At 42.0% G+C, this 288,358-nt stretch overlaps 3 protein-coding genes and 1 long non-coding RNA gene across 18 annotated transcripts; 2 read left to right on the forward strand and 2 right to left on the reverse strand.

The window, feature by feature from the left end:
• Positions 1–12,617: 12,617 nt before the first annotated feature.
• On the reverse strand, positions 12,618–102,787 carry LOC144693108 (uncharacterized). Of its 4 annotated transcripts, none has more exons than XR_013579469.1 (4): positions 102,585–102,787; positions 101,222–101,419; positions 87,484–87,621; positions 12,618–12,854 (listed from the first exon to the last, which is right to left on the reverse strand). It is a non-coding gene; the product is annotated as an uncharacterized LOC144693108 (long non-coding RNA). The 4 variants fall into 4 exon arrangements; XR_013579471.1 differs by lacking the exon at positions 12,618–12,854 and adding an exon at positions 39,411–39,643; XR_013579470.1 differs by lacking the exons at positions 87,484–87,621; positions 101,222–101,419; positions 102,585–102,787 and adding an exon at positions 23,334–23,433.
• cep170ba (centrosomal protein 170Ba) lies at positions 20,096–97,417 on the forward strand. 7 transcript variants are annotated; one of them, XM_078562509.1, is made up of 20 exons: positions 20,101–20,211; positions 25,177–25,320; positions 32,888–32,977; positions 33,305–33,383; positions 35,651–35,709; positions 35,793–35,943; positions 47,399–47,515; positions 55,646–56,128; positions 58,360–59,144; positions 61,781–61,978; positions 64,192–64,312; positions 64,411–66,303; positions 72,123–72,339; positions 80,366–80,498; positions 82,487–82,525; positions 82,642–82,782; positions 88,851–88,939; positions 89,896–89,989; positions 93,285–93,336; positions 93,912–97,417. In XM_078562509.1, exons 2-20 carry the CDS (start codon positions 25,216–25,218, stop codon positions 94,199–94,201), a joined length of 5,136 nt encoding a protein of 1,711 aa, XP_078418635.1. In that variant the 5' UTR covers positions 20,101–20,211; positions 25,177–25,215; the 3' UTR covers positions 94,202–97,417. The 7 variants fall into 7 exon arrangements, with proteins under 7 accessions (XP_078418642.1, XP_078418640.1, XP_078418635.1 ...); XM_078562512.1 differs by having other exon boundaries at positions 72,228–72,339; XM_078562510.1 differs by lacking the exon at positions 20,101–20,211 and adding an exon at positions 23,434–23,589.
• Positions 100,410–167,262, forward strand: pld4 (phospholipase D family member 4). Of its 2 annotated transcripts, none has more exons than XM_078562517.1 (11): positions 100,410–100,509; positions 127,589–127,669; positions 139,089–139,240; positions 141,543–141,726; positions 147,175–147,298; positions 150,025–150,152; positions 153,535–153,735; positions 159,423–159,562; positions 159,668–159,830; positions 160,239–160,335; positions 165,227–167,262. In XM_078562517.1, the coding sequence occupies exons 2-11, from the start codon at positions 127,589–127,591 to the stop codon at positions 165,436–165,438; spliced, it is 1,482 nt and encodes a 493-aa protein (XP_078418643.1). In that variant the 5' UTR covers positions 100,410–100,509; the 3' UTR covers positions 165,439–167,262. The 2 variants fall into 2 exon arrangements, with proteins under 2 accessions (XP_078418643.1, XP_078418644.1); XM_078562518.1 differs by lacking the exon at positions 100,410–100,509 and adding an exon at positions 122,898–123,152.
• Positions 167,263–192,218: 24,956 nt separating this feature from the next.
• Positions 192,219–286,431, reverse strand: LOC144693109 (uncharacterized). Of its 5 annotated transcripts, XM_078562524.1 has the most exons (10): positions 286,278–286,431; positions 234,107–234,159; positions 233,528–233,632; positions 225,764–225,871; positions 225,473–225,629; positions 222,850–223,019; positions 216,445–218,971; positions 204,497–215,805; positions 195,910–203,206; positions 192,219–194,779 (listed from the first exon to the last, which is right to left on the reverse strand). In XM_078562524.1, the coding sequence occupies exons 4-10, from the start codon at positions 225,776–225,778 to the stop codon at positions 193,632–193,634; spliced, it is 22,623 nt and encodes a 7,540-aa protein (XP_078418650.1). In that variant the 5' UTR covers positions 225,779–225,871; positions 233,528–233,632; positions 234,107–234,159; positions 286,278–286,431; the 3' UTR covers positions 192,219–193,631. The 5 variants fall into 5 exon arrangements, with proteins under 5 accessions (XP_078418650.1, XP_078418648.1, XP_078418647.1 ...); XM_078562522.1 differs by lacking the exons at positions 216,445–218,971; positions 222,850–223,019; positions 225,473–225,629; ... (2 more) ...; positions 234,107–234,159; positions 286,278–286,431 and having other exon boundaries at positions 195,910–206,508; positions 207,154–212,203; positions 212,843–214,574; positions 215,220–215,288; XM_078562521.1 differs by lacking the exons at positions 216,445–218,971; positions 222,850–223,019; positions 225,473–225,629; ... (2 more) ...; positions 234,107–234,159; positions 286,278–286,431 and having other exon boundaries at positions 195,910–201,598; positions 202,238–206,508; positions 207,154–214,574; positions 215,220–215,288.
• Between the last annotated feature and the right edge of the window lie 1,927 nt (positions 286,432–288,358).

The following is a 288,358-nucleotide window of genomic DNA, read 5'->3' on the forward strand; positions in this document are numbered from 1 at the left end:
ATATAATTTACTTAAATTATCTCTATTTCCTAACGGTACAACTCTAAAAGGGGTGCAGGAACAGAGGGACCTGGATGTACGTGTGCATCAGTCATTGAAGGTGGCGGGTTGAGAGCACAGTTAATAAAGCATACAGTATCCTAAGCTTTATTAATAGAGGCATAGAATAAGGATGTTATGTTGAACTTGCATAAGACACTACTTCGGCCTCAGCTGGAGCATTGCAATCAATTCTGGGCATCGCATTTTAGGAAAAATGTGAAGGTGTTGGAAAAAGTGCAGAAAAGATTAATGAGAATGGTTCCAGGAATTAGGAACTTCAGTTGTGAAGACAGATTGAAGAATTTGGGACTATTTCCCCTTGAGGAAAAGAAAGCTGAGAGGGGATTTGATAGAGGTAAACAAAATCATGAAGGATCTGGACAGGATAGATAGGGAGGAGCTGTTCCTACTTGTGAAAGGATCAAGAAGGTGAGGGCACAGATTTAAGGTACTTTGCAAAAGAAGCAAAAGCGATACGAGAAAAAACTTTTTCACGCAGCGAGTGGTTAAGGTCTGAATGCACTGCCTAACGGTGTGGTGAAGGCAGGTTCAATTGAGGTATTTAAAAGGAAATTAGGCTGTTGTTTGAAAAGGAAGAATGTGCAGTGTTTTGGGGAGAAGGCAGGAGAATGGCACTAAGTAAATTGCTCATTCGAGGAACTGGTGTAGACCCAATGGGCCGAATGGTCTCCCCCTGCACTGTAAAGATTCTATGATACTGTGATTTTGAGATACATTCACAAGAGTTGGCATGTATACTTAGGTCTTCCAACTCCATTTTGGAACTGACGGCTACGAAGTGCTTAATAGTGGTTACTTGCTGGTTGTACCCTCCTTCTTTAAGAGGAAGCATCTAGCCGTTGCTGCTTCTTCTCCATGAGGAAATAGTTGAGAGTAGACAGTTGCCAAAAAATTCAATTTCAATCTACATTCTAGTTAACCTGATTAATTTTTTCTTGTTATCGAGCAGTGGCAACATTTAGAATGTTTACATAAAGGATAAACATATCTTTTAACTTATTACCATGCAGTCTATTAAGTACATGTATGAATGGGTGAATGCAAACTTTTCATTTTAATATAGAATTTCTAAACTATCTAAACTATCAGGAAAGAATAAGCAGGATGGGATTCTTTTCTCTAAATGAAGAGAGATTAACAGAGGTCTGTAAAATTATGAAGGAGTTTGATAAAATGGAGAAAAAGTTTTCACTTTGGGGTGAGTCCAGAACAAGTGGTCAAAATTATAAGGTAGCCATTAAGTGATCAAATAAAGAATTTAGGAGGAGTTCCTTTATACAGAGAGTGATGAGAATGAGGAACTCACTCCCTCATGGAATTACTAAAGCAAATAGCTTTTGATGCATTTGAAGCATCAGAAAGGAATAGGGAGCAGTATGAGCAGGTAATTACAGTGGGAGGATGCTTGTGTGGAATATAAAACACTAGAATAGACAGTTTGAGCTGAATGGTCAGCTTTTACATAAAAATCCAGTGGCTATTCCGTTTCCATCGTAGAAATGATAGAAATGAATATTTAAGCAAAATATATTGCTGTATTAGCAAATAATGTAGCAGAATTAACATATTTTGATGCTTTTTTATATATTTCACTAATATTGTGATGATCACTCAACAAAGTTGATGTAAGTGCTTGAATGATATGTTAAGTATACCAGGATTGTTCATTGTTGTGTTTTATCAGTATAAGAACTGGACAGCATCCATCATTGGGCCTTTGACCACATTTTGTCAGCATGTAATGCAAGTCCTCAGAGTTTCAAGAGGATTCAATATTTAATAAGAACCTTCTGACTTTATGCAAGGGACTACAACAGATCCAGAAAATTCAGAATTTAGTTAACTCAAATAGATGTCATTGTTTTATTTATCAGTTCTGCCAGTATTTTCTCAACAACTAATTTATTGAATTAATGAATTGCTAACAAATTACCTATTCAGCAGACAGCTTAATCAGAAATTGTTAAGTCTACAAACAACATGCTTTTTCAAAAGCAAACTCCTATCGATAAACAGTATTGACTTGGTTTCACTTGCTTTTGACTGTTGGTTTATATGCCATTTATTCTGATCTCTTCATTTCAGGAAATGCTGCGTGCCTGTATAATAAAACAAAAAAATGCTGGAAATATTCAGCAGGTCTGGCAGCATCTGTGGAGAGAGAGGCAACATTAATATTTCAAGACAATATCCTTTCATCAGAACTGGAAAAAGTTAGAGATGTAACAGCTTTTGAGCAAGTATAGGGCAGGAGTAGGGATAGGTGGAGGGGGAAGAACAAAAGGGGAGGTCTGTGATAGGATAGAAGGCAGGAAAGATTAAATGGCAAAAGGGATGATGGTGCAAAGCAAAAGGAGATCATAATGGGGCAAGTAAAGAACCAAAAGGTGGGTCTAGCAGGAGGTGTAAAAGGGAAAAGCAAAATCACCAACAGCTGCTATCCAAAAGCAAAAGAAAACAAAAAAGCAAAACAAAAGTATGTGTGTTGGGGGCAGCATTGTGGTTGGTGCAAAAGTTATGAACTGAAATTGCTGCATTCAATGTTGGTTCTGGAAGGCTGTGAAGTGCCTAACCAAAAGATGAGGTGCTAATTGTAGAGCAAAGCGTCATCATCAGAAGCATACGTGATGCTGCTGTAATAATGACTGAGAAGAGATATCTGGAAGGAGGAGAAGCTCCAGCCTCATGATAAAACATGCTGTAAATAAAAGAGTAATGGTTTTGAGAAATTACAGGTTCGAGCAGCACACTTTGAGAGAATAGACAATCCCCAAAACCCCTGTCTAGACCCCATCACACAACGAAACACTAATCCTCAAGCCAGCAAGTGCAGATGGGCCTGCCAACAACCTTTATGCCGGGAAGCAGGGTCCCTGCTCCCCAAGTAAAATTCAACACCATAAGTGCTGAATGTACAGTTACCACACATTAAAAAAAAGTTTATAAAGATTTAATAAATCTATCACTAATAAGGAAATGATTAATAAACAGCTTGTTTGTTTTAGCATTTTCTCAGCGAATCAACTGCAATAACTTTCTGCCATGATTTGGAATTTCATGTTGCATAAACCCATCCCATCAACAATAGTTTCCAACCTCCCTTCATTTAGGAACCTCTTTGTATTGCTTACTTCCAATAAGGAGCTTTTTTTAAACAATGTAGCTGACTCTCTCGCTCCTTTCATGCAAAATCCATCACCATTTTGCTGCATAGGGTTGAGAAGCCCATTACTTCAATAAACGTTATAAATTAAACATTATGCTTGAAATCTCAGAGGTAATCATTATGCCCAAGCAAAAGCATTCTTATAGTGATGCTCACTATGTTACAATCCTTGGCCAGACCCCAAGCTGTTGGTGAGATCTGGTTAGGAACCAATAATGTTTTGTTTAAAGTAGACAAAGTTTGAGTTTCAAGGCACTTAGTGAATAAAGCCATAAGATTTCATGGGCTTTGAACAAACAAAAATAAACTTACTATACAAGGTCGAAAAGATAAAACAATTTACAATATTTACCTTATACTCCAGCATTTAGGGTAAATATGAGGTAGATGTGAATTAACAAGTCCACTGTGGTCAAACACACCACCCTACACAATGATGTGGCCAAAATGGATTCCACGGGTTTCTCAGCAGCACCCGAGAAGTTAGTTGTAGTGATATCCTTGAGCTATCTACATGTAACACAAATAAGATACATGAATTCTGTTTGCTTGAAGATCTCTGGTGGGGTTTATTTACAGCTAAAGCAGTAGCGCAATCTCTAGACACATCCTGTTGTCCAGGGTACTATCGAGTTATCAACAGTCACAGATTGCAACTCTTTTGAGTACAATCACAGTTCTTGGTTTCCAGGAGTGGTACTACAGTGCAGAGAGGGGCCATGGCTCCTGGTCACATGATGACATCCCGGTATCTGGCTCATCTGCATGTTGAGCTTCTTAAAGGGACATCATTCTTAAAGCAATATTACAAAATCCCCTTTTTTTCCCAAAGATACATCTTGTACCTTACAAGTGAGACACTTAGGGCAGAATTGTCCCACATTTACACTAAGTGCGATAGTGGGCAAGTAAAATGTTGTTTTACCCACCAGCCGCAATGGCGGCTTTTCACTCTGTATCATCCCAAACACACCGCGTTATTTATGCATTCCCAGGAAACACACCATTTCCATGATAGATGGGCTCTTATTTGCCCGCCACGCCATCACCTCGCCGCTTCAGCACACTGGGCACCATATTTAAAGTCCAGCCGTGTGGACACCTCTCAGTGCTTCCAGCCCATGACTGCTGTAAAGAAGAACATCACACAGAGCTGTTGGAAACACTCAGCAGAGTGGCACGTGATTTGGAGGAGTCCGCCTGCTCTCTGATGAAGTGGTGCCCAGATGTGCATGTATGGAGATCTCCATGGGGAAGATGGCGGACACCATGGAGACCCTGGTCCAGCAGAACACGGTGATGTATGCAGACCTGCACTCCATCGTGGGAGTCATGCTTGAGTTCCTGCAGTGGCAGCGAGAGAGGGAAACGGGATACCTCAACATCCCTCCAGGTGCTCCTTCACTTCGAGTAGTCAGGCCGGGGCCCCTGGACACCTGAAGGAAGGAGGAGCGGCAGCTGGACACCCCCGGGTCATCCACTCAGAAATCCCAGAGTCTGACCTCTCCCTCCAAGTTCCCTTTGCCTGTGAGCCCCTCAACATCATCCTCTGTCACTGCAGAGGGAGCAGCTGACCAACAAGTCATTCTGGAGGGAGAAGTGTGTGTGTGTGGCAGGGCCTTTCGGAGCCTTGTGCAAGCACTCTCCCACGCACACGGATCCTTCATGTATCACACTCACCTCAGTGTCCTGAGTATTTTCAATGCTGCTGGCTGGGGTTCTCTTTCAGTTGTCCATCTGAGCTGACCTGCATCTCCGCCCACCCACTGATCACACTCCCATGCAGCATCTGATCCCGCCCACCATGGCTCTCGTTTCGCTTTCGATTTGTACAGCATGATCTGAATTTGTCTTTTTGTGTGCTCTCCCGTCTTTTGCCCTCCTCCAGTCACCCATTTCCTCTCCCCATCACAGTTGACCCCAGCATCACCTTCCACCTCCCCTCCGTGACCTACCAGCCACAATCCTTTTCCTTCGGGGGTGTCCAGGTGAATGTGCATGTTCCTTTCCTTCCTGAAAATCCCACCCCATCCACATTAACCTCCCCCATTTCCTCCTTCCCACCCCCAGGGCCTGTGTCTGCCTCCAAGTCCCCACAAACCACCCTCGCCGTCCCTTCTACCACTACCATTGAACCCTCATCCTCCCGCCTCACTCTACCCTCAGTCATTCTCACCATTCCCTCATACTATCCCACCCTCACTTTGCTCCCCAGGGGACAGTCATGGACCAAACAGATCCCTCCCTTGCACATTCACCTGGACATTCTCCCCTCTGGACCCCTTCCCACCCTGGAATCCATTCCTCCCCTCCAGGCCCCATCCCCCCAAGAAGCCCTTCGACCCCATTAATCCTCGCAACACCCCCCCCCCCCCCCGCCCGGACCTCTCCCCTGCTTAGTCCCTCCCCCTTCTTGACTCCCTCAGACACCCTTACTTCTTCTGCCACCCTTAGTCCTTCCCCCCTCCCAACTCCTTCTTCCAGTCTTACCTCTTTCTCTAGCCTCACTTCTTTCTCCAGCTTTACACCTTCCCCCTCTTGACACCCTCAGGCACCCTCACTTCTTCCTCCATCAATGGTGACTTTCCACCTTCCGTGAGCTGCTTCGCAGTGGAGCCATGTCCATGAGAATCCACCAGCATGCCATGGACATTCCTTCAGGATCCCATTGCTGTCAGGATCCAGCATTTCTGCTCCTCGGATGTCCGCGATGAGAGCAAGGCCCTGGCGGTAAATCCCAACTTTTGCACATCACACTTGTCAAGTTCTACACAAGTTATACATGTTCTACACTGGCGTGTTTTCCCACTGACGTGGGTGGACAATCCAGCAGAGGGGGATAAGTCCAGTGGGTTGGCCTTATAATGATATGCTGATGTATTACAATGAGGTTCCTGACTCTGATGACGGGGAATATGGCCTGACATTAATGGGCTGAGTGGACGGTCGCAAACTGGTTTAACGACGTCATGAAACCGATTTTTGGCCTTCTCGCTCACATCACCGGACACGTCCAACCCCAGTGGGCACGGAAAATGCCGGCCATAGACACTAAGTAATAGTAAACTTGGTTATGCAGAGATAGGGATTGTAAGCTTTATGAGTACAAAAATATTGATTGTAAAATTTATGAGTTTGGGGGTCTAGGAGTCCATATATCATTTTGGTGGTTTAACAACTCTTGCAGATCTTGTTACAGTGTTACCTTCTGGAGATGTGGGTTTTGCCCTTGGCTGATCTTGATTCGCAGTTGTGTTGTCGGTGTTTTGGTTATTGTCCTGCTCTTCCACCCCATTGTCATTGTCTGGGTGTGTTCTTTTGTGTCGGCTGTGCACAATTGGCGTGTTGTGCATTTCTCTTAGCTGGCTTCTGTTCTCCCTCAACGCTGCTCTGTTGGATGTTGTGACTTCATAAGACCTGAGCTCATTACACACTTTGGATATCTCTGCGGGTACCCGTGTTCCCATTGTGGTGTGTGCGACCCTGACCTTTTGTCCTACATTTAGCTGAGGTAGCTCCGCACCTTCATGCCGGTCATGCATCATCTTCAGCTCATCTTGTTTTTCGAGAAGTGCATCCTGCACCTCGGAGAATTTGGCTAGCTGATGGCTTGGCAAGATCGTTCTCACTTGCCTTCCAAAAATGATCTCTGCTGGTGATGGTAAACGCATACCCAGAGGTATAGCTTGGAGGTATAACAAAAATCTTGTTTTGTTGTCCTACACTTCAGGATAAGTGATTTGATGGTGTGGACCATCTGCTCGGCTTGGTCTTTAGATCGGAGGTGGTGTGGTGAGGATGTCACATGGTTCACGCCCCATTTTGCACACATGTCCCTGAAAGGTCGGCCCGTATACTGTGGCCCATTGTCCAAAATGATTGCATCAGGTGCACTGAACAGACTGAATATTGCATCCAATGTGTCTGCTATGGACGCACTTGACGTGCCCCTTGCCTGCCTGATGATTTGAAATTTGGAGAAGTAATTGGTTACTAAGATAAATTCATCTCCATTTATGGCAAATAGTGGCGATTTTGGACCAAGGAACTGACAGAACCTCATGAGGACATAGAGGTTCTTTACATTGTTCTGGCTGGTGGCTCTGGCATGCCTCACACACCCTCACTAACTTCTTGATATCACAGTTAATCCCTGGCCAATAGGCTGTATCACGTGCCAGTTATCTCACCCGCTCTTTGTCCATATGTCCTTGGTATAGTTTTGACAATATGTCCTGTTGGAGAGCTTCAGGCACAAGTACTTGTTTCCCTTTGAAAATTATGCCTCTCCAGATACCAAGTTCATCCCTGTACGGCCAGAAACATCTGAGGCTGGCTGGCATCTCTTTTATCATGTCGGGCCACCCTTCTATGATAGCTTTCAACAGTGCCTTCAGTTGCAGATCATTGGTTGTTTCTGATTGAAATTGGTCGCACTTGTGCTGACCAAAATGTAGTAGATCGATTTTGAGCACATCCTCCACCTCAACATCCATGCTGTCTACTTGTAGATCCAATGTAATATCAATCTGCTCAGGGTGTCCGAGGTGACCATTTTGGTACCAGTTTTGTAGCAGACGTCAAAGTCGTACCCCTGTACTTTTACGAGGAGTTGTTGTAGTCAAGGCGGTGCACTAGTCAGTGGTTTGCGCCAGATCATCTCCACTGGCTTGTGTTGGGTTTCTACAGTGAACTGCTTACCGGACAGGTAAGTGTGGAACCTTGTGATCCCAAATACCAGAGCGAGTGTCTCACGCTATATGTTAGAGTAAATGGATTGTGCTTGAGATAGGCTTTTGGATCTGACTGTGATTGGTTTGCCATCTTGCATGATGCACGCTCCTAGTCTTTTCTGCGAGGCTTTGAATTCAGGATTGTCTTCTTCCTTGGATCATAGTACTGTAGGGTGCAGGTATCTGCTGACAATGATTGAGAGACTCGAACATAAGTTGGTGGTCCTCCTGCCATACGTATGGTACGTCTTTCTTCAGTAGCTGTCTCAATGACGATGCTTTGTCAGAAAAGTTCCAAAAGTATGGTGCCAAGAAGTTGAAAAATCCAAGGCATCTCTGTAGTTCTTCTTTGTCCTGTGTGGTAGGCATGTGTCTGACATCTTCGACTTTGCCTGGATCAGGACGGATTCCGCAACGTGAATAGGTGGAGCCAAAGAAATTTATCTGACTCACATTCACCTGGCGCTTCCTGCTGTTGAAGATGAGCCCCTCATGGCAGGCTCCTGCCATCAGTGAGTGAAGAATTTGATCATGCCCTTCATTGGTTTTGCCCATCACTGCGATATCATTGGTGATGCATATACATCCAGGCACGTTTTCTTTGATTCTGTCCATATGCTGCTGGAACAGATTTTAACTGATAAATAAGCTGAAAGGTCATCTCTGGAAGCAATATCTTCTGAAGGTGGTGACTTGCTGAGATTCCTTAGCTAAAACCAATATCCATGTTTGGCATCCAACTTGGAGAAGAATTTAACTCTCATGAACCTGGGATTCAGTTCCTTCAGTGTTGGAATCTTGTATGGGCATCTCTTTAAGGAAAGGTTTAGATGTCTCAGGTCTCGACATATCCTGATTGCATTGTCCTTCTTTAGAATGCATGTAATTGAACTACATCAATCTGTGCAGTGATACACATGGCAGATGATGCCATTGTCTTCCGTATCATCCAGCTCACACTTCAGCTTTTCTTGTATGTGAACACTGCACTTTCTGGGAGGGTCGATTGGCAGAATTGCGTCTTCTCTGAGGTGTAGTACAGCATCATCTTTGAAACCTCCTATGGCATCGAACCTGTCCAGGTACAATTGTTGTAGCTCCTGGACCGACTCAAGCGGGTGTTCTTGGTCCCTTCTGCTGCCATTGGTACCTTGGTGATCTCATGGATAGTCACAATGTTGAGATCCGTACATGCTGGTAGTCCTGCCACTGCTGGTCTTCTTATGTCTACCAAGCAAAAAAATTGTGATTTCCACGCTGAATTGCCATAGCTGCATTGCACTGTTACTGTACCAATGCAAGGGATTGGTGACCCATTATATGCAGTCAATTTCACAAGTGTCGGTTGTACCATTGATTTCCAACAGTCCAGGTACACGTTCTTCAGGTTTCGGACTGGTAGGATATTTATGCTAGCTCCTGTGTCAATCTTGGTCTTAAGTTTATGTTTGCCAACTTTCTTTGGGCATAAGACGATAGTGACAAAAGCTTCCAGTGATCTTACTTCATTCACGCAATGTGTTACATTGACAATGTGGAAAGTCTGTTTGTCCTCTGGTTGAAAGCTGTTCCACTCTGGGTCTCGTCTTGGGTCTGTCTTGCTGTGAACTTTGTGTATCAGCTTGTGTTTGCGTAGGTCTCTGCTGTTCTCCTTGCTGCTGTTGCCATGCTGCTGCACCTGCCTTTTGTATGTTTACGTCCTATTTTGCCCCCTGGCTGCGTCTCTGGAGCCAGATTTCTTGCATGGGTGGACCCAGTGTTCTTTTGCACTGCACACCTTGCACAGATCTTAGAATGTAGGGCAGCTTCGCGGTGGCTCCAGCAGTGTTCCTGCTGCTCTCTCCTTTTTACTTTTCCTTTTGTTTTATAATGTACTTTGTGCACTCCTTGTGTGCCTTCAGCACTGTCTCTGGTGTGCCTTTTCTATTTTTCATTTTGTATTTAACTCTGTACCCTCAGCTTTGTTCCACCTGCCCTTTACTTTAAGTATTGCGATCCTGAAGCAGTTGGCTGCTTGCCCGTATTTGTCCAGCCCAAAGGTACTTACAGTTTGTGAAGTAAGTGAGCCTTGTTTCTTTGGTTTTTGATGCTTGTTTTCTGTACCGTGGGAATTTCAAGAGCGCTTTTTAACCTTGTCTGCTGTTTCTCCCCTTGGTCTTCAAGCTTGTATCCTTTGTTCTGCTTTTTCACTTCAAAGAGAACAATCACTGCTGTACACCATGTAGTGATATCCTTGTGCTATCTATATGTAACACAAATGAGGTACGTGGATTCCATTTGCTTGAGGATCTCTGGTGGGGTTTATTTACAGCTAAATCAATAGAACAATCTCTAGACACATCCTGTTGTCCAGCGTACAATGCAGAGAAAGATCGTGGCTCCTGGTCACATGATGACATCCAAGCTTATCTGCATATTGAGCTTCTTAAAGGGACATCACTCTTAAAGCGATATTACAATATTACTCACGCTGTGAGTCAACCAATCTCACTGAAACTCTGTCTTTCTCAAAAGGTTTCCAATCTTCACCTTTGACGATCTTGGCTTGGAATTCCCTCTGAATGTCACTCCAAATCAGACAGCTTCAATGATGGCCAATCTTGTAGGGCTTCAATGTCACCTTCCAAGATTCCATTTCCCTGGATTCCTGAGTACACTCAAGCATCAACTTACAAGCACAATTTCAGATCTTCAGCCGCACCAAGCAAACACCATTGCTCCAAAGGGGTACCGTTGCTCCAGCGGCCCATAGCATGGAGTCACCAACCTTTGACTGCCTTTATGGATCTTCCAGGCTTCTCTCAAGCCAATTTCACTTGAAGCCTGCTCCCTGCAGCAATTTCTCTAACTTGGAGCCAGTTTCTCTGCTCCTTTCTGTTAACTTATCTGGAACCTGTTGCTGTCCCTTGTCAGTGTCCCTCAGCTGGGACATCTGCTGGCTGACTTACCAAAATACTGACTGCTCACTGACCCTTCAACTGATCTGGTCTGGTAACCTATCAAAACATGAGTTACTAGGTAACCTTGTTACTAGGCAGGAACAAATGTAACAAGCAGTGGAACATCCTGTAACTTAACTGTTACAATCACCATCATCTGCTAATTTGGCACACAGGGACACAGAAAAAAATGGATTCCATAACGGCTGTCAAAGTGGAATGAAACTTTACAGGTAAATACTTAGCATGTCTAGAAGTTGCTTACTTTGTCAGTTTAAGTTGCATACACCTTTGTTCAGTGTTAGTTCTATTTTCCGTCAAGTTTATCACACTTCCACTATAGGCAAGCATAATACCTAAAGCATTTTTAACTATTGTACCATGATTGTTGACCCACTCATTGCTTTATGTGGAAACAAATGTGGAAACAAATCATGCTAATATCATGTTAATCATGCTTATATCATGCTAATCCCCATTCTAATGCGTTATTAACTACAGATTGATTATGCTATTTTAGCCAATCAGAACCACTCTTTGGCTCTAATGTGACTGACTGCTAGGTGATGATTAAACACTGAAAAAGAAAATGGGTGATGTCTTACAGATTGATGAATGTTTGACCTAAAGTTTCCGAGGGGACAATTCTACAACTCAGGTGACACAACATTTTGTATTCACCTTTAGAATGTTGATTGGTCCAGGGAAATTCCAGTTTCTTCTGACTAACCATTTTTTAAGATTTTCAGGTTACGCACTCTGATACTGAAACAAACTAATAACTTTATTTTTATTCTGTCATGGGATGTGAGTCTCGCTGCAAGGCCAGCATTTGTTGCCCATCCCTAATTGCCCTTGAGAGGGTGTTGGCGAGCCGCCTTCTTGAACCATGCGGTGCAGCCCATGTGGTGTAGGAACAACAGTTCTGTTAAGGAGGGCATTTTGACCCAGGGACAGTGAAGGAATGATGACATAGGTCCAAGTCAGGATGATGTGTAGCTTTTGGGGAGGGGGGGGGGGTGAGCTCTTGCAGGTGGTGGCATTTCCATATACCTGCTGTCTTTGCCCTTCTAGGTGGTAGAGGTCACAGATTTGGAAGGTGCTGTCAAAGAAACCTTGAAGAGTTGCTGTAGTGCATCTTGTAGATATTGTACACTGCTGCCACTGTCCGCTGGTGGTAGAGGGAGTGAATGATTAAGGTGGTGAATGGGCTGATGATCAAGCAGGCGGCTTTGTCCTGGATGGTGTTGAGCTTGTTGGACCTGCGTTCATCTGGGCAAGTGGAGAGTATTCGATCACACTTTTGACTTTGGCCTTGTAGATGCCGGACAGACTTTGGGGAGTCAGGAAGTGAGTTACTCACTGCAGAATTCCCAGCCTCTGACCAGCTACTGCAGCCATAGTATTTCTATGGCTGGTCCAGTTAAGTTTCTGGTCAATGGTAACCTCCATGTATAGTATATTAAATTTGTAAATGGGTCACAGACTGAATTTAAAAACTACTATGTAAACACTCCCTTTGTTCACACTTTTGTGTTACATTTCAATGTTAGCTTTTTGACGTTTTTGCCACAGCTCCCACCACTTCATCCAAAATATTTTTTGCAAATATTTCATCTGTCCTTTTCTCTCATTAACTGAAAATTATAAAGTGCAAAATAAAGATTTGGACAAAATAAAACATCCAGCAGTTACATTTTATCACAATAACGGGTCTAACTTTATCCATTAAATTTTATTTAAGTGGTTTAATACATTCATTAAAGTTTTTACTTGAAGCTCTCTGTCTCTTGCCTAGGCTTGGACTTGATATTTTGATCCAGGTCTGTGAAATATTAACTAATGGCAGATCGTCCTATGTGCAACATTTCCCATGATGCATCAGTATTATTCAGAAGCCAAGCTTCCAGAAGTTTGTATTAGGATCACTTTCCCAAATTATTTGAAGAAAATCTAAAGAACAAACAGCAAAGACTTTATTCTGGACAAAGTTTATAATGTCTCTTTTAAAAGAAATGAACTACCCCTGATTCCTCACCTGTAGTAGCTCATGTTTATGTTCTATATTCATCAGAAAGGTCATTACGCTGAGAAAGATATTATTTAATTGTAATTTGAGTTAAATCTCCACAAAAAGTTGAATTTTGAAGGAAACAATTATTAATTATCGCTTGATTATCACATGTATTTTTTGACAGTTATAAAAGGTAAAACACTCTAATTACTGACAGTTGTGATACAGAGGGCCAGTGAAAAGGGAAATAGTATGCTTTTCCATTCTAATTTCAATTTTTTACATTTTAAAAAATTGGTTGAATTTTGAAAAGAAAATGAGTTCTATTTATTAGTTGTTTTTACTGTTAATAATTAGAATATTTACATTTTGTTACAGCTGTGAAGCAGAAAGAGAGATATACATGTAGGAACACAGGGATATGCATGTAGGAACCAATTTCAGAATACCAAATTCTATGCTCACAAATAACTCTTAGAAAGTCACAAACTAGTATTGCCAAGCATAGAATCGTCTTCACCCAATGTTGTCAGATCTACGTTGTGTCTTCTTTGGACAGTGACCTGGAATCATTGAGCCAAATCACAGATCCAACTCTTAGTTGCACCAAACCTCAGGTTCATCCTCAATTGTTCTATCAAACTTCAGTTTGCCTCCATTGTGGAATAACAACACTGGACTCCTTATACTGCAATAATCTGGCAGTTACTCTGCAGTTTTCTAAAACTTCAGGACCTCACCCCCAAACCCCAGGATCCCCTTAAAGTGTTACCATTGCTATCATAACACAGTGGTGCCCCCAAAGTCCATTGAACTCACTCCTCCTATCTAATACTACTAAATACTAGCTATCTAATCCCAAATAGCAATCTGGCATATAATTTTGTTTGTATTCTCTCCTTTAATAATTGTAAGGCAATAAAACTAAATATGTAGGTAAATTAGTAAAAATAAACACTAGAGAAAAAAAAGGAACGTTAAATTTAACTCTCAAAGCACCAATACAATCCCAAAATGATAATTAATAATAATAGGATTTAAGATAGTCAATTACTTTAAACCTGTGTCCTTGATGTTATCCCTGCATTGTGTAAACAGTGTTGTAAAACAGTGAAACCACAGACTTACAGTGAGCAAGATCACTGGAGATCCATTAGTAAAGTAATAAAACTCCTCAGGTGTCAGAAGTATGTCAATGACTGTAACATAAACTCAATGTAATTAAAATGGCAGCATGCCAGGTGATGGTTCATTATGTCTGGAGATGCCTGATCCAGATTCCTTTTGAGAACAGGTATTAAAAGTAAAACCAGTTTTGGAAGGAACAAAGGGGAGATTTGCAATATTTTGTGCATCAGACATATCTTGGGAGAACTCATTGTTCAAGAGCTACAAATGAGATTAACATTCAGTGATATCCATTACCAATTACAATAAAAAAGTCAAACTTCTAGTCAGAGACATCGCCTTCATATCTTCTTAGTTATAGACAAAGATTAGTAACCCCTATGGGAATATGAGATCTTTCAACCGCCCAGGCACATTGTAGTCCAGTGTTTAAACAAAACAATACAAAATAATGCTTAACATTTCCCCTCAGGATGTCCCAAAGTGCTTTACAGCCAATGAAATACTTTTGAAATAATGTTAGTGACTTTTGTAATGTCAAAAAAGAAAAATGTGGTCAAAGAAATAATGTTTTGCAATCTTCAAAGTTGAATTAAGAGCAATGTTCCCTCTAAGCTGCAAAACCCAAAGGTTCCTGCACGACCAGCACACAAATTGACCCCTTCAAGTTACCACACGTGCATGCCTGTGCAAATAATTTAAAGGACCTACACGCTTAAACAAATCGGTCGTGCACTACAAAAAACATAGGGTACATTTGTTATGATATTAATCTATGGAAATAAGGAAGGAGAGAATTCAGATAATAAGCATGTACTATAAACATGGGTGTCATCTAGAAATTGTGGTTTGATTCCAAAGTCCAAATTGTTAATGTAAATTGGTCCCAGCACTGACCTTTGTGAAATACCACTTCCCACCTTCTGCCACTCTGAACAACTACCCTTTATTCCCACTCTCTGCTTTCTGTCTTGAAGCCAACTAGCAATTCTACCACTTGTCCCCTGACTCCACATTGTCTATTATGTGGCACCTTATCGAACACGTTTTGATTATCAGCTAAATTACATCTTCTGCATTACCTTGTGTAATTTCTTTGTTGCCTCCTCAAAAAGATCAATAAAATTGGCTTAGCAAGATTTTCCCATATGAAATCCAGGCTGACTATTTTAATATTTTTCAATTCTAGATTTTCTTTTATTCTCTTCTTTAGGAATGATTCCATTATTTTTCCTACACTGATGGTAAGATGACAGGTCTATAATTCCCTGGACATGTTCTGTCCCTCTTCATTAATATAGAAAATACATTAGTTATCTGCTAGTGCTCTAGCACTCCACCTTTCTTCCAAGAAATGATTAAATATGAGTAGTAATGCCTCTGCTGTGTCCTCCCCAGATTCTTTTAAAACATGTGGATGCAATCCATCCAGACCAGGAGCTTTATCCTCTTTTTGAGTTTGTTTAGTTTATTCAATACATCCCCATTTTATTTTAAATGCATTTATCTTGTTACTCATCTCATTATTCAATGTCATGTCTACTCATTCTATCTCCCTGGTAAATACCAAGGTGAAATATTTATTTAATATTTCTGCCATCCCACTATTGTTCCTTGTGGTGTTATCCTGCCTATCTCTTCCCATCACGGTCTTCCTTTTTTATTGATGTGCCTGTAGAATATTTTATTCTTTTGTTTTATGTTCCTTGATAATTTAATTGTTCCTCTTTTAACTTCTCTCTTAATCTCTCCATATTCTCTCTTGGAATGCACTCCTCTGCTGTCTATGTACTTAATATATGCCTCTTTCCTAATCCTCAATTGTTCCCTTATGTTTGTATTCGTCCATGGAGTCCCTCGAGTGTTTAGTTCGTTCTTTCCTTTTAGCAGAATATATTTTCCCTGCACTCTGTTGAACACCATTCTAAATATTTCCCATTGTTGTCTACATTTCTGTTTGCTAATATAGTTGCCTATTTTATTTTCCCAAGTTCTATTTTCAGCCCCACACAATCAGATTTTCTCCAATATATTAATTTGAGGATTTTTATCATAAAGTTCTTTGTTATCATCATCTTAAAGTGTATTACATAATAGCCACTATTGCCTAGATGCTCCGTATTTTTACTTCTCTTACCTGCTCTGGTTCATTCCCCATTACAAGATCCAATAACGAATTGAGGTATTATTTACTGCTTCTTGTGGGAGAGAGCTCCACACTTCTGCAAACCTTTGTATGAAGAACTGTTTCCTAGCTTCTCTCCTGAATGGCCTCACTCTGATTTTAAGGTTCCGTTCCCTTCTCCTGGACTCCCTCCCATCAGAAAAAGGTTCTTTCTTCCCCGTCAATCTATTTCAAAAATCCTCAATCAAATCACCATTTAACCTTTTATATTCCATGGATTACAAGCCTCGCTTACTTAATCTCTTTTCATAATCTAAGCCATGGAGCCCTGGTAACATTCTGGTGAATCTGCACTGCAGACCTTCCAAAGCCAATATATCCTTCCTTTCTAAGGTGCAGTGCCCAGAATTGTACATAGTACTCCAGATGTGGTCATATCAAGGTTTTGTATAACTGTAACAAAACTTCCTTTGCTTTGTACTCTAACCAAGTATATATAAAGACTAACATTCCATTCGCCTTTTTGATTATTATTTGTACCTGACCACTGCACTTTAGTGACCTGTGTTTATGGACCCCTAAATCTTTTTGGACCTATGCTGTATCTGGCTTCCTGTCATTTAAAAAGTACTGGGATTGACCCTTTATTAGTCCAAAGTGGATGATCTCACACTTACCTGTATTGAAATCCATCTGCCACAGATTTTCCCATTCACTTAATCTATCAATGTTTCTTTGTAATTTTATGTTCCTGTCTACGACACTGAATGTACCACCAATCTTTGTGTGTTTGGCAAACATAGTTAAATAACTTTCTATTGCCTATGTCATTAACAAATATAGTGAACACTTGAGTCCCTAGCACAGATCCTTGTGGGATACAAGTCACTTTGAGTAGATGCCTATTGGTTCTACTTTCTGTATTCTACCACCTAACAAAGACAAAAAGTCACCTACAATTTAATGAGCTTTAACTTTAGCTGCAGTATCTTATGTCTTATCAAATGCCTCTGGGAGTCCGCATAAACCACATCTATTGACATTCCCCTGTCTACTACATTAGTTACCTTCTCACAAAACCTCAGTTAGGCTTGTTACATATGATCATCCTGTTGCAAATCCCAGTTGGCTCTCTATAATCAGAATAAGTTTCTCTATGTGCTCAGTCACTCTGCTTTGGGCACAGTTGGGCACAAATAAATTGGGCAAAATAAATTGATGAATTGGGCACAAATCGTGCTTGAAATTGCGCTGATTAGATTATAGCGCAAGTTTCTGCTCAGATGCATTTGCAGAATCACAAACATAGGCCTGAATCTTCCGGTCAGCAACAATGCTGTGCACAGCACATAATGGATACAAAATTGGCTGAAGGACAGGAAACAGTGCAATGGTTAATGGGTATTTTTCAGGCTGGAAGATGGTTTGTAGTGGAGTGCCCCAGAGGTCGGTATTGGGACTCTTGCTTTTCCCGATATATATATAAATGATCTAGATCTTGGTGAGCAGGGCACAGTTTCAAAGTTTATGGATGACGCAAAACTTGGGAGATTTGTAAACTGTGAGGAGGACAGTGTAGAACTTCAAAAGGACATTAACACATTGGTGGAGTGGGCAGACAGTGGCAGATGAAGTTCAACGTGGAGAAGTGTGAGGTGATACACTTTGGTATGAAGAACATGGAGAGACTGTATAAAATAAAGGATACTATTCTAACAAGCGTGCAAGAGCAGAGAGACCTGGGTGTATATGTACATAAGTCATTAAAGGGACAGGTCAGATAGATGGAGCTGTTTCTACAGCAAACAGTATTCTAGGCTTCATTAATAGGGGCATAGAGTACAAGAGCAGGGAGGTTATGATGAACTTATATAAAACACTGGTTAGACCTCAGCGGGCGTTCTGGGCACCACACTATAGGAAGGATATGAACGCATTCGAGAGGGTGCAAAGAGGTTTATGAGAATGGCTCCAGAGATGAGACATTTCAGTTATGAGGAAAGATTGGAGAAGTTGGGACTGTTTTCCTTGGAGAGGAAAAAGCTAAGAGGAGACTTGATAGAAGTTTTCAAAATCATGAGGGGTCCGGACAGAATAGATAGGGAGAAACTGTTCCTGCTCATAAATGGATCGAGAACCAGAAGGCACATTTTTAAGGAGTTTTGCAAAAGAAGCAAATGCAAGGTGAGAAAATGTTTTTTTCATACAGCGAGTAGTTAGGGTTTGGAATGCAGTGCCTGGCAGTGTGGTGGCGGCAGGTTCAACTGAAGCCTTCAAGAGGGCATTGGATTATTAGTTAAATAGAAACAATGTGCAGGGTTACATGGAAAAGGCAGGGGATTGGCACTAAGTTAAAATGCTCAGAGAGCTGGCGCAGACAGGATGGGGTGAATGGCCTCCTTCTGCACTGTAACAATCCTGTAATTCTGTGATTCATTGCCGCTGCCCACGAAGATTTTCTTGATCCAATGCTACTGCGCATTGCTGAAGAAGAAATGTGCAGCGTCTCCCGTTTAACTCCAGCAAGTGGAGTAGAGTTGAGGGAACAAGAGGACATGTCCCCTTTTTATGGCACTAGCTGGTGTGTTCTGGCAAGTACTTAAAAGTCCAGTGTTATAATGAATGAGTGTGAGTTAGTGAATGGATCAGTGTGTGGTTGAGTGGGTAACTGATTGAATGGATGAGTGAATGGGTGAGGTGGATAGGTGGGTGAGTACATGGGTAGGTGGTTGAGTTGGTGATGTGGGTAGGTGGGATAAATGTTTAAAATCTCTTAACATTTCTTGGGTAACTATCAAAGTAAGTGGCGTGGATCTAGCCCAAGTCTCTGACCCTAGCTCAGAATTGGAGACACTCATGCAGGGTCCCAGGCAGCAAAGGATTGCCCATCAGAAGTTTAAACTTCCCGGGCAATCCCTATGTAGGTCTGTGTATCAGGCCTTCCACGAGGTCCTGACGGGCATCTATTGCTGTCGTCCGGAGACTGGAAAATTTGGGCCATAAAATTTCCCATGAACCAGTGCAATCGGACAATGTAATGGAATGTACTGTAATTGTTTGAATGTTTTTCTCTGCATTAAAAATATTCATTGATGTATTTAGTAGTGGTAATTCGGTTCCCTTTAATACAGCTGAAAATAGGTTTAGTACAAAAATAATGAGTGCTTAATCCTCCAATTGTAATTAACCTGATTTAAACATTACTGAAAATAGCTTAAAAGCTATACTGAATCATGTTCTCGTTTCATTGGTGCACACTAACCGGTTTCTTAGTCATTTAAATATTTTAATACGTTAAGGCTTTAAAAATGTGCCTGTTGGTGCATGGGCGCTGTATAAAACGAGGTCATTTTGAAGACAAAACAAAAATAAAAATAAAAATACAAATACCTGGTTCAACAGAACTAAGTATTTTGAAAACCCTCCTCGAATGGCTGCAATCCTCAGAAACTCACCATTCCTCCCTGTTTTAGTATGGGGGGCGTGGCCAGCGTCAGGTAAAACGATTTTAAAACCAGGATCAAAGATCGGAGAAACTCAATTTATGGTTAATATACGTTATGCTTGAGTTTCCGCATTTTTTGCGCTAACGGAAACTCTAATCCTCTGCCTTTAATTATAGATTCCAATAATTTCCCCACAGCAAGTGTCAGACTAATAAGTCTATAATTTCCTGGTTTCTCTTTCACACACCTTTCTTAAACAACTGAGTTAGATGTTGGGGGAAGGATTCACCGCACGGAAAAGTTTGAAAAGTATTGTTTCAAAATACCTGGGATAAATATTCATTAAGGTAAACCTATCGCCCCCCACCCCGCTTCCAGGTGGGAGGCTTACACAAGGAAAGCCTTTGCTGAAGTTTTGAATGAGAATACTGTTCGCCTTTCACTCTCTCCCTGCGACGAAGGCCGCTCCCTTTTTAATGTACAACTGGGTGGAACTTCATTAGATCATCACAAGAAAACTGGTTCCACAAAAAAAAAAGTCATTCCCAGGCCAACAATTTTAACACAGAGGAAAACGATTAGCGAGCTTCGAGGCTGGTAAGTTTACAAGATGTAATATTTCATGACGGTGTATATCACTACACGGCCCCCCACCCCAATTTCAGGGCATCATTTGGAATTCTTGCGCTTGTGTTAAATTGACTTCGGTTTTCTTATACTTGTGTGAGGACAGACATCTGTCTGCATCGGCTTCTTAAGCAGCACTTCCTCTCACTAGGCAAGCCATTGATTGCAGAGTAGCACATGTTGAAGCCAGCGTCTATGCCAAAGGTCTAATTTTCATGGTATTCTGAAGCAGTGGCCTCAAAACGCTTACATTTTGAAAACCTTAATTTCAGGGTAGAATTTATTTTAAGGCGACCAATGTGCTGCGCGGAACAAGATGCGTCAGTTCCAACATTTTGTACGGGAAACCTCTGCCTGCCCTTAAGAGAACATTGTGCAATTATAAAAGCAAAATACTGCGGATGCTGAAAATCTGAAATGAAAACAGAAGATGTTGGAAAAACTCGACAGGTCTTGGCAGCATCTGTGGAGAGGAAAACAGCTAACGTTTCGGAAGAAGAGCCGTATTGGACCTGAAACGTTAACCGTTTTCCTATCCACAGATGCCGTCAGATCTGCGGAGTTTTTCCAGCATTTATATTGTGGAATTGGAATTGTTATTACACCGACGTGAGGACTTCAGGTGGGGGGAATAACCCGTGAAAGGCATTATTATGTCAAACTTGTGACTTGACACTTTATTAAGGATAGTTAGTTAAATAACTCCATACTCTATCATTAGAATTAGAAGTTTTCATATATACTTTATGGTATACAACGCCTCAGCTCTGATATAATGCACACCCGATGAGGTATGAATGTGATCATCTCACCTTTGTGTGTACAGTATCAGAAAGTTACCAAGCTGTAACATAAATAGAAGATACTCTGGCGATTAAAGCCAAAGTTAAACAATCTAATCAACGGAAGATTTCCAGTTTATCCAAGTTCAGTTTGGACGGTAGTTGTATTGGAGAATGAGGCACAACGAGGCTTGGGGCACTGATGCAGAAAAACAAGTAGAACTGGTAGTTTTTATTCTCAAGTTTCGAATACCTTCAACGGATGATAGAATGTATAAAATACAACATGAGTATAGTATTTTTTCAGGTCAGAGAAAATATAATCAACTTTCAGCATACTCGTGGTCTTTGTCATGATTTCTAAGTGGCTTGCTTAATAGAGTTGGCTCAAACAAGATAGATCTAATTTGTGTTTTTTTTAAACAAAACAGCCAACTACAAAAATACTCTATCCTTTCAGATGCTATTGGGTATGATGTGTATTTTAGTCAAAAATAAAAATAAAAATACCTGGAAAAACTCAGCAGGTCTGACAGCATATGCGGAGAGGAGCACGGTTAACGTTTCGAGTCCGTATGACTCTTCAACAGAACTAAGTAAAAATAGAAAAGAGGTGAAATATAAACTGGTTTAAGGTGGGGGGGGGGGGGGGGGGGCGGTGGTAGAGCTGGATAGAGGGCCAGTGATAGGTGGAGATAGCCAAAAGATGTCATAGACAAAAGGACAAAGAGGTGTTGAAGGTGGTGATATTAGCTAAGAAATGTGCTGATGGTGACATTAAGGGTAGAAAGCAGGACGAGCAAGGTACAAATAGCCCTAGTGGGGGTTGGGTGGGGTGAAGGGAAGGGATCGAAATAGGCTAAAGGTAGAGAGAAAACAATGGATGAAAATACATTTAAAAATAATGGAAATAGGTGGGAAAAGAAAAATCTATATAAATTATTGGAAAAAAGGGGGATCGGAAAGGGGGTGGGGATGGAGGAAAGAGCTCATGATCTAAAATTGTTGAACTCAATATTCAGTCTGGAAGGCCAAACGCTCCTTTCAGGTGAATCAGCGCTTCACTTGCACTTCCCTCAATTTATCTACTGCATTCGTTGCTCCCAATGCGGTTTCCTCTACATTGGAGAGACCAAAGGCAGACTGGGTGACCGCTTTGCAGAACACCTTTGGTCTGTCCGCAAGCATGACCCAGACCGCCCTGTCGCTTGCCATTTCAACACTCCACCCTGCTGTCATGCCCACATGTCTGTCCTTGGCCTGCTGCATTGTTCCAGTGAAGCTCAACGCAAACTGGAGGAACAGCACCTCATCTTCCGACTAGGCACTTTACAGCCTTCCGAACTGAATATTGAGTTCAACAATTTTAGATCATGAACTCTTTCCTCCATCCCCACCCCCTTTCCGATCCCCCTTTTTTCCAATAATTTATATAGATTTTTCTTTTCCCACCTATTTCCATTATTTTTAAATGTATTTCCATCCATTGTTTTATCTCTACCTTTTAGCCTATGTCCATCCCTTCACACCCCACCCCACCCCTACTAGGGCTATCTGTACCTTGCTCCTCCTGCTTTCTACCCTTAATGTCACCTATTAGCACATTCCTTAGATAATATCACCACCTTCAACACCTCTTTGCCCTTTTGTCTATGACATCTTTTGGCTATCTCCACCTATCACTGGCCCTCTATCCAGCTCTACCCCCCCCCCCCCCACCTTAAATCAGTTTATATTTCACCTCTTTTCTATTTTTACTTAGTTCTGTTGAAGAGTCATACCGACTCGAAACGTTAACCGTGCTCCTCTCCGCATATGCTGTCAGACCTGCTGAGTTTTTCCAGGTATTTTTATTTTTATTTTGGATTTCCAGCATCCGCAGTTTTTTGCGTTTATCTATGTGTATTTTAGTGTCGATTGAAGATTTGCACCGTTAGCAATGTCGCTTTGGCATTGGTTTTATAACTTTAATCTCTGCGTTCTGACCTTATTCGCTGAACTGGAGTAATAAATTATTGAGGACTGATGTGACATCTCACCACAGCAATGTCTGCAGCCTTTGGACAGACCTCCTTTCATTGCCAACGTAAACATTGGGGACTGCGCAGAATGGAACTATTCCCAGGAGTGTTCGCTGAATTGTATTCGGGCTTGGTGTTGGCCAGTGTAATTATGTGTACGTGAACACAGTGGTTGGAGGGCAAAGTCCAACAACAGAAACAGCATCATCCATACGCTTTACTCAGTGATCAGGCATGACCAAGGAGGTGTTGTGTGGGGAGAAGCACTCGTGTGTGTGTGGCTCTGTACCTTACACAGCAGGTAAATGTGAGCATTATTCAGGCAGTTCACACGACAGCGGTGAGGGCCGGGCTGGCCAGCTTCCTTTTAACCCCCGCCCCCCACCCCCAGCTGCCTGTGTGTAAATGCGGGGCTGGCTGCGGGAATCAGGTGCTGGGCTGTGCGGGACAGGCTGACGTCAGGAAGCTGGGGAGGGAGCCGGGGGATGTGGCACTGCTGCAGGCGGTAGCGGGGAGCGGCGTCTGTGGCTGGTCTCCGCGTGAAGGTGAGAGTCGGTTCCGCTGCTACCGCCGCCCAGAGTCCAGTCCAGCCCAACCCGACCCGACCCGACCCGGCCGGCCTCCATCCATCCATCCCTCCGTCCCCCGTGTGGCGGGCGGGCTGGCGGGCGGCGGCGGCGGGGCCGGTTCCCCGGGTCGGGGCCGCTCGCAGTCAGTCGGTGCTGCCGATTGCCGCAGCTTTCGGCCCTGGCGGGGCTTTCTCCCAGTCGCCGGTGCCGGGCAGGCCGGCCGTCTGGTTCAAAGCGGTCACCGGCTCCCGGGCCTGGGATCCAGCATCACCTGTCAGCCGGGGCCGCCTCCATTGGAGTGCGGGGGCTCGGCCCGCGTGAGGCGGCGCGTCTCTTGTCGAGTGACGGTTAATTCTTCTTGTTATTGTCTGAACGGCGAAGGCCATTTATTGCTCTGTCCGTACATCTAATTATTTTAATGTTTAGTGAAAGATCGTCGTGCAGAAAAGGACGACAGGGAACCTGAGATTGCAGGTTTTGCTGCGGTTTATCAGGAGGGTTTGGATTTTTCATTTGTATTTTTGAAACTCCCATCTTTAGGTTTTTTTAATATATATATTCATGTATTAAATGAAACATTAATTTAACAATATTCTCGCGAGAATTATATTTGCCGGAAGATTTTCATATTAATCCATAGGTTTTGCGGCGTTATCCAGTCACACATTTCCTTTTAGTATTGATTTAAACATTATAAGCAATATATACAGGGTATTCATCCAGCCAGAGATCTTATTGTATATCATATATGAGAGATTTGTCGATTTTTTTTTTGTTTACAAGCTTAATTTTCGACCCCCACTTTTATTCAAAAACACCTAAAATAGCTTGAATAAGAAATGTGGGTTTTTTTTTTACAAAAACTATAAAGCCAAATACCAGCATCACATTTTCTTTGGAGCTTTGAATAATTTAGTGGTGAGCTGCAGTTTTCCATCTGCTATGGCTGGTTTTATTTTAGTTGCATGTGGCAAATAACTGAAAAAAAGAATCTGGGTGGGAACCCAAGAGGGTGACCTATTTTAATGCTATGAATACAGTACTTGCATGTGCTGTGGATAGTCAAAGCACAAATGTTCCAATACTTGTGTTCACCACGACATCAGCTACTTGTAAAAAGTACTGAAAATTGCCCCACAAATTTCAATGGAAATATATGCTATGTGATTTCAAGTGAACCCTGGAAGATAACGTTCTGTATGTAATCATTCCCAGGTATCAAATATTATACACCTGGTTACAATTATATAAATGATGCAATTAGAAATTTAATTTTAAGAACAGTGGGAAGGGTTTCTTATAGTCAGTTTGAAAAGACTGTTTTATAATTAGCAAATGCTCATATTTTGACCAACATGTTTAGTGTTGTGAACAGTGTAAATAATAGAAAATCTTGAATGAAACATTAACTGCAATTAATTCCTGTTGCTCATTACTTCTGCATTTCACAGGGACAATAGTTTCCTCTTTCTCCCTTTGCCTCAATTGTTATTTTAAACCATAAACTCCAAGAAATAAATATGGCAAATTACTAATATCTGTTGTGTTTTGCTCTTTGTTTAGAATGTTAAATTGTGGAAATTAGTTTCTAAGACAGCAGGAATGAGTGTGACGTCTTGGTTCCTGGTGAGCAGCTGTGGCTCTCGCCACCGACTCCCTAAAGAGATGATTTTTGTTGGACGAGAGGACTGTGAACTAATGCTTCAGGTAAATCATTTGAGTCATCAGGTGCAAAAATTGCAACAATAATCTGCAGAGAGAGCACAAATAAACACACTGCAAACACAAATTTTATGCTCATTTAGAAATAATGAATATTATTTGTGAAGCTGTGGATGGAGACCTACTCCCCTGTCTTCACCAATATTGCAAAGAGGTGCATCCGTGTGCTTAGCCTGACTTAGCCCTCTTCTGTTTCCTTTTTATTATCACTTAAGACTTAGACATACTGCTGCACTTAATAAAGATTGCAGTTTATATTAAAGTTCTGTTTAATAAAATAATATTGTAGCAATGATGGTTGTTTTAAACTTTTCAATGTAAGGCGAGAATATATGTTTCTGGATGAATTTGCAAATAGATTTCACACTGCAGCCTTCAATGTAACCAGAATGCTGAGAGGGAATGACTATGCTATTTCAATATATTTAACAGAACCTGTGCTGGTTTGAAATCAAAAGAGAAGAATATTGTATCTTCAACTCTTCATGATTGTTTTTATTGGCAGAAATATCAAATAATAACAAGGGGTCAATATCTTTGTACACCAGGGTGAGGCCTGTTATTTACCAAAACTAAAAATGAGCTTGCTGTGCTGTTTTAATGGAACATGACTACCTGCCCTGACTCTCTCTCACTTTGGTGAATTACATCAAAAGTAGTATTATAATTGAGTTTGTGTATTTCCATGGTGATGAATTGTAGGATATGAGTGGGGTAAACATAGGATTACAAGGAAGGTAAAAATTTCTTTTTGAAAGTCCAGTATGAAGCATAATGTATGTTGCATGACCAAAATCTATTTATGCCTATTAAAACAATGAAGCTTCTGCTGATAGCAAGGCTGAATAAGTGCTGTTTTGTAAGAACTATGTACTATGTAAAGTAGAATGTAGATATGTATTCCTTTGACGTCTATAAGGTGTAATTGCTCTGAATTCTTGTAACACATTGGATGCATTGTTTGACCAGTATGTTCTTAGAGACAGGCAGCCGAAACAACATTTTAAGTTGTTTTGCATCTGTAACAAAGAGCAGCAAGTGAAAAGGGTAGAATGTGTCAATTATAAGAATCATTTTTGAACATTTATTTTTAGTTTTTTTAAAACTTCCATCTCTATGGCCTGCTGTACTATTGATGAGCACCTGAGATGTCCATTCTACTTTGGATTTATCATGTGCATGCTTGTTGTCTTGCCTTTTATATACAAAAAAAAATATAAGAGGTAAGTAAACCAACTGTTTCCATGGTTCAGAGAAACTTCCCACCATTAGACATTGACTTCAGGAGCCACTTTTTATATTTTTAACTAAAATTGATCTGAGGACCTGCCTTGATGATCAATTAGAAGCTAATTTTTCAAAGATACATACAAAGTTCCACACAACTGTGTGAAACCGAACATTGTATGTTACATGGTATAATGCTCATATCCATATTTAACAGCATATTCTCCAGTTCAGCATGAAGAGCATCACAAGGTGTTTACAGTTTTTTTTGTAATGATGTGGCAATTTATTATGGAGCAACAAATGGGCAATAATATAAAAGCAAAATACTGCGGATACTGGAAATCTGAAACAAAAACAAAAATTGCTGGAAAAACTCAGCAGGTCTGACAGCATCTGTGGAAAGGAAGACAGAGTTAACGTTTCGAGTCCATATGACTCTTCATCAGAACTAAAGAGGAATAAGAAATGAGGTGAAATATAAGCTGTTTAAGGGGGGTGGGACAGGTGGAGCTGGATAGAGGCAAATGATAGGTGGAGGCAAAGGAGAGATTGCCAAAGATGTCATAAACAAAAGAACAAAGGTGCATTGACGGTGGTGATATTAGCTAAAGGATGTGCTAATGCTGACATTAAGGGTAGAAAGCAGGAAGAGCAAGTGACAGATGGCCTTAGTGGGGGTGGGGTGGGGGGAAGGGATCGAAATAGGCTAAAAGGTGGAGATAAAACAATGGATGGAAATAAATTTTGAAAATAATAATAGAAATGGGTGAGAAAATTAAAAAAATATATACTAATAATTATTAGAAAAAGGGGGTGAGGATGGAGGAGTTGATCTGAAGTTGTTGAACTCAATATTCAGTTCGGAAGGCTGTAAAGTGCCTAATCGGAAGATGAGGTGCTGTTCCTCCAGTTTGCGTTGAGCTTCACTAGAACATTGCAGTAGGCCAAGGACGGACATGTGGGCATGAGCAGGGCGGTGTGTTGAAATGGCAAGCGACAGGAAGGTCTGGGTCATGCTTGTGGACTGACTGAAGGTGTTCCACAAAGTGGTCACCCAGTCTGCGTTTGGTCTCTCCAATGTAGAGGAGACCGCATTGGGAGCAGCGAACGCAGTAGACTAAATTGAAGGAAGTGCAGGTGAAGTGCTGCTTCACTTGAAAGGAGTGTTTGGGCCCTTGGACGGTGAGGAGGGGCGAAGTAATGGGGCAGGTGTTGCACCTTCTGCGGTTGCATGGGAAGGTGATGTGGTTGGAGGTTGAGGTATTGGGGACAATAATATTTGTATGCTTTTGTTGAATGCTTAACAAGTAATGGCAAAGAGTAAAAGAATGTGAAATACTTATTAGTAGTGTACGATGAGGGCTGAAATGAAATCTGTGCTAAGAATGTGAATTGCTCTGCTTAGTTATATGTCAGCCTCAGAAGAGCGCCCTCCTCAGCACCATTTTATTTCCCACACCAACCATCCTTGTGATCTCTGTGGGACTGCTGTTTTTTTTTTGCTGTTGAGACACTTCTGTTGGGAACTGGATTGAGACTGCTCAAACTTGAGTTATGTCAGACTTTTTCAGGCATTAGAGAGAGACATTAAATTTTAATACCATTAGTTTGGGCTGAATTTAATTTGAGGTCCCAGAAGTAAATGCCGTTCTGATGTGCATATGGGTTCTTAAGCCCATTGCTACATTTTAATGGTAAATTAAAAATACATCCCAAATACTAAGTGATAATGTAAACAATCAAGCATGTATTGTGCTTGAATAGAAGACATCAAAGCCCTAGATTCTGCCTCCCATTAGAATCTGCTGTAGGTTTCTTATTACTGTACCAAACATATACGAGATATGTTTGTTCCATCTTTGTTGTTAGCTTAAAAATATAAGTGCTTTAGTACGCTCACAAATTAATTTTATTGGATGGCTGGTAGTATGTTGTATTATATATTGGCTGAATGTTTTGGTCATGATGAAAGTGAATAAGAGACAGTCAAATTAGCAAAATTATAGAAATACCCTGAGACAATGATTGTATAATTGGCATCTATAAATTATTGCTCAGTAGAGTTGATTCCTAGGTACAATACTTTGGAAATGAGAAAGCTGTCTGGCAAATGTGGCCCAATTGGATCAAATTTAAGTTCAATTCAGTTTAATCAAACATTTTGTTGTAGCCTTCAACAATTATTTAGTTTTACAATTATTTTTTATGTACGTCTAAGATTTGAATCCTAGTGTGGATCTCATTTGAGTACTACCATCAAAGTAGCAGAATAAGTCATCCCTTCTATTATGATGCTTGTTCTTTTGGGAGGTCACATGGAGAACAACCCAAATTCCGAACCCTTTTACATTGAAAAATTGTGCCAAGAGTTGCAAAAATGCAGATATCTTTAGCAGTAGTTAATCTACCAGTACCAAGTAGTCTCAAATTCTCAAAAGCAGAAGTGACTTAACTTTTAATTCAGACCTGCCACCTAGATTGCAGGGTTCTTAGAAGTCCAGTGGAAGCCAACTTGTAATTAGTGAGTTTGACATCATAAGGAGTATAATTCCAGTATGATTGAGCCGAGTTTTAAACAATTTCTGGGAGTTGGTTGGATCTCTCTCTCCGGAGTACTTTAAATAAGCTGTACTTAAGTTTATAATTGAAAGCAGGGATACCTATCTACACTCTGAGAAATCACCAGTTCCTAATTCAACATTTTTTTTCATTTCTGGCATGTGGGCTGTGTTGGCTAGGCCAACATTTATTACTTATCCCTAATTGCCCTTGAGAAGGTGGTGGTGAGCTGTCATCATGAACCGCTACAGTCCCTGTGTGTAGGTACATCCAGAGTGCTGTTAAGAAGGGAGTTCCAGGATTTTGACCCAGTGATAGTGAAGGAACGGCAATATATTTCCAAATCAGCATGGTGAGTGGCTTGGAGGAGAACTTCCAGGTGGTGGTGTTCCCATGTTATCTGCTGCCCTTGTCCTTCTAGATTGTAGGGTGAGTTTAGAAGGTGCTGTCTAAGGAGCCTTGGTGAGTTCCTGCAGTGCATCTTGTAGATCGTACACACACTGCTGCCACTGTGCATCGGTGGTGTAGGAGTGAATGTTTATGGATGGGGTGCCAATCATTTGGGCTGTTTTGCCCTGGATAGTGTCAAGCTTCTTGAGTGTTGTTGGAGTTGCACTCACCGAGGCAAGTGGAGAGTATTCCATCACACTCCTGACTTGTACATTATAGATGGTGGTTAGGCTTTGGGGAATCACGAGGTGAGTTACTTACTGCAGGATTCCTAGCCTATGACCTGCTCTTGTAGCCACAGTATTTATACGGCTAGTCCGGTTCAGTCTTTAGTCAATGGTAACCCCCAGGATATTGATCATGGAGCATTCAACAATGGTTAGGCCATTGAATGTCAAGGGGCAATGGTTAGATTCTCCCTTGAGATGGTCATTGCTTGGCACTTGTTTGTTGTGAATGTTACTTGCCACTTGTCAGCCCAAGCCTGAATGTTGTCCAGGCCTTGCTGCATTTGCACATGGACTGCTTCAGTATCCGAGGAGTTGCAAATGGTGCTGAACATTTTGCAATCATCAGCAAACATCCCCACTTCTGCCCTTGTGATAGAAGGAATGTCATTGATGAAGCAGCTGAAGATGGTTGGGCCTAGGACACTGTCCTGAGGAACTCTTGCAGTGAAGTTCTGGAACTGAGATGGTTGACCCCCAACAACCACAACCATATTCCTTTGTGCTAGCTATGGCTCCAACAAATGGAGAGCTTTCCCCCTGATTCCCATTGACTCCGGTTTTGTTAGGGCTCCTTGATACCGCGCTCGGTAAAATGCTGCCACGATATCAAGGGCAGTTACTCTCACCTCATACATAACGTACATAAAGTTTAGCGGGTGCATGCAAAGCTTTGTAGGATTGAGGTTTCTCCAAGCTGCAATGTCTGAATTGTAGCTAGGCATGATAAGTATGGTGCTTCTGTTGCAAATTGCGATTGTAACTATCAATAGGTATAACACAACCTATTGTAGTTGTCATTTGGTATGACTTAAATTTCACTCCATTCCAGTGAAATAAAGCTCCACTGAGTCATTTATTTTTTTCTGTATTGAGTCATTTGCAGAAGCATTTTCCTAGAAAATTTTCTGGTTTATAATCTTGCACTGGTGTTGTTACTTCTCATCTTGCCTACAGAAAATATTGTTGAATTTTATGTTCTATTCTCTCCTCATCATTTAAGTGCTGGTTATTTTTTGATAGCCTCTCACTTGTAATTGCCATATACATGAATAATTGCACACATCACCATTTAGAGTCTCACTGTTAAATATTAGCTGATTTAGTTTTGGTCTTTGTCTCTTGAGTTGAATGTTTTAAGTTTAAATAGTAAGTGCGGGTGATCTTATTATGGGATCTCTATGGGAGCAGATGCAAGGATGATGAATGATCATCTGACACAATGCTGTGTGTTTTAGTTGTTTATGCAAGATTTCCTCACCAGGGCAGCAACTTCTCCAAGCCAGTTCTGCAAGTCTCAGAAATGCTCCTTGTTAACAAAAGTATTGAAAATATCAACAAAGAAAAGATGCAGATTGAATTTCATTTTTAACTGGCCTCTATGGTCACTGTCCACTTGAAGCAATAATTAATGATGGCTGGTAAGGCAGGTAAAATACTAACAAAATAAATTTTTTTTGGCGTTCCATCACCACTAGGTCCAGGGGATAGCTTGAGCTTGAAATTAAATCAGGAGTTAGGGATAACTGTTTATGAAAACTGTTTTGAAGAAGGGTATGAATCTGAAATGTCAGCTATGTGTTGTCTCTACAGAAACTATTTGAACTATGTTTCCATCTTATTCTGATTTTCTTTACATTCTTTCTGGGGTCTCAGAAAATAGAAGTTGTGTAAAAGATATTTCCCTCATTTTCCCACTTATCGCATGTTATTTCTTTCTCCTCCATCTCTGTCACCCTGCAACTCTCTGTTGTCCTTATCCTGCTCTCTCTCTTCACTCCACACTCTCCCTCTCTGCCCACATCCACTTTTTCTGTCTATCTTCTCCTTCGCATTTATCTTTTCCCTGTGCTTACTGTCACCCTGGAATGTGCTCTGTTGTCCCCCTCCCAATCCTCTCTCTATCTTCCTCTCCCCACCCTCCCCACCACTCTTCCTCTGTACTCTTCTCTCCTCTCAGGGGTGGATCTGAGTGAGGTATTTGAGGGAGAATAGAAGGTGCCAGAGGACTATGGCGAAAGCAAAAGGAGGGAGAGAAAGGAAAGAAAAGGAAAATAAAAACTTGCGTTTATAGAGAACCTTTATAACTAATGAGGAACTGTTGTAACGTAGGACATAACAGCAAATAATTTGCTCACTGTAAGGTCCCACAGTTAGCAAAATGATAGTGTGCAGTTTGGTGTTAGGTGAGGGATAAAGATTGGCAAGGAGACAGAGGAGAACTTTCCTGCTCCTCTTTAAAATAGTGCCATGAGATCTTTTACATCCATTTGTGAGGGCAGAAGGGGCTTGGTTTAATGTCTCATCCAAAAGTTGGCACCTCTTGATAGTGTGACACTCCCTCAGTACTGCACTGGATTATCAGCGATTAGGATAGGTTTTGCTGTCTATTAATTTTTTGAAGCTTCCTGGCATACCCTTTGATTTCCCACATTTTGCGTTGCACCCCCCTAATGTTGGATGACTATCCTATTGGAAACATCATTGCACAACAAATTATACAGGAAATAATAACTTTGTATCTTGGAGGCTGGCTGTAAGCAATTATAAATTGAGATGGAATTTGATTTGCAGAAATAAAAAGAAACAGTGTGACTGCTGGGGATAAAATATACATAGAAAATGCTAACAGGCCATTTAGCCTAAAAGGGAAATTAATGGTTGACAATACAGATTCTGATGAAAGTTTCACTTTAAAAAGTTAACCTAGCTTTTTCTCTAAGCTGCTGATTGGCTTCTGTACACTTTATTTTTATTTTGGCAAGTTGACCTTCAGCATTGTGTGAAACAGTACATCTAACAGTCAAGCATTGACGGATTAAATGTATATGCTAATCTGTGATCCCAGTTGCACTTTAACATTAAGCCGCAATATTAATATATTTATGGTACATGTTGTTAACTGGCAATTGTGTAACAAATGGGAGTTGTTTGTACATAAGATGCACACACTATCTACGTTTTTTGATTGTGGATGCTTAAAATCCAGGTAAAGTAGTTATGTTAGACTGGAACCAATTAGCACTGTATTGAAAGCAGTTGTCTCCTTCTGAACAGCTTAGAATTCATTATATGTGTTCTCCTAGTCTCGCAGCGTAGACAAGCAGCATGCAGTAATCAACTATGATACAGCTACAGATGAACACCGGGTAAAGGACCTTGGAAGTCTGAATGGGGTATGTAGGGAAACAATAAAGCTACTGTTTTACACTGTACACATTTTCATGTTAATACAGTTCACTGCGTTAGGAAAAAATATTTCATTTGACTAGATGGGTTTTTGTACTATAAGCATCTGCTGTTAGTTCAGAAACTACAATGACACTATTCTAATTTTTTCATTTGTTAAAAAGTTTTTTAGTTGGAAACTTCTTTATATCACTTCTTTATATCATTGTTTATTTTGATTAAATAGAACAGTTTGGAAGTGGCTTAACCTTTCTTTTGAATTTAAAACCTTCCAATGCACTTTAAGTTTTATACCAGCATTTCTCTTCTTGCAGACATTTGTGAATGATGTAAGGATTCCTGACCAGATGTACATAACACTAAAAGTAAATGACACTGTTCGTTTTGGATATGATATCCTTTCATTTTAATCTCATTGATCTATTTGAAGCCTTTGCTGGTGTTATAATTATTTTGTGTCCTTTTAATGTTTATAAATCAATCCATTGCCAAATGATGGAAGTGGAACTTGGAGGAACAATGTAAAATTCTACTTAATGGTGAAAAGATTGACTGTTTTGCATTACATATTATTCTTCAGTTTTTAATATGAAATATGTTGAGCTCTACAATGTTTTAGGATCCTTACTCTTGTATTCCGTTGCAGATCTGAATTTGTTTTACTTGTATTAGTCTACTGTGCTTATCATTTCCTTTTTCATAAAGTCCTTATCTTGTAAAATTACTGATATGTTTAATATGTGACTAACCAGATTTATGCAAGTGGCATATCTGACAGGGAAATCCAATAATTTGAGTATTTTGTCAATGGAATCATTTTTGATTACAATACTGTTAATGCAGTTCACTTCAGGCTGTTTCTGTTGGTTTGTCTTTGCAATGTCAGCTACATAACTAAGTCATTACAGCTATGGAACAAAGGCTATTTCTGCCATGAGATCGGGAGAACCTCCAAGGAAATTCTACCCTCATTTAAAAATGTGGGAACTAAAGGTGAAATATGCTCTCCCCATTTCAACTTTTGATTGCAAATGCATTGACTGATTTTAAAAACAGTCTTGAGTACAAACATCCATGAAAACAATCTAGTGCTTGGCTGCAGTAAAAAATGCAAATAAGGTGCATAATCAGTGGGGTAGCATGCAAATCAATAGAATTATATAGGTTTTGTGCAAGGGATTGGTCAGACTCTATGGAACATTACTTGACTGACATTTAAATATCAAAGCCCTATGTTTATGAGAGAAGCTTGAGAGATTTGTGTCTTTTTAAAGATTCGAGATTTTGATGGGAAATAACAAAGTTGATCCAGGAAAATTACTCACAATGTAGAAGGGTTCATTTATTCATTGCAAATGTTAGTGACAATTTAGGAGACTAAAGGTTTGCAAGGGCAGCAGGGTAGTACTGAAAACTGTTATTCATCTTTTTGAAATGTGTGCCCGTGAGGTACAGGTTTTCAATCTAAATGAATGATTTATGTGGCTTCAGGAAGTAATAATGGAAATGCCTTATGTGTGTCTGAGCTCTGGCACTGTTGGATAGCTTTTGGTCACAGGAAACTGACAAAAACCAAGCGAGTTGATATATTTGAATTAATACCTTTTCAACAGTAGCCTGATCTGAATCGTGCCACTGTAATATAGTGTTCTGGAGTACAATCTCAGTTTAAATTGCATGAAAGTAAAATTAATTTTGTGTAATTTTTGGATTTGTATCAACTGATTTCCACACCTGCTTTTGTTTGCATATTTATATGGTTAATGTCTTTCAGTGTCTCGTGAAAGAATGTGAAATGATTTGGGGTAATGAAATACCAGAAAATTTATTTTTTTACAACTCCTTTCAACAGAGTGTTTCTGTCTGCGAGATGTGATCATTTTGAATTAGATTTCTTAAAAATTCATTTTATGTAAGAAAAATATTTTATTGGAGCATTATGTTTTTGGATTTCTGGAAACTTTCAATGCTTCATATATACTTTAAAAAACCTCAAAAGGAAATAAAAAAACCTCAAAAGGAAATAATGATGCATGTGCAGGAGATATCCCATGGCATTGTTTTCTTCCTCTCTCTTAATCTACGCTCCTCGCCTTTATTTCTCTGTCTTTATATTATATTTTGTTTGACTCCTTCACCCTATTTCTTTCTCTGTCTTTCACTCTGTTTCTTTTATATTTTTCTTTCATTGGTCAAAGAGATAAACCTATTAAGCTTATTTGACGTTTGCGGGGTCTCAGATGACATTGACAACACTGTACGATATCGATGTGTGACACACATGTAGTGTGATGTCAATGGTGAGTGTAACTGTCAAATTAATGTTATTCACTGCCAAATGCTCCATTGCAGGGATTTCTGGCCAATTATGTCTTTCTTTTCTTTCCCTGTGGGAGGCTGGTCGGGAGGGGGTGGAGTGGGGGGGTTACAAACCTTCTAAAATATTGTACACTTGGTTGGGAGAATGGCCATATGCAAATTAGGGATATTTCTTTCAATGCAATCAATATTTAATTCATCCAGAAGGGACCCCAGATTTGGAGTGTTTGTATAATTAATTCATGGCTACTAGGAGCCAGATTTAATCAGTTTAATTGATTTTTAATTAAGCCTACTCTTGAAAAGTTCTCATTATTTTGCTTTCTTAACAAAATCTTCAAATTCCAACATGTATATATTGGAAAAAAGTACACACACAGTTCCTGAAGAGGCCCTAAAGGTAAGTGGAGCTTAGCTATCATCAATTTAAAGAAAATACCAGAGAAAGCTGCCTCACCTTTGTGTTTCTGTCTGTTTTGTCAGCATGAGAAATACACCAGCCAGTTTCAAATACATATGAAAGCAGCAGAAGATAAGAAGGTCGAACAGTCTGATATGGCTCTCATCCAGTCAAGTACAAAACTGGAGTCGCCCAGACCAAATCTTGAAAAGGCCGAAAAGAAAGGAGGCACAGGTATTTGTTATGCTTTGATAATATGTTGTGATAGTTTTTTGTGTCACCGTTCCTTTATTTATGGTTATTGGTGCAGAAAAACTATGTCTATTGTATTAAAAATGCTGAATGGCTGTAACATTCCGTCTCAAAATACGCTGAGAATGATATCAGCCTTTGTTAATGGGAAATTCCATTTTAAGTGTCAAAATTTACCTACAGTGTCTGTTATGTCTATAGATGGAATTGTGATTATGATTTATAATGTTAAAGGACCTGTCATGTAACAATAGTTACGAAACCAGCACTGGAACTGTAGTTTGATCCTCAAAGTTATCAGATGTGTCAGCATGCGGTTGCATTACCAATTCACTGGGTGGCAGTGCAGATTAAATCTTTATATAAAACTCCTTCATGACTTTGGGAATGCTGCTGCTTCAAACCTCCATACATCCTGAGAAAGAGGAAAGAGTCACTGCCAGTATGCAGTACATCCTTAACTCTCCATTCTTAAAAGTCTCCTGAGGGTTTCCCTGTTGTAGAAATCACAGACCCTCTCCTTAATGTAGTATCAAATCTTTTCTGTGCCTGAATCTCGAGTTTAGAATTCTGGGGCAGAGAAATACAGGCCTGTCTTTATCTAGAACCTGCTAATATGGGAACCTCTCCTACTTTGGATGCCCTTTTGATCTCATCACCTTTCCTTCCCAACTCAGCTGCTGAACACATTCTATCAGTCAAATACAGCCTGGCTAATTTCCCTCCACCAGTTTGGCAATATTGATGGACTGAGCTTGTCCCCATCCCCTTCCATTCTATGCACTTTTACATAAATGGAGCAACAATGAAACCAAAACTCCTCAGTCATGAAGAAAGAATCTTTGTACACATGCATTTGTTTTAAATTTACATTTGTAATTTTCATGTAGCTGCCATGTACAAATCTTCTACATTTACAGATCTTGCACATAAATGATTATACTAGTGCCAATACAATATAAATAGGACAAATATGGCACTCTGGAAGCCAACACAAATTACAGAACCACTTCGACTGGGAACAATTTTGTAACATAAACAGGGTATAAGCAAAAGCCCTGCTAACGGACTAAGCACTGCTTTATGTGTCTCTAGGCAGTATATAAAGACCATTTATACTGCAGCTATATTTAGATGGAGACAACGTTTTATTCTATCCATAGACAGACTGAGCTCTCAGCTTATCTGCACGTGCCAGCAATCCAATTTTAACAATGGGGAAGGTCAATGTCAGGAAACAATGGCCAGAATGATGGGCATGATCCACAATTGTTCTGCTGCCAGAGTAATCCCATTTTAGCTAAATCAATTCCGCAATATGAACAAAAACTGTACCATGAGGTAGCCATCAGCTTCCTTTTACTTTCTTTGCTTCCCTGAATGTTTTCTGATTTGGTGTTTTAGCAGAGATACAGGAATTGCTACTCAGTCATGGCCTTCTGTTTAGAAAGACTCCTTTCATTGATAAAGGCAAACACTTGTATATACTGGTAATTTAATTTATTTCCATTGCCTAAAGACATCCATTCACTATTACTTTGATAAATTTGGGTAAGTACTACATTTGCACCCTGATGAGTTTCTTGATTGCTTCCATATTGTAACTAAAGGGTACAAAATGTTTGTTAAAATCTATGTTAGTGTTAAATTTCATAAATAATATTTACACAGATTAAAATTAATGGAAAACCTACTTGCTCTTTTCAAAACAGATCTTGTATCTGGGTACCTGTCACGATTTGGATAATACTTTATATTAAAAGTGGTCATTGGCATTTGATCTTCTATTGAAAGGAATGTCTTGTTCCTAAATACATGTATCTGTTCACTGACAGCATTGCAAAGCATGCACTTGAAAAAGTGCATATGAGTAAATAGTTGGAAAAGCAGGTCAGGCAGTTTAATTATCCTGGGGTTTATAATGTCCTTGGTGCTGTAGTACAGTAGTGCACATTCTAAGATTAGAATATAAAGGCATCTCTGTTCTGACTACTGGTTTTAATTTTATGCGTAGGAATGTGATTTGGAGTTGCTGATCTAGGCATTCTGACAAAACTAAGAGGTTAGCTTTCCGTCCTACAAAAGATACTTCTGTTTAACACTGAGACAGTAAAATTAACAAAAGAATTTTTGACCTTGTACTAATTTTACTACTTCTAACTCTTAGAGTATTCTTCCTGTTAGGTTCCGGGTTATTTAAAAATAATTGTGATTTCAATTTATTTGACTGTCTTGTGTCTCACCAAGTACAAAAAAGTTTCATAGTTATAAAATAATTAGCACGAAACATTGGTGTAGAGTTGTCTTCAGTTTTTTTTCTCAACTCCCATAGAGCTGTTGGTCACTTCTCAACATGTTGTGCAAAAGCAAAACACTGCAGATATTGGAAATCTGAAATCAAAACAGAAAATGCTGGAAAATACTCAGGTCTGGCAGCATCTGTGTAGAGAGGAATAGAGTTACCGTTTAAGGTTTCGTCAGACTCAATGACCTCTTGGGAAAAGCTGTAGCAAATTTGGCATTCCAGAATTAAAATTTCTACGAAGAGTTTGATGCAACCCAGTCCTTAGAAAACTGTTGTCCTTGAAGGGATCCTGTCAAATAAAAAAAACACTTATTTGCCACTGAAGTTCAGAGCCAGTTTATTGATAGTCAGTCATTTTCAACACAAGGTGCCAAAGGTATTTGAAAAACTATTAGCATAGTTTAGTTGAAACTCCAACCTTCATGAAGCCTAATTGCATGATGTAATGTTTTAATCTTCTTTCTAAGTTTAAAAGAGGCATGTTTTTGCCCTAGATTAGGAAAAGCATGAAAAAGAGAAGTACTTGAAAATGGAAATAAAAACAGAACATGCTGGAAATACTCAGCAGGTCAGATAGCATCTGTGGAGAGGGAAGCAGAGCTGACATTTCAGGTTGATGATCTCTCATTAGAATTAGAATTCTTTGGATCCAATATTCTATCTAGAGAAGGTCAGTGCAAGCTAGAATTAGATATAAACAGCATCAACTTCTAAGGCACTTGTGTGTCAGCTGTGGCTCAGTTGGTAGCACTCTTGCCTCTAAGTCAGAAGGTTGTGGGTTCAAGTTCCCCTCCAGGATCTGAGCACAAAAAGTAAGTTGACATTCCAGTGCAGTACTGAGGGAATGCTGCATCATCAGACGTTAAACTGAAGCTCTGTCTGCCTTCTTAGGTGGCCATAAAAGATCCCATGACACCATTTCAAAGAAGAGCAGGGGAGTTATCCCCGGTGTCCTAGCCAATATTTATCCCTCACGCAACATCACAAAATGTACTATGGGTTTATTATCACATTTCTGTTTGTGGAAGCTTGTGTTACACAAATTGGTTGCCATGTTACTTGCATTATAACAATGACTACTCTTCAAAAAATACTGTAAAACATTTTGGGTTGTCAGCTAGTTGTGAAAGGCACTATAATAAGTGAAATTATTTTTTTATTGGCATGTCCTGTACTCATTCATGTATTATGGAGAGTATAAGTGCAACTCCAATTACATTCAGGATGGAAAGAGAATGGTTTTACCTGTAGCTTATAGATCTTCTCATGGAGTACATTATGTAGCTTGAACATCAGATTTGATTAGAAAAGATACTGCCGTCAGAATGGCTTCTGTCATTTCATGCTGGCTAACTATCTTTGTTTCTCTGGTCTTGCCTGATGCATAGAAGGAAGAAATCAGTCAAGTTTTTGTATACCAATAAACATAGCTTATGAGGGAAAAATAATGGCCCAAAGTCTGCACTTTGTGGGAAACAGTCACCCAACAGTGATTTTCCTTGAATTAGCCAATTAGTGGCCATCCAATAAAGGATGGCAAGCAGGCTCTTGAAGCTTGCCCAATAGAAGGTCCTCCAGCACTGAAGATACAGCAGGCTATCTTTTCAGGTAAGAGAGAGGGAGATCGCCTCAAATTAGAGGCATCCTCTCTCCAACCTTTTAAGATGTTAAATTAAAAAATCCCCTCAGCAGTCAGGCCACAATTGTCGAAAAGGAACCCCTCCATAGGGCAGCATGTAACCTCAGCTGAAGCCAGGCATATGGAGAGGGCCTCAAAGTCTGCCTGGAGCACTGGTCCCCTGGGCTGCCGCTGGAAGGACGCCTCCAGGCAGCTGGCCTGCTCTCCAATTCCTCTGGAGGCCAACTGGAAAATTGCATTTAGCCTCTTACAGCAGGCCTAGATTGGCTGCCCACCACTTGTGGGCAGGTAGCCCTGCTGTATTTAATCCTGCTTAAAATCACCTGGTTAGGGATAGAGCCGGCACACCAGCCGGCAGCGCAAGTTTTCACATTTGCCCACCTCTCTGCTTTCCCCCATTAGGGGCTGAAAATCCTTCCCAAAATGTATTTAGAACAATCTTAGATAAATAAGCAATAAACAGAAAATGCTGGAAATACCCTGCATCTATCAAAAATGGACTAGTTGCTATTTCAGGCGTCGTTCTTCAACCTTTAAAAAATTTGTTTCAGATGTCCATTATTACTGTTCTTCGCTTTTTAATTACTTAGTGTGGAAAGCCTCCCTTAACCCCACCCCACATGGTATTTGAAGGGCCTTTTGTGTTTGTGCTAATATGGTTTGAGTTTATTGTGCTAATATGGTTTGAGTTTATTGTGCAAGTAATTGCTCTGGACTGGTTTTGCAGATTGCATTTCAAAGAACATATGAAATATAAACTTGGATGTTATGATTTAAATTAGAATTTTGAAAAAGCTGTAAGGAATATAGAGACCAAATGTGAACCCCATAGGGAAGAAATCTGAATGTAACTGCAATCATTGAGGATTAAGATACTACTATACTATCTGAGGTCTATTGAAAAGACTCTGAAGTAAAATTATTACAAGGAACTCAACCAACTGGTTTGTTTAACTTATGAATTAAATCAGAACTACTGTTATTTGAGCTGACTTCGACAAGTGGTTGTATTTTACTGGTACAATGCTTTAAATGGCTCTAGCTATGAATAATCTTTTTGGTAATTCAGTTTGAAAGTCTCAGACAGCGGCCAGGGAGATGGCTGGATTAGGTGGCTAAAATCATCGAATCTTACAGCAGAGAAAGGGGCTGGTCAGCCTGTTGAGCCCATGCCGGCTCTTTGAAAGAGCTTTTAACAATCCAGCTATCCCCCATTTCACAAGCCTGTTGATTTTTCCTCTGAAATCAGTTGGGCTCGCAGTGTGGCTCACTTATGCATGCTAGGAGCTACATATATTCACACATAGGGCACTGTCCTTGGCAGACAGAAGGAGCATGCCTACACATTATGCATTTTCCAGCTAAACAATAGCTTGGAGGATTGCCATTCCCTGGTTCATTCCCCGTGGCAATGCCTTGACCAATCAGAGTATACCTGCCTGGTTTGAATTTGAAACAAAAGCTTGGCAGTTAACTGTTCTCTGCTGCATTCTCCATGGCAATGCTTCTACCAGAGCTCACTTGCCAACCAATCAGCACTCCCTTCTCATGCAGTATAGGTTATTTCCCTTTACTGTTGGTTTATCTTGCATAGCTGTCCTGATGAATGCAAGATGAAAAGCTTCAGCAGTGTCTTTTTTTTCAGAAATACTCAATTTCTGTCTCTTCGCCCCACACCCCTACTCACCTGTGAAGGTAGATGCAAATTACTCATTCAGTGCTTCATTCAGGCTCTATGCCTCCACAAGAAGACTTCCTTTTTTTAGTCGCTAATTAGCCCCACCATTCTTTTAACTATCCTTTTTACATTTTATGTTTTGCAGGATTTTTGGGTTCCCCTTTGTTACCCACTAACAAAGGGTCATACTTGAGATATTAACACCCTTTCCTCCCAGATGCTGCTTGACTTGCTGCATATTTACAAAATTGAGAGAATCTTCAGTAAGGTGGTGGTGCACTTATTACTTCTGATAATAGTTTATTCAGTTTGTGAGATTGTTCTTGAGCTGAGACATCAATATTTGAAAATGTTTTAGGGACTACAGCCTAAATATAATGTGCTTTTCCAAGCTTTTAGTTTACATTTGCGCAGTTTGATTAAATAAACTTGTTGCAAAATGTTGCTGTCAGGTGTGACGACATGATGAATTATGAAATGATTTGTATGAAAGCAGTATTGCTATACAAGGTATCCTGTTGTTCAGTTGTCACCATACAAATAGCTAACATCCACTTAGGATTTTGAGGAAGAGCAGAAACAAAGGTCTGTTATCACATTTAAAACATGCTTCTATTTTGCAGATTAGACAGAAATCAAAAGCTCAGTTGGGTTTGAAAACATTTTATCTGCTAATGTTTCGAATTGCAACTTTTAAATTGACCGATTCAATGACTGAACTACTATAACTAAATACAAAGAGGCTGATGAAGAAAATTTAAGTGTAAAGCCATGATGGTGGACATGGTGAGTGTCATCGACCATGTTCAATTGAATGGAGGATGAGAGTTGGAGATGTTTGCAGGGAAGGGATTGATATGCAATTATGGAGAGATTTAAAAATCAATGGGGATTTGTGAGTGAGAGATAATAGGTTTAGGGATGAGCCAGTGGCAAGAGCAGCAGAAAGAATGACGTTAAAAGCATGATGCATAAAACAGAAAAGATAAATAGGAAGATGAATAGACTATTCAGCCCTTCAATCCTGTTCTACCGTTCAGTTAGATCAAAGCTGACATTTTTTTTCTTCCATGTGTCATGATCAGAAGACATGAAGGAATATATATAGCTCTGGAAGTTTCTGAGCAGTTTAAAAATGGACAAAGGCTAATGCATCAAACCCCTGGAATGTAACGCTCCTTACATTGTATAAACATTCCAGCCAAGCCAACACAAAGGATAGTGGCCGAGACGTCTACACCAGCCAGCTATGGACAAAGGCAGAGCTATTTGTGATTCTTCATCTCCAAAGTTGTGCTAATGGTTCTACCATTACCTGCTCAAAACAAAGGGTTTTAACAAGAGGCCTTGTTAGGTGAATAGCTTGACCCAAAATCACCCAGTCACATGACTGTGCCTTGCACTGTTTAAATTACTTACATTATACAGCTTTAGGATTCTATCTTCAGTCCGCTGTTTAACATCTGATTGGCAGGCGACACAGAGGCAAGCTCTGGCCAGGTTGGACACTGGCCCCCCTCTAACTTGACTCTGCTGGGAAGAGTTTGCACTATCGCCTACAGAACTGATTCATTCTCTGCGTGCCTACTTCATCTTGGGACAACACCACCAGAAAACGAATGTTACACCACCGGCGTTCAGCCAGCCGAACTCTGCAAAAGAATTCCTCATTGGATTTTGATTCTGGAATCACATGAAACCGTAATTCTTATTTTTATCGTGGTCTTCTCCCTGAATCTCTTTCTTTCCCTTACCCCTCATTTATTGTATAAATGCAAAAAGGAGCGGATGTTGTGAAACCCCTTCCTGCATTTTGTGTGTGTGCTTTTCTAAAAAAAACTATTCCTCTTATTTTTACCTTTTATCTTTAGTTTGCTGTGAGGTTATTAATAGAGGATTGGATCACTCCAAACTGGAGGGATCGGGAACATATAAAGCACTTATAAAGGGGGAAATCAAAAATCAAAAACTCCTTTTTGTTTACGGACAGGTAGTGAGTGGAGAAATCAGGACTGTTCTAAATTAAACCCTCCTCTGTCTGTAACACATGGGACGTGGGCATTGCTGGATAGGTTGCCATTTTTATTGCCCATCCCCAATTCCACCTTGAGAAGGTGGCGGTGAGCTGCCGCCTTGAACCATTGCAGCCCATGTGGTGTAGGTACACCCACAGTGCTATTAGGGAGGGAGTTCCAGGACTTTGACCCAGCGACAACAAAGGAACTGCGATTACAGTTACAGGTCAGGATGGGTGTGTGGCTTAGAGGGGACCTTGCAGTTGTGCTGTTCCCATGCATCTGCTGCCCTTGGCCTTCTAGGTGTTGGAGGTTGTGGGTTGGGAAGATGCTGTCGAGGGAGCCTGGTAAGTTGCTGCAGTGCATCTTGTAGATGATGCACACTGCTGCCACTGTGCGTCGGTGGTGGAGAGAGTGGATATTTGAGGTGATGGATGGGGTGCCAGTAAAGCAGGCTGCTTTATCCTGGATGGTGTCAAGCTTCTTGAGTGTTGATGGAGCTGCAGTCATACAGGCAGTTGGAGACTATTCCGTCACAGTCCTGACTTGTGCCTCACAGATGGTGGACAGGCTTTGGGGAGTCAGGAGGTGAGTCACTTGCCGCAGAATTCCTAGCCTCAATTTGCCTAGTTTTTCTCCATACCCATGAACACTTTTACCTGACAAAAATTTATCAGTTTCATTCTTGAAAGTTTTAATAGATCCAGTGCCTAGAGCCGTTTGGGGAAGAAAGTTCCAGATTTCCACTACGCTTGTGTGGAAAAATTAGTCCTGATTTCACTACTAACAGGCCTATCATATATACTCAAGTAATAGTCAATCTCACATAAAAGTCAACCCTGATAATTGGCCAAAAGATCGTTCATTTTTCATTTATCTTATGTATAAGTGGACCCCTGACTTCTGGTCAAAAATGCTAACTCTTTCTACTTACTACCCACTCGCTGCTTCCCTACCCTACTCTCCCCTCGTCGCTTCTCTGCCTGAACCCTCACTGTGAGTGAGGACTCAGGAGACCGCTGGTGAGGGGGAGGAAGTGAGCAAAAGGAGCTATGAGTGGGAGAGTCAGGCAGGGAAATGCCGAGTGAGGTAAAAAGTCTCTGGGGAGTGAGAGGAGCTGCTCCAAAATGGCACTAATCGAGTCACGCACGCTCCGTCGACTCTGACATGAAACAATTTCAACCCCTCAAGTATTGCTCGTGTATAAGTCGACTCCCTACTTTTTGCCAAAAATTTGGTCTCAAAAACTTGATTTTTACATGAGTATATATGGTAATTCCCATTTTAAGGCTGTCTCCTCGTACAGGATTTCCTAATGGGAGCAGTTTCTCTATATCATTGAAATCCCTTTATCATTTTAAACATCCAATTAGTTCACCCCTAAACTTTTAAAATGCATATATTTGGTTTGTATGCTCTGCAGTTCAAAGTTTCAAGTGCTTGTGTCATTCAGGTGAATCTGTACAACATTGCTCCAAGCAAATATGTCTTTCCTCAGTTGCAGTAGTGACCAAAACTGAATATAGTACTGCAAATGGGCTCTGACCAAAACTTAGTATACTGAAGCATCACTTTCTTAGTTTTTATCTCAAGGGATTGCTTTTTGTACCTTTTCATTAGCTTTTAGTGGTTCTTGTACGCTGACGTCTAAATCCCATTGCACCCGCACAGTTCATAGTGTGTCTCATAATTAAGAAAATAATCAAATTTGACCTTTTTCAGATCCAAAGTGATGGCCTCATAATTCGCCAAATTGGTCCCCGCTGTTAATTCATTCTGAAGCCAGTTGAAGTAGGAAACCAGATGCCAATCTTTTTACTTAATACTAGATTTATTTACAGAATTCAAAAGTACAAATGCCTGCCTTCTCTCTAACCAACACCACGTGTCCCAGAAGAGTCTCCTTATACACTTCTGAGTAAAAATCAAATAAACAAATTAACTAAGAAACAAATCAACAGCCCCTTAAAGGGGGAAAACATTACAAGTAAATAAGTTGATGCAGAATGAGAGCTGCTAAAACCCAGGATTGAACCAGGGACTTTTAGAACTTCAGTCTAAAACTCTTGCAACTGAGCTATTTCAACTTTCATACAGTCTCTCATTATATGCTCTTTTGTAAACCAATAAAATAAACTAATTAGCAAATACACTAATGAACAGTTTAGCCCCTTAAAGGGGCACTAACAAAGACAAAACTTTAAAGGAAACTTATTAAATTAAAATAGTGTTTCCGAGACTGATAATGCACTCCGGCCCTTGCAACGGCCCTGGCTAGGGAAGCAGTCTCTCATTGTACTCCTTTGAGTATACCAACAAAAATAACTAATTAACAAATTAACCAATTAATAGCCTCTTAAATGTGCACTTTGAGGTGTCAGCTATGGCTCAGTTCATAGCACCCTCGCCTTTGAATCAGAAGGTTGTGGGTTCATGTCCCACTCCCGGAAACCAAGAACTGTGAATGTACTCGAAAGAGTTACATGCGATCTGTTGATAACTCGAAAGAGTTAAATGTGCACTGTCAGTCTCTCATATGTGCTCAAGGTACTTAATCAATCAATGCCCTCCACATGTATATCCTTAATCTTAATAATACCATTAAAATATCTTTAACACCCTCGACCTCACATTCAAAGAATGTGGTCTGCAGCTGACCACTGTTGCTGGATTGTCATTATCTCCCATCCTGTGTGTGTGTAAATTTCTAGGCCAATCTTTGTCAGACACTGACCTGAGGTGCATTTTTGGCATTTTCTCCTATTTTAGAAAAGTGTGTAAACTTGTTTCTCTTGTGCCTGCTGTACCTGCTTTCAAAATATTAATTAGCTTTTCATTTCTCGGCAAACTTTTTCTTTCTTTTGGAGTATTACAAGTTATTCCTTGGAACTTTAACATTCACTGGATCCTGGAAGATCGGGAATGATCCTTACAACCTAGTCCCTGGTTTATACAATGAAGTGACTATTTCTTCTGCATTTGTCTCTGTAAGGCTAGTTCATAAAAAGGAGATCCATTTTCTTTGTGTTGAATAGCAGACTGATTATTATTATTAAATGAAATATAGCATGTAGCCTGCACATTTAGAAAGCTTAGAAATAGGAGTGGGCAGGTTGGGATCTTGCAAGGTGGCTGGGAATTGATGTGCAACTAGTTCTACGTGCCTGCGTTCTTGCATCACGATACTACTTTTTCCAGTGCACAGATATACAGACATGCCACACACACACACAGCAGGTCAATTAAGGAGGCATCTAATCCAAATCACAAGACTCGCCCAACTCTGGCTCTGAGATGCTGTCACTGTTGCAAATTACCTTTTATTATTTTAGCGTTCTGATTCTGACACTCCTTAAAGCTAAATTAGCCCAAAGGTGGTGACTGGGTAGGTGTGATACTAATTCTTGTCAGTTCAAAGCATTTTGTAACTTAATCAGCTTTGTTGTTTGTGGTTTCACTTATAAATCTTTATGTTTAAGGCATAAGATAATAAAAAGAAGACAGGATGACATGTTTGTCTCACTAGTTAATTTTGAGTTTAAAATTGCTTGTTCTTTCATTATACATAACTTCTGGTAATATTTCAATTTATACTGAACGGGCAGAACATAGGAACTGGAAATCTTAAGTTCCAGTGTAGAGAAACCCTTTTAACTTTTAACAAACGTGAGTTGGAAAAGTTAAAGGCCTGAAGAATGAAGATATTCGCTTTTGGTTTTGTGTAATCTCTTATAGTTTCTTGTTTTGTGATCACCAAAATATTTCTCTTATGTGCTTTTGTTCATTTTTTTCTGCCTTAGACAGTGCCACGTTTAGACCCACTCCTCTGTATGGCCAACCATCGTGGTGGGGTGATGATGACATGGATAACAAAGGAGAAAGAGATAAATCCAAAAAACCAGGAGATCCCAGCAATGGTATTTGGCAGTTTATAACATTAACACCGATTGAAACACTTAAAAGTGTCAGCCTACATTTTGTGAATTCAAGCTCCATAAATTTTCATCTGATTATTGAGAATCTGCTTAGCAAACATTTATGATATGTTATGACTGAGATCACCTATCAATCTGAGGAGGAGGAGATACAATCACTTAACTTTTTCATCGCAGGAACCATGGCCTGAATTTTTGAGCAGGTGGAGAGACTCTCTATCTTTGCGAAAATGACGGCGGAGGCCCGAATCTGGAAGTCCCGCCCCCGAACCCAGTTCCCACCATTTTTGCAGGGGTGGGAACAGGGGCAGGTTGAACTTTGGACATTCGTGGTTCATGGAGGCAGCTGCACATGTTAAAGTACAGCTACCTTCAGTCTGATCTGATTTTCACAGGAAGGGAGTGAGAAATATGATTTGCGTACATTAGACCTGTAAGAGAAGGTCTAAGCTTACCAGAGTCCTTTGGCGAAGTAGGGTACCCTTTTGGGTATGACCCTGGGACACCTTTGGTAGAGGTGAGGTGGCCTTTGGGATTGTTAAAAGTAAACATTAATGTGCATAAGAGTGGGTAAACTCAGTGGAACTGTCAAAGGGAGCTGTCTAGGCCTTTTAAATATTTGAATAAAAAAGCTGTCTGCAGTGTTGAAAAAAAAAATCTGTCTGCTGATTCAAGCCTGAGGGTTGCCATTACAGGATTAGTGCTGCATGACTGATTTCACAACTTTCATTATGGCAGTGGGGTGCCTGTCAGTTTACAGTTTGATTGACAGCTCCAAGTGCTTTTAAAATCTTTGAAGTACTCTGAATACAAATGCTTGTTCTTAAAAGCTAGATGTAGCGAATGAATTTTTATCAGAGTTTTTTTAAATAGTGAATTCTTCATTAGACACTCAAGAACTTTATTTAACCTCAGCATGGGTCTTGAGGTCTGCCCATGGTGGATACTGGTGAATTGGCATGGAGGATGTAAGGGCAAAGTGGATGGGGGCATGGTTTGAATGAGTTGCCATCAAGTTGGCATGGGGCTATAATTGGCCATGTGGAGGGACATAAGTTGGCATGGAGGGTATGACATGCCATGGGGGGGTGGGTGGGGGTCATGAGATGGCATGGATGGGGTATGGGGAGTGTGAGGGGTGAGTGCTGAAAGGCTTTTTTTTGTCTCAGTTGTGAAGATAAGAACGAAACAAAGTGCCAGAGCCTTTTGCCCAGCTCGCCTCCACACTTGACAGCCCCTGTGGCAGCCTACGAACTTTTCAGGGGCAGTGGGCATGACTCTCATAAAACCTGGTCCTCTCAGAACAAAAATCTGAACCTCCTTTTTCAGGAGTCGGGTTCGTGGAACCAGGAATTCTCCCAACTCTGCACACTCAACATGAGAGTGCAAATTAAGGCCTATGTGTAGGAATATTAAAAGGAGAGTAGCCTATTATTACAATTTTTAAACATGCTTGTTTCATTTTTTAATATTAAAAGAAATTATAAGACAGCAGTACGTTTGAACTCATGCATGTTCAACAGATCAACAAACAATCACCTCAACAAGAACTACTGGTCAGCCGCATGCTACTCCCACCCAAATTCACAGAGGCACTCTTCCTCCCTTCCCACCCTAACCTCCCAGTTCAGAGGCACCGTTTGCTCAGAGGTCTCGTGTTGCAACCCCGTCATTCGAGTTCAAAGAGGTACTGCAAAAGATCTTCACCTCCCACCCCAGCTCAGAGGCACTCTCCCTCCTTCATGATGTTTTAACTCACTGGCCCCGTGTTGTTTAAAACAGCAGTCAGATACAAACTACAAGTGGGACTACCATCAGAAAATTATCAAGGAGTAGAGGTTTAGCCATTTTTCAACCAGGTTCCATGTTGCGTTGTAAGCTCTGATCTTCCTCCCAAGTCAAGATTTGTGTGTATGTGTACACCCCTGGTCCTTGAACATTCCATAGCAATAAATAGATGCCCTCTTATGTCTTATATTATTTTATCTTTAAAAGATGCCTGTTTTTCCTCCCACCAACCCACCTCCATTGAAAATATAACTTTGAGTAATTTAAGTAAGTTAATTTGGAGACTTTATAGGAGCAGATTTTTCTTAAATACTGTAATGTCACCTGTTTGAGCTATCCTTCTCAAGATTGCCCTTGGATTATGTCCCTTTCAGTTAATAGGTAAACCTGTGTACATTAAACACAGATCTATCATCATTCCCTGTATATGCATAAATATTTGCCTAAGCATGTGCCATGTTCAAATCTGGTAAATATTTCTACTGGAGGACAATTGTAAAGTGTGTACTGAATACATAATTTAAAACACATTTCTAAATGTTTAGAAATTATTCTTTAATCTCTCCACCTGAAGAAATTATCACTTTGACATAACAGTTGTGGATAACTACTGTGCAAATGTATATGTACTTAGTAGTCAATAGAATGCTTTTGCAGTGGTGTCACTGTCACCTTGGCAAATACAGCAGTTAATTTATGCACACCAAAATTGCACAAAAAGCAAATGAATGAGCAGATAACGTCTCTTTGATAGTGGAAGACATTGTTTGGCAGAATGCCTAGGCAACATACTACTTTGCTTTCACTGGTGCCATTGAATCTTTTACATCCACCACAAGAAGAATACTTATCCAAAACACAGCAACTCTGGCAACGCTGCAATTAGTACTATAGCTAAGCATTTGCCTAGATTATGTGTTCAGTTTCCCTGAGTGAAGCTTCAATCCATAAATTCTGATCCAAGCTCATAATAATGCAAGCTATTTGGAAGTTTAGATTCCATCTGGTTTCCAAGGCAAAAGGTGATCCTCACAACATTTACCAAACATTATTGCATAAATTTAACTGCAACATTCCTTTGACAGTTCATTTATAACAACTGTTATTATGACTTTTACACAGTGCCTCTCTTGCCTTTGCTGCTTCCCCCTCCTTCGCTCCAATGCTGTGCTGCTCTTATATCCTTCTATGGTCTAGGTGGCTGAAGGATGAAGAAGTATAAATTACCTACCTGGAAGGGTCTTATTCATTCTTCCAATGATATATATTAATTAAGTTGATTTCAGTGTGTATTTTTTTTCTAATCCATTAAAAATAATTAGACTTTCTGGTATGCATAGAAATGTCATTCAGAATTATGGAATCTCCAATCGACAGGTTGTTGCATCTGCTTTCATGGAGCTTGTAAACAGGGCATAGGTGGCTTGAGTAACCAATTAGCCCATTGAAATGTTTACTTATCCTTACTAGTTAATTTCTTGCTAAACAAAATAATAACAATCATTCACGTTTCATCTTCCACATGCAAGTTTCATGCAATAAATTATATATTAAGGGAGCTTAATGTCTACAGTTTACTATTCATCAAACTTATAGAAACTTTTGCATCCACTGGCTTAGAAGCTATAAATTTACAATGGGAACGTGCTTTTGAAACAAATTTACTGAAAATTATTTTTTGAATGACAAGTCAATGAGGCTTCCAAAATAACTCTTAGGCTGGGATTTTCTGTCCCCATCGCAGGCGGGACCCGCCGCAGATGAGGCGGCGCTCCAGGCAGAAGTCCATTGACTTGAAGTGGGACAGGAAGATCCCAGCAGCAGGCGGATGTGGAAAATCCCGCCCACATAATTTCACAAATTAATCAGTGCAAAAAATGTATTGGGATGTTTATTTCCAATTGGTTATTTTTAAAATATATGCCAGAAATGTTCTGTGTGGAGCGATGTGGTTTCATGCTATTTAAGTGTTTTTATGGCTAAAAATGACTTATGGGTTTCATCTAAAGCAAAAGAGTCGGTAAGACAAAAATTAACCTTTGTTTTTGAAAAAAACCTTATTTCACAAAATTTTCCTTGAATATTTTATTGACGTAATATCAAAAGACAATTATTTTCTACTCCTCATTGTGTTTTTATAAGCAGTTTTTAATGATAAAGTGCTGGAAATACTCAGCAGGCCTGGTGACATCTGTGGAGAGAGAAGCAGAGTTAATGTTTTGAGTCGAATATGATTCTTCAGAACAGAAGAGTCATGGTCAACTCAACATTAACTGTTTCTCTTTCTCCACAGATGCTGCCAGACCTGCTGTGTATTTCCAAACACTTTGTTTTTTATCTCTCTTTTTTATTTCAGATTTCCAGCCTCTGCAGTATTTTACTTTTATTATTAAAATCTGCTTCCTTGCTGATAGTATCAAAATGTTCTAGGTCACTAATAAAATAATTTTGACACTTTTTAATTTGACATTTGATGGCCCAGTTACATTATCCACAGAAGTACGACCATTCGAGTATACTTGTAGAATTCACCTGTTATGCATGTATTTGAAATAGAATAATTCTACAACAATGGGCAAGTTCCTAAATTTTGTAAAGTATGTTTTGAAAGTACTTTGAAAATGGCAGTATTGAAAATACAGGCATGAGTTAAAATTGTTCTGCCTATTTTAGAAAATTTACATCAAATATTGAGATAACTAATCTCAGATATGTTTGCATATATCTTTTTAAAAGTAAATTCTTTGTACACTTAATGTGTATTTAGCAGTGCAAATAGTGACAAGATGAATTTACACAACGTTTGATGTAATCTTCTTAGATTTACCTATATTTTAAAATAGATAAGTGTGACGTTTTACATTTTGGATGATACAAGTTCAAATGAGGCAGAGTACCAAAAGAAGATAGGGGTACAGACACCAAAGTCACCAGATGTAGTGATGGGGGTTAATAAAGCCATTTAAAAAGAGAAACAAAGTACTAGAACCATTTTTAGAGGGGTACAATTGAAAAACACAAAAGCTATGTTAAACTTACATTGAACCTTGGGGAGAGTGGCAAATTTGACACCCCAAAAGGGTGTAGGGACATTCCTAGTAACTATAGGCCAGTCAATTTAACATCTGTTGTGCAAAAAGTTTTAGAAACAATAATCAGGGAAAAAAATCAGTGGGCACTTGGAGAGGTTTGAATTAATTGAGTCGAGCCAGCATGGATTTTTAAAAGGCAGATTGTGCTTGACTAATCTAATTGAATTTTTTGATGTAGTAATAAAGATGGTTGATGAAGGGAAACCAGTGGATGTTGTCTATATGGATTTTAAGAAAGCCATAGACAAAGCCCCACATAAAAGGTGGGTTAACAATGTTGAAGCTCATGAAATAGAAGGGTCGGTGTCAACTTGGAAAAAATAATTGGCTTAAAGATAGAAAACAGCAAGTTATTTTTCAGAATGGAGGATAGTAGACAATGGTGTTCCCCAAGGGTCACAGCTTAGATATTGGAATACAATAGAAAATTTCAAGATTTGCTGATGATTCCAAACTTGGAGGTGTGGATGACAGGATGATACCAATTGACTGCAACAGGACATAGCTAGGCTATCAGAATGGTCAGACAAGTGCAAGATGGAATTTAACACAGAGAAGTATGAGGTGATGCATTTTGGTGGATGGAATAGGGAGGGGCAGTATAGACTAAATGGCACAGTTCTAAAATGATTACAGGGGCAGAGGTCTTGGGGGGTATCATGTGCAGAGTTCTTTGAAGATAACAGGACATATTGAAAGAGTGGTCAGCAAAGCTTTTGGAATTCTGCATTTCATAAATGGAGGTATTTAGCACAGAAGCAAGGAAGTTATGCTGAACCTGTATAAAGTTCTGGTTAGGCTACAGTGAGAGTATTGTGTTTAGTTCTGGTTATCATACTTTGGTGAGGATCTGAGGGTCCTTGGGAGGATGCAGAGGAGATTTACCAGAATGGTTCTGGGGGATTTTAGCTATAAGTTTAGGTCAGAGAAGCTGGGTTTGTTGTTCTTGGAGCAAAGGAGGTTGAGGGCAGATTTGATAGACATTTATCAAACTATGACACATTTAGATAAGGTAGACAAAGAAAAGCTGTTCCCATTAGTTGATAGTACAGGGACTAGGCGACACAGATTTAAGGTGTTGGGCAGGGAGTATGTAAAGAAGAACTTTTTTACACAGCAAGTGGCAATAACCTGGAACCTGTTGCCTATGAGGATGTTGGAAGGGGAGATGGTGAATGATTTCAAAAGGAAACTAGATGGGCAGTTGAGGGAAATAAACGTACAGGGATGTAGGGATAGAACGGGGAAATGGGATTGAATGCATTGCTCTACAGAGAGCCAGCATGGACTCAAAGCACTGAATAGCCTCCATCTGCGCCGCCATGACTTCAGGACTCTATGAAATCACACTTAAGAGTACTGTGCATTGTTCTGATCTCCATTTTATGAAAAGGATATAGAGGCACTGCCGAAGGTGCAAAAAGATTCAGAAATATACCAGAACTGAGAGGATATACTTATTAAGGAAAGCTGAGCAGGCTGGGGCTGTTTTCACTGGAAGATGTTTATATTTATGGGGCAAGACCAAAACTAGGGGCTTTAAATATAAGGCAGTCACTCATATCCAGTGGAGAACTCAGGAGAAATTTCTTTACCCAGAGTGGTTAGAATGTAGAACTTGCCACTATAAAGAGTAGTTGAGGTGAATAGCATAGATGCATTTAAGGGGAAGTTAAATAAACAGATGAGGGAGAAAGGCGTAGAAGGATATGCTTATAGAGTTAGATGATGAGAAGTAGGAGCTTGCTCGTGTAGAGCATAGACACTGCCATAGACCAGTTGGGCTGAATGTGCTGTATATAATTTTGTGCTTTTAATGAAATGGAATTTTAGTAGCAGGTCAGGTATAAGTAAATAGATTGGCCGAGATTCTGCAGTTGTAATGAGAGCAAAATTGTCAGTGTTTGCTCTTATTACTCCACTGAAACTGACAACAATTCTGGGAATTCGCACATATACAGAATAAAGCAGAAATACAAAAGTTACTGTCAGTGATAGAATGTTTCTCCGGAGGGTGCACTGTTGATGCACCTCTGGACTGCAATCAATCGGAAAGCTATGAATTGACGAGAATTTCCACTCTTACATTGTTTGCCTCACTTTAAAATTCGTGAAAACGTTTTACCTTGTTGAATGAGGTGTAACTGGGTTTTCCGTGTGTACTACATTCATAATTACTGATAAACACCTTGAAAAACTAATTTTATTTTTATGGAACGTCAAATTTCTCCATTATGATAATTCCACATTTTAAAAATTGTTTTTTAATAAGTTTGTTTATATCGATATTTTAGCTTCTGTTGAAATCCGATCATCATTTAATTTTGCCCTCGGAATTTTAAATAAAGTGAAGGACAAAGTGCTTTTAACTTCCTGGTTTGCTGTCTGGGAATAATTCAATGTGATTGGTCTGGTAAAAATGCTCCCTTGTGACAGCCATATCCCATTAGGTATAAAGATCAATGCTGAAGATTTTACATGAATCATGGTACGATAAGCATAGTGAAGCTGACAATGTAAACATCCATAGACTGCCTTTTGAAATGTGCTTAGTTGCCATTAAGTGAAACGAACACATGTTAAATGTAACCTCAGCAGATCACTATACTAGTTGACGTTGCATCCCCACTCTGCTTGGAAGCATGCTTAAAAAAGGCAACTCTCTATTGCTCATAAAGTCAGCAGAAATTGTCTATGATATCTTTGGAGTGTGCATTTTGTAGAACTAGCGGCAATGCCCACATGGATTGTTTTCTCCATAACAGCATCCTACCTCTGCCCATGTGTTGCTGAAACCCAGATCCATGTTTTTGTCACCTCAAGGCTCAACTATTCTATTCAGTTCTTTTTGTTGACCTCCCATCTGCCAGCTTGTGTAAATTTCAGCCCCCTAAACCTCTCAATTCTTCTCCTCCTCCTGCTTTTTGTCCAAGTTTTTAGTGCCTTGCCTAATACCTACTTTGTTTCAACATGCATTCTTTTCTCTTGCCCCTCTGCAAAGTATTTTGGCATCATTAATGTAGATACCATTCTGTTTAAATTTGGGTTGCCTTTACTTGAGAAGCTGATGCACCAACAGCAGTAGTATTAGCAAGCTTTATCAAAGGGACTGGAGGAGTAAAATCCAGAAAATAGGCATACAATTGGGGTAGCAGAGGCTGAGAGATGATTAGAATTCATTAAAAACCTTTGTTCAGGAAATTAATTTTGATTTATTTATTCTACTCTGTAGATAATGCCAAGGATATATCAAGAAGTGACCAGGAAATTAATGGAAACATTCCAGATTATAAAGACTTCGGAGAAAAATCTGTCTATTCATTTCGAAGAGAGCCCAGCTACTTTGAAATTCCAACAAAAGAATTTCAACAGCCATCCAAATCTCCAGACTGCGAGGTTCATGAAATTCCAACAAAGGATACAGATACAATACAGTCACCTCGAGTTCAGAGTCATGCTTCTTTTACTATTGAATTTGATGACTGTACCCCAGGCAAAATGAAAATAAAGGATCATGTGACCAAATTTCCCTTGAGACAGAGAAAGGTTCAACAGGCAGAAAAAGTACCCGTACAAGGGGATGTACTGTCAGCAGAGAATAAAGTAGTTGACTGGCTAGTTCAGAATGATCCGAGCCTGATGTTGAAAAGGCAGGCTCAAAGGGACGTATACAGCACCAAGAGTGATCACCAGATGCACATAAAGACTCTTAAAGGTATTGTATTTCTTATGTTGGCCTTCATAGAGGATTAAAATTCAATATATCATGCCTTCAAATACCAGTTGGACTTCTGTTTTTATGATTCATAATTTTTTTAACAAAAATGTTACTGTACTATAACCAATGCCCACTCTAAATGCAAGTGTTCTCTTAGTTGTCTACTGTAACTTCGATAGAAAGTTGACAATCTCCAGAGAAATTACGCAAATGGTTGTTCACACTGTCCATATTTTCTGCAAAAGTTACGGTGAATGTTCAATCTCTTGTGTACTTTTAGAAGCAATTTATCAAATTATAAGAAAATACAAAGTATAACAGGTTTCCCTCATGTTACCTTGTAGTGTTGGATTTGTTTGCCAAAAGTTAGTTTGTCAGGTATGCTTAGCTGTTATTGCTAAATTACACATTTGCGAAGAAAGTGGCTCAACAAGGAAGCAGCCCGTATATTGAAGTTCCGCAGCAGAGAAGGTGCTAAATTTGTCATTCTGCAAAAAGGAGTAGAAATGAACTGTACAGATACAGTTGAGGTCAAATGTTACTAAGCCTCTGTTCTTAACATATCAAGTAATGGTGACTAGTGACCAACTGGGAATAGGGATTCAGATACTCCATGCTGTCCATACAATTGATAGTTCTTCTTGTTCCATATTTAATCTAAATGTCCAAGAATTGCAACAGAAACCTAACACCAAATATGAAAAGCACAAGTAGCATTATTATTTGCCAGCTTGACTTGAAGTTCTCAGAAACTTTTCCTACCTTTACTCCTTGTTTGGTCAAGTTTGTTTTTTTTTTGGAGTATATTTAGTTACTATAGCTGATTACACATTCCCAACAAAGTTGGCTCAGTAGGACCAGTGCTTTTGAGTGATCAAGTTCACCACAAAAGTGTGACAAATAAGGCTCTCCCATAAAGAAAGCTACTTCAAGCCACAAACTTTTATGTAAATTATGTTCTGTTCAGCCAATTAGGTCAGATGGTATCAAGTTTGAGTTGGAAAATTGCCCACCTCTATTAATTGGCATTCAGTCATTGATCACTCTTGCCTAATATGCTACAAGGACAGAAGTCTTATTTGGATTTAACTCTACGTGTGCAGCTTATTAGAGCCAGCTCTGGGTCCTAATTAATTTGGTTTCCTTTTAAATTACTACTACATGGGGCATGGATTTCTGTTCGGGCCACAATCGGGAAAATGTGCTGGACACTGCCAGTTTTGCCAAGATGAAGTTATGCCCATGTTCCGCACAAACTCATGAGCATAAGCCCAAATGTAAAAACTAGCATGAATCCACAAAATCGAGCAGCTTTATCGATTGTGATTGATTAATGACTGGAGCAGGACATTTATCAGGAACATGAAGAGGGGAAGAAATGCCAGACTATGAACCATTCTGCAGCTGACTGATTTACTTTTTGGTTGACTTCTATTGACTGCTGGTCGTTGCTGTCTTCAGCTACATAATTTATTGCAACAGAGCGGGATGCACCGATGTGACTTTATTTAACTGCTGGTTGTGTGTATTGACTAGATCATTTGATAGCTTATTTACTAACTAATTTAAACTGAAGTTAAAGTGAAAGTATAGATTAATGGTAGATGGTGCCTGTGTGCCTGAGATTCTGGGCACAGAGTCATCAACCCCGAGTAGGAATAATGGGCAGAAACTCTGACCTGGAGACATGGCCGGTTTTGTAGCCGGAAGCTGCTTGTGGCGAAGGAATTTTTAAAATGGCATCAAAGGTGATCAAAACTCCAGCATAAAGCGTTTATGGGCGCAATTTAAATTGCAAAATTCAATGATCTTTTGTGCTATTTAATTTTATCCTTACCAGATTCCGCTATTATCTGGGCAGAAACCTTGTGGAAAATCCATATCTAGCTAGGTGTATAGGGTATGGAGGGGAGAATAATTGAAGAAAAAGGCACCATTCACTAAAGTTGTAGCAATATTCTTTCAAAGATTAATTTCTTTTCAGCATACCAGTTTGCCCACCCTTTTCCTCTTTGGGATTTAATCTACACTTTTTGTAGTTTTATATTTGCGTGCCTCATTTTTGTAGCTGTTATGGTTTACTTTATTCAAGATTATTCATTTATTGAATATCATAACTTTTAAAGTGATTCAGTATGAACTGAGGACCTTTTTGTTTGAATTACAAGACATTTTAACCTATTAAAATAGCTTCTTATATTAACTGGAAACTTTTATACTGTTATTAGGTTGTAGACACGAAGATGGTACACAAAGCGATTCAGAGGATCAAGTTGCATCTAAGCAGCAGGAAAAAACAGACTCTACTTTGGATTCACACCCAGGGCAATTCCAGATTTACAGTCATGAAACCTCCAAACTACGTCAGCTCCAGCATGACCCACAACATATGCCCATGGGTCAACAAGCTTTTGTTATTGAATTCTTTGATGATAATCCTCGTAAACGTAGAGCACATTCTTTCACTCAAAATGCAAATGCGATGCATACTGATTCCTACATTGCTCTTAAAGCTAAACTAGAAAAACGTAAAGGCGCTTCAGCATATGAAAAAAGTACAGTACAGCAGACCCAATCTTTGGTGCAAGTGAACAAACCTACTACTAGTTCATCCGCTCCCCAAAGGTCTAATTCACTAAAGAGAGAAAAGACTGAAGAACGATTAAGCACCCCTGCTACTTCGAGCTCCAAAGGTTTACTTCGAAGTTTTGGGAGTGTGGGACGAAAGAGTAAGCTCAGCCAGGAGTTTGCTGCTGAACTGTTAAAAGAAACTACAAAAAGTATTACTGATGCAGAAAAATCTCCAGACACACTGCCTGTGACAATTGTACACGTGACAATGGCACCCACCGTTGCAGAGGCATCACTACCACTAGTATCGTCTCCAACAATTTCAGCAAAACCAACCTCCAAACAGGGTGATCAAGACAGTCTGAGTGATACAGGTACATACACCATTGAAACAGATACACAGGACAAAGAGGTTGAAGAAGCACGTAAAATGATAGACCAGGTAAGAAATGTAAATGCATTTAAATATATTGCTTCAAGGAAATATATGATCTAATGAAGTGTTCCATAGCAAAACAGGTTATTGTATCCTTACACCAATGTAACTTTATTCCTGGTTATTCTGCTTTGTGCTTTGGAATTGCCAGTGAAAGCATTTGCGTTGGCATTTGTAATGAACTTCATCTTCCATAGTTAGATGATGTTCCACTTTGGTGATATAACCAATGCGGAATACTGCCCTTGATCTACTTTTTGTGCTCGCCTGAGAAATCCCATCAATAGCCATTTGTGCTGTACATCATACCCACTTAGAAAATGGATTGAAACTGTCAGAAACTCATGGGGATTGTTAGCACTTACAGAAAACTTTAATTAATTTATTGCTGTTGCTTGTTCACTGGATGTGAGCAATGGTGGAAATGCCGCAATTACCGTTTATCTTCGGTTCCTGGTGGGCTGCATTGAACTGCTGCAGTCCTTGTGGTAATTGCACTCCCGTGATAGTGTTAAGTAAGGAAAGCAGAGTTTTCTCAGAGCAATAATGAATAAAAGGTCTTATTTATTCAATTCAGGGTGGTGTACCACTTGGGCAACAAGTGATGATCTTCCCCTGCTAACTCAGCGTGACTTCATCCAGCAAAGCTAAATAGCGTCTGTCTGTCTGTCTACCATTTGTTCATTGAGAAATTGAATTTGTTCTTGTTTTCAGCTGTGGAGCACACACCCAACTTCTTAATTTTGACTTCATAAGACCCCTCCCAAAAAAGCTGTACAGAAAAGAAAAATAATAAAATGAATTTGCTGTGAGATCATTTATCAGGCCGTATAAGCAGAGTGGTGACACATAACCAAACAGGAATGAGGGAAGTTGGCAAGTTTCTATCTCTGGTCATGTTTCACTGCCTAGTAGCAATAAAATGGCAGTTTTTGGAGAATGTTGTGACATTTCTGGACTCTTCATTTGCACACCTTTGTTTAAGACTCCCAATTTTAAGATTTGTCAAGTTCCCACACCACAAAAGTTAGTTGAGTTGGAAGTTGGCTGTGTTTGAGAGTTTATAGCAAAGCAGTGCAATTAAATCAACAATTAAGAAAGCATAATTACTGAACTGCGTTGTTAAAAATGGATTCCATTTTTACAGTAACAGTACACTGAATCTCAGTTCATGGCTGTATATATAACTGGCACCATGATGCTGTAGGTCAGTTGAAACAACTTGCCCAAATATGTAGTCTATCATGTTGTTATGGGCTGAGTAATGGCATTGTTTTATATCCTGAAGGGAACAAGCAGAAAAAGTTACTTTAAAAGCAACTGCAGCATCTTATCAAGGCTGTAGTTCTGCATTATGCTTGCAATGATGTAGCAAAACCTGGGGCTATGATAACCATATATGCAAAATCAATATTCTTCTGCTGATTGATTTGTTGAAGACAGAAAGTTAAACATTGTTGGCTATGTAATGCAAACTTTTCCATCTATAGAGGAATGATGGACGCATGTCTGATGTTTTATTGGTAGATGGACATTGGACAGAATTGTTGAGGATAATGATTACGAAGTAAATCAACAAAAAATTGTTGGAAATGTCATGAAAACTTTAGCCATAGAACTTGCAGTGTGTTGTGAGACATGTAACTGCTGGGCCTGAATTTTTTGGTCGTCGGACGCGTGCGATCAGCAGACCTGGGAGTGGACGGGAAATGAGCCACCGTCCACAGTCGGCCCCCAGCTGTGATTTCGTGCTGGCTGGCCAATTAACGGCCAGCCACTGAGAAACACGTGCTGAAATGCGCAGTGCTGCCGGGGTGGGGGCAGGAACAGGGTGGGCACCTACGTAACCGAAGGTGCTGGTGAGCGCTTCGAGAGAGCTCCCTGAAGGCAGACATCTGCTCCAGGGAGCTGCAGACCTCCACAGACTAAAGGACATGACAAAAATGCTGCAAAATATGGCCATGCAGCACATTCAAGCACCTGAAAGCATACCTCCATAAAAAAACGTACCCAGATAGCTCTCTTTCCTTTTTACCCCACGGAGATTTCATCCCTTCCTGGATCGAGGTTTGAGCAAAAATGTGAAAGCTGCCTGGGAGAATGGCCCATCCGCCAACCATAAATTTGGATGGGCCAGGTAAAATCACTGTTGATTGCATCGTTAATGGGCTTAATTTTCCACTTAATTGTCTGCGGGCGCACTCCCGACTGTCACACGTGCCCGCTGAACAAAATATCGCGCATGTGCGTGATGATGTCAGGATGATTGCCTGATATCATCTCATGCTATTTCACATCCGTCCGGGTCAGGCGGTGTCCGCCTGTGGGTCATAAAATTCTGGCCCTGATTCTGAAATTACTTGTTAGAATGGATGAATATTTTATCACCTCTTCAATGCAAGTAGCTGCTCTGACCAGTAGCTTGAATATGTATTTCAATTTAAACTTCAAACTGAGCATTAAAATTAAAAGATGTGGGAGTTCAGAAAGGATGCTATGCAATTTTATGAAGTTTGTCTTCCTAAAAGATAACATTCCATCTGTATTCTTAATGGTTGATCCATCGCTACCTAAGATGATATAATTTTGCTTGCTTGAAACGCTAAGTGACTTACTAATTCATTTTTATTAATTTTAACCAGGTATTCGGTGTTTTTGAATCACCAGACTTTTCTCGGATTAACACTGAAATTTATAGGCCTGTGATAAATGATGAAAGTTCTCCTGCACTAAGGAATGAACATAGTGTGTGTAACCAGAATGCTAGCACTTTTTACCAGCAAACACCTTCATTACAGGCGTATCACACAACCATTAGTGGCTCAGATACAATGGCACAGGTAATGTATAATACAATGATTAATAATTAGTTTTTGGATATCTGGTCATTACACTAATGATTACTATGTAACAATTGTACAGGGAGACAGCAAAGATTTCAGAGCCAATGCACCTATCCATCTATAACATAGTAAATATTTTTATATATATAATACACCTGTGTTTACAGGAAAGTCGGATCACGCTGCTGTTATTATAAAAGGGTGTTATGCCTGGGTAATGGGTTCTCTGGGCATTATCCCTCAATTACGACCATCAAAATACATTTATCACATTTACTGTTTTTTGGGATGCTCTGTGCAAATTGAATGTCTCTTTGCTTATGAAATAACAACAGCCTACATTTATATAGACCTTTTAATATGTGGCAACATCTCAAGGCACATCATAAAAGTACAATTAATATGAAAATGAAAGCTTGGGGAAAGAGGTGGATTTTAAGGATTTTCTAGGAGGAAGGGCAGAGGCGTTTAAAGAGGGAATTCCAGAACTGGGATTTACACAACCCCCAGTGGTGGGATGAACCTGAGGGGGCAATACACAAGACTTTAGAATCAGTGTCATCCAGTGTTCTCGGAGAACACAAAATAATGTTGGTCAATGAAGAGGAGTAATGGGTGAGCATGAATTGGTATAGGATTGGATATGGTGGCAGAGTTTGAAATGATATGTTGTATGTGGAGTGTAGATAAAGGGAGGCTGTCCAGGTAAGCATTGGAACAGTTACGACTGGAGATGAAAAAAGGCACAGATGAAGACTTGAGCAAGAGATGGGATTAGGTAAAATTTGAAAGTGATGATGTTATAGAGATGGAAGTAGGTGATCTTTGCGATGGAGAAGATATGGAACGTCTGCTTTCCTTACAAGACAGAGATTGCAAGGAGCCTGGTTCACGGCAGCAAATATGCGTCTAATGTAATTAGCCTGATATAAAACATCATCTCTTTCATCACTTTCTTTCTATCTGTTAACGTCTGCTCTCCCCCCTTTCAGCACCTGCACACCTCCACACCCTGCTCTGCGCCCACATGGCCCCTCCCTTTTACGGGCCTGCACAGCCCTCCCCATGCACCCTCTTGCCACCCCCTTACACATCTGCCCGTCAATGTCCTCTCTCCCTCTTTCTCTTCTCCCCACTTTTCCCTTTTACTATCTTGCTTTTCTTTTAATCCCCTGGTGAAGTTTAATTTCCTATACTTTTAATTTGCAACTATCTTTCAGTACACTCAACTTCAGATTTTTTTTGCATCTACAAGTTGGCACTAAACTTCATAGTCATCCATCTCGTGTTTTTCTGCCCCTAGTATAATGCCATTTGTTCTTGTCACATCCCTCCCTTTCCCTAACTAGTGCCCACTACTTGAAGATGTGATCTACCCACTGTCCTGCTACATCTTGCTACATCCAAAGCATTGATAGTACTACTTGCTACCCCTTGTTTCGGAATGCAAGCTCCCCATTCTCACTGATACCTACTCATTGAATCCCATTTGCCTCAAATATTTGTGCCTTTTCTATACTCATGCCTAATGCTGCCTCTTCATGTCAATTAACCACTACCAAAGCCCTTTGTTGTCAGTGACATGGAGAAGTGTCGCTCATGCAAATTCCTCATGAGCCTCGTGATCATCTATCAGTTCCGAAAAAGCTGTAAAGTTATGCTTAAAATTTTGGTGCAACATGATCCAAAGGCTTATTTCTGCAGTTTTATGGCATTTTTTGTCTTTATATATGTGATTTTAAAAAAACCTTCACTTACAATGTATTTCTTGTATTTTTGAATGTTTGTTTATGGCATGTGAATCATTTGTATTATAAATTAAAAGGGTTTACAAGTGCACTTTATTAAACATATTATGCATAATGTGCATAAATGATGGCCTAGCTTCAAATTTTAATTTTCATGCGTGGAGGACTGTAAGCAGAAATGTGGCATATGTTTAACCCTTGAGTCCCAATTTTTAGTCTTGATTTCTACTTGTTTTTTTTTACAGTCTAGCATATGCTAAATATCAGGAAATTTCTCAAATCTTGTCAAAAGAAAAATCACCATGAGTTTTGATGATAATTCCCAGTTAGTCCATTTCATTAAATCCTGGGCCCAATATGGATGAGAATTTGTTTTAATTTCAAATGTCTTTTTCTTGCACTTAATGTATCCAAAGAAAACTTAGTGTATGTTTTGTATTCTCATCTGGTACAAACATCTAGATGCGTCCAGTAGGTCCTATATCCCATGGATCGCAAAAATGGGTCTCTAGATGGGCAAGTCTTGCCGATGGCTATAATGGTGTTGGGCCAGTTAGTGGATTGCATGACCTTCAACAAGGGAGTGAGTATCAAGTTCAGTGGTGTCTTTGATAAAGTTATAATGTAAAGGATTGCTTTGTTCTTCTGACAGTCCACTATTTTTACTTTTTTTCTTAAAAGCTGGAGCTATCATTGATATTGGAAATTATGTTAAGAGTATAGAAACTCTAGATTCAGATGCAGCATCAACGACAAGCCAATCATCGCGAAAACGTCGGACGCTTCCACAGTTGCCAGCAAGTGAAAAGCTTGATAGTCCAAAATCAAAAGATTTCCTTCAGCAACGTTCTTTCCCCAGCACTGAATCAATAAAGAAGTTAGAATTGGAATTGCATTCTTTTCCACAGAATCATGAAAAATTGTGTATACGTGAAGACAGAGATTTGGAGCCTGACAGTTTGAGTGATAAATCTGATGATTCTTCACATGTTGTAAAAGTGAAGGGTAAAAAATGTAGAGTTTCAAAGGTCACCAGAAGATTACATCAAGAGCAGATGTGGAATGATCATGACAGATCTGAGGATCGGCAATGGGTAACAGATACAAATACACAAAATACAACCAAGGAGTTCCTGGCTCAGAGTAGCACTATATGCTCCACAGAGTATGATCTGAAATCTACTTCCTATAACACTACAAAAGAAAAAAAAGAGTTGGAAAGCCCTTCAAAACAAACTTTGGTAACTAAAGTAATGCCAGCAAACTTTGAGCGAAAACCAAAAGAACAAGAGCTTGGCTCAAAATCGGCAATTGTTACATCCTCCACAAGATGGTCATCTGCCCCAGATACGATCCAGCCTGTTATAGGAAACATTGATGCAATCTACTCCATGAGTAAAATGGGCCAAGTAACTGATAGCAGTCCCTCACAAGAAAGAAAGAAGACTCTTGCAAAAGATTCTCGTACACCTGTTATTAGACGAGAGAGTTTTACTAGAGACAGACCAAGTATTGAGAATGCAACCAATAAAGTTCCTAATATTTCAAGCCAGCCACCCTTTAAGGATCAGGCAAGAGGATCCTACAGTAGAGATTACACTGAGGATACACACCTCATTCTGAAAGATACTGAAGCTGCAATGGCAGCCTTAGCAGCCAAACTCCAGTCTCAAGATCATCAATTTGGTCAACAGGAAAGTAATTCCTATGCCCATGGAGATTCCTTCTCTGGCGAATCAGATAATGACACAACAAGTTCTGTCAGCTTGAAAAGTAAAAACGTCACAAGTTCTGCACGGAAACAGAGCAGCATGAATAGTGTACACAAAGGAAAAGCAACCCCATCAGTTCAAGACCAACCTCAGCCAGCCAATGCTCGGGAAAGGCTGACAGAGAAGCGCAGAGCCCAGCTTTCAGATACAACCAGCAAACCAGACTACAACAGGCGCTTTCAGCTGAAACGCAGTACAGGTTCTCGTGGCTCCACAGACTTTACAGATGATGAGAGGTCCTCCAGCCTTCCATATTTACCAATCACTGATGTAGGCTCTTCTGATCAGGAGCACTCTCAGACCAGTAAATCTCTGTTACGTAAAAAGTTTTCTAGTTCTATGCGTGCAAAAGAGGATTCGAGCAAGGCAGCAAAATCTTCTGTACAAACAACACTGACCCGTTCAAACAGCCTTTCGACACCTAGGCCTACCAGAGCATCTCTGCTGCGCCGAGCTCGCCTTGGAGATGCATCAGATACTGAAAGCGCTGATGTGGATAAGGCTTCATTGGCTTCAGAATTATCCACAACCAGTTCCACTTCTTCAAAGCAGCCAACGGATAAGAAATTATCACGGCTTGACCTGTTAGCTTTGCCGCGGAAACGAGCAGGGTCACTCACTGTAAACAGTGACACAGAAACTTCAGTGATAAGAAGCAGTTTTAGTGCCAGAAGTATTGATGCAACTACTACCAGTCGAAAGTCATCTAGTATTGATGCTAAAGCTACATCTAGAAAAAGTACTGGAAGTTCAGTGAAGCAGACATCACGAGTCCGTGCTAGTGTTGCAAAATCATCATCTAGTGAGTATACATCAAAAGAACATCTAGCGCATCACTACTATGGCAAACCATTTCAAAAGTGAACACAACAAAAATTTGTTGTAGAAGCTTTTTAATGAAAATTCTTCAATTTAAATATTCTAAACTTAGATTTTTGTAATGTACAAGTCTTTAAAACATGTTTTCCTTAGTGCACCATCAGTGACTTCCACTCGGGATCTGAGGCTATTTCTTCTGTGTCCCTTTTATTTTTCCCAGCCATCTTGGACCTTTTTTCCTTACTTCAGCCCTTCCTGTCATCCAGTGACTTTTCGTGCCCTCTCCTATCCTGATACTTTGTCTTTCCAATCCCTCCCCTAACCTATTATTGCTCCTTTGCCTTCCTATTCTTCTGTCAGATTCAAGTGTCCCTTTGAGTAACTCCATGGCTTCACTTTGCCTCTTTCAGCATTCTTTGAAGGACTGACCAAGCAAGGTATTGGCCACTGCTTAACTGTTCCATTATCCTCTCTCGTTGACATGTAACCCTTCCAAGGTAATCTCAACAACTCCTTCCTGTCATGCTCACTCACCTATCTCTGACCCATTGAACTTTGCCAGCAATTAACAACCATTGCCCCTTTCCACGTTTCCCTCCAGAATGTTCATCCATTCTTGAACAAGGCCATTGCTTTCCACCATCAAATTATGGATGATTATATTAACTCATGGATGATAACCTTTCACCCTGCTAAAGCCTCACTGCCTGACTGTAATTTCGACCACATACCTTGCCCAATTTGTCCCAGTGGCCCTTATCACCAAATCATAGATGGATATTTGTCGGTGTCAGTTTTGTCTAAGTGGGATGTCACAGTGGCGCAGTTGTTAGTGCTGCTGCCTCTCCGCTCCAGAGGTCTGGGTTCGATCCTGACCTCGGGTGTCTTTGTGGAGTTTGCACATTCTCCTCCTGTCTGCGTGGGTTTCCTCCAAGTGCTCCGGTTTCCTCCCACCGTCCAAAGACGTGTTGGGTAGGTGGATTGGCTACGGTAAATTGTCCCTCAGTGTGTGTGTTTGTGTGTGCCCTGTGATGGACTGGCGTCCTGTCCTGGGTGTAATCCGGCCAGCGCCCATTGCATGTTGGGATGGGCCACAACTCCCTGCGACCCTGAATTGAAAAAAACGGTTCTGGAAAATTGAGTGAGTTGTGTCTAAGTGGTAACACTCCCCCCTCTGAGTTCAAGTCTCACTCCAGAGATTTGGGCACAGAATCTAGGCTGACACTCTGTGTAGTGCTGACGGAGTAGTGCACAACTGGAGGTGCTGTCTTTTAGATGAAACGTTAAACCAAGGCTCTGTCTGCCGCCTCAGGTGGTAAAGATCCCCATGCACAATTGCAAAGAAGAGCAGAGAAATTCTCCCAATATTTATCCCAACATCACTAAAACAGTTCCACTCTTTTCACCTCTCTTTCAAAACCCTCATCATCTGCTTCACAATGACTTTTTTCCCCTGATCGCCAGATCAACTAACAGACAAATGTGAAACTTAACACCCTTTATGACAATTTTGTGGACAATTTCTCTGGTGGAGCCTTGCAATATAGCTCAGCGAGGGTACCCAGCATTTTTGTAGTTTACTGCATACTGCAAAATATTACAAAGAAGAAAAGCTGGCTTATTCCAGAAGCTAAAGTGGTTTATGAGGAATCTGGGGTGTGTGTGGTGTGGAAAGTGTCTCCATTCTCACAGCATGAAAAATGCAAAAGGGAAGGGGAAGAAGTAGCTCAGGACAGCCAGCAACCAAAGAGCAGAATACCCAATTTAACTGTGCTTTCAATGAATAAATGTTGAAATATCAAACAAAGGCACTTGGCACCCTGCTGTCTGTTCTTTCTTAACGCCCTTACAGATACCCTATCTGTCAAAGACTCCTGCCAAATTTATACACAATACAGAAATCCATAGGTCCCCTCCACAGCCTACTCTTAAAAGATTGCAAGCATACATAAAAATGAACTTGTAACTCCATGTGATCGATCCATATTTGCTTTCCCTAACAATACTCACTCTAACTACTTTTTGCTATAATGTCTACCCTTTCTCAGTTAACTTGCTTGCTTGAGCTCCTAATCCAGTATTTCTACGAGATGTTTTATGGCTCAGATGAGGTTTAGTAGTGGGTACCCATGATGGTTCCACTGGAATCTTAGAGGCCTAAGGTGATTCTTCTCTGAGAACAAGTTTTCAGGAGCCTTTCTCCTGAAGTGGCACGAGGTACTTGATTGATATCTGAAGTTCTCTCGTGCGTGTTTCAGGAGGTGCCTTAACAAAGTAAGCTCAATGCTGTTCTCTAGAAAAACAGTGACATGTCTGACCAATCCTTGGAATACACTACTGCTAGGTACAAGCTCAGACGTGCTTGATAGCATTACAAATTACATACTCCTACTCAGATCCTGGAAGTTCTGAGCAAGTGTGGTGATCAGAGCGATCCTTGAGGTGCATGAATGCTGGTTGAACTTGTGGATTGACACCTTGACTTGCAGGAAATCTCCTTGAGAGGTACCCCTTCCTGCATTGTTTGGCAGATCTTGGGCTGGTAGAGATGACACTTTCTGCCACTTACCTGCAGAAGCCAGAGCAATCCTCTCGTAGAGCTTCCTGCTTCTTACTCACAATGAGAAGGAAAATGCAGGCAACCTGCCAACTGGGGGGAGAATCCTGCCCACAGTGTCTTGTCCCTGGCTGTCATTATTCTTGGCTATTTATTGATTGCAGGGGAGGTAGGCAAAGATATGTTGACATGTCGTGTTTCAGGATCCAGCTTTAGAATGCAGTTGAAATTGTGGACCAAGCCAACCTGTCACTTCCTGAAGAGTTAAGCATTGTTTAATATTTTGGGATAAATTCTGGAGCATGAAACTGGTATAAGGCATAGAGTATTACTTATTCTATTTTGATGAATGTTACACTAAATCCTAATGCAACTTTTCTAAGAGGCCCTATGCAGTGTCTCCATACACTAAAGTGCTAGGATACATTTACATAATGGGTCACATAACAAGTTACTGTTCTGTAAGAGGAATGTTCTTAAATATCTGTTTACAGAGAAGAGAGATGACTGAAAGGCCACTAAATGCTGTAGTCAATTCCAGAGTAGAGTTTGAAGAGGGTTTTTGGAAAGGTTGTCTTAATGGAGGTCTCAACTGTAAAAGATGAGTTTAAAGGAGGAAATAACAATTATTTTGAATCTGTAATAATTTGATATTCTTCTCGAGCCTTGTAATTGATAGAGCAGCATAAAAACTTCATAAATGTGCACAGTAATTGGTTCTATCTTTACAGTAGCCTTAAAATAGTTGGAAAAAGGTCATTGTTAGCTGTTGTCTTGCTAAAGAGTTAGGTTCTTATTTCACTCACTTCTAATCTTACAATGGTACCTTATAACAGAATTTATTGTCTCTGGTATACTAACAAAAATCAGATTAACTGTGACAAAGTCTGTGTTTACTATCAATATTTATTTTGGTGGTGAGTTCATGGGATTCTCTCACTAATGCAACTCACTGTGGGATGTTTAATGAGCATGAAAGTTATGTTTCGCTTTCTCTTACATTAGTCTTTTACCTCCTCTGGCTATTTTATACTAAATTCCTACAAAATGGAGATTGGTCTTGTGTTTCAAAAACGATACCATATTGTTAAATGTGTCTTAAATGTAGTTTTACTTCTTGGCTGGCTTAAAATGCTGGTCAGATGCTTGAAAAATAACACCTTATTGGTCTGGGTGCAGGACTGGGAGGGAAAAGATTTGTATCCCTATGTGCTACTATATAAAGTACTGTTACTGGTCCACTCCGTGGCTAATGAACATCAATTGGTTCAAATGCATTTTTTTAAACATTGGGAGTAAAACTTTATGCATGTTTTTCATGCAATTTTAAAAGAAATGCAAGAAGAGACATTACGGCAGGTGCTTGTGCAGAAATCTTTTAAGACGAGACAAGCTAACAAAACAGTTCATAAAGCATATAGCATCCTGGACTTTATATATAGAGGCAGGGAGTTATACTGAACCTATATGAGACATTAGTTCGGTCTCAGTTGGAGGATTGTGTCCATTTTGGGCACCACACCTTAAGAAAGGTGTGAAGGTTTTGGAGACGATACAGAAGAGATTTAATAGAATAGTTCTAGGGATTACAGTTAGGTGGGTAGATTGGAGAAACTGGGCTATTTTCCTTGTAACAGAAAAGGCTAAGAGGAGATTTGATAGAAGTGTTTCAGAGTGGACACCGATTTTAAAGTGATTGGCAAAAGAACCAGAGACAACAATGGGGAAAATGTTTTTTACTCGACAGGTAGTGAGGATTTTGAAATGCACTGCCTGATAGCTACTATTGAATTTGTATTCAGCATCCTATCAGAGGGAATTAGATAAAAACTTGAAGGTGCAAATATTGCAAGGGTATAGAGAAAGAGCGGAGGATTGGGACAAACCGGATTGCTGTTTGAAAGAGCCAGCAGAAACTTGATGGATCAAATGACCGCCTTCTGTGTTGTGCTATTCTATAATTCTATGAATGTCATTGTGATGATTTGTCCTCAGGTTTGGCAGATACCTGGCATGTGGCAGTGAAATTCTAGCTTATTGGAACATAGCAACTGAACTAGATCATTCAAACCTTCAAGCCTGTTCTGCCATTCAGTTAGATCATGGTTGATTATCCTAACTCCATCCTCCTGCTTGGCTCCCTATCCCTTGATATCTATGATGAACAAAAATGTGTCAGTCTGAAACCTAAAGTTGTTAATTGAGCTGGCAGCTATTGCTTCTTGGGCAAGAGAATTCCACACTTGACCTTCCTTTGCGTGAAGAAGTGTTTCCTAACTTCTCTCCAGAATGGCTTCGCTCTGACTTTAAAGACATGTTCCCTTGTCATTGACTCCCCTTATCAGCAGAAAATGTTTCTCTCAACCCTATCAATTCATTTCAAATTCTTAGAAACCTCAACCAAATCCCTTCGCCTTCTATATCTAGGAAATACAAACCTCATTTATGTAATTTCTCCTCATAAGCTAACCCCTTGGAGCCCTGGGAACATTCTGGTGAATCTGTACTGCACAACTTCCAGAGCTGGCATAACCTTTCTAATGGGCAATGCCCAGAACTGTAAAAGGTACTTTAGATGTGGGCTAGCCAAAGCTTTGGATAGATGTAGCAAAAATTACTTCACTATTATATTCTAACCCTCTAGTTATAATCGGTAACATTCAGTTAGCTTTTTTGATTATTTTTGTAAGTCTTTTAGGTTTACTGATCTGTGTACATGGACTTGTAAATATCTTTGCAATCTTGAACTATAGTGGGGGTCACGGGTCACTGGGAACAGGTAGGAAAGTGGAGCTGAAGCCATGACCAGATCAACCATGATCCGAATGGTGGGCTTTATCGTTTACACCTGCACTTATTTCTTATGTTCCTGTGTTCTTTGGACCTAAACTGTTCCTAGCTTTTCAGCATGTTAGAAAAAATAGCCAGATTAATCTTTTTGCAGATGCAGCAGACTTCTGTTTCTAAGGCCAGGGGTTCAGGCTTCTTTCACAAGTCGAGGCATACCTCATGTTTCTGAATGGGAAAATTCATTTTACAGAACATTCAGAGAGAAGCATAATTACTTCATCTTTTATAGAAGGTCAGAACTCAACTCCTGACGGAGCAGTGACCTTTGCTCCAAGGTTCTGAGCAATCTCCCTTTGTAGGAATCACGTACTTTGTCTTAAACCTTGGGTTGTTCTATCTTTTGCTGTTATTCCTTTATTACCTTTCTCTTTGTTTGAAACTAATTCTTTTACAAGACTCGAGATGGAGACAACAAACTTCAGATTACACTTCTACTTCAGAGGAGGAGTATAATTCAAATCACACCTCTCCTAAACACAACCGCTTACATGCTTCAACAGCCACACACAGCAGTAGAGCCCAGTCTTCCAGTTCAGGAAGAACAAGACAAAATGTGGATGATGATGAAGATCCGTATGAAAACTGGACTACACACAGCGCAGAAATTGCAAGGTATTGTAGAATTGTACTTTGTACCATCGATAGTAAAACTGAAAAGCAAGCAGTAAAGCAGATAATTTTGATTTCATACTAGATGTGCTTTTCCTGCTCTTTTTCATCTTGGTCATTATCACGCAACATACTGAAGTCAAGACCACTGGCTAACGACCTGTTCTCAACTTGCTGCTAACATTGTTGTTGATTCAGCTGCTAAAAGATGCACAGAGTGCCTTGCTCCCTGATATCTCCCTCTTTGAGAAAATGTTGAGCTCCTTGACCTATCCCCCAGTAACAAGGCTAATACCAGGAGCTCAACCTCAGGAATTGTAAATAATAGTAGGAACACACGGAGTACCAATATAGCCATATGTACTTAAGAGTCCATAACTACTTCAAGGGCAAGGAAAGGCTAAGTTGGGTACTCATTGTTTAAAATGTTCCTTTTATAGAAGAAAATAATAAATAATTTTTTGAACAATTTGATTGCTCTCCCTTAAATGCAAGGCCTTTGTGGCAGTGTCAGTTACAAAAGATATATCCTGGAACAACTCTGTTATAAATACCAAAGGTTGTAATTTTGAATATGCCTGATAGTTACTTTGCCTGTACTGGTCAATAGAGTGGTTTCTTAGGGGTCTCATGGTTCTTGATTCTCATGCCTATTTGAAGTTATGATCGTTGCTATTTTATTGGTACCATTCAGACATGACAGTTCTCTCTATGTAAGTGATTTAAATTAAGTTTATTATATTCTATGTTAGGGGATTACTTTGAACAAAAAGTATTCCTACCCTTAAAATGTGTCTCCCATTGAGAGTCTCATTAGGAAAGCAGACCATACATATCTTTTCTAGTTTTGTCACTAATACTTTAATTTTGGAATGGAGCACTGTCTATCTCTTTCTCTTGTGGCGTATTCTCACTTTTGTAGGTCAGCTGAGCCCGGATGAAACTTGCCATGTAAAGAGTTACAGAGCTCTTGAATGAAATTCAACCACAATGGTGGGTCAGATTCTTTTCCCTGATTAAGGTCGCTTTGAAACTGATGCAGGCTTTCTCTGTAGAGGGTGAAGAACACTAGTAATCAATGTAGTTTAAAATATGTTTGTAAAAGGGGGAAAAAAATCATCTTTATCATATAGCCCTCTGGTTTGTGACATCAGTGGAGAATAAGCTTTGTTCTAATGTCTCCTGGTTTTAGCCACTTTAGACTTGCCTACTGACATCAGTTAGTGAGTAGTAATAAACGCACTTTATGTGCCTGCTTTTCAAATGATTTCAATAAGTATTGTAGATCACAGGTGATATATATCTTTTGATCTTAAATATTTATTTGACATTATTCATACTTTCAGTAAGAATTCAGTATATTCACCTATAGTTTTGATAACTAAAAGCCACCAGATATTCAAACATAACAGATGATGAAATCTGTTTCACAGCCAATTGTCACAAGTTTTCACCTCTGCCCATTGGATTTTCCGTTCTTTAGGGATCTCCTGTGACAGCCAAAGAGAGACACAATATAGTCAAATGGGATAAATTTATTAGCATTATGCTTGTATGTAGCGGTTGCACTATGACGACCCCTAATATCTCATAAGTGGGTTTTCCATGCAAGCAGCAATATTGCAAGTTAATGGAATATAAATCCCTTTTCAAGGATCTTCTGATGAGCGATATCCACTAAAGTATAATTAGTATCAGTTAATCCATTGTCGGATGCATTTTGAAGATGCTATATATGTTCTTAAAATTAAACATAAAAATTGTTCCATTAATAAGACGGCCTTTATAAAGTGTGAAAAATAATAATCAGTCATGTTGGTCTAAATTCTGTACTTGAAAAACCTGTATATAGTGATTTTCTCGTTCTTATCGTGATCATGTAATCTAATTTCTGGGCTCAGATGTCAATTATAACCTGATTTCTGAAACTAATATAGTACATGACTGACAATACAGTTTAATAAATGACTAAATGATGTTTATCGATATTATAGTTAACCACAGGAAAATTTAACCTGCCACAATGTGATGTCACTCAATCAATATTGCTGACCGTTTTATGAAATAGGGGAAACAAGAAGTTCTAGTAGTAGAACAGCTGAATTTCAAATGACTATAGTCTTGGCATTGTTTCAAAAATCTAAACCATTTTGTGCTGCATCAGGCTTAAGCCTGGCTGCATACTTTGTAACATGGTGACAAAACAGAAAAGCCTCCCTATTACTGTAGCCTCCTCTTGCTCTATAACATTCCTAGAACTCTCTGTTCCTGCCAATGTGGCTTCTTGTGCATCACTGCTTCTTTTCACCCCACCATTGGCATCCATGCCTTCAATCTCCTTGGGCTCTATGCTCTGAAATTCCCCCCCCGCCCCCTGCCCACCTTAAATCTCTCTCCCTCTACACCTAGTTCATATCCTTTAAGAGCCTCCCGGAAAACCAATCTCTTTAGTCAAGGTTTCTCATACTTGACTCAGTATCCATTTTTCCTTGTACTGAAGTACCTTCTAACTTAAAGCCACAATAGAAATGCAAGCATCGTTATCTGCTTATGTCCACTTTAAAAAAATAATGGGACAATACTAAATCTGATTTTAGACTTCCAAGCTTGGGCTACATCTAGAGAGAGCATTTTGAGTTTTGAAATATTTGGAAGACATCCTGGCTATAAGCCTGTTGTTGCTTTCATACTGGAGCTTTCTTTGTTTGGATTCCAGGGGACCAAAATTGTGAACAGTTCCCACTGTTTACATCAATAAATCTAAATACCTTATACCAGTGTCAGAGTTGTAAGACAACACAAAACTGATTTTGCTGCTGGAAGAATTAATCTGGATTTAATAATGTAAACGCTGGGAGCCAGCTCATGGAAACTGAACCCCCGGAATCTGATTTAAACAAGTGCCAGTCGCAATTTGGTTATGCTAATTTACCTTGGGAGTTAACAATTTAGAGTAATATTTTGACAAGTTTTGGCGGCTGGTCAGGACCTGAGCCCATCACTCTCTTTCCATTTTCCCTCTCTCTTATTCTTTACCCCACCGAGACCTCTCCTATTGTCATGCCTCCTTTTACTACTTCAATCTCTGGTGCTCTGCCCTCCATTTCCCTACCCCAACCCTTTAGTACTTCTTTATCTTCCTGTTCTCATGCTGCAGTCCCAGGCTTAACTCCCTCAAATAAGCCTCCAGCTTCCCCCTGTGCCCCTTCCAGCATCCTCTGACGGGTTCGTCGGGGCACTCGGCACTGTCTCATTCTGATCTACGACCCTAATTTTCCCATCCCACTCTCTCTCTTGTCAACCTTCCCACACGGCACCAATCTCCTTTCTGTCCAACTCAACCCTCTGCTGACCCCGTGGACTTTGCTAGTGGATCAGTCACACTGCCCCACTCCATATCTCCCTTCAGAATATGTATTCACTCATGAACAAGGCCCTTACCATCCATGAACTTATTGTGATGATTGCATCAACATCATGGCCTTAATGGAAATCTGGCTGAGGGGTGATGACACCTTTCCCCTTAATGAAACCTCCCCACCTGGCTATATATTCCTCCACTTTCCCCATGAAGTCTGTCAGGGTGATTACATAGCTGTTATCACCAAATGTCACGTTAACCTGAGTCGTTACTCCTCTGGCACTTCCTTCTCCTCCTTTGAGCATCCCATCTTGTTCTCTCAAGTACGGTATCTCACCAGGGTATCTTCACTGCTTTCCTCCTTCAGCCTCCACACCAAATGGCTTCTCACCCTTGGTGATTGCAACCTCAATCTCTCTCCTCTGAGCTCACTGCCCTCTTATCCGCCCTAAATCTCTCCCTCCATGTAAACTCCCCAACTCATATTCAAGGTCACTCCCTTGGCCTTGCAATCTCAAGTGGTCTTGCTAGTCCCAACATACCAATCACAGATACGGTCCTCTCTGATCTCTTCCATGAATCACTCACCACCCACACCCTCCCCTTCCATGCCTCAACCCTACTTCCTTCAGTATCCACCCCGGAAAAAGTTATCCCCAGTTCACTTACAGCAGCACTTTAAACCCCAAATGTCTAGCCTTTGGTCCTCTGTTCACACAACATTTCTGCAGCTACTGACTTGTTCAACTGTACTTTTATCTCCACCTTTGATGCCCTAGTCCCGAATAAAACTATTGCTCTCTTTCAGCCTGGACATTTTCCCTCTTCCAGCCTGGACATTTTCCCTTTTCTATAGACCTTATCCCAGTTCCTTTAATTACAATGAATGAGGACTTGAAAGGATATGGCAGACAATTGGTTTAGCCATCCATTGCCAGATGTAGCTGGATCACATAAAGCACTATCAGATCCTGTTCTCATCTGCTAAAACTGTTCAACATTCCAAGATCACCTGGAACACAAAGATGATCCCTGGCTTATTTTCTCTACTGCAACCTGTCATCTTAAATCCTTCTCCCCTGTCTCCTCCACCCTTATCTCCAACAATAAGTGAAAGTAGCTCATGGACTTCTTTGTCACTAAAATTGAGACCCTATCTGAACAGCTGTTTCTGCCGCATCCCTCCCTTCTGCGAACCCACTGGGCCAAACTCCCTCTAAAGTACTCCCGCTACAATAGCCCTGCACTTGCTCAAGTTTCTTTCTTGTCAACTCTCATGCACTCTCTGAGCTTATCTTGTCCATGAGACCCACCTCCTGCTCCCTCAGCCCCATTCCCACTAAACTGAGCTGACCACTCAACTTCCTCTTCTGATCCCCTTATTAGCTGATATTGTTAACAGTCCTCTCTCTTCAGGTACGAACATACATATGAATTAGGAGAAGGAGTAGGCCACTCGGCTCCCTGCGCCTGCTCCGCCTTTCAATAAGATCATGGCTGATCTGAATGTAACCTCAACCCCACATTCCTGCCTATCCCCGATAACCTTTCACCCCATTGTTAATCAAGAATCTTATCTAGCTCTGCCTTAAAACTACCCAAAGACCCTGCTTCCACCGCCTTCTGAGGAAGAGAGTTCCAAAGACTCCCAACCCTCAGAGAAAAAAATTCTCCTCATCTCTGTTTTAAATGAGCGATCCCTTATTTTTAAACAGTGACCCCTAGCTCTAGATTCTCCCACAAGAAGAAATATCCTCTTCACATCTTCACATCCACCCTGTCAAGACCCCTCAGGATCTTAAAGATTTCAATTAAGTCACCTCTTACTCATCTAAATTCCAGTGGATATAACTCTAACCTGTCCAGCCTTTCCTCATAAGACAACCAGCCCATTCCTGGGATTAGGTCCAGTAAACCTTCTCTGAACTGCTTCTAATGCATTTACATCTTTCCTTAAATAAGGAACTGTACTGTACACAATACTCCAGATGTGGTCTCACCAATGTCCTGTACATCTGAAGCATAACCTCCCTACTTTTATAATCAATTCCCCTCACAATAAACGATAACATTCTATTTGCTTTCCTAATTACCTGCTGTACCTACGTACTAGCCTTGTGATTCATGCACTAGGACACCCAGATCCCTCTAATTCTCAGAGCTCCTCAATCTCTCACCATTTAGATAATAAGCTTTTTTATTCTTCCTGCCAAATTGAACAATTTCACATTTTCCCACATTATACTCCCTTTGCCAGATCTTTGCCCACTCACTTAACCTATCTATGTCACTTTGTAGCCTCATCACATCCTCTTCACAATTTACTTTCCTACCTATCTTTGTGTCATTAGAAAATTTGGAAACCATTCCTTGGGTCCCTTCATCCAAGTCATTTATATAAATTGTAAAAAGTTGACGCCCAGCACTGATTCCTGTGGCACACACGCCAACCAGAAAAAGACCCATTTAGCAACTTCCTGCTTCCTATTAGCTAGCCAATCTTCTAACCATGCCAATATGTTACCCCCTACACCATGATCTTTTGTTTTCTGCAATAACCTTTGATGTGGCACTTTATCAAATGCCTTCTGGAAATCTAAGTACAGTACATCCACCCTTTATCCACAACACATGTGACTCCTTCAAAGAACTCCAATAAATTGGTTAAACATGATGTCCCTTTTACAAAACCATGTTGATTCTGCCTGATTACCTGCTATAACAGCTTTAATAATAGTTTCACTAACATTTTCTCTATGACAGATGTTACGCTAACTGGCTTATAGTTTCTTGCTTTCTGTCTCCCTTTTTTAATAAAGGAGTTATATTTGCTGTTTTCCAATCTAATGGAACCTTCCCCGAATCTTGGGATCTTTGGAAAATTTAAAACCAGTGCATCAGCTATCTCACTGGCCACTTCTTTCAAGACCTTAGGGCCTGGAGATTTGTCAGCCCACAGCCCCAACAATTTGCTCAATACCACTTCCCTGGTGATTGTAATTTTCCCTGAGTTCTCCCTCCCATTCCTGATTTACAGCTATTTCTGGGATGTTGCTTGTGTCCTCTATAGTGAAGACCGAAGCAAAATACCTGATTAATTCATCTACCGTCTCCCTACTTTCCATAATCAGTTCCCCAGACGCATTTGCTATAGGACCAATGCTCACTTTAACTCTTTTCTTATTTAAACATCTATAGAAACTTACTATCCGTTTTTATATTACTAGCTAGCTTTCTCTCGTACTCTTAATTTTTCCCTCCTTATTAATCTTTTTGTCATTCTTTGCTGTTCTTTATATTCTTTCCAATCTTCTGACCTGTCACCTGCCTTTGCGTAATTGTATGCTTTTTCTTTAAGTACTGTATTGTCTCCCTCTCCCTTAAATCTGCTGTAATCACCTCCCTCATCCAAAAAACCAACCCTTGGCCCAGCATCTTTGCAAACTACCTAAGTCCAACCTCTCTTTCCTCTCCTAAATCCTTAACCGCATTGTTACCTCCCAAATCCATTCCCATCTTTCCTAGGACTCCACATATGCTGATGACATCAAGCTCTACCTCATCACCACCTCTCTCAACTCCTGCACTGTTGCTAAATTACTAGACAACTTATCCAACATCCAGTACTGAATGAGCAGAAATTTCCTGAATTAAATATTGCAAAGTATGATGGTGTGAGCATATTGGCTGCTGCATTTCCTACAGTACATAAGTGACTACACTTCAAGAGTACTTCATTGGCTGCAAAGTGCTTTGAGACATCCAGTGGTATTAGAAATGCTGTAAAAATGCAAGTCTTTTTCTTCTTTTATTGTTCCCAGCCCATGCTCTAAACTCCATTTCCTAGCTACCAACTCCATCCTTTTCCTGACAACAGTTTGTTCACAATCTTTATATCATATTTGACCCTGAGATGAGATTCCAATCATGCATTCATGCCATTAGCAAGACCGCATATTTCCACCTCTGTAACATTGCCTGAGTTTACAGCTCATAAGTTTCTGAAACCCTCATTTACGCCTTTTTTTACCTCTAGCTTTGACTACTCAAATGCACTCCTGGCTGGTCTCTCACCTCCTACCTTCCATAAACTTGAGATCATCCAAAACTCTGCTGTCCATGTCTTGTCCTGCACTAAGTTGGTTCTCTTGTCACCCCTGTGCTTGCTGACCTATGTTGGCTCCCAGTAAAGCAATGTCATGATTTTAAAATTTTCATCCTTGTTTCCAAATTCCTCCTTAGCCTTGCCCCTCCCTATCTCTGTAATCTCCTCCAGCCCCAGAACCCTCTGAGGTATCTGAGCTCATATATTCTGGACTCTTGAACATCCCTTATTTTATTACTCTGCCATTGGTGGCCGTGTCTTCAGATGCTAGGCCCTAAGCTCTAGATTTGCCTCTCTGCACTTCACTTTTCTCCTTTAAGATACTCTTTAAAACCTGCCTTTTCGATCAAGCTTTTGGCTATCTGACTTAACATCTCCTTATGTGGTTCAGTGTCAAATTTTATATTATAATGCTCCTGTGAATTAAAGCACCTTGGAACATTTTATTATGTTAAAGGTGCAATACAAATACAAGTTCTTGTTTGTCCTTAATAGACTCATAATCAGATGCTGTCTACTTAAAATTTTTTGTTAGCATAAAGTATCATTATTATGCATTTTAGACTCAGCCAAGATTTAGCCAAAGATTTGGCAATCCTAGCGAGGGAGATTCATGATGTGGCAGGAGATGGAGATTCTTTTAGTTCATTACCATCATCGTCAACCCTTGGCTCCACAATTTCGGCCAGGGAAGAGGTAAGATCAGTTTTAAACTACTTTCAATTTGCTGTAGCAGAGATCCAGATAAATAAATTAAAAATATAAACCATAATGAAAACCATTTCAATAATTAAGATGCCTGTATTTTATGATTAAAGGATAGTCAATATTGGAGAGTGGCTAGATTTGTAACTAGGAAGAAGATAAATGATTTGGAAAACACAAATGCAGAAGTATTTTCACAAGGTTTCCAGAAACATGATACAAAGGGCTGGGTTTTCACTACTGAGGAAGTTAGTTTTAGTCAGGAAATTTCCCAGATTGGCAGAACTGCCTTGGGTGAAAAGGCCCTGAATCATGACACTTTTGCTGCAGAGAGGTGGAGGTAGGATAGAGTCAGGCCTGCTAATCCCAGAGCAGATCCTAGATGGCCATAGGGCTGGGCGTGTACTGAGGTGGGCTGGTCAGGAGGCCTGCCTCGGTTCTCTGGGACTTCGTGCTAGTTGTAATAAAAGCTTTTTGGTCCTCTAGTGCTTCCCCTGCTCCCCTCAACCACCACCTGCTCCCCATGGTCCTGCATACTGTTCATTTCAAGTCATAACCAACTTATGCCCCCCCAGCTACTCCCCACGGCTCCATTACTCCGTGCTAACTCATGCCCATTCACCTAGCATGAACTATATACATAATCAACGAGCCATAAAATAACAATGGCAAGGAGGGAATTGCTGAGTGGAAAAAAAACACCCATTCATAAATGTTCTTTGGAAAAGAATAGTTGTTCCTACGACCCTATAAAAGTGTCTGATTAAAGTATCAATAGCAGAGGCTTCAAACACTTCACACCTCTTAACCTGGCCCAACTAACTATTGAGACATTGAGAAATGAGATGACCGAAAGAACAACCTATTATGACCATATAAAGATGTCACTCAACCAAAGTCAACAGTTTGCTTCATTTGTCAAAACAGAATCAGTGCTGAATTCATGCTTTAATTGGTCTCGGTTCTCAGCCAAGCATTCTGGCTGATTAGTTATGTACATAGTGTATACTGGGTGAATGGGCATGGAAGGGACATGAATTGCCATTAAATTAGCTTGGAGAGTATGAGGAGCCATAGGGAGCGGCTGGGGAGCATGGGTAAGACTTTTTGAACTTACCTTTCAAAAGGTCCCTGACCCTAGACTATGGAGAAGCTGGCCTGACTACCTGAAAATTGCAGGGGGCTAGGAGATGCCTATCCTGTAATGGAGCCGGCCAGGTCGGGAGTGCAGGGTATGGGCTTGTTACTTGCATTCTTATTCTGCACCGGTGAAAATTGCTGGCGCCAGGAATCCTGGAATTGGGTCCTGCCCGTCATTTTTAAATGGCTCCAGAGTCGTCTCGACTGCACAAAAATCAGGCCCATATTCTCAAAACTTTATCAAGAATTAAGTGAAACCCACATTATGCAAAACCTTGTTCACTAATTTTCACCCTGCTAACGTATCAGTTATACTTCACACTGAAATACATTGTGGCACTATCTTTTTGTAATACTCAATATAGACTGTTTACATTTATTCATTGGAAAATAAACAAGTACATATATTGCAAATAGAAGCTATGGATTTTTTTTTTGCATTAAAAACAAATTGATACTGAAGTTGAGTTGAATCTGCATACCACAAAACAAATCTGAAACAGAAGCATTTTAATCTGTTCATTTATAGCGAAACATTTGCCAGTGTTTTGCCAACATTAAATAATTTTTAGTGTGGGCTGCTTTTATATAATTCCTGAATGTGAAAAACCACATGGGTGGCTTTTATTTACTAGACGTTTGTCTTGTTTGCTTTACTGGTGAACTTCTTCCTATTTGATGAGTTAAAGCTTCTTTATAGTCTGTCTCTGTGTTTTGCGTGTATGTTTCAAATTTTGAGACATTTTGGTTCCTTTTGAGTCTTTTTATTGTTAAGCTTTAATAGAAGTTCTCACCAAATAACATGTTGTTATCTCTTACTTAATTTTTCTTAAACTCAGATTCCAAAAACATCATCACGGACATCCCATAAATCACAGGTGCATCATTCAGATTTCATCTTTCATTATAGAATGTGTGATTTTATGTATGTTTACACACTTAGAATACACATTGTTAAACTAAGATTTTAAATGTAGTTTAAACATTTTTTTAGTTGGTGCAGCACATTCCTGAAGCAAGTCTGAACTTCCAGAAGGTTCCCCCAGAATCTTCAGGAATTAAGAAAGATTTGGATCAAAATATGAATGATAGCAAAGATCCAGATTCAAAAAGAAGAAGCTGGAACAGAGAAGAGGTTATCTATGTTTTCTTTATATTTGAGAAATGCCATGAGTTGCCTTTGTTTCTCAGAAGTGTGGGTGCATCATTTATATTAACTATTATAGCCATGGGCTAAATTTGTACAGCACTGTAAAGCTAACTATAATGTTTATTACAAGAGAATGTGTCATGATAAATTGTACATTACATGAAGCCTTGAATGTTTTGTAAATGTTATATGTGTACAACCCGTATCAGCAATCTATTTTATTGAAACAAATGCAATTAATCATGAAATACATTAGAAGTGTAGAATGAAGTGTAGTTGTACATGCTAGTGTGTATAGATCTGATTCAGGTACACAGATGATACAATTTTCCACAAGGTAAATCAATATCATCAAATCAAAAAATAGTATGGCACAGAGGAGGCCATTCACCCATCAAGTCTGTGCTGGTACTTTCAAAGAACAATATAGTTAGTACCGCTCATTGGCTCTTTCTCCATTTTTTTCTCTTTCAAGTATTCCCTTTTGAAAGCTACAGTTGAATCGCTTTCCAACATCCTAACCATTCATTGCATAAGGGTTTTTTCTCTTGGCATCTTTTTTTTGCTAGTCACTTCAAATCTGTTCCCTCTCGTTGTTGACTCTTCAGCCATTAGAAATAGTTTCCTTTTATTTACTGAACCTAAACTCTTAATGATTTTAAACACCTCTATCAAATCTTCTCTTGGCCTTCTCTGCTCTAAGGAAAAAAAGGCTACCTTCTCCTGAAGCAAATTACCTCAGAAGCTGGAATTCTGAAATAAAAACAGAAAATGCTGGAAATACTCAGCAGGTCAGGCAACATCAGTGGAAGGAGAAACAGTGTTAATGTTTCAGGTCAGTGAACTTGGGTCTGTTTCTCTCTCTGCCGTTGCTGCCTGAACTGCTAAGTATTGCAGCATTTTCTGTTTCTACAGTTTGCTTATGTAACTGTAACCCCTCAACCCGGCATTATGGTTGTAATTGATCTCTTCTGTATCCTCTCCAAAGCCTTCATGCCCTCTAAAGTTTGGTGCTTAAAATTGGACACCCCACTCCAGCTGGTAATTTATATAGGTTTGACATAACCTAGCCTTAATACTTATTGCCTTTATTTATAAAACCCAGAATTCCATATGCTTTATTAACCACTTTGTTAATCTGTCCTGCCACCTTCAAAGACCTATGTACAAAAACAATTTGTGCAGGTTTCTCTCTTGTTATACCCCCTTTCAAATTATACCATTTAACTTGTAGTGAATATCCTCATTCTTCCTACCAAAATGTATCACTTCACACTTCTCTGAATTGTTTTTCGTCTGTCATATGTCATCCCATTTCATCAACCTGCCTGTGTCCTCTTGAAATCTATTGCTATCTTCCTTTCTGTTTACTATACTTCCAAATTTAGTGTTATCTGCAAATTTCAAATAGTGCCTTCTACCACCAATTCCAAGAATCTAATGTACATCAAGAACTGCAGTGATCTGAGTACTGAACCCTGGGGAATACTAGAGTATACCTCCATCCAGTCCGGAAAAATGCCATTCACTGTAACATTCTATTTAAATCCCTTGACCAGTATCGTATCCATGCTGCTACTACCACTTTTGCTCCATGGGCTTCAATTTTGTTAACAATTCTATAATGTGGTACCTATGAAATGTCTTTGAAAGTCCATATACACAACATCAATTACACTGCCCTCCTTCACCCTTTCTGTTAACGTCATGAAGTTATGGTATGCAGGACATATTGAAAGATCCTTGAGCTGTATATAAAATTAATTTTTAACACTGATTCTAAAACAAACACATCTTGCAATAATAAAGCAACTTGCGCGTCTGAATTAGCTTTATTAATGCAATGCTGACCCCATACCAAAAAGGTGATCACTTAGACGTTTTTGATTTAAATTGCATGCTTTTTTTTCGTGTAAAGTTCAGCCCTCAGCAGGTGAGGGATGTTGTTAAAGAGGAATGAAACACCCTGCACTAATCCGTGTATAGTGTTCTTAGATGCAGGCTGAATATTTACTTTGCACTGGCAATCACTGTCACTGGGACAAAATCCTGGAACTCACTCCCTAACAGCAACGTGGGTGTACCTACACCACATGGACTGCAGCAGTTCAAGAAGGTAGCTCACCACCACATTAGGGATGGGAAATAAATGCTGGCTTTGCCAGTGACACCCACATCCCAAGAACAAATTCAAAACAAAATTGACTCAGCCCCAATCTCAGAACAGCACCTGCAACTGCGTAGTTTTCCAATTGTAGCACCAACCATCTGGCAGTCACCAAGAACCAAATAATGCCAAATTAGGGACAGTTTGCTGTTATGGGCCTATGGTCATGATGAACTGGATTGAGGCTATCTAGCCTCCAGTGACTAGAGACCTGTATAGGCAATAGGCAGGGTATATTTCAGTTCCAGAAATCTGGTCTGGATTTTAACCTAGGTCATAGAAATAAAAACTACTTGATGTTAGAAACAACTATTATTGTAATAATACAAAATACACACCAGATATACCATTTTGAATTGATGTTTTTTACACATCTGCTTGCTTTCTTTTCTGTCTCCATTCTCCTATTTACTTTAACAACTTTATTTCTGTCTGATATCCCTTTACCATCTATTCTAAACCTTCACAATACTACTTGGCCCAGATTTTGCAGGGCATCTCAATGCACCCCATTAGTTGGACTTAAATTGTGTGTTTAGGTTGTTTAAAAAAATATGTTTTGCACATAAAGTCACTGGAGTTGTGAGCTGACAACAGTGCATTGAGGGCAGTGGGTATCTGGGACCTTGGTGACAATGGGACCAATAGTATCTCTCTTTAATCAATAAAATTAAAAGACTGAGAAATAAGCAGAGGAAGGGTTATGAAGAAGGATAAATTAGAGTGAGAATTCAATGTCAGATTTGGTTTAGAATGATAAATGAAAAGTGGGAAACCAAGATTACGAGTGAGAAAAAAGGGATGGAGCAAGAAACAAAAAGTTAGAAGTTAAATTTTTCATTTTAAAATAAAGCTCCTTTGAAAAAAATTCACAACCTGAAAGAATCAGATTCCACATTTATTGTTTACTTTCTGGGCAAAAGAGGTTGATGGTGCTTATTAACATGGATTATATCATAAAAAATCTGTTAATTACTTGACTTAATTACTAGACTTTCTGTGGCAAACTTAATGCGTAATGTGAAAATTCAACAATTTCATAAGTCATGGGGATTTAAGCGTGACAGGGAGTTTTCACAAAGTTAGTGGTGGCGCGGCACAAATCGGCCAGCAACCCATTGCGATTCGCAATTCATGGGGTTGCTCTTCCTCGCCACAAATTATTTGCCAATTTGAGCATTAATAATGGTATATGTTGTTCAGATACCATCATTAATTTCAGTAAAATCTGGCCCATGATTTTTTGTTTCAAGTCATCTGGGGTCCCATCATCCATTTTGGAAGTTGGATCCAAATGCAACAAATGACCTTGGGTTGTAAACTGACTTCAATGGCTATTTTATCCCAACAAATTAGGGCTTAGCATTGTAAAATTTGAATCATAACATGATTATGATAATGACGAGGTCATTCCTGAATGTGATTGTTTGCATAGTAGAGAGTTGGATAATCAACACTTATTACATTCCAATAAGAAAGTGCATCAAATATTAATGGTGTTTCTAATCATTAGTTAATGTTTCAGGATTTCTATGCCAGAATGGAAAATATTAATGATTAACTTATTTAAGAAATGTTATGTGGATTGTCAATGTCTAATTCTAGATTTCTGTTCAATATTACAAATTTGCACACTTGCTTCAGTGACATATGGGAATTGAAATAAGAGAGTATGTTATGGAACTTCCACATGAATGATATGCCTTTCAGTTCTTCAAATTTGATTGACTAAATGTTAATTATGTTCAACTACATGGTGGTATTCCTAATTTTAAAATATCCTTCATGACTAAAACTATTAGTCTTTAGACTTTTTGTAGTTGCATACTTCTTGAGAGACTAAGATATAAGAACATTAGGAACAGGAGTAGACTATTCGGCCCCTTGAGCCTGCTCTGCCATTCAGTAAGATCATTGCTGACCTCCTTGTGTTTTGATTTCCACGTTCCCATCTAACCCTGATGACCTTTGATTCCCTTGCCTAACAAGAACCTATCTACCTCTGCCTTTAAAAATATTCAATGACCCTGCCTCGCCTCCACCACCTTCTGAGGCATTTTGAAGATAGAGTTTAACACCACCTATATATCATCAAACTACAGTTAAGTTCCCGTCTCTTTGGTTGAGAAGTATTAAGAACAAATAAATTGGTAAGAATTAATCCTCTGTTCTTGGAAATGGTCAAGCATTTAGTGCTAGTGCAAAGCATAAAAAGGGCTTACAAACAGAACCCAGACTCTAAAGCACATCTGTACTACAAGATTTAAAAAGAACATTAGAAGTTAACTATTTTCAAATGACATTTTTACAGATTTTGAATTAGTTCCTCAAACTTCTGAGAGAGAGATTGTAGGGGGTTACTTAATTATATTTTGACACACTACATTCAGGTGAACGCATTTAAGGTTATTGCTTTTGGTTGCACATTTACTGGGAACTGATTATTTTATAGGGTGTCTATAACTTGAAGAATCCCAGAGGTTTGGCTGAGTCAGGGGGATATCAAGGATTCTGCCTACCTGCGAGGCAGTGTTGCTGCTCATTGAGGGTTGTTGAGGAGTCAATAATTTGTCATTCCATTCTGCTCTAGTTGTATAAGCTGTCGGGAAGCAGTTGCACACTTTCTGGTATCTTTTGAGTTCAAGGTGGAGTCCATTCTTGACATACCCCCAAAAGTCATATGTTTCCCCATCTGTTGTGAGAAAAAATGCATATTACAGCTAGTGGTTATGCTAGCATGTGCATTGTAGAAAGGGCATGTACTTCAGTAATCAGGCCCTGCTGGCACAGGCCTGGGTTCTACAGAGATTGTGAGGTGTGCCGTGCTGATTGTCACTTTGTGAACTGCTTTTTAGAATGCGGAAGCGAGACCAAAATGTAGGCAGTCATTTGTATGACTGGCCACAGTCGCTCCAGCCCATTTCTCTTAGAGAAGATATGGGCTGGAAACTTCCTCCCGTCCGGCGGGTTGTGCGGGGGCAGGCGCGAACCCAATCAGCACCGCCAATCGGAGCCACGCCATCATTTTATGTGGGCAGGCCAATTAAGGCCTGCCCATTGTGACGTGCGCCTGGAAGCGCTATGCACTCCCTGTGTGGGCGGGAGGGGAGGATTCCCTGAGTGGTTCCCTGCACTCTTTCGTGCATGTGCGTGAAAGAGCGCAGAGATCTCCCTGAGGCAGATTTGTATCAGTCTTAAACTTTTAAATAAAGGATTTTTAAACTTTTAAAACATGTCCCCTCATGTGACACTATCACATGAGCTGGGACATGTCAAAGAATAAATGTATACATTTTTATTAGGTTTTAAAACAGTTCATGAAACCTCATCCTGCCCGTGGATGAGGTTTCATGAAAAATGCAAAGGCTGCCTGGGCTCTTCGCCTGCCCACCAACCTTAAGGTTGGACGGGCAGCTCATTAAATTGAGTTAATTAGTTTTTAACAGGCCTTTGACAGTTCAGCGGGCACACAGCCAAGTTGGCTGCACGCCCGCTGAACTGACAATCTAAATGATGCGTGGTGACGCCGGGACACCCACCCGACGTCACTGAGCGTCATTTTACGCCCCCGCTCGCCAATTGGAAAATGCTGCCCATGGAACCTGTAAAACATCTATAGGGTGCAGAATGCTATGTGTTTTATCTTGAGCTAGCCCTCATACATACAGTTGTCGGTGTTAACTGTACATTTATGGTTGAATCTGTCCCTGTAATATCCTTGTTAGATATCATGAAAGCTACACAGTGTTTTAAGAAGCTATTCTGAATACATAAAACCCCTAACAAACTTATAGTTCTTGGTAACTGCAATATTTTTTTCTCTCAATTATTTAACTAATATTGAATGTTTTAGTTTAAGACATACTGAGCATGTGTTACATTTTAGGTCATGCTAGATAACTTGATGTGGAACTCAGTATCCCAGCTGTCACAGTTCATACGAGAAAATATGGAGCAAACTGCAGCAAAGATAAAGTGAGTAAATTACTGCCATGTTTGGTGATTTTATCATTTATGATCAGGAATATTAAGTTTTTTTAAGTTGTTTTATATAGTTGTTGATAACTATACTCAAGTTCTCCATAACTTGATGACAAAGCATAATCTTGTAGGTAGTATTGAGTTTAGACTGGATGAAGCAGTCATTACCCTGTGCGCATGGCTCATGAGTGCAGTTTTTTAATGTACTTCTAACTTATGATAGAAAATTGAGAAGATGGAAAGTTGTTCTACAAGCCATTAACAATGGGCTGTTCTTCAATTGTTGTGATTGTTATGCCCTTATAAAGTTACATTGTGAGTTCCTGAAGCTTACGTACTGTAAGAAGAATCCATATGATACTGTGTCTGGTAGTTCAGTAATTCACATGCTTAATAAAAGAAACTGTACTATGTTCCCTCATTGGCACGCATTTAAATGTCACTTTTTCAAGTAGAGTTATTGCAATCTCTTTAGATACTTAATTTACATGTTTTGCATCTTTTCCTGTTTTCCAAACCTCAATCATTTCCATGTCCTGTCAGTGTTGGGACAGGCACTGAGTGAAGCAGAATATGGTTTTTCTCTCTATCAGTTCTTGCCTCTCTGCAGACCAGACTGAAGTGGGCAAATTTTCTCATTGCCCGCTTGTGGTTGGTTCTAATAAGGTTAAGATTAGAAAGGTGCAATTTGACTTCAATTGCAGCCCTGTACAATTTTCTTTTCCATTGTGGTTAATGGATGCCAGCCTAGTCTAAACTCCAGATTTTTTGATCCACTGCTGGACCAGTTTGTTAAATTACTTTGCACGTTCACTTGAATGACGTTTTATGATGGGACACTTTTTAGTACTGGCGTGCAATAACTTATTATGTAAATGTTGATTTGTAAAGATCTAAATATGGTATTATTATTGTCTCATGTAAAAGGTACTTCTGTTGTTTGCTTTTAGACTTCTGTTCCAAAACAAGGAGAGAAATTGGGACGAAATTGAGGCCAAAATAAATTCTGAAAATGAAGTGCCAATTCTCAAAACATCAAATAAGGTAATCTTACTAAAATGTAACTTTCTGTTTTTACCTTTGTTTGTGTCTATTTTATGCTTATAAACTATGCAGGGGAATAGCTGAAGCAAGATTTTGGTCCATGTCAGAGTTGCAAACCTTTTCATTATCTGGGTTCCAACCTCATTTTCTAATACCGCATATGTTCCCTATTACTTCCTGCCTGTGCCTTCCTGCTCTTGTGAAGATGCTGACTTCTTCTCATTACTCCATTGGTGCCAGCCACCTGTGATACATGACCCAAATGTTCATTAATCATTTGTCAGTTTAGATAACTAGTTTCAATGCTGTCATAGCTGGACTTGACCCTTTCCTCAACTGACATCTAGCATCTGTGTTCCATTCCCTTAGCCAACATCCTCACATTCACTGTGGCTGAGATTAGCTGACTTGAGCACAAAACAGTGAACAAATCTGTGGCCTTTCTGTTCTGTAGGATGCAGTTGCTTGCTGCTTTAATCAACAAACTATCAGGGGAGCTCCGAATGTATATTTATTAAAATCAGTAAAAAGATATCAGTGATTAATGGGCACTTGCTCTCTCACACTGGTTGTCTGTTTTTAAAGAAATCGGAGATAGAAATGGCCATTTTTACTTTTTATACACTAGAATTTACATTTGAATATCATATATAAAAGGAATGGCAAAAATAACTAAACATGATGGGAATGTTACAGGAAAAGGTAAATAAGCTAGGTAAATTAATTTAAACAATTATTTGTGAAAATACTAGTTTATAAGATTAAATATTTCTTTCGCTTCTTAATTATTAATGTGAGCAGATTCCACATTGCATTAGGCTATTTATTTATTTCCTTTCTTCTTTCATGGGATGTGGGCATCACTGGCAAGGCCAGCATGTGTTGCCCATCCCTGATTGGCTTTCTGGGCCATTTCAGAGGGCACTTAAGAGTCAACCACATTGCAGTGGGTCTGGAGTCACATGTAGGCCCGACCAGGTAAGGCCCTAAAGGAAGGAAGCAAACCAGATGGGTTTTTACGACAATTGATGATAGCTTTATAGTCACCATTACTGAGACTAGCTTTCAATTCCAGATTTTATTAATTGAATTCAAATTCCACCAGCTGCCATAGTGGGATTTGATCCCCTATCCCCAGGGTATTAGCCTGGGCCTCTGGATCATTAGTCCAGCGGCATTACCACTATGCCACCACCTCTTGTAATGTCATAATGGTCAGGGTATTACTTCCTTTAGAATAAATATTTTAACAATTACTGAAGGTAGAATGGTTAATAAAAATACTGAAACTGTTTTGTCAGCTCAATTTACAGATATTGTTGTTACACTGAATTATGTAAAATCTGCAGCAAAAAAAAGCTATTCAGCCCAATTAGTTTATGCAGTGTTCTGTTCCAAATATGATACTTCTCCCTCTGTTATATCCTCCCCCCCTAGTTTCCTTGATTATCAAAGGATCCAATTCATCTGGACCCATAGTTTTCACCTCACATTTAACCAGTTTGTCCAGTTTTTGATGAGCTAACTGAGAAGACTGATGGGGGTAATGCTGCTGATGTGAATACATGAACTTCCAAAGTGTATTTGATGAAGTGCCACATAAAGGCTCGTCAGCAACATTGAAGCCTGTGAAATAAAAGGGAAAACAGTCATTTGGTAGGACAGAACTTGAGTATTGTTGCAAAAAAGAGATTTTTTGTCAAAGCTTTTAGGCTTGCACTCATCAGCAAGAAAATACCAATGTCAGGGGAAACAATATATTTATGCTGTATAAGAAGAGAGTGCAGATTGATTGGTAGAGGCGTTGCCATGGAGAATGTAGCAGTAGGAACATGAGTGGTATACACCACTAACAGGATGCTGCCGTCAAGCCAAAAAGACTTCCTGCCTATCACACAAATGAGTAATATGGTGTATGAATTTCAATGCCAATGTGATGCTAGGTATTTAGGCTGTATGTCCCAAAGACTGGTGGATCATATCAAACAGCATCCCTTCCGCTGTTCACAATGGGCAAGGTGTGGACCATACCCAACCAGCCCGTGCTTGCAAAACTCAAAACACAGTGTCCAACATTAGATGTGATTCCACGATTGGATAACATTTGCTAAATAATCCTCAGTGGCTAAGAATTATGCTGACAACCAATTTGATTGTCGGGCTCGCAATGTGGCGCATTTACGTGGACTGCAAGTTACATATATTAATACACAGGGCCCTGCTCTATGCAGACAAAAAGAATGTGTGTACACATTGTGCCTGTTTCAGCTAAACAAAATAAGTGACAGCCATTTGCTAGTTCATTCCCCAGGGCAATGTCTTGACCAATCAAGAGTCAAGCTGTCTGGTTTAAATTTCAAACAATGCTTGGCTGTTCACTGTCAGTCATCATTAACTGCTGCATTCTCCATGGCAATGCCTCTATGAATCAATCAGCACTCTCTTCTTATACAGTATAAATATGTTTCCCCTGGCATTGGTATTTTCTTGCAAATTGTCCTGATGAGTGCAAGACGAAAAGCTTCACCAAAAAAGTCTCTCTTCTTCAGCAAAAGGGAGTGGCAGCATGGAACCAAAGTTAGATAATGGCAGGAAACAATAGTGAACGGTTGTTCACGGGCAGGGTGAAGGTGTACAGTGGTGCTCCCCCAGGGTTTGTGTTAGGATCACTGCTTCTTGTGATCTATATCAATGACTTGGACTTGGGTGTACACGGTACAATTTCAAAATTTGCAGATGACATAAACCTTGGAGGTATAGGAAACTGAGGAGGGTAGTGATAGACTTCAAGAGGAGACTGTAAAGAGATATAGATAGGTTAATTGAGCAACAAAGTGAAAATGGAGTATAATGTGGGGAAGTGTGAGGTTATTCACTTTGGTAGTAAGAATAAGGAATCATCTCCTGTGCAGTAACCATTGTATGATTCTATCTAATTTCTTTCTGTCCTAACTTGTAATATCCCTCTTGACTTCTACTGTTGTCATTTCTTCTTTGCTCATTAGGATTGTTAGTTAAAAGAACGAGGCACACACTTTTTTTTAGGATTTATTTTAATCGTTAAATACATTAACCATACATCTCTATGTTTCAAAAATGCATTGTAAAGGCTTCCTTGTGTCAGAAACAATACTGACCCAACTTTATAACCTATACAATTGGAATGTAGATTACAATGTGTGATTCCCCCTTAAAAAAAAATTTTTGATATCCTATCCGAATCCCAATTCAAAAGTATCATTAAAGTATCTCTAACAAAAAATGTTCTGATTGCTAACTTGGTTTTCTATTCTAGGAAATATCCTCAATTTTTAAAGACTTGAGAAGAGTTCAGAAACAATTAGATGGTTAGTAATATCAATTGATGTTCTTGATGTAATTGATGGTTTGCTATTTTAACTGATTTTCTTCCACCAACTGACATTCATGGTAAAAAAAGTTACTTAATTAGTTTGGAAGCTAAATTAAAAAGTCAAAAAAAAACCAAAATATAATTTTTTTAAAATACCTGAAAAAATTCAGCAGCATCTGCTGAGGGGAACACAGTTAACGTTTCGAGTCCGTATGACTCTTCAACATAACTAAGTAAAAATAGAAAAGAGGTGAAATATAAGCTGGTTTAAAGGGTGGCGGGAGGTGGGGGGGGTGTGTGGTAGAGCTGGATAGAGGGCCAGTGATAGGTGGAGATAGCCAAAAGATGTTCCTCTCCGCAGATGCTGCCAGACCTGCTAGAGTTTTTCCAGGTATTTTTATTTTTGTTTTGGATTTCCAGCATAAGATTTTTTGCTCTTATCTTAAAAATAGTCAACCTGATGTACAGTGTTGTGTAATGTATACCACATAGCGATTGACTTCCTTCAGACACAAATTTTCTATCTTGCAAGAGGTGTAGATATACTAAAATATGCGTTTCTTTTCACAGCAATCAATACAATCATAGATCCTGATGGATCTCTGGATGCTTTGACTGGTAATCAAATCTCGCCAATTTCTGCTTCAGCAATGAACATGAAAGAAAGGACTGCTAATACTGTGGTATCCTCAAAGGATTTGCCAAAATCGTCAGCGCAGTTATTGAAGGAGTGTGCCCATCCAAGCTCTAAACCATCCCAGTTGTCTTCAGATACGGACAGCATTGACTCTGACTCTGAATGCAATACTCAATATAACATGATTGAGCCAAAAATGGAAAATATAGTCACTATGCTTTGAAAGAACTATTTATTTTTGGCCATGATTTGACCAATGCGCATTGTCATAGTTGTTATGTGAGGGTGGTTGTGAAAAAGTTGTATAAAATAATGCTGTAAGTGACTGATATATTGCACAAAAAAGCTTAGTGAAAAAAATGGAAGTTAGCAAAGAAACTATTATTTTAGTTAAGTTCCATAACACTTTCTCAACATCAGTTCAGTACAGAGGCAAGGTAAAATATGTTTAAACTGAGAACAACATTTCAGTTTTTGGCCAAGCTGTGCCATTTGAATACTATAATAATATGATGCACTGAAGAATATACTAGTTGCACAGGTTGTAATTTTGCATGCCAGGTTTCAGCACAAACTTAACGATTGAACAATGGCTGCATATTTAGCAAGTTGTTGCATTCTCAGTTTCTTGCTTTTTTATATCAATGTTATGACAGGGACAGCCTAATATTTAACTCAGTGCTGGTTTAAATATTGGTTAAATATTCTGGGAAGGAGAAATTAGTCATTTTCCTCATCAAAACTTTACCTACTTAAATATTTATGTAATAGGTGACTAGTTGTATTCAGGTCAAGTCTGTGGTATTCTTTTGTCACATCAGTAAGTACTATGCATGCTTAAGGTTTTTGTAACCCTTTATGGTGAATTGGCTTTAGTTTTGAGAAATGAAATCCATCCACATCTCTTCAATGCTATAACAATTTTAAACCTTAAGCAATTTTTCAACGTGAGATGTAACCAGTTCAAACAAACATGACTTATTCAGCCAACCGACTCTAAAAGAGAGCAAAGTAGGCACGTTCCAACCAGAAACAGTGATGCACAAATATATATCACATTTTGAAATGTCAATGTGTGACTGACAAAACAGTCCTAGCAATTATTTTCAATTGTGAGAGATTAAAAATGTTTTCTTTTAAGCTTTTGTCCCACTAGCCTGCTTAATTTAGTCCCCTTGTATTCCATTTTCCACACGGCCCATGAACTTCCCCATAGCCATTGCTGCATACACTATGTTTGCATAACTGGTAACTTGTTGCACAATATGGCTTCTCTGCTAATTTCTCATGCCTAAGATCACAGGACTCTCTCCAACTCTTGGGAAGAGTTTGCCTGAATGACATTTGAAGTTTAGGGTAACCTCACATGAAACTTTAGTGCTGTCATATGAGAGCTAATATACTGTTCCAAAGTATCATATTTGGGAAGTAACAACTGATATCTTTCTTGGAAAAATTTATTTTTTAATTACGCTATGGAAATATTTCCTTTAATGGGCTGAAGTACACAAGTTTGTATTAACGTTTGACATTTGTGTTGGTGAACTTCAGGAAATCAGTGTGCTACCTTAAAGCTGCTGAACTGTGCAAAGCATATTAAAATGCCTTCTGTGTCATTGTCTAAAGAAAAAATGAAAAAATGCATTGGATTTTTGTGCTGAAGAAAGGTACAAACAGTTATAATTGGTTACAAATATCTCAGGATGTCCTTAATGATGCCTGGTATTGTTAATATATTGTGTAAACATCAGCAGCAAAAAAAAATGATGATTGGAATGACAATTTGTACATTGTGATACTTGTTATAATGACACACTTATTTCAAATGCTTGGTTCTTATGAAGAATTGTCATCATTATAGATCAACCCACCTGAGACAATAGTAGAGCCAAAGATCAAATGATATGCTGTTAGCTTTGTGTCTGTATTTTTTAAATCAGTCTGCCTCACAAATCAGTTGATTTAACAGTACTTCCAAAGGTTTATGGAATAGTTCTTGCAGCAATTATGTATCTTCATATACCAGTTTCTAGACATAGTAACTGAGTAAAGAGTGCGAGACTACCTATCGTATAGAACATAGAAATATGAACGTATATATGGCATCTGTGCGCTGTATAGATTATGCATGTCTGACAATTCCTATATATGTATGCTGCATATATGCTGTGTCAAGGCAACTTTGTGTAGTTACCATGGCATAGGAGCTGGTACTTGAGAGTAGGAACAATTTTGATGGCACGGAGGACAACAGTTATTAGGATCTAACATTTTACATATGGACAGCAACTATATGTATGATGTGGATTCTTCCCCACCTCTCCCCAGTGTGTAGCCTGTGTTCTGCACTTACTTTTTATGTTGTATGTATTTTGGGAATCTGTGAGGCATGAGTGTACTAAAACAAGAAGCCATTATGTTGAGGGTGTTTCATTATAACTGCTGGGTGATGTTGCCTTCTATCTTTTTCCATTTTCCACTTTATTTTAAATAGTGACAAAGTGATGGAGTTGTATTGTTCAAGCTTTGGTTCATTTTTGATTTTTATGTGCAGCAAATATTTTAATGCTTTCCTGTTAGATTTAAATAAAAACAAAAGTGTAGCCTTTTTGGCTTGAACCTGATTTGACTTTGAATACTCACAGTAAACGCATCGACTTTATAAATAGATGATTGTCAGCCGCTTTAAATGAGAAGTTAATATTGCTACTAGTACCACAAGCCTATTGAAGAAGTTTCTGAACATAGTTAATGTATGTTACTAAAGAAAAAGCATCATTTGTAAGTTCATAATTTAAATTTTTGAGGACTTTGCTCTTTTAATAGTTGACTGATTACAATTTTGCCAAGCAATCTGGATGAACTTGAGTGAGAAGCAGATACTTGAAATGATTAGTTGATTTTAAAGTCAGATTGTAGTCTGCTTACACTAGATTTTCACATGCAGGAAAATGTAATTCCTTCACTATTACTGTACTCTGTTCATAAGTGGTGTCCTGTGCTGAATTGTTGAAGCACTTGTTGCTAGCCTGCTAGCTGATGCTGTTTCTTTTCTTTTAGTGGCTCATTTATTATTTTGCTTGTAACAAACTGTATTTACATGATAAATACAAAGCATACAGCTTTTTTATTTCCAGCTGGAATGTGCCATTTTTTTGTACTATAGTATTTCTGTACACTGTCCAGCTTTCAATTTGATGTATATTTCACTTTTTGCACAGTTATATATAGCTGAATATAATGAGCTTTCTTCCATTTTTGGCTGGTTTCAAAGTTGTAATTTATTTTGTTGCCTTATAATGAATGACATGTAAATTTTGTTAGGATGAAAGTACTTCTGATTTTTAAACTGTTTTGCACATCACAGTATAATTTTGAATTACTATTTAATTTTTCCATGGAAGTTGATTATAATAAACCATTCTTCATAGCAGTGAAATGTCTGTGTCATGGTAATCAATGTTCATACTGACAATACCCCAGAAGGAAACACTTAGCAGTTATAAAATAGAGGGAGCTATCTCTCCCATATTAGTTTTATTACCACAATAACCTGCCCCTGCCTGAGAACTAGGCCCTATTTCCATTTATTTCCAATATCTTAACTTGTAACGTGCACACATCCACAAGTCCATTTGTAGTCATTAGGTAGAGAATGTAGTCTGGTTAGCTCAGTTGTTTTGAGCATGGTGCTTAATGACACCGAAGTTGTGGCTTTGGTCCCAACACCGGCTGAGGTAGTTCTTGGGTCTGTCTCTTCTACTTGCCCCATTAATGACATCATGGAAAGACCACTAGAGATAAAGATGCGTAGAGAGCCATGATTAGCAACCTTTGGACAACCAATGATGTTACTTGAAGAGAGAAAGAGATGTAGAGGAAAATTGCACCATGGGGTTTTTTGAAGTAGCCTTTTCAGAAGGTTTATGTCTGCTCCAAGCCTAAATGTTGGCATTAAAACAGAAAATGTTAGAATATCTCGGCAGGTTTGGCAGCATCTGTGGAGAGAGAAACCGAATTAATGTTTCGAGTCCATATGACCCTTCCGAGCTAAAGAGAAGTAGAAATGTGATAGATTTTATGCTGTTCGAGGGGGTGGAACAAAATAGAAGGTCAGGGATAGGTGGGAATTAAGGAGAAATCTGACAAAGATGTTATGGACACAGGACAAAGGGAGTGTTAACGGTAGTGTTAAAGACTCAAGAAAGTGCTGGTAGTCGCATAAAGGTGTTATAACCGATGTAGTTGGTAAAGCGGAGTTATTTAAAATTCCCAGAGAGAAACTTTAAACAACTGTCATAACCTATAATTTTAAGTATTATGTTTGAGATGCAACTCTAAATTCAGGAATCGGACGACCAGTTCCCGAGGCTTTACGTTAAACTAGTTGAAACATTTTATTAATTTACACAGGTTAAAATATATACACATGGCTACAAGTTACGACTATCATAACTTTTAACAAATTCCCAAACTAATCTCCATTAAGGCAACAGCAACCCATAGACTTAACCAGACACCAGGCAAAGCATTTTCACCTTACGAATTCAAAATGAGGTTCATTGCACTTTGGATCCTGTGGAGCCAGTTGGAGGCTTGCAGCTGCCTTTTGATCTCACATTGCCTCTGCTCTGCACACCTAAAAACTACACAAGTTATACATACCACCACTGATTGAATTCAAATTCTCATTGTCTCACCAGCCTCTTTAAACTTCACTTTTTAACCCTTTCATAGTACCAATTTTATTAGTAATATAAACATATGGCTTGGTATCTGCTAGATAGGTGTGAAGTTTTCACCCCACTTCTTGAATGCTGTATTCAAAAAATGCAAATGCACGCTATCTCTCTGTCAAAAAACTAGTACCCATCAAAGCACCCAGACTAGCTGACTTCAATCCAATTAAAATACACCTGCAGACTAAACCTGTATTTTAAAAGAAAAATATTTTCCAAAATATATACATTAGTAGCTTCACGACAAAGGTAAGATAGCAGAATGTTAATAGCAGGCCAAGGGTCAGTGCTCTGTGAAAGCAAAACATAAGAACAAGTGACACGTGGCCTTGTGGGGTGAAGTGGGATGGCGGGGTTGGAGAAAATAGAGATTGGCATCCTTGGATATGGGGCATATAGGACAACATTCAGCTTTTTTTTGCTTCAAGGTGAAAGTGGCATATTTGTTTCCTAAGTGATTTAGAAAATAGATCTTTGCTAGACTCTGATTTCTAATTTTATTGTATAACTTTTCATGTTCTGTTTGTAGTAATCATGGGAAAACTTGAAAATTCATCTTATGAAAAGAAATACTTATATTTCTAAAGCACCTTTTGTGACCAGAGGATGCCCCAAAATGCTTTGCAACCAATGAAGAAGTACTTTTGTAGCCATTGTTGTATAATTTAGGAAACGAGGAGGCTAATTTGCACACAGCAAGCTCCCACAAATAGGAGTGTGATAATTCACATCCGTTTTTGTGATGTTGAGGGATAAATATTGGCTGAGGACACCAGGAATAACTCCTCTTCTTCAAAATAGCGCCATGGAATCTTTTACATCTGAGAGGTGGCACCTCCGACAGTGCAGAACTCCCTCAGTACTGGGGTGAAAGCATTGGTTCTTGTGCTGAAAGAGGACTTGAACCAACAATCACCTGAATCAAAAGTGAGAGTGCTACCAACTGAACCATGGCTGACACATGTGAATTGCTTTCTTCAATAAAGGACCCTTCATTTAGTTTACCTTTTACAGTGTTGGTACTTTTGTATTGACAACCAATAACACAACAGCACAGCCATTTGAGCACCGCCATCTCAGCTCTTGTGATCCAAGTTTTAATCAAGCACAGATGATTGGCTAAATCTTTTCATTTAGAACTCTTAAGCTCTGTGATCCAACGGGGAACATAAACCTAGTTCTTATTGGTTGAGAGTCTACACTTGAAACTTCCTGCTGATAAGTTTACAGTCTGATTTAGATTAATCAGAAATATAGTACAGGAAATGGAAAATTCACACTGGTTCAGTGGAGCCTGTCCTCTTGAAGTAACTATTAACCAATGGATGTGTTTTGATGCAACAATGGGTACCAGAAAGAGTATTATTTTAACAAATATGTCTTTCTATGAAGCTGCTTCAAGTAAATTGAAGACAATTATAAACTTCCTGCTTGTATATTATTCATTACTCAGCAGATTATATAACAAAATAAATGCTTTTTAAAATGTTAATCAAAAAGTAATAAATACTTAGTCAAATCTTAATCAAAGCTATTTGGCAGTTATTGGCAAATATTTAGCCCAAAACCAAGTTAGAACCTAAGCACCAAAAGCTAACTAAGTGCAGCACTAGTACTATGGTAACATTTTACAGAAGTATTCTAAACTTAAAAAGGGAAGTAATGGAAACTTGAGTGGCAGTTTTACTAAAGGTTTCATCACGTCACAACAGCTGTTTCGTCTGAATTAAGCAGTCGTTCTCTGTCAACTCGGTACACATCAGCAAAGCCACCTAGTACTTTTTCAGTACTGGTAAGTTTATACGTTATTTTTGTGTTTTGCAATGTTGAATGAACTGTTTATATGTAGCTCAATGCATCTCTTCACTAAAACAATTTACTTATTAGATCAATTTCTTTTAAATCTTTTTTTTTGCTTTCCTGTGTTTTCACGCTGTTTCCTTTATTACTTGCCCTTTCTTCTATATATATCATGGGATTTTCCAGTCAGCCTCAAGGTTCCCCCAAGTGGCAGAGACCAGTTTAACCGCTTGCAGCGGCCCCCCCGGAGGTGGTCCAGCAATCATGGCGGGCCGAGAGGCTCCCCCTCCGGGCTGAGTGCTGCAGGTTGTCCTGTAGAGGGGCTAACCCCAACACTGATGGCCTGGCTGCAAAAAGCCACTTCTTTTACGTTAACTTAAACAAATTAGGAGAGGCCCCCCCTCCCCCCATTTTTGAAGCACCCTCTCCTTCACTTACTTTCCATTCCTACCTGCTGCTCTTTTCAACCTGGAAAGCCGCTGATTCCCTTCCCTTCCCTTCGGCTTCGGCTTCAAAAGCCCGCCCCCTGTCCTTATTTGGACCACAAGCCCACCCTTTGGCCATTAATTGGTTGCCCCGGGTAAGAACCACAATAAGTGACAGTTTCCAAGCATTTTTTTTTGCAAGCTTCTGATCCTCATTTCAACCTGAAGGTAGGGTTTCAGAAGCCTACCGGGAAAATCCCACCCTCAATGTCTACACACTCTTACCTTCGCAAGGCATCAGTGGATAGTGATTAACAGCAGGAACCCTGTCGAGTTTTCTTCCCCCTAATCGAGTGTGCTGAGGCAAATTGTAGAGCTTCGACCACCATTACTCTGAGGTTAGCCCCTTCACAATAGGCTGGAAATTGAGCCTGCAACCTTTCTGTTCTGTACAAATCAGCTATTCAATTGATAAACCTATTGAGCAACAAACAAAAAAAAAAACAATTTTTTAAAAAATTGAGCCATTAGGCAAGTAGGAATGTTGTGCAGCTACCCTTTTTAGCAAGGACAACAGCTGACTGGAAATAAACTGGCAATTGCAAGTAATTCAGACACGGAAAGAAAAGCCAAGTAGACTATTAAGTTTTAATATGTTATAACTACTGATCTGGCTGGGCCCAAAGATATTGCCCGATACCTCTACTGAAAATAACACAAGGAAAGTAATGTAAACTTAGAGGTAATGGTATTGCAACACAAAAACTTCTTTCCATGACTTTTTAAGGGACAAAACCCATGCAGTAGACTAATGAGTGGTTGAAATGAGCAAATCCACACAGATCTAACATCTTTTAAGTGTATAAAATTATAAAAATGGTACTTAGGGTTGGTTACAAAATGATCATTCCTATTTGTTCTCAATTCATAGCCAGTGGGTGTGATAATCCATAGGCTGTTATTTAGCTACTCTGGTAATGAAAGAGTGTAAGAGCTGTGTTCTGTACAGTTGAGCCCATAGCAAAACATGATCTAAAGCTAGAAAATTAATTAATCTGAAGGATTTGCTTAACCATTTATGTGTACCACATGGTTTAGAATCTGATTGCAGAACACATTACATTTCAGCATCTTTGCCATAGAAGCTGATTTTGAACTTAAGCTTTGCAAAAAAGTTCAATATTCAAATCTCTGTGCATCAACATTTAATTAGGAGATCATATTGGAATGATTTACAACTTGGGAATTTCTGATTTTCAAAGACTGGCTGTGTGTGAGCTGTAGCATTTTGTTAAAATACCTTGTGCTTTTGCAAAAGGAAGTGGGGACACTTTAATTTTCTCAATCCTTCATTGGTGTGCCTGCCTTTGTCACTGCCTCATTGACCTCCTGCATTATCCTCACTTATCACTAAAAGTGCATAAATATTTGCACCCAGCAGTTTTAAAACACAACTGTTTTTAAAAAGTTTTTCAGTTAAGTGCACAGCCATCCCCAGAATAACATTCATGATTAAATTCAGGCAAATATACTTCCTCTTTTTAAACAAAATCACAACAGGGTGGAAACAGTTGTTCTTATCATGTTAAACCTGCAATTCAATAAACAGGAAGTGAACTATATGTGGAAAGGGTAAGGTTACCTTACAGACAATGTCCTTGACACTGCCATCACCATTCCTGGGTATGTTCTGTCCCACCGGCTGGACAGATCCACAGGCATACTTAAAGAAAGAGGTGTCAACGTGCTGAAGCCACAACACAGGACTATTTGCATGCCATCAGCAAAAGCAACATGCAGCAGACAGAGCTAAGCGATCCCACAACCAACAGGTCAGATCTAAGCTCTGCAGTCCTGTCACATCCAGTCATGAATGGTGGTTGACAATCAAACAACTAACTGGAGCAGGAGACTCCACAAATATCCCCATCCTCAATAATGAGGGAGCCCAGCACATCAGTGCAAAAGACAAGGCTGAAGCATTTGCAAACATCTTCAGCCAGGAGAGCTAAGTGAATGATCCATCTCGGCCTCCTCCTAAGGCCCTAGCATCACAGATGTCAGTTTTCAACCAATTTGATTCACTCAATGTGATATCAAGAAATGGCTAAAGGCACTGGATACTGCAAAGACTTTGACAACATTCCGGCAGTAGTACTGAAGGCTTGTGCTCCAGAATCGCACCCCTAGCCAAGCTGTTCCAGTACAGCTACAATCACTAGCATCTACTCAGCAATGTGAAAAATTGCCCAGGTATGTCCTGTGCACAAAAAGCAGGCCAATGACTACCCCATCAGTCTAATCTCATAACATTCATGATTAAATTCAGGCAAATATACTTACTCTTTTTAAACAAAATCACAACAGGGTGGAAACCGTTGTTCTTATATTAAACCTACAGTCACAGTGCTATCAAATGGCACTCACACAGCAATAACCTGCTCACTAATGTTACGTTTGGCTGCTGCTGGGGTCACTCAGCTCCTGAGCTCATTACAGCCTTGGTCCAAACATGAACAAAAGTGTCGAACTCAAGAGGTGAGGTGAGAGTGACTGCCCTTAATCTCAAGTGTATCATTTGACCAAATGTAGCATTGAGGAGACTTGCAAAACTGAAGTCAATAGAAATCAGGGGGAAAACTCTCCAGTGGTTGGAGTCATACCTAGCACAAAAGAAGGTAATTGTAGTTGTTGGAGGTCAATCATCTCCGCTCCAGGACATCACTGCAGGAGTTCCTCAGCATAGTGACCTTGTACAAACCATCTTCAGCTGCTTCATCAATAACCTTCCCTCCATCATAAGGTCAGAAGTGGGGATGTTCACTGCACAATCCTCAGCACCATTCACAACTTATCAGATACTGAAGCAGCCCATGTCAACATGCAGCAAGACAATATTGGGGCTTGGAGTGATAAGTGGCAGATAACATTGCCTGGCACTTGTGTGGTGTGAATTACCATCTCCAACAAGAGACAATCTAACCATCAACCCTTGACATTCAATGGCATTACCATCGCTGAACCCCCCACTATCAACATCCTGGGGTTTACCATTGACCAGAAACTGAAATGGGCCAGCCATAGAAAACTGTGGCTAGAAGAACAGGTCAGAGGCTGGGAATTCTGCAATAACTCACCACCTGACTTTGCAAAGCCTGTCCATCATCTACAAGGCACAAGTCAGAAGTGTGATGGAATACTCTCCACTTGCCTGGATGAGTGCAGCTCCAATAACACTCGAGACGCTTAACAGTATCCACGATCAAGCAACCTGCTTGATTGGCACCCTATCCAACCCTTTCAACATTCACTCCCTCCACCATTGACACACAGTGTCAGCAGCGTGTACCATCTACAAGGTGTACTGCAGCAGCACACCAAGGCTCCTTCAACTGCATCTTCCAAACCCATGACTTCTACCTCCTAGAAGGACAAGGGCAGCAGAGACATGGGAACACCATCACCTGCAAGTTCCCCAGCAAGCTACACACCATCCTAACTTGGAAATATATTGCCATTCCTTCATGATCACTGGGTCAAAATCCTGGAATTCCCTTCCTAACACTTTGGATGTAACTACACCATATGGGCAGCCGTTCAAGAAGGTGGCTCTCCACCACCTTCTCAAGGGCAATTAGGGATGGGCAATAAATGCTGACCTAGTCAGCGACACCCACATCCTGTGAAAGAATTTTTTAAAATCTAGTGATTCACAAAACAGAATTGTAGTTATTGTTTAGTGAAAGTAGTTTTATGATCACACATCATTGTGATTTCCCAGTATATCACTTGCCAATTATAAATATAAAGTATATTTGATATCTAATTGGATAATTTAAAATTGTTGGCATGATTTACCATTCTGGAAATTCTTATCAATCATTGACACTATTCTTAAAACTTTTACATCTAAGTGTGTATTGCATTCCAAAATCAGTTTTACATATCAAGTGGATAATTACAAACTAACAGCACTACAAAGTTTCAATTTAACATATCCTTAATTTTAAGTTTTTGCTAATGTATTCAGAGAGGCCCTATTCTTAAAATAAACAAATTCATGTTGCAATGCAGTGAACAGCTGTTCATATATAAAATTAAATGTGGTACTACAGACAATGGAAATCTGAAATAAAAACAGAAATGCGGGAAATATTCAGCAGATCAGGAAGCATCTGTGGAGAGAGAAACAAAGTTAATGTTTCAGGCTTGTGACCTTTAATCAGAACTGTTAATATGTTAATATGCTCCCATATACATTGTGATTGGATATGAAATGGTGACTGAATAGCTTCTTTTATACAGTCTCTAATACATGTGGAACTGTTAGATTAAAAAGTTAACTTTATTAAGAATGTGTAGTAAGTCAAATCCAGAATGGTGGATGTCCTTACCTATAATCACTTATGGAACCACAACTTCAGAAAATTGGGCGAATACAGCTGCAGAGGCACTATACTCTGTGCAGGTAAATGGACAGTGGGCCCTGATACTGAGTTATACAGAATAATAAGATCTTGGACGTAAGCTCTTGATTATGCTTACTTAGCTGCAGTAGCTAAAATTGGCAGCAGGCTGTGGGGAAGGCAAAAATCTGCCTAACTTTCCAGTGATCGCTGGAAATTGCATGCAAGCGGACCTAAGGATTGGGCTTACCAATTGGAACTATATCACTGCTCCTTCACTGTTGCTGGTTCAAAATCCCGGAAACTCCTTCCTAACAGCACTGTGGGTGTACCTACGCCACATGGACTGCAGCGGGTCAAGAAGGCAGCTCACCACCATCTTCTCTGGGGCAATTGGGGATGGCCAATAAATGTTGGCCTAGGCAGCGATGCCCATATCCTGTGAAAGAATTTTTAAAAACTTGCTTAATGTTTGGAAGGACTGCGCACAACCATTGGAAGTTCACCTGGCCTTCCGAGACAGATGAGAAAAACCTGTATGGGGGTGGCGGACTAGGGTAATGGGGTGGTGAAAAGGAGAGAAAATAGAGTCATTGTTATGATGTACCATTACAGTGCTGTCCACAATATATGAAAACATGTTCTAGTGCTGTTTTACATATGCTCGGGAGCTTCAACAAGAAGACCTATCATTGCTGTTATGATGGGTTTGCCTCAGGAGATCATTAGCTTCTTATTCTCGAGGAGATCTCACTGGAGGCAATGGATTTTATTCAAAAAATATTTATTTACATGCTAAATATTTACAAAGGTTAAATAAGACTAACTGATCACTAGAGTTGCCCTCTGAGATGCTACTCAGACACCCTGTCTCAGTGAGTGACATCACTGTGACATAGCTTCCTTTGCGCATGCTCTGAAGAAGTCACACAGACTTACAATGTTAATTCTGTTTTTCTCTCCACAGATGCTGCCAGATCTGCTGAGTTTTTCCAGCATTTTCTGTTTTCATTTCAGATTTCCAGCATCTGCAGTATTTTGCTTTTATCTCGGTATCCTCTTACCAGAGTTAACCCTTTACACTTTTTTGATACAATGCAAACAAAGCAAATGCCACGATTGAAAAATAACAACTCTGAGTTATCATGAAGAGATTAGTGTCTATAATGTTATTGGAAATTATTTTTTAAAAATACAGTTTAGTGGTGTCTGTGTCTTTGTGTGTCTACATATGCATGTGTGTGTCTTAATTGGATTAAAGCCAGCTGCTCTAGAGGCTTTGATGTATAGAAAGAAGTAGGTTTGAAATGGTAATTAGATAAACATGAGGAGGTTTAGAAACATAGGTGTCAAGGGGGAAATTTGCATTTTTAAATAAACCATTCAAAAGAATAGGCAAAATCTTGCACCTAGTTAGAAGGATGAAGCAATGTGTTTATTTTTTCACATTACTAATAAAATTGGTGGAATGAAAAGATGTTAATGTTAGAAGAGGTAAAATTAAAAGCCTAGTGATATAATGAAAAATTTATATTCAAAGAGAAAGATGTGTATAAAGGAGAATGGAGATTGTGTGTAAGGCAGAGGCATTTTAAGATCCATCAAATGTGAGAAGCCCCCAGCCTGTAAACATCAAGTCTGTCTGCAAGGACCCAGAGCTGAAAGAAACCCATTTTAAATGTGACTGTCCAGCTGTGCTTTGCCAGGTGTCTCTTTAAATCTATGAGATTTATTATTGCCTTACTGGGGGTCTAACTGCGAGTCAGATTAATTAAGGGCTTTTTGTAGTTATTATAGGAGTAGTTTTGTAGATATATGTGTGTGTTTATAATCTTTCTTGTACTAATAAATGTTTAATTTAGTTTTATAAAAAAACCTCTTGAGACTTGGTTGTCGTATTACTACTGGATTCAAAGCCTGCATCTTGAAACATACAAATTGCAAAAATGGGTTATGACAGTTGTTTCAAGTTTCCCTGTGGATTTAAGCAACTTAGCCCTTACCATCAGTTATGTCATAATAGTGTGTATTGATACAGTACTGTTTATTGGATGATTTCTAATTGAATTATGATGGGGGCTTATTTTTTGATCATACTGTTAGGTGATGACATCTGACTTTCATGTAACAAATTAAATTGTTAGTAAAAATAGTAGCACTACTTTGCATGAACAAAAATATCAGAGAGCTTCTCAAATTCCTTTCACTGACCCTGCTGAATAACAAGCTTCAATCTCAATTCCTCTTTTGCGTGGCTTCTTATTGGTGATCTCTGACATAAACTATTCAGTAGGCTGATTAAATTCAGTGTGGTTGTATTTTGGATGTTAAAAGCTCTAATTAATTATTTTTTGGAATTCTTTCTGTTACTGTTGAGAGGTAATATTTAAATTATTCCCATTATTGAACTGAACATTCTACAAATTCACACTAATAAATTAATTAGGTGCTCAATTGAAGAGTTGCTCTTGCAAAGAGCTACCATGAACTCAATGGGCTAAATGGTCTCCTGCGCTTTAACCTTCTATGATTCTGTGATCATCACATTGCTGTTCACAGGAGCTTGCCATGCACAAACTGTCTGCCACGTTTTCTACGTTACAAAAGTACTAGATTTCAAAGGCACTTCATTGACTATGAAGCACTTCGCAGCCATGAAAAGCAAAAAAATGCAAGTCTTTCTTTAATATCTGACTAGAAAGTACTATTATATTGCCTTATTTAGGGTAAATTATTTTAGAGTTTACAGAGTGAGGAAAGTTTTGCAATTTTTTACATATCTTTTTCCTTCATAAAATATAACTCTTCATGAGACTCTGTTGCTGGTTCAGAGCCTCTTGATCATGATTGTTGGTTGGATAATCAGAATAGTTGGATAATGTCTGATTGCACCTGGTAAAGCTCCATGCTAGCAGCAAAGCTTTTTAAATGACCCCATAGAATTATTTTGAAATAAAGCGCTCTTCCAGTGAGCTGACATTATAACATTGGTCCAGTGCCAACATTTGTTAACGAACAGCACCTTTCCAATACCAACCACAACCACAGCATATCTGAACAGCTGGATTAGAAGATGAAAAGTAAAAACTTTTAAGAATCAATTTCTAAAACATGTAAAGAAAATCATTTATGGTAATAAGAGCTTGTTAATGAGTTAAATTTACTCTCTTGTGAGTCCAACTATTGCTGAACTTTGTGGTTCACAAGTGGATTTGAATGCAGGCTGTTTAGCCTATTTGATTTTATCCTTAGTGTGCTACAGTTACAGGATCTTAGCTATATCTTATTTACACCCTTTATCCTGACCTCAGCCAATCTCAGGAAATACATTTCAGCTGCTGACCTTCTGTACAAAGAAATGTTTCCTGATATCTGCCTGAAATTTTTTCTTACAATCCTGATCATGTGCCCATTAATGTTTCTTGAAGTATGGTTCTTGTTTTGTCATGTGTTTGGGATCTAGCTGGAATTCGTCAGAGTTTGTCTATTTTCCCTAAGTAAGCTACTCAAGACTGTAGTTTGTTATAACCATTACTATTTATTTACAGCTCTATCTACATCTTAGGAACTCTGCACGAGGTTGGATTTTTCCTCCCTCCAGATCTCTGTTACCTAGTCATGTGTCATTACAATGGGCCCTGACAACATTACAGTGTTAGTACTGAAGACTTGTGCTCCAGAACTGCAGCACCCCTAGCCAAGCTGTCCCAGTACAGCTACAACACAGGCATCTACCTGGCAGAGTGATAATTGTTCAGGTATGTCCTGTACACAAAAAGCAGGACAAATCCAACCTGGCCCATTACCAAAATAAAAATACGTGGAAAAACTCAGCAAGTCTGGCAACATCTGTGGAGAGGAACACAGTTAACGTTTCGAGTCCGAATGACCCTTCAACAGAACTAAGTAAAAATAGAAGAGAGGTGAAATATAAGCTCATACCGCCCAATTAGTCTGCTTTCAATCATCAGGGGTCATCAACAGTACTTTTAAGTGGCACTTGCTTAGCAATAACCTGCTCACTGATGCTCAGTTTGGGTTCTGTAAGGGTCACACTGCTCCTGACCTCATTACCATCTTGGTTCAAACATGGACAAAAGACATGAACTCCAGAGATGAGGTGAGAGTGACTGCCTTGACATCAAGGCAGCATTTGACCATGTGGCATCAAGGAGCCCTAGCAAAATTGGAGTCAATGGGAATCAGGGAAAAACTCTCCACTGGTTGGATTCATACCTAGCACAAAGGAAGATGGTTGTGATTGTTGGCGGTCAAACATCTCAGTTCCAGGATATCACTGCAGGAGTTCTTCAGGGTAGTGTCCAAGACCCAACCATCTTCAGCTGCTTCGTCAATGACCTTCCTTCTATCATAAGGTCAGAAGTGGGGATGTTCACTGATGATTGCACAATGTTCAGCACCATACGTGACTTCTCTGATACTGAAACAATCTATGTCCAAATGCAGCAAGACCTGGCCAATATTGAGCCTTCGACTGACAAGTGGCAAGTAGCATTCGCACCACATAAATGCCAGGCCATGACCATCTCCAACAAGAGAGAATCTGATCATTTCCCCTTGACATTCTGTGGCATTACCATCACTGAATCCCCCACTATCAACATCCTGGGGGATTACCATTGACTAGAAACTGAACTGGATTAGCCATATAAATACTGTTGCTACAAGAGCAGGTCAGAGGCCAGGAATCCTGCAGCGAGTAACTCACCTCCTGACTCCCCAAAGCCTGATAAACCATCAATCTACAAGGCACAAGTCAGGAGTGCGATGGAGTACTCTCCACTTGCCTGAATGAGCACAGATCCAACAACACTCAAGAAGCTTGTCACCATCCAGGGTAAAGCAGCCCACTTGATTGTACCCCCTTCCACAAACATTCAGTCCCTCCACCACCGATGCACAGTAGCAGCAGTGTCTACCATCTCCAAGATGCACTGCAGAAACTCACCGAGGCTCCTTAGGCAGCACCTTCCAAACCCACAACCACTACCATCTAGAAGGCCAAGGGCAGCAGACACATGGGAACCCCACCACCTGCAAGTTCCCCTCCAAGCCACTCACCAAATTGGCTTGGAAGTATATTGTCGTTCCTTCACTGTCGCTGGGTCAAAATCCTAGAATTCCCTCCCTAACAGCTCACTGCCATCTTCTCAAGGCCAATTAGTTATGGGAAATAAATGCTGGCCTAGCCAGCGACACCCACAATCCATGAATGAATAAAAAAAAATCATAGTTCCATCAACATCAGGTGTTTCTGATATTAGCCCTTTACTCTACATCTCCACTCAAGTCTTTATCCCAATTATATCCATCCTCCTACATCTCCACTCAAAGTCTCAGACTTCACAGGGTGAGTCTCTGAAGTGTCTTGACCAATCTCCCCGAGCTTGTTCTGATCTTTTTCTGAGGTCAAGGACTATCTGCACTCTTTCATCTTGCAATACAAGTGTCCTACTCCTCGGTGGCTGTCGAACTTTGTCTTGTTTCTTGTTCTTTATCTTGATCAGGATCTGAATAGTAAGCCAAAGTTTCTATTGACTTTCTTTCCAAGGATGTTTCAGCACTGCAGTTTTTCCTTATAGTTCCCTGGTCTGTCTCAACCCTGTAAGATCTAGGCTGTGGAGCTCTTTCGATTATTATACTTTCCTTCTGGTGCTCTAGTGCCCATACTCTCTCCCCAGGCTACAGTACTGATAAGTCTTGTGTTCTGTGCCTGAATTTGAAGTTATGACCTTCCTTGTGTCTCTGTTCCTCCTTATGCTTTCTAATTCTCTCGTGGTCACTTGAGGTGATATTGTGTTCTAGTTTCTATTGCAGAGCTGCAAGTTGTATTCTCAGTCATCTTCCTATTAACAACTCTGATGGTGAGCTATTGAACGAGATATTGAACCATTTTGTAGCAGTGAGGTTCAGTAACTAAGAAGGGATAAGTTGAGATATTCATTCTTCTTCATCCAGTGTCTGATGGTTCAAACATCTCTCAGCTTCTCCATTTGCTTGAGGATACCGAGATGAGCTCATCACATGAATGAATCCATATTCCTTCACAAAGTTGTGGAATAATTCATTAGCAAATTGTGGACCATTATCTGACACTGCAATGTCCAGGATGCCTTGTGTTGCAAAGATTCTCTTCAGTGATTGAATGACTGCTTCTGTTGATATGCTGTACAATCTGTTCACTTCAATCCATCTGAAGTAGCAATCAATGACAATAAGGAATATCTTGCCTTTAAAATCAAATAAATCCGTTCCCAGCTGCTCCCATGCCTTGATGGAAAAGTGGAGAGTGACGGTGGTTTTCTTTGCACTTGGCTGTTCACTGCACATGTAAGGCAATTTGAAATTACTTTTTCAATAGAACGAGTAATACCTGGCCACCAGGCTGATTGTCTGGCCCTAGCTTGACACTTTGCTATCCCGAAGTGACCTTGATTAATTTTTTAGAGAACATCAAGCTGAACTGTTTCCAGAAGGACAATTCTGTCATTAAAAACTAGTAGATCATCAATGATTGTGAGGTGTTTCTCTGTTCGAAGTACTGCCATAGTTATTAGTGTTATTAGGAGTATAAACGCATTGTTTACAGGTCTGGGTGAAGTCCTATTCAAAAAAATGTTACAATGAAAAGGAAGCATTGGCAGCAACAAAGTGTGCAAGAAGTTCTCAGACTATATGATGGATTGCAGTTTTAAATTGAAACTGGCCATAGGCTATTAGTCACTCTTCCGAACATGAAGGAGATTGTGAAGATGCTTAGAATTAAATGCTTCAGACTGAGACCATCTCTTTGTACCTTGAATAGAAGCATAGTCTGGCCATCCTTCCAGATAGTATTCCTTTATCTGGATACATTCATCATCTTGCCGTTGTACTTGTTTTACCTCCTGCAGCTTCTTTGCAGTAGACGATAGATGTTTGGTAATGAGTTACATTTATGCTTCCACCACCTCGATGAAATTCAAATCCTATATTTTGGTTCCTTCAACAGTGCATCTGCTGTCGCCTGCTACTTCCCGTGATCATACTCAGTTACTGAATCATACCTCATTAGACTCAGTCTGAAGCATTTAATTCTAAGCATCTTCACAATCTCCTTCATGTTCAGAAGAGTGACTAACAGCTCATGGTCAGTTTCAATTTTAAACTGCAATCCCATCACATGGTCTGAGAACTTCTTGCACACCCTTGTTGCTGCCAATGCTTCCTTCTCAATTGTGACATTTTTTTCTGTGTCTGTGAGTGATCTTGAGGCATAATAAACCGGCCTACGTTTACCATCTCTTTGTACCTTGAATAGAACTTCACCCAGACCTGTAGATGATGCATCTGCTGATACTATCACTAACGGTTCTGGATTGTAGTGTGTTAAAATTTCAGGAGAAGTTAGAAGATTTTTGATCTTCTCAAAAGCATTTTGCTGGTCCATATTCCAGCACACCTGTTGACCTTGTCTCAACAGCTGTCTCAATGGCTAATTGGTTTCTGCCAAATTTGGTTGACCATCCTGAAGAATCTTTGTAGCTCCATAATGTTCCTGGCTGCAGAAACTCTCAAATTGCCTTTGTTTGGATCGGCTGTTATTCCTGAGTCTTGAACAACCTGCCCTAAAATTTTAATCATAGGTTTTAACAAATTCGCATTTCTCGTTCAATATCAAACCTGTATCTGTAAAACTTTCGGATCTGCTCTAACTGTACGGTCATGTTCTTCCCTCGTGGGGCCATGTATGAGTATGTCATTTATGTGGCATGTTACTTCCTCCATGCCTTCTAGGGTTTGAGACATTGTTCTCTGGAATATTTCTGGAACAGACGCAATTCCAAATGGTAATTCATTAAAGTAATAATGACTGAATGGTGCTGTAAAAGTGGTCAGCAGTCTGGATTCTTTGTACAGAGGCAACTGCCAAAATCCACTGTTTGTATCTAATTTGTCAAATAGAGTACTTTTAACCAGCTTGGCAAGACTCTCATCTACTGATGCCATCAGGTGGATCTCACATTCCACTGATTTATTTAGTTGAGTCAAGTCCACACATATTCTAATTAAGCCATTTGGTTTTGGGACTGTGACCATTCTAGAACACTACTTTGTTGGTATGGACACTGCAGAGATAACTGTAGTATAAGGGTGTTCGATTTAGTAAGGGTTAATGTAGGATTGGAGAACAGTACCGCCCCCAGTATGATGTAGAGAGTCACATGATAGTAGACTGAGTTCAGTAGGAGTCTAGCAGAAGCCAGCATGGAGATAGCACCTAGTTAGAAGATGTATATAGTTATGAGTTGTTAATAATCACTTAATGGTCAACTATACAAGCCTCCAGACCTCTCATTGGAACACCAAACAACCTTTACTACATGGTGGCAGTGAAGGATGGATCCCGAGATCATGAAAAAGTAATGAAATTGCAGCCTGACCTGCGAGAAGTGCGCCTAAGTTGAAGACACAGCTGCAGATTGCCTAAAAAGAGGTTCCATTGCACACATGGAGAACCATTGCCAGACTTGATCGAATGTAAAGGCAGAGTCATAGGACCTAGCCAGATCATAAAAGGCTGTGCAAAATTTGAAAAAGAGAAAAGGTCAAAAAGCAGAAGAATAATTCACTGTGCAGATGAAAAGAAGAACCTGAGTTAACGAAGAGTCAAGGGGTCAAGGTGCTGAACCTTGTTCTGCTATTAACACATTCTGCTATCTGATTTTTATGCCACTATTAACACCTGCCTTAGTCTTTAACACTATCATTACCACTCCCTTTGTCTTGTGTTCATGACATCTTTGTCATTTAATCTCTCCTAAGTTCCAACTTATCCCTGACCTTCTTTTGTGCTCCACCCCCTTTCTTCAACAGCATAAAACACATCATATTTCTACTTCTCTTAACATGGAAGAAGAGTCATGTAGACTTGAAACATGAACTCTGTTTCTCTCTCCGCAGGTGCTTCCAGACCTGCTGAGTTTTTCTGGCACTTTCTGTTTATTTCGGATTTCCAGCATCCACAGTATTTTACTTTTATTATAGCAGAGTCAAGGGACCTAGCCAGATCACAAAAATGGTGAGAAAAATTTACCGAAAGGCTGAACACACCTTTTAAAAATCATCAGGGCACTAACCAGGCAAAGCATACTGATTGTTTAACCAGCACAGCTAAAGGAATGCTGCAGCTGAGCCTGAAGTCAGTGCCCAGCCAGGTGATGGCTGAGTGCAAATGAACGAAAAAAGTTCTTAAAACAGCAGCCAGAGATAAAAAAAATCACCTTCAAAAAAATCTCTAAGCTTATAAGTACCTTGAACAAATGGCTTGTTTGAGGATTTCCTTCAGGTTTGAAGAGTCCGGCCTGCGATCACTGTGGGAGCCCACTAAGGTCCGATAGGACAGTCACCACAGTGCCATCTTGGAAGAGAGAAAAAAAATAAAGCTGCCCTCCCCTCTTAAGGAAAACAGCCATGGATAGTCAATTAAAACTACCAGACCAATTTGAGCTCAGGCAAGGGCCAAACCAGACGCAAAATTGGGCATCATGGAGAAGACAGGAGTACATCAGGTTTAGGTAGAAAATTGGGGGAAGTCCAAGTTAATAAGCTTTTATCCTTGTTTGGTGTATTTGCCAATGAAACAATCCCAATGCAAGGCATGGATGAATCCTCAGCCAGCTTTGATAAGATAATTAAAAGCCTTTGACAAGTATTTTAATCTTTAAGTTGTGGAGGATGGAGAGCTTAAAACGGGGGATAGAACAACCTCAAGAAAGCAGCAAAAGGGCAAAGCAAAGCACACAAGGGTGGCAGACCACGCCAGCACAACAAAGTGCACAAGCCAAAGAATTTAGTGCAGAGGAAAGGGGAGGATGAGAAACAGCCAGAAAGCTTAAACATAGATATTTTTGAAAAGGCTAACACATTAGCCAGACTGTAACAGTATGTGGCAGTGCTGAGCCTTCAGGCTCTGATTGAAGGGAAAGTCGTAAAGCATTCCAAGCTGTGAGTGGATATTGAAGCCACGAGTAGCACAATCACTGAACTGAAACCAGCTAAGATTTTGCTGGAGACAGACCCGGCTAACAGAGAAATCAAAATGAAAGACAAGGACAAAGACCTGCTATCTGTGGTGAAAAAAGAAAAGACAGTAATAAGATCGGAAAATGTTTGTATCAAAGCCAAATTGGAAGGCTTGAAAGACAAAATTAAAGCCAGGTATGTATTTTTTGAAAATGTATGATAAACTAAAATCTTCAATGAACCAATCTGTTTAAGATCTGAACAAATTTCTGAGGTCTCACTAAGTTACATAGAGGCTTTGAAAGAAACAAAAAGTTTGAATATTGTGTAGAATGCAATAGGAAAAAATCTGAATTGTGTGCAGGCAGTACATATCTCCATAAAAACACAAGGAGAACTGTATCGCCCACAGTATGATATAGTCACATGATAGTAGATAGAGTACAGTCAGAGTCTAGCAGAAGCCAGCATGGAGATAGCAGCTTGTCAGAAGTTGTAGATAGTTATGAGTAGTGAATAAACACTTGGGGCAGAATTTTCTGTTTGTTGGTCAGTCGGGTCCGACTGACTTGGCGGCAGGCGGGTGGCCGATTGCCACTGGCGAAACGGGCCGTGCCGCCATTTTCCGCGGGTGGGCCAATTAATGCCCATCCAGCGGGTAAGCGACTCCCATGGAGAACGGGAAAATAGTCGCGGGGCGGGCGGCCTCAGACTGCCGGTTCCAATGGGGAGCCGACAGCCTGTGTAAAGAGTGGCCAGGCAGCCTGCTTGAGGCAATGCACCATGGCCACTCGGGGAGAGAGAGAGGGAGGTCCGATTGCACAGCAGCACGAGCAGGAGGAGGGGGGCAGGCTGCAGGAGAGGCCAGCGGGGGGCCACTGTGCCCCCCCCCACCGATTTTCCGATGCATGCCTTGCTGTCCTCCTCTAAGAGGTGTCTATCCGTCGGCACGTGCTGTATCTGGAGGATGGGAGGAGGAGGGCCCCCCATGACACTAGCCAGGCGTGGGAGGAGGTGGGTGTTGCTGTAAGTGCCCATGATGATGTGTGGCGCACTGGCACCCAGTGCAGGAAAAGATGCAATGATTTGCTGCGCTCTGGACAGGTGAGTACCATGTCTGTCTTGGCCATTTGACCCTGAAGGCAGCCTTACCCTTTGAGCCCCTCCACCATGTCTTGCTGTTGTTACTGCATAGGGCATCTGTCGCACGCTGGGTGGGCAAATGAGTACTGACCATGCTTACATCAGCCTTAGTGGTTGAGGAGAAGATGGGTTCTCCCCGCACCATATGTTGGTCTTTGTGGCATTTGAGTAGTCTGGGGGCAACCTGCAGGGGAGGCTGCACGACACATACTCAGAACTCTAACACATGTCATATTGATGGTAATGAGATGGTGCAAGGGGTGCCTCAAGGTGTTTTGGCCAAGTGCCATCTGCTGGCATTGGCGCCGCACCTAGTTGCGCCTCCTTGCCATGGGCGCTAAGACCTGTGTGCTATTCAAAGTGATGGACGCCGAATGTGTCCAAGGTGGCCGTTGGGGGAGGGGGTTGGGACCAGCCGTACTATCTTCTGGGGACTGACCATCAGTAGTGTGGACAGGAGCCGCTGGAGGCCTCAGATGTGCCACTGTGGTTGGGGTGCGGCGTGCGCGTGCAAAGTACATGAGCGACCAGCCCCAATAAATCCTCTTCTCTGTTCTGCAGGCAAAAAGTGATCACTATCAGCGGGAGTGCCAGAGGACAGGTGGTGGGCACGCCCTGCTCCAGCGCCTCACAACCTTTGAAGAACAGGCTATGGAGCTGGGCAGGAGGCAGGAGGCCAGGGCGGCTGGGGGCGGCGAGGCTGGGGTCCAGCGGCCAGGTATTTGCGGTCCACAGTCCCATCCACTCTGTCTGCCCACCATCCAAACCACTGACGGTTACTGCAATTGTTAATGCTGCAACAATGCTCATTCACAGACTGAGACACTCTGATGTGTGGGTCATACAGAAGGGACCCTCGTCCCCTTGAGGATTTGCGTCTCCACCACCTTCCAAAGTCACCTTTTCCCATTTGTGACCACTATCCCCTTGGTCTAACATGCCATTGGATTGCTGCTGCACAGCCAAATACCTTATTGCATCTTAGGGGGTTTGGGACCTCTGCCACCCTTTCAGCCAGTGTGCCCCACATTACTTTGTCTAAAAGGTCCTCAGCACCTCAGCTGTGAACCTCATAGCACTCAACTTAAATTAATGCCACCATGTTACTCATCCCTGCGCTAAGGGGAAATGTTGCCTTCTGCCCACTCGTTCTATGCCCCTTCTTGTGGAATGAAGGCCAATAATGTGACCTCTCAATCTCTTGTGATCCACAGCAAATATCGCAACTGTTTGCGATGTTTCCTCAGCCCTGCAACTATCCAGGCCACAATGCATCCAGGTCAAGTACCTCTGCACTCTCCCCACTCCTATGGTTCATAATATGATGTGTGGCATTCCTGAGGCCATCTGACCAGCCTGTCTGCATGTGTGTTTAATGGTTGGGGCTCCTCTTGACTCTTTTCCACCTCACCAATGTTCGTCTCCTTAGGGTCTTGAAGGGTGAGTGACTTATGAGGCTGGGGGGGAAAGGGATGAAAGGTTTAACTGACTGTATGCTAACTGATGCACTGTCCTTGTTGTTAATTTCAGCATCACCACCAGAGCGACCCGCACCTCGACCCCGCAGCCCCCCCTCCACACCTGAGGGCCAACAAGTGCAACTTGCGGCACATCATTTCAGCCAGCCAGGCACCAGCACAGACACATATACCTTGGTGGGGACTTTACCGTCGGCTAGTATCCCAGATCACTGTGGAGAGGGCACATCACGATCGCTGGAGGAGATGGTAGGGGCAGAGAGTGCCGATGGCGCCAGCAGCCGGAGGGCTGCAGGGGACTAGGCACATGCTGAGTCCGGCACTGATGACGTGCCTCTGGAGTTGTCACCAATGTAGCAGCTGCAGGACAGGCGGCAGGAAGTGCGTTTGCATCTGGCAGGGTTGCATGAGGGAATGGTTCAGTTGCTCTCTGCGATGGAGGAGTCCAGGCAGAGTGAACATGAAGGTTTGGCCCTCAGGGCAGAGCTTCAGGCTTCTTCCAATGAGAGATTGGCGACTCTCATAGAGAGGGGATTCAATCAGATGGAACATTTTATGATTGGGATACGCTCTGACCTACATGCCCTCACAGCGATACTGGCCATGGGTGGTCATTCCCAATGTGGGAGATGTGGGCACCAAGCATCGGTGCTCGGTACCCATGCATCTGCAGTGAGCAGGGAGGTCGAAAGGGACCTCACGTTGGTGCAGCAGCTGCCTGTCATCACTGTGAGCTCCTCTCAGGGCGCTCCAGATGAGGGCAGCAGCTCCTCCGCCGCTCTGCCAGTCAAAGTTTCTTCTGTTGAGGCTGCGACAACTGGGGAGGTGCCAGTTCTGGAACTGACCACTCCCTCCCAGGCGGGGCCATAACAGGCTCCATGGGCCAGAGGACGCCCGCCAAGGTCAACGAGGCCAATAGGACAGCAGAGTCAGCAGGCTGTCTCTCAAGCCACTCCAAGCGGTGGGGCAGCACCTAGACGTAGCACCCGCAAACATAAGCATAAGGCACGATAGGCACTCAATGGGTATGTCACTGGTGATTTTGTGTTGGCCTTAGAATAGGGACCCAAATTGTTCTTATTGCAATGGAGAATTGTTTGCTTTTCTTTTGGACATAATAAAGTCCACTTTTGTTACCTTGGCTGAGGGTGTTTCGTTTGTGGTGCATTTTTCTTTTTCACATATTTATCTTGAGTGTTTGAGTGGACATTGATGTTTCTGCACTAAGCCTTTAGTTGCAGCTGATGAGGTGGAAGATGTGGCACCTAAGTGCCACGTATGGAAGTGCCAGGCAAGGCTGTTCCTGCTGATCCATGTGTTTGGAGCTACCTGAAGGTTCTTTGGACTAAATTGTCCCGGGTGTCCCTGCCTCCTTGGTGTAATTGCGGGTCATCATTCTGCCCCTCATCATTGCCCTGTGCTTTCTCATCCTCTGAGGCACTGCTGGATTCATCATGTGCAGCCTCATCCAGGGCGTCAAGGTCTTCATCGTCAACTGCATCCCCCCTTTCCAGCGCAAGATTGTGCAGGGCGCAACATGCTACCACTATCACAGAGACGCGATCTGGAGGGTACTGGAATGGTCCCCTGAGCGGTCCAGGCAATGTAAGCGCATCTTGAGAAGACCAATGGCTCTCTCCACCACAGCCCTTGTGTTGCCCTGGCTCCTATTGTACCGCTGCTCAGCTTCTGTTCTTGGACAGCTTAGTGGCGTCATGAGCCACCTTCGTAGGGGATAGCCCTTGTCACCCAGCAACCAACCATCCAGCCGAGCCGGAGCACTGAAGAGCCCTGGCACCTGGGAGTGTCTGAGGATGTAGGCGTTGTGGGAGCTGCCTGGGTACCTTGCACAGACTTGCAGAATCAGCATCTTGTGATTACACACTATCTGCACGTTCATGGAGTGAAAGCCCTTCCTGTTGACGAAGGCACCGGGCTCACCTGCTGGCGCCTTGATGGCCACATGTGTACAGCCTATAGCGCCCTGGACGCGGGGGAAGCCAGCAATGGCCATGAAGCCTCTGGCTCGCTGTGCCTGACTTGCCTGGTCGCAGTGGAAGTGGATGAAGGTCAATACCTGTCTGAACAGAGCATCTGTAACCTGCTTGACACAAGTGTGTACAGCTGATTGGGAGACACTGCAAAGATCACCCACCGAGCCCTGGAAGGAGCCAGAGGCATAGAAGTGGAGGGCAACTGCAAGCTTCAGAGTCACTGGCATGGGGTGTCCCACCCACACAGTTAGGGGAGATCTCAGGGCCAATCATCTGACAGATATAGTTGACTGTCTCCCTTGACAGTCGGAACCTCCTTTGGCACTGCACCTCAGTCATACTGAGGTAGCTGCTTCGCCGCCTGTATACCCTGGCAGCAGGATAGTGGCGGCTTCTGCGGACCCTTGCACCTTGGACAACCTCTTGTGCCTGCGCCTGACCACCCAAAGGTGGCTCCCCTGGAGGCTAATTGTCCAGTCCTGGCCTCCTCCTTATTTTAACCCTCCCTTCCTCCTCAGGGGAGCTGCCTCCAGTGGAGAGGTCAGAACCCATATCCCCAGGCTAAATGGAGGCCTCCAGAAAGCTGCAAGCCCGAGAAAGACTACTGTCTGCAGACTGGTTTCAAAGTACACAAAAAGCTCTTGGAAATCAATGTAAGCTGCTAACAATCACACAGGCAACTTTTAAACACTTTCAGCAATTAAAACTTTGTGTAAAACATGAACAACCCCTCTGAGTCCACATATCCCAACATTGCATGAGTTTTATTAAAAAATCTCCTACCTACCTGCCCGTTGGGCCCGTGCGCCAACCCGAAGTTTGCATGGGTCCCTCAAAATCCAGGACAATTGGCAAGTTAAGGGCTTTACCGAGGCCTTCAATTAATGGCAGGCAAATGTCCGGCTGCTGAGCGCACCCTCCCAACTGAAATATTGTGATGCCACGCGCTGACGTCAGTGCACGACATTTTAAGCGCTGACGTGCGGGCTCTGCCACCCACGTGTCAGCTGGAAAATTCTGGCCTTAATGTTCGACTATTCAAGCCTCCGGACCTCTCAGTGAGACACCAAACAGCCCTTACAACAATAACTCCTTCTGTAGCATATGCTCAATTTCACCCTTGACTTTGTTCAAGAGTGGGTGGTGAGGGACCTTCTTCGGTGTGAAGTGGCAAATTGGTTTAGCATCAACCCTTAGGGTAATATAGCATTCGGTCTTCAGTTTTCCTAAGTCTGTAAATAATCTTGGCAATGCATTCCTGAATGTACTACTGTACTGCTCATCAGCAACTTCATCAGCGTTAATTGTAAGCATGCCTTCCTGCTTAATAACAATGATTTCTTGTTTTGTATGACGTACACAGGTTCAATGATTTCTCTTTTCTTGTATTTTAGTTTTGCAGGTGTTGTCTTATGACTTTCAGTGTAGTCCTACCTGGACCTTGTAACTGGATGGATGATGGCTGTGGTGTAATGTGCTTAAGCTACTTTATTTAATCAGATAATACTGAAATATGTGCCCCTGTTTCTAATTTAAACTATGTGGGTGTCCATCCACTTCAAGTTTAATGCTCCAGTATTTACTTTCTGTTTCATGTACTTCTCCTAGGAAGGTTATTTTCTTTTTCTGCAGCTCTTCCACTTCTTGTATGCAGTTTAGCATTAAAATTTGCTTTTGCAGGCTATCTGTGTTTTAGATTGGCAGACAATTTTAAAATGTTGTAACTTCCCACAATTGTGGACCTCACTTTCCACATGAACAAACACTTTATTTTGCTTCCTGAGCTCAGTTTGACATGCGATTTGTATTGCCTTAATTAAAGTTGGATCTTCTCTGAGAGTTTTATCTAGGGTTCCAACTATTATGCGATTATGAATCAATTCATCCCTGAATACTCCATAGTCATAATTTTCTGCCAGCCTGTATAGATCGTTGATGAGTGAATCCATGTGGGTCTTTGTTTTTGCTTGTTAAATTTTGCCTCTTCTATAATTAAATTTTTGCGAATGCTGAAATATGAATCAAATGCCTGGAGGACCTTACCGTAAGAACTTGAAGTCTCATCAACTATCTGTTTCACTATTACATCATTGGCAATAGCTCCAACTGCATAGAGTAAAGTACTGACCTGCTTTTTTTGTTCCTTTTATGTACAAACCAGAAGTGGTTCCAAACCTGGAAAGCCTCTTTCTCCAGTTGTCCTAGTGCTGAGCTAATTGTGAGCCTTCAGAAATTCTGGAAGGTTCTGTGAGTGGCAGTGTAGATTCCATGCTTGTACCAAATTCTGGACTTGTTGCTGCTTCAGTAGTGTTGTTTGTTGATTCTGGTCTGTGCTCACTGCTGTCCAGGCACTGGGTCTGTGTCTCAGCTTGCATCCGTGATGCTCCGACTTTTTTGGTGAATCTTCAATCCATTCCTTTCATTTTTCTTTCAAGAATCTGTTGATTTGTCAGGTCTGTAATCTGTTTTTGGAGTTTTCTGGGCTTTTTACTTGCTGTCAGCTGCCACCACGTTTCATCTTGTATCTGGGGTCTAGATGGGGATCCTTCAGGGTTTGTCTATTTTCCCTAAGTAAGCTACTCAAGCGTGTAGTTTGATGAAGTTATTATTATTTATTTACAGCTCTATGTACATCTTAGGAACTCTGCACAGGGTTGGAACTTCTCCTCCCTCCAGATCTCTGTTACTCAGTCATGTGTTAGTACATCATAGTGACATTTGCATCAGTTGCTTCTGACGTTAACAGTTTTAAGGTTTGCTTCCTCTAGTCCATTAAGGATCTTGCATAACTCTTTCTAAGAATTCTCTTTTGAATGCCCTATCTTATCTGTAGATATTGTATTTTGTTGTTGGAATCCTTTCAGTATGTAATTCAGAATCAGGCATTGCTTATTCTCTATGTAACAGTTTTGAACTTAATTTGCTAATATGCTGTCCTAAAGGAACTGACTCATTCTGAGGCGCTGTTTCACAGCCACTAGATTGCTAAATCTCGGTCCTCTGTGAGCAGTACAAGTTTTGCTGCTTGCATGTCTCTTCCACTCCCATCTATGCATTTTGTTGTAAAGGTTCATAATTCATAGGAGATCTCACATTTGCTACAAGGAATAATAGACTTTCCATTTCTACTCCGGAGTTTCGCTTTGAAAGTGTTTGTCACAAGGTAGGCAGATATTCTTATTTCTTAGATTTTTTAAAATTAAGTTTTTGTTTTAAATACAATACGTCTCCTTTGGGTTTGCTTGGAGGAGTGAAGGTCCAAGAACAGTTAAGAAGATGGGTCTGAAGCAGAGCAGGGAGTGAGTGTGAGAAGGGGACTAAGATTTGGAAGAGTGGTGAAAACCTGGGCAGTAAATGATCGGAGACATGCGAGAAGGGAGAGAAAGGCAGCGAGAGGAGGAGGAGGTTGGGTCCATAGTGGTGTTGGTGACATTTTTGTCAGGAAGCTGTTGGTACGCGGTAAGTCAGCAAGTTAAAACTTGTTTATTTTTGTACATTTGCTATGCAGATTGAAGCAGGGGACTCAGGGCAGAAAGGCTAAATAAATATCTGGTTGGTTCAGTGTTTCTAATTTAAAAACAACCAGAAAACTTGACCTACAGCCCAAAATTATTTAGATGCACATAATGTATCAAGTAGAACATAACATACTGGTACTGGACGTTCTGATGTACTGCAAACAAGAAGGTTGCCTGTCCCTATATGCTTATTTTTAGTTCTAATGCTGTATTTAAAGATGCAGCATCATTTTTGGGAGAGCATTTTCCGTTTATTTTCTAATACAATTCAATAATCAATTTCACAAAGTTACAATATATAAACATAATGAAAGTAACATTAAGCTCATATTGGCTCTTTCTCCGAAATGGTAATTGCCCTTACTTAGCCTTTAGAGTAGCTAAGGTCACTGCCTTGCCACAACAGCACAGTAAACAATATTTTCTTCGTTATTTATCAGATATCTCTTGACCAGCCATTCTTTCCTCTTGGAGTGAAATGGGCCACTGGTTGCAACTACCATGCCCTTTCTAATCATTTACTTAAAGACATGAATATTATGATGGCTTCACACGGCTGAATATCCCACCAACAATAATCGAATAATGGCTAGTTTGGTGAAGTACTAAAGGACAATGTGGAAATTTGAAGCATATCTGTGAAAGGAGCGGGACAAGGGGAGACAATTCATAAAGAATAAATGATAGGGAAGGCAAGAAGCCTTCATTTTCATCGATATTTATTTACCCCTCCAGGACACAAGAAAATCACCAAATTGTGTCAGATTTCTGCATTTATTTCATACATATTTTTTGAGATTTTCTTGTCAGAGCCCTAGTAATTCATTATTCATACCTTCATATGTAATATGAATAGGAATAACATGCCACAGGGCTAACAATTTCTCTTGGTATTTTACGTCAGCGATTGTGTGGGTTGTCTACCATGCTCGCTGATCCACTGCGAGGCTAAAAATATTCTACGCTGCCAAGCCATGTATTTCATGTTCAAGTTAAGTAAAATGAATTCACAAATAAGATAAAAGCAAACAAGCTCTGAAGAAGAATCATACGGACTTGAAACGTTAACTCTGTTTTTCTCTCCACAGATGCTATTAGACCTGCTGAGTTTTTCCAGCATTTCTGTTTTAATTCACAATTAATATGGTTACAGAAAGTAAACAATACAACTAATAATTGCAAGTAATCAATATTTGATTTCCAAATTAGTCAAACTGGCCTGAAACAAAATAATAGAAGGTAAAACCTTATCTATCAGAATCTTTTACCAAAGTTTCTAATGGGTATTAATGGTGTAATGGAACTCATCTCACTGCTGCAATAACCAGTATTGAGGCAACTGGAGATATAGGGAAAAGTCACATCTCAGTAACTCCAGACATTCAGCACAAAAGAAGTCAAAACAATTCTTACCACTGGAAAGAAAATCAATAATGCATTTCTATCATTTCCCATTAGCAATCGAGAAGCTGGGGCATAACAGCAATCTTTCAGACATTCTTCTGATACCAGGGTCTTTTGGTACCTGACTTCCATAGTACGTTGTGCCTACACTTCTCTAGTCTGCTTGTCTCCAAGAACAATCTTTGGTGTCTAATATGAATCTTGCGTTAAACACAAGGGAATGTCTGAAGCAACTTTACTTTATGCATATATGCAACAACATCTCTGCAGGAAGCTGCCTTGGTCTGATATGGAATTATGAGATGGTTACAGCACAGAAAGGGGCTACTTGATCCACTGAGCTGTGCAAGAGCAATTTTACTAGTTCTACTCCCTTGCCCTTTGCCCATTGCCCATAGATTTCCATAGAAAATATTTATGCCTTGTTTCCTTCCCCATAAAAAAATGATTATTTTAGGGATATAGTTAACTGAAGTCGATTTTTATTTCACAATATTTTGCCAGGCTGGCAACATGAAACATAATACAAAAAAAATTCCCATTCACAGTAGGATGGAGCTCAGTTCATATCACAATATCAACAAGACATTTTAAGGATGTATTAGTTAAGAATTGAATGGTACGTTGGTTTGGTGCACAATCACCTTCATCTTTGGGACATGCTTCAAATCCAGGCTAGATGGACAAGGTCTCTGCCTGTGAGCAGCCTTCAGGGAATTAATTTCACAATCTTGCATAGTTTCTATTGTGTGTGGGTCCATAGCAAAAATAAATTGTAATGATGTCTCTATTCAAGTTGGTAGGATTCTTTACTGCTTGGTGCACATAACCAGCTGCTATTTTCTTATTCGTCAAGGACGTTTTTGTAAATAAAAATCCCGTCTCTCTCTCTCTCTATCGCCCTCTCTCTTCTCTCTCTCTCTCTATAAATAATATACATATACCCTCTTCCCACAATCCATGGTTCTGCTCCTCTGTAGTTTTTGGCTGCTTTTCCACTCTAATATTCTTTCCTTTTATCTACTGAGCCCTGCTACACTGCTCCAGGGATTTTTCAGCTGTCCTGTTTAAATCTCAACCTTGCCTGGCCAGCCCACTTCTCTTTCTAGGTTTTCTGTGTAGGGTTTACCAGTTACTCTGCCAGTATTTGCACCTTCTCTAACTCCTCCACTTGGCCTAGTTACCTCTGCTACCTGCCATGCTTATTAAATTATTATTGTATTTTCTAGCTTGAAATTTAGTACCATTTGCCTCACTACATAAATCTTGATGCCTCCTATGGCCCATCCCATTGCTCCTTTGCAGACTATCTATAATATATTTCTTGAAAAATTAGGCTTTCAAAAGAGTATTTGTTCACTATCTGAAGAGCAAAAGTTTGCAGGGCTACAAGGAAAAGGTAGGAAAGCGGCACCAGGCAAATTGCTCTTGTAAAGAGCTGGCAGACACAATGGGCCAAATGGCCTCCTTCTATGCTAGAAACATTCAATAATTCTAAAAAGCTCTGTATATGCGTCCTACCAACAAAACTTTATTTCCTAAAGTTTCATTTTTGTCAGCTTTCCATTATAAATTCACATTCATGATAGAGTGTTTATTTGAACTTGTCAAATTGTAATTATTCCCTTCCATCAGAGGTGGCACTGTAGCATCTCAGGTTTACACCTCTTCGTTCCTCAGCTTGGACAGCAGAGGAAGTCTAATACTCCAAGCAACTCTGCTTCTGTGCATCCCAAATTGCCATCAGTTATGCTATTTAATTGTCATTTATAATATAAAATCAAAGTATATAAAATGAGGAAAGGACTTAATGTTTGACTTCAAAATGGGGCCTGAATTATATTTAAATCTTTGTTCCATTGTCCCGCACTCTCTAACCTAACTTCACCTGAAGACTACATTTGGTCTTGATCCTCATATGTAAAACAATGGCAAATTAACCAGGATTTAATATTTATATAAAAAGTATATGAATTATATTTAACATTACAATGTTTCCTCTGACTCACTGTGAGTAATACTACAGGTATATTATTGTCTTCTATATAATACACATTCCCCATAGTTAAAATTGCTTCTTTCAATGAAAAAATTACAGTGGGAAAACCCACATGTTAGTGATAAACCACTGCACATTAAACCAATCAAATCACTCAAAATGGTTTTTGAAAACATTTTCATGCATGTTTTCCGCAGTAACTGAAGTTTCAACTGCCCAAAAATTGAGCGTATAATAAAAATATATTTAAAAATGTGTATTTTACAATAGCTTAAATTAAGCGACTGTAATTCAACAGGAATAGACTGTTTGAACCAGGTCTTACTTGTAAGGGTGACAGTTGATTAACCTATTCATTTTAAATCATTGACTGCCATTTAACAATGTGAAAACCAAGGTCTTTATCTATCTGTGCTCCATTAGGGGATTTTTCTTTGATGTATTTTATGGCTACAAACTGCCACCTAGTGTTGGAGAAGAATATAGCCCTTCTGTTTTATGAAGGTGGAAACAATTTGCAATGTTTTTACAAAATACTGGAGACAATAATTTGAGTGATGGGTTTTTTTTTACTTATTGTAACCGAGATTTACATTGTTTGTGTCCTTGATTACCTTAGAAAACTATAATATAATAACATGCTGCACTGTTGAAATATGTGACCTTTTTGTTATACAGATGAAGTCCCTGAGAAACTTAGGGCATCAAATCTCACGCTTGCCGTATGTTAAAAGTCATAGGAAATGCAAGAACGAGTGGGTAGGTAAGAATGCAAGGCCTGTATCACATAGTGTTATCATAAGAGTCTGATAGGTTCAATGTTTTAAATAATAAATAACTTTAGCATGTGCTCACTTACAAAATAGAGTGGAACCTTTATTTCCACTCCAATTATTTAGTGTTCTAATTGCCCGATAGGTCAACAGGCCAACACCTGACAAGAGACAAGGAAACTACAAATGTTTATTTTGTTTTTATTGTATTTGGCTTCATTCTCATGCCTAGGGTACTCCTGTCTCACATGAATGACCAAACTTTGGGGACATCCCATTTTCACCAATTACCAGGGTTAATGGAAGTTCCACTTGGATTAAAAAATGTTGATATGTAGTTAAGGTTTGTAATTAAAATGACATTCTGTTGCTGTTACCTCGCTTTTTATTGTAACACAAGAAGACACTTTAGAAAACATTGGCACATTAAAGTATATTACTTTATATTAATATAATATTTTTCCCCTGTGGTCAACTTTGAATTGTGGTTAAGTTTTAAATAGTTTTTGTCATCTTCTTGAGCAAGTGTCTCCAGATATGCAGGCAGAGTCTGCACATTGTCCATTCTAACTGGCATGTGTGCCACAACTATTTCACTGCAATGTTAGATTTTGCTGGATCTTCCCTTTAATTGTCTTTGCTGCAGTTTTCACATTTCAGGATGTTTTGACCATTTTCCCACAAGGATAATTTGAGAATGAAGAGTGAGTTGCAGCCAGGGCAGTGGACAAGGGTAGCATGGACGCCAACTCCCCAGAGGGTAAGGTTGCACATGAGTTTTGCTGCAGAGAATACGGATATGAGGACTTTGGTGGGGTCGGTTACAGAAGAAGTCCGCTGGGTAAAATGAAATGCTTGGTCCTCTAGCAGTCCTGCCAGAATGCTTCCGAGCAATGTCAAGGGGAATAGAAGAGTCTGGCACCGACCTTGAACAAGAATATACACAGAGCTTGGAGACGAACCTTTCCAGCATGAAAATGGTGGCCAACTCCATTAGCAAACTTGTGGACCTAACCATGATGCAGCTGATGTCTGTTACAATGGAAGCTCAGACTGAAGTCATGCAAAATCAGCTTACTGCCATGGAGGCTTAGACTCCTGCTGTCATGGCTGTGATACTAAAGGTGTTCAAAGGGGCTTGCAGGGTTTAACAGCAATTTAGCAATATGTCCTCCAACAGCACCCTTAAAGCGTGAGTGCACAATGACACCTGTGCCACATAGAAGCCTAAAATCCTCATGAAGCTGTGTGCTCGCTCTGCCAGTGCTCTCTGGCAAGAGAAAATGAAATATACTCAAGGTTCTTTAAACGGAGAGTGTCAGAAACCTCCCTTACATAACAGTGGATAGCAAACTGTGAACATCTTGAACTCCAATCTGGAAGGAGCCTGACACATAAACGTTCAACGCTTTCGGCTTCACAGTCTCTGGCAATGCCGTCCTTGCGCTGAGGTTGCAGCTGTGACCACAGCAGGTGGCAGATTTTATCGAAGATATCCTTAATGTAGTGGAGATATCACACACTGTTTCTCACTGAGGCTCAGGAATGGGAATTGCTCCCTGAACACTCTGGGTGAAAATGGCCTCCTGAAACAAGCACTCCTCCTCTCTCTTCGAGCATCTTGCCCTTCTCTGTGTCACACATCCTCTTTCTCCCAGTCATGCTGCAGTCCAAATGCACCCATGTTTGGAAGCAAATGGAAACCTTGAACTCAGGCTAAAGTCCTTCAGCACCTGCTACCACTCCTGGTAGACTCCCGGTAACATTAAAAAAAACTCTAGAGAACACCAAACACTTCTACATTCTAGCACCTAGCATCAGTCAGCAACTAACCTTTAAATAGGGCTGGTGGAAGGCCCTTGCTGCTGCTGAACATGTATTCAACTATGCAAGATTAAGAGATGGTGTTAGCTGGAGGGCTGAGCTCTAAGATAACAAGGTTGGTGTCAAATTAACGTTATGTGCTGATCGATGTTTTCATTTGCACGCTTCCAGTGGACATTCACAATGCATTGCAAACGTTCTAACCAAATGTCATCCAGCACAACTAGAGGTAAAAGTGCATGAGCTGCATGGACACCACTTTGACCCTCTTTGGCCATTCATAGATCCCAAAAAAGAATGAGTGCTACACATCAGAATTTTGCATCCAAATATTCAGGCCCCTAATCGAAGTGTCTGATGCCACTACTGACTACAGTATCAACAGCAGGCCTGAATCAATAGTGATAGTGCTCATTACTTGTGGTTTTCCATTTTATTCATATTTTTTTCAACCTAATTGACAAAATAATAGAAAATAGGGGCCAGAAACAGATTTCTTGTGGGTCAGAGAGAGTAATCAACAGGAAGGGAGAGCAGGTTCGGTGGAGTTACCTACTGAACTGCAATTCAATAGCCTTCTGCTTTAAATTAGTTAAAGTACTTACATCAATTTCATGCATTCTGTTTTAAAGGCCACAAGATGCAGAAATATTTAAATGAATAGCAAGCACAATTCTGTAGTACTGGTATCAAGTTCGCCATCTTTAATCTGTGCATCCATTTGAAATAGGAGCTGGGGAATCTGAGGGACAGAGCTCTTAAACTGCTACAGGCATCACAATTTTTTAATGTTTATAGTATTTTATTATTGTTTTTGGTAAGTGATTTCTGATATTTTTATTTGGTGTAAAATAAAAATTGGGAAGGCATTTTAATTGCTTAATCTAAGTATTTTTAAAGCACCTTCGTTTTGAGATTAGTACACATTATAAAAAGGCAGATGACGGAAATGAGCTGGTATCTATTGTATCCGCAGGCCTCAGCTATTTGCTTATGACCCAAGGTCACGACTCAGGATAGAACTTTGCAATGGCAGCCAGGTGACTTGCAAATAACTTGCAACACATCACTTCCAATGATTGCGGAAGTCACCACTGCCCTTAACTGTTTCATTCCCGGTTAACACAGCAACTTCACTTAATGTGTTACATGGATCAAATGGCAACTGATGAGCTGGTTTGGAATATCCAACACTTTAGTTTTCTGCCTCACTGATTAGCATGATATGGTTGACATGTTGGTATATTTCCCAAAGTACGGTGGGGATGGGGGGAGGGGAGCGGTCTGTGTGCTCAGTGCTTACGGACATATTCCCAACCTATGTCTTCTGGTTCCAATAAGTTAGAAATAGCCATACTTTAGGCTCAAAATGCTCGCACTTTGTCCAATTTATTTCTTTCACCTCCCCATGTGGCTGGTGGACTGATATATTGTTACCTGGCACAAGACTACAGTGCGACAGTGAATGTGGCACCCTGTGATATATATTCACATAACAATTAGTTCCTAGCCCTTTACGAATAATATAACAATATGACAGAAGTCTACCCTAGAACTCAGAATTTAATCCAGAAAAGGCAAAGACGCTGTTAAAATGGCTTCAGCATCACCTGTCAAAATACACTTTGCAACACTTCCATAGTTTTTGAGGAATTCATGGTCATGAGATACTTCATCTTACTTGCCATTCAAGGCTTAGAGTGTATGATAACGATAATCATGACCTGGGTTGTAGCAAAACCAATCAAGATTGGGGCCTTGATAGCACTTTAGCTATAATTCCTAAATTAGCTCCATATTTCCTGAGTGCACAGAAGCTCTTATTCTGTGTAGGAAGGTTTAGAGACTTAAAGTTACACTTTTGCCGTTTTCTGTATTAGTCTGCAGTAATTTGCATATGTTACTAGAAAGAAAGCATCTTACATAACCTTAATGCATCCCAAAGTGGCTTGAAGCCATGAACGCTTTTGAAATAAAAATGGAAAATGCTGGAAATACTCAGCAGATCAGGTAGCATCTGTGGAAAGAGTTAACATTTAAGGTCAATCATCTTTCCTCAAGTTGAAACCTGCTGAGCAGGTTTCCAGCATTTTCTGTTTTAATTTCAGATTTCCAGTATCTGCAGCATTTTGCTTTTGTATGCATACATTTGGAATGTAGTCACTGTTGCAATGGAAAGGAACCATGGCAGCTAATTTGAGTGCAGCAAGTTCCCATAAACACCAATGAGACAAATGACCAGATGAACTATTTTGGTTGAGGGATAAATGTTGGTGAACTCCCTGCTCTTATTTGAATCATGCTTTGTGATCTTTTATGTCTAACTGATAGGGAAGATGGGACCTCAAATTAATATCTCACCTGAAAGACAGCATCTCCAACAATGCAGCACTCCCTAAGTACTACGCCAATTTGACAGCCTAGAAAATTATTAGAAATTCCTCAGGGTTTCTTCCTGCCATAACCTCAACAAGGTTTTCACTAAGCTTTGGCCACAGTGGACTGGAAGAAGCTCCAAGGTAATTCCTGGTCTATATGCTAAAAGTGTCTGTAACAGGTTTTGAACACACAAGCTTCTGTGTCAAAGGTGAGAATATTGACCATATTCTTTCTGTATTTGTTTTATAACCTGTTGGATTGATAATTTAAATTGTCTCAATGAAAGAATTACTTTTTAACAAGAGGATCCAAGAGTCAAGGCAATTTTTCTTACCGCTTGTAATTGTTTTCAGTGATTTCCCTGTTGAAAAATGTGCACAGAATTATTGCACTGATCAATTTACCATATGTATTGATTGGGTGATAGAGTGAAAAAAAAAGTACATTGCAGGTAAACTTGGATCCTTGCAGATGGAATTTTATTGAACTGTTGCTGAAATTTGGAAATTAGAGATGTAAAGTTTTTGGAGATGACTCCTGTGTCAATGTTGATTAGAGACAATCTATATCTGTTATGCCTTTGGTGACCCCTCTCAAAAGTCTACCATAAAAATAGTGAACATTAGTAAGACTGTAAAAAAAAAAGTCCAGTAATGCTGCTCCAGTAAGAAATTTAGAACATATGAAATAGGATCAGGAGTAGACATTTCGAGACTGCTCCACCATTCAATTCCATCATGCCTGATCTTCAGCCTTAACTCCACTTTCCTGCCCACTCCCCATATCCCTTAATTCACTGAGAGGCCAGAAATCTATCTCATCCTTAAATATATTCAACAATGGAGCATCTACAGCCCTCTGGGGTAGAGAATTCCAAAGATTCGCAACCCTTTGAGTGAAGAAACTTCTCATTATTATTATTATTATTACTCAGTCCTAAATGATCAGCCCCTTATCCTGGGTCTGCGCCATGTTCTATACTCCCCAGTCAGGGGAAACAACCTCTCAGTGTCTTCTCTGTCAAGCTGCTACAAAACCTTATAAGTTTCAATGAGATCACCCCTCATACTTCGAAACTCTAGAGAGTTTAGTCCCAATTAACTTAACCTTTCATCATAATACAACCAATCAGAAACCAATCTAATGAACATCTGAGGCCCCCAGTGCAAGTATATATTTCCTTAAACATTGAGACCATAACTGCACACAGTATTCCAGGTGTGGGCTCACCAAAGCCCTGCACAATTGTAGCAAGACTTTTTATTCCTCTACTCCAGTCCCTTGCAACAAAGGCCAACATGCCATTTGCTTTCCTAATTGCTTTCTAGACCTGCACGCTAACTTTCTCAGTTTCTTGTACGAGTACACCCAAGTCCCTCTGAACATCAACATTTACAAGTTTCACACCTTTTAAAAAAATTTTGCTTTTTTCTTACTAAATAATTAATGATCTTTAAATGGAAAACTAGTAATAGTGCCATAAAACTACCATCAATTGTCATAAAAACCCATCTCATTCACAGATTTCCTTTAGGGAAGGAAATCTGTCATCCTGATCTGGCCAGACTTCAGACTCACAGCAGTATAGTTGACTCTTAAATGCCCTGTGAAATGGCCTAGCAAGCCACTTCATTGTAGAAATTTGGATGGGCAACAAATGCTGGCCTTGACAGCAATGCCGACATCCCATGAAAGAATTTTTAAAAACTACATAAGTGAATAACACTTCTACACATTGTTCTCCATCTGTCACCTTGTGTCCCATTCATTTAGCTTGTCTATATATCTTTGTGTCCTCCACAGAGCTTACATTCCCACTTAGCTTTGATTTGTCAGTAAACTTAGATACATTAGTAATGCATCCCTGTCTCTTCATCTAAGTCATTAATATGGATTCTAAAAGCTGAGGCCCCAGCACTGATCTTTGTGGCACTCCACTAGTCACAGCCTGCCAACTTGAAAATAGCATTTTTATCTCTACTTCCTGTCCATTAATCAATCCTCTATCCTTGCTAGTATATTGCCTCCAACTCCATTAGCCCTTATATTTTGTGTTACCGTTTGTCTAGCACCTTATTGAATATCTTTTGGAAATCCAGGTATTACTACAGCTATTGGTTCCCCTTTATCTACCCCATTAGTTACATCTTCAAAAAACTAATAAGCTTGTCAAACATGATTTCTTTTTCATAAAACCATATTGACTTTGTCTGAACATAGCTAACTTTACTAAGTGCATTGTTAAGACTTCCTTAATAAAAGATTCCAGCATTTTCCCAACAACTGATGTCAGGCTATCTGGCCTGTAGTTCCCCATTTACCCTCTCCTTCTTTCTTGAATAGCGCAGTTACATTTGCTAATTTCTAATTTGCTAGAACTATTCTAGAATCGAAGGAATTTTGGAAAAACATAACCAGCGCATCCATTATCTCTGTAGCTACCTCTTTTAGAACCCTCAGATGCAGGCCATCAGGTTCCAGTGATTTGACGGAATTTAGTCCCTTAAGTTTCCCCAATACTTTTTCTCTGCTGACATTAGTTATCTTAAGTTCCTCACTCTTTTTAGCATCTAGGTTTTCTTTTTCTGGTTTATAATTTGTGTCTACTACCATGAAGACAGAAACAAACTATTTGGTCAATGTCTCTGCCATTTCCTCATTCCCCATGAAAATTCCCCCTAATTTCTCCTGTTTCTGCCTCTAAAGGACCAATGCTTCCTTTAACTACTCTTTTCCTTTTTATGTACTTGTGGAAGCTCTTATAATCTCTTTTTGTATTCCTGGTTAGTTTACACCCATTCTATGTTTTTCCCTTTTTATGAACTTTTGGCTGGTATCTAAAACACTCCCAATTCTCTGGCTTGCAACTATTCTTTGTCATATTATAAGCTTCTTCTCTTAATCTACTACTACCCTTAACTTCCCTAATAAGTCACAGATGGATCTTTCTTGCTAAGTTTTTGTTTGTTAATGGAATGTATTTTTGTTGAACATTTTGTATTGTTTCTTTAAATGTTTCCCACTGTTTATTTATCACCATATATTTAGTCAATTTACCCAATTAACCCTCACCAGCTTTCCCAATGTAATTGGCTTTCTTTATGTTTAATATTCTTGTTTGGAACTGGAATATGTCACTTTCAAATTTAACGTGGAATTCAGTTGTATTATGATCACCTTTTCCTAAGAGATTACTAATTAACCCTGCCTCGTTGCACAATATATCACTGTTCCTTCACTGTTGCTTGTTCAAAATCCTAGAGCTCCCTCCCTTAAAGCACTATGGCTGTACCTACACCACAGGGACTGCAGCAGTTCAAGAAGGCAGCTCACCACCACCTCCTCAAGGGCAATTAGGGATAGGCAATAAATGCTGGCCTAGCCAGCGATGCCCACATCCCATAAATGAATTTTAAAAAAACTAGATCTAAAATGGTTTTATCCCTGGTTGTTTCCACAATATATTGTTCCAGGAAACTGTCACTAAAGTATTCTACAAACTCATCTTCCAGGCCACCTTTGACAATTTTATTGGTCCAGCCTATATGAAGATTAACATTCTCCATAGTTGTTACATTGTCTTTGCTACAAGCTCCAACTATTTCTTGCTTAATGCTCTATCCAATCTTATAACTGCAGCGAAGTGGGGTGGGGGAGGGGGCTATAAACTATTCCCACCAGTGCCTTCTGACACCTGTTATTCCTAATCTTAATTTTTCTTACAAGATTTTACAGGATGCTGGGGTCCCCGCCCCCTTGGCAAAAAAGTTGGGGGTGAACCTGTCCCCAATCCAGTGCCCTTCCCTGCAGGCATTTAACAGCTATTAGACCATTAATTGGTTTAAGGTGAGCCTTCCACCCCATCATGGCAGGAAGTCTTACTCTGAGCCTTGCCGGCCAATCAAATGGCCGGCAGCTCTCTGATCCCTACAGAGGAGGCCCCAATCACAAGGGGCCATGGAGCCAGAGTGAAAAGTAAGTAGGAATTGCAATTGCTGAGGCAGACAGGCCAGGGGGGGTGGGGGCTTGACAGGAACCCTGGTGGGGGGGTGTTGCCATGAGGGTGAGCTTCCGATGGGAGCCTGTTAGACATGCACCCCCCTCTTGCCTGCCACCAGCAATGCAGTGAAGGTTGCTGGGAGGATGCTTGGCTTGGGCCTCTCTCGCCACTGGTTAAATTCCAGCAGTGGTGTGATCAAGCCCTTAAATGGCCATCTGATGCCTCCCCCACCAGTGGTAAAATTGCAGTGAGGGCAGGTGTGGGTGGGCAGGTAGGCAGCGGGTATGGTACCCATGACATCTTACAGGTGCCCCTCTCCACCACCCCCCACCATCCCCACCACCCCCACCACCCCCACATGCAAACCTGCAGCTAGGAGGCTGTAAAATCCAGCTCGCACTGATTCTACTTCCTGATCTCCTGAGCCCAGATCCTTTCTTACTACTGTCCTTACACCATCCCTTACTATCAGGGCTACTACTCCTCCTTTCCATTCAGTCTGTCTTTTCAAAATGTGGTGTAGCCTGGAATACTTATTTCCCAACCTTGGTCACCTTGTAACCATGTCTCTATTGGCAGTTAGCTCTATTTATCTCTACTTGTGTGACAAGTTCATCCATCTTATTGCAATTGCTTTGAGCATTCAGATAAAGAGCCTTTCATTATTTTTCACTACCATTATTTGCATAGCTGATACACTATTACAATTAAGCCCTCTGTCTCTTCCTGCTCCACTGTGCATGTCTTTGTCTAAATCCCTACAACTGCTCTGTTGCCGCAATATTTTTCTTTAGATTTCTACATTCTCCTTCACCTGAACCCTCCCTCTGCTCATTTAAGTTAAAGCCCTGGTCACGATTTTTAATATAAAACTTGCTTATATATTCCTTTCAGAACTCTAATAGATTCTTGATTTGCATCCAGGAGGACTTTTTTAGCCAGTACAGTGGAGGGGGGAAACCAAGTATGGAGAACCCTGGATGTCAAGGGACATAAAGGTTAGGATTAACAAAAAAAGAGAAGCTTACGGCAGATACCCTAGAGCAGTATAAAAAGTGTAGGGGGGAGCTTAAAAAGGAAACTAGGAAAGCTAAGAGAGTGCATGAGAAAGCATTGGTGGGTAGAATAAAGGAAACCCTAAAGAGGTTTTTTAAATACTTAAAGAGCAAGAGAATAGCTAGGGAAAGAGTAGGGCCAATTAGGGCCCATAAAGGTAATGTGTGTGTGGACGCGGAAGATGTGAGTACAGTCCTCAATGAATACTTTGCGTCAGTCTTCACAATGGGAAAGGACAATGCAGGTATAGACATCAGGGTGGAGGACTGTGAAATATTAGAGGAAATTAACATAGAGAGAGAGGAGGCACTAGTGGGTATAGCGGCCTTAAAAGTGGATAAATCCACAGGTCGGGCTGAGATGTATTCCAGGCTGTTGAGGGAGGCAAGGGAAGAGATATCAAGGGCCCAGGCAGTAATTTTCAAATCCTGTCTGGCCACAGGTGATGTGCCAGAGGACTGGGGGACTGCTAACGTTGTCCCATTATTAAAAAAGGGAGGAAGGGATAGACCAGGAAATTACAGGCCAGTCAGTTTAACCTCGGTGGTGAGGAAGTTACGGGAAAGAATTCTGAGGGACAGAATATATCTGCACTTGGAGAGACAAGAATTAATCAGGGATAGTCAGCATGGATTTGTTAGGGGAAGGTCATGTTTGACAAATTTGATTGAATTTTTTGAGGAGGTAACAGGAGTGTTGTTGAGGGTAATGCATTTGATGTAGTCTACATGGACTTTAGCAAGGCTTTTGATAAGGTCCCTCATGGCAGACTGGTCAAGAAAGTAAGAGGCCATGGGATCCAGTGCAAAGTGGCACGTTGGATCCAAAATTGGCTGAGAGGCAGGCAGCAGAAGGTGATGGTAGAGGAATGTTTCTGTGACTGAAAGTCTGTTTCCAGTGGGGTTCTGCAGGGCTCAGTGCTGGGGCCTTTGCTGTTTGTGGCGTACATAAATGATTTAGATTTAAATGTAGGGGGTATGATCAAGAAGTTCGCGGATGACATGAAAATTGGTACCTTGGTAAATAGTGAGGAGAATAGCTGTAAACTGCAGGAGGATATCAATGGACTGGTCAGGTGGGCAGAGCAGTGGCAAATGGAATTCAACTTGGAAAAATGTGAGGTAATGAGCTTTGGGAGGGCTAACAAGGCAAGGGATTACACTATGAATGGTAGGACCCTGGAAAGTACTGAAGATCAGAAGGACCACGGTGTGCACATCTACAGATCCCTGAAGGTATCAGGGCAAGTAGATAATGTGGTTAAGAAGACATATGGGAGACTTGCCTTTATTAGCCGAGGCATAGAATAGAAGAGCAGCGGTTATGCTGGAACTGTATAAATCACTGCTTAGACCACAACTGGAATACTGCGTGCAGTTCTGGTCACCACATTATAGGAAGGATGTGATTGCACTGGAGAGGGTGCAGAGGAGATTTACCAGGATGCTGCCTGGACTGGAGGGTTTGAGCTATGAGGAAATATTGGATAGGCTGGAGTAGTTTTCCTTGGAGCAGCGAAGGCTGAGAGGGGACCTGAATAGAGGTGTATAAGATTATGAGGGACATAAATGGGGTGGATAGGAAGGCACTTTTTCCATTATTAGTGGGATCAATAACCAGGGGGCATAGATTTAAGGTAAGAGGTAGAATGCTAAGAGGGGAGTTGAGAAATTTCTTCACCCAGAGCATGGTGGGAGTCTGGAACTCATTGCCTGAAAGGGTGGTTGAGTCAGAAACTCCCGTAACATCTAAGAAGTATTTAAATATTCACTTGCGTTGCCATAGCCTCCAAGAGCTGGAGAATGGGATTAGTGTAGTCAGATCTTTGTTGACCAATGTGGAAACAATGGGCTGAATGGCCTCCTTCTGTGTTGTAAACGTCTATGAGTAATGGCCATTTGGACTTGTCCTCATTTCATCCTGCGTACAATACAAATTAATAAATGATTGGCTTCAGTGACACTTGAGTGAGCAGCAATGGTGATTGACCTGTATGACCATAGACCAAGATAAGCAGTCAGAACCACAATGGGCAAAAAAAACCGCAGAAAACTATAAATTTCGGATAGTTGATTGCAGTTTCCCGTATATTTACTTGCTTCTGCTTTTAAAAAGTGTTTGTGTATTGTGATTGATTTTTTTTTAGTGGAAAGGACCACTTGTTTTCCTATTACTCACGACCATTTGCCTGGCAACCTTTGCAGTTATTCAATCAGTGCGCAAGCTAATAGAGAATTCATCAGGTGGAGAAAAAGCTTGGGAAGGCCTGCATAGTGCAACTTGTGATGACACCTGTAGGTAAGTTGTTAGGATCACACAATTCAATTGAAAGGTAACTATGAAACCAAAACTATAAAGACCTAAAGAAAATTCAGCTTTTTCAGTTAACATTGAAATCATAGAACAAAATGGACATTCAGCCCTTTGGGCCTTTTCCTGTGGTGGCTTCTCAACTGGTTCTAGCTACTCTAATACCAATATCAGTTTCTAGTCTTTCCTCATTTTCCTTTGCATTCTTTTTGCACATCTACATGCGCAATTACATAAGAATATGTAATAGGAGGAGGATTAGGCCATTTGGCCCCTCGAGTCTGCTTCGCCATTCAATAGGATCATGGCTAATCTGATTGTAACCTTAACTCCACTCTTCTGCCTGCCCCCCATAACCCTTGTCGATCAAAAATTTAAGTCAGCCTTGAATATATTCAATCTCACAGCCTCCACTACTCACTGTGGAAGAGAATTCCAAACACTAATGACCCTCTGAGAGAAGAAATTCCTCCTCATCTACATCTTAAATGGGAGACTCCTTATTCAGTTTTAAATTATGTTAAAGGGATCAATTTTCCTGGTCACTTTCTGCTCTGGTATGGGACAAGAGCAGCACGTTTAAAGTACACAGAACTGCAGCTAATTTTGGAGTATCTGGTCATTAATGTGGACCTGTCACTGAAAAACAGGGGAGGCAAATAGACCGCAGTTGTAAATCTGAACAGTTGCTGAAAAGGAAGCTGAGGCTGGAGAGCTCGGGTTTCCTCCCAGCAACTCCACCTCATTCATATGATATTGCTGAGCTCACTCAGGCCTTACTCCATACCTGCTTCCCTCTCAGAAATGCGAATGGAACCTAAAGGAAATGGAAACTTACCAGAACAAGTCTCTGCTCCAATTTTCCTGCCCTTTGTTTATGGAGAATGAATATTTGCTGGGGACAAAGGTCAAGAAAATTGGTCCCATAATCTCTGCCTCAGTAACCACTTGTGTTCGATGTTTCACTAACTGTGCAAAAAATGTTCTTATTCTTATTCTTCCAGCGATTATTGGAAATCTGTGCCAATTTTTTACTGATTTGCCAATCATTGGAAAAAATCTTCCACAGTTTATCCTCTCAAAACTGTCAAAAATTTGGAAGCACCCATTGCATCTTCCCTTAATGCTTCTGTTCCAGAGAAAAAAGTTGCAAATTTTTCAAATCTATTTTTATAATGTATGAATTCAACATCAATTCCTTACTTTTGTATTTAATGCCCCTATAAACAAAATGTAAAGTTGCATTAAACTTTATGGCCTTTTCAATCCTGCCCTCCCATAGTTAAAAATCTATATATCTGCACTTGAGAATTTTCTCCCAAAATTTGCCACTTCACATTCTCTACATCAGATTATATGAGTCACCTATTTCCTTGAGCCATTAATCTATATTTTGTCCTTCCTCAATCTATTAAACCCTTTATCACAGTTTGCCATACCCTATAATCATCATCTTTGAAACCTAATATTCCCATATAACATGCTGTATACTTATACATAAGGTTGGGAAATGCGAGCATTAAGGGGCAAATCCAGTTATAGCAATTACTAATATCAAGATCAACAGAAAAGATATTCAGAATAAACAGCATAATTAGAGTATTATTTTGTATTTAAGACGAGGTGCTTGATGGCCGGCATAGACACGATGGGCCGAAGAGCATGTTTCTGTGCTGTATAGCTCTATGACTCTATGATATGTGCTATGTGTGTCTTTGAATATACATACATTTCCATGGGTTGATGTTTCTCAATATATACCGTTGTCCACCTATAAACAGCTAAAAAGCTTTCTTCTAAAGGAATTCGCCAATGCACTATATTAGGACATGGACCTTTTTCCATCCTCATGTATTCATATGTGCAGGGGTGGCCTTTAAAACAATGACACTGTGGCCTAGCTGTCTCTGGAGTTCCTCAGACCAGACATTATGCAGGGCAAAGAAGAGCAGATGACAGTTATCTTTAATTTTCAGGCTTATCCTTCCCTCAGAATGTTGAAGTACAATTGAGGCTTTCTAACTATTCTCCATCAACAGCCCAAAAACAGCCAGAGGGCTCCACTCTTAAAGAACTGACACTGCATTGCAGACCTCAGAGGCCACTAGCGCAGTTCCCATTCTGCAAATTCAGGGGTGGGCAGGAGCTGGAGTTGCTCCCAGGCCATGTTAATGGCTACTGGCATTTCTAGTCCAATGTTGGGTCAGAGGAGATCCAGGTAAATGTGCTTTCTAGGTAATACTACTCCATGACATAGGGCGTCTAACAGAGAACCACACTGTTCTTTCAGTTTTGTTGTCGCAGAGAGTGTCCCAGATGGTTTGGTCTATGATGAAAATGCTACAAAATATGAATCGACATACAACTCTTGGTTAAACCTAATCAATATAGCAAACAGCAGTCTGGACATTGCCTCCTTTTATTGGACTCTTACTGGGCGTGATATAAATGTGACTGATCCCACCTCCAAGCCTGTAAGTAAAACTGTTCTGTTTATTTAGCACCTGGCTGTATTCTGTCCTCTCTAATGTGCTTTCACGCTGAATGAAAATGTAAACTTGTATTAGGATCAAAATAGAAAGATAGAGAGGAGATACTATATATGTTGACGTCACTCAAAGTTAACAAGCCACCTGGTCCAGATGAAATGTGCTCTTAAGTTGCTAAAGGAACCAAGGGTGGAGATAACATACTCTGGCCACAATGTTTCAATCCTCCTTGAATATTGGAGTAGTGTCAGAGAACCCGAGGACTTTAAATATTGTACTCCTGTTCAAAACTGAGGCAAGGGATAAACTCAGTAACTACAGGCCATTCAGTCTAATGTCAATTGTGGGAAAACTAGAGACCATTGTCAAGGATGATTCCCACTTGAAGAAGCTTAGGTTACTCAGGGATAGCCAGAGTGGATTTGTTAAAGACAAATTGTGTCTGACTAACTTGTTAAGTTCTTTGATGAAATACCAATCTGTCTGCCACAGATGCATCTGTCCATGACAGCATGACAGGAGTGACCACAGCACAGTCCTTGTGGAGACCAAGTCCTGTCTCCACATTGAGGATACCCTCCATCATGTTGTCTGGCACTACCACTGTGCTAAATGGGATAGAGTTTGAACAGATCTAGCAGCTCAAAACTGGGCATCCATGAGGCGCTGTGGACCACCAGCAGCAGCAGAATTTTACTCAACCACAGTCTGTAACCTCATGGCCCGGCATATTCCCCATTCTGCCATTACAACCATGCCAGGGTATCAACTCTGGTTCAATGAAGAGTGCAGGAGGGCGTACCAGGAGGAGCACCAGGCATACCTAAAAACGAGGTGTCAATCTAGTGAAGCTACATCTCAGGACTACTTTCTTGTCAAACAACATAAGCAGCATGCAATAGACAAAGCTAAGTGATCCCATAACCCACAGATTAGATCTAAGCTCTGCATCCTGCCACACCCAGTCGTGAATGGCGGTGGACAATTAAACAACTCACTGGAGGAGGAGTCTCCACAAATATCCTCATCCTCAATGATGAGGGAGCCCAACATATCAGTGCAGAAGGTAAGGCTGAAGCTTTTACAACAGTCTTCAATCAGAAGTGCTGAGTGGATGATCCATCTGAGCCTCCTCTGGAGGCCCCCAGCATCACAGGTGCCAGTCTTCAGTCAATTTGATTCACTTCACATGATATCAAGCAATGGCTGAAGACGCTGGATACTGCAAAGACTATGGGTCCTGACAATATTTTAGCAATAGTACCGAAGATTTGTGCTCCAGAACTTGCCACGCCCCTAGGAAGTTGTCGCAGTACAGCTACAACACTGGCATCTACCCAGCAATGTGGAAAATTGCCCACATTGTCTTGTCCACAAAAAGCAGGACAAATCCAACCCGGCTAATTACTGCCCCATCAGTCTACTCTTGATGATCAGTAAAGTGATGGAAGGGGTCATGAACAGTGCTATCAAACAGCATTTGCTTAGCAATAACCTGCTCACTGACGCTCAGTTTGGGTTCCACCAGGATCACTCAGCTCCTGACTTCATTACAGTCTTGGTTCAAGCATGGACAAAAGAGCTGAACTCCAGAGGTGAGGTGAGAGTGACTGCCCTTGACATCGAGGCAGCATTTAACTGAGTGTAGCATCAAGGAGCCCTAGCAAAACTGGAGTCAATGGGAATCAGGGGGAAAACTCTTCACTGGTTAAAGTCATACCTAGTACAAAGGAAGATGGCTGTAGTTGTTGGCCCCAGGACATCGCTGCAGGAGTTCCGCAGGGTAGTGTCCTCGGCTCAAACACCTTCAGCTGCTTCGTCAATGACCTTCCTTCCATCATAAGGTCAGAACTGGGGATTATAATGACACAGCTGACGGTAAAGGCTGAGTTGTTCAAATCCCAGAGGGAAACTTGAAACAATTGTCATAACCCATTTTTGCAATTTGTATGTTTCGAGATGCAGGCTTTGAATTCAGTAATAATAAGACCACCGAGTCTCAAGAGGTATTTTTAAAACTAAATTAAACATTTATTAATACAAGAAAAATTGTAAGCACAAACATATGTCTACAAAATTACTACTATAATAACTACAAAACTCCCCTAATTAATCTGACTTTCAGCTAGATCCCCGGTAAGGCAACAGTAAATCTCATAGATTTAAACAGACACCTGGCAAAGCACAACCTGGACATTCACATTCAAAATGAGTCTCTTTCAGCTCTGGGTCCTTGCATTCAGCAGTTCAAGGCTTGTCACACTTGTTGGATCTTAAAAATGCCTCTGCCTTACCCACAATCTCCTTTCTCCTTTATACACATCTTTCTCTTTGAATGTAAATGTTCCATTGTATCACTAGGCCTTTAATTTTACCTCTTTTAACTATAACATCCTTTCATTCCACCAATTTTATTAGTAAGCTGAAAAAATATAAACATGTTGCTTGGCGTCTTCTAACTAGGTGCAAGATTTCACCCATTCTTTTGAATGGTTTATTTAAAAATGCAAATTGCCCCCTTGACACCTATGTTGCTAAACTTCCCCATGTTTATCTAATTACCATTTCAAACCTACTTCTTTCTATACATCAAAGCCTCTAGACCAGCTGGCTTTAATCCAATTAAGGCACACACATATAGACACACAAAGACACAGCTCTAAACTCTATTTTAAAAAATGATTTCCAATAACATTATAGACATTCATATGTTCATGACAGGATGTTCTTGGATGATTGTACAATGTTCAGCGCTTTTCATGACTCCTCAGGTACTGAAGCAGTCAATGTCCAAATGCAGAAAGATCTGGACAATATTCAGGCTTAGGCCGGCAAGTGGCAAGTAACATTGGTGCCACACAAGTGCCAGGCAATGACCATCAGCAACAAGAGAGAATCTAGCCATTGCCCCTTGACATTCAATGGCATTACCATCACTGAATCCCCCATTATCAACATCCTGGAGGTTAGCACTGACAGAAACTGAACTGGAATAGCCATATAAATGCTGTGGCTACAAGAGCAGGTCTGGGGCTAGGAATCCTGTGGTGAGCAACTCATCTCCTGACTCCCCGAAGCCTGTCCACCATCTACAAGGCACAAAGTCAGGAGTGTGATGGAATACCCTCCAGTTACCTGGCTGAGTGAAGCTCCGACAACACTCAAGAAGCTTGGCACCATCCAGGACAAAGCAGCCACTTGATTGGCACCCCTTCCACAAACATTCACTCCCTCCACCACCGATGCACAGTGGAAGCAGTGTGTCCCATCTACAAGATGCACTGCAGGAACTCACCAAGGTTCCTTAGACAGCGCCTTCCAAACACACGACCATTACCATCTAGAAGGACAAGCGCAGCAGATACGTGGGAACACTATCACCTGGAAGTTTCCCTCCAAGCCACTCACTTGGAAATATATCACTGTTCCTTCAGTGTCACTGGGTCGAAATGCTGGAACTCCCTCCCCAGCAGCGCTGTGGGTGTGCCTACTGCAGCGGTTCAAGAAGGCAGCTCACCACCACCTTCTCAAGGGCAATTAGGGATGGGCAATAAATGCTGGCTAAGTCAGTGATACCCACATCCCATGAATGAATAAAGAAAACTGAGAAGGTTAGGGCTGAAAATAGTGCAGTGTATGTGTATATGGATTTTCAAAAGGCATTTGATAAAATACCTCACCACAGACTTATTCAGAAACTAGAAGCACATGATATTAAAGGGACAGGTATGAAATTGGCTAAGGACTGGGAGACAGAGAGTTGTGATGAATGGATGTTTTTCTAACCATAAAGAAATGTGCAGCAGGGCCCCACGGGGGTCGGTATTTGGACCATTGCTTTTCTTGTTATGTATAAATGATCTGGACTTGGGTTTAGGGAGTACAATTTTGAGTTTGAGAATGTTATAGAACTTGGCAACGTTGTAACTAGTGACCAGGAAACCAGCAGACTTCGGGAGGACATGGACAGACTGATAAGATGCGCAGACGCATGGAAGATGCCATTTAATACAGCTAAGTGTGAGGTGATGCTTCACACTTTGGGAGAAACAACATGAGGATGCAGTATAATCTAAATGGTGCTAGCTGGAGGGAAGAGCAGAGGAAGGGGTTGGGGGAGGTGCATATTCACAAATCTTTAAAGGTGGCAGGGCAAGTCGGTAAGGTGGTTAAATAAATACATGGAATTGTAAATAGGCACACTGAATAAACAAAAAAGGAAACCTTTACAATTCTCTGGTTGCTTCTCAGCTGGAGGAGTGTTTACAAATCTAGGCACCGCATTTTAGGAAGTTTGTCAAGGCCTGTGTAAAGGAGGTTTACCAGGATGATATCAGGGAGGAGGGAATTCAGTTATACGGAGAGATTGGAGTTGCAGAGATTGTTCTCCTTCGAGTAGGAAGGTTAAGGGGAATTCTAATTAAGGAATTCAAAATTTTAAGAAGAAGCAAGCAAAGATCAAACATTTAATCTAATTGACAAAATAGCTAGAGGAGAAATGAGGAGAAATTTCTCCACAGAGCGGGTTGCTATTCTGGAATACACTGCCTGAAAAGATGCTGGAAGTGGATTCCATTGGAACTTTATAAAAGCAAATGAACATGTATTTGAACAGCACTAATATGCAAGGTGATTGGGGAAAATAGTGGAGTGTGGGACTAAATTAGACATCTCTTTCAAATAGCTAGCGTAGACATGAACAAGCTGAATGACCTCCTTCTGCGCTATATGACGAACTGAAGGGTTTTTTTGGATAGATAGAATTTCTATCTACTCTGGCAATAAGCTCAGTATAAATTTGTTCCCTTCTATATAAACTCAGCATGTGTTTATATTGACAGACTAAAAATTCCACTGCATGGCAATGTGGTGCTTCCACCACTAGGTAGCATTAGCTCCATATTCTATGACACTATTATTAGTTAACAAAATTAAAACATTGCATTTTTTTTTATTCCCATGAGTGTTGGGACTAAACATTTGCAATGTTAAAATGTGAAAGACATGGAAGAATATTCTATCTCTCTTCATGTAGCACCCCTGTTATCCAAGGTTTGCTGATCATGGATGTCACTATCGGGCAAGGAGAAGAGGCAGGCTCCAAGAACTATCCCAGCCAGTACAGGGATTGAACCCACGCCATCAGTGTTATCAAGTACTATGTTTTGGTCATCTAGCTGAGCTAACCAGTCCCCAGGAGACAATATTACTAAAGAATTACCAAAGACTTGTTTTAGGGGTTGCATTAACCTGTGGTGAATTCCAGTAGCTCACTTCCACTTGCCTTCATACTTTTAATTTTGCATTTATGCTAAGCTGCTCCCTGCCACGTGTGTTTGTCCTGTATTTCCAATATATTTACTGATGGAAGGAATGGGCTGAATTATTATTTTTTTGCTTATAATATCTTCTATTTATGTTGTACTACCACAGGGTGAAATCCTGCTTCAAGAGTTGGGGAAATTGCCATTAAAGAATGTTAGTGTGCGCATTGCATCAAGTACACTTTCTTTTCCACATCAACTTTCCACTGACCTCAAAATTCTGAAAGAGAAAGGTGAGAACTATAATGCTTGGCAACCTACCTAATTTTCACTGGATTAAAAGCTTGTTACAGGCATTAGGAAATATAACAAACAGTACTGATAAGTGCTGGAGCCTGACATCAAACCAGAAATCACTAGAAACACACTGTAGGTCAGCCAGCCTCTGTAAAGGGAGAAGAGGAATTAAGGTTTCAGGTACAATCACCTTCCTCAGAACACATTCTGAGAAAAGCTCTTGCACTTAATATATTAACCTGCCTGTTTACTTTAGAGGCTGCCTGACCTGACGTGTATTTCCAGAAATTTCTGTTTATTTTAGGTTTCTAACATTTGTACTTTTTCTTTCTTTTACGTGCGGGTGATGTGTGGGAGTTAACCAATTCATTTTACAAAGCTTTGTTGTCAACAGTGCATTTTTGATATACTTTTGTTCTTTGTGTGAAAAATGAAAGCACAATTTTAGTTACTTTTTCATTTTGATTATTCTTTATGATCTGCAGAAAAAAGGACCATGATTTTTCTGCAGTGCAATACTGCTATCAGATAAACTAATAATACAACTTAAGAATTGCTGAAAAATTTCATGTTATCACAATTATATAAAGAATGCTTTCACTTAACCTGGTCTTTTCCCAGCAAGCATACTTAAAACATCATTTCTACCTATATACCTTTTCCTGTTTCTCAGTTTTTACCTTTCAGTTCTGCACTTTTTATTCTTTACTGCCTCCCTTTATTTCTTTTCCAGGCTCATATGACCTTCAGCATCTGTCTTTCTGTATATTTTTCTGGCCTAATCTATCGACATTATGCAATTGATATTAGCCAATTCATTAAAAAGTAGCATTTATTGCTTAAATACTTGCTGGTGAATGTCTTGCTTATATGTCTTGTGATTGCTTACAGTTAATCTTTTGCTGTATTGTTTGTAAGGATATGTTCAAGCTCTTTATGTCCTAGGGTACCTGTGGATGTGGGTTTGGGTGGAACCTGGAGACCAGCAGTATGACATAGATTGAGGGTTGGTGCTGCGCTGAAGTTATGTTGTCTGTTTAGTGGAGATTAGGGTGACAAGTTGATTTTAAAGAAAGAAAAAAAATAAAATAAAAAGCAAGTTAAATCCAGGGATGACATGCAAATGGACCCAAGAAAGTGGAGTGTTCCTGGGAGTGGAGTACAGGTGGAATTGTGTGCAGAACAGCAGCAGAGTCAAAGGGAGGTGTGTCCAGTCCCACCCCAGAGACTTCAGCACACAATCTAGGTTGACACTCCAGTGCAGTCCTGAAGAGCACTGCAGTGTTGGAGGTGACATTGGCCAGGATTTTTTCTATGACGAGTGGGCTGGGTGGGACCTGGCGGGGGCAGGCGTGGAGCCAATCTCCACCCGCGATTGGCTCCGTGCCACCATTTTACACGGGCGGGCCAATTAAGGCCCACCCATTGTCATGCACGGCTGGTAGCGCTCAGCGCTACCTGTGCAGGAAGGGGCAGGAGAGAGAGTTGGGGCCTGCTCTCTTCGCGCAGCATGGAGCTGCCTCAGGGAGATGAATAGGTAATAAAACAGGTTAATAAATGATGTAAAAATTTATTTAAACATGTCCCCTCACGTGACAGTGTCACATGAGTTGGGACATGTTTGTAAAGGTGAGAAAATTTATTTATTTGTTTTGTAAAAGCTTCAGGAAACTTCATCCCACCCTCGGCCTTAAGGTTGGATGGGCAGCGTTCCTAAATACTTTAATTACATTCTTAATGGCCTTAATAGGTCCTTAACATTTCGGCGGGTGTGCAGCCGACTCCAGCGTGTGCCCGCCGAACGAAATATCGCGATGACACCGGGACCCATGCCCGAAGTCATTGCGTGTCATTTTACGCATCGACGTGTTGGGCCAGCCCCCACATGCCCACCAGAAGATTCTGCCCATTATATCAAAGCTCCAATTACCCCCTTAGATGGCCATAAAGATCCCATGGCACTATTTTGAAGAAGAGAGGGAAGTTCTTCCCAGTGTTCTGGCCAATATTTATTCAACCAATACATAAGAACAAATGATCTGGTACATTATTGCTTTGTGGAACCTTACTGCATGGAAATTGACTGCCTCGATACCTACATTACATGAGTGACTGCACTTCAACAGTACTTCATTGGCTGTGAAAGGCACGATACAATTGCATGTTCATTCTTTCTTTTAAGTTCAGTCCAAGGCTCGTGGAGGCCAAAACATTTTTACATGAATGAGCATAAATGGAACTGCATGTTTGTGCAAGTGGTTTCTCTGATATTCTATTGCTGGAGACATCGGGTGTTCCCCTCATCACAGTTGTTATAGAAGGGACAGCTTTAAATGTTTTATGACCTTGAATAGGGGAGGTTTATGATTAATGCATCTGAAAGAAATCTTATGTTTTGCTGCAGTATTATGTGGCAGAACAATTATAGCCAAATTCATTTAGGGAGAAGTGTGAATTTGGGGAGAAAGATTTTCCTGATATGGTGAATTTTTAAAGAAGTGGAAAATGTTCAACTAGAAAAGGCAAAAGTAAAAATTGGTTCAATAATTAATTAAAGATAATTAACTAGCAAAGCAGAAAATTAATGCACAGACAGATTTATAAAGATTCTTCTTTCCAAAATCTTGCAGCCGTTGTATTTAGTTGGCTTTATTTGGTGATAAAATAATGTAGAATTTGCCACCGATGCTCCATATATTGAACACACTATTTTAAATTACAGGAATCCATATAAGGAAAGTGAATTTTCAAAAATTAATGAATGGTGTGCTTCACACAAAACTCTGGATTGTCGATAAGAAACATATGTATATTGGCAGTGCTAACATGGATTGGAGAGCATTAACTCAGGTAATTGTTAATTCTGTAGTAAAGCGCTCCTATTAATTATTGAGTCTCCAACATCATCCTAAATCCTCAATTGATAATGCGTCAATATTTCTGTAACAGGAAATTACTATTCCAACTTCATATCCTCAATCTCCAATCCTATTGTAAAGATAGCAGGAATCTTATCCAATTCTTATCTTTAGATAACATCAAAGACTATTCCACTTTTGTCACAACTTCTACTAATTGTTATGATCAGGTTTGGAGAGGTATAATGGCTTCCCTCACTCCTCGTTTGACAGCAACTATTCTTCTTAAAGGATATGCATGGCAGTTCAGTGAATGTGTAACTGTTTATGTGCTGTGACTGCAAAAAGACACAGGTTTTCTTGAGGTTTTTTTCGAAAAAAGAAAAATTTATCATACTTAGCCCAGTCTAAACGAAAATAATAAAAAGGCTCCAACTTTCATATACATATGCACTCAAGTTCACACACACAAAATAGATTACAAAGTGGGAGGATTAAGTGATATTTTAAAGCCCAATAAAGATTAAAGTTATACAGTTCTTGGAGACTGATGACATGGGTGGATCCAGGTTGAGCTCAGTTGTCCCCCCAGATTCAGCATCGAGGCAGTTGCTCTAACTTTTCTACCAGAGACAGCAGCTGCTGGGTTGATTCCTTTAAACAATCTCTGCCTGCTGCACGTGGATAACCAAACAACAGGCAGGGCTCAAACTTGAAAATTGGATGGGTAGAGCGAGATAGTTGCCACTTCAGCATCTTTTATGCTTCTGCCTGATCTGGAGAACACAGTCTCTTAAAACACAGAAGAAAGTTGGCTGGCTTGTCACGTGATCTTCTCTCATCAACTGACCAGTGACCCAAATATAATCATGGCTAGTGAATTCAAAATGCATGGTTTCAACTTGATTAGCTAATGGCTGGGTGAATTCCCCTCTCAGCCAGGCTCATTTGTCTGAAGTGATTATGTCTAATGCCTGTTCCCCACCCATTGAGTCTGGATGTCCTGCAAATGGCTCAGGAGATGTGGTTCATTCACATTCTTCTCAGGTGATTATTTTTGATAGGTTTGCTCCATTTAATGGCTTTGGAATTTGTCATTTACAGTGAAGTATATGTTTTGCCATCTTTGAAACTGCGGTTTCAAGTCACTAGAATGTTGCCTCAGTCTTTTTTAAAACTTAATCAGTGGTTTTCAGCCAGCAAATACAAAGTTGTTTTTGATATAAAGCACGGCTTCGCAAAATAATTGTCACTCAGGACAACATCTCAGGGTTATTCCCATGGAAATTGGTGTACTTGTATCGAGCATTACTATTTTAATTTATCAGAAATTTTGCAGATGTATTCTGATTGTAGGTATTTGCTATGAATGTAAAGAGCCTCCCTCCTCAGTACTATTCAGTTAGGCTCAAATGTTATATGGAGGATGCAATATTATGAAGAAAATAAGATTGTCATATATGAAAATAGGGCTCCTGGATGGCGGGTCAGTGTTCCAATGCATCTGGGATGCATTGCTAATTTCAAAGCAAGGGCAGGTGTCAGGGGCGGGGAGTTGGGAACCCACTCGCCTTCAATTAACTCTCTTGTTAAGCTCCTTGAGGAGCCTGTTAATGACTTGGGGAGGGCAAGAAGGTGATTTTGAAATCACAAATTGGAGAACCTGAACAGTCTGGTGCATGGAAGTTCTCAGTTGTCGGTTGCAATGCATGGAACCATTGAGTCATGTTAATGAAAAAAAATTTTGACAAAAAGGATTATTTTGTCAGAGAGGGTACAATATCTTTTCGTTGGCTGTTTGGCCACTTTTCTGCACCACAAGGCTGCTGGCCTTCTGAACACCTGCTTCCCCTATTTTGCAAGGCAGTGGCAAGCCCAATCGTGATTGCCTTTCAGGATTGTACTCGGGAGTCAGTTCCCACAGCTCGGTGCTTCTAATTGGGTGCCAGTCTCACCGCCGGCTCAATTAGGTAAACTGCATTTGAAGATAGCATCGCCTTAGTGATGCAGACATGGCACAGAGTCAGGACCCAGAAATGATCCAGGTGTCGAGTTCCCAACCCCAGACTGAAAATCAAACCCATGAGTATCCAAACTGTGCCTATGTTCTTGAAAATGACTACGCCTAACACCCTCAACCTCTCACCCGACTCAAGACTTAAAAATAAATATAGAAAGGGCTGCTGAGTTGAATGGGCTAATTGAATGATGTTGCCAAAATGCCAGCAATTTAAGCTAAATTATTCAGTTACTCAAGTGGCTCCAATTTTAAAGAGACAGAAATAAGAAATGTAATGCTCACAACACCACTAAAACCTAGAAATTTGTATTACTTACAGCAGCAATCTTTTTTAAAAATTCGTTCATGGGATGTGGGTGTCATTGGCTGGGCCAGCATTTATTGCCCATCCCTAGTTGCCCTTGAGAAAGTGGTGGTGAGTTGCCTTCTTGAATCGCTGCAGTCCGTGTGGTGTAGGTACACCCACAGTGCTGTTAGGAAGAGAGTTCCAGGATTTTGACCCAGCGACAGTGAAGGAACGGCAATATATTGCCAAGCCAGGATGGTGAATGACTTGGAGGGTAACTTCCAGGTGGTGGTGTTCCCATCTATCTGTTGCTCTTGCCCTTCTAGATTGTAGTGGTCGTGTGTTTGGAAGGTGCTGTCTAAGGAGCCTTGGTGAATTCCTGCAGTGCATCTTGTAGATCGTACACACTGTTGCTACTGTGCGTCGGTGATGGAGGGAGTGAATGTTTGTGGATGTGGTGCCAATTAAGTGAGCTGCTTTGTCCTGGACGATGTCAAGCTTCTTGAGTGTTGTGGGAACTGCACTCATCCAGACAAGTGGGGAATATTCCATTACTCCTGACTTGTGCCTTGTAGATGGTGGACAGGCTTTGGGGAGCCAGGAGGTGTGTTACTCTTTGCAGGATTCCTAGCCTCTGACCTGCTCTTCTAGTATTTAGCTGGCTAGTCCAGTTCAGTTTCTGAATGATTTATTTAGTCACCTTAATTTGTAGCAGATGGTATGAAATAGAAATTTTTGGTATACATTGGTATTGTTAGTTCCTAGATACAAACTTACATCAGCTATGGGAGCAGTAATTCAACATGATAGTTAAAAGTTTAAGAACAACCTCAAATTGTTTAAACCTAATCATGCATTAGTTGATTTGAATCAGGCAGATATAAAAGGTTTTGTTCAAATCACAAGCATCATGCTGAAAAAATCAACCACAAGGATTGATTTGAAGCAGATTCAAAAGTGGTCTGGTAATGTTAAAGCTACATTAGTAAATCTACAATTATGTGGGTGATTTGACTCTGATTACATTATCAAACATGGTCACAGATCATTTAATGTAATTTCTTACAGGTGAAAGAGTTGGGCGCTGTAGTTTACAACTGCAGTTGCCTTGCCAATGATTTCTCCAAAATCTTTGAAGCTTACTGGGACCTTGGACTGCCCAATGCCACCATTCCCTCACCATGGCCATCTTTTTATTCAACAAATTTTAATAAAGAAACACCTTTTGAAGTTAAACTGAATGGAACGGCTGCAAAAATGTACTTTTCAGTGAGTAGATACAAATGTTATGTTTTTGGGGAAATACACTTGTCAGACAACACAACCTGCAACATTCATCAAAATGTTGGCGTTGATATACGGTAAGGTGCTGCCATTCACAGGGGTTACGTTCCTGCGAAATTTCACAAAGGATGAAATCGTGAACATTCTTTATAACAGGAGTGAATTAGATAGGCTCCAGCCATCCCAAAATTTGACATGTTCGAGGGTTTTCTGACCTATAAACCAACATTGCTTTACATTTAAAGCCAGCCACATTGGCACTTGGTAGATGTGTCAGCCTGTCCTTTGCTGCTTTAAGACCAGGAGCTGTCTTTTCTTTTTTCGAAATGTAGTTCCTATTTGGCATCTTCTTCCAGAACAAGCCAGTTTTGTCTGCATTGACCACCTGCTCTGCCTGGCAGCCTCTCTCTTCAATGTATTCCTGCAGCACCTTGGGAAACTCTCCTGCAGCTGCATGGTCAGCTGACGCAGCCTCCCCCAACAATTTCACATTCTGCAGCCCAAAGTGCTTTTTAAAGTGGTCAAACTAGCTGCAAATCCTTTGGAAGGCAAAGGAGAGGCACCTTCTGCACCATCTCCATCATCAACTGTGACACCAGCATTACCCTCTTTACTACTCTTTATGTGCTGGCACAATTCAAGTGCTTTGTTTCAAATGATTGGACCATTAACTGGAGTCCTCCTCCTTTGATGCTGGTGCTCTATTCACACGTCGAGTAACTTCTTCATTTCCTCTAAGTGTGGATTTCTCCTGCTCACAAGAGTTAACTTGGCAGTACGACTATCAGAAACATTAACACTGGCCCTTAATTTCTCTTCAGACTGCCTAATGTGCCCAATTGTGGATTCAGTGAGAGAGTATTCCCCGGCCAACATGATGGCACTTGGACCATTTTTCAGTCTATCTAAAAAGATTGGGACTTTTTGTGCAAGTGTCATCACTTTCCTGGGACATTTTCTGCTTGGCTCTGACTCAGCCATTTTTAGTAAAGTGCTGCACTGAACCTGTACTGCAAAATACTGATTGGGAGTTACAGTGCTATAGCCTGTAAATCACAGCAAACCATGTGCAGTTAGAGACGGCATATGCGCACTGTGCACGTTCTACATTGGAAAGACAACATAGAAACATTGATTTTTATGGTCTCTAAATTCAGTCTTTTATTTACTTCAGGATGAACATATGTTTAGGTGAGAATGTTTCAATGTTAAATCGTGGATGAGCAAAGATTTGGGATCGTGAACTGTAATTGGGTGTGCGAACGCTTTTGTGTGGGTAAACGAATTCACAATGGAGGAGGCGTGCAAACAGCAGGTGTTGACTGTACAAGCTTTATAATGACTGCAGGATATGCTTGCATATTTCTTTTATAGACAGACCTTTTGAAGTCTGCACTGCAGCTAGGAATGGCCCCCTGCTGCTTCTTCACTGCCTTCAGTACCTTCTGTTTATCTATGCTCACCGCCTGGTGAGCAAAGCTCATATTACCAATGTAAATCCTGTGGTGGATGTACCTGTGCAAGTTTGTTACAGGATGTGTACTTTAATGATGGCTTCAGTGCTGTTACGCAGGCCTGCACCACTTCCTCTGGTGGGGCGGTTAGGCACTTTTGGAAGAAGAAGAATGGCATTTTACTGTGATGGCTGAGACACACCCTCTGAAGGAAAGCTAACGTAACTAATGCTGTTTGTATGGCATTTGTTGCAAAGTATGCACATGAGTGATTGAGAGCGGCAAAGAGAATAAGTAAAAAGTGAATGACACTAGCGTTGATATTTGCCAGCCTGCTGGACTTCAAATTGTCTATGGTTACGGGTGCAACATTACATGTTCATGCGCGTAAGGGATTTGAGCTGAAGGAATCTTCTGCTGCTTCTAGTCTCCAGTGTTATGAGCATCTTTTTCCTGAAAATAGAGAAGTAACATGACATGTTCTTCTCCTTCTTCAAGTAGCATCCTCAATTATTCAAGGGTTGCTGAACCCTTATATCTTTCAATCAAGTCGCCTCTTACTCTTCTAAACTCCAGTGGATACAAGCCTAGCCTGTCCAACCTTTCCTCATACGACACCCCACCCGTTCCAGGTATTAGTCTGGTAAACCTTCTCTGAACTGTTTCTAATGCATTTGCATTCTTCCTAAAATAAAATAAATGCCGGTGATGAGGCCATCGCACTGGCCAGACGAGGCAGGTGCACTCAGGACACCCTCATAGCCGCAAGGTTTGTGGAGGATGATGACGAGATGCAGTGAGGACAGTCTTGACATCCTCATCCGTGAACAGTTGACTCCTGTGTGGCTGATGGCAGCGCACATATCCTCAGTGCTCAGGCTCATGTCATGGAGACGCAGTGGAGGCCCTAATGGTCACTAGATTTCAGGAGGATGATGACGACATGCAGTAAGGACACTGTATAGATCTTCACGTAGCCTCTGAGAATGTCTGACTCCTGTCTGGCTGAGAGCAGCTCGCTTGGGCTCTGTGATCAGGGTCATCTCATAGAGACGCAGCCGTAAAACTTTAAACACACCTGATCCTTTGTCTGCCATCAGCACCTGTCCCCTTCAGGAGCACAGCATCACCAGTCACAGATGCTAAAGAGATGGGGGCCAGCCCCACCTTAAAGGTGCTGAGAGCACACAGAGAGAATGATGGAACTCTGTGACGCCTGCCCACTACAATATGGCAGCAATGACCAGCACCGCCGACGTACAGGCATCAGTAACGTGTCCAGGGAGTGTGAAGCCGGTCTATCGCTTTGGTCTGAATGTTACACCTGCAGGGACCAAGGTTTCACACCTGAGTGACACAAACACTGCTCATCATAACAAGGAGCCAAAGGCAAGGAGACATTCTTGGGAATTTATTTACAATAGTGAACATTAAGTACAAGTGATTAACACCCATGCCCAGGCTGTGCATTTACATCTTCTTAACTTTCCTAACTCTGCCACCATGTCTTGGTGCTCCCTTGACATCCACAGTGGAGGTGGAGGCAGTCTGTGATGTCCTTGGCTGGCGTCCTTTGGAGGGCTGAGACATGGAGGGCCCTTGCCTGCTTTCGGGATCCTGCTGTGTGGCAGTGGCACGCTCTTTAGCTTATGGAGCTGGAGCTGCTGGGGTCACAGGAAGAGGGGATTCGGATGGGCTGGACACCCCTGGAGTCACCTGGGTGGATGGCCCTGGGGTGTGCACTTGACGACCCTCCTCCCCGTCGGTGCCCAAGGAAACCTGGCTGACTCCTTGAGGGGAAGGGGTAGCTACAGTGAGACCACCGCCCAAGCCACTCACCATCCTGACTTGGAAATATATCACCATTCCTTCACTGTCACTGGGCCAAAATCCTGGAACTCCCTCCCTAACAGCATTGTACACCACAGGGACTGCAGCGGTTCAAGAAGACAGCTCACCATCACCTCCTCAAGGCCAGTTAGAAATGGGCAGTAAATGCTGGCCTCGCCAGCGATGACCACATCCCATAAATGAATTTTTAAAAACCCTCTCGTGTTGACACTGTTGGAGGCTAACTATGGCGTCAGTGATGGAGTTCAGCCCATGCAGCAGTGCAGGATTGCTATCCTGGACCGAGGTCTCCATGGTGGCTGCCATCCTACCAGTGTTGACCTCAGTGTGTTGGCTCTCTGGAGCTATCACCTCAGACTGAAGGTGAACAGATTCCTCCATCATGCCTTGCAATCTGAGGGGTGCAGCGGACATCCCTTCCTGATGTTCCTGAACTTGCCTTTGCAGCTGAGGTGTGTGTCTCTGCGCTGGTGGAAGGTGTGAGTGAGCATTGTGACGGGTCTTCAGTTAGGGTGTCATCAGATTCTTCCTCCGAGGTGTCTTGGGACTTGAGTCGAGGACCTGGGCCATGGACCCTCTCGACTGCTTCCCAGATGTGCCTGCAAAAGCAAGGAGAGGTAATTAGTGCGGAACAGGGGAACTGACTCACAGTATGGTTGCCTGATGGATGTTGCATTGCTGGATCCTCACTTGGTCGAGCACCACTGGCCTCACTGTCAGCACAGGGCCGCTCCAGATGGTCACAGGCCAGCTGGATGACTCTATTTTCAAAGTCTGTGAGGACCTTGATGTCGGGCATTCCTCCACCAGCCTGTGACCTCTCCCTTTTTTTGTGTGCCAGCTTGTCCTGCATGAATACAGATGGAGCAGGTGCAAGCAGGACACCTACCAGGCCACATGATAAGAATGCCTCACATGTGTGGTCACTGAGTGGTGCCATGGGTGGGAAGAGGGCCCGATCCACAGGGCAGATGAAGGTGTGTGTGAGAGAGTGAATGGTGATGTTCCTTGAACTGCCAGTGAGTGAGATCCCTGTGGAGTGTGATAGGTTTGTGAGTGTGTGAGTTGAGAGTGTGAGAAGAGTGACTTATCCTGGCAGAACAGAAGTGATCATTCATCCTCTTTTGGCAATGGGTGGTGTCCACTTTTCCAGGGTGTTGGCGCTGACCACCACTGCCACTGCCTCCCATGCTGGGTTGGGGACCTTGCTTGCTGGTCTTCATCCAGAGTGGGGGGGTAGAGGACTTCACACTGGGCCTCCACTGTGCCGCTAAATTTGGGGGTGGCATGTTTCTTCCCTTTGGCAGCCATGACTTCGCAGCAGTGTCCAATGCCTCAGAGAGTGCTAGTTCTGTGCGGGGCGCCCTTTAAATATGGCACCCGGATTACTGAAGGCCTGAAGGCGGGCGAATCAGAGGCCACCCCTCCAGCGTTCTGGCCTGTTTCCCGGGAATGCATTATTAATGTGGTGGGACGCACCAGGAATGGGATGACATGGCGCTAAAACCCGCCATTGCGGCCGGCAGGTAATCCTTTTTCCTGCCCGCTACCACTCTTTGTGCAAATCTGGGACGATTCCACCCTATGTGACTCCATGTTACTTGAGAAACCTCCTGAAAAGGTGATGCTACTCTCAACTCTCCCCCATCTGAACTTTCCCAATCTTTCAGCTACATACTCATGTGGATGAAATACACTGCTTCCAACTCTTAACAGCCAATGGCTCCAGCCTTCCATATTGCTGAGGTTGTGTCTTTGCTTTATCTCTTTGTTCCCCTATCCTTCTTACCATCCCACTTCTCCAACTGTACCCTCACCTCCCCTTTTCCTGTTCCCCTCCCACTCACCCACCATGACTCCTGTCCCCTCCCTATCAACCTTTCCGTTTCTACCTTTCCATTTTGCCTCCCTTTCGTCCCACCCCCTCCTTTTCTCCCATCTTTCCTCCCTCTTCCCTCTTTCACTCTTTCACTCACTCTCCCCTCTCCTTACTCCCTTTGCAACTCTTAATTCCCTTTCTCCTTTTCTCACCTCACCCTGCTCCTTTCCTCCTTCACCTCTCCTCCCTGTTCTTTTCCCATAAGTTTGGGAGCAAGCTTGAGGAGCATTGCTACGGACAGATGTAACCCTGCAGGGTTGAGTGACGTGACACTGTTTAATGTCTCAGTTGATCAGTTCCTTGAAGACACCACACTTAAAATAGGATCACGGATGATATAGAGAGTGTAATTTATATAGATACTTTATAACCATGTACCTTTACAGTATACAGAGACCATGATGTTAAGCCATTTTAAAAATCAGTCACTGTATTGTAAATGGATCGAAAAATGCTCAAGCACCAATTGAAACTGTCATTTCGCCTAGAGCTCACCTCCCAGGATGTGCCCAAAGGGTCGAACTAGTGACCTTGATGCTATTCTCAGTGGCATCAATGCTGCAAAGGAGTTTCTCTATGTTTCTGTCATGGAATATTTTCCAACATCACGTTTTCTACAACATGTAATGTAAGTAAAGCAGTTTACCAGTGCACCAGGGATACACAATAATAATACTTGTTTCATTAGAAATTTATACTTGTATGTGATGCTAAATCTCACTTTGCAATCTAGATATTGGCCACATATTGATGACTCACTGAGAAAAGCAGCTATTGAACGTCATGTTCACATTCAAATGTTGATTGGTTACTGGAAACATACCGATAAATCCATGCTGGCTTACCTTCGGTCACTGCAAGCTCTAGGAAATATCAAGAAAGTCCATTTTGACGTGGTGAATAATGCTTTATTTTACTAACATGTGTTAATAATTAATGAAAAGTTTATTCACTCTCAGCTAATTTTTAAATGTTGTTTAAAGGTCAATTTATCTGTGAGGATAAATACCAGTCTTTTAAACTATTAATTCATACCCTGAAGTAACTTCATATTAATACTGATGCGAGTAAAATGTTTAGAGAATTGTTATGAGAAATTATAATTACTTTCAATTTATTCAAAAATCTGGTTCATTACAATTCTTAGGACTTCCAAAAATTCTAACAGATACATTATTTTTGAACTGTTTTTTAGTTGTGCTAAGATTTGATTCATTTTGTTTATTTTATGCATAAAGTACACATTGTTGATGAATAGTAAGTTAACACCTTAACAATACCTCACAAATGTGACCTTTCTGCAGAAACTGTTCATCGTTCCTGTGGGAAAGTTTCGTAATATTCCTTATGCAAGGGTGTGTCACACCAAATACTTTGTAACAGAAAACGTTGCCTATATAGGTAAGAGCTTTATCTTCCATGCAATGTTTCTATGTCCGAAACCATTAATAAATGAGAAACATGGGAAAATTGTGCCATCAAGTATTCTAGAATGTTTCAAGAATTTAAAAAATGTTTAAAGGATAATGGTGGATTTAGGCATTCATGTAATAAGCTTTGATTGAGCCGGCTCTTGGGTGATTAAAAACTGGGTAATCATCCTCAATATCTGCATCTCAAAATAACTTAGTGACTAAAAGCATTGATGAAATTTCCAGGTAAATACACATTTCTAAATGTCCTATTCTAATTGCAATTGCTTTGAAATTATTCTAGAATGTTTGCCTATGTTGCAAATGTGACTGAACTTTGAAAGTAATTCTTTGGATTTTTTAAAATGTGTTTGTGGGACATGAATGATACTGACAACATAGTCTTTATTGCCCATTCCCAATTGCCCAGAGAAAATGGTAGTGGGACTTCTTCTTGAATCATTATGGTGCTTGTGATGATTCTGCTCCTACAAAGGTGTTAGGTAATGCATTCTAGGATATTGGCCAGCAACAGTAGATAAATAGTGATGTATGTCCAATCAGGATGGTGTGTGACATGGACCTGATAGTGTTCCCACAACAGTTCTCACAACTTGCCCCTCTTAGTTGGAAAGGTTGCAGCAGGGGAAAATGCTCTTGTAGTAGTCCTGATGAGTTGCTGCAGTGCATCCCGCAGATTGAAAATTCTGCAGCCACAGTGTGCCAGCTAGTGACGGACAGCGTGAATGTTGCACAGGATGAAAAGGTCTCCAGTCAAGTGAACTGGCATTGCACATTTTGAGTGTTATTGTTTCACCCATCCAGAAAAGTGATAAATATTCCATCACACTCTGGACTTGAGCTTCGTAGATGATAGGTAGGCTTTAAGGGATCAAGAGGTGAATCACTCATTGCTGAGTACCAAGCCTCTGCCCTGTTCTTGTAGCCATGGTGTTGAGATGAGGGGGCTGGACTAGTTCAGCTTCTGCTCAGTGTTGACCCGAGGATGCTGAGGGCAGGTGAGTCAGTGACATTGGTGCCGTTGAATGTCAAGGAAAAATGGCTGAGACTTTTTCTTATTCCAGATGATCAATACTTAACAGTGTGAAGGTTAGCTGCTACTTGTCAGCCCAAGCCTGGATGTTGTCTAGGTTCTGCTGTAGGTTGGCATGGGATTTTTCATTGCTGGAGCAGTTGTGAATGGAATGGAAAACTGGAAGCAGCAGCAAACTGACTTGGTCACCCCTGCCTTTCTGATGGAAGTAGTATCAGTCATGTAGCATCTGAAAATTGTGGGCTCAGGACATATTCACAAGGAGTGGCTGCCATGATGTCCTGAGACTTTGATGACCATACTTAGTCAAACACTGCCTTGTTGCTGAGACAACTATTTTACTTTTCCTCTAATATTCAGCTGTAGTGTCCATGTTCTGTTTAATGTTGTCATGAGCTCTGGAGTGGAGTCATTCTGACAGAATCTGAATCTGAACTGAGTGTCAGTGATCAGGTTAATGGTGAGTAAGTGTCAGGTGATGGCATCATCTCGATGACTCCATCCATCACTATATTGATGGTTGGGAGAAAGCTGATGAGGAAATAATTAGCCCGATTAGAATTGTCCAATTTATTGTGCATGGATTACAAGATTGTTCCTGAGTTAGCAGCTCCCTAGGCAACTCCTTACTGTACACCTCTATCCTTGATCATCTACTGTCAACATTTGCCCTTTCCCCACCAATGTCCTCTCCTCCGCTGTTTTAAGTTCCCCTGGCTCTAATAGTGGTTGCATTTTACCACTAGTTACAAGTTAACTCTGTGAACTATATCAACAGAAACAGATGGCCAGACATTTGTTTCTCCAGATGGGCTTATTATGAATGCTTGGCTGAGCTCCAATGGATTGGTTTAGCATGGGGTCTGTTTTCATAGCCCGAAGTTGAGTGTTTGCTTTGATGGATTGACACCTTTATGAGATTATAATACATTATTCTTTCTATGAAATGTTTCTTTCAATGTCTGTATGTTTATTTAGACAAGATTAAGAGGTGTAAAGTGAGGTAAAGCTTCTGTAATTGATACTGTAATTGTTCTGTTTGACACTTTCATAAAAGCAGCAGGTTTTTTTTTCAAAGCAGATTTTTGAATGGGTGTTTTTAGGTGCATTTCAAGACGTTATTATATGTTTCGTTAGTTCGAGGGTACATCTATGTTGTGGACATGGAGGATGCAGGGAGGCATGGGGAGTGGCTGGGGGTGAGGAGGTTAGGGCAAGAGGGCCTAACAGTTTTTGATACAACTGGGCCTATTACAACTAGTCCCCAGGTGAAGTCCCCCAATTTGTTATGATCCCGGATGAGATACCCCAAATTGTTAACTTCCCGAATGGGACCCCAATTTTGTTATGCTCCTGGGTGAGGAGGAATGAACTGGCTCCCCTTCTTTATTCAACTTCCTTGGTTGGTTGCAACAAGGTTAATTTAAATAGAATCCCTTCCCTCGTGGGTACCTTTTCTCAGTCCAAACATATTTATGTTTTAGAAGGAGCCAATTTAACCAGGCTTCCTTAAGTCAAAGAAAAACTAAGTTTATTAGTTACTTAAACCCAATAAAAAATAATAAAAATGCAACACACATACACACAGATCAGAAATGAGATGTTAAATTCAAAAATAAAAGTTTAAAAAAGTATACAAATCAGTCTTTGGTTTGTCTGTGAGGAGTAGATGGTGAAACGTTGTGGCCGTTAAATTGGGTGATTCTGAGCTGACTTTGGCAGTTGAGCAGTTGGTTTGGAGACACTTGGTCCTGCAGGTCAGCTGAAGGAATTGTCTTGTTTCCTCTTTGACTGTGGCTTTGCTAACTTGCCTCCTGTCAGAGAGAGAGGAGAGAGAGATTTCTACATACAAGCTGCAAAGTCACCTAATTGCAGTTCTTCTGCTGTGACCCCCACAGCACACACTAGCACACCAGAACTAGAACACACAGATCAGGTTTGCATCTGGCTTTTTAACCCATTTTCTTGTGTATTCCTGGAAGGGAAAAAAACATGTATTTCGCCCAGAATCTACTTTCTTTCAACTCAGATCATGTCCACATTCTGAGACATAACTCAACAGGAGATGGTTTCTGCTGGGGTGTGGCAATCAGTCTCTGTTGTCTCCACAACCAAAGGAGATTTAAGTTCAGTCTTTTGCATTTCAAGTGTCTCTATCTGAAGCAGGCCTTGACATCTTTTTATGTGCGACATTCCAGGGTGTCTCTGGACTGGTCAGCCAATTATAAGTCACATAGGAATTTTCCAGAAAGTGGTTACTGTATATTCTCATCCAGTTTTTGCTTGTATGTCATTTAAAAAAAAAGTCTTACTTAAAACGTTCAATATGTTCGTAAGTAATTCAATATGTTCAATATATAGGCCTTTTAACTAGCCTACCTCAGCACTCGCCTGCTTTCGTGCCACATGGCAAATGCCTCCAGAACCAGCGGGCCCAACTCCAACCCTTCCCCGCCTCGCTGGCACCAAAGTAAGGAGGGTGGCCTTTTAAAGGAGATGGGCCTATCAATAGAGGAAACTTCCTGACTCAACTTTTCTGCCTTGCAGACGAAAAGCTGGCCGAGAGTTTCTGGTCAACGATCTTTGATCTGTTTTCTGTGTGCCTATTTGTATGCGTGTTTTAGCTGCTTCTCTGAACCCGAGCCCCATCACTTTACTGGCCCCACCGGCAGGCTTGCCACCGGGGTTGTGGGGGAGGGCCTGTGAAATCTCCCGGGTTGCCTTTCCACCTGCTTCTGACCTGTCCTCTACTTTACGGGAGGCGGGCAAGGCCTCGTCCCAGTTGAGGCTGGCGGGAGGAGGCCAGAGATCTGGGGGAGGTTGGTCACACTGCTTGGGCCTTGGGTGAGAAGGGGCTGGGGGGGGCGGGGGAGCGGGCGACTCACTCACTGGCCTCTTTTCCACATTGGACTTTGCCCTCAGATCTCCACCCACTGGGTGCTCTCTACCACTCAGGCTGGTCCATCAAGACCCCCACCCCCCTCTTTCACACCCCCAGGACCTTCCATTACATCTCTGCTGTGACACTCCATAGCACTTGGATCCATCCTGGCTCCAGGGCATAGATTCGTGGGACTGCCTGTAGTCCCAGCAGTGGCCACCATGCCCGGTGGTGTTGGGAGTAGAGACAGTATTGGTTGGCAGATTTCTGAGGTGGGACCTCATTCTGAATGAGGGACAGGAATGCCACCTCCCGCCAATTGGTGCTGCTTGGAGCATTAAGTGGCAGCGGGGCAGCTATGATTGTTGGAGATGACTTCCCCGCTGACTCTTCAGCTGACGGGATGGGAAACCCCGCCACCCTTTAATACTCGCCCCAAGAATACAACTGTTGATGTTAATAGAGAATTACAACCTTATTGGTCAAATTTGTCTGATGTGTCTCACCCCTGAACCTCATTGTTCATATCTTTTAAACTGTTGAAACATATCTAATCCTTATCACCAATACATGCCTGCCCCTCCCCTCATATTCACTCTAAGACCACAATGCATTTCATCTGACTATTTGATTGAAAACTATTGAAACTCTTTCGAGTTATCAACAGTCAATGAATCACAGGCATAGATGAGCTAATTGCCAATCAAGGTGGAGGTTTAAACTTGGATCCCTTGAATGAATTATGGAAACTTCAGCCAACTATTTCATCTGGAATTATAGGGTAGCAAACACAAAGGATTGTTTGGCTTGTAAAGGAGATTCAACCCCCAATCTTCCTTACAAATGTACATTCATCAGATTTTGGAGAGGGTTGGGGGTGGTTCTATTTTGCTTCAAACTGTAAATGCTATATTAAATTATTAAATAAATCTTATTGGCTTCCAGGTACTTCAAATTGGTCTTATGACTACTTCAACTCTACGACTGGAGTGGGCCTGCTCATTAATCAGACTGCAGAGAATAATGAAGAGGCTGGTGATACAGCTCACCATCAGCTAAAGAGGCTGTTTCAAAGGGATTGGAATTCCAACTATTCTGTGACCTTGGATGATCTGAAAGATAATTCCAATTTTCCATTTAAAATTAATGGGCTATAATGATGCTTTGTAGGTGCCTTGCAGAAAAAGAAATCATCTTAACCCCCACAATCACACTTACTAGTTATGTCTGCAGGGATTTTGTTGGATGTTAGAGGGAGAAAGGGATTCAAAGTAAACCATTAGATTATTGAAAGTCCACTGCCGCTGGCAGGTATATTTTCCTGCAATATGCATAAATACAAGCTAAGCTGTTAATGTCATTTTGAATATTGGGAATAAAATAACATCGCTTTTCCAGTTAGTGCAAACACACTGTAAATTAAGATTCATGGCCTGAACTATTACATTTCTTTAAGCCCACACTGATGGGAAGTTATGAATGAAACAGTAAATCATTCTGTAATGTCAGGACACGACCTAAGGTTGTATTCACTTATATATGCTATAATGTAGCAGCAAAACGGTCTCCATTTTGCTGCAATGCTTGAAAATGTTGTGTGACGCTAATAACCACATTTGACATCACATTGGAGACACATCTCCAAACCCCCAGCACATCTCACCTGCAATCTGAAGGTGGTCTTCAGCAGTTTGAGTTCAGGAAGAGACAGGGAGCAATTGAAACGTTATAATATCACCAAGTGGCGATCTCATCATCTAGTCAAACTCATCCCAGCTGCCGGATATTTATTCATGAATATGTCATTTGGTCCAAAGAATTTTGAAGCAGTTTCCTTTCATTACTTGCTGTCACTTTACATGTGTTGTGCCTTCTGGTGAACATACTCCGTGTATTGTAATGGCAGAATGTGAGAGTATTAAATTTGCCATGCAGCAGCTCCACACTGTAAAATACACCAAACTCAGTTTGATTATGTATTTCCCTATGGAACAACAATTGCTGCACTTCATTGGCTGTAATGTGCTGTTTCCTGTATTTTGTAAATTTATGCACATTAAATTATATCTACCATCCCTTACGCTGTATAGTTAACACAGCATGGGCCTTTAGAACACTACTAAACACTCTCTTAGTAGTCATATGGCCACCTAGGCGAATTTCATATTACTACTGTAATATTACCCTTTAAAGAAATTATTTGAAAATATACATTATGAATCTAATTAACACAGGTACAAGCACACATTAGGTACAGATTAACTATCATAGCCATGACATAAAATTGAACTGAATTAAAAACAAATGTGGAACAGCTTATTCCATTTCACGCTCCAGAATGAGCCCTGGAAGACCCACTGCTCGCATATGTTAGATACAGGGACAAGTTCTCATAAAGGCAATTTTTAATGAGCTGTTTAAAAAGGGAATTCTATAAGTCCTAATCTTTTTGTTTGGTATAAAATGCATTGAAAAATGTTTTAATGTCGGAGTGGCCAAAGGCTAATTTGATGAATGCACTGCATGATAAAGCAATCCTGGCATGTGCACCAGGAAAGTCTCAGCTTGTTTTCTTCATCTGTGCTGCGTTAGCTAATCTCAGTTTAGATGGCATCTTTAAGACCAATACAATTGACCTTAATTTCTTTAGTTTAGCAAGATGGAGAGAGAGAAAAAAAACAAGTTCCAATTGTCATTCAGTGATCCTGCACTGGAAAGTGCTCATGTTTTCACCCTGGACAGAGACAGGATTGAGTTCAGTTCTCTTACCCCCCACCATTGAATAAACCCTCCAGTGCTGACTGTCCATGATCAGGAATGAAGATTGACCACCCAGGTGAGGTATAGAAGGGTTGTGGGTGCCTTTGGAGCCATGGCACGATGAACGTTAAGGGGAAAAAGGGGACACAATGTGACAGTGCTGATGTTGAAGTTACAGTTGTTCTCACACTACACTGCAAATAAAATTAAACATTCAAGGAGTTAACCTGTTTTTTTCATTCAATTCAAACAAGGCAATTAATAAAGTGACAGACCCTAGTCCTACAGTAAATTGAATTACGAATAACGTTACATAATGTGTGAAGACTTATTTCAAGTTCTGCATAATAATACAATGGACCTTACAACTTGAAATCTATTTTACTGAAATTTGCTATGAATGTATTAAATGAAACATTTCTGATATAAAATAAATAATTATCCTAGATCACCAAGATAATCAAATACTGCAAAATGAGCAAAGAACTAGATTTTAGGGAAAAGTTGTTTTAGGGGAGTTTCACCTTTGAAACTGGTTGCAGATCTAAGGGGAACTGATTAGCTTAGTGGTCAAGTCACTTTAGGCAGTATGTGGCCAATAATAATATTTGATAAACCGCAGCTATCTCCCCTACACAAAAATGAAATTTATTTTATATGAGGTAACAAATCAAGCAAGACTACTTGTCCAAGCAATTGGAGAGGTAGAGAGGGATGTGATAATTGAGAGATTTATAGTTGAAAACAAAGAATCTGAAGTTGATGCATTGAATAGTGAGGATTTGGTGAGTCCAGGGGAGTGAATATAATGTGAGATAGCATGCGGCAGTGAAGTTTTGATCAAGTTGGCACTTGTGAAGCACAGAACTTGAGAGAACAGTAAGAAATCTATTAAAAGTAATTGGGTCCAGAGAGGGCAAAGGAATAAACCCACTTTAGTGGCACTGAGTGGGGTGGGGGGGTGGGAAGGGGGTGGGGTGAGGTAGATGTGAAGGCTGGTGAAAGAAAATCATTATGGTGGTGGGTAGCATGTGGAGTTAGAAGTTAAGTTGAGGAGAAAAGAGGACACTGAGGGTATGCACCATTGGATTAGCCTGAATTGACTGCAATGAAGAGGGATGGAGTTGGTTCTAAGGTGCAGAATTTTGACTGGTGTAGAACAAGGTGGTTTCAGACTTAATTGTTTCAGACTTATTGATAAGTTGATTTTTTTCCCCTTGGATTTTGACTTCAGTATAGTTAATTATGTGGCACAGTTGCCATCCCATCAATTGTTTAATGACGTAAATGTCTTCAAAGACCTGGTAGTGTTTTGCAATTAATTTTATCAGATGCTAATTTGGCTGTGCATCTTAAGTTCCATTGTCACTTTATTAGTTAAATAGTTCTGATATTCCTGATCTCCTAATATATCACACAGTATGGAAAAGTCACATTGGATTTCTGCCATTTTCTTGATGTAAGTCAAAAATATCATAGAAACTCAAAACCATTTGAAGAACACTAATCGAATGTGAACAATATCTCTTCAGACATTGAGTATGGATGTGACCTTTGGAATCTTGGGAGATCAAAATGAGTCTGCTTCTTGTATCATTTCCATTACTAATGCCCATTAGTTGCCTAGGAAACCAGAGACTCTGTTTGGAATGAAAGCACTTAGGGGAATGAATTTTCCTAAAATTAATGGAAGGGGAAAGAGGTTATATAAAATAAATTTTGGAAGTGTTTTTTTTAATACAGGTGCTGGCAAATTAATATGAGTACCAGCCTGTATCCTGACATTAAATACATTAGTGTCTCAAGTTAATCTTGAGATACGTTCAAGCAAACCCTGCAGTAAGATACTGTGGACTTTTTGCCACATGTAGTGCAGACTAAAAAAACTTGTGATTGCTTCAGGCAAAACACACAACATGGCCATTATCCTTTCAGTGGTCCCCACCACCCTCCATTGTCCCATTCAAGTAAAATGGAAAATTGAGCATTTTTTGACTCGACAATCTGCCTCACAAGTCTGATATATTAGTTTTAAAAAAGTAGAAGTATCTAAGAATGATAATGTACTGTCAAAATAACATTGAGGTTAGTGTCATTGTTATTTATGTGCAAATGGTACAGCAGCTCCAAGCAAGAGGCAGATGCATGGTTAAATTCGAATATCCAAAACTCACTGCCTGAGTTGCACTCTGCAGTTAGCATCATGAACTGGTATTGTGCTGTCTGGCCTATCAACAAATGCATTGAATGGCATGAACTTATGTATTTGCATGGTAAGTACAAACTAAACTTGCCACAGAAAGTTAAATCATGTCCATTTCAGTCTAAGTGTTCTTTTAACAATGAGATAACTGTTAATTATTGCCAGTCAACCACTCTGGCACTTAAGAAGTAACTATTACAAGTGTGGAGTCTCATTCTCTGAAGTTTTAATTGTTGTTGGAGATTTTATAAGAATGTCAGGTTTTTTTTGCTTTTACTTTCTGTCTCTTTTTCTTCTTTTTCACCTAATCAAATATGTCCTTATCTTTATTTCTCTTTTTGTATTTGATTTGATATTGAATTCACCTGTTCTAATTCACACTTCCTTCTGAGTCCTTATGTTGCTTACATTCAGGCCTTCATTTGAAGCATGCAAGTTTTAGACAGTGACCATCTCCAACAAGGGACAATCTGATCATCTCCCCTTGAAATTCCATGGCATTAGCATTGCTGAATCCCCCACTATTAACATCCTGGGGGTTACCATTGAGCAGAAACTGAATTGGACCAGTCATATAAATACTGTGGCTTCAAGAGCAGTGTACAGGCTGGGAATTATGTGATGAGTACCTCACTTCCTGACTCCCCAAAGCCTGTCCACCATTGATAAGGCACAAGTCAGGAGAGTGATAGAATACTCTCCATTTGCCTGGATGAATTCAGCTCCAACAACACTCAAGAAGCTTGCCACCATCCAGGACAAGGCTCAAGTGGCAGCCCATCCAACGCTCCTTAGACAGCACCTTGCAAACCATCTAGAGGGACAAGGACAGCAGACACATGGGAATACCACCACCTGGAAGTTCCCTTCCAAGCCACTCACCATCCTGACTTGGAAATATATAGCCGTTCCTTCACTATTGCTTGGTCAAAATCCTGGAATTCCCTTCCTATCAGCACCACCACCTTCAACATTCACTCCCTTCACCACTGCTGCACAGTGGCAGCAGTGTGTACCACCTGCAAGATGCACCACAGCAACTCGTCAAGGGCCCTTCAACACACCTTCCAAACTCACCTTCCAACTCTACCACTTCAAAGGACAAGGGCAGCTGACCACTTGGTGGTGGAACACCACCACCAAGCTACATACCATTTATCACCATTCCTTCACTGTCACTGAGTTAAAATCCTGGAACTCCCTCCCTAACAGCACTGTGGGTGTACCTACAACTCATGAACTGCAGTGGTTCAAGGAGGCAGCCCACCACCCCCTTCTCAAGGACAATTAGGAATGGGCTATAAATGCTGGCCTAGCTAATGATGCCCACATCTCATGAACGGAAAAAAAATCTGATTGGTTAAGGAGATATACAGTTGCTTTCCCCGTTCACTCAGGTCACAGATGTTACCCTTGCCTCAGTCTTATCAGCTCACACTTTCAGCAACTTACAATGCAAAAAAAAAATAAACCCTAATGTGGCAAGACCTAGGCTGAATTGAAGGTGAGCTGAGAGATGGAAGAGTTGGTAAGGGAAGGTGTTGGAAGGGGGTCCTGATGTTGGCAGCTCTGCCATGGCATATTACCAGGGGCAGGGACCGGGAGGCCAATTCAGCCACTTAAGTGCCCAAATGAGGGCCACTTCATGTCCCTACTGGTATTTCACCTGCGTTTGGAGGGCCTGCCGCCATGTGGTAGGTAAACCCTGGTGACCTGTCAGTGGGTTCCTGGGGATGCCCTCCTTAATGGCTGTTCCATGGCTCATGGAGAGACCCCCTGGTGACATACTGCCACATCTGTGGCTACACAGCTGAAGGTGACCACCCACACCCCCATTACCGTGGCCTGCCTGGCTCTCCCCAGCTGTTTAGAATTAACTTGCCTGGTGCTCCCTCCTTCATCTTGAAGCCTCAGCAGTGGCCACTGCTAGTGTTGACACTGCCCAGGCTGCTAAGCTGCTGGTCCTCTGATTGGTCTGGCAGTTCTTGTGGGTTAGGCTGACGTCTTCAATTACCGCCACTGGTAAAATATCCGCACAGGGGCCCACCCTGGAAGTGGGACTTGTTTATTGTTGGAAAAATTTAGCCCCAAATCTAGTTAATGGTGGATGTCTTTAGCTGCCCTGTGTTATGACCACAGCCAATGTTATTTGCTGAGCAAACTAAACCCCAGAGGGAAACTTGTCTTACTAATCATAACCTTTTTTTTTGTATTTTGAAAATGAGGGAAAAAGCTACTGATCCCAGAAGCATAAAATCCAAGTAGCACTTTTAGGATCTTAAAATGCACACATTTATTAAGAAGATGAAAAAAAACTGAAGCAGACAAGATTAAAGTTACACAGTTGAAATAGTTTAACAAAACATCCCCAAAAAACCCACTTGGTCAGACAGACAAGTAAACTACTTGGCAACAGCTCCCTTATAGATTTTTAACCACAAAAATCCAGTAATATTACCCAAGGCAAAAGCTTCTGTCACTTTAGTAAATAAAAACCTCTTGATTTCTTATTCTCTTCCACTCTTTTGTGGAAATCCCAAAAGAAAGGTTCAGAAACAGACTGCGTTCTGAAAGCAAATATGTCTCCAGCTTGAAAACTCAATGGCTGCTTCAAGTTCACAATTTTCACACCTTTTTCCAGCACAGATTTGGTCTCAGGACATCTCCCCCACTCAGCTACACAACTCAGCTCAACATCTTTCTTAAATACCTTTTTCCCCTTTCATCTTGGATTCCATTGTCCTAAGTACCTCCTTTGATTCAACTTCTCCAAAATATAAAAATCTTTCATGTTTTCCTATTACCTCCACTGTAAGGTCAAATAAAATTTAATAACCTTCCCTTGTTTACTTATGAAACCTTTGTAAGTTGTAAAAGTACCTTGTCATTTCTAAGCTCCCCTTTGAAATTTAACAGCTGAAAAATCAAGTCCCTTCTTATCTCATAATGCAAATTTTAAAACCCAACTTATTTACTTGTAATTCCAACTTCACCATAGCCTCTCATTACAAATGCATACATCCAGCTCCTTTACCTTTCATCTCTCAGTTCCCACAGACAAGCTGTCTTTACCAACTATCTCCCAGTTCAATTAATCATGGACACATCCACACCCACACACCCTTCTTTACAGAATACCACCATATTCCCAAAAATATTTTGAAAAAATCCATCTTCACACTTGACACAGCAAATTACAGCCCATTAACTTTACAGAAATACAGAATAAGCAACAGAAGAATGGGGAGAAAGGGAGCACAGTGTAGGACAAAGTGCTTTTATTCAAAGTTTTTCTGTACATGTTTTAATAATATACAATGAGCATTATAGTAATGCCTGTAACGGGAGAAGCCTCGATTAACTGAGAAATGCATGCAGTTAAAATGGCAGTGGGCACTGGGCAGGAAGTACACCAGTCTTATTTTAACAGCTCAAACAGCCTGCTCGCACCAGGCAGGAGGAGATTAAAATTCCCCTGAGTGACAGGAAGTCACAGACAGTTAAATCCGATGCTGACCTCACTGTCCACAGGCCTACACAACTACTAGCAAGAGTTGTACAATACTGGTTGAACCTTCCCCTGCTGCATGTTGTCTAAAGGTTAAGATAACATTTTGTATTGCAATGCATCTTGAGGGAAGCTAATGTGAAATGTAATGTAACATTAACAGAAGTGTAACATACCTAATTTAGTCATGAAAGGGCACAGATGATTTCGAAAATGTTCTTTCCTTTTTCTTGTTGTCCTCAGTATTAATCTTTATTGTCCTTTTATGATTTGGCATAACAAAGGCTCACTCCACACTGCAACTGTGTGTTGACTGAGCAGTTGCAGCATGTAGGAAAGAATCAACACCAATAACCTCAGTGTAGACAAAGGTTTTCTAATTTACCATGATAACACAGTCACCAACACAATAAAAAATAAATATAACAGCTTGAGAATATTTTGAAAAATGTTCATTGCTAAATATGGAATTTTCCATTTAGCGAAGAAGCAACATATCTTCAGAACAGAGTTTTCACTTCCTTATTTAGCATTTTTGAGCAAGAATACACACATAATAGAAGTTTAAAAGTTAATTCAATTTTACAATGCTTGCAGTTCTGGTAATGGGTGACAAGCTATCTAAAAAAGGTCGGCAGCAAAACAGAACTCTACATAATTTTGTGCAGAGATGCAGAGGAGTCTGTGTTTACATGATTTGTTCTACCCAAGTCTGCCAAGTTTACTCATGAAAAGCAATCTGCTGCACTTCAATCCATATTAGGTAATAATACAGAGTGATGTACTTCAAAGAATTACAGTCAGTATTCCAAATAAAACAGTGCATCTGATCGGTCAGGAATTCTGTGATTTGCAGCTTTTCTGAACTGACTTGAGATCTGAGTCATTTCCTTGTGTGTATATATAAATATTCAGTATTGTATTTGAGTCATTTTTCTGTGTATATATATTCAGTACTGTATTCGAGTCATTTACCTGTGTATATATATATTCATTACTGTATTTGAGTCAATTCTCTGTGTATATATATATATTCAGTACTGCATTTGAGTCATTTCCCTGTGTGTACATATATATTCAGTACTGTATTTGTTAAGTCCTGTTAGCCACTCTGTTACTGGTAGGAAATATGAATTGTTCATTGAGTTCTTTATGATGCTGATGTGCAAAGCCTTTCAGCTGTCCTCTTCCCTCTATTTTTCCTTTTAATTGTTTTTTTTCAGACATTAATAAAGTTAGGAATTTGCAGGTCTTGAGTTGCAAGTATGGAATTTCAGTGCTGGCTGCTGCATCAGTTCAATCCTTTCGATATTTTCCTTACTTGAGTTTCATAAAGATGATGGCAGTATTTTGACTTCTACCCAAAAGTGGGCACAAAGTAAGCAGAACTGGCATCAGGAGGCCAAAACTAATTAGATTACAACCAGACTGGTGCAGGAAGGCAATTATCCAACTATAACACTAAACCAGGAAGCAAGCCAGGAGGGGGAACCAATCTTGGAGGGAGTAACGCATGTGCCAGCAATGGGTCACAGAGCATTGCTCCCACTGTCCCACCAAAATTCTACACAGAGGGCAGAATCATCCCAGATTAGCACTAAATGTGGTAGCAGGCAGGAAAAAGGACGTTTTACCTGCCAGTCGCAATGGCGGCTTTTCACGCTGTATCGTCTTAATCCCACCTTATTAATGATGTTTTTCTGGGAAACACACCGTTTCAATGGCGGGCGGGCTCCAATTCACTTGCTATGTTGTCACATCGCTGTTTCATCAGGTCGGGCACCATGTGCCGTGCGCACACCTCTCAGTGCTTCCAGCCCAGGACTGATGCAAAGAGAAAAATCGGTTTCACAATGTCGTGAAACCAGTTTGCAGTCGTCCGCTCTGCCCATCAATGGCGGGCCACATTTCCCGCCGTCGGATCTCGGGAACCTCATTGTAATACATCGGCATATCATTATAAGCCCAGCTCACCGGAATCATCCCCATTTGCACCAGGCCATGAGCAGCCCAACTACTACTGGATGCTGAAGAAAAAGTCCCCAAAAAGATTCTGGGCGAAATTTTCTGCACCCACTGGCATCGGGCATTTTTGGCAGCGTGAGCAGACAATATGGCGAGAAGGCCAAAAAACAAAGGAATGAGGGCAGGGTTGGCTGGAGTGGACTGGGAAAGACTTTAGCAGAGAAGACAGTTGATGAACAATGGCAGGTATTTAAGAAAATAGTTCTTGACTCACAACAAAGATACATCCAAATGAGGAAGAAGGATTTCAGGAAGGGGATAAAGTAACCATCGTTAACCAAGGAAGTTAAGGATAGCATTAAATTGAAAGAAAAAACATGCAACATGGCAAAGGTTAGTGGTAAACCAGAGGATTAGGAAAGTTTTAAAAACCAACAAAAGTTGAGCAAAGAAATAATAAAGAGGGAGACAATAAACTTTGAGGGTAAACTAGCAAAAACTGACAGTAAGAGCTTCTTTAAATATATAAAAAGGAAGTGAGAGGTCAAAGTGAACATAGGCCCCTTAGAGAATGAAGCTGGGGAAATAATATTGGGGAACCAGGAAATGGCAGAGGAGTTAATAGTTAGCTAGGAGTCAGTAGTCTGCAAGTGAGCAGCAGAAGTATGTAGATAGAGTTTGGTGTAGAAACACGCATGTGAAGCTGCTTAGTACCTTGTAAATAAACAGAATGTGTTCCACCTAAGAAGTATCTGCAGAACTACTCTATCTGAAGTACCAACTCAATCACCCTGCATCAAGAGTGCAAGTGTGACTCACAAGTCACCATAAACTGGTGATGAGGATAAAATGAGGATAAAGCAAGGATAAAACGAGAATAAACGATGCCAACAAACTTGTGACAAGGACGCAACAAACCGGTGACAAGGGGAAAGAAGGATAAAACAAGGATAGAAGAAAGATACAACGAACCAGCTTCAAGAGTAAAATCATGGAGGAAATCAAAATAATCAAAATTGGGCTGCACGTCGCACAGTCGAAGTAGAAGTTTCTGTTCAATTCATCGAAGCAATCCTCTAAAGCATGCCACAATTGAGGAGAATTAATCCATTCAATCTGGCCATGGTTGATTGGTCTCAATATATTGAACGCCTTGCATTCTATTTCCAAGCAAACGACATTACAGGGGAAGAGAAGAGACGGGCGATTGTCTTATCTGCACGCGGGAATAAAACCTATGGCTTAATTCGAAGTTTGATGGCATCCAGTGCCCCAGATTTGAAAAATTTTGACAAATTGGTGGACTTCATGAAGGGTCGTTACCAGCCAAAGCCCTCGGTGACGATGCAACGTTTCAAGTTTAATTCAAGGAACATAGCCCCAGGGGAGACAGTTGCTTGTTATGTGGCAAGTTTGAAACAGTTAACAGAACATTGCAAGCTTGGTACATCTTTAAACGATATGCTCAGAGACTGTTTAGTGTGCGGTGTTTATGAGGACACAATTCAGAAGAGATTACTGTCCGAAACAAATTTGGATTTTAAGAAGGCCTAGAGACAGGACTGGCCATGGAAAGCGCAGTAAAGGATTCAAAAACCATACAGGGAGTGCAAAATGGTGCCATCCTCCACCATGGGGAGAGAAGCCCCAGCCGAAAAGAGCGTGAAAATTCAAGGAAAGGGCACGAAAATGCAAGGAAAAGGCGTGAAAATGCAAGGAAAGGGCGTGAAAATGCAAGGAAAGGGCGTGAAAATGCAAGGAAAGGGCGTGAAAATGCAAGGCTCTGCAGAGAGGCAGGAAACAGCCACCACGAACAGAAAAGTAAAAAGAATCGACTCAGCAGCAAAATATGGAATAGTAGCAACAGAGGTGGAAATAAGCTGACTAGCAATGACTGGCAGTTTAAAAAAATCAAATGTTTTTATTGTCATCGAAACGGAAACATAATGAGATGGTGTAAGGAAAGAATCAGGCAGACTTTCAAACAAAATGAGAAAACCCTGTGGGATTTATAGTGTAGAAGAGACTGAAGCAACAAATTCAGATATTTATTCATTATTTAATTTGAAGTTAGGGAAAACAGAACCAAGTTATGTAATAGTAAAAGTGAATGGCAGACCTATTCGTATGAAAGTGGACACAGGAGCTTCCACTACAGTGATTTGTGAGCATACCTTCCGATATTTGAAGAATCGAGAACATGACCTAAATTTAGAAGAAACTAATGCCAAATTAAGGGCACAGGGGAAGACATCCAAGTCAAAGGGATAAGTAGAGTTACTGTCCATTACGGAAGCCAATCAGCAAAGCTTCCCTTGATGGTGGTACCAGGTGAAGGGCCAAGTCTCCTGGGACGAAACTGGCTAAAGGAGATTAAATTAGAATGGGTTGAAATTTTCCAGCTAAGAGCAAGTGGAATACCTGAGCTACTACAAAAATACAATTAGAGTTAGAGAAGGCCTCCCGGGAATTTGTCACAATTAATACCCAAAAGGGGTTTGTACCAATATACACGATTACCTTTCAGTGTCTCCTCAGCTTGCGCCATCTTCCAGAGAACAGTGGAAAGTTTATTGCAGGGACTGCCCCACATTGTAGTTTATTTATATGATGTTCTGGTTACAAGACTCACTGAAAAGGAGCATTTGGCGAACTTGGAAGAAGACTTAAAATGTTTCTTGCAGGCTGGAGTGCGCTTAAAAAAAGGAAAGTGCACGTTCCAAGCAAGGGAGGTAATCTATTTGGGTCACCGGGTGGATTCACAGGGCCTCCACCAGGTTGAGGAGAAAGTGAGAGCCATAAGAGAGGCACCTGCACCCAAAGAACACCTCAGAGTTCAAATCATTCTTGGGAATAACCAATTATTATGGGCGGTTCTTACCCAATTTGTCTACAGAACTGGCCCCCCTGCATTCTCTACTCAAGAAGAACCAACATTGGTCTTGGGAGGCACCCCAGAAAGAAGCTTTCACTAAGGTGAAACAATTGTTGCACTCGTCCAACCTATTAGTACGTTTTGACCAGAGGAAAGGATTGTTGTTGAAATGTGATGCATCCCCCCACAGAATGTTTCCTCTGCCTTTCAGATTCACTTACTAGTGTTTTAACTTCTAATTCCATCTCAGCTTCTCTCCCCTCTGAACTACTTTTCAGGATCACAACCCCCCCTGCCAATATAGTTTAAATCTGCCCCAACAGCATTAGCAAACCTCCCATTCGTGTTGGTCCCGTTCCTGTTCAGATGTAACCCATTCAACTTGTACAGGTCCCACCTCCCCCAGAAACGGTCCCAATGCCCCAGGAATCTAAAGTCCCCTCTCCTGTATCGTCTCTCCAGCCACGCATTCATCTACTCTTTCCTTCTGTTCCTATACTCAGTACTGTGTGGAACTGGGGTAATCTGGAGATTACTACCTTTGAAGCCCTGCTTTTCAATTTTCTATCTAACTCCCTAAAGTCTGCTTGCAGGACCTCATTTCTCTTTCTTCCTATGTCATTGGTCCAAACATGGACCACGACCTCTGGCTGTTCACCCTCCCCCTTTAGAATGTCCTGCAGCTGTTCCATGGCATCCTTGACCTTGGCACCCAGGAGGCAACATACCATCCTGGAGTCACATCTACGGTTGCAGAAGCGCCTGCCTACTCCCCTCACTAAAGAGTCCTCTACTAATATTGCCCTTCCACACTTCTTCCTCTCCCACCCGCAACCAGCTAGACCACCCACAGTGCCATGGCCTTGGCTCTGGTTGGCCTCCACAAAGGAACTGTCACTCTCACCGTTTTCCAAGGCTGAAAAACGGTTTGCGAGCGAGATGCACTCAGGGGATTCCCTCACTACCTGCCTGGTCCCCTTCTGTCTGGAAGTCACCCATTCCCTCTCTGCTTGCACTTTCTTAAATTATGGGGTGTCCACATCCTGAAACGTGCTATCCACGAACCTGTCAGCCTCGTGAATACACCGTAGTGCCCCCAGCTACGCCTCAAGCTCCAAAACCTGGAGCTCAAGTTGCTCCAGTCAGAGACACCTGATGCACACATGGTTGTCCAGATTGCCAGGAATGCCTAGGATTTCCCACATAGTGCAAGATGTGCAAATCACGGGACTGAACTTCCCAGACATATCTTAACTAAAAAGAATATGGACCCTTGCTTTTATTTTACTCTTACTCCTACTTGAGTATAGACTAGATGCTAGGTCCTCTGGGTAGACTAGATCCTCTTGGCGTTGCTGAATGCCTGTCCCAGGGACCTCCTCTCGCACTGTGGGTCGTTAAATATATTTAAGGCTGAGATAGACAGATTTTTAATCAGTAAGGGAATCGACGGTTATGGGAAAAAGGCAGGAAAGTGGAGTTGAGGATTAACTGATCAGCCATGATCTCATTGAATGGTGAAGCAGACTTGATGCTGCTCCTGTGCCTTATGGTCTTATGGTCTCGGCAGTGTGAACAGACAATATGGCGAGAAGGCCAAAAATTGCTTACACAACGTCGTGAAACCAGTTTGCGATTGTCCGCTCAGCCTGTCGCTGTCAGGCCACGTTCCCTGACATCAGACATCGGGGACTTCATTGTGATACATCTGCATATCATTATAAAGCCAGCCTGCTGGAATCATCCCCTTCCCCCCACCCCCCAGGTGGATCATCCGCCCACGTCGGCAGGAAAACACGCTGGTGCAGAACGTGTCTTGACAAGTGTGATGCGCAGAAGTCGGGACTTACCCACCAGGGCCTCGCTCACATCGCGAACGCCTGAGGAGCAGAAGATGCTGGAGCCCGACACCAACAGCACGCTGGGGGAATGTCCATGGCATGCTGGGTGGACTCTCATGGCCGGGGCTCTGCTGTGAAGCAGCTCACGGATGTTGGAAAGTCACCGTTGAGGGTCTACTCACAACGGTTGATGGTTGAGGAAGTGGAGAGGAAAGCCCAGCTGTGTTTGGGATAGGAAGATGCACCGGGGGTGGGAGACGAAGGTCTAGGTTCAACTGGAAGAGGAAGAGGTGTCAGGATGGGGTGAGGTTGGGAGTGGGGGGGCATGAAGGTGCCAGGTTGGGGTGAGGGGGAGGAAGTAGGGGGAGAACAGGGTAACGGGGAGAAGACAGCAACTGGGGAGGTAGGTGTAAGGGGGGTGGAAGGTGTGAGGGAAGAAGTTCAGAGTGGGGAAGGAGCCTGTGGGGAAGAAGTAGTCTGGAGAAGGGAGGGAGTCTTGGGGGAGGAAGGAGTGCAGAGAGGGGAGGGAGTCCAGGGGGAGAAAGGAGTGTGGGGAAAGAAAGGGAGTCCAGGAGGAGGAAGGAGTGCGGTGAGAGGGACGAAGTCTGGAAGGAGGAAGGAGTGCAGAGAAGGGAGGGAGTCTTGGGGGAGGAAGGAATGCAGAGAGGGGAGGGACTCCAGGAGGAAGAGGAAGGACTGCGGAGAGGGGAGGAAATAAGGCTGGAGGAAGAAGTAAGGGTGGAGGAAGGAGTCGGGAAGTGGGAAGGACTAAAGGTGGCGGCTAAAGTAAGGGTGTCTGAAGGATTCAGGAAGGGAGAAGGACTGAGCGGTGGTGGAGTCCGGGGTGGGAGTGGGGAGGACCAAGGGTGGCGGGGTGGGGGGAGGTGGGGGGTGGGGGGGGTGGTGGGGGAGTCCAGTGGGGGAGGGGTTCCAAGGAGGGAAGGGGTCCAGAGTGGGGGATGTCCAGGGGAACATGCAAAGATGAGTCCATGACTGCTTTCTGGGGAGCGAATTGAGGATGGGTGTGGAATGAGGGAACGGTGAGAATGGCCGAGGGTAGAGTGAGGCGGTAGGGTGGGAGGGTGAGGGTTCAACGGTCGCAGTGGAAGGGACGGCGAGGGTAGTTGTTGGGGACTCAGAGGCAGACACAGACCCTGGGGGTGGGAAGGAGGAGGTCGGGGTGGTTAACGTAGATGGGGGTAGGACTTTGGGAAGCAGGGGAACTTGCACATTCACCTGGACATCCCCAAAGGCAAAGGGTTGTGGCTGGTAGGTCACGGTGGAGAGGTGGAAGGTTATGCCTGGGGGTCAACTGTGATGGGGGAAAGGAAATGGGTGACTGGGGGAGGGGAATAGGCGGGGGATCTTACAAAAAAGTGAATCAAGGCCATGCTGTCTAAATTGAAAGTGAAATGAGAGTCATGGTGGGCGAGATCAGATGGGGGTGTGATCAGTGGGTGGGCGGAGATGCGGGTCAGCTCAGATGGACAACTGAAAGTGAACCCCAGCAGGCAGCATTGGAAATGCTCAGGACACTGAGGTGAGTGTGATACGTGAAGGATCCGTGTGTGTGGGAGAGTGCATGCATGAGGCTCAAAAAGGCGCTGCCACACACACACTACATCCTCCAGAATCACTCATAGGCTGGCTGCTCCCTCTGCGGTGACAGAGGACTAGGTTGAGGGGCTCATAGGCAAAGGGACTTGGAGGGAGAAGACAGCCTCTGAGATTCCTGTGTGGATAACCATGGGGTTCCAGCTGCCGCTCCTCCTCCCTTCGGGTAACTGGGGGCCATGGCCTGACTCCATGAGGGGAAGTAACACCTGGAGGGACATCGAGGTGCCTCATTTCCCTCTTGCGTGGCCACTGCAGGAACTCACCCAAAGCTCCCGCGACGGAATGCAGATCTGCACACATCTCCACGTTCTGCTGGACCAGGGTCTCCATGGCGTTCGCCATCCTCCCCATGGAGACCTCCATACACGTACATGTGGGCACCACTTCATCAGAGAGCAGGCAGACGCACTCGCATGCCAGTCTGCTGAGTGTTTCCAATAGCTCTGTGTGATGTTCGCACGCTTTCTGCAACTCTCCAGGATGAGCTGAAAGGCCAAATCCAGAGGTTCATCATCTGAGTCGGACCTCCCTGTTCCCCAGCAGTCCTACGAGTGTTGAGGAGCTCAGCCGAACCTGCCTCCTCCTGCTGCAGACACGTGTCCGTGCGGTGACCACCAGATTGTGAATCCAAGCTTGCAGGTCAGCAGAGTCAAAAGCGGGACATTCACATGTGCATTGAGAGGGATGATGTGGTGCATGATCCTCATGAGGGTGTTCGCCGCCGACCTCACTGTCACTGCAGGCATGGTCCATGTCCTCACAGTCTGATGGCACGCTCCTCAACGTGAGTGAGGGGCCTAGTGTGGGCCACTGCACCCCTGGTCTGGGACCTCTCCCTGCTGATGTGAGCAGGCTTCTCCTGCATGGAAACAGATGGAGAGAGTGTGAGCAGGAGACATGGCACTGTGTGGAATGTTTGTGTGGTGAGCGGAGACATGGACGGGATGAGGACACAAGCTCAAGAAGGTATGAACCTGATGGAGATGTGAGGGTGTGTGAGAGATTTAGTGGTGTTGTCCCTTGAGGTGTGAGATCCCTGTGGATGTGTGATGGGTTTGTGAGTGTGTGAGTTGAGAGTGATGAGAAGAGTGACTTACCCTGGCTGAACGAATGAGACCATTCATCCTCTTGCGGCACTGGGTAGCTGTCCTCTTTTGGAGGGCATTGACACTGATCACCATCTCCCATGCTGGATTGGCGATGCAGTTGCCCACCCTGTGGCCAGAACGAGGGTAGAGAACATCACAGCAGGCCTCCACGGTGTTCAAAAGGCACTCAAGGGACGCGTCACTGAAGCAGGCCCCTTCAGTCTTTTTGCCTTTCTGGGTAATCCTGTCTCCTGTGCAGCAGTCCTGGGCTGGAAGCATTGAGATGTGTGCCCATGGCTAGACTTCAACTGTGGTGCCCAGTATGATGAAGTAGCGAGGGAATGGTGTGGTGGGCGAATGAGAGCCCGCCCGCCATGGAAACGATGTGTTTCCCGGGAATACATAAATAATGCAGTGGGTTTGGGGCATTATGGCATGAAAAGCTGCCATTGCGGCCGGCAGGTAAAATGTCGTTTTACCCACCTGCTACCGCACTTAGTGCAAATCTGGGATGATTTCACCCTCAGTGTCTTAGGTCAGGCAGGATAAAATCAATTAAGTTTCCCACTTGTGTTTGCCGCCAGTGATTCGTTAACTTATTACAATGTGCTCTTAAGCAGTGCCAGGGACGGTGCTGGTGGGGGAGAGGTGGGATGTAATACCTCCTTCAACAGTATGAGCAGGATTGTCCCCGTTTTGCAAAGTGAGGTAGCGGGCGGGAGAAAGGACCTTTTACCCGCCGGCCGCAATGGCGGCTTTTCACATCGTATCTTCCCATTCCCAGCACGTCCTGCCTCATAAATAATGCATTCTCAGGAAACACACCAGATCGCGGCCTCTGTTTCACTCGCCCCACCGTCACCTCAGGCCTTCGGTAATCCGGACGCCATATTTAAATGGCGCCCCTGCACAGAGCTAGCATTGTCTAAGGCATTGGAAGCTGCTGCAAAGTCATAGCTGCCCTCCAATTTAGTGACACATTCTTTGGGCGCCTATTGGTCACTTTGGAGGCCCACCGTGTAGTCCTCTACCCCTGCTCTGGGCGAGGACCTGCAAGCAAGGTCACCAATCGAGCATCAGAGGCTGTGACAGCAGTGGTCAGCACCAACACCCTGCAAAAGAGGACAGATACACAATGCCAAAAGACAATGAATGATCTCCTTCGTTCCACTATGGTAAGTCACTCTTCTCATCACTCTCAACTCACACACTCACAAACCCATCACACATCCACAGGGATCTCACTCACTGCCAGTTCAAGGGACATCACCATTCAGTCTTTCAAACACACCTTCATCTGCCCTGCAGATCATGTCCTCATCCCATCCATGGCATCACTCACCACCCACACATGCCAGGCATCCTTATCACCTGGCCTGTTTGGCACCCTGCTTACACTCTCCATCTGTATTCATGCAGAGAGATAACAAAAGGGAGAGGCCGCAGACTGATGATGGAATGCCCAACATCAAGGTCCTCATAGATCTTGAAAACAGAGCCATCCAGCTGGCTGGTGACCATCTGGACCAGTCCTGTGCTAACGGTGAGCTATGAGGTGCTTTGCCAAATGTGGATCCAGCATTGCAACATCCATTGGACAACCATGCTGTGAGTCAGTTCCCCTGTTCCGCAGTCCCCTGCCATGCACTAATTATCCCTCCTTGCTTTCGTAGGCACACCTGGGAAGCAGCTGAGGGGGTCCACGAGCCAGGTCCTCGACTCCAGCCTCGAAGACACCTCAGAAGAACAATCTGATGACACCATAATTAAAGTCCTGTCACAGCGCTCAACCACCAGCACAGAGACACTCACCTTGGTGGGACCTAGTTCTAGTGTAGTCTTGGGGTCACAATCTGATGAGCACATCACACTGTCTGGTCCACAGCAGATGGCGGCAAGGACTTCCAAGGCTTTCAGCACTCGGAGGACTGCTGGAGACCAGAAATCTGCTGAGTTAATCGGTCATACCTCAGTTGCAGGGCTGCAAAGGCAAACTTGGAACATGAGGAAGGGATGTCTACTGCACTCCTCAGGTTGCAAGGCACGATGGAAGAGTCTGTGCACCTTCAGTTTGAGGCGATAGGGCTGGCATGCCAACACACCGAGGCCAACACTGGTAGGATTACTTGTATTTAATATTCACTATTGTAAATAAACTCCCAAGAAGGTCTCCTTGCATATTTCCCCTTGTTATGATAAGCAGTGTTCGTGTCACTCAGATATTCCGGCACAAGATTAAGGCAGGTGTCTCAGTCCAGCACCTCTTCCCTGTGAAGTGTGTAACCTTCAGACCAAAGTAGTGGTCTAGCTTCACACTCACTGGACACATTACTGATGCCTGCACCTCAATGGTGCTTGACATTGCTGCCAGAATGTCACGGGCAGGAGTCACAGAGTTCCATCATTCTCTCTGTGTGCTCTCAGCATCTTTGAGGTCAGGCTGGCCCCTCATCTCTTCAGCAACTGTGACTGGTGACGCTGTGCACCTGAAGGGGACAGGTGCTGAAGGCGGTCAAAGAATCAGGTGCATTTAAAGTTTCATGGCTGCATCTCCATGATATGACCCTGATCACAGAGCGCAAGCGAACTACCCTCAGCCAGACAGGAGTGAGACATTCACAGAGGCAATGTGAAGATCTATGGAGTGTCTTCACTGCATGTCATCATCATCCTCCTGGAATGTAGTGACTATTAGGATCTCCGCTGCGCGTCCATGACATGAGCCTGAGCAGTGAGGGCATGTGTGCCGCCAACAGACACACAGGTTCACTGATGCTAGGTGAGGATGTCAGGACTGTCCTCACTGCATCTCATCATCATCCTCCATGATTCTCGCGGCTATGAGGGCCTCCTGAGTGCCCCTGTCTCATCTGGCCAGTCTGATGGCCTCATCGCCGGCATTCTCGCTTTCAAGGGCCTCATCATGATCATCATCCCCTTTGACATCCTCCTCATCGGAGTATATGTGCAGCTCCTCCATCTCCTCCTCAGCCAGGTCCTCTCCACTTTGCAGTACCAGGTTGTGGAGCGCTGAGCAAGCAGCGATGATGCACAACACCCTCTGGGGACTGTATTGCAGTGCTCCACTGGACGTGTTGAGGCACTGGAACCTCGTTTTCAATATATCAGTCATTTGCTCCACCAAAGCCCGGGTCACAGCATGAGCCTCGTTATATCATCGCTCTGCTGCAGACTGAGACTGCCGCACGGGCATCATCAGCCTTGTCCTCTACGGGTAGCCCTTGTCCCCAAGGAGCCAACCCTGCAACCTCTCTGGTCGCTGGAAGATGTCAGGGATCTGAGACCTGCTAAGGATGTAGGAGTCATAGACACCTCCTGGGAATTGTGTGCAGACCTGTAGGATGTGTTTATGGTGGTTGCACACCAGCTGAACATTCAGCGAATGGAAGCCTTGCGGTTGATGTAGTTGACTGCTTGTTGCCATGGAGATCTAAGCGCAGTGTGAGTGCAGTCGATGGCACCCTGTGCCTCTGGAAAACCTCAGATCTGCGCAAAATCCCAGTGCTCTTGCTTCCTGGCTTTCCTGGTCCCAGGTGAAATGCACAAGTTTCTGTGTCTTCGCAAAGATGGGGTTCGTGATCTCCTGGATACACTTGTGCACGAAGTCTTGTGAGATCCCACACAGGTCGCCAGTGCAACCCTGGAAGGAGCCACTGGCGTTAAAATTGAGCACCATGGTCACTTTCATGGCCACTGGCAGTGGATACTCTCCATGTCCACGTGACAACAAATCCTGCAGCAGGTGGCATATGTGACCAACCAGTTCCCTAACATGCGCAGTCTTCAACGACACTGGTTCTCAGTCACCTGCAGAAATGACAAGCGCTATGTATAGACCCTGGGTCTAGTGAGACGCCTACAAGCAGCGGCTCTCTCTGGATCTTCAGCTGTGTGCACAGCAGGCCCTGCCACCCCACCATCTTGATGGAGGTGCTCCTCCCTTTGCTGAGCCAGGTGCCTCTGCCGCTCTCTTCTTCTTCTTCTCTGCTCCCAGTAAACCATGAGGCACACTGTTAAATCACCAGGCTCCATGATCCTGACATTGTCCTCCTGTAAGATCAAAGAGAGAGAAACATGGCTTAGCACAGGTGCACTAAGAACCTCTCTTGGTTAAGTCTGAAAGCCCCTTCATGCATGCAGGAATATGCTGGCTACCAATTGGATGGCCAGTGTGTAGTGCGCTCATTGGCTGTCTGAAACCCCACCCCCCACCCTCCCACACCACTTGACTGATTTGTGGCAGCTTCAGCCACTGGACTGCATGCTGTGCTCTCAGCTCAGGTGCAGGCATTCTCCTAACCCACACTGCAAGGCTGCACTGTTAGCTTGAACCATAATGGAGACTGGTCCAAACCTTAATAAAGAAACTGCAAGGGGCTGTGAGCATCTCCACCAGTGACTGCACCATGGCCATCTTTCACAATGGGACTGTACTATTTGCCCACTCGGCCAATTGCTCTGCTGCCCCCTAAAACACACGTTAACTTGCAGTCTGCGCCCAATGGGTGAAAAGTTCTGGTGCATTTGGTGACACTTGTAAGCTTTCGCATTGCTTGAGTGGGCAAAAATGCTTCAGAGGCCTGTTTGCAAGTATAAGGATGGAGCAGCAACTGAATTTTCCAAGTGTGTGGTCACTTCCCTCACCAACCCACCCACCCCTCCCCCTCTGCCTCCCCCAGCAACCCCTAGTATGTGCTTGAGTCTTTCCTTCAGTCAGTCTGTGCTGCCTTGCACCCCCACCCCTGGTCTGACCCACAATGGAGTCCTTGCCCCGGTACGCACTGAAAACCAGCGGAAAAAAGTGATCTGCCTGTCCCCCCCATGAATGCCAGTGCCTCATCTTTGATGTCCTACAGGCCTTGCTCATGAGCGCTGTGCACTCACCTCGAAGTTCAAGTTGGCAGGTGAACGCCTTGGGGGGATGATTCTGGCCAGCAGGGCTTATAAAATAAAGTTCTGACATCCAGCTTCCGGAAACGCCATTGATGGCTGGAGCAGACGATTGCAAACTGGTTTCACAATGGCATAAAACTGATTTTTGGCCTTCTCGCCGTATTATGCACCCCCCCGGCCCCATGCCTGACACTTGGCCCAATGCCAAAATTTGGGCCTATACCTTTAAATTCTTGAGGCCTGGGGTAGAATTTTATGGCAGTGGGGTTTTACAGTCACGCCGAAGTCAATAGAGTTGAGAATGGCTTGCCACATTTTACGGTCCCAACCCCGCCGTGAGGGGGCCATAAAATTCTGGCCCAGCCATGTGGGCTGGCACATCTCCTTTAAAATAAGGCTAAGCACACAAATCAGTTGAAATTGTGATATGAACTCAGCTCTTTTAGTTGAGACACCAGTACTCTAGTGTTGTACCTACTGGATACATTAGTATTAGAATATTCATTGTAATTTGCTAAAACAGGGATGATGTAGCGAGTATAAATTGCGACCTGGCTGTGACAAAGATGGAATATCCTGTTGACAATTGCTGTCTAGACCCTGGATGATTTGAGTGTATTACTGAAGGACTGGCAAAGCTTGAAGACTTCAGCATTAGTCAATACTTTGGAGTTTGGAATCTGACCAAAAGTAAAAGAAATGTAAATCCTACCAGGGATGAATTGCCATTATTGCTTTTGCACAACTTTTACATGATACAGTTTAACACATCGAGAGGACACATCTCCAATGCACTTGCCTACTTGCATTTACTTTTGGAAATTACAAGACTGCTAAAAATATTTAAAACTTAATGCCAATAGCTAGTTTCTGTTACTAATTGTGCAAATAAACAACACAGTACAATTAGCCAAAACCAGAGAAATGGCATCCTCAAGTAACATACCATGGAAATTTCCTCTCTACAGCAAGTGAAGTTACATCATATATGTTCTTTGTACTGTATGGGGTTCGGGTGGGGGTGAGGGGTGGCGGTGGGGGGGTGGGGGGGGGGGGGTTGGTGGTCTGCCCCCGAGGAAAGCTGGTGATGGTTGATTGGCCACTTGTTATACAACCTGGCCCTAAGTCAATGGAAAGAAAATTGGGCAGGGTCTATCACTATCACTGGCAATGATCCACCACCACTAGTTTCCACTCCCATTGCAAGTTTTATTTTTATAATTTTCAGGGAAACAAAGTTTTAGAAAAAAATCTGAAACCAAGTAACATCTGCTTTCTTTTTTTGGTTTTACTTATTTTTAATAAACATAGTGCATCTCACATGAATATTTATTATTCTTATTGGGACTCCAGAAGAAGGCAAGGGCTCATGGCAGTTCTGACACCTAAGAAATACTATATCATCATAGGTTGAGTGCATAAAGTTACCCTTTGGTTTGTAGGGGAAATGGGCAATGTCACAGAGTGGTACTTAGTTTTGAAGTGTATGAGTAAAGCCTTAAAATGAATCAAGCTAAATGATGGCTTGTGAGAATGTGCTCTGCGTCCATTTGGAGGCCATCCACCATGGAGTGAACCACCATGGGACTGAACCAGTTCCTATCACTACGGCACACTCCACTGTATCTCAATTACTATTGCACCACTATGATAGCCGCTCAAGGTTTGCTTTCAAATAATATGAAGCCCAATCAGTAGTATTTAAAATTTACATCGTACTGCTAATGTGTTGCACAGGCACACGTTCAAATGTCCTGTTAGAAACCTGAGCAGGCAGAAAAATACCACTCAGAGTTCACATGAGAATTGACCACGTTATCCACTTGTTTGCCAAGAGCACAAAATACTTGGAGGATTGAACAATAGCTTTTCAAGCTTAAAAAAATCCTGCAGGATAACAGGATCTTTCTCTGAGATCTGTTACTAACAATGTTGGAGGGAAACATTGGGTAATTACGGAATGACGAAAAAGTTGAATTCTTGCATATTGCAGCAACATGCACTCAAGTAACATTTGATTAACAAAATTTGATGAATTAGATTAATGTGGAATGATTTTTTAACTTGGTTAAAATGATATAGAAATTGATAAAAGTCAACTTCAGTAAATCCTCCTCAGAGTTTGAAGCTAGACAACATGTGCAGGAATCTGCTGGCAGAAGCATTCTTTCTATTTTAGAAGCTGGTGACTGAAAAATGACCTCTCTCTTAACCTGCCATACGATTCCCATACTATACTGCAGCCTAAAATAACAGGGGTGGGGGAGCTTTGCTAACATCCTCCATAAAATGGCCTGCTGGGGCTTTCACATGATCACAATCAGCACCTGAATGCAACTTTCTTTGAGGTAACCTCAGTGAGCCAAGCCGTTTCCTGCAAGGTTTGACTGAGAGAGCAAGAGATTACTGCATTGCCTGCGTCTGCAAACACGTTCACAAGTGAAAGTCGACAGACAACTGGGTAAAATCACATAGTGAATTAGTCAGTGGCATGTCTAAATGTTTGTACCCTTTGCAAATGCGAAACATCCATGGAGTCAGAGTTAACAACAGTTAAGTTGTGAAATGAACCTGCTGCAGGCTCCATCTCTTGCACTACTGCCTGGCCCTGCCCTCTTTCTGCTACTAATGCATCAGTGAGGGCAGTTGGAAGGGAATACATCTGTTGTTATTCTGAGAGACAGCACCATCAAACTTGTTTTTTCCTGCCCCACCACTAGTATTGGGCACTGATTTAACATAGCCAATGATCTGTGGGCACAGTATCAGTGAGATCAGTGAAGCACTGTCTCATTGTTGTTGATCCCAATTATCAAGCCTGTCAAAGCTGCAAGATGCAGCTTTCCCCAACCTGGCACTCCTTCATTTATAGTAGCAATCTCAGCCCTTAAAGCCTCTATCATGGGGCTGCCACTGCAGGTTCCCTGGAGCTGTTACATGCTCCATGGTAACCTGCGTGTTGTTAGATATCCCCAATGTTCTGTAGATGATGCGAGTGGATTCCTTCACCTGAGCTGCTATCTGCAACATGAAGTCTGGTGTGGCTGTCACCGCCTACATGAATCCTTGATATTCTGCCAGCGTCATTCTTTAAAAAGGAGAACCCATGAGTTTCAAATCTCCAGGTTGAGTTAGCATCTACTGCATCTTGTGGTAGAGTTCCATACTTCAAACTCACTTTGTATGATAAAGTGTTTGCTATCTTCTCTCCTGAGCAGCCTGATTCTGATTTAAGGTTACCTTGCCCTCTTGCCCTAAACCACACACCAACCACCACCTCCCCACCGCCCCAAAAAAGTTTCTCAATTCATTCCGAAAATCCTAAAAGCTTCTATCAAATCATTGTTTATTCCCTTATATTCCAGGGAATACACACCTAAATTTATGTAATCTCTCCTCATAATTTAATCCTGGGAGCCCTGTAACATACTGGTGATTCTGCATGTGGGCTAACCAGGGCTTTGTAAACTGCAGCAAACTTCCACCTTTTTATATTTGAACCCTCTAGTTATAAAGATTAACATTCCATTAGACTTTCTGATTACTTTTTTTATATTTAACCATTACCCTTAATGAGCTGTTTCCATGGACCCCTAAATATCCACTGTTCCTAGCTTTTCACAATTTATAAAAGACACAGATTTGTTCTTTTTTGATCCAAAATGGGTGACTTCTTATTTACCTGCATTGAAATCCAGTTTTTCCACTCACTTGTTCTTCGCAATTTTATGCTCCAGACTACACTACATCTACACTATTTACTATACCTCCAATTTTTGTGTTATCAGCAAACTGGGCTATATGGTTCTCTATTATGTTATCTAAGTCATTAATAAATACATTTATGTTTGTTTTATGTATTGACCCAGTGCATGCTCCACTGGGTCAGGCTCTAATTCCCACTCCTTTCCCCACTCCCTCCCAGGGTCTTAGCTTGTGTTTGGGAGTGTCGGATGCAGACACTTCCAGCAGCATATCTAGAAACAGAAAAGAGGAATAGAGATTAGAATAGTCTCCTGAGGAGCAGAACTAACAGGTCACTTTCAGTGAAACAGTGACATAAAGGTTTCATGATATTGTTCAGTGATGGGTTATGTAAAGTACTATAGGAAAAGGAATGATTGTTATGTGCCATGTGACTGTGTGCTGTCTAATTCTGGGAGATCACCGCATTTCTCCATTGCCAATGGCCATGCATTCTGACACCCTGCTGATCCCCGTGACCTCCTCCTTTGCAATGGCCAGGGTGGCTATTACTGGAGGGCCTCCCCTGGTTCTCTGTCTCTCTTTGTGATCCTGTACTCTCTTCTTCTGCAAGGAGACAAAACAGAGATATGGATATGAGAAATGGATTTTGTTGATAGGATGAAATGGATTTTGTTGATAGGTTGAAATGGCAACATTTGTGGATGGTGACTGCAAGAAATGGGTGTGAGGTGGCAACAAAATGCGGGTGAGGGTGAGCATTGGCTGTTCATATGAGGTTATGATGAGGTGCCTCAAGAGCGAGGAAAGAATGTAGCTGCAAGGTGTGTTGGTCTGAGGAGTGCTTTGTAGGAGAATGATGGGCAAGTCAAAGGGAGGGGTTTGGCACCTGAAAGTGAGGTGCCACTCACCTTCCCTGCCCCTTCTCAGGTCCTTGAGCTTCTTGCAGCACTGAATCCAACTATCCAGCCGTGAACGACAACGCTCCTGCTGCTTGCTTCGTCAGCCACTTCCAGCCATGCCTATTAGTCTGCAAAACTGGCCTTTTCCCCCTGTCTCCAGGAATCAATAATTCTCTGCAGGCCCTCACAGCCCACAGCAGGACCTTCAAGGAAGTGTCAGAGAAACAGGGAGCAGCCTTCCCAGATTGCGCTTCCATTCTGATGAAGCTTCAGAAATCAATACACATGGGAGCCACCCTGACCCTGCTGGGTCCCCTTTAAGTAGAAATCATTCCATTGATAAGTTCGAGTTGTCACCACGCTCGCACTCTGTGATTGGTTGGGAAACTAGCAAGTGGGATGCTAATAAGTTAAACAGCCACAGCAAAACTCACCCCAGCAACAAACGGGTTCCCAACCCACCTCTGGCATCCCACCCAACCCCCCCCTTCCCCACTGCACAGGATTGTGAAAACTCTGCACATAGTTACTACTTCAACCAAACCAAGCTGTTTTCCAATTTTTATGTCTAAACAGATATTTTATTGATGATACATACACACAATTAGCAAATTAATTAACTGTAAGAAACTTAGCAAAGCAAAATCAATATTCCACATGAGTAAAATCCCACAGTAATTGCGTCATAAATCAACAGCAGTTTTCAGGATACAAATTTCAGTTAATCATATTTACAACAAAAATATTCACACAGAATTGAATACATTTTTAGAATTTACAGGAGAAGAACAAATTAGAATTATATCTGCTAAGCTCACTGATATTTTGAAATTAACCACTTGAGCGATGAATCTTTCTTTGTGACATTTTTATTGAGTGTATGTTATTCACATGCGTGCTTTAAACATGTTTTGTGACACCATGTATTGCAAGTGCTAGATCAGTGACATAATCATTTTAGAAGTATTGTGTTGTAAAAACCGAGTGGTGCAGTGGATTAGGGCTACCTCTGAGACCTGGATGCAAGACTGATGAGATGAAAAGTGCTCTCTACCTTCTGGTTGTAAGTGTCCTATGTGAAATGAATTCTAGTGGACACAGGCCTATAGCAGAAAATTGCTCCTAAGTTGACACTAACTGACAATGTCACTCAGACAGGCCTAACAATGATTAATTTGAGAAATGAAAAAATAAAATACTGGTGTATTGTGATATATGCTTCTAAATGCTGAGGTGAATTGAGTGGAAGAAATGTTCCTCTGCTGCTGAAAATGTTTGATGCTGACATTGGGTGTTTTAGATGGAAAATATTCCATTCCTGATCATTATCACCGCTTACCTTGACGACATGAACTATTTTGTCGTGCCACATCCTATTACGCTAGTTAGGTCAGTGGGCCATACTTCTTAATGCTTATTATTCAGAACTTGCAGATAATTCAAATATTTTTTTTAATTAGAGATGGATTATGGACTTTTTAACATAATTTGGATGTACAAATAATTTTGAGAGAGCACCTTCTTATTAAAATTTAGATATTCATGAAATTAAGCAGGTGATTATTTGATCAAGCTAAGTGAAGATAAAAAGTCACCAACATTAACTGACTGAAAATCATAGGTAAGGTGTTTGTCACTGAATGAAGATTTAAAGCCATGAAACTTTGTCCCAGTTATATTTAGGTCAAAAGTAATTTTTGAGCAGCCTATACGTAAATATGCAAAATAACGTATAATTTACTGAAGTAGTCTATATTTTCAACTCTGAATTTGTTGTTATTGAACAAGTTCTATTATGTGAAAGTGTGATCTTTAACACCTAACGCAATATGAAATATCCCAATATTCTATAAAACACCTCTCTAGCACAGAATAATCAAGTAGATATTTAGTTAAATGCAGAAAACAGCAAAGGTAACTACTGTGTAAAAGCATCATATCACAATTATAATTAAGGCTGCAAATATATGTTTCATTCCTTATTTTCTGTCTTTTTATCTACTTTTGTCTCAGATTCAGTTATGGAGATGGAAACTGACGAAGGTTGGGATATTTCAGAGAACTGTTTTTGTTCACTCTGAATCATTTCTCTCTTTCTTTGGATAATAGTAGATGTATCATCAGTAACTGTTGCTTCAGAAGCTACACCCCCTTGTACTATGGAACTCTCAGTTAAGACAACTACAGTTCCTTCAGTTTTGGTATATTTCTTAGTGAAGGTGTGCCCTTCAGCAGATACAGTATATTCTGATTTGGGTGAGTGAAATTCAGACTGGAATGAAGAACATTCTTTGGTGTACTTCACTGGTTCAGATGACCCACTGGCAACTTGTTCTTGAATACGATATTCTTTAGTGACAACTGTGGAATGTTCTGTCGGATGTGTATGTGTTGAACCTTCAGGTAGTGAGGATGTTAATAGGTTAGGACCTTGAAAAATTCCTGGTTTTTTGATGCTTTGTTGTTTCTCATTTGTTTTTGTAACTTTGGTTTCAGTCAGAGTAGTTTGACAAAGTCCGGATGAAGGCTCACAGGTTGGAACTTGGCCTTGATGACAAGATTCAGGCGTAGACATTTTGCTTGTTTTGGATGACTGTACATTCGTAGTGAAATCACCTGATTCCAGCAAAGCGAGCTCAGTTCTTGCAGTTGATGTCACTAGTTGGCTGGGCATTGTCACGTATGTGCCTGTTGCTGTGGTTTCACGGTTTTTGCACTTCACTGTTACCATTTGAGTTGTGTCACCATCAGTGACTGTACTTTCAGCATCTTCAACAAGTACTTCTTTTGATGTAGGAATGGTTAATGATGATACTTCATCTGTAGACCCTTTAGGTAAAATATCATGACCATCAGTTTTCACATCAGTTGCTTTGACACTAAATTTAACTGGTCCTGTGCTAGATGTTGGAATTTCATGTGCAGCTTGCTTCTCACTGTCAGAACCTTTTTCTTTTTTCCATGGTGATGAAAAGCTAATTTTTGGAAATTTAAACCAACTTGTCTTCCCCTTTGATGTCGAACTCTCATCTATTTTTGTTAATTCAGCATGCTTTTGGCCTTTGAGTTCAGGAACCGTTTTATTCAGATCCTCACCAACCTTTCCTTGAGCAGAATTATCTGAAACATCAGATGTGAGAAAAAAGAGAATCTCAGGGAATTTAAATTTAATCTCATCATTTTTCTCTCCTGTGTTTGTCTGATCAACAACCAATTCCAACTCATTTGGGAATAGATTCTTTTAATACTCTTTTCTTTTTTGAATGAAAGAATATTAAGACATCTAGACTGCTACATTGGACATTAACATCTGTAACTTTTTCATACTGTTTAATTTCAAATGTGCGTACTTTCATTGTAGGTACATTCATGGTTGAGCAAAGCTTTTCTCCTTCAATCTCTGGTTCTTCTTTCCCTAATGCCTTAGAATATGCCTTCTGTTTAGTTAAATTATCAGCAACTGGCTCTCAATATCACTACAAATGACTGATCGTGATAGTGATTATTTTGTATTAAATTTTTCCTGTATCATTGCAATATTTATAGATTCCATATGTGAATAAAATTCTTTGCTATGGGTCACTGCTCTCTTCTTTGATGAATGGACCTCAATTTTGGAAACATTCATTTTTGATACTGACATCACAGATCTATTTATTTTTCTTTTCAGGTGCAATTAAGTGGCCTCTGGTATCTACTTCTTTAGTGTTTATTACATAGTCAACAATGGGGATTGAGTATTACATTCTGAACTCTTCATGCACAATTTTCTTTTTCATTATATTTACTTCAAAGTAGTCTGATGCCAAGTTCATATCAACATCTCTTAGGATAATTCATCTGCCATTTAAGTCAAAGCTAAGCATTTCCAAATTGTCAGCTTTAACACAATTTAGCTTGTTACCTAAATTCATATCCATGATATCCATTACCAAATAGAGTACAATTTGGGATGAAATGCCTTCCTTAACATCAGAGAGGTGAATTTGGCCTTGGGAAGTAGTACAAAACAGTCAATAAAGTACCAGCAGTCAGTTTTACACACAGTTTTACATCCAATTTTATTTTGCATTGTTTTCAATGGAAAAACGGCTTGGGTGGTATGTAAATTGCCTGTTTCATTCTAATGCCAAAGTCCAATTTCACCTCCCGATATATATCAGCTCTAATATTTCAAATTAATCCACTACAATGGTGAGGTTAAACCATTTCCCTGCAATATGATAAACTTAAACATCAAATGTCAGTACCTGGTTCTTTAGTCACAGCCTTGGTAACCTTAGGATCTTCAGGTAGTGCAACATCTTTCTCTGTTGTTTCCATGCCAAAGTCAACATCCGGAAACATAAATTTAGAAAGTGAAGCTGCAAATGATGGCACTTTTGTCTCAGGCGTTTTCAAATTAGGATCTGCATCTGCTGCTGTAATATGTACCGAATCAGTATCCACATTTAATCTTGATGAATGGATGACACACTCTGGACTTTTGAGGTCCACTGATATTCCAGGCACCTTTGCATCAACGTCAGGTTTTGACTGATTTGCATCAAGATTAATGTTACCCTGCACTATTAATGGCTTTCTTACATTTGACATTTTTACCATGGCATCAGACTCAAGAAGTCCATGATCCAAAACATTAAGCTCACCAATTAACTTCCCAGGCTTCATTTTTACTGCAGACACTTTCCCATCAGGATCAACCTTAGATGTTTTAGGTGTCTTCACATCTATGTCATCTGGCGGTGTTTGCACATCAACGTGTGGGCCTTTAATACCTACATCAGGTTTTTCAAGTGAAATAGCAACATCTGGCTTCTTCATGCTAACATCTACTTCTGAACCTTTGAATTTTGGAAGTGAAACGCCAAAAGATGGCATTTTCATGGATGGCATTTTAAACTTCCCACCATCACCTTTCACCTTCAGATCTGGTGCTGCAACATCTACATTCATTGTTGGGACATGACTGTCAGATGACTGACCTTTAATGTCCACTAACAGTCCAGGAGCTGATACAAGTTCAGGTTTATACAGGGATGAATCAACATCAATTTTCCCTTTCATGATTGGAATAGCACTATCAAGTGATGGCTTTTTTACCTCAGGTATTTGAAGCCGGGCATCAGGTTCTTCAAGGTCAATAGCTCTAACACAAAAATCACCCTCCAACTTGCCTGGTTTTACATCTACAACTGGCACTTTTGCATGCACATCAATTTTTGGTAGTGAAAGATCAACTGTGGGCACACTGACATCAACATTCATTTTGGGAGCTTTGATGTCAGCTGCCGAAAATCCAAATTTCAGAGCTTTAAATTTTGGCAGTTTCATTTTTCCTCCCCCTGTTTCAATGTCTACATCAGGTGCCTCCACATCAACTTCAAATTCTTGGGTTCCAACATCAATTTTCGGCCCTTGAATATCTACCTCAGGTTTCTCAAGTGAAATATCCACATCTGGCTTCTTCACATTCACATCCACTTCTGGACCTTTGAACTTTGGAAGTGAAACACCAAACAATGGCATTTTCTTGGTTGGCATTTTGAACCTCCCACTTTCATCTTTTAGCTTAAGGTCAGCTGTTGCAACATCTCCATCTACAATTGGTGCATGTATTTCAGTTATTGGAGCTTTAAAGTCTGCTGACAGCCCAGGGGTTGAAATGTCAGGTTTGGGTTTAGACATGGATGTATCAACATCAAGCTTCCCTTTCACTTTTGGAAAACCAATATCAATTGATGGTTTTTCCACCTCAGGCATTTTCAGACTGACATCAGATCCTTGGAGTTCAATGTCTCCAACACTGACATCGCCATCCATCTTGCCTGGCTTTACAACAAGACCTGGCACTTTGACATCCAAATCAGATTTTGGTAGTGAGATGTCAACTTTGGGCCGTTTGATATCAATGTTGGGCGCTTTGATGTCAGGTGCCGAAAATCCAAATTTCAGTACCTTAGATTTGGGCAATTTTATTTTCCCTACTTTTGCCTTGATTTCTACATCGGATGCTTCTACGTCAACTTCACCTCCTGGAGCTCCAACATCAATTTTCAACCCTTTAATGTCGACCTCAGGTTTTTCAAATGAAATATCGACATCTGGCTTCTTCACATCCACTTCTGGGCCTTTGAATTTTGGAAGTGAAACACCAAACGATGGCATTTTCATCGATGGCATTTTGAACCTCCCACCACCACCTTTCACCTTCAGATCTGGTGCTGCAACATTTACATCTACAGTTGGTGGATCGATGTCAGCTGTTGGGGCTTTAATGTCCACAGAAAGTCCAGGAGTTGAAGTGTCAAGTTCGGGTTTAGACATGAGTGTATCTCCATCAAACTTCCCTTTCACTTTTGCAAAACCAACATCAATTGTTGGTTCTGTCACCTCAGGCATTTTCAGACTGACATTAGGTCCTTTGAGTTCAATGTCTCCAACACTGAGATTGCCTTCCATCTTGCCTGGTTGTATATCAAGAGCTGGCACTGTCGCATCCACATCTGACTTTGGTAGTGAGATGTCAACTTTGGGGAGTTTGGCATCAATATTGGGCGCTTTGATGTCAGGTGCTGAAAATCCAAATTTAGGTCCTTTAAATTTGGGCAATTCTACTTTCAATCCTTTTCCTTCAATATCTACACCAGGTGCCTCCACATCAACTTCACATTCTGGAACACCTATATCAATGTTTGGCCCTTGAATATCTATCTCAGGTGTTTCAAGTGAAATATCTTCATCTGGCTTCTCAACACTCATATCCACTTCTGGGCCTTTGAATTTTGGAAGTGAAACACCAAACGATGGAAATTTCAGCGATGGCATTTTGAACCTCCCACCATCGCCTTTAATCTTTAGATCTGGTGCTGCAACATTTAGATCTACAGCTGGTGGATGGATGTCAGTCGTTGGGGCTTTAATGTCCACTGACAGCCCAGGAGTTGAAATGTCAAGTTCCGGTTTAGACATGGATGCATCAACGTCAAACTTCCCTTTCACTTTTGGAAAACCAAAATCAATTATTGGCTTTTTCACCTCAGGCATTTTCAGGCCAACATCAGGCCCTTGGAGTTCAATGTCTCCAACACTGAGATCACCTTCCACTTTGCCTGCTTTTATATCAAGAACAGGCACTTTCACATCCACATCTGATTTTGGTAGTGAGATGTCAACTGTGGGAAGGTTGACATCAATTTTGGGCCCTTTGATGTCCGGTGCAGTAAATCCAAACTTCGTTCCTTTAAATTTGGGAAATTTTATTTTCCCTCCTTTTCCATCAATGTCCACATCAGATGCCTCCACATCAACTTCACATTTTGAAGCCCCTATATCAATTGTCGGCCCTTGAAAATCTACCTCAGGTGTTTCAAGTGAAATGTCCACATCTGGCTTCTTCACACTCACATCCACTTCCGGACCTTTGAATTTTGGAAGTGAAACACCAAACGATGGCATTTTCATCGATGGCATTTTGAACCACCCGCCATCACCTTTCACCTTCAGATCTGGTGCTGCAACATCTACATCTACAGTTGATGGATGGATGTCAGTCGTTGGGGCTTTAATGTCCACTGACAGTCCAGGCGTTGAAATATCCAGTTCAGGTTTAGACATGGATGCATCAACATCAGACATTCCTTTCACTGTTGGAGAACCAATATCAATTGATGGCTTTTTCACCTCAGGCATTTTCAGGCTGACATCAGGTCCTTTGAGTTCAATGTCTCCAACACTGAGATTACCTTCCATCTTGCCCGGTTTTAAATCAAGATCTGGCAACTTTACATCCACATCCGATTTTGGTAGTGAGATGTCAACATTGTGGACGTTGACATCAATGTTCGGTGCTTTGATATCAGGTGCAGTAAATCCAAATTTCGGTCTTTTAAATTTGGGCAATTTAATTTTCCCTCCTTTTCCTTCAATATCTACATCTGGTGCTTCCACATCGACTTCGCATTCTGGAACTACTACATTAGTTTTCAGCCTTTGAACATCTGCCTCAGGTTTCTCAAGTGAAATATCGACATCTGTTTTTTTCACACTCACATCCAATTCTGGACCTTTGAATTTTGGAAATGAAACACCAAACGATGGAAATTTCATGGATGGAAGTTTGAACTTCCCACTATCACCTTTCACCTTCAGATCTGGTGCTGCAACATCTACATCTACAGTTGGTGGATGGATGTCAGTCGTTGGGGCTTTAATGTCGACTGATAGTCCAGGAGCTGAAATGCCAAGTTCAGGTTTAGACATGGATGCATCAACGTCAGACATTCCTTTCACTTTTGGAAAACCAATATCAATTGATGGCTTTTTCACCTCAGGCATTCTCAGACTGACATCAGGTCCTTGGAGTTCAATGTCTCCAACACTTAGATCACCTTCCATCCTGCCTTGTTTTACATCTACACCTGGCACTGTCATGTCCACATCTGGTTTTGGTAGAGAGATGTCAAATTTGGGGAGTTTGACATCAATGCTGGGCGCTTTGATGTCAGGTGCAGTAAATCCCAATTTCGGTCCTTTAAATTTGGGCAAACCTATTTTCCCTCCTCTTCCCTCAAGACCTACATCACCTGCTTCCACATCAACTTCACATTCCGGAGCTCTGACATCAACTGTCAGCCCTTGAATATCTACCTCAGGTTTCTCAAGTGACATATTGACATCTGGCTTCTTCACACTCACATCCACTTCTGAACCTTTGAATTTTGGAAGTGAAACACCAAACGATGGCATTTTCATCGATGGCATTTTGAACCTCCCACCATCACCTTTCACCTTCAGATCTGATGCTGCAATATCTACATCTACAGTTGGTGGATGGATGTCAGTCTTTGGGGGCTTAATATCCACCGTCAGTCCAGTAGCTGAAATGTCAAGCTCAGGTTTAGACATGGATGCATCAACATCAAACATTCCTTTCACTTTTGGAAAACCAATATCAATTGATGGCTTTTTCACCTCAGGCATTTTCAGACTGACATCAGTTCCTTGAAGTTCAATGTCTCCAATACTGAGATCACCTTCCATCTTGACTGCTTTTACATCTACACCTGGCACTGTCACATCCACATCTGATTTTGGTAGTGAGATGCCAACTGTGGGGATGCTGACATCAATTTTGGGTCCTTTGATGTCTGGGGCAGTAAATCCAAATTTTGGTCCTTTAAATTTGGGCAATTTTATTTTCCCTCCTTTTCCCTCGGCACCTGCATCACGTGCCTCAACATCAACTTCACATTCCGGTGATCGTATTTCAATTTTCGGCCCTTGAATATCTACCTCAGGTTTCTCAAGTGAAATATCGACATCTGGCTTCTTCATACTCACATCCACTTCTGGACTTTTGAATTTTGGAAGTGAAACACCAAATGATGGCATTTTCATTGACGGCATTTTGAACCTCCCACCATCACCTTTCACCTTCAGATCTGATGTTGCAACATCTACATCTACAGTTGGTGGATGGATGTCAGTCGTTGGGGCTTTAATGTCCACTGATAGTCCAGGGGTTGCAATGTCGAGTTCCGGTTTAGACATGGATGCATCAACATCAATCTTCCCTTTCACTTTTTGAAAACCAATATCAATCGATGGCTTTTTCACCTCAGGCATTTTCAGACTGACATCAGGCCTTTTGAGTTCAATGCCTCCAACGCTGACATCACCTTCCATCTTGCCTGGTTTTATATCTCCACCTGGCACTTTCACATCCACATCCAATTTTGGTAGTGAGATGTCAACTGTGGGGAGGCTGACATCAATTTTGGGCCCTTTGATGTCAGGTGCAGTAAATCCCAATTTCGGTCCTTTAAATTTGGGCAATTTTATTTTCCCTCCTTTTCCCTCGAGTTCGACATCAGGTGCCTTAACATCAAGTTCACATTCTGGTGCTCCAATTTCAATTTTCGCCTCTTGAAAATATACCTCAGGTGTTTCAAGTGAAATGTCTGATTTCTTCACACTCACATCCACTTCCGGACCTTTGAATTTTGGAAGCGAAACACCAAACGATGGCATTTTCATCGATGGCATTTTGAACCTCCCACCACCACCTTTCACCTTCAGATCTGGTGCTGCAACATCTACATCCACAGTTGGTGGATGGAAGTCAATTGTTGGGGCTTTAATGTCCACTGACAGCTCAGGAGTTGAAATATCAAGTTCAGGTTGAGACATGGATGCATCAACGTCAGACATTCCTTTCACTTTTGGAAAACCAATATCAATTGATGGCTTTTTCACCTCAGGCATTCTCAGACTGACATCGGGTCCTTGGAGTTCAATGTCTCCAACACTGAGATCACCTTCCGTCTTGCCTGGTTTTACCTCTACACCTGGCATTTTTACATCCACATCCAATTTTGGTAGTGAGGTGTCAACTGTGGGGAGGTTGACATCAATTTTGGGCCCTTTGATGTCAGGTGCAGTAAATCCAAACTTTGTTCCCTTAAATTTGGGAAATTTTATTTTCCCTCCTTTTCCCTCGAGATCTACATCAGGTGCCTCCACATCAACTTCACACTCTGGGGCACCTATTTCCAGTTTTGGCCCTTGAATGTTGACCTCAGGTTTCTCGAGTGAAATATCGACATCTGGTTTCTTCACACTCACATCCACTTCTGGACCTTTTAACTTTGGAAGTGAAACACCAAACGATGGCATTTTCATTGACGGCATTTTGAACCTCGCACCATCACCTTTCACCTTCAGATCTGGTGCTGAAACATCTACATCTACAGTTGGTGGATGGATGTCAGTCATTGGGGCTTTAATGTCCACTGTCAGCCCAGGAGTTGAAATGTCAAGTTCCGGTTTAGGCATGGATGTATTAACACCAAGCTTCCCTGTCACTGTTGGAAAACCAATATCAATTGTTGGCTTTTTCACCTCAGGCATTTTCAGACTGACATCAGGTCCTTTCAGTTCAATGTCTGCAACACTGAGATCACCTTCCATCTTACCTGCTTTTACATCAACACCTGGCACTGTCACATCCACATCCGATATTGGTAGTGAGATGTCAACCGTGGGGATGCTGACATCAATTTTGGGCCCTTTGATTTCAGGTGCAGTAAATCCAAACTTTGGTCCTTTAAATTTGGGTAATTTTATTTTCCCTCCTTTTCCCTCGAGATCTACATCAGGTACATCCACATCGACTTCACATTCTGGAGCTCCGATGTCAATTGTCGACCCTTGAATATCTACCTCAGGTTTTTCAGCTGTAATATTGACATCTGGCTTCTGCACACTCACATCCACGTCTGGAAGCTTGAATTTTGGAAGCGAAACACCAAACGATGGCATTTTCATTGACGGTATTTTGAACCTCCCACCATCGCCTTTCACCTTCAGATCTGGTGCTGCAACATCTACATCTACAGCTGGTGGATGGATGTCAGTCTTTGGGGCCTTAATGTCCACTGACAGTCCAGGTGTTGAAATGTCAAGCTCAGGTTTAGACATGGATGCATCAACATCAGACACTCCTTTCACTTTTGGAAAACCAAGATCAATTGATGGCTTTTTCACCTCAGGCATTCTCAGACGGACATCAGGTCCTTGGAGTTCAATGTCTCCAACACTTAGATCACCTTCCATCTTGCCTGCTTTTACATCTACACCTGGCACTGTCACATTCACATCCGATTTTGGAAGCGAGATGTCAACTGTGGGGAGTTTGACATCAGTTTTGGGCACTTTGATGTCAGCTGCAGTGAATCCAAATTTCGGTCCTTTAAATTTGGGCAATTTAATTTTCCCTCCTTTTCCATCAATGTCTACATCGCACGCCTCCACATCAACTTCACATTTTGGAGAACCTACATCAATTGTCGGCCCTCCAATATCGACCCCAGGTGTTTGAAGTGAAAAGTCCACATCTGGCTTCTTCACACTCACATCCGCATCTGGGCCTTTGAATTTTGGTAGTGAAACACCAAACGATGGCATTTTCATTGATGGCATTTTGAACCTCCCACCACCACCTTTCACTTTCAGATCTGGTGCTGCAACATCTACATCTACAGCTGGTGGATGGATGTCAGTCGTTGTGGCCTTAATGTCCACTGACAGCCCAGAAGCTGAAATGTCACGTTCCGGTTTGGACATGGATGCATCAACATCAGACATTCCTTTCACTGTGGGAAAACCAATATCAATTGTTGGCTTTTTCACCTCAGGCATTTTCAGACTGACATCAGGTCCTTTGAGTTCAATGCCTCCAACACTGACATCACCTTCCATCTTGCCTGGTTTTACATCTACACCTGGCACTTTCACATCCACATCCAATCTTGGTCGTGAGGTGTCAACTGTGGGGAGGCTGACATCAATTTTGGGCCCTTTGATGTCAGGTGCAGTAAATCCAAATTTCGGTCCTTTAAATTTGGGCAATTTTATTTTCCCTCCTTTTCCCTCGAGATCTACATCAGGTACCTCCGCATCAACTTCACATTCTGGTGCTCCTATTTGCATTTTCGGCCCTTGAATATCTACGTCCATTTTTTCAAGTGAAATATTCACATCTGGTTTCTTCACTCTCACATCCATTTCTGGACCTTTGAATTTTGGAAGTGAAACACCAAAAGATGGCGTTTTCATCGATGGCTGTGTGAATCCCCCACCATCGCCTTTCACTTTCAGATCTGGTGCTGCAACATGTACATCTACTGTTGTTGGATGGATGTCAGTCGTTGGGGCTTTAATGTCCACTGACAGTCCAGGAGTTGTAATGTCAAATTGGGGTTTAGATATGGATGCATCAACATCAATCTTCCCTTTCACTTTTGGAAAACCAACATCAATCGGTGGCTTTTTCACGTCAGGCATTTTCAGACTTACATCAGGTCCTTTGAGTTCAATGTCTCCAACACTGACATCACCTTCCATCTTGACTGGTTTTACATCTAAACCTGGCATTTTCACATCCACATCCGATTTTGGTAGTGAGAAATCAACTGTGGGGATGCTAACATCAATTTTGGGCCCTTTGGTTTCAGGTGCAGTAAATCCAAACTTCGATCCTTTAAATTTGGGCAATTTTATTTTCCCTCCTTTTCCCTTGAGATCTACATCAGGAATGTCCATATCAACTTCACATTCTGGACCTCCGACATCAATTGACGGCCCTTGAATATCTATTGCAGGCTTCTCAACTGAAATATCGACATCTGGCTTCTTCACACTCACATCCACTTCTGGGCCTTTGAATTTTGGTACTGAAACACCAAACGATGGCATTTTCATTGATGGCATTTTGAACCTCCCACCATCGCCTTTCACCTTCAGATCTGGTGCTGCAACATCTACATCTACAGTTGGTGGATGAATGTCAGCCGTTGGGGCTTTAATGTCCACTGACAGTCCAGGAGCTGACATGTCAAGCTCAAGTTTAGACATGGATGCATCAACATCAGACACTCCTTTCACTTTTGGAAAACCAATATCAATTGTTGGCTTTTTCACCTCAGGCATTTTCAGACTGACATCAGGTCCTTTGAGTTCAATGTCTGCAACACTGACATCACCTTCCATCTTGACTGGTTTTACATCTACACCTGGCATTTTCACATCCACATCCGATTTTGGTAGTGAGATGTCAACCGTGGGGATGCTGACATCAATTTTGGGCCCTTTGATTTCAGGTGCAGTAAATCCAAACTTCGGTCCTTTAAATTTGGGCAATTTTATTTTCCCTCCTTTTCCCTCGAGATCAACATCAGGTATGTCCATATCAACTTCACATTCTGGACCGCCGACATCAATTGATGGCCCTTGAATATCTATCGCAGGCTTTTCAACTGAAATATCGACATCTGGCTTCTTCACACTCACATCCACGTCTGAACCTTTGAATTTTGGAAGTGAAACACCAAACGATGGTATTTTCATCGATGGCATTTTGAACCTCCCACCATCACCTTTCACCTTCAGATCTGGTGCTGCAACATCTACATCTACAGTTGGTGGATGGATGTCAGTCGTTGGGGCTTTAACGTCCACCGACAGCCCAGGAGTTGAAATGCCAAATTCGGGTTTAGACATGGATGCATCAACATCAATCTTCCCTTTCACTTTTGGAAAACCAACATCAATCGATGGTTTTTTCACCTCAGGCATTTTCAGGCTGACATCAGGTCCTATGAGTTCAAAGTCTCCAACACTGACATCACTTTCCAACTTGCCTGGTTTTACATCTACACCTGGCACTTTCACATCCACATCCGATTTTGGTAGTGAGATGTCAGCTGTGGGGAGGTTGACATCAATTTTGGGCCCTTTGATGTCAGGTGCAGTGAATCCAAATTTCGGTCCTTTAAATTTGGGCAATTTAATTTTCCCTCCTTTTCCCTTGAGTTCTATATCAGGTGCCTCCACATCAACTTCACATTCTGGTGCTCCTATTTCAATTTTTGGACCTTGAATGTTGACCTCAGGTTTCTCAAGTGAAATATCGACATCTGGTTTCTTCACACTCACATCTACATATGGGCCTTTGAATTTTGGAAGTGAAACACCAAACGATGGCATTTTGAACCTCCCACCATCGCCTTTCACCTTTAGATCTGGTGCTGCAACATCTACATCTACAGTTGGTGGATGAATGTCAGTCGTTGGGGCTTTAATGTCCACTGACAGTCCAGGAGCTGACATGTCAAGCTCAGGTTTAGACATGGATGCATCAACGTCAGACACTCCTTTCACTTTTGGAAAACCAATATCAATTGTTGGCTTTTTCACCTCAGGCATTTTCAGACTGACATCTGGTCCTTTGAGTTCAATGTCTCCAACACTGATATCACCTTCCATCTTGACTGGTTTTACATCTACACCTGCCATTTTCACATCCACATCCGATTTTGGTAGTGAGATGTCAACCGTGGGGAGGCTGACATCAATTTTGGTCCCTTTGATTTCTGGTGCAGGATATCCAAGTTTTGGTCCTTTAAATTTGGGCAATTTTAATTTCCCTCCTTTTCCCTTGAGATCTACATCAGGTACCACCACATCGACTTCACATTCTGGTGCTCCTATTTCTATTTTCGGACGTTGAATATCTATGTCAGGTTTTTCAAGTGAAATATTGACATCTGCTTTCTTCACACTCACATCCACTTCTGGACCTTTGAATTTTGGAAGTGAAACACCAAACGATGGCATTTTCATCGATGGCATTGTGAACCCCCCACCATCACCTTTCACCTTCAGATCTGGTGCTGCAACATCTACATCTACAGTTGGCGGATGGATGTCAGTTGTTGGAGCTTTAATGTCCACTGACAGCCCAGGAGTTGAAATGCCAAGTTCAGGTTTAGACATGGATGCATCAACATCAATCTTCCCTTTCACTTTTGGAAAACCAATATCAATCGATGGTTTTTTCACCTCAGGCATTTTCAGACTGACATCAGGTCCTATGAGTTCAAAGTCTCCCACACTGACATTACCTTCCAACTTGCCCGGCTTTACATCTACACCTGGCACTTTCACATCCACATCCGATTTTGGTAGTGAGATGTCAACTGTGGGGAGGTTGACATCAATTTTGGGCCCTTTGATGTCAGGCGCAGTGAATCCAAATTTCGGTCCTTTAAATTTGGGCAATTTAACTTTCCCTCCTTTTCCCTTGAGTTCTATATCAGGTACCTCCACATCAACTTCACATTCTGGTGTTCCTATTTCAATTTTTTGCCCTTGAATGTTGACCTCAGGTTTCTCAAGTGAAATATCGACATCTGGTTTCTTCACACTCACATCCACTTCTGGGCCTTTAAATTTTGGTAGTGAAACACCAAACGATGGCATTTTCATTGACGGCATTTTGAACCTCCCACCATCGCCTTTCACCTTCAGATCTGGTGCTGCAACATCTACATCTACAGTTGGTGGATGAATGTCAGCCGTTGGGGCTTTAATGTCCACTGACAGTGCAGGAGCTGACATGTCAAGCTCAGGTTTAGACATGGATGCATCAAAATCAGACACTCCTTTCACTGTTGGAAAACCAATATCAATTGTTGGCTTTTTCACCTCAGGCATTTTCAGACTGACATCAGGTCCTTTGAGTTCAATGTCTCCAACACTGATATCACCTTCCATCTTGACTGGTTTTACATCTACACCTGGCATTTTCACATCCGCATCCAATTTTGGTAGTGAGATGTCAACTGTGGGGATGCTGACATCAATTTTGGGCCCTTTGATTTCAGGTGCAGTAAATCCAAACTTCGGTCCTTTAAATTTGGGCAATTTTATTTTCTCTCCTTTTCCCCCGAGATCTACATCAGGTATGTCCATATCAACTTCACATTCTGGACCTCCGACATCAATTGACGGCCCTTGAATATCTATCTCAGGCTTTTCAACTGAAATATCGACATCTGGCTTCTTCACAGTCACATCCACGTCTGATCCTTTGAATTTTGGAAGTGAAACACCAAACGATGGTATTTTCATCGATGGCATTTTGAACCTCCCACCATCACCTTTCACCTTCAGATCTGGTGCTGCAACATCTACATCTACAGCTGGTGGAGGGATGTCAGTCGTTGGGGCTTTAATGTCCACTGACAGCCCAGGAGTTGAAATGTCAAGTTCGGGTTTAGATATGGATGCATCAACATCAGACATTCCTTTCACTTTTCGAAAACCAAAATCAATTGATGGCTTTTTCACCTCAGGCATTTTCAGACTGACATCGGTTCCTTGAAGATCAATGTCTCCAACAAATACATCACCTTCCATCTTGCCTGCTTTTACACCCACACCTGGTACTTTCACATCCACATCCGATTTTCGTAGCGAGATGTCAACTGTGGGGAGGTTGACATCAATTTTGGGTCCTTTGATTTCTGGTGCAGTAAATCCAAATTTCGGACCTTTAAATTTGGGCAATTTTATTTTCCCTCTTTTTCCCTCGGGATCTACATCAGGTACCTCCACATCAACTTCACATTCTGGTGCTATTATTTCCATTTTCGGCCCATGAATGTCTACGTCAGGTTTTTCAAGTGAAATATCGACATCTGGTTTCTTCACACTCACATCCACTTCTGGACCTTTGAATTTTGGAAGTGAAACACCAAACGATGGCATTTTCATCGATGGCATTTTGAACCTCCCACCATCGCCTTTCACCTTCAGATCTGGTGCTGCAACATCTACATCTACAGTTGGTGGATGGATGTCAGTCGTTGGAGCTTTAATATCCACTGACAGCCCAGGAGTTGAAATGCCAAGTTCAGGTTTAGACATGGATGCATCAACATCAAGCTTCCCTTTCACTTTTGGAAAACCAATATCAATCGATGGTTTTTTCACCTCAGGCATTTTTAGACTGACATCAGGTCCTATGAGTTCAATGTCTCCAACACTGACATCACCTTCCAACTTGCCTACATTTACACCTGGCACTTTCACATCCACATCCGATTTTGGTAGTGAGATGTCAACTGTGGGGAGGTTGACATCAATTTTGGGCCCTTTGATGTCAGGTGCACTGAATCCAAATTTCGGTCCTTTAAATTTGGGCAATTTTATTTTCCCTCCTTTTCCCTTGAGTTCTATATCAGGTGCCCCCACACCAACTTCACATTCTGGTGCTCCTATTTCCATTTTCGGACATTGAATATCTACATCAGGTTTTTCAAGTGAAATATCGACATCTGATTTCTTCACACTCACATCCACTTCTGGACCTTTGAATTTTGGAAGTGAAACACCAAACGATGGCATTTTCATCGATGGCAGTGTGAATCCCCCACCATCGCCTTTCACTTTCAGATCTGGTGCTGCAACATCTACATCTACTGTTGGTGGATGGAAGTCAGTCGTTGGGGCTTTAATATCCACCGACAGCCCAGGGGTTGTAACGTCAAATTCGGGTTCAGATATGAATGCATCAACATCAATCTTCCCTTTCACTTTTGGAAAACCAATATCAATCGATGGTTTTTTCACCTCAGGCATTTTCAGACTGACATCGTGTCCTATGAGTTCAATGTCTCCAACACTGACATCACCTTCCAACTTGCCTACATCTACACCTGGCACTTTCACATCCACATCCGATTTTGGTAGTGAGGTGTCAACTATGGGGAGGTTGACATCAATTTTGGTCCCTTTGATGTCAGGTGCAGTGAATCCAAATTTCGGTCCTTTAAATTTGGGCAATTTAACTTTCCCTCCTTTTCCCTTGAGTTCTATATCAGGTGCCTCCACATCAACTTCACATTCTGGTGCTCCTATTTCAATTTTTTGCCCTTGAATGTTGACCTCAGGTTTCTCAAGTGAAATATCGACATCTGGTTTCTTCACACTCACATCCACTTCTGGGCCTTTGAATTTTGGAAGTGAAACACCAAACGATGGCATTTTCATTGACGGCATTTTGAACCTCCCACCATCGCCTTTCACCTTCAGATCTGGTGCTGCAACATCTACATCTACAGTTGGTGGATGAATGTCAGTCGTTGGGGCTTTAATGTCCACTGACAGTCCAGGAGCTGACATGTCAAGCTCAGGTTTAGACATGGATGCATCAAAATCAGACACTCCTTTCACTGTTGGAAAACCAATATCAATTGTTGGTTTTTTCACCTCAGGCATTTTCAGACTGACATCAGGTCCTTTGAGTTCAATGTCTCCAACATTGAGATCACCTTCCATCTTGAATGGTTTTACATCTACACCCGGGATTTTCACATCCACAAACGATTTTGGTAGTGAAATGTCAACCGTGGGGATGCTGACATCAATTTTGGGCCCTTTGATTTCAGGTGCAGTAAATCCAAACTTCGGTCCTTTAAATTTGGGCAATTTTATTTTCCCTCCTTTTCCCTCGAGATCTACATCAGGTATGTCCACATCAACTTCACATTCTGGACCTCCGACATCAATTGACGGCCCTTGAATATCTATCTCAGGCTTTTCAACTGAAATATCGACATCTGGCTTCTTCACAGTCACATCCACGTCTGATCCTTTGAATTTTGGAAGTGAAACACCAAACGATGGTATTTTCATCGATGGCATTTTGAACCTCCCACCATCACCTTTCACCTTCAGATCTGGTGCTGCAACATCTACATCTACAGCTGGTGGAGGGATGTCAGTCGTTGGGGCTTTAATGTCCACTGACAGCCCAGGAGTTGAAATGTCAAGTTCGGGTTTAGATATGGATGCATCAACATCAGACATTCCTTTCACTTTTCGAAAACCAAAATCAATTGATGGCTTTTTCACCTCAGGCATTTTCAGACTGACATCGGTTCCTTGAAGATCAATGTCTCCAACAAATACATCACCTTCCATCTTGCCTGCTTTTACACCCACACCTGGTACTTTCACATCCACATCCGATTTTCGTAGCGAGATGTCAACTGTGGGGAGGTTGACATCAATTTTGGGTCCTTTGATTTCTGGTGCAGTAAATCCAAATTTCGGACCTTTAAATTTGGGCAATTTTATTTTCCCTCTTTTTCCCTCGGGATCTACATCAGGTACCTCCACATCAACTTCACATTCTGGTGCTATTATTTCCATTTTCGGCCCATGAATGTCTACGTCAGGTTTTTCAAGTGAAATATCGACATCTGGTTTCTTCACACTCACATCCACTTCTGGACCTTTGAATTTTGGAAGTGAAACACCAAACGATGGCATTTTCATCGATGGCATTTTGAACCTCCCACCATCGCCTTTCACCTTCAGATCTGGTGCTGCAACATCTACATCTACAGTTGGTGGATGGATGTCAGTCGTTGGAGCTTTAATATCCACTGACAGCCCAGGAGTTGAAATGCCAAGTTCAGGTTTAGACATGGATGCATCAACATCAAGCTTCCCTTTCACTTTTGGAAAACCAATATCAATCGATGGTTTTTTCACCTCAGGCATTTTTAGACTGACATCAGGTCCTATGAGTTCAATGTCTCCAACACTGACATCACCTTCCAACTTGCCTACATTTACACCTGGCACTTTCACATCCACATCCGATTTTGGTAGTGAGATGTCAACTGTGGGGAGGTTGACATCAATTTTGGGCCCTTTGATGTCAGGTGCACTGAATCCAAATTTCGGTCCTTTAAATTTGGGCAATTTTATTTTCCCTCCTTTTCCCTTGAGTTCTATATCAGGTGCCCCCACACCAACTTCACATTCTGGTGCTCCTATTTCCATTTTCGGACATTGAATATCTACATCAGGTTTTTCAAGTGAAATATCGACATCTGATTTCTTCACACTCACATCCACTTCTGGACCTTTGAATTTTGGAAGTGAAACACCAAACGATGGCATTTTCATCGATGGCAGTGTGAATCCCCCACCATCGCCTTTCACTTTCAGATCTGGTGCTGCAACATCTACATCTACTGTTGGTGGATGGAAGTCAGTCGTTGGGGCTTTAATATCCACCGACAGCCCAGGGGTTGTAACGTCAAATTCGGGTTCAGATATGAATGCATCAACATCAATCTTCCCTTTCACTTTTGGAAAACCAATATCAATCGATGGTTTTTTCACCTCAGGCATTTTCAGACTGACATCGTGTCCTATGAGTTCAATGTCTCCAACACTGACATCACCTTCCAACTTGCCTACATCTACACCTGGCACTTTCACATCCACATCCGATTTTGGTAGTGAGGTGTCAACTATGGGGAGGTTGACATCAATTTTGGTCCCTTTGATGTCAGGTGCAGTGAATCCAAATTTCGGTCCTTTAAATTTGGGCAATTTAACTTTCCCTCCTTTTCCCTTGAGTTCTATATCAGGTGCCTCCACATCAACTTCACATTCTGGTGCTCCTATTTCAATTTTTTGCCCTTGAATGTTGACCTCAGGTTTCTCAAGTGAAATATCGACATCTGGTTTCTTCACACTCACATCCACTTCTGGGCCTTTGAATTTTGGAAGTGAAACACCAAACGATGGCATTTTCATTGACGGCATTTTGAACCTCCCACCATCGCCTTTCACCTTCAGATCTGGTGCTGCAACATCTACATCTACAGTTGGTGGATGAATGTCAGTCGTTGGGGCTTTAATGTCCACTGACAGTCCAGGAGCTGACATGTCAAGCTCAGGTTTAGACATGGATGCATCAAAATCAGACACTCCTTTCACTGTTGGAAAACCAATATCAATTGTTGGTTTTTTCACCTCAGGCATTTTCAGACTGACATCAGGTCCTTTGAGTTCAATGTCTCCAACATTGAGATCACCTTCCATCTTGACTGGTTTTACATCTACACCCGGGATTTTCACATCCACAAACGATTTTGGTAGTGAAATGTCAACCGTGGGGATGCTGACATCAATTTTGGGCCCTTTGATTTCAGGTGCAGTAAATCCAAACTTCGGTCCTTTAAATTTGGGCAATTTTATTTTCCCTCCTTTTCCCTCGAGATCTACATCAGGTATGTCCACATCAACTTCACATTCTGGACCTCCGACATCAATTGACGGCCCTTGAATATCTATCTCAGGCTTTTCAACTGAAATATCGACATCTGGCTTCTTCACACTCACATCCATGTCTGAACCTTTGAATTTTGGAAGTGAAACACCAAACGATGGTATTTTCATCGATGGCATTTTGAACCTCCCACCATCACCTTTCACCTTCAGATCTGGTGCTGCAACATCTACATCCACAGTAGGTGGATGGATGCCATTCGTTGGGGGTTTAATATCGACTGACAGTCCAGGAGCTGAAATGTCAAGTTCCGGTTTAGACATGGATGCATCAACATCAATCTTCCCTTTCACTTTTGGAAAACCAATATCAATTGTTGGCTTTTTCACCGGAGGCATTTTCAGACTTACATCAGGTCCTTTGAGTTCAATGTCTCCAACACTAACATCACCTTCCAACTTGCCTGGTGTTACATCAACACCTGGCACTGTCACATCCACATCCGATTTTGGTAGTGAGATGTCAACTGTGGGGAGGTTGACATCAATTTTGGGCCCTTTGATGTCAGGTGCAGTGAATCCAAATTTCGGTCCTTTAAGTTTGGGCAATTTTATTTTCTCTCCTTTTCCCTTGAGTTCTATATCAGGTGCCTCTACATCAACTTCACATTCTGGTGCTCCTATTTCAAATTTTGGCTCTTGAATGTTGACCTCAGGTTTCTCAAGTGAAATATCGACATCTGGTTTCTTCACACTCACATCCACTTCTGGGCCTTTGAATTTTGGTAGTGAAACGCCAAATGATGGCATTTTCATTGACGGCATTTTGAACCTCCCACCATCACCTTTCACCTTCAGATCTGATGCTGCAACATCTACATCTACAGTTGGTGGATGAATGTCAGTCGTTGGGGCTTTAATGTGCATTGACAGCCCAGGAACTGACATGTCAAGTTCAGGTTTAGACATAGATACATCAAAATCAGGCACTCCTTTCACTGTTGGAAAACCAATATCAATTGTTGGCTTTTTCACCTCAGGCATTTTCAGACTGACATCAGGTCCTTTCAGTTCAATGTCTCCAACACTGAGATCACCTTCCATCTTGAATGGTTTTACATCTACACCCGGCATTTTCACATCCACATCCGATTTTGGTAGTGAAATGTCAACCGTGGGGATGCTGACATCAATTTTGGGCCCTTTGATTTCAGGTGCAGTAAATCCAAACTTCGGTCCTTTAAATTTGGGCAATTTTATTTTCCCTCCTTTTCCCTCGAGATCTACATCAGGTATGTCCACATCAACTTCACATTCTGGACCTCCGACATCAATTGACGGCCCTTGAATATCTATATCAGGCTTTTCACCTGAAATATCAACATCTGGCTTCTTCACACTCACATCCACGTCTGAACCTTTGAATTTTGGAAGTGAAACACCAAACGATGGTATTTTCATCGATGGCATTTTGAACCTCCCACCATCGCCTTTCACATTCAGATCTGGTGCTGCAACATCTACATCCACAGTTGGTGGATGGATACCATTCGTTGGGGGTTTAATATCGACTGACAGCCCAGGAGTTGAAATGTCAAGTTCGGGTTTAGATATGGATGCATCAACATCAGACATTCCTTTCACTTTTTGAAAACCAAAATCAATTGATGGCTTTTTCACCTCAGGCATTTTCAAACTGACATCGGGGCCTTGGAGATCAATGTCTCCAACACTGACATCACCTTCCATCTTGCCTGCTTTTACACCCACACCTGGTACTTTCACATCCACATCTGATTTTGGTAGTGAAATGTCTACTGTGGGGAGTTTGACATCAGTCTTGGGCACTTTGATGTCAGGTGCAGTGAATCCAAATTTCGGACCTTTAAATTTGGGCAATTTAATTTTGCCTCCTTTTCCATCAATATGTACATCGGATGCCTCCACATCAACTTCACATTTTGGAGAACCTACATCAATTGTCGGCCCTTCAATATCGACCCCAGGTGTTTCAACTGAAATATCGACATCTGGCTTCTTCACACTCACATCCACTTCTGGGCCTTTGAATTTTGGAAGTGAAACACCAAACGATGGCATTTTCATTGACGGCATTTTGAACCTCCCACCATCACCTTTCACCTTCAGATCTGGTGCTGCAACATCTACATCTACAGTTGGTGGATGGATGTCAGTCATTTGGGCTTTTATGTCCACTGACACTGCAGGAGTGGAAATGTCAAGCTCAGGTTTAGACATGGATGCATCAACGTCAGGCATTCCTTTCACTGTTGGAAAACCAATATCAATTGTTGGCTTTTTCACCTCAGGCATTTTCAGACTGACATCAGTTCCTTGGAGTTCAATGTCTCCTACACTGAGATCACATTCCATCTTGCCTGGTTTTACATCTACACCTGGCATTTTTACATCAAGATCCGATTTTGGTAGTGCGATGTCAACCGTGGGGACGTTGACATTAATTTTGGGCCCTTTGATTTCTGGTGCAGTAAATCCAAATTTCGGTCCTTTAAATTTGGGCAATTTTATTTTCCCTCCTTTTCCCTCAAGATCTACATCAGGTACCTCCACATCAACTTCACATTCTGGTGCTCCTATTTGCATTTTCGGCCCTTGAATGTCTACGTCAGGTTTTTCAAGTGAAATATCAACATCTGGTTTCTTCACACTCACATCCACTTCTGGACCTTTGAATTTTGGAAGTGAAACACCAAACGATGGCATTTTCATCGATGGCATTGTGAACCACCCACCATCGCCTTTCACCTTCAGATCTGGTGCTGCAACATCTACATCTACAGTTGGTGGATGGATGTCAGTCATTGGAGCTTTAATGTCCACTGACAGCCCAGGAGTTGAAATGCCAAGTTCAGGTTTAGACATGGATGCATCAACATCAATCTTCCCTTTCACTTTTAGAAAACCAATATCAATCGATGGTTTTTTCACCTCAGGCATTTTCAGACTGACATCAGGTCCTTTGGGTTCAATGTCTCCAACACTGACATCACCTTCCAACTTGCCTACATCTACACCTGGCACTTTCACATCCACATCCGATTTTGGTAGTGAGGTGTCAACTGTGGGGAGGTTGACATCAATTTTGGGCCCTTTGATGTCAGGTGCAGTGAATCCAAATTTCGGTCCTTTAAATTTGGGCAATTTAATTTTCCCTCCTTTTCCCTTGAGTTCTATATCAGGTGCCTCCACATCAACTTCACATTCTGGTGTTCCTATTTCAATTTTTTGCCCTTGAATGTGGACCTCAGGTTTCTCAAGTGAAATATCGACATCTGGTTTCTTCACACTCACATCCACGTCTGAACCTTTGAATTTTGGAAGTGAAACACCAAACGATGGCATTTTCATTGACGGCAATTTGAACCTCCCACCATCGCCTTTCACCTTCAGATCTGGTGCTGCAACATCTACATCTACAGTTGGTGGATGAATGTCAGTTGTTGGGGCTTTGATGTCCACTGACAGCCCAGGAGCTGACATGTCAAGGTCAGGTTTAGACATGGATGCATCAACATCAGACACTCCTTTCACTGTTGGAAAACCAATATCAATTGTTGGCTTTTTCACCTCAGGCATTTTCAGACTGACATCAGCTCCTTCGAGTTCAATGCCTCCAACACTGAGATCACCTTCCATCTTGCCCGGTTTTACATCTACACCTGGCATTTTCACATCCACATCTGATTTAGGTAGTGAGATGTCAACCGTGGGGATGATGACATCAATTTTGGGCCCTTTGATTTCAGGTGTAGTAAATCCAAACTTTGGTCCTTTAAATTTGGGCAATTTTATTTTCCCTCCTTGTCCTTCAACTTCTACATTTGGTGCCTGTCCATCAATTTCATATTCTGGAGCTCCTATTTCAATTTTCGGCCCTTGAATATGTACCTCAGGTTTTTCTAGTGAAATATCGACTTCTGACTTCTTCACATTCACATCCACTTCTGGACCTTTTAATTTTGGAATTGAAACACCAAATGATGGCATTTTCATGGATGGCATTTTGAACCTCCCACCATCACCTTTCACCTTCAGATCTGGTGCTGCAACATCTGCATCTACTCTTGGCACATGGGTATCAGTTGTTTGAGCTTTAATGTCCACTGACAGTCCAGGCTTTGAAAAGTCAAGTTCCGGCTTAGACATGGATGTATCTTCATCAAACTTCCCTTTTGCTTTTGGAACATTAATTGATGGCTTTTTCATCTCAGGCATTTTCAGACTGACATCTGGTCCTTTGAGTTCAATGTCTCCAACACTGAGATCACCTTCTATCTTGCCTGGTTTTACATCTACACCTGGCACTGTCACTTCCACATCCATTTTTGGGAGTGAGATATCATCTTTGGGGAGTTTGACATCAATGTTGGGCCCTTTGATGTCAGCTGCTAAAAGCCCAAATTTCGGTCCTTTTAATTTGAACTTTTTCATGTTTCCTCCTTCTGTAACATGCATGCTCGGAATCTTCTCAGCTGCCTCAGCTTCCACTGCAAATATCTCCCAGTTTCTGTCCCTCATATCAGTTTGATGTTTGTTGTCCAAAATGTTACTGTGTGGCTCCTTCATGCTGACATCTATACTTGAATCATGGTCTTCTAGCTCAGTAATCCCAGATATAATATCACCCTTCAAATTGCCTGGAATCATTTTTACTGCTGGTTCTTTCACATCTGTGTCAGTGTTTGAAACTGTGGTGTGAACTTTCTTTAAGCTGACATCAATTGCAAGTGTTGAAGGCTTTGGCTGTGTTCCAGTCATTTTATCTTTGGCTTCTTTCTTTTTGGGCTTTTTTGTTTTTTCCTGCTTATCAGTCTTGGATTTCTTAGTTCGCATTTCAGATTTTGGAAGCTGAATCTCAGCAACTTGCTTGCTGATACTTGCTTCTTGCTTCTCATGTAACGGCAATGAAGCATCAGATTTTATATCTGTGGCACCAAGTTCTTTTTGTGAGGTATACTGTTGTGTTGGCTGGCCAGTTGTTTCCCCCTGTTTCCCACCCATTTGTGACTTAACTTTTGACATTCCACTATCCGTTTTTAATTCAATTTCTGAAGCTGCAATCGGAATAGCTGATATGGCATCACTGTCTCTTTTTGAATACTCAATTTCAATTTTTTGTTGCTCCATATTTGCATCCGATGTTTGCAAACATGTACTTGCCTCTGGCAATTTTGTCTCAATATCAATTGTGGGCAGAATTGGTTCTGAAAGCACAAATTTTGCTATTTTGAGTTTTGGCATTTTGAGTTTGGATTCAGTATTAATATTATTCAAATCCATTTCATGGCTTTGGTTCTCCAGCTTTGGATCAGATTGTTTTGTAGTTGTTATTGTGGTCTTATTTGAGCTTTGTGGTGTACTTTCTGCATTTGGTTGGAGTGTGTCATATTTCAAAGTAGATGATTCATTAGTACCTGTAGAAGGTGTTTCTTTTTCCTCCTCAGAGGCTTCTGTCTTCCCCATTTTTATTCCTCTTGCACCAATATGTGGAAGTTTTATTTTTCTTCTCCGTTTTTTCACTTTTTGGGGCATTTCTGCTGTTTTCAAATGGGATTCTATATCTGTGCTTGTTGCAGTTATGTCATGTTGATCACGTTCTTCTGTTTCTGATAAGCTGTGAGATCTGCCCAGGCTGTATGACTTTGTTTTTTTGAAAGCTGGAAACTTGGGGCGGGAAAAAGTTACATCAGGTACTTCAGCCACCTTTGTTTTCCCCTTCTGAGTAGTTTCTTGCATTTGTGTTTCTGTTTTTGTGCGCATTTCTTCAGAAGCATCTCTGGCTACTTTTGTTTTCTTTCCATAAAGTTTTGTAAACAAATCTTCTTCTGTTCCCTAAGAGAAAGTATGTACCGTTATTTCATCAGCTTTTATATGAAAGAAATCCATAAGATTGATAGACTAAGGATGGGCAAGTAGGGATCGGCAATAAATGCTGGTCCAGCCAGCAAAGCCCACATCCCATGAATGGATTTTAAAAAATGATTGATAGAAAGAGAGACAAGCTTACAAAATTACCCACAATGTTTTTGTTGAATGTAGTGCTTAGCTCACTTGTAAGGCTGACCTCTATAACAGATTTTTATCTTTGGCACTTCTAATACTTAATCTGCTTTGCAAATGTGCTAGATTTTGTACTCAATGTTTTCTCATGCTGATGTGGGTCTAGAAATACCCATGTGAGCTATTTGTAATAACCGTATTTACACTGTTACAATTCAGATATATTCTAATACCCTTTTCTTGTACTTATTCCAAAAGTCACCTTCCCATAAACCACAATTTTATCTTATGTGTAAAATACCTGCTATAATTTCGGTACTAGATGAAAACAGAAATCTTCTGCAAGTGGGCTTTAGACCAGAAATAATATACCTACATAATGTGGAAAAAAACTATCCCTCAAGTCACTTACACTTGTAAATTCCCGACTGCCCAGCCTTTGGGCCTTCACTCATCATGACATTTGAGCAGCTGCCACTCTGTTCAATAACACCCTCACAGTTAATGTACTTTAATGCCCTTGGTCCCATTAAAACCACCACTCTCTTGCAATCTGGTTGCGCCCTCTGGTATGGCCCTCACTTTCACTCCCCTAAGTAAAAGAGATGGACACTTGAATGATTATTGCGGATGACTGGCTTAACCATTCATTGTCAGATTTGATTGGATCGCATAAAGCCTGATCAGGTTCTGGCTATGCCTTCCAAAAATGCCCACTCTTCTAGGGTTATCCTGGAATGCAAAAATACCCCCTGACATTTCCTCTTTGCTACAAAGCACCCACCTTCTCCATCCTCAATTCCTACAGGTGCAAGGAACTCATGGACTTCTTTGTCACAAAGTTCATCTACCTTTACCACTTCCCTCCCATCCCTCAAGTCCATCAGTCCAAACTTTCCCTAGGTTGGCCTCTGCCATAGTCTTGACCTTGCATTTTTCTCCAGATTTTCTCCGATCTCCTATTGTACCCTCTCCAAGTTTGCCTTGTCCATGAGAGCCACCTCCTTCTCCATTGACCTTATCCTCAATAAACAGCTGACCACCCAACTTCCCCTCCTGGCCCCAGTGTTAGGTTGTTCACAGTTTTCGCTCCTCAGCTTCAGTCCTTCTCCCTCTCAAATCTGCCATCATTACCCGCTCCTCAAAAAACTTACCCTTGACCTCACTGTGTTTGTGAACTTCCACCCTATCTCCAACTTCCCTTTCCTCTCCAAAGTCCGTAAACATACCACAATTTCATGTTTGGCTCCCTCCAATCAGTTTTCTGCAGCCACCTCAGAAATGAAATGACCCTTCAAATTCACAAATGACATCCTGTGTGACTGGGACAAAGGTCTCTCCTCATACTTCTTGCAGAAAATGCCACATCAAAAGATCATGGCCATGTCTTTGGGCTCCGCAGTGGCACTGCAATTGCTGCTATGGAAGCTCCAAAGCACTAAAATTTTGTTGGTCGCGCAGCTGACCACTTCCAACATGTCCTACATGGCACCCCATGCTGGGCAGCATATTAGCATGGGCAACGTCAGCAACGCGAGGAGATGCCTGATTTGGTACACGTTTCACAAATTTGGTCTCTGCATGCGCACCAAATGCTGAACATGTGTTCAGCAGCACGAGGAAACCCTCACTAGTGCTATTTAAAGGTCCAGGCATCCTACTTGCAGGCAAGGTGCTTTTAACTTACTTCTGCTCTGGCAACATCATGGACGCACTGAGGCTTGTTTTTGGAGGCTTTGTGGTGAATTCTTACATACATTCAGGCAGGCCAGAGGATCTGGTGGCCCAACCCTATACGAGGAATGGAGGCAATAGCTGCAGTATCCAACATGATCAGCATGGATCAGAGGTTGCTGAGAGGGGACGCTCTGTGAAGAGGAAGGAGGAGGTGAGCTCTTCACAGAAGGCTGTGCCCACCATGGGTTTCTCAAGAGCACTTCCCTTACCTTCATCTAACCTGGGAACAATGCTTGAGATGGTTCTGATTCAACAAGAAGGTGGTCATAGAACTTATGCCACCTCTTTCAACACAACCTGGAACCTCACACCAGGCCAAGGGTAGCCCTGCCAGGAACTGTAAAGGTTACAGTGGCATTGAACTTTTATGCATCTGGATCTTTCCATTTGGGAGTGGATGACGTAACCAACAACTCTCAGTATGCCATCCATTATCCAGGATGTGATGGAGGCCATCTATACCAGGAGAGGTGAATACATCGGAGAAGCAGGATCAGAGGATTCCTGATTTTTTCAGTTCAGCCTACGTGCATGGGGCTACCTTCATTCTACAGCAGTCTGCTGTAGTGGCAATCTTTGCAATTCCACAGAGAACCATAGGGTTGGTGCTCAAAGATAAAAACTACCTCCTGTACACAGGGCTGAAGAACATCTTCATCTTCCAACTACACACAGGAAAAGCATAGATCGCAAGAACCATGGAACCACTAGCATCATCATGGAGCAGACCATTGACGTGCTGAGGAAACACCTCTAACGCCTAACTCACTTAGGGAGAACCCTCCAGAACACACTGGAGTGTATCTCCAAGTTTGTGGCGATCTTCTGTGTCCTCCATAACATCATGAGTGCACAGTATTTGCCACCAGGTATCTGGACACCAGCGCGGGAGGAGGAGGCATGGCTTGGCATTGTTAAACTTGTCATTTTACCACTAGTTTTAAAGTCCACAAAGGTATTGAATTTCTCCCATAGATTCCCAATAGCAAATGGAAAAAGACAATGTGGTTAGACAAAAAAGGGAAAAAGCTACCAGAAAGTGTGCAAAGGAAATACTTTAGGCATTCAAACTAAATTTGCTTCAACAAAAATGAACGCAATGGTGCTTTTTGGAGATGAGACCAGGTTAACGGGGATTAGGTGCCATAAATAAGTTTGACATGCTTAACAACACATTCCACATGCAATAATTCTCTGCTCCCCTGGAGCTGTTCTATCATATTAGAGCATAACATGCTCTCCAGGTAATTAATAGGTCTAATCACATGTGCTATCTTTGTTCATTCAGTAACTTGTCTTTGCAGTCTCCCCATTCTAGAATATGGAGAATGGATGTGAGACTGGGATTGAAAAGATATAGCTGCCATTACTAAAATAAATAATGGCAAAGCAGGTTGAATAGACCAAATGGCCTATCACTGTTCCTATATTCCTAAACCAGTACATGGTGATAAATGTCAGGTTCTGTCTGAAAACAGTAACCCGTGGAATATTACAGAGATTTGTTCTTCTGAAGAGGTTTCATCAATTGTCATCTTCTGGAAGCTAACCATAAAAATTCCACCCATACTCTAATCAATTACATTCTGGATAAATAATGAACCATGTTTTAAGAGTAAGAGTGGAAAGTAAATGGTAATCTTTCTGTCATTGTGAATGTGCTACCTTTCCTGTTCTCTCAGTGTTGAATCTGCCTAGTAGTACTCCTATTAAAGTGCCCCTCCAAGTCTAACAGCACTGTGGGTGCACCTACACCACCACATGGGCTGCAGTGGTTCAAGAAGACAGCTCGCCACCACCTTCTCAAGGGCAATTAGGGATGGGCAATAAGTGCTGGTATAGCCACATCCCTGGAATTAATAATAAAAAGACAAAAGATTATACTTAACTATATTGTTTGAAGTAAGTTCCTAAGAAAATAACATTAGCAGTACAGGTAGTGAACATTTATTTCTTACAGAAAATAGACCCACCGCAATAGGTTTGCTTCCTTTTACTTCAACTGCCTCAGATCCTATTGCGTTAGATATTGTTCGTTTCAGGCAATATTTCACTTTGTATGGTTCTGAGTACTGCAAAATCTTGAGTGCGTCTTCATACTTGACATTATCAAAATAAATTGTAGCACTGATAAGTTGATCACCTGATAGAAAACAAAATCGTACATTGGGTTTTAAAGAGATCGGACCCTGAAATGAATCTAAAGCTTTCAGTATCTTTGGCAAAGCTCCTTAATTAAAACACTATCTGGTACAGTGGAGGACATCACAGCGGGCCTCCGAAAGTCATTCCAGGGATGGGTCATTGAACTCTTTTTGGCTTTCGGGGCCATGTCTTCACTGGAGCAGCACTGGGCTGCAAGCATTGAGAACTGTGCACAGCTGCAGTTTAGATCTGGCACCCAGAGTGAAGAAACTGTGAGGTAATGGTGTGATGAACGATTCAGGGGTCAGCTACCGGTGATACGGCGTGTTTCTGTGCCTGCATAATTAATGAGGCGGGAAGCAGACTTTCCCGTGCAAAAATCTGCCCTTGTGGCCAGTAGGAAAGATGACTTTTTTCACGTCCTCCACCGCACTTAGTGTAATTCAGAGAAAATTCCACTTTATGGCTCAGATGTAATCTGCAACAAAGCAATGGCGCTAGTTGTTGACCTCGAAGAAAGCTGCACTTTGTATCTAGCGATCTTAATAATGTGGATTTCCCTTTTCCCATTAGTTTTAATCTGGCACCAGGTTAAGGGGGTCTCCAGGCATCCAGTATCAATGATGTAATCGAGCAGGACAAGCAGCCAATCACATTGAAGAATTCTCATAGACAGCACATTAGAAGTTGAAATAGCATAAACATTTTAAAAATTATAATTTAAAAAATTGAATTTTTTTTCAGGAAGGAAAATATTTATGTTAGGCAAATATAAAATTAGTTTTCTAGGACACAAGAGGTTCTTCAGCAGCAGTTACAACATAGTAGCCCATTAGAAAAAAAAATTACAACTTTTTGATAAAGTGTAATTTCTGGGGGAGATTTTAACTGTGATATTACAGCATAATAGGAAAAGTTCTGATCAGTTCAGTGATTTGTAGTTGATTACAGTATGGGGGCACTGCAACAGCACACCTTCTGGGGGAGTGTAGAATCCATGAAAGCAGTTTCTGGATTGCCACACTTCACTGTGCATGTATGGACTTCAGAAACTGTTGTCAGTTTCAGAGAAGTAACGATGGCAAATGCTGACACTTTCACCATTGTTACCACCACAAGATCCGGCCCTCAATCCTCTTTTCTATAATATTAGCGTTAGCATATTATTTCTCTGTAATTTAGCAGCTATGAATTGTATGTGCATACAAATTAATACTAAGGGAACTATTAGCATTGTGAATTTTAGCAATTGCTTCTCTTCCAATGTTCCATCAGCTCCTCCTGTAAACAGACTTTGGTGTCCTGAAATGCACAAGTAAACCCTTTTTCTATATTATGGCCATGTAGAGCTGCATCTGGAGGGGTAAGAATTATCCCACTTACAGTAATCTATTCATTTGATTTAACATAGACACCTAGAATGCTTTCAGATTCTCTTTAAAACAATAGATATTACCATGCAAGTCAGAGTTTTACAGACTAAAGTGACACATAATTTTAGTATTTTATGAAGCTGTAATAAGCAAAATATATTTGTACATTTTACAAATAATTTTAATTTTTATGTCATCCATAGACTATTTAGGAAATTTGGACTTAACACAATCTTCTGTTTTTTTACAGCAGGATACTAACAGATTCTGTATCAACCCTTAAGGTATTCACATTAAATTCTTTCTTTGCGGTTTAGCAGAGACATTAATCTGTTTAAAACAAAATAGCAAAGAAATGTAGATGAACGAGTTAAATGTTCATGTTATTATTCCATGACATCAGCCTGGAAGCGACTGCTGATTATATTAGCAGATGGACAATGGGTTTGCGTGATATTCTTTTGTTTGTTATTTCCTTACACATGTTAACCTATGCATGAACTGAGGAATGTCATTTGGATGCATTAAGCACTTATCTGTTAATATATCTAGGCTAATGATTCTACAGCGATTCCATGTGATAACAGCGTACAAATATTCAGTATCTTTTTCCCTATTTCCTTCTCCTCTCCTATAGACGATTGCCACAAATGTTCTTAGTGGTTCTGTGGTTTGGTTGCCTTAACCTCAGTGGAAGATTGGTGGAAGGCCCATTTACACGTGTATCAAGGGAATCATCTAATCCTCTGTGGACCTGGAGGACATTCCCAGCATTTGCCCTGGTTCTTAAGGTCCCTGCTGGCCTCCATTGTGTTTGCAGTGCAACTCAAAATATTCAAACATCAGCATGTAGCTGGATTCTGTCACCACCTGCGCTTGCCAGTAGAGTTCACAAGGTCATGAAAAGCAGGAGGATTACTGGTTGATTTCACTCCTGCCCAGCCCAGAGAAGCTGAGGTCAATTTTTACTGCTCCAGCACAGCTCCAGCTTAAAACCGTTAAACCTTTTAAACCTTAAAACCTTTGAAACCTTTGTGCAGTATTCAGTGAATATCCAGGTCAGTTTTTCATTTTTTACCTTCTCTCATGCTTAGACGTTTTGCAGCAGGAGACTCCTTCAGAACATGTTTGATAAATATGCCCTCCTTTTCTCCACTCTTAACACTGAAACCAGTTGCACCTACTTCAGCCTCTGTGTTCACAAGCACTTCTACAACATCCTTTTCCTTTTCTTCCTGAAAAAAATACATGAAGAAAAAGCAAACCCCTGTAAATAGTGCAGCAGGTAGTTATCATTTTTTTGTCCTATTAGTCTCCAAATTATGCAAAAGTTTAAGAAATATAGACAGCAAAAAAAAATTGAACTTACCAATTTGTGACTCATTTTTGCAGATAATTGTTTCTTTGACAAAATTTCTAAATCTTTTTTGTGGTCTGTGATGTCGCCAAACGCCTCATGTGGTATCTCCTCCAGCACCTGCAGGCAAAAATGCAGTAATCGGTTGAAATGAGAGAGAATTTTCAAGGATTTTATCATGGAACTTAATAGAACTTGCATTGAAGTAAATCTATGTTAAACAATCCCATAGATGGAAGAACAAATCTTCTTTGAGGATCTTTAGGAGGCAGCATAATTGAAGTTTCATCTTCATTGTAGGCACAAATGGAGCAAATGGCAGCTTCATTGGATTCTGCAGCAGGAAGTTCAAGGACCACTGGTTCAGCATTTCCACTGGGAGAAGCACACACTTCACCCAAAGGAAGAGCAACATTTCAAGGGGTCCTAAATACAGTATAGGATCCTGATTTGTAAATTGTGAGTGGGCTCCTTCCTTCTTTCAGATGGGAGCACTGCTTGTCTGTTTCCTGGCCTATTTTAAACAGGCAAACATCAGTGGGAATGGGGCACCATCATCTTCAACCCACTACCTCCCAAATCCCCTTTGAAAACAGGAACTAAACAGACCCCCGTGGTTTTCTGGGATTTTGCCCAGTGTATTGCAGATTCAATCCCATAAATTTCTGTGAAAAGATATAAATTGATGGACTTTACCTGTACACTCAGTATTTGATGTCACCATTTTTTGAAAAAATGCAGGATACATAGAATGATGGTAGAAAAGGTATACCAGGGAGCAAGAAGGTACCTGCTATTTGGAGTGCGAGAGACAAAGCTATTATGGTGTCTGTACTTTGGCAGCATATATGAGGGAATGGGATGCTGGGGTTTGGCAGGGGATAGTCCTGCCGTTTAGCAGCACTAATGTAATTCTGAATTTTGACAGCAGTTCAGTGCAAGGCCTTAGAGATTAGCAACACCGAGCACAGAGTCCTACAATGTAGGGCTAATGCAGAGGGCCCTGGGGTTTGGAAACTCTGCAGAAAGGAATTTTGGTGTTTGGCCGACTGGAGGTTGGAATGTAGAACTGTTCATGGGTCTGGAATTATGGGGCTGGATCCTGCACTCAGCTAGCCCCAGCTGAAGGGTTCCAGGGAATGGCAGGATTGTGGGGTTGCAGTACCAGTGTCTGTTAGTATTGCGAGGGCTTCTGAATCTGATATTACTGCACAACATACAGGGAATAGTAAACATTGGGCAGTGTGGTTCTAGAGTTTGGAAATACTGCAAATGTATAGAATCATAGACTGATTACATACAGAAGGAGACCATTTGGCCCATCATGCCCATGCCCGCTCTCTGCAACAGCTGTTCACCTCATCCCACTCCCTACTACATTCCCTGTAGCCATGCAAAGCTTTTTTCTTCAGGTGTTTATCCAATTCCCATTTGAAAGCTCTGGCTGCATCTGACTCCAATACACTCTTAGATCGTGCATTGCAATTCCTAACCACATGCTGCATAAAACAGTTTTTCCTCGTGTGATCCTAGGTTTGACAGCAGTGGGAAAAGATTCCAGTATCTGGCAGCTGAAGGGGAACCTAGTGGAGGATCTGATTTCAGTTACACACCCGCCCTCAATCTATCCACTGTGGTGGATTGCGAGCTGCAAGAGGAGTTGATGGATTGTTGAGACTGTCAAAATGGCCTTGAGGTGGAATAGATTTTGGAGTAGGGAATTGAAAATAATAGAGGCTATCAACATTCATGCTGCCTCCCACCCTGCCCTCCCGCAACCTCAGCCTTCCTCCAGTCAATCCACTGCCCTCCCTCTTTTTCACCTCCATCTTGACAGTTGGAGATTCCAAAATCATCATTACTTTCAGGCAGAGCCATAAAGCTTTTGTTTCTTAAAGCAGACATTGTATTTTCAGACTTTCAATATTAAAATTGAAATTGCACCATTCTAAATTTCCTTTAATATTTAACTATAGACCTCTGTTAAGAAATGTTGGCCCAGGTTTTGCAGTCAACAGTGAATGAAATTTGCTCGTTATTTATTATACACACACTTTCCCACAATCTTTCTGTGGGCTTTTACACTGGAATTTGCAGTTATTAGAGGGCCAAAACAACACAGCGCTCTTTACAGGGAATCTGGACTTGTATGAACAGGGCAAGCATTGGCGTGTCTGATTAACCTATCAAATTAAAAATTGTTACTTGGTAGTATAGAACTTGGGTAGCGCTGAAAAGAGAGATGTGCTGTTGAAGCTTTTCATTTTGTACTAGTCAGGTTAGCCCTGAAGAGGCAAAAGCTTTGACATCATGTCTCTCTTTTCAGCAGTTCACAATTTAAAAATTCCTACTGAGCCACATCTAAATCACGAAGTGTGAGTTAGAATATTTAATTCAATAAAAATGACGTACAAAAAGCAAAATGGAGTGAAGGAAAAGTGGGATTCAGAGAAAGAAAGGGGTAAAATAGGCAAAAAGATAAAGTTAATAAAATAAAATTTTTAAATCTCCAAGAATGATTAAATTCTGAAGGAATGTGAATTCCACACTTACAAATGTAAATGTTTGGTGTCAGAGTGGTAATATCACTGTCAAAGATTCACTCATACTTGAATGGGCAAGTGTTATCCTTTTCTGGTGGGTATCTAGTCGGGAAGTACCACAACTTTAAGCCTTCCCATGTGCTTCAATTCTGGGAGAGATATCAGTGTAGTGCAGCTACTGGAGGAGCAGGGCAACTTGGATAGCAACTTTCTGATTTCCACATTTAACTGCTCATGTGCAGTCACTGGAAGATTCTGGCTGGTGTCCTATTTAATAATGGTGAGTGTTGATAGCCTCACTGTGAGTTCTACCACAAAATCCAGGCTGATACATTTTAGCACACACTCTACATGTGCCCCAGAAAGGGATAAAATGAATGCCTTTATTTTATTTGCTCATGGGATTTGGGCATCACTGATAATGCCAGCATTTATTGCCTATCCCCAATTTCTCTTAAAAAGATGTTGGTGAGCTGTTATGTGGTGTAGGTGTTCCAGTTGGGTAGGGGATTCCAGCATATTAACCCAGCAATAAGGAAGTAACCGCAATGTATTTCCAAGTCAGGATGGTGTGTGGCTTGGAAGAAAATTTGCAAGTGGTGTTGTTCCCATGCGCCTGTTGCCCTTGTCCTTCTGGGCAATAGAAGTCGCAGGTTTGAGAAGCGCTGTCGAAGAAGCCTTGGTGAGTTGCTGAAGTTCATCTTGTAGATGGTACACACTGCTGCCACTGTGTGCTCAATGTGGAGTAAGTGAAGGTTTATGCTAATGGACCAAGTGCTGATCTAATGGTTTAAGTACATGTTAAAGTGGGGCGAGCATATTTAAAACAATTCGTTTCCAAATCTTTTTGCTATTCAATCCTGAAAACCTTTTTAAAGCCATGTTCACTATGGATAATTTTGAAACCTAATTTTTATTTATTGCAAATGTTGCAACTACTAAACTACAAAAGGGAATTTATATGAAGGTGTTTTTTTTCCCAAAAATAGTTTTCAAACAGAGCAGAAATTATGATGGTGTTTAAGCCAAATAATTAATGATCACAGGCATATTACAGAATGTAGATCTGGAAATTCAGTATATTTGCATCAGTGTGTTTATGCATTGATGAATGTTTATTACTATTTCATAATTAAAATAATTTGTTACTTTTATGAAAATGCCTTTGGATATTAACTCCCAATCTTTTGGGAATAGGCAGTGTGGTTGTTAATTGAACTTATTTGTTTCCTGTAGCCACTCCAATCATCCTGCCATGAATAATGCTTTTGTTAGAAGAACTTGCATTTATTTAGAACCTTTTCACATCCTGTGAACATCTGTAAGCGCTTTACAACCAATGGGTTACTTTTGAAGTGCAATCATTGTCTTGACATTAGGCAATTTGCAGCAGGTTCACACAAGCAACAAATGAATGAATGGCCATACATTTTGTTTTCATTGCATTGGTTGGGAGAGAAAGGTTGGCCAGGGCACCAAGAGATCTCCCTGATCTTGCATACCCATCTGAGTAGGAAAACAGGTTTTGAAAAGTATCTAATAATGCAGGACATCCTGGGCACTGCAGCAAAGTGTCACAGTAGATTATATACTCCAATCTGCCACAGAATCGGCAACTGTCTGAGTCACAATCACGAGTTCTGCCAACTGGTACTTGTGTCAGTGCTTGAGTGTCAATCACAACAATAAAATTCCTTTTCCTAGGTTTTGCATTTTCTTGCATCTCTGCTTACCTTCTTGGACAAAAAGACAAAAGAAAAGACAAACATGCAGCAACACAAAGCTGGGTGTGACCTAGTACAGGAGGTGAGGCTATTAGGTGTGACAACCCTGCAGCATTTTCCCACATTTAGCAAAGGTTACTTGACATATAGTTATTTATAGTAACATAAATACAACAGTTGGTTGCAGCTTTTACATTTTAATTTTACAGCTTAAAAAGCAAATCTCCTCCGGCTGATACTAAATGATACTGGGCTGACCGTGATTATACTGTGAAAAGTCAAGAGGAGGCAGGGTTTTTTAATTTTTTGGTGGATGAAGCCACTTGAATTACGATGTGACCAACAGCATTTATTTTTGGAGGAAGAAGGAAAAGTTGTGATTTAGGAAATGCTTTACTTGAACGAATGTACCGGAAGCTGAATTGAAATTCTTCATAATTTTTGTGATTGGCAGCAAAGGCATAGAGAGGAACAAATGAAACATATGTTTGCTATGTAGTAGAAATTGTCAGATGCTCATCTGGAGGACAGCCATTAGAGAGTGCACACAGGACAATCAAGATGATAGCAAACTCAGATCTAAATTGGAAGAAGCTTTTTTTTAATAAGATTCAATCTGTTTTAATATGTTTTAATCTGTCTCCTTTAATTCAAGGTAAGATGGAATAGTTTGGAGAGGGGGTGTGACCTCATACTAAATCTACCCAGAGACAAAACTATGTGACCTGCTTGTTATGGAGACAGAAACTCAAACCAAAACTTATTGAAAGTAAGGTACAAATTTTAACACGGGGTCACAAAGGAGGACGCATCTGGTCCTGCTGTGTAGAGACTCACAAACTCTCAGAGACAGTCAGGCAGAGAGATTTGAGGAAGAAGACCAAGAACAGGTGCCAAACACAAGCACAAAAATACGTGGAAAAACTCAGCAGGTCTGACAGCATCTGCGGAGAGGCATACAGTTAACGTTTCAAGTATGGCAATCAGAAGAAAAGGACTGTTAGTGAGGATGATACCCTGTTTGAAGAAAGGAGGCCTGTGGAGAGTAAGAAGACCGAGGAGTCACCAGAAGGTGACTTCTTACTGGAAGTCCATTTGATTATGTTCAGAAGATTGAGTGAAGGTACTTTCTTTTAATAGGACACTGTAATATTTACTCTAGTTGGGGGTTAAAGCTGAGAGGAGCTTGGGACTTTATACACAATACTACATTCCTGAGGAGAGTGAAATGTAATGTGTAAAGTGGTGTGGTGTTTTTGGTTGTGTTAAGAATTTACTAGGGAGTATCTTTCCTGTAGTTTAGTGTATTGAATGTCTACAAAGTAATGTTTAGTGATTGTTGATTTCAGCTTATTTGTTACAGTATAAGTCTTAGAATACGAAATCCTTTTGTGTGATTATTTGTGTTGGTCACTGGAAATCCATAACTCTTTTTAAAAGTTAATGGTCTCCACGGGGTAACAAGCTGAACTTTGAACTGACCTAATAGAGGTTTTTAAAATTATGAAGAGTATTGATAAAGTTCACTAGATCAATTGTTCACACTGACAAGTAGTTCAAAAACTAGCAGGCAGAATATCTAAATAAGGAAATTAGGAAACGAAATACAGCAATAACTATTCTACACTGAGGATAATAGAGATATGGGGCAAAAAAGATACCAGGAGATAAATAAATTTATTAGATAAATAAATTTATTGTATAAATAAATTCAAACTTGATTCCAATGAAAAAGAGGATGAAAGGATATAGTAATCAGGCAGAAAGCTGCCTTAAGATCACAAATCAGTTGAGATCAGACAATAAAAGGAACAAGCTTGTTAAGACAAATGGTTCTTCTCTATTCTCAAAATTTGCTAAGTTGCTACTGTTGATCTCAATTGGCCCTTATTCTAGAAGGATTTTTAATCACACGGAAAATATGGCTTTGTTCTGGCCTTCTTCACTGATAGACAAGATAGACAACTGATTGACAGGTTTTTTTGGATAAATAAACATAATTGCATTATATGACCCCTACAACCCCAATACAACCTCTGCAATACTTGATAATGAAAAAAAGAACTTAGCTTATTGAGGTACAGAGATTCAGAGTTCCCAACACATTTGGTCACCATCCCTAAATACACTGGGCAGAATTTTACATTCGGCGTGCGGGTGAGCGCCCGACATGCCAGAACGTAAAATGACGCGCGATATTTCATTCGGTGGGCGCCATTGGAGTTGGCTGCGTGCCCGCCGATAATTGCTAGGCCTATTAAGGCCATTAACCAGGTAATAAACCTGAATTTTACAGTACCTGTCCACCTTACGGTTGGTGGGCAGGCGAAAAGGCCAAGCGGCCTTTACGTTTTTTAGGAAACCTCATCCACAAGTGGGATGAGGTTTCCTGAAGCTATTACAAATTAAATAAAAAGTTTCATCTGAACTTAAAACATGTCCCATCTCATGTGACACATGAGGGGACATGTTTCATTGAATTTTTGAGCTCTTTATTAATTTTTTCATAAAGCATTTCAATCTCCCTGAGGCAGCTCCATGCCTCAGGGAGATTGAAGCACTCTTTCGTTCTTGAATTAGAATGCACAGCCTGGGTGATGAAAGCAGTTTCAATAATAGCATTCAAAAGTGAGCTGGATAAATACTTGATAGGGAGAAATTTGCATGGTTATGGGGAAAGAGCAGGAGAGTGGGACTAATTGGTTAGCTCTTCCAAAGAGCTGGCATAAGCACAATGGGCAGAATGGCCTCCTTCTGTTCTGTATAATTCTAAATTTCTATAGAAGAGACAAAATCTGAAACATAGTCATATCAGCCTTCATTCTAATTGAGCTTTGGACCAAGAGTGCAATCAAAGTAACTCATAAAAATGTAGTGCTGGGTTTTAAAAACGTAGGAGTCAGAAAGACCCTGACTCCCAGAGTGAAAATTGGGTCTAATAGGGCCCTTTAAACCGAGGTGAATCTGCTCAGTCTGGGAATTTCCCAACGTACCACTAACCACTTACAACGTACCACATTGGTAGCAAAAATCCAGTCTGTAATTTCTGATTTTGGAGTGAAAATCCCATGCATCAAAAAATGTAACTTCCTTCAACACTATTAGAGCCATGACTTCTCCTGCTATTGCCTAAACTTATTAGTCTAGGATTTACATACACATGTCTCTCTGAATAAGAGCAGGTGGTCAAATTTACTGGAATTGTAGTATGAAGAAGAATGACAGGGTAAGCTTTATTTCCAAACAGGCAAATACAACTGTGCAAAATAATTTCAGGATTCACCTTGATGGTGGGAGTGGGGGTTGCGGGGGTAGGGGGGGAGATGGGGGGGCAGTTGAGTGGATTCCACAATCCGCCAGTCCCAGGGGGAGTGGCATTCACAGAAAACAAACCTCAGGAAATGATGGTCAGACAACCTATGATGTTTCATCCAATGCCAAATTGCAGATGACTCCCAGATTTTAGCAGTTTTGTCATTGCTGTTTCAACCTCATATCTGTTTACATACCTCTTTGCCTTTGTATCCCTCTATTAATGAATAATCATATACTGGTGAAGACCCTTGAGGCCTTGGTCTAACAGTTTCTACAAATTCTGTTGGCAGCTCACACACCTGTGAGAGAATGAATTACAAGTGAAATCAATACTTTGAAATGAAATATTAACTTAGCCTCAAAAAAAACCATCAAAAGCAGCTTATATTTTATAATGGAACAGCAACAATTGATACAATCATTAACATTACACTGCCTGCATCTGTATTTTTAAGTTTACTGGCTATCTCAACACTTTGTATTAAGATCTAGGCATTTTTGGGAAAATGTTAAACACTTAACAAACTAAAGGTTGAAACTAACACAACAGAGCAAATGTGTAAATCTATATTGTTTCAATGAATGCAATACAATCAAATTAGAAAGGTTTCTTTAATTTTTGGTTTTAAATTTTAAAATAAAATTCCACAATAATGCATTTAATAAATCCTAAGTTTTATTTTTAAAACTACTTTAAAGATCCAATATACTACACTGAGATCCAGTAAAAGCAACATATTTGACCCAAAGTGCATTAAAAATTTATTACTTACAGAATCACGCTCCCCAAGGTCTGCCTCAGCCTCTTTTAAACACTGGACCGAACCTACAACGGCATTAAAATAAATAGTATTTAATATTTGTATAACATAGAGCAAACACCACACAAAGACATCAGAGTTTTGGTTACATAGGTTCTGATGTTCCATGCAAGCTGTTAATTATGTCCTGTTCTAATATGGTCACTGATTCGTAGACAATAAATCTACCAGGCAAGAATAAGTTATATCATATTTAGAACAATGAGGTACAATCTGTTCATACCATCAAACAGTAAAACATCTCCCAAAGTGTATGATTGCTGGAGTTATTTCTGATTGTTACAATGGTAGCTATTTTCCAATCTCAGAACAAAACGCTTAACTTAAGGGTAACCTTAAAATAACACATACATGCATTATCTGTGAATAAGAGTTACATTTTTCTCTGAGGTAAAGATGTACCTCGTTTTAACAGTATAATCAGTTTGTTTTGGCACAACGACCTACAGTAACATGGGGCTGAATTTTTTTGCCTGTCGGGCGAGCGGGCTCGACCCAATCTCCGGCGGGCGGGGAGCCGGTCCCCGCCGGAGAAGTGGGCCCCACCGCCATTTTACATGGGGGGGGGGCCAATTAAGGCCCGCCCAGCGTGACATCCGCTGGGAAACGCTATGCGCTTCCTGTGCGGGCAGGGGGAGGATTCCCCAAATACGAGAGTGCGCTCTTTCGTGCATGCGCGCAAAAGAGCGCACATCTCCCTGAGGCTAAGTGCTGCCTCAGGGAGATCGCTGAAAGGTTTTCAAACTTTAAAAATCGAAAAATAAAAAAATCATTAACATGTCCCTCTCATGTGACAATGTCACACGAGATGGGACATGTTAATAAATTGCACAAAAACTTTAATAAACTTTTTAAAAACTGACATGAAACCTCATCCTGCTGGTGGATGAGGTTTCATGTTTTTTCAGAAGCCCGCCGGGGGCTCCTGGCCTGCCCACCAACCTTAAGGTTGGACGAGCAGGTCCTTTAATTGTTTTAATTATCCTGTCAATGGCCTCAATTGGCCATTGACAGGTCGGCGGGTGGACAGCTGATCGCGCTGTGTCCCCTCCTTCCTGAAGATTTAAATGGGGCGGGATGACGTCGGGGGTTCCGCCCGACGTCATCCCGTGTCATTTTCGCATCGGCGAGTGGGCCCCGCCCCCTTCTCGCCGACAGAAAAATTCAGCCCATGAGATGAATCTTATTCAGTGTGATTTAGGATTGTGTAAACTAAAGGGCTTTTCAAAGCACATACCATGCAAAAGTGTAATAGATATCAACAAAGCATGATTTTTGTTATTATGTCTTTGTAAGTGAGCCAATTGCCTCTATTAAAGCACCCATCAAAATAAATTTTATTGTGAAGTTCGTAAAAGTTGATTTACTATTGTATGTTTCTAAGTAGCTTTTAACTTTTCAAATTGGCTATATTTTATAACCTGTGAGAATGCTTCTTTTAGCAAACACATTTCACCCTAGCTACTTTACAATAACCTTTCAAAAACACCTACACTTTGAACTGTAACAGACTGTATTCTAAAACTGTGAGAAAAAGGGGTATACGTTATAGACTAAGATAAAAGCAAAATACTGCGGATGCTGGAAATCTGAAACTAAAAAAATAGCTGGAAAAACTCAGCAGATCTGACAGCATCTGTGGAGAGGAAGACAGAGTTAACGTTTCGAGTCCATATACATTATACTCTGATTGACAGAGTGCTCAAAACTTGCCGAGCATATGGAATTGAGGTTTGGTCATGAAATTTGGTAGGGCTTCAGACCAAATCCCTTGGGTGCATACCACCAACCACTCACCCAATGAAATTGGGCTCATGAAAATCTACTCTGTTGTGTTTTCACCATCTGTCAGTTTCAAATTGAATTGTAAGTGTGGTACTTTTGTCTGGTCTTTAAGAGGCAAATAATGGGCCATTAGTAGGACCAAGAATTGGAAGTTTGCAGACCAGGTAATTGTGGGGATCCAGGATATCAATGTTGTTCAGCGCATAGGAAAAAAGGAAGAACTTGCACTTCTATAGTATCTTTCATGATTTGTGGATATCACAAAGCACTTTACAGCCAATTTGAAATGTAGTCACTGTAATAGTGTAGAAAAAATGACGGTACCATAAAGTCCCACAAATAGCAATGAGGTAGTGATCTGATATCCTGTTTTAGTGATGATGGTTGAGAAATAAATATTGGTCAGGACACCAGGAAAAACACTCTTACTATTCTACAAGTCGAGCTGGGATCTCTTATGCTCACCTGAAAGGTAAAATGGGGCTTCAGTTTAACCTCTTACCCAAAGGGCGACACCTCTAACAGTGCAGTACTCAGTACTGCACTATACTGACAAAACCTTGGGTAATGTGTCAACTAGAATAATGTGTCCAGTTTTGGCTGGTAGATGATATAGAGGCCCTGGAAAAAGTTCAAAGGAAGGCATTAAATTGATAACTAGCTGAAAGGCCCTTAGTTACTATGAATGGCTTGGAAAGCTGGATCATTTACCAGTACCAAAATTTTCCAGCCCCTCCCGCTGGTGGGATCTTCCAGTGCCGCCAAAGTGAATGGACTTTTGAATGGCTCATTGCATCCATCGCACTGGGACCAGAAAATCCCAGCCATAGACTTTAGAAGGTTTTGAGTGAGGTGTTTAAAACAATGAAGGGATTAAAATGTCCATATGGATAGACTATTTGAGTTAGATAATTTAGAGAGAACTAGGGACATGCATACAGATTATGTAAGCATAGAACTTGATTGGATATCAGGAGTTTTGGTCTGAGTTGTTGGCTTGTACAATCAGTACTAATTCACTCAGGCTTTCTGTAAAGTGTTGGGTGAGTTTTTAGCTGTGGCTATCATAGCATACAAGGGGTAGGTGGGATACTGGATGATATGTCTTCCACTCTCTGTAGTCTCCTGGATTAAGATCCTCCAAGATCCTCCAAATCTGGTGGCAAGAAAGGCAGTCCAACAGCAGCGTCCTCTCCCAAGTCAACTTGCCCGGCACCGAGGTGCTTATCACTCAAAACCAGCTCCGCTGGGTGGGACATGTTGTTTGTATGTCTGACACCAGATTGCTGAAGCAACTACTCTACTCGTTCGTGGCAGGAGGCTTCCAGGAGGAAAACATAACCTCAGGGATATCCTCAAAGCATACCTGAAGAGATCAAACGTACCTGCTGACTCATGGTGGACCCTGGCTTGTGACCGACCAAAATGGAGAAGGCTCATTTGGGAAGGCACCGAATACATTGAGAAACTTTGTTGGGAATATGCAGAAGCAAAGTTGAGGCATTGGAGGGAGAGCACAAACTGTAAACAACTCCTCTACCCAACCCTTCAAGCACCACCTGCCCTGTAAGTGGCAGAGTCTGCAGATCGCGTGTTGAATTTATCAACCATCTCAAAACCCATTGAACTGGAGTGGAAGCAAGTCATCCTCAATCCTACAGGACTGCCTAAGAGGAAAAAGAAGAAGAGCAATCTCCTGGGGCTTATTTTCACCACCTTCGGGGTCTGAGGAATTTTTCATATATTTCCTCTTCGAATTAGCCTAGGGCTCCATATCTCCCGGGTGATTACATGACTGCCTGTGGGTTGGAGACATTGGGGATCATTATGCTAAGGTGCTTTATGAGGTATGGGCAGACTTGATGGGCCAGTGGTGTTTCTGTCCATCATTTTTGTAAGTTTGTATAATTGCATGATTGGTCTTGGTTTGACAAGAATTCTCTTTTCCGCCAGTCAACTTTAAATCCTTCACCACTAATTCCAAAAACAGCTCATAAATGCATAACCTATAGATCCCACCATTAACTCCAAACGAATGTTTCTTAGACTACAGCCCTAGCAACCCCAAACCATCTGCTCAGAAACATCAATGAACACAAATAACATTGAATCTTTCCACCATGCTTTCCACCTCATGCTGGGGTGGGATAGAGCCAGGCCAGTTGACTTCAGAAGCAGAGCATAGGCAGCCATGGGGGTTTGTGATTGCCTGGGCAGGCTGGTTAGAAGGTCCACCTGAATTCTCCGGCACTTTGTTCCAGTAATTTTAGACCTTGTTAGGCCCTCCAACGTTCACCCCTCACACCTCCTCACCCCCACCCTGCGCCATGGCCCCTCATAACCTCCAGGCCGACTCAATGCCAGAGAATTCCCTGCAATGGCTTATTTTCCTACTCTCACACTATAACCTCTGCTGTCACCTAAAGATCTATCCACGGCCTTCTCCTGTTTCTCATCTACATGATGACCTTTGGTGACATCATCCAAAATCACATGATAGTTTCACAAGGATGCTGACAACATCCAGCTGTACCTCACCAACTTCTCTTGACTCCTCCCCTGTTTCTAAATTGTCACATTAGTTACAATTCTGTTCAGGACCGTTAATATTTAAAGAGAAATCCAAACATCCAGCAATCAACTGACGGAACTACGATACAACATTTCACACTTATAAACAAAAACAAACTTTATTGCAAATAAGAAGAATTAAACAAAGCAAGCTCTATTAAATTAACACTATAGTTTATAATTATTTATGCTATGAACTCAGTTCCACTTTTTACTTCCCCCCGCACCCTGCCCCAAGAATTCCCTTATATATTACAACAATCTTGAAGGTTCATTCACTTTTTTAGGGATCAGCCCACAAGGTATGCCACAGCCCTCTGAAATCCACTTTAATTCTCCTAAGGGTTCTAGCTATTCTCCAAGGTGATATTTTATGGAGATCCTTTCATTAGCTTTTTGGCTAAGTGACCCCCAAATTTTGTTTAACACTTCATGACTGGATGCCTCAGCTCCTCGTTCTGGTTGCCGGTCGATACCCGACTGCCTTCTTACAGCTTTCCAAGCTAACTCTACTGACTTCCCACTGTCAGAAGGACTGCTGTAGATTTCTTCCACTAGCTACAAGCTAGGCAAACCTTCCACCTCACAAAATCCAAACTGAGCTTGAGCCCCACCCACATTCCATGTGAATGATAAAGTTCGTATTTTCTCTGCTTAAAGATGCAACCTGCCTAACAATCATTTCCTGTTGGCTCCATAAGTCCAATGAGGTGCAGTCTACAACAAAGCAAAACTGCAACTGCCCACTTTCTGAGCAAACGCCCAGATAACTTAAACAAAGGAACCTTCTACCCCCATAGCCCATCTCTATGACAACATGGCATGATTTGGGATGGTCTCAAACAGAAACGCGAATGAATTATTTTACCTTCAACATAGCTCTGATTTTTTAACCCATATGAAAAATTTATACCGCTGATGGATTTTTCCAAATCTTTCTCTAAACCTTCTGGCTTCATTACAAGCTTAGAAATAGATCATTCATTGTTTAAATTTTTTTTTCACTATCAACTCTGAGCTTGTAAGATAAACACAGGTTAAGGAAACCAAGGCTTGTTTGATTTGTCTTTATGTAAGGGTTGTTTATCAATGTCTTAACCAGGCTTTTCCATTTATCCTACATTTTAATTCCTAAAACTAAACATTATATTCTAAAACATCTGACTTTTGAACTAGATATTTGCAACATACTGCTGGTCCAACACCCAGTAGTGGATGAGCAGAAATTCCCTCCAACTAAATATTGACAAAACCAAACCTTTGTCTTCTGTATCTGTAAAAAAAACTCTATTTGATTATCATTGAGTCCATCCCTCACCCTTGCAAGAATCTGAAGTTGAACCATATTGTTTGCAAACTTGGTGTCATGTTTGGCCCTTATATGAGCTTCCAATCACATCTCTGCCAACACGAAAACCACTTATTTCCACCTCTGTAATATCACCCAACTCCAACAGTGTATCGGTTCATCTGCTACTGAAATGCTCATCTATCTCTGGATCTATAGACTTAAGTATTCCAACACACTCCTGTCTGGCCTCCCATTTCTACCTTCAATATACCTGAGGTTATCCAAAACCTTTCTGCCCATGTCATAACTCATGCCACTCCTATTCACCCACACTACTATGCTCACTGACCTATATTAGCTCCCAGTTAAGCAATGCTTCAATTTTAAAATTCTCAACCTCATTTTCAAATCCCTCCTTGTAATCTCTTCCAGCCCTACAACGCTCCAAACTATCAATGTGCCCTAGTTCTGGCCACTTGAGCATTCTCGATTTTAATCACTCCATCATTGGCTATGCCTTCAGCTGCCAAGGCTGTAAGTTCTTCCTGAAAGGAGAGAAGAGCATCCCTAACCATCTCCAACTCTCTTCCTTTCTTTTGTCCACCACCTTCATTGATCAAGTTGCCCTAATATATCCTTATGTGGCTCAGTGTCAAATTTTGTTTAATAACGCTCCTGTGAAGTACTTTGGTATATTTTGTTATGATTTCCATAGAAAATGATAGCTTTAACAATATATTTGAATTTCCAGTGACTGTCTGGAAGGATCACATGACAAGGTTTCAAGTTTTAAGACTGTAATAAACAAACTAAAAGTGACATTATCTGAACACTATTCAGTAGGCAACTAACACCCTAAACTAAGAAAAGAATCCCCCTTTAACTTTTAAATGGCCAAATATCCCCCTCCAAGATTTTACTTTACTCTATCTACACTTCATTCTCCAGGAACTAGTCCAAAGCTATTCTCAGCTGCCAATGGCTTGCTTCCTTTTCCCTTTTCCAGCCAGGTAACTTTAATCCCCAAACTAACTTTCACAGTAAGGGTTATTCTGGAGATCCTTCCCTCCAGTCGAAGCAAGGCAAGTCTCCTAAACCTGTTTACACCCTCATGGATTTGGTCTCTTCAATCCAAGTGTGAGGTCTCACCCAGAATCTGTATGATGAACAATACAGACTCTTTCTCCCTGCTCTCTCTCTCTCTGTCTCTCTCTCTCAGATTCTTGCAGACTGACCTATAGGTGAGGTTCAGATATATCTTAAGAAAAACCCTGTAACCCAATTGTACAATGGCTTGCTATGGACTCTTCCCCTCTCAAAGCCCATCTCCATGGCAATATGAATCATATGGGCCTTGTATCCAGGTAAAAATTATAATTAATTATCTTCTAAACTCCCAATTCCGTTCTATCCTGGAATTAATAGACAGTTTAAAGTATAACTGTTTACAAAACCTAACACCTCCTTTTGAGACTTGGAGACTAAGGACTGGATTGTCGCAAAGATGGCACCTACCATTTTTCAGGGGCTGAATGGGGGCTTGTTGTGTTTCACACATGCGCATTTCATGGAGGCAGCTGCCCATATAAATCAGCAGCTGCCCCCGCTCATGTCTGATTTTGGTGAGCAAGGTGTGTGAAACATAATGGCCTGAATTTTTCCCTCATCAAGGGCGCACAATCGTCGGGACTGGGAGCGGTTGGGAAACAGGCCCCCGACCGTAATCGGCCCACAACCACACCAAGTAAGGCCCAGCCAGAGTGAAACGCATCTTCACAATGGTCGGGAAGGGCCGGGCGGGGGTGAGGGCCTGTCAAGCGCCGGGTCCAATGATGACCCAGCAGGGGGGTTTAAAAACGGCAGAGGCTGCCAGCGGAGAATCTTTTTGCGGTCTGGAGACTGGAGCAATGGCCTCAACAGTGGCTGGAAACATCAGGAGGGAGGGCAAATTGGGTGAGCACTCGGCCCCCCCCACCATTTTTTGGACTAGGGCCTTGCGGTCCTCGTGGAGGAGGTGGGTGTCAGGTGGGACACCCTCATGCCCAGGGATGGCAGGAGGAGGCCACCGCATCAGAGCAAAAAAGCTTGGGAGGAGGTGGCAGCTGAGGTCAGCAGCCACGACGTTGTGAGGCGCACATGGGTGCAGTGCCGCAAAAGGTTCAATGACCTGCTGCCTTCAGGAAGGGTGAATACCGTGTTGGCATGGATCAGTGTGGAGAAGTGTTAAAGGCTGGCCATCCCCCTGTGGAGCTGAGGGATGTTAGAGTCTGAGTGCCAACTGTCAATGACATCGGAGCTGGCCAAGGGGGTGAGCCCTGGCTGCTTGGCCTGAGTGCCTTGCGGCTCAAGGGTCACAAATCGGGTGTGCCCTGCAAGGTGTTCCTCAGGTGGGATTGGCCAGGCTGCAATGGTGCTGCAGGTAGAGAGTGGACTAATCAATGCTCCTCTGTTGTTTCAGGAGAAGAGGAGCCATAACAACAAAGAGAGATCAAGGACAGGCGGGGGCTCCCCAAATCTCCTAATCATGACAAAGTTTGAAATGGATGCAAAGGAGCTGGAATGCCGCCACCACCTCAGTCAGGCGGTTGTGGAGAGGCAGCAGTCTCTGACGAAGTATGAGTGCGGTGCACAGAGGTGAGAGTATCGGATTGTGCAAACATTCTTGTGTAGTCTCATCATTAATGGGAGCCTCAAAGCTGGAGTCCCCATTGATCACTGAAAGATGATGGCATCATGATGCAGATCTCCATGGTCTCTCCAGGCATCTGGTATGCACAGTGACAGTGTGATGACTTAAACTAATGACATGCTGTTGTTCTCCCTTAGATTCGCCAGCTTGCACCAAAGAGCCACCCTTGATGCCAGGGGAGCGCCAGACTTCAGATGCACCTGCGTCACACCCACTCACTGAACCAGGCACCACCGCAGATACCAGCACCTTGGTGGGCACTAGATCATTGGCTAGAATGTCAGTGCACAGCGGTGAGGGCACTCCACACTCGCTTGAGGAGTAGGCGGAGGCAGAGAGTGCCCAGGGTGCTGGCAGCCAGAGGGCTGCTGGGAACCAGGACGATGCTCAGTCTCTGGAATCGTCCATTAGGCAGAAGATGCTGGATGCCCAGAACGATGTGCGGGAGGACCTGGCAGAGACCCATGAGGGTAAACATGCCATGGTCTCTGTTGTGGAGGAGTCCATGCAGAGCATGAGCACTGCAGTGACCCTTTAAGTCCGAGTGCGCTGCCTCCTCCATTGAGAGAGTGGAGACTCTCATGGAGAGGCAGCTCCAAGGACAGAATCAGGGGTTCCTGGAGTTGCACTCGGGCCTGCAAGCCCTCACACAGGCAATGACCTCAGGTGGTCAGTGCTAGTGTGGGAGATGGATGAGGCACCCAGTGTCCCAGCTAGGTGCCCGTCCATCAATGGCAAGCAGAGAGGTCCAGAGCAACCGTGCATTGGCACACGACCTGCTTGTCATCTCTGCGGGCTCCCCTCAGGGTACTCTGGATGACGGCAGCAGCTCCTATGCCCCTCTGCCAGTGACAATGGGATCTCATTAGGCTGCAATGACTGGGGAAGTGACAATTGTTTCAATGGCTGCTCCCTCCCAGGCAGGGCCAGCACACGCATAACAGGCCAGAGGACGACCTCCAAGGTCGTCAAGGCCAACAAAACAGCAGAGTCAGTAGGCTGTCTCCAATGCTGCTGCCAGTGAAGGTGGGGGCGGAGTGGGCACCAAGATGCAACACTCATAAGCCTAAGTTTAAGGCACCATGAGCACAAGATGGACTGTTCACAGGTGATCTTCTGTTCTGCTATGTTTTGTTTATATGTTTACTGGTGTGGGCATTAACGCCAGATATGGTATTATTCGTTTGTTTTGAGTGTCAAAATTATATAAACCCCATGCCCTCAGTGTTCTCCTCATCGTGCTCCTCTTCTGACTCACTATTGGATTCATCTTCTGTGGCTTGTGGAGCTGCCTCAAGCTCCTCTTCCTCCAGTGAGTCTCCCCTTGCCAGTGCCGGATTGTGGTAAGCACAGCATGCGACCACCATCAGTGACACCCGCTCTGGGAGGTATTGTAGTGCTCCCCATGAATGGTCCAGGCACTGGAAGCACATCTTCAGAAGACCTATGGTCCTCTCTCTATCACCGGCCTGGTGGAGGCATGACTCTAATTATAACACTACTCTGCCTCTGTTCTTGGGTGGTGGAGAGGCGTCATAAGCCACCTTTTCAATAGATAGCCATTGTCACCCAACAGCCATCCATCCAGTTGGGCTGGAGCACTGAATAGCCTTGGCACCTGTGAGTGTCTCAGGATATAAGTGTCCTGGAAGCTGTCAGGGTACCTTGCACAGACTTGCAGAATATGCGTCTTGTGTTCACAAACTATCTGGACATTCATTGAGTGGAAGCCTTTCCTGCTGACGAGGGCACCCGGCTGACCTGCTGGCACCTTGATGACCACATGTGTGCGGTCAATTGCACCTTGGATGCGGGGGAACCCAGCAATCATTGCAAACCCCCTGGCTTGTTCAGCCTGGCTGGCCTCGTCCGTACAGAAATGACTAAATGTCGTTACCCACCTGAACAGAGCTTCTGTCACCAGCTTGACGCAACTGTGGACTCCTGATTGGGACACTCTACAAAGATCCCCCACTGACCCCTGGAAACAGCTGGAGGCATAGAAGTTGAGGGCTACTGTAACCTTCAGAGCCACTGGCATGGGATGTCCACCCACACAGTTGGAGGTGATCTCAGGCCCAATTATCTGACAAATGGAGGTCACAGTCTCTCTGGAGTGGCGGATCCTCCTTCAGCATTGCACCTTGGACATATTGAGGTAGCTGCTTTGCTGCCTGTAAACCCTGGCAGCAGAATAGTGCCGTCTTCTGCGGCCCCTTATGTCTTGGACTACCTACTGGCCCTGCGCCCCTTGTGGCGGTGCCTCTCCTCTCACAGGTCACTCCACTAGAAGCTGCATTGGGACACCTGGCCTCCTCTCCCTTCTGCCCCTCTCTTCCTCAGAGGAGGAGGTGCCACCAGCTGAGACCACAATCCCCACAACCAGGGTTTCAGAAGGCTGTCTGATACTAGAAGGGTCCACACAGCCAAAATTCTCCAGGGGCCTTGAAGACACTAATAAGTCCTGAAATGAAGTCTGGAAATGCTAAGAATGAATCTCAGAACAGAGATGAAGCTGTTAAGTTCAAATAAGCAACCAGCAGCAAACTATCTCCTAAACTCCTCACTACAACGGCAATGCTGCTGACCTTTTTTATCCTGCCCTTGGATGAGGCTTTGCAAGAAGTAGGCTGCCTGCTTGCCCCTTTTACCCGTGCGATGAGTGGAAATCACCTGGGCAATGTAAAATCGGGATCAATTGCCTTTTTAATGGCGTTAAGTGGCCTTTTAATTGATGTCGGGCGACTAGCGCACGCCCACCAACCTGAAGATTGCGCATATGTGGGATGACGTCAGGACGCTCGCCCGACGTCATCTCGCACGATTTTACGCCTGATCAGTTCGGGCCCGTGCCCACCCGCGAGACGTAAAATCCTGCCCAATATGTGCAGTTTAGACCTGGTAGGAGCAAGTCTAAACTGGATGGAGTTCTTTGGAGAGGTAGGGTGCCCTTTTGAAAAGGTAGAGTACCCTTTTGGATATGGTTCCGGGACACCTTTAAGGGAGGTCAGGTGCCCATTGGGAGAGGTAAGCTTCCCTTTGGAAGGGGTAAGATGTTCTTTGGGATTGTTAAAAATGGACATGAATGTGTGTAAAAAGTGCATAAACTCATTGGAACCATCAAGCGAGCCATCAAGATGAAATGTCAAAAGTGTCAAAAGCAACTGTCAAGAGGAACTGCCAAAAGTTTTAAAAACAACAGTTATAAGCAACTGTCAAGCTGCCAAAACATTTAAAACTTCTGTCCTTTAAATCTTTGGGAAAAACTCTGTGGAGTGTTAAAAAAGTCATTGCTTGCTATTTCATTCTGTCTGTTATCACAAGCCTGAGGGTTATCATTACTGGATTTGTGCTGCATGACTGTTTTCACAACTTTCAATTATCACAGTGGAGTGCCTTCCATTTCACAGTTTGATTGACAACTCCAAGCGGCTATAGACTCTCTGAAGTGGGACCATGAATTCAAATTCTTGGGTTTTTTTATAAGGGATTAAGCATTTGAATTAAATGTTTGTTCTTATAAATTATAGTTGAAGGAATGTAGGTTTAGTGAATGAGTTTTTATGAATGAGATAAAAAAAAATAAAGCCTGCAATAGACACTTAGAACGTTATTTTATTTAATCTCAGCATGGCACCTGAGGTCTGCCCATGGTGGACAGCAGGCGAGCTGGCATGGTAGTTGTAATGGCAAAGGGTGGTTGGTGGGGACCATGAATTGGCATGAGTGAGAACTAAGTTGGGAAGGAGTGTTTGAGGAGTTATGGTGTTGGGTAGTGGGGCATGAGGGTATGAAGGGTTATGGGTTATGAGGCATATGGGTTGGCATGGAGAGTATAAGGGGTTATAGTGGTGTGTAGAGGGACAGAGGTTGACATGGATAGTATGATGTGCCATGGGAGGGTGGGTAAAGGGCATGGTGTGGCATGGGTTGGCATAAATGGGGCATGGGGAGTGTGTGGAGATTGAAGGAATGTGAGGGGTGAGGGCTGATCTTTGTTTTCATGCTTCTTAAAAAATCTTTGACAAAGTGCTGGTGCACTGAGGTAATCCTTCCGTCCAGCCCACCTCTGCACCCGGCAGCCTTCGCACTCGTTCCAGGATCGCCCTGCCTGATTCACAGCAAACCCCACCACCCCACCTTCTGGGCCACTTTGTCCCGAGTTGGGTTTGCCACGCCCCTAACGAAGCTGTTTCTGTACAGCTACAGCACTGGCATCTACCCAGTAATGTGGAAAATTGCCCAGGTATATCCTATGCACAAAAACCAGGACAAATCCAATCCAGCCAATTACTGCCCCATCAGCCTACTCTCAATCATCAGTAAAGTAATGGGAGGGGTCATCAATAGTGCCATTAAGCGGCATTTGCTTAACAATAACCTGCTCACTGATGCTCAGTTGGGGTTCCGCCAGGGCCACTCAGCTCCTGACCTCATCACAGCCTTGGTTCAAACATGGACAAAAGAGTTGAACCAACAAAAGATGACCAAAAAAGTAATAAAGAGGGAGAAAATAAACTTTGAGGGTAAACTAGCAAATAATATAAAAATGGACAGTAAGAGCTTCTTTAAATATATGAAAAGGAAGAGAGGCCAAAACGAATATAGGCCCCTTAGAGAATGAGGCTGGGGAAATAATAATGGGGAACCAGGAAATGGCAGAGGAGTTCAATAAATACTTTGCACAATACTTTGACTGAGGGAAGTGAATCTACTATCGTCAAGTTTGTGGATGACACAAAAATAGGTGGGAAGGCGAGTGGTGAGGATGACACAAAGAATCTACAGAGGGATATAGACAGGTTAAGTGAGTGGGCAAAAACTTGGCAGATGGAATATAATGTGGGAAAATGTGAGGTTATACGCTATGGCAGGAAGAATAGAGGAGCTGAATATTATTTAAATGGAGAAAGACTGCAAAAAGCTGCAGCACAGAGGGATTTGGGTGTCCTTGTGCATGAATCACAAAAAGCTAGCATACAAGTTCAGTATGTAATAGGTAAGGCAAAAGGAATGTTGGCTTTTATTTCAAAACAAATGGAGTATAAAAATAGGGAAGTCTTGCTAAAACTATACAAGGCACTAGTTAGATCACACTTACAATTCTGTGAATAGTTTTGGTCCCCTTATCTCAGGAAAGGGATACTGGCATTGAAGGCAGTCCAGAGAAGGTTCACTAAGTTGATCCCGGGTAGGGGGTGATTTTCTTATGAGTAGGTTGGGCCTGTACACATTGGAGTTTAGAAGAATGGGAAGCGACCTTATTGAAACATATAAGATTCTTAGGGGTCTTGACAGATAGCTACTGAGAGGTTGTTTCCCCTTGTGGGAGAGTCTAGGACCAGAGGGCATAATCTCAGAGTAAGGGGTCACCTATTTAAGACAGAGATGAGGAGGATCTTCTTCTCTCAGAGAGTAGTGAATCTGTGGAATTCTTTACCGCAGAGGGCTGTGGAGGCTGGGTCGTTAAGTATATTCAAGGCGGAGATAGACAGATTTTTAATCAGTAAGGGAATCAAGGGTTATGAGGAAAAGGCAGGAAATTGAAGTTGAGGATTATCTAATCAGCCATGATATCAGTGAATGGCGGAGCAGACGCAAAGGGCCGAATGGCTACTTCTGTTCCTACGTCTTATGGTCTTAACTCCAGAGGTGAGGTGAGAGTGATTGCTCTTGACATAAAGGCAGAATTTGACAAAGTGTGGCATCAAAGAGTCCTAGCAAAACTGGAGAAAATGGGAATCAGGGGAAAACTCTCTGTTGGCTGGAGTCACACCTAGCCCAAAGGAAGATGATTGTGGTTGTTGGAGGTGAATCATCTCAGTTCCAGGACATCACTGCAGGAGTTCTTCAGGGTAGTGTCCTAGGCCTAGCTATCTTCAGCCGCTTCATCAATGACCTTCCTTCCATCATAAGGTCAGAAGTGGGGATGTTCGTTGATGATTGCACAATGTTCAACACCATTCGCATCTCCTCAGATACTGAATCAGTCCAAGTCCAAATACAGCAAGACCAGGACAATATTCAGGCTTAGGCTGACAAGTGGCAAGTAACATTCGCGCCACACACGTACCAGGCAATGACCATCTCCAACAAGAGAGAATCCAGCCATCACCCCTTGACATTCAATGGCATTACCATTGCTGAATCCCCCACCATCAACATCCTGGGGATTACCATTGACCAGAAACTGAATTGGTCTAGGCATATAAATACTGTGGCTACAAGAGCAAGTCAGAGGCAAGGAATCCTGCAGTGTGTAACTCACCTCGTGCCTCCCCAAAGCTGTCTGCCATCTACAAGGCACAAGTCAGGAGTGTGATTGAATACTCTCCACCTGTCTGGATGAGTGCAGCTCCAACAACACTCAAGAAACTTGACAGCACCCAGGACAAAGCAGCCTGCTTGATTGGCACCCCATCCACAAACATTCACTCCCTCCACCACCGACGCACATTGGCAGCAGTGTGTACCATCTACAAGATGCACTGCAGGAACTCATCAGGCTTCTTTAGACAGCACCTTCCAAACCCATGACCACTACCTTCTAGAAGGACAAGAGCAGCAGACACATGGGAACACCACCACTTACAAGTTCCCCTCCAAGCCACTGACCATCCTGACTTGGAGATATATCACCGTTCCTTCATTGTCACTGGGTCAAAATCTTGGTACTCCCTCCCTAACAGCACTGTGAGTGTACCTACACCACATGGACTGCAGCGGTTCAAGAAGGCAGCTCACCATCACCTTCTCAAGAACAATTAGGGATGGGTAATAAATGCTGGTCTAACCAGCGACTCCCACATCCCATGAATGAATTAAAAAAAGAAATAAAAAGCTGGGAAATGTCGCAACTCTGCCCTCCAGGCCCGAGAGCAAAGGTTCAGGCCTAACGGTCTACCTGGAGTCATCGCATTAGCCCTTGCAATTGTCCGCAGGTGTGAACATCTTGCACTTTCTTCCCAGTAAGTTAATCTGAGCCTCACTGCCTCCATAGCAACTAAACTATCACTGTGAAGCAGGATTCAGAGCAGGTCGCATGACCCTCTTCACTACTCCATTTTACATTTTACCTTAAATTAAATAGGGGTCTTAAAACATAACAAACTTATAAACTTTGCATTTGTAAGAGTTTTACTGCATCCAATGTGCATTATAAATACAGGTTGTAATTGTTGATTCGAGTGTCTTGACTACTCACCTGTACAGGCATTAGTCTCTCTGAAGATGTTAACCATGAGCCAACACCTGGCTTCGGACCCTGCTCCCAACTTCTGGTTCCACAACAATATGGGGGTGGGATTTTTGCTCCTCCCCACTCCCCACCACCGCCCACTACCACTCCCTCCCCTACTCAATACACATACGCATAGCATTCGGCTCCACTCTCTCACAGGAAAGTAGGCCGCTTCAACACTGTGCCAGCCTCACTTTGCAAAGGCCTCAACTCCAGAGCTGCATTGGAAAGCCTGGCTGGTGTCCACAGTTCATTGCTTTCATGGAAATAAGGCTCAAGCCCAATTGGAAACAAGCCCTTAGCCAACACCTTCCTGGTGCATGTTCCAAGTAAACCACATACTCAGCTATTGATTTCGTACATGGTAAATCTAAACTTGGGTGTTCAATTGGCTGAACACTGGACCAAGAAGAAACAATTTTGGGCCGGATTGTTGCGATGGAGGCAGGAAGATACTTCACAACCCAGCAGGCCTGTCTCCTTTATAAGGGCCCCCACCCACCATATTTTCATCCTGGGGAGGTGGGGGGCAGGATGGAGTTGGGCCCACTGTCTCCAGAGGTGGTTTGGAGGTAGCCACAGAGGGGTTCGAGTGGCAAAGCAGGCTACCTCAATTCTGTGGGACTTTGGCTCAGTTGTGTTAAAGACTGTTAGGTCCTCCGGCCCTCACCCTTCACACCCCCTCACCTCCCCACACCCTCAATTACTCCTGCATGCCTCCCATGACCCCTCTATGCCACATGCCCCTGATATATACCATGCCTCCTCTATGTCACCCATGCCCCTTCCATATGTCCTCCATCACACCAATGTCCCTTCCATACCTGCCCCCCACATCCTGCATGCCCCTCCTTGGATAGGGCATGGGGGTAACGGAAGGCATATGGAAGGAACTTGGGCACATGAGAGATATGAGGGGGCATTGCAGGGGGCATGGCAGGCGTGGAAGGGGGAATGGGGGGTTTTGAGGGGTTTGAGGCTCCCAAATCCGACTTTTGTTCATTATTGCTCTGAGGAGCTGTGAACCACAAGTTGTGTTGAAGCTGACTGGACTCCAAGAAAATTGCAAGGACTGGCTTATGAGATGTCTATCCCAGCAATGTGCCGGCCAGGTCAGAAGTGCAGCGTGGAGGCTCGCGATCTGCTCCCCTTTCTTGGCTGGCAGAAATTCCTGGAACTGCAATGGGGAAGGGAATTCCCGAATTGCGTCCTGCCGCCATTTTTAAAGGCCTCTGGAGTCAACCTAACTCACAAAAATGCAGGCCCGTGTCTTAGAAAACAGAAGTCCTTAGCCACTGAACAATATTTTCCACTTTGCTAGGCATCGAATGCTAGAATGATAGATTCTTAATGGATGCAGACTTCCATACCATTCATAAATTATAGCATTTATAGTTTGCTATAGTTGCTGAATTCTAAGGCTGGGACTTTCCGTGCCCGCTGGCGTCGGGCGTGTTCGGTGGTGTGAGCGGACAATATGGTGAGAAGGCCAAATATGGGTTTCACGAAGTTGTGAAACCAGTTTGTGATCTTTCCGCTCAGCCCATTGGTGGCAGGCCACGTTCCTCGCCATCAGACGTTGAGAACCTCATTGTGATACATCTGCATATCATGATAAGGCCAGACTTATCCCCTCCCCGATAGATCGTCCGCCCACGTTGGTGGGAAAACGCGCCAGTGCAGAACACGTCTTGACCAGTGTGACGTGCAGAAGTCGGGACTTACCGCCAGGGCCTTGCTCAGATCGCGGACATTCAAGGAGCAGAAGATGCTGGAGCCCGACAGCAACGATATCTTGGAGGAATGTCCATGGCATGCTGGGTGGATTCTCATGGACGTGGCTCTGCTGCCAAGCAGCTCATGGAAGTTGGAAAGCCACTGTTGATGTTCACAATGTATGATGGTCAAAGGGGTGGGAGAAGGAGGTCCAGTATCGAGTGGGAGAGGAAGAGGTGTCAGAGGGGTTGTGTTTAGGACAGGGGGGATGAAGGTGTCAGGGGATGAGGTTGGGAGGGGGGGAAATGAAGATGTCAGGGGGTTTGAGGTTGGGAGGGAGGAATGAAGGTGTCGGGGGTGATATTGGGAGGGAAAGAAGGTTTTGGGAGGGTGAGTTTAGGAGGGAAAATGGAGGTGTCAGGGGGGTGAGGTTGGGAGGAGGGAGGGAGTGCGGAGGGAGGGGGGTTAACGGGGAGAAGATGGCAACTGGGGAGGTGGGTGTGGAAGGTGTAAGAGAAGGAGTTCAGAGTGGGGAAGGAGTGTGGCAAGGGGAAGGAGTCCAGGGGAGGAAGGATTGTGAACAGGGGAGGGAGTCTGGGGGAGGAAGAAGTGCAAAGAGTGGTGGGGGGGAGTCTAGGGGGAGGATGGACTGTGGAGAGGGGAGGAAGTAAGGGTGAAAGAAGAAGTGAGGGTGGAAGAAGGAGTCAGAAAGGGGGAAGGAGTAAAGCTGGAGGAAGAAGTGAGGGTGTCTGAGGGAGTCAGGAAGGGGGAAGGAGTAAGGCGAGAGGAAGAAGTGAGGCTGCAGGAAGAAGTAATGCTGGAGGAAGGAGTCAGGAGGTGGGGAAGAACAAAGGGTGGCAGAAGAATTAAGGGAGTCTGAGGGTGTCAGGAAGGCAGGGGACTAAGTTGTGGGGAGGAGTCCAGGGGTTGGGAGCACTAAGTGGGGGGAAAGGAGTTCCAGGGGGAAAGGGTCCAGAGCGGGAAAGGTGTTCCAGTGGGGGAAGGAGTCCAGGGGGAAGGGGTTCCAGTGGGCGAAGGGGTCTGGAGGGGGGTATGTCCAGGTGAATGTGCAAAGGAGGTGTATGATGGGTCCATGACTGCCTCCTGGAGAGTGAACTGAGGGGGGGGCGTGGAACGAGGGAACAGTGAGAATGACGGAGTGAGGTGGTAGGGTGGGGGCAGTGGTGAGGGTTCGACGGTAGCGGTAGAAGGGACGTCGAGGGTAGTTGGTGGTGACTCGGAGGCAGACCAGGGGTTGGGAAGGAGGAGGTCGGAGAGGTGAATGTGGATGAGGGTGGGATTTTCAGGAAGGAAGGGAACGTATACGTTCACTTGGATATCTCTGAAGGAAAAGGGTTGTGACTGGTAGGTCACGGAAGGAAGGTGGAAGTTTATGTCAGGGGGGTCAACTCTGATGAGGGAAAGGAAATGGGCGATTGGAGGAGGGGAAAAGACAGGGAAGCTGATGAAAAAGAGAATCCAGACTATGCTGTCCTGATCAAAAGTGAAACGGCAGTCATGGGCCAGATCAGGTGCTGCATGGGAGTGTGATCAGTGGGTGGGCGGAGATGCAGGTCAGCTCAAATTGACAACTGAAAGAGAACCCCAGCCGGCAGCATTGAAAATGCTCAGGACACTGAGGTGAGTGTGATACGTGAAGGATTCGTGTGTGTGGGAGAGTGCTTGCACGAGGCTCCAAAAGGCCCTGCCACAGACACACACTACACCCTCCAGAATCACTCGTAGGCCGACTGCTCCCTCTGCGCTGACAGAGGATGAGGTTGAGGGGGTCATAGGCAAAGGGGACTTGGAGGAAGAGGACAGACTCTGAGATTCCTAAGTGGATGACCCAGGGGTATCCAGCTGCTCCTCCTCCTCCCTTCGGGTGCCTGGGGGCCCTGGTCTGACTCCTTGAAGGGAAGGAGCACCTGGAGGAACATTAAGGTGCCCCATTTCCCTCTCATGTTGCCACTGCAGGAGCTCACCCATGGGCCCTGTGATGGAGTGCAAGTCTGCACACATTTCGCATTCTGCTGGACCAGGGTCTCCATGGCATCCGCCATCCTCCCTATGGAGACCTCCATACACGCACATGTGGGCACTACTTCATCAGAGAGCAGGCGGACGCACTCCTCCGACTTGCGTGCCACTCTGTTGAGGGCTTCCAACAGCTCTTTGTGATGTTCCCCCGCCTTCTGCTGACTCTCTAGGATGAGTTGGAAGGCCAAATCTAGAGGCTTGTCATCTGACTCGGACCTCACAGATGCCAGATCCTTCGAGTGCCGGGGAGCGCGCACAGACCTGCCTCCCACTGCTGCGGACACGTGTCCATGCGGTGACCACCAGATTGTAAACCTGAGCCTGCTCTAGATCTAGGTTCCACCAAGGTGTGTCTCTGCGCTGGTGGAGGGTGTGGGTAAGCGCTGTGATGAGTCTTCCAGGCTGCTTAATTCCAGCTCTTCAATGGAATAGGTGTCCTCTTGGCTGGAGATGAGGACATTTATGGAGCTGAGGGACTGGCTGGCTGAGCGTGTTGGTCGCTTGGCCGAGTTCCCTGTGAACCAAAGTAGAGATAATTAGTGCATGGCAGCAGAGTCAAAAGCAGGAGAGAGAGCAGTCACATTTACATTGAGAGAGGGATGATGTGGTGTAGGATCCTCACGAGGGTGTTCGCCGCCGACCTCACCGTCACTGCAGGCACAGTCCATATCCTCACCAGTCAGTGCGATGGCACAAAGTGAGTGAGCAGCCAAATGTGGGCCACTCCATCCCTGGTCTGGGACCTCTCCCTGCTGATGTGAGCAGGCTTCTCCTGCATGAAAACAGATGGAGAGAGTGTGAGCAGGACAAGTGGCACTGCGTGGAAAGTTTGTGTGGTGAGCGGATCCATGGACGGGATGAGGACGCAAGCTCGGGAGGGAGTTAGCCTGATGGAGATGTGAGAGTGTGTGAGAGAGTCAGTGGTGTTGTCCCTTGAGCTGTGAGATCCTTGTGGATGTGTGATGGGTTTGTGAGTGTGTGAGCTGAGAGTGATGAGGAGAGTGAGTTACCCTGACTGAACAAATGAGACTATTCATTCTGTAGCGGCACTGGGTGGCTGTCCTCTTTTGCAGGGCATTGACACTGACACCGCTGCCACCACCTCCCAAGCTAGATTAGTGAGGTTGCTCCCCATCCTGTGGCAGAGCGTGAGTAGAGGACATCACAGTGAGTCTCCACTGCGTCCAAAAGGCACTCAAAGGACGCTTCATTGAAGCTGGGGTCTGCAGTCGATTTCCCCTTCAGGTCATGTCTTCTTTGCAGCAGTCGTGGGCTGGCAGCATTGATAGGTGTGTGCACGGCTGGACTTTAAATATGGCACCTAGCGTGATGAAGCAACGAGGTAATGGCATGGCGGGTGAATGAGACCCCACTCGCCATAGAAACGACATGTTTCCCGGGAATGCACAAGTAATGTGACGGGTTTGGGACAATACAGGATGAAAAGCCACCATGTGGCCGGCGAACAAAGCATCATTTTACCCGCCCACTAGCGCACTTTGTGCAAATCTGGGACGATTCCGCCCTAAGTCTTTTTACAGACATAAAAAGAAAAGCATATCCGGCTTTAAAAAAATTGAAGAATTTCCTGTCACAGTTTTTGTTCAGTCTGAATAGGCCATTTAGAGGCTGAACCATTAGAATCCATTATCTCTGTGATCTGTGAGTCATGGGCAGACTCTTGAAGCTATCTAAGACATTAGGTTGTCTAATGGTGTATGTACCATCCACACACATCATGTAGTGGGAGGTTAGGGCTGGTAAACTGCAGGGTTACAAGTTGCAATGCATAATTTTAAATTAGATTGACTTCCCTCATTCAGAACTTACATGGGAAATTTTGTATTTGTCCCCATTACTCCAGTTCTCATTCCCGTACGCTTACCAAGGAATCCTGTTTTGATTCTGAAAAATCAAACTACACAAAGAGCCATTATTGCAAGGGGATTGGAGTCCAAGAATAAAGAAGTCGTGCTTCAAATGCACAGGTCTTTGGTGAGACCACACCAGCAATACTGTGTATAGTTTTGGCTTCCAAAAGATCCATGCAACACCAGGATCTACTTGCATTGGACATGGCAAAGTAAAGATTCACTAGATTGGTCCCAGGTATGAGAGGGTTGCCCTATGATGAAAGGCTAAGTAAGTTGGGCCTATACTGTTAGGAGTTTAGAAGAATGAGAGGTGGTCTCATTGAAACATACAAAAGGCTTGACAGGGTAGGCACTGAAAGGTTGTTTCCCCTGACTGGGGAATCTAGAACATGGGAGCACAGTCTCAGGATAAGGAGCTGATCATTTAGGACTGAGCTGAGGAGAAATCTTGTCACTCAAAGGGTTGTGAATCTTTGAAATTCTCTACTCCAAGGTGTTGTGGATGCCCCACCATTGAATATATTTAGGGCTGAGATAGACAGATTTTTGGTCACTCAGGGAATCAAAGGATATGGGAAGCGGGCAGGAAAATGGAGTTAAGGCAGAAGATCAACCATGATTGGACTGAATGGCAGAGAAGGCTCAAGGGAACATATGGTCCACTCCTACTTCTAGTTCTTATGTTCTTAGTTGAACAGAGCATTATTTAAACAGTTGTGCCTGTGTGCCCTTGCCAATAGTATTGTTACTGCTGTATCTGACCTTCACCAGGTAAAACTATTTTGTGCTTGGCTCTTAGAATTATCCTAGTAGTCACTATCCACCTGTGCATAATTCAGAGATCGGGGTGGGGCAGGGAAATTACCACCTACTGCTAATTTTGCCAATATGAAAGTCAGCCATAGTGAAGGGGAAAAGTAGCTCTGAGTGCTGTGAGATGATTCTGAGAAACTGGTTCATGAAATGCTGGAGCTGGAACTCTTCCCATCGGTGCGGGAGGGAAAGGGGAGAAGTTCAATGTCATGTGAGATTCAAGCACATGTACTGCATATACGTTATAAAGCAAGGATCCTTTATGCCACTGGTATCAAATCTTTATAAACATTAATGAAAAAGCTTAGCTTAGAGGAATGAAATTTTTACAATAGACACTCACGGCCAACACTCCAGATCCACCAGGATACTTTTGAGAGCTTAACTCCTGCCTAACCCTCTAATCAACCGGATAGCAGAGTTCAGTTGGTGGAGCTCCTGCTGCTAAATTCCCAGGACCATGTGAACCAGATTAACTTGTCTTCCAGACACGAAGGGGATTTTCCTCACCTCGTGGCTTCTTGAACTCAGTGGTGCCATCCAGGTGGTCTGCCTAGGTCTTCTGCAGCTGGTTGCCCACTCCACTGCCACTTCCTGGTTCTTCAGCCTCTATCGGAGACTTTGGTCTACCCTATCCATGGCCTTGACTCTTCGACACTGTGACTCATCAGTCCTAGACTTCTGTTCCTTGCTGCTGTCCTGCCCTGCCCTCCTCTCTCTCTCTCTGGCTTCTGGTCTCCCCAGTTTCTCCAGCCCATGCTCTGGGCTTCAGACTCCGCCCCCTCTGCTTCAGCCCACCCTCCGGGCCTCGGGCTCTGCCCCCATCACCAAGGTCCCGTTCAACTACCCTGCCACATGAGCATATAAGGCAAAACGCTGTGGTGATAAAGGGAGAGGGCTGAACCATGTAGGATGGTCGATTTCTGACACGTCATTGTGGAGGATTAATTTCTTTATCCCTGAGCTTCAAGCATTGCCTGGGTGGAGAGCAGAGAGGAAAACTGGGCAGAAAATATTTGCATGGCTGGAACAGATCCTACCCTGTTTTATGTTTTATAGTATTCAGAGAGATTGAAGGGGTTTGCTCTGAATTTACAATTTCTCATTCAACCCTCACTAAGCACAATGCCTATTGCTACAACTGCCAAAAGTGTGCACAATTTTAGGTATATTTTAGGTGTTATCATTAATGCACCCAACAAACACAACACTTACATTCAACTGATGGCAATGGGTTTTTCAGATAGTGGAATTACGAAAAACTAATGTGGCAAGTCACTGATGGTCAGCGCATACCACCCACTGACTGCTACATTCCAATTGATACCTTCCCAAATAAGAGTACTTTTTAAAATGACTTACTTGTGTCAATTTTGGCAAAGTATCAAGTTAGGAATAATGGATCATATTTTTGGAGTATGCAATTTAAAAAATCTGGGTTTCGTTTGGAAAAGATAATTGGGGCTACATTTGATAGTCCCTATAAAGAGACACAGGTATAGTGATGGATGATTACCTCCTGCCTGTTCAATGTAATGCAGGCAGCATGCCAACTTGGTGATGCTGCCCTCTGATTCACATGATTGCAGCATGCAGCCAGCACTAACCACACACCTCAGCAAGGGGCCCAAAATGCTGAGAAGTGAGCCATTAAAGCAAACCTGCACGACTTAAATTCAGCCAGTACCTCTAAAAGGGGAGGTACAGAAGGTTGGAGCAGATGCTGTGAGTCACTATATCACTGACTCTGACCTGGGAATGAGAGAGAACGGCACAGCAAGGAAGTGAATGGGCTCTAAGCTTTTCAGTGGAGGTCTTGGTGGAGTAGGTGCAAAGGAGGAGAGCTGTCCTGTATCCTCTAGAGGCCAGGATGCCCCCCAGACATATGTTCAGAGGGCAGTGAGAGCAGATAACCATGGCAATCAATACCAGGAGCCGAGCCCTGGGGGCCTGGATACAATACCGCAACAAGTTCAATGACCTCACACCAAGGAGGTGGGTGATGTATAAATAGATTTATATTGCTAAATATAGTACATCTGATCTCTATCCTGCTGCTTGTCGACTGACCACAAGTCAATGGAATAATATATCATATCCTGTAGAGGTATGTAATGATTTACAGTAGTTTAAGATACAGCTCCTTAAAGGTATATGCACGTCATATCACAACAGAGGCAATTTCTTCCCTCGGCCTATTATTCCCAAGGCAGCTATTGTAAATCTCATTTAATTATATATCTGATAGGATTACATTACATAGCAGATAATGCAATAAATTATCAAAAACATCTTATAAATAGACTATTTGTCAGTAATCCCTATGGTCTTTGAATTTGGTCACACCTGACTGTAATATCCTTGCATTAACTGTATGCTACTGACTATAGACAGTAATTAGATCATTTGAGTTTTGCTGAAAAAAGAGACCTGCTGTTGATGCTTTTTGTCTTGCACTGTACAGATTTGCAAGAATACCAACTGTAAAGGGAACAACAATTTATACTGCATGAGAAGAGAGTGCTGATTTGTTAGCCAGTGAACTCTGACTGGTAGAGGTGTTGCCATGAAGCATGCACCAGGGAACAGGTAACTGCCAAGCTTTTATTTAAATTCAAACCAGGCAGGTCGACTCAGATTGGTCAAGGCATTGCCATGAGGAATGAACCAGGGAATAGCTATTCCCCAAGCTTTTGTTTACTTGAAAAAGGTGCAATGCATGGACATGCTCCTGTCTGCAAAGTACAGGGCCCTTTGTGTGAACATATGTAGCTTCTAGCACATGTGAGTGAACCACACTATGAGCCCGACTGATAATCTTAAATTGGTTGGTCATTGTAAGTCTTAGCACAATCAGGATTATTTAGCAAATGTTGTCCAATCGCAGAATTACATCTAATGTTGGATACTATGGCTGGGATTTTCCACACCCGCCCGCTACCGGGATCTTCTGGTCCCGCCGCAAGTCAATGGACTTCTGGCTGGGGTGCTGTGTCACCCGTGGCGGGTCCCACCCGCGATGGGGCCGGAAAATCCTGGCCTATGTTTTGAGTTTTGCAAGCACCGGCTGGTTGGGTACAGTCGGTACTTTGCCTGTTGTGAACAGCTAAAGGTACGTGTGTTTGATACAATCTGTCAGTCATTGTCAGTAACTGGCATCACACTGGCACTGATCACAGTTAAATAACTTGTGAAATTTACTGCACCTTGCAGCATGAGGGAACTGGATCACCTTTCACAGTTAAAATCACAACTTAGGTGGCATCTTACTGTATCACGAATGATATGAAACAATTCCCTTATATTGTATAACTTTGTAACTCAGTATCAATTAGTGTGTGAATACATTCTTCTTTTACCTCATTCTGATTGATACTGTCATGATATCTGATTTGAGAGCTGGAATCTTATTAAATTTTCCTTGATTGCAAACGAAATACCTTTATCCCGGTTTCCACACTGCCAGAGAATTACAAAAATATCAATTGCCATCCAGCTCTGTGCTCACCTCTGACACCATTTTCTGTTTGAATCTTTCAACTTGGCTGTCATCCAGCTCATAAAACTATGATTAAACCTGGTCAAAGTCACCAAGGTTATGCCTGCAGCAGCAGACCAGTTATCATTTTATTGACCACCTTGACTGTGGCCTTTGTATCCTGCACCACTGTCTCTCCTTTATAGTCCATCTCTGTGCAAACACTCCATCATGGTTCCCACCTGCCCCAGTGTAGTCAGCACATCTTCTGTAATTGTTTCTCCTCCGACTCTGCATGGGCAGCCCCATGCCCCAAAGTGACATGCTTTCCTGCCTCCTATTTCTCTACCAAAAGTCCCTCCTCATAACATTATACATAACATAGGGTCAACTTACCTACATCTGCTGACAACATCCCTTTGTACCTCTCTGCCACCAAACGCAGAATCATACAGCAGAATTTTCCCCTTGTTGCGGGGGAAGCTGAAGAGCGGGAGCAGAGACGCACCTCCGATCGCCGCCCCCAATCGGGGATGCGGTGCCATTTTACATGGGCGGGCCAGATAAGGCCCGCCCAGCATGACGTCCGCATGGAAGCGCCATGTGCTCCCTGTGCGGGCGGTGTGGGGGATGAGTTGTGACATGTCCATAACTTTTACGTACACTTTAATTAAATTTTTAAAAACCTACATGAAACCTCATCCCGCCCATGGATGAGGCTTCATGCTTTTTCTAATGCCCACTGGGGCTCCTGGCCTGCCCACCAACCTTAAAGTTGGGCGGGCAGGTCCATTAATTAGTTTAATGACTCTGTCAATGGCCTCAATTGGCCACTGACAGGTCAGCGGGTGCACAGCTGATTCTGCTGAGCCCCCGCCTACCTGAAAATTTAAATGGGGCGGGATGACGACGGGAGGTCTGCCCGACTTCACTGCGCATCATTTTATGTGTCGGCGAGCGGGCCCCGCCTCCCGCTTGCCGACCGGGAAATCCTGGCCATAGAATGGTTACAGCACAGAGGGAGGTCATTTGGCCTGACGAGCCCATTGGTGGTTCTCTGCTACAGCAATCTAGCCAGTCCCTGCCTTTCCCCATAGCAATTTGTTTTCCTTCATGTACTTTCTAATTACCTTTCGAAAGCCTCGATTGAATCTGCCTCTACCACTCTTTGAGGCAGTGCATTTCAGGCCATAACAATTTGCCGCGTCATTGGCTCTTTTGCCAATCATCTTAGATCTATGTTTCTAGATTGCGACCCTTGTGCCTGAACAGTTTCTCGCTATCTACTGCCACAAAACTGTTTCATATTTTTTGTAATATTAATGTCGGCTTATGGGTGTGAGTGTGGATGTTTCTGTCTGTGTAACTGATTTAATTAGATTAGAGACGCATAGGCTACAAGATCGAAATGATCAAAAGAGTGGGCAATGCTTTTAGGGCTGAATTCTCTGGTCAGCGAGCGGGGGTGGGGCCCGCTCGCCGATGCGTAAAATAACGCCCGGTGACGTCGGGCGGGCATCCCACCGTGACCGCGTGTCATTTAGATTTCCAGTTCGGCGGGCGCACAGCCGTGTCAAAGGCCTATTAAGGCCTGTTAAAAACTAATTAAAGCAACTTAACAAGCTGCCCGACCAACCTCAAGGTTGGTGGACAGGCAAAGAGCCCAGGCAGCCTTCGCATTTTTCATGAAACCTCATCCATGGGCGGGACGAGGTTTCATGAAGGGTTTTAAAATTCAATAAAAATTTTTGAAATAATTCTTTGACAAGTCCCAGCTCATGTGACAGTGTCACATGAGGGGACATGTTTTAAAAGTTTTTAAATGTGTTATTTCAGGTTTTAAATGTCAAACTGATCTCCCTGAGGCACCTCAGGGAATACCACCCCTCCCCCACCCGCACAGGGAAGGCACAGCGCTTCCGGGCGAGCGTCACGATGGGCAGGCCTTAGTTGGCCTGCCCATGTAAAATGGCGGCCCGCACCCCGACAACCCCCCCAATGGGGGGAAAATTTTCCCCTTAGTTTGGCAGGCAGGCACATGCCTGGCCCACTTGAGCATAAAATGACATGCGTTAATGTCAGGCGAGCATCCTGACGTCAACGCGCAGTCACCTGATATTTCGGTCGGCGGGCACACTCTGGAGTCAGCAGCGCGCATGCCCACAATTATAAGGCCTGTAAAGGCCTTTAACAAGGCTATTAAAAGAAATTTTTGACCAAGCATCCTTTGCATTTTTTAGGAAACCTCATCCACGGGTGGGATGAGGTTTCCTAAAGCAAATAAAAATAAAATAAATATTTAAAATTTAATTAATAACATGTCCCTGCTCATGTGACAGATTCACATGAGGGAACATGTTTTACTACATTCTTCAATTCTTTCCTTTTTTTACAACTCTTCATCTCCCTGAAGCAGCTCTGTGCCTCAGTGAGATTCTGAAGCGCGCACTCGTGCTCATGCGTGAAGTTCACGCTCGCCCCGCTTGCCCTCCTCCCCCCACCCACACAGGCAGCGTTGAGCACTGCCGCTCGCGTTTCACGCTGGGCAGGCCTTAATTGGCCCACCATCCTTAAATCGCCTTCCGCCCCGATCGCGGTTGGTGTAACGTTTACAACTAACAAAATACATGGGGCAAAGCAATATGTTTATTTTTCCCAAAAGTGCTGACCATAATGATGACACGAAATAATTTTATATTATGGGAAAAGTAAATTTCCAGAGACATGTAGAACAATGGGATTTTACACATTAAAGAGAGAGAGACATATATAAAAAAGGACCGAAGGCTATGTGGGGGTGTGGTCGTGTAAAATCTTGAAAGGTACACTGGGTGAAACAGCCTTGAAGAAACAACCTCTAGCCACTCTGAAGAAGAAGTGCTGCTTCAGTAACTAAAGTCGTGTTAAAAAGCCTTTGGGATTCCACTGTCGAGTGGGTGGGTGTGGTAACCTTGCCGGATTGCCAATTTAAATTTAAAATCTATTTTGGACTGTTGCCTTAAAAGGGCTGTTAGTTGGAAGTCAGGTTAATTAGGAATTCTGGGATTTGTTATAATATCAAGTAACTGTAATCTTATGTATGTGTTTGAATTCTTTTCTTTTGTTAATAAATGTTTTAATTTAATTTAATTTTTAAAATCACGAAAGGTGTTAGTGGACTCATAACTTCTGAATTCAGTGCACAATCTTCTCGTAATAAATACAGAATCACAGATTCACACACTGCAGAAAAGGCCCTTCGGCCCATCGAGTCTGCACTGACACGTGAGAAACCTACCTACCTAATCCCATTTACCAGCACTTGGCCCATAGCCTTGAATGTTATGACGTGCCAAGTGCTCATCCAGGTACTTTTTAAAGGATGTGAGGCAACTCGCCTCCACCACCCTCCCAGGCAGTGCATTCCAGACCGTCACCAACCTCTGGGTAAAAAAGTTTTTCCTCATCCCCACTAAACATCCTGCCCCTCACCTTGAACTTATGTCCCCTAATGACTGACCCTTCAACTAAGGGGAACAGCTGCTCCCTATCCATCCACCCTGTCAATGCCCCTCATAATCTTGTACACCTCGATCAGGTCACCCCTCAGTCTTCTCTGCTCCAACAAAAACAACCCAAGTCTATCCAACCTCTCTTCATAACTTAAATGTTTCATCCCAGGCAACATCATGGTGAATCTCCTCTGCACCCCCTCCAGTGCAATCACATCCTTGCTGTGATGTGGCAACCAGAACTGCACACAGTACTCCAGCTGTGGCCTCGTTAAGGTTCTATACAACTCCAACATGATCTCCCTACTTTTGTAATCTATGCATCGATTGATAAAGGCAAGTGTCCCATTTGTCCTTTTCACCACCCCACTAACATGCCCCTCCACCTTCAGAGATTTATGGACACACACGCCAAGGTCCCTTGGTTCCTCAGAACTTCCTAGTGTCATGCCGTTCATTGAATACTTCCTTATCAAATCACTCCTTCCAAAGTGTATCACCTCACACTTTTCAGGGTTAAATTCCATTTGTCACTTATCTGCCCATTTGACCATCCCGTCTATATCTTCCTGTAGCCCAAGACACTCAACCTCACTGTTAACCACCAGGCCAATCTTTGCGTCATCCGCAAACTTACTAATCCTACCCCCCCACATAGTCATCTATGTCGTTTATATAAATGATAAATAATAGGGGACCCAGCACAGATCCCTGTGGTACACCACTGTACAATGGCTTCCAGTCACTAAGACATTATTCTGTCATCACCCTCTGTCTCCTACAACAAAGTCAATTTTAAATCCACCTTATCAAATTACCATGTATCCCATGTGCATTTGCCTTCTTTATAAGTCTCCCATATGGGACCTTGTCAAAGGCTTTGCTGAAATCCATATAAACTACAACAACTACACTACCCTCATCTACACACCTGGTCACCTCCTCAAAAAATTCAATCCAATTTGTTAGGCATGACCTCCCTCTGACAAAGCCATGCTGACTATCCCTGATCAAACCTTGCCTCTCCAAGTGGAGATAGATTCTCTCCTTCAGAATTTTCTCCAATAGTTTCCCTGCCACTGACGTGAGACTCACTGGTCTGTAGTTCCCTGGCTTATCTCTACAACTCTTCTTAAATAGCGGAACCACATTAGCTGTTCTCCAGTCCTCTGGCACCTCCCCCGTGGCCAAGTGGAATTAAAAATTTGGGCCAGATCCCCTGCGATCTCCTCCCTTGCCTCCCTCAGGAGTCTGGGACTCAAATCATCCGGACCTGGAGATTTGTCCACTTTTAAGCCTGCCAACACCTCCAATACCTTGTCACTTCCTATATCAATTTGCTCAAGAACCTCGCAGTCTCTCTCCCCGAGTGCCATACCTTCATCCTCATTCTCTTGGGTGAAGACGGATGTGAAGTATTCGTTCAGTGCTCTACTGATGTCCTCTGGCTCCACCCATAGATTGCCCCCTTGGTCCCTAATGGGCCCTACTCTTTCCCTGGTTATCCTCTTCCCATTGATATACTTATAGAATATCTTGGGATTTTTCCCTACTTTTACCAGCCAGAGCTTTCTCATATCCCCTCTTTGCTTTCCTAATTGCTTTCTTAAGCTCCACCCTGCACTTTCTGTACTCCACTAATGCCTCTGCTGATTTGCTTCCCTTGTACCTGCTAAAAGCCTCTCTTTTCCTTCTCATTGTAACCTGAATACCTCTGGTCATCCATGGTTCTCTGGCCTTCCTATCACCGTAGAGGAAACATGTTGAGCCTGTACCCTCCCCATTTCCTTTTTGAATGCCCCCCACTGTTCCTCTGTAGATTTCACCACAAGTAGCTGTTCCCAGATCCTGCCCTATTTTACTAAAATCCGCTCTCCCCCAATCCAAAACATTTTTTTGCAACTTGTCTATTTCTTTGTCCAAAACAAGCTTAAATTGTACCATGTTGTGGTCGCTATCACTAAAATGCTCCCCCACCACCACCTCAGCCACCTGCCTGGCTTCATTCCCCAAATTACAAATTACAAAACCATTGTAATAGCGTGCCAAGTTCCCCTTGTGGATTTGGTCCGCCTGGCACATACCACCTGCCACATCATATCACTACACTGTCTAGACCCCCCATGATTTTGAATGCCTTTACCAAATCTCCCCTCAATATCCTTTTTTCTCAGGAGAACAACCCCAGTTTCTCCAATCTATCCACATAACTGAAGTTCCTCATCCCTGGAACCATTCTAGTAAACTTCTGCAGTCTCTCTGTCACATCCTTCTTAAAGTGTAGTGCCCAGAATTGGACACAATACTCCAGTTGAGGCCTAAAGAGAAGGGCAATACTTGAAGAAGGAGAACCATTAACAATATCGGCAACATGGGGACCAGGAAGGAAATTTGGGTGGTCACCAGTTTAGTGAGAATGGAGTTGAGGGAACAGAGGTGTGTCTCATGGATATGATGAACCCAAAGACAGGATGAGGGAGATAGGAGAGAAACTAGAGAAAGATGTGAATTCAGGACAAGGGCATGGGGGAACTTTAGAGAAAGTTTATCCTGGTGGGCCAGTTGAAAATTCATCATAACTTCCTTGTTTCTGTGCTCTATGCCTCTATACCCTCACCTCTGGTACCTTAAGCTCAAGGGACACAGATTTGAATGGATATCGTGGACAACTGGTTTAACCATTCACTACCAGATGTGGCTGGACTGCACAAAGCACTATTGGGTCCTGCTCTCATCTACTAAAATCACTCACTATTCCAGGATCATCCTGGAATGGAAAGATAACCCCTATTTTCTTTTCTGTACTGAAAACTGTCTTCTTAAACCCCTCTTCCCTGTCTCCTGCATCCTTACCTCCAACAATAAGTGTGAGGAGATCATGGACTTCTTCCTCACTAAGATTGAGACCATCTGAACAGTTGCCCTTGCCACTTTCCTCCCTTCAACTGGCCCACCAGGATAAACTTTCTCTAAAGTTCCCCCATGCCCTTGTCCTGAATTCACATCTTTCTCTAGTTTCTCTCCTACCTTCCTCATCCTGTCTTTGGGCTCATCATATCCATGAGACACACCTCTGTTCCCTCAAATCCATTCTCACTAAACTGGTGACCACCCAAATTTCCTTCCTGGTCCGCATGTTGCCGTTATCTCCTTCTTCAAGTGTTGCCCCTCTCTCCTTTAAATCAACCATCATCACTTCTCTGCTCAAAAACCCACCCTTGACCCCATTACCCTTGCAAACTATTGGCCCATCTCCAAACTCTCTTTCCTCCCCAAAGTCATTGAACATGTTCTCACCTCACAAATCTGTGCCCATACATCTTTCCCAGAACACCATGCTTGAATCCCTCCAATCAGGCTTCTGTTCCTGTCACAGTATCAAAACTGCTGTTAACAAAGTAATGAATGACATCCTATGTGATTGTGAGAAAGGTTAACTATCCATCCTCATCTTTATCGGCCTGCATGCAGTCTTTGCCAAGGACACTGATCCTCCATTAAAGCCCCTCCACTGTTGTACAGCTGGGTGGAACTGCACTCACCATGTTCCATTCTTCTCTATCTAATTGTAACCAAGGTATCATTTGCAATGGCTTCTCTGTCTGCTCTCGCATCATTACTTCTAGTAACCCCAAGGATTAATTTTTAACTCTTTCCTGTTGCTCATCTGCATGCTGCCCTAGGCAACATTACCTGAAAGCACAGCATTAGTTTCCAAATGAAAACCGATGAGACCCAGTTCTACCTCAACACCAATTCTCTCGACTCCTCCACTGTTGCTAATCATAGGACTGCTTATCTGACATCCAGTATGGGTTAACAGTAATTTGCTCCAAGTAAACACTGGGAAGACCAAGGCCATTGCCTTTGGTCCCCACCTCAAACCTCCCCACCTCTCTACCTTTCTTTCCTCCTTAAAGTTACTCCTTAAAACCTACCTCTTTGGACTTAAGTGGCTCTGTGTCCAATTTTGCTTCATAATACTCCTGTGATGCGCCTTGAGACGTTTTATTACATTAAAGACCCTATGTAAATATAACCTATTGTTGTTGTTATTTACAAAACACAGGGTCTCGTCTGCTTTTTAAATTGTTTTCTTAATCTGCCCTACCACCTTTGACGATGTGTGCACACATATCCCCAAGTCTCTCTGTTCTTGCACCCCCTTTAGAATTGTATGCTTTAGTTTATATTACCTCTCCCCATTCTTCCTACCAAAATCTATCACTTTGAACTTCACTGTATTAAATTTCATCTGCCATGGGTCTGCCCATTCCACCAACCTGACCATGTCCTCCTCACGTCTAGCACTGTCCTCACTGTTCATTATACCTGCAAGATTTGTGAAATCAGCAATTTTTTAAAGTTGTTCCCAGTATATACACACCCAAGTCATTAGTATATAATCACAAAAAAACAGTGATCATAGAATGACCCCTGGGGAACTCCATTATGTATCTTTCTCCAGTCGGAAAAACACCATTAACTACTACTCTGTTTCCTGTCACGTTGCCAATTTTGTTCCATGCTGGCACTGCCTCTTTTATTCAATAGACTTCAAGTTTTCTGGAAAGCCTATTATGTGGCACTTTATCAAATGCCTTTTGAAAGTCCATATACACCACATCAATTACATTACCCTCATCAAGCCTCTCTGTTACCTAAACAAAGAACTCAATCAAGATAGTTAAGCACAATTTTCCTTTAACAAATCTGTGCTGGCCTTCCTTAATTAATTCCCACTTGTCGAGATGACTGTTAATTTTGTCTCAGATTATTGTTTCTGAAAGACTCCTCATCATTGAGTTTAACTTTTAAATTCTCCAGTCCTCTGGCACCACACCCCTATCTAAGGAGGATTGGAAGATTATGTCCCGTGCCTCTGCAATTTCCACCTTTACTTCTTTCAACAACCTAAGATGCATCCTATTCAGGCCTGTGAATTATCGACTTTAAGTGCAGCCAGCCTTTCCAGTACCTCCCTTTATCAGCATCAGAAGATAGCCATTTTCCCAGAGGTGAGATCGGGGATGGAAGGGTTACCTGCCCACAAGTGGCGATAACCAATTATGGTAAGACTTTGGCCAATTAAAGCTAATTATCAGATGCTGACTGGAATTTTCCAATCAGTCTGTGGGTCCCCTGTGACTTTGGGAATAAACCAGTTACCTGGAGCAGCCCCCCTGGCAGCAGACTGGGGAGCCTGAGCTCCAGACACGCTTTGAGGCCCTCCCTGCCTACCTGGTCACAGGTGCAGCTGCAGGTTGCCTTATGGGGGGATTTCCCATACATAATGGTGGCCCAGCAGCTGTGGCCATTTTTTAATGTTAAGTTTTTTATAGCTGCTCAAAAAGCAGCTCAGGATGGAGGTGCCCTCTCTCTCTCCCTAACCTGCAAAGGCAGGCTGCAGCTCCTTCCATACTTGAGGGCTTCTGATTGGTCTTCCAGCTTCGAGACCCTGCTCACCACCCTTAATTGGACGGCGAGCATGCCATCTGTTTTCAAGGAAACTCACTCCCAGGCGACTGTTCCCTACACTGCGGGGTTGGGATCCCCATTTGACCCTGATGTCAGGGTCCTGACCCAAAGTGCAAAATCCTGCTACATTTGTCGGTCTCCTTTTTGGTTCCCAACCGGCTCCACCCCTGCTCTTATTACTTTATTACTAGTTATCTCTTTGCCCCTCTTATTTCCCTTTTCACATCCCCTCTGAACTTTCTACGTTCCCACTTGTATTATCAACCTAATTTCTGTCATACGATCCCTCTTCCTGCTTCTTCTTACTCTCTAACTCTTTCATCGTCCAGACAGCTCTGGTTTTGGGTGGCCTGCCTTTCTCCTTCGTGGCAATGTATCTAGACTGTACTCAAACATTTCCTCTTTCAAGGTTGCCTGTTTATTTGATTACGGTTTTGCCTGTCAATCGCTGATTGCAGTTTACCCAAGCCGTATCAATTCTCAGCCTGCTGAAATTAGTCCTCCTCCAATTCAGTACTTTTATTCAAGATTAGTCCTTGTCCTTTTCCATAGCTAATCTAAATCTTAGGATACTTTGAATGCTGTTCCCTAAAAGGTTCTTGATTTAGGCTGTTACTTTCTGAATGAGCCAACTTGGCATTGGCCAAAACTGGAACTATTTGTTGAGGCCTCCTAACAGAAACTCCAACCTGCCCTCCAAATCCTATACACTTACCAGCTGCTTGCTCAGGTTGAATCCAATGGTTTGAATGCCAGTATCCTGTTTCCTCGAGGTGTGCTTCAAACTCCAGATACTATCTATTATTAAGGCTGCTGTTGCCAACTCAGTAAAATAGCCTGCCTCTGTCTCACTGCCTCGATGAAAACCCTCATTCACAAACCTTCATCACCTCCAGTCCCAACATCTCAAATACTCTCCTCACTAGTTTCCTGAGCTCCACCTTACATGAAGTCCAAAGCCCTGCTTATATTAATTCCCACTCACCTATCACCCATGTCTTCACTGATCTCCACTGCCTCACACATTCTATCTCTTCAATTTCCTCAAACTCCCTGGGCAGGATTTTGACCTCGTCGTGCAGGCACGCGCCCGACATACTGGAGCATGAAGTAGCGCGTGATGACGTCGGGTGAGCGTCCCGATGTCATCGCGCTCTCGTGAGAGGTGGCAGTGCGCCCGCCAACAATTAAGAGGCCTATTAAGGCCATTAAAGTTTCAATTAGCGGGGATTTTTCACTGCCCGTCCAACGTTATGGTTGACAGGCAGGCACATCGGCCAGGCGGCTTTGCATTTTTGAGGAAACCTCATCCAAGGATGGGATGAGGTCTCCGAGATTAATTTAAAATAAAAGATAAACATGTGTGGACATAATTTTCAACATCCATATGTTGAGGTGACTCATTCTGATAAACATGCGTGGACATTGTTTCCGGACTTTACATTCTGTTTTTATTGATTTTAAAGTTGTCAGCTCCCTGAGGCAGCTCTCTGCCTTCAGGGAGCTTTCCTTCCACTCTCCCCTGCACCTGCGCTGACTTCAGCGCTTGCCCTCCTTCCACCCCCTACCCCCTAATGTGGCAGTGCTGAGCATTTCAGCGTGCCTTTCACGCTGGCTGGACATTAATTGGGCAGCCAGCGTGAAATCGTGGTCAGGGGCTGATCGCAGGCGGTGGCCCGTTTCTCAGCCGCGCCCAGGCCTGCCAACTGCACCTGCACGCCGAGGTCAAAATGCTGCCCCATATTCTGGTGTGCACCATCTACAGTTTCATCTCCAGTCCTTCTCTCCATCCCCATCCATGGTAGCATCTTTGGCCACAATAGCCCTGCTCTTCGGACCTCACCATCCTGCTAGATCTCATCCAATTTTCAAACTCTCTTCAAAGTCCATCTTTTTAAACATGCCTTTTGGTGCCTCCCTAACTTTTGTCCTGACTTCTGCTCAATGTCTCAAGCGGTGATTAATTGAGGTGTTTGAGATGATTAAAAGATTTGATAGGATAAATAGAGGGAAAATATTTCTGTTGGTGGGCAAGTTCGAGAAAGAGGTGTCATAACCTTAAAAATAAAGTTAGGACATTTAGGGATTATGTTAGAAAATACTAAGGGAAGTGGAAATCGGAAACTCTGACCCCACTAAAAGCTGGAGCTAGGTCAACTGAATATTTCAAAACAGAGATTGATAGTTTTTGTTAGGCTGAGGTATTAAGGGTTAAGGAACCAAAGCGGGTAGAAGGAATGTTTCATTTAATGCGTTCATGGGATGTGAGTGTTCCTGATAAACCCAGCATTTGTTGCTTATTACTAATTGCTCTTGGGAATGTGGTGGGAGATAATGATCAGGCATGATCGCATTAAATGGTGGAACAACCGTGAAGGACTGAATGGCCTATTTTTGTTCCTATTAAAGCTGCTTTATAAATGTTAGTTGCAGTTGTTGGATTTCATTAGTGCACTTATAAAGCTTATGACACACCTACTCAATACCAGAAACATTTCACTAGCTTATATTTTAATTCAAAGTAAAAACCTTTGCACATTTTAGTGCCACACAGGTTTTACATAAAACAGAAAAAGGCAATGGTTTGAACTCCTACTTATATGTTTTTGGCAGCCACTCAGTATTTTCAGGCTAAAAGCTACCTTTGTTGTAGGTTCTTGCTGCCAAGGAACTACAAAAGAATTTAGTGACTTTCATGTATCATTACACAGCATTAAAAAAGAAAGTATTTTATTATGATGCTTGAGGGATCACTTCTTGTACAGACTTGGTTATGTACATGAATCCATTAGTAAGCGGGAAGTCAATTTAATATGAAATTAAAAGCAATTGGGCAAAATCATTCCTCATTTTACATCACAGACTTTAGCGGCACCTTAAGTGTGTTGAACACATATGCTAGTAAAAGAATAAACTGATTTACTTAAATGATAATATACATGGCATTATATCACATTGAAACATTTCTAAGTTCTTCGCACAGTAAATTATTTCTGAACTGAAGCTATCCTTGCTGTACTGGCATGCTAGGTTAGATGTAATGGACGGAATCATCCCAGATTTGCGTTAGTGCAGTAGTGAAATGGCATTTTACCTGTCGACTGCAATGATGGGCTTTCACGCCGTATCATCCCAAACCTGCTGCATTACTAATGCATTCCCGGGAAACACACTGTTTCCATGGCGGGCAGCCTCTCATTCGCTCGCAACGCCGTCACCTCGCCGCTTCATCACACCAGGCACTACATTTAAAGTACAGCCGTGTTCAGTGCTTCCAGCCCAGGACTGCAGCAAAGAAGACATGGCCCCAAAAGGCAAGAAGACTGCAGCCCTCGAGTGCCTTCTGGAGGCCCGCTGTGATGTCCTCTACCCTCGCTCTAGCCGCATGAGGGGCAGCAACATTACCACTCCGGCTTGGTAGGCAATGACAGTGGTGATCACTGCCAATGTTGCACAGGAGAGGTTGGCCATCCAATGCAGATAGAGGATGAATGATCTCATCCTTGCAGTCAGGGTATGGAAGCCATCTCATCACTCTAAACTCACACGCTCAAGCCCATCACACATTCACCAGCAACTCACTCACTGACAGCTCAAGGGACATCACCACTCATTCTCACACACATCCTCACATGTCCATCTGGCCTCATCTCCTCTGGAAACTGCCTCCTCAGCCCTCACCATCTTGAGGCCACTTGTGCAGATCAACATGTGCCCCCACACACACCCTGGGATACCCCCTTCCCCAATACAGCTCTTGTTCTGCAGCCTCTTCCCTTCCCTGAGGTCACTTCTCCTCCTTCCCCAAGCAAGACCTTGCTCTGCAGCCATTGAAAAGCCGCCCACATATGGCTGATCTGGTAGGTAGAGACCTACCCATGAGACCCCCTAAAAGTGATGTGGTGCTGTCTGTGAAGTCTGGCGCTGATGACTGCCAGTGATGACCGAAGCAAGGTAGGCAAACAAACCTTGAAATCCCGAATGAAGTGCAGTCTGCCAAGTGCACGCCTTATATATGCTGTTGTGAAACACATTGGCGTAAGTGGGCGGATGATCCAGCTGGTAGGGGGGATGAGTCCGGTGGGCTGGCCTTGTAATGATATGCTGATGCATTACAATGAGGTTCCTGACATCCAATGGCGGGGAACGCATCCCGCCATCGGTGGGCGGAGTGGACGATCGTAAGCTCGTTTCACGGCATCATGAAACCGATTTTTGGCCTTCTCACCATACTGTCCACTCACGTCACCGAACACGCCCGGCACAGGCAGGCATGGAAAATCCCGACCAATGAACACAAGCAGGTAGCATCAACTCCCATTATTTTACCTGAATTAAACATTGTTTCTTGTAAAATTTTCCGTATTTATAATAGCCAGCCAGTTTTGCTTCACCACAATAAACACTTAAAAGCAAAAGCATGGGAATAAATTACACCTCAATTACCTCAATGCTATTTGTTTTTGCATATCTATCTGAAGAAAAAATGTTTCTAATATTTAATTCATGCTAACAAAATACAACTCATTTATTTACATGCTTAACAGCCCCATTGGTTAGTGAGCATTACTAGTTCATCAAATGCCATTTAGTTAACAATCCTTGAATAATCAACCTGACAGTCTGACATTATACCTAGTGATAAGCACATCCAAACTGTCAAAAAGCACAGTATTAAAGAAATTAATTAGAAGTATCATCACTGCCATGTATAGACTATAACATGTCTCAAAGGGCTTGAATAATTCTTACAAACGCTTAAGATCTATGTCATCTAAGTTCTCACAAATGTATTATGCTCTGAAACATTTTTACCAGTTATAATTTAAAATTTCAACTATTTTGAATCTGCTCTACATGTCTTCAGTAGCCTTTTGCCTGTGGAGACTGAATAATACGATGATAGGATACTCAATTACAGTAAGAGATTTTAAGCATCAAGTAATACTGGGAACAAGATAATGCCGAGATAATCTCAAGGTATACAGTTATTCATAAACTGTTCATGATTCACTCTCTCACTTAGGTCAATAACAACTTGGATTCAATGTCATGCTACTCACTACTATGTATCTATAGTACTATATATGTTATTTTTTTCCCACGTTTAACTTAAAACTTATAACTTTAGCTATAGTGAAAGACAAGCATTGAGGGGTTAGGAAGATAATTTCCAGAAAAGGCAATTATTTATAGAAATCCCCTTTTCCATCATCTCCTCCACTGATTTTTTAAATATTTATTCTACCTCCATTTTAGACCAAACCCCTCTGCAAATAACATTTCCAAGCTTTGCAGGTGACTAACAATCTGTTCTCAAGCTTTCAGTAATGCTGCTCTGAAACTTCCTGTCAAGAATTACTTTTAGGGCAAAGATAAATCAACTTGGTCTCAGATTTTTCCATTTCTTCTTGTCGGGAAGAGCCTTTCCTTATGTCTGTGCCTGTCATTAACAGCTCCACTGAGACTGAAACTTCAGCATCTGAGGGAATTGCAAATGTGAACACTCATTCCACAAATCCATGTAGTGGCACGAAAGTGCACTAACTGGATTAACCACCTTAACCATCAATCTGATTTTGATCAGAAAAGAATAAATATTTAAAAGTATATCTTGTTTATTAGAAAATGCTAAAATTCAATTTGTACAAGTCCTTTCCAGTAATGTAAGCAAATTGTTACAAACCAACACAGTGACAGCATTATTACTAGAATAAAGGCTTCTCAGTTAAGTTTTTGCAAACATATTTTGAAAAAATTAATATTGTGCATTTAGTTTTCTAATCTAGTTGTATGAACTACTGACATGAATCCCATGAGTAAGTCATGGGGGAATAGCCTGCTATTACAACTGGATCATTGGGCAGGCAAACAGCATTCCAAGCTAAAAATAATTAGCAGTTCATGTGAGTCACATGGCATAAGCCCAGGCACTAATTCTATAGCAACCATCGTTAATAAAATAACTTAGGGATTTCTGCTGCTACATATAAATACACAGGAGCATTAGGAATATAGTGCTTGAAATGGTAGACATTTTCCTCATACCAAGGATCAGGTGTACTAGAGTTCGCTCTGCCATGATTGATGGCTCCCTGGTGAATTGAGCAATTGTGATTTCTGTCATGCATTTTCTTCCATTTCTTGAAGCAGAATGCACATAATTCCATGGATCCACTGCCATTTCAAGAAAGTAGAACAAGCAGCTTTAGTATTGGAAATTTCAGGATTTTCACCGATCAATGAGAGCACCAAATGTCAGTCACTGGTTAAATACTGTAAGCTGGTCCGGTAAGTGTTAGAATGCAGAGTTCTTCTTTAAAATGCAAGAAAGCATTTTTAAATGATCAAATGTTTAAAGAGGAAAGTATTTCAGGAAAGCAGCATCATGGATTGCCTGCAAAAGCTGAAACTAATTAATTTGTTTTTAATATATTAATGACAAAAAACATCTTTTTATAGGGAGAAATTCACCCTGAATTCTAATAAATCCACAATGAGTTTAATAGGGAATTTTATTCTTATAACATCAAGGTGTCTGAATTGCAGGGAATACTCAATTTGTAAATCTGCATATCTAGCTCAGTTAAACATTCCAATTGCAATTTAATATAAAATACATAATAAAGATATTTCTCACACCGAAGTAATTGCAATTCTAAATTATTCGTCTGTCTTTAACTGATAAGTGGATGTCACTCAAATTGAAACTCACATCATCATGTTACTTGTATGTGAAATCACAATAAGGAAATTGCTGCTGACCTTTCCTGAGTCTTCTCCAACCGAAGTAAACAAGGCTTTTGAAACTCTTCTTTAGGAAGACAAAACTTGAGTGCAGGTAATTGAGGAACTGTTGAAGTTTGGATCATAATTTTGTACTTTGTGCTGCAATTAAGTTGTGCCAGCGATTTGAAAAATTGGTGCCTGCTGTTAAGAGGGTGGTAGATAACTGCACCGGGTTATGCTGTTCTGCTTAGGCTTCTCTAATTACGGGAAGCAGAAGGTGGACAAATAAAGTTGAGGTGCAGCAATGATCTAATAGAATGCCTTAGGTGGCCCGATGGCCTACTCCTCTTCCTATACTTTTTATGAAAGCAATATCATAGAATTAATTAAGTTTTTTCTAATAATATTTTAGCCTAAAAGGTGTAACAAATATACTAACACTGAACTTATGATTGTTTTATAATGGAATCAGTTATTTGCAGGAACAGACATTCAGAGATCATCATTATTCATTATGATGTCAATGATGATTTACTGAGCAGAAAAGCATGTGTACAGTTAAATGCAAATCACCCCACCTAATTCAAATGATATTTCATAATCAGTATACATACTAATTAACAAAATTCATCTTTTTGATCTCAGTGCCACGATGCCGTGTAGCACAGAAAGGCAAAGCTAAATTACACCATTAGCGAATGGTGTTCATAAATGCTAGCTCAATATGGCCATTAACTGAGCATCTCTTCTTGATTAAAAGCATTTAATCAATTATTCACTACAGCTTTGTTTATTTCTGTGATAACATGAGATAGGTATAAAAGTTTTTTTTTATTCATTTCCAGGATGTGGGTTTTGCTGGCTAGGCCAGCATTTATTGCCCATTCCTAATTACTCTTGAGAAGGTGGTGGTGAGCTGCTTTCTTGAACCGCTGCAGTCCCTCTGGCGTAGGTACACTCACAGTGCTTTTAGGGAAGGAGTTCCAGGATTTTGACCCAGCGACAGTAAAGGGACGTCGTTATATTTCCAAGTCAGGATGGTGAGTGGCTTGGAGGGGAACTTCTAGGTGGTGGTGTTCCCATGTGTCTGCTGCCTTTGTCCTTCTAGATGGTAGCGGTCGTGGGTTTGGAAGGTGCTGTCTAAGGAGCCTTGCTGAGTTTCTGTAATGCTTCTTGTAGATGGTACACACTGCTGCCACTGTTTGTCGGTGATGGAGGGAGTGACTGTTTGTGATAGGGGTGTTTATCAAGTGGGCTGCTTTGTTCTGGATGGTGTCAAGCTGCTTAAGTGTTGTTGGGGCTGCACTCATCCAGGAAAGTGGAGGGTATTCCAACACACTACTGGCTTGTGCCTTGTAGCTGGTAGACAGGATTTGGGGAGTCAGGAGGTAAGTTACTCGCCGCAGGATTCCTAGCCTCTGACCTGCTCTTGTAGCCACAATATTTATGGGACTAGCCCCGTTCAGTTTCTGGTCGATGGTAACCCCCAGGATGTCAATAGTGGAGGATTCAGCAATGGTAATGCCATTGAATGTCAAAGGGCGATGGTTAGATTCTCTTTTGCTGGAGATGGTCATTTCCTGATACTTGTGTGGCATGAATGTTACTTGCCACTTGTCAGCCCAAGCCTGGATATTGTCCAGGTGTTGCTGCATTTGGACATGGACTGCTTCAGTATCTGATGAGTCATGAATGGCGCTGAACATTGTGCAACCATCAGCGAACATCCTCACTTCTGACCTTATGATAGAAGGAAGGTCATTGACAAGGCAGCTGAAGACCTCATTACAGCCTTGGTTCAAACTGGCCAGACCAGGTGAGGCCGGCAGATTTCCTTCCCACCACTGCTTTTTCATTGAAAATATAAAGAAATAGATGAAGGGACAAAGTTTGCTGATAATACAAAGCTAGGTGTAAGTGGAAAGGTAAGCTGAGGAGGAAGCAAAGATGTTGTAAAGCAACATAGGCAAGTTAAGTGAATGGCAAGAATGTGGCAAATATAATTTAAGGTAATATGAAATTATCCATTTTGGTAGGAAGAATAGAAATGTAAAATGTATTCTAAAAGGTGAGAGACTAGCAAATGCTGGCATGAAGGGGGGCTTATATTCTTTTGCACAAATCACAGAAAGTCAACTTGCAGGAGAGGGGTCAGCTGTTTAGGACTGAGATGAGGCAAAATTTGTTCATTCAGAGGGTTGCAAATCTTTGGAATTCTCTACCCCAGAGGGCTGTGGATATTCAATCATTGAATATATTCAAGGCTGAGATCAACAGATTTTTGGACATTAAGGGATCAAGGGATAGGACAGGAAAGTGAAGTTGAGATAGAAGAATAGCTATAATCTTATTCAATGGTGGAGCAGCCTTGAGAGGCCACATGGCCTGTTCCTGCTTCTATTTTGTTTATATGATAGATGTGGTGCCTCACTCAATTGAAATTTGATCCATTATAGTCCATGTGTTGCCTGTTTCCTATACTTAGTTTACAGAACCCTTTCCAAGTTCCAAATCTGTCTCTATATTTCTTTAATAAATCGTTTTGGTGAGTCACAGTGTTTAGAACAAAATTAGAAGTAAATTGATTCCTCTAGTACTATAAAGTAAATTGATAATTTTTTGCTCCAAACAAAGAATTTGGCCACAAAAATTGGGTTCTGCAGCTCCCATAGTTTCTGCATTGCAGGTGCCATTTTGGTATTAAAATGCTGTCTCGTTCCAAGTGCACATTTCCAGCGCAACTCATGCCAAACATCATTTTGCTGAGGTTGTTTGGAATGTGCACTGGAAGTATGTAGAGTAGGCAGATGGTGGCATCAGTGTTCAGGAACACTGCATTCAGCAGCAGGAAGGACCCACCACCAACACTGTTTAAAGGAATCATCAACCACTTCCAAGTTAGTTGCTGATTAATCTCTACTGACAATGCCTGCATTTGTAGGATTTTTTGGTGATTACCAGAGTTGGTTAAGGTTAGTGAGTTTGACAGGGTGTGGTGCTGCACGTGGAAAAAGCCTTGGTTCTGACTCTAAGGGTTCTTGTCAGGCCAATTGCTCCCAGTCATGGGCGCTATAGTTCCCATTCCCCTTGGGCTGCAGCATGAGGGGGAAATAGACAGAGGCAGCAAAGAAGAGGACAAGATGCTTGCAGAGGGAGGAGGGAGAGAAGGGCTCTGCGCGGGAAGTCTTATCCACCTATGGTCTTCCGGGAGCATTTCCCTTATTTTCAGTTACGTCATGAGCAGTCTGTCTAGCACCTGCACTTTACAAAGGAGGTGCTCGCAGAACTCTGCTGTCACTCACAACCTGCAGTCTCAGAGCAGGGCAAGGACATTGCTGCTAGTGGCTGTGAAAGTAACCGTGGTCCTGAATTACTTTGAATTGGGATCCTTCCAGGCTGGAACAAGCAACAGTTGTAACCCCAGTTCACCATCCTGCTGCATCACATGCCTGGGGAGGGGAGTTAATTGTGTTGCTTCTGACAGAGAGAATTAAGCAGATCGTACACATGGCTTTAACATGATAGCATGATTCCCAATGGAGCAGGGTGCCACCAACTCCGCACATGTGACTTTGTGAGCTCCACATCTAAAAGTGAGCTGTACCACAACCACAAAGGTTACCGCTTGCTGAATGTGCTGTGCTGTGCAACCACACCCAGCACATCTTGCTGGTGAATACCCATTATCCTGAAAGCAGTCATGATGCTTTTATTTTGCACCAGTCCACTCACCGTTTCCTCAGTATTAAACCCACTACAGCAAAGCAGAGGCTGGCTACTGGGCAACAAGGGCTAACTGCTAAACAGCTGGTTCATGACACCACTCCACAACCCAACAACGCGGGGACAGCCTGTGTACAATGAGAGCTATGCAGCCACACACAACATGATGGAGGAGGCTACTGGGGAGCTGAAACAATGGCCCTGCTACCTCTGAAGGAGCCTCCAGTACTTGCCAGAGCGTACATCCCAATTCATGATGACATGCTGTATCCTCCACAACCTATCATGTGGGCACAGCCTTGCTACAAGGGATACGGCGAGCAGCTCAGAAAACAGGAGGAAGAGGGGGAGCAAGAGTAGGAGGAAAAGGAGGAGAAGCCGGAGGAAAGGAAGAGGCAACCTGCGCATCCCCTTTCCAGCCAGATTGTTGGTAATCATCTAATTCAATCACAGTTCCACTGAACACAGCCCCAAATCCTTGTTGTCTAACAGACTCATACCTTATCATCCCTCAGTTATGAACCAGCAGAACCTCTTCTTGGTCACAATGCTGAAAAAAAACACTCTAAACCAATTTAACCCCAGAAAAATCATCTATTATTCCATGTAAAAGTTAACTATCACCCTCGTACATTCTCTTAGTGCCTGTTCTGTTGGTGCTGTTGCCTTTCCTAGTGATGCTACACAGTGTTACTCCAGTTGCTGATGCACGGCTGCTGATGTTAAATGGGGGAGTGCAGATGGCCTTACAGGGCATTCTGAAGCAGCCCTAGACCCAGAAGGCCTGGCTGCGGACTGCTGGAAGGGATGGGATCTGTGCCCATCAAGTTGGAGCCAGACTCCTCCATGCTCCTTGACAATGACACAAGGCTCTCTGGAAGGCCTACCAATGCATCAGGCATTTCTGGGTGTCTGCCCATCACCCTTTTTCTATATGCTGCTCCATTAATGTCATCTGAGCCCTCTGAAGCAGAACTTGTACAATCTGGCCTGCTGGGGAATTGGCACCTCTGCTATCCTTTCCCCCTGCCCTGGCTGCAGCTCACTTGTGCCTGGTGACTCACCACAAGCAGATCCTGCCTTGTGGCTACCCTGTAAAGTTTGCGCAATGCCAGTATCTGAGCTAGTGGATACGAATGTCAGATTGAGTGATGGTGTCTCTTCTTCTTCTGCTTCTCTTGCATTTCAGCCTCCTGCACCAGAGCTTGACCAAGTGACATTCCAAAGGAGAAAAGCACAATGATTGGGTTGTGGTCAGAGAAGGTGAGGGAACATAAGAGGTGCATGCTTACACAATCAGCAGCTTGTCAATCAGAAGAAATTGTGGGATGTGGGGGATGTGGGATGCAAGAAGGTGGATTAGGTAGGAACATACATCATCCTCTATGGTTTCAGCCCCACCACTGGCTACGGCCGCTGTCATGGTCGCTCTAATGAGGGCACCCCTCGATGGGGGTGAGGACATGCAGCCTGTCCCCTGTGGGCAGGTGCTGTTGCATATGATTATGGGTCACTTGGTCCTCATTAAAGGGAGAAGTGTGTCAGTGAGTGTGGTGCAATGTGTCTGGGTGATGTGCCTCCATGGCTGAATAGATGGCAGTGTACACAAGTTGGGAGATGTGAATGTGAAGCTTGTAACTAGTTTCTAAATACGCGAGGATGAGATGAGCCTATGGATCGGTGGTGTGAGTTGTGCTTGATAAAGTTGTTGGTTGGTGAATGAAGGGTGTGTAGTGAAGGGAGTACTTGCTGAGCCTGTGGTTCTTTTTGGAAGGATATGGCATGTGTAAATGCATTCACTGGCCTTTACCACTCATGTGAAGTCATTGAACTTTTTGTGGCCCTACATCCATGTTCCTGGAGCTAGATCGCTGTCTGTGATGGCTGTCTGGTCACACTACCTTCATAGTGTCTGTTTGGAGGGCCTCCTGAGGGCAGAAGATCTCTCTATTCTCCTGCATGTCCACCGCCTGTGGCAAGGCCTCCAGTGCTGCATTAGAGAACTTTGGAGCATGCTGCTGGCCTGTTGAGCTATTGCCACTCCTCTTTCAGCTCATAAAGCCTTCTTTAATCCATTCCAGCCCCTCAGAATGCACCTCATCCTTAAGAGGTGCTAGCCTCAGACGAACTTAGGCCACTTGCTGAGTCGCGCAGTTGCTCAACAGCATGCTTAGCATTAGGCTATACTTCACTATCGTTTGAAATAGCAGGTAGCCGAAAGTTTGCGCATTACCTGCATTACTACAAATGAATGCAGGTTAATGAAATGTCATCACCCCCAACGCCCGATTACCAGCCTTATCCAATTTCCCCCCCTTGTACATGACACCTTTCACATCAGCAGAATCTCCCGAGTGCTTTATTGCCAATGAAATGCTTTTGAAGTGTAATCATTACTGTAATATTGGCAAATAACATGAAACTACTACAAAGAAGACTTTAATTTCCCTAATTAAATGGACCCATTAACCCAGGCATGCAGCTTAGGCGTTATCATACATCTGGGTTGTATTACATGTAAGGCTGAAGCTATCAAAACCAGAGGCGGGGCTGGAATCCCAGAAGAGATATGGCAACCCTTGTGATTGCTTGCCAGGGCTGCTGTCTTTATTGGCCTGAGCATTTCAGAGAAGTCTAAGTTTTATTCTGTTCACTGTATGTGACCTAGCAGTTCTGTACTAAATCTCAGTTTACTCCTGTTTTAAAACCAAATGTAGCTAGCTAATTGATGTCAGACAGATTTAAGGAACTATCACTCAAATTAATTAATTACTTGTAACCTTGCTTTACCAAACACCCCGTTACTATAAAAAGGCATTCAGGAGAGAATATATTCTAGAACAAAACTGAAAACAATCCTGCATATTTCAAGAAGAATGAAGTAACCCTGGAGATTTAACAGTCAAACAAACAATGTAAAGTAGTCAATGCCAAGATCGCTTTTTGGCACCAGCTTCTAAGTGCTATAGCACAAAACGTTGTAAATAAAATTTACTGTGAAGCATTCACTGCTTCCTGAGTTCTAAATCTTAACTTCCTATTAATGGCTAGAGAGTCCACAAAATGTTGGTGTATGCACATGACTTGAAATGTTATAGCTGCATACTGAAATAGGATCCTTTTAATTACTCTAAAAGAAACAGTGATCAGAATATAAGCTGCTTTTTGCCCTAGTATTTCATTTGATAAATCACATTTAGCCCACTGAATGCAAAATGCTAAATTAGTATGGATTAACATGTCCTCACTCCAATAGGTAAAACATTACACTTAAAAAAGCTTTTGGAAAATGTTAACTTTTCACAGAAGTGCTGAAACAAGCCATGTCTGGGTGATACCAGAAAGCTCGATCAAGATCGTATTTTTTTTGCTGACAAAACGTTATCCAGTCTAACTACATTGTATGCACAAAGTTCACTGCACATACAAACAGTTCATTCACCATTGTGTGTGAAAGACATGAACCATATGGATCTCATACAATCATGTACTTTGGCAAAGAGAGCACTTGCCTATTTATCTATTACTAAGCCTGAGATGTTACATTCAACAACCACTAGTGAGCTCCGAAGTTAAATATTTTGTGCAAAGATTGATTCAGATGTGTTTTTTCTTTATCTGCTTAGTCTATTCACTGGATTCTGTAAGAGCACCATCAACAAAACCAACAGCAAAAACCTGCATTTACACATCACCTTTAATGAAGTGAAACATCCCAAGATGCTTCACAGAAGCATAATCAGACAGAAATTGACATCGAGCCAAAGAAGGGGATATTAGGATGGGTAACTCGAAGCCAGTAAAAGAGATAAATTTAAAGGAGCATTTTAGAGGATGAGAGAGAGGTGAAGAAGCTGAGATATTTACAGAGGGTGTTTCAGAGCTTAGGGCCTAATCAGCTGAAGGCAACTGACCTGGGGTGATACACAAGTGGCTAGAGTTGAAGGCACACAGAGTTCTTGGAGGGCCAGAGAATGTTATGGAGATTGGGAAGGCCGAGGAAATTGAGGGGTTGGAACATGCGGATAAGAGTTTTAAAATTGAGTTGTTTATGGACTTGGAGCAATACAGATCAGTGAACGTGGATGTAATGGGTGAGCCAGGCTTGCTGCGGGTTAGGAAATGGGCAGCAAAGTTTTGAATGGGTTTCTGGAGGGTGAAAAATGGCAGACCTGCCAGGAGAGTATTAGAATAGTCAATTCTGGAAGTAACTAAAGTATGGATTTGGGTGACAGCTGCAGATAAGCTGAGGCAGAAGTGGATACAGGCAATGTTATAGAAGGGGAAGTCGATGGATTTTGTGATGTTGAGGACATGGATTTGGAAACTTGGTTCAGAGTCAATTAGGACACTGAAGTTATGAACAGCCTGGTTCAGTCTGAGACTGGGAGGGGGATGGAATCAATGATGAGGGAACAGGGTTTGTGGTGGGGACCGAAGACAATGGCTTCAGACTTTCCAATGTTTATTCGGAGGAAATTGCTGCTCATCCGGTATTGGACATTAGATAAGCAATCGGACAACACAGAAGTGGAATGACAGGTATGTAAAATCATGTAAATTCACTTTGTGGGGAATTCACAAGTGTTACTACTTTATGAAATAGTTGCTGTGAAATAACATGAATTGCATGGGGCAACCTGTGTTTTACTGAATGCTACTGCTCAGAACCTAATGCTGTGATTGTTGTTGAAAATGTGTTGAGCAGCTGCTTACTTTCTACATTAGTTGTGAGACAGAACATGATTACTGCAGGAGTGTATTTGATAACTTTCAAGCATTCTGATACTGCTATACGTTATACACCAAATAGTTAATGTGGCTGCTTGAGTAATCACATTTTGTCTGGTGTATACCATAACTAAACTCTGTTCAATCTTAAGACACTCTCCTTGATACAAACTCATATCCATTTATATAGATCATATTAATCTATATCATCATTTATATCAAACGCACAATAAGCATTAAAAATTATTTCAGGAAAATATTTTGCAAAATACAAGTAACTCCAAAGTTGTTATTAATTCAGGCAGTGTACTGTTACAAACAAAAATAAAAGTACCTGGAAGAACTCAGCAGGTCTGGCAGCATCTGCGGAGAGGAACACAGTTAACGTTTTGAGTCCGTATGACTCTTCAACAAAACTAAGTAAAAATAGAAAAGAGGTGAAATATAAGCTGGTTTAAGGGGGGCAGAGCTGGATAGAGGGCCAGTGATAGGTGGAGATAGCCAAAAGATGCCATAGACAAAAGGACAAAGAGGCGTTGAAGGTGGTGATATTATCTAAGGAATGTGCTAATTAAGGGTAGAAAGCAGGACAAGCAAGGTACAGATAGCCCTAGTGGGGGTGGGAAGAAGGGAAGGGATCGAAATAGGCTAAAGGGTAGAGATAAAACATTGGATGGAAATACATTTAAAAATAATGGAAATAGGTGGGAAAAGAAAAATCTATTTAATTATTGGAAAAAAAAGGAGGGGATCGGAAAGTGGGTGGGGATGGAGGAGACAGTTCATGATCTAAAATTGTTGAACTCAATATTCAGTCTGGAAGGCTGTAAAGTGCCTAGTCGGAAGATGAGGTGCTGTTCTTCCAGTTTGCGTTGAGCTTCACTGGAACAATGCAGCAGGCCAAGGACAGACATGTGGGCATGAGAGCAGGGTGGGGTGTTGAAATGGCAAGCGACAAGGAGGTCTGGGTCATGCTTGCGGTCAGACCGAAGGTGTTCTGCAAAGCGGTCACCCAGTCTGCGTTTGGTCTCTCCAATGTAGAGGAAACTGCATTGGGAGCAACGAATGCAGTAGACTAAATTGAGGGAAGTGCAAGTGAAATGCTGCTTCACTTGAAAGGTGTGTTTGGGCCCTTGGACGGTGAGGAGAGGGGAAGTAAAGAGGCAGGTGTTGCACCTTCTGCGGTTGCATGGAAAGGTGCCGTGGGAGGGGGTTGAGGTGTAGGGGGTGATGGAGGAGTGGACCAGGGTGTCCCGGAGGGAACGATCCCTGCGGAATGCTGCCAGGGTGGGTGAAGGGAAGATGTGTTTGGTGGTGGCATCATGCTGGAGTTGGCGGAAATGGCAGAGGATGATCCTTTGAATGCAGAGGCTGGTGGGGTGATAAGTGAGGACAAGGGGGACCCTATCATGGTTCTGGGAGGGAGAGGAAGGTGTGAGGGCGGATGCGCGGGAGATGGGCCGGACACGGTTGAGGGCCCTGTCAACCACCGTGGGTGGAAAACCTCGGTTAAGGAAGAGGAAGACATGTCAGAGGAACTGTTTTGGAAAGTGGCATCATCAGAACAGATGCCACTGTGTACTGTTAAACTTTACTTTGGCTCACTTGTTTATCAGTTAACACTCAGCTGCTTGCAGTCCCAAGACACACAATGCTTATTATCCTTTCACTTTTGTTTGACCTATTGCTCCTTACTTTCTGTGTAATTTGCAGTCGAGATAAATAACACATTCCAAATGAAATGGTAGTTTACATTACTTCCCCTTTAATTTTGTAACCAGCAGGAGCCAGTGCTTTCTGTGTCCAATTGTGTACATATTTTGTATCATTTGGGATCACCCAGAATTTGACATTTATTTTTCTACCCTCAATTAATTTAGCACAAACAAACCTCTACTACTATCAAGCAGAGAAAAGTATAGATTAAATTTGCATTCTAATGCAAAGCAAAATTTTAATGGCAGGTTTTCCACTGTTTGGAAATTCTGACCTTGTGTGCTTCGTACACAGCATGGTAATCAAAACCATAGTGGACATGCCTGAAGTTCTTGCCCTGATATGCAGTAGCATGATCTTCTCCTTTACAACTGTCATGACCAAACACCGTTTTGCTTTTTTTCTATTGCTACAGCCCTTGTTTCTGAGTCAAGTTTCCTTGGCAAAAATACAAAATAACCAGGAGTGATATTTTGATCCTGCACACATCTTAATAAGTACCAGACCAACACTCTCAGTTATGTCCCTGGGATACTAATGAACACATTCAAAAAGATAGTTTCATGATTTAACAAGTTTAACAAGAAATGCCTTAATAGAAGTATACCTTCTTCTAGTTTTCCTTCAACAGAATAGAGTCTTGTTGAATAAGAAACAAATCTGTGATTAAGATTTTTAGTTTGAGATATTCAAACCTTCTTTTACTGCAGACTGTACTAACTTCGCATATAAGGGATAAGTGCAATCCTAAAACTTACCAGAAGATCTTGTACAGTTCTAGACCAGGGAATCTTAAGAATTTGTAGAAACTAGCCTTGAAGTGAACGAGCCCTGATCGCCAGCCTGGCTGCTGCTTTCTACCAGTGTATGAGTGACAACTGAGGAGGACTTTTTGTGAAACTAGTTTCGTCTATGTAAGGATTAAGGAGGCGGTCCATCAGAGTTAAATTTGGCTGGGTCTCTTCTAATCTAGCTGCCTAACCAAAACTAAGGCAGTGTCGTCAAGGCTAATATCCTTTGAAATTGAAACCCACAGTTTTAAAGGAACAACTGGACTGCTGCATTTAGACCAAGGCTGAGCAATCAAATATGCCTTTATTCCTAGGACAGTCACAGTAGTTTAAGAATAACTCAGAATTATTGATATGAACTGTTCTTTACTGGATCTTACACAGCAAATTTTTTCCCCTAAAACAATAACAACTTCCATTTATATATAATGTAGAAAAATGACCCAGGGGGCTTCACAGGGACATAAGCTCCCAGAATGGATGCTGAGTCAGAGAAGGAGATATTTGAAGGGGTGACCTAAAGATTGGTCAAAGAGATAAATTTTATGAAAGATCTTAAAGGAAGTCAGGGAGGTGCTGATTCAAAGAGATTTAGACTGAATAAAAACAAAAAGCTAAAAGCTACTGCAGATGCTGGAAATCCAAAACAAAAACAGAATTACCTAGAAAAACTCAGCAGGTCTGGCAGCATCGGCGGAGAAGAAATCAGTTAACGTTTCGAGCCTTCATGGCCCTTCGGCAGAACTGAAGCATAGTTAGAAGAAGGGAGGAGTTCTTCTAACTATGCTTCAGTTCTGCCGAAGGGCCATGAAGGCTCGAATCGTTAACTGATTTCTTCTCCGCCGATGCTGCCAGACCTGCTGAGTTTTTCCAGATTTAGACTGGACACATTGCTGGAGGACAAAGAAGGAGTGAAGAGCTGACATCAAGAAACAAAGGTTTATTCAGGAGTCCAGCGGAGGTATGTTATGGTGTCGGATATACCAGCAGAGGAGGAGGAGCAATGGGAGTGAAACCCGATGACCGGTAGGGTAGTGAAGTTCAGAGAGCCAGGGGACAGTGAAAGGTAAATCTATCAATCGGGAAAGACTGAACATGGTCTCTTTTATCTAGAAAAAAGAAGACCGAGGGGTGACCTAATAGCGGTCTTTAATAGGGTTTTATAGGATAGATTTAGTGAAAATGTTTCCACTTGTGAAGGAATCTAAAACTATGGCCCATGAATATAAGATAGTTACTAATAAACTTAATAAGGAATTCAGGAGAATCTTCTTCAGCTGGGGAATGGTTAGGATATGGAACTTAATACAACATGGAGTAATTGAAGTGAAAAACATAGACGCATTTAAGGAAAATTATATAAGCACTTGCAGGAGAAAAGAGCAAAAGGATATGCTGTTAGGATAAGATGAAGTAGGATGGGAGGAGGCTTGTGTCAAGCATAAACACCAGATTAGACCAGATGGGCTGAATGGCATGTTTCTGGTTGTAAGTTCTATGTCGTTCCATATAAATCCATAAGATCAGTGAAAGTGAGGGGGTTAGTGCAAGGAACAGCTTTGTCGAAGTGAGGTGAACACAAAACTGGAATAAGCAGTAGGAGCTTGAAGATTGGATTACATAAAACAGCAGTGTAGACGATGTGTCATGATCTCATGATGCCATGGGGTACAGGGTGAGACAGAAAGAGAGAAGCAAGAAAATCTACCATATAAACAGATCAGCAGCATTTTTGTTTTTCTTCTCACAGAATCCTCAAAGTAAATATAATCTATACGAGTATAAACTTGCTTAAAATATTGGATTTTTTTCTATCTTATAACAGTCATTTTAACCTTATACTCCGAAATAAAAATTCCCTTTCAACAAAAAACAATAAAATGAATAATCCTGATCTTACCTCCCCCACCCAACCCCTCAGGACCTAGGAAGAACTGGGTGTGCAAGGGGTTAAAATAGAGGCAGGATAATCACCTCCCCATTCCCAGTGCACTTTGGCCAGCCTTAATGTTAACTCTTGGTTTTCTGTAGGCAGAAATAGGTATTAT

The sequence above is a fragment of the Cetorhinus maximus genome, chromosome 18 (genome assembly GCF_964194155.1).
Source record: "Cetorhinus maximus chromosome 18, sCetMax3.hap1.1, whole genome shotgun sequence".
NCBI lineage: Eukaryota > Metazoa > Chordata > Chondrichthyes > Lamniformes > Cetorhinidae > Cetorhinus > Cetorhinus maximus.

Excerpts from the sequence above, each read along its gene's own strand:
- cep170ba (XM_078562509.1), top strand. The coding sequence starts at position 25,216 with ATGAGTGTGACGTCTTGGTTCCTGGTGAGCAGCTGTGGCTCTCGCCAC. Across the intron at positions 35,710-35,792 it reads TTCCTGAAGAGGCCCTAAAG|CATGAGAAATACACCAGCCA; the intron begins GTAAGTGGAGCT and ends CTGTTTTGTCAG. Across the intron at positions 61,979-64,191 it reads GCTCAGATACAATGGCACAG|ATGCGTCCAGTAGGTCCTAT; the intron begins GTAATGTATAAT and ends ACAAACATCTAG.
- pld4 (XM_078562517.1), top strand. The coding sequence starts at position 127,589 with ATGAAGTCCCTGAGAAACTTAGGGCATCAAATCTCACGCTTGCCGTAT. Across the intron at positions 159,563-159,667 it reads CGTTTTCTACAACATGTAAT|ATATTGGCCACATATTGATG; the intron begins GTAAGTAAAGCA and ends TTTGCAATCTAG. Across the intron at positions 160,336-165,226 it reads AGAAAACGTTGCCTATATAG|GTACTTCAAATTGGTCTTAT; the intron begins GTAAGAGCTTTA and ends ATTGGCTTCCAG.
- LOC144693109 (XM_078562524.1), bottom strand. Across the intron at positions 215,806-216,444 it reads TTCACTTCCAAAATTCAAAG|GTCCAGAAGTGGATGTGAGT; the intron begins GTTCAGACGTGG and ends CAAAATTCAAAG. Across the intron at positions 194,780-195,909 it reads GGCTGTGACTAAAGAACCAG|ATAATTCTGCTCAAGGAAAG; the intron begins GTACTGACATTT and ends CTGATGTTTCAG.